Source organism: Cnephaeus nilssonii, assembly GCF_951640355.1.
Source record: "Cnephaeus nilssonii genome assembly, chromosome: X".
NCBI classification, from domain to species: domain Eukaryota; kingdom Metazoa; phylum Chordata; class Mammalia; order Chiroptera; family Vespertilionidae; genus Cnephaeus; species Cnephaeus nilssonii.
Window position 1 is genome coordinate 129,047,317 of NC_137071.1, and position 288,358 is coordinate 129,335,674.

Below are 288,358 nucleotides of genomic sequence, written 5' to 3' on the forward strand. Positions count from 1 at the left end.
GGGGAGGGCAGTTAGGGGCAACTGGGCTGGCAGGGGAGAGGAGTTGGGGGTGACCAGGCCTGCAGGGAAGGGAGGGCAGTTGGGGACGACCAAGCCTGCAGGGAAGGGAGTGCAGTTGTGGGGGACCAGGCATGCAGTGGAGGGCAGTTAGGGGCAACCAGTCTGGCAAGGGAGGGCAGTTGGGGGGTGACCAGGCCTGCAGGGAAGGGAGGGCAGTTGGGGGGAACCAGGCTTGGCAGGGGAGGGCAGTTGGGGGGGGGACCAGGCCTGCAGGAGAGGGCAGTTAGGGGCGACTGGGCCAGCAGAGGAGGGCAGTTGGGTGTTACCAGGCTGGCAGGGGAGGGCTGTTGGGAGGGACCAGGCCTGCAGGGTAGGGCAGTTGTTGGGGACCAGGCCTGTAGGGGAGGGCGGTGAGGAGCAACTATGCTGGCAGGAGAGAGCAGTTGTGGGGGAAACCAGGCCTGCAAGGGAAGGCAGTTAGGGGCAACTGGGCTGGCAGGGGAGAGGAGTTGGGGGTGAACAGGCCTGCAGGGAAGGGAGGGCATTTGTGGGGACCAGGTGTGCAGGGGAGGGCTATTGGGGTGACCAGGCTGGCAGGGGAGGGCTTTTGGGAGGGACCAGGCCTGCAGGGTAGGGCAGTTGTGGGGGACCAGGCCTGCAGGGAAGGGAGGACAGTTGGGGGGACCAGGCCTGCAGGAGAGGGCAATTAGAGGTGACCAGGCCAGCAGGGGGGGCAGTTGGAGGGAACCAGGCCTGCAAGGGAGGGCAGATGTGGGCAACTGGGCCAGAAAGGGAGAGCAGTTAGGGGCAACCAGTCTGGCAGGGGAGGGCAGTTGGGGGGACCAGGCCTGCAGGGGAGGGCAGTGGGGGCAACTATTCTGGCAGGGGAGAGTAGTTCGGGGGGACCAAGCCAGCAGGGAAGGGCAATTAGGAGTGAGCAGGGAGGGGAGGGCAGTTAGGGACAACTGGACTGGCAGGGGAGAGGAGTTGGGGGTGAACAGGCCTGCAGGGAAGGGAGGGCATTTGTGGGGACCAGGCCTGCAGGGGAGGGCAATTAGAGGTGACCAGGCCAGCAGGGGAGGGCATTTGGGGGGAACCAGGCCTGCAGGGGAGGGCAGTTGGGGGCACCTGGGCCTGCGGGGAAGGGAGGACAGTTGGGGGGACCAGGCCTGCAGGGAAGGGCAGATGTGGGCGACTGGGCCAAAAGGGAGAGGAGTTAGGGGCAACCAGTCTGGTAGGGGAGGGCAGTTGGGGGGACCAGGCCTGCAGTGGAGGGCAGTGAGGGGCAACTATGCTGGCAGGGGAGAGCAGTTGTGGGGGAGACCAGGCCTGCAGGGAAGGGAGGGCAGTTGGTGGGACCAGGCCTGCAGGGGAAGGCAGTTAGGGGCAATTGGGCTGGCAGGGGAGAGGAGTTGGAGGTGAACAGGCCTTCAGGGAAGGGAGGGCATTTGTGGGGATCAGGTGTGCAGGGGAGGGCTATTGGGGGTGACCAGGCTGGCAGGGGAGGGCAGTTGGGGGCGACCAAGCCTGCAGGGAAGGGAGGGCAGTTGGGGGGGACCTGGCATGCAGGGAAGGGCTACTGGCGTTGACCAGGCTGGCAGGGGAGGGCAGTTAGGGGTGACTGAGCCAGAAGGGGAGGGCAGTTGGGGGTGACCAGGCCTGCAGGGGAGGGCAATTAGAGGTGACCAGGCCAGGAGGGGAGGGCAGTTGGGGGGAACCAGGCCTGCAGGGGAGGGCCGTGAGGGGCAACCATGCTGGCAGGGGAGAGCAGTTGGGGGGGACCAGCCTAGGAGTTGAGGGCAATTAGGAGTGAGCAGGCCAGCAGGGGAGGGCAGTTAGGATTGACTGGGCCGGAAGGGGAGGGCAGGGGAGTTAGGGGTGATTGGGGTGACCAGGCCTGCAGGGAAGGGAGGGCAGTTGGGGGGACCAGGCCTGCAGTGTAGGGCAGTTAGGGGCAACTGGGCTGGCAGGGGAGAGGTGTTGGGGGGGACCAGGCCAGCAGGGAAGGGCAATTAGGAGTGAGCAGGTCAGCAGGGGAGGGCAGTTAGGGTTGACTGGGCTGGCAGGAGAGGGCAGGGGAGGACAGGGGAGTTAGGGGCGATTGGGGTGACCAGGCCTGCAGGGAAGGGTGGGCTGTTGGTGGGACCAGGCCTGCAGGGGAGGGCAGTTAGGGGCAACTGGGCTGGCAGGGGAGAGGAGTTGGGGGTGACCAGGCCTGCAGGGAAGGGAGGGCATTTGTGAGGACCAGGTGTGCAGGGGAGGGCTATTGGGGGTGACCAGGCTGGCAGGGGAGGGCAGTTGGGGGCAAACAATCCTGCAGGGAAGGGAGGGCAGTTGGCGGGGGTGGGGGACCAGGCATGCAGGGAAGGGCTACTGGCGTTGACCAGGCCGGCAAGGGAGGGCAGTTAGGGGCTACTGGGCCAGCAGGAGAGGGCAGTTGGGGGCAACCAGTCTGGCAAGGGAGGGCAGTTGGGGGGAACCAGGCCTGCAGGGTAGGGCAGTTAGGGGCGACCAGGCATGCAGGGGAAGACAGTTGGGGGGAACCAGGCTTGCAGGGGAGGGAAATTTGGGGCAACCAGGCCTACAGAGGCGTGAAGTTGAGGGACCAGGCTGGCAGGGGAGGGCAGTTGGGGGGGACCAAGTCTGCAGGGGAGGACAGTTAGGGGCAAGTGGGCTGGCAGGGGAGGGCAGTTGGGGGCAACCAGGCCTTCAGGGAAGGCAGGGCAGTTGTGGGGGGACCAGGTTTGGCAGGGGAGAGCCTGGCCCCCCTACTGCCATCCCCTGCAGGCCTGGTCCCCCCACAACTGCCCTCCCCAGCCATCCTGGTTGCCCCTAACTGCCTTCCCCTGAAGGCCTGGTCTCCCCCACAACTGCTCTCCCCTGCCAGCGTAGTTGCCCCTAACTGCCCTCCCCTGCAGGCCTGGTCCCCCCAACTGCCCTCCCCTGCCAGACTGGTTGCCCCTAACTGCTCTCCCTTTCTGGCCCAGTTGCCCACATCTGCCCTCCCTTGCAGGCCTGGTTCTCCCAACTGTTCTCCCTTCCCTGCAGGCCTGGGTGACCCCAACTGCCCTTCCCTGCTGGCCCAGTTGCCCCTAACTGCCCTCCCTTGCCAGCCTGGTCACCCAAACTGCTCTCCCCTCCTTCCCCAGTTGCCCCTAACTGCCCTCTCCTGCAGGCCTGGCCCCCCCCCCCCCCCGCCAAGCCTGGTTTCCCCCAACTGCCCTCCCTTCCAGCCCGGTTGCCCCCATCTGCCCTCCCCTGCCGGCCCGTTCAACCCTAACTGCCCTCCCCTGCTGGCCTGGTCCTCCCAAATGCTCTTTCCTGCCAGTGCAGTTGGCCCTAACTGCCCTCCCCTGCAGGCCTGGTCCCCCCAACTGCCCTCCCCTGCCAGCCTAGTCACCCCTAACTGCTCTCTTCTTCAGGCACAGTTGCCCACAACTGCCCTCCCCTGCCGGCCATCTTGTGGTGGCCATCTTATGACCTCATGGGGTGGCCATCTTGTGCTAGGGCATCATGGTCAATTTGCATATTACCTCTTTATTATATAGGATTAGAGGCCTGGTGCACGAATTCGTGCATAGTTGGGGTCCCTCTACCTGGCTGGCGATTGAGGCTGATTAGGGCATCTCCCCCAGTCCCAATCAGGATTGGTTGGCCCCGGGGGAGGGACTGCAGGAGATTGGCTATGGGAGCGCACTGACCCCCAGGGGGCAGCTCCTGCATTTAGTGTCTTCCCCCTGGTGGTCAGTGTGCAACATAGCGACTAGTGGACCGGATGTTTGGTGGTTCAGTCACTCAGTGGCTTAGGCTTTTATATATATAGATTGTTAACTATATTCTCTACGCTGTACTTTATGTCCCCATGATGGTTTTGTAACTACTAATCTGTACTTCTCAATCTTTTCACCTTTTTCACCCAGTCCCCCTACCTCCCTCCTCTCTGGCAACCATCAGTCTGTTCTCTGTGTCTATGACTCTGTTTTTTTTTTTAATTCTGTTTTTTGGATTCCACATATAAGTAAAATCATATGGTATTTATCTTTCTCTTACTGACTTATTTCACTTAGCATAATACTCTCTAGGTCCATCTTGATGGTGTTTTTAATGAATATTTTTTCCTTTATTTTAGTGCTTTTTGTTTCCTATTTAAGAAATAGTTCCTTGCACCAAGGTCATGATGATATTTTCCTGTTTTTTTTGTTTTTTTTTTAAATCTTGTTATTTTTTGCCTTTCATGTTTAGATATATAATCTAACTAGAATACGTGTGTGTGTGTGTGTGTGTGTGTGTGTGTGTGCGTGTGTGTGTGTGTGAAAAGAGGTAAGGGTCAGGTTGCATTTTTTTCCTATATGGATATTCAGTTGACACAGAACTATTTGTTAAAGAACAAAATTTAACTATGTAAATTTTAAAGATCTCGTTGGCTTTATTCAATGACCCAAGAGTGGGGCAGTATCCTATCTAGCAGACAGAAAGGAGCTCTGAAGAGCTATACAAGGCAATATATTTTTGTAGGCAGAGGGAGCAGGAACCAGGTAGTTGTACTAGGTAAAAAGCAGTTTGGCTATTGCAAGATTACTTTCCTTATAGGGGATGACATGGGTTTATCAGGCAGATTACTTTAATGCTGATCAGGAAATTCATGATTGGCTGGTTCAAGATTCTATTTTTGGGAGAGCCAAAACTATAATTAAATTTCAGTTTGGCAACATGGGGCTTAGCATGAGCGACTCCATTTTGGGTCTGTTGTCTTGTCTTCAATACATTTTTGAAGGCCAACTCTTTCTCTACTTCTCTGCGAAGCTTGGTTTGTCATAAATTAAATATCTAAATATGTTTGGGTCTGCTTCTAGACTCGTGAGTGTATTTGAAAAATTATTTATTTACTTTATGCCTCAGATCAATAGTCATGTGCACGCGAGACAAAGAGAGAGGGAGAAGGAGAGGACGAATTAGGGAATGACAGTATACTTACTAGATACCGTGGATGGTCATTCAACAAATCAGTATTTATATATTGAGTATCCTAGTATGTGCCCAAGTTAGGTGGCTGCATTTAAACAATTATTGCACTTGTCTTGGGACTAAATGTGATATGTGTTGCTACAAAATTAATATTACTTTAAAAACTTGTACTTGGTTAAAAGATTGAATGTTCTCTGGCATAGACTGGTCAGAAAGTCATTAAAGCCCAATCTGGCCTTTTTATCACTTCTCTCCCTCCCCTGCCTCAATTATAGAGCCTTGCTTGCTGAATTAAATTATCAAGTGAAAAATGTTGGCCTCCCGGAGATAGTATAATTACTGGCTGTTTGGGTTTCAAGTTATAACACAAGCTAACTTTTACTGCTTTTTCTCAGAAATTAAAAAAGAGTGGGTTTTCTCCCTTAATTAGCTGCTGGTTTCTGTCCACAGCTAGCTGATGTGCAACCTATACTTCTATCTCTAAAATACAAGAAGTATTGTGCTTTCTAAAATATAAGCATGCCTACCTCTGATGACATTACATTTGGTGTGAATTAATTGAAAACCTTGGGGAAAGATCACAACTAAATTCTAGACTCAGTATCTTTTCCCAGCAATTTACATGCTGGATTTCTATCCAGCTAAGAGAATCTCAGGCATATTGTCAAAAACGATAGGATATTAAAGTTAAAAGGTACATTTCTAGTCAAAGCTGACAATCCTTTCTCTGGTATTTTGGACAGATGGTTGTATTGCTGATCCTGAAAGCCTCTAATGAATAATGAGGAGAACACTTTCTGCTTTTTATGAAGCTTACTTGCCACCATCTTTGGAGTAGTTATTGTAAATAGCCCATTATTGAATTTATAGTGAAACAACTGTTTCCTTAAGAAGAAAAAAAATATTTGAATTTACAACAGTAAAAGAAAACAAATTCAGGATCTGTCTCTCTTACAAAAAGGTTCAGGCAATACCTTGAAATTTATTTTTATCTAGACTAATATAAGCCTACATATTAATATACTAGTGGCCCAATGCACGAATTCGTGCACTGCTGGGGTTCCTTGGCCTGGCCAGCAATTGGATTAGGGCTGATTGGGGCTGATTGGGGCTGGCTGCCCAGGGAGAGGGACCGCGGGAAGTTGGCCGGCCAGGGGAAGGGACCGCAGGAGGTTGGCTGTGGGAGCACACTGACCACCAGGGGACAGTTTGCACATTGAGCATCTGCCCCGTGGTGGTCAGTGTACATTATAACTACTGGCCAGCCGTCCAGTCATCGGGTTGTACAGTCGTAACAGTCGCTTAGGCTTTTATATATATAGATAGGGAAAATTGTTCTCTGGGAAATTTACCAGCAATTTAAATGATAAACAACTGAAAGAGAAAAGCACTATGAATAAAATACATAGTACACATTATTGACTTCATTATGTGATGTTAGATAAGTCAATTTAAATTTAGCTCAATGACAAATATAATAATAAAAGTCACTTTATTCACATGTTTGAGGGTTTTCCCAATCTAGAATTCTGCCTACAGATTGTTGGTTATATTCTTAGTGGTTAGTTCCATAGCCTTAAAATAACTGCATCAGGTCCAAACACCTTAACCTGACAGCCTAGGCCATTAGAGTGTGCCACTTACTTTGTGCATGTAAGCAATTTAATGAATCATGACAAACTTTGAAATTAGAATAGAATAAAAAAATCAGAATGTATTATTCTTTTTAAAAATAAATCTTTATTATTTAGATTATTACAGTTGTTCTTCCTTTTTCCCCCCATAGCTCCCCTCCACCCGGTTCCTACCCCACCCCATACCATTACCCCCCTCCCCCCACTGTCCTCGTCCATAGGTGTAAGATTTTTGTCCAATCTCTTCCTGCACTCCCCACATCCCCTTCCCCCAAAGAATTGTCAGTCCACTCCCTTTCTATGCCCCTGATTCTATTATATTCATCAGTTTATTCTGTACATCAGATTTTTTATTCACTTGATTTTTAGATTCACTTGTTGATGGATACGTATTTGTTGTCACTTTGTTGTTCATAATTTTTATCTTTACCTTTTTCTTCTTCTTCCTTTTCTTAAAGAATACCCTTCAGCATTTCATATAATACTGGTTTGGCGGTGATGAACTCCTTTAGGTTTTTCTTATCTGTGAAGCTCTTTATCTGACTTTCAATTCTGAATGATAGCTTTGCTGGGTAGACTAATCTTGGTTGTAGGTTCTTGCTATTCATCACTTTGAATATTTCGTGCCACTCCTTCTGGCCTGCATAGTTTCTGTTGAGAAATCAGCTGACAGTCGTATGGGTACTCCCTTGTAGGTAACTTAACTGTTGTTCTCTTGCTGCTTTTAACATTCTTGATGTGTCTTGGTGTGGTCCTCTTCGGATTCCTTTTGTTTGGGGTTCTCTGTGCTTCCTGGACTTGTAAGTCTATTTCTTTCACCAGGTGGGGGAAGTTTTCTGTCATTATTTCTTCAAATAGGTTTTTAATATCTTGCTCTCTTCTTCTGGCACCCCCATAATTCGGATGTTGGTACGCTTGAAATTGTCCCAGAGGCTCCTTACACTATCTTCATATTTTTGCATTCTTTTTTTCTTTTTTCTTTTCTGGTTGGGTGTTTTTTGCTTTTCATATTTCAAATCTTTGACTTGATTCTAGGGATCCTCTAGTCTGCTGTTGAATCTCTGTATATTATTCTTTATTTCAGTCAGTGTATGCTTAATTTCTGATTGGTCCTTTTTCATATACTTGAGGGTCTCACTAAATTTCTCGGAGGTTTCTAGAAGATTCTTGAGTAACCTTATAACCGTGGTTTTGAACTCTATATCCAGTCATTTGTTTTTCCTCCATTTCTTTCATTTGTGACATGTTTCTTTGTCTCCGCAATTTGGCTGCTTCCCTGTGTTAATAGAGTGGTTTTGTGTGCTAGGTATCCTATAGGGCCCAGTGGCTCAGCCTCCCCAATCACCTGAGGTGGACGCTCTTGGTGCACCCCTTTGTGGGCTGTGTGCACATTCTTGTTGTAGTTAAGCCTTGATTGCTGTTGGTATCACTTGGAGGAATTGACCTCCAGGCCAATTGGCTGTGAGGACCAGCTGTGTCTACAATGGAAGAACTGCTGTGCTGGAGATACCTTTAAGGGGCAGGACTTGCTTCAGTGGGGCTTTGGTGCTCACTGAGTCTGTCCCTTGAGTGTGTTGCTTATGGATATGAAGAGTTATAATCTGGTATGGTCTCACACTGACCACTGGGTACACTGGCTCTTGGATCTCCAAGGAGGTGCAAAGTCAGCCACTGCCTGGGGCCACCCAGCAGGAGCTACAGAGAGATCTTCAGATTCCTCCTCTTTGTTTGGGGTTTGGAAGTGCCCAGATGAGGCCCAACTGTGAAGCAAGGCAGGCTGCTACTGCTGGGCGTTGGGCCTTATTTTGGAAGCTTTGGAGCTCTCTGACCCAGCTGCAGTTTGTTAGGTTTTAGGCTGCAAAAGGACAGGCCATTCATATGCAAAAACCGCTGCGCACAGCTTGGGTGGGGTTGTAAATTGGGTGGGGCGGGGTCTCAGGGAATCACCAGGATGGAGCAAACAGCAATGGCTGCCAGTCAGCCCTGCCCCAGAGAGGTCCCTGGGTCTCTGTGTCCCACGGCCCCATGCAGGAACAATGATCGCTGTGAGCACCTCTGAGAGAAAGCTGCCCTTGTGTTCTGGCCAATGCCAGACAGTCCAGTTTCTCCCCATATGAGTCTGGGTCCCCCAGAGTCTCGCCCGGAATTGGAGTTCAGAGCAATTGGGAGCTTGTATCTCCCTCCCGATTGAAAAAAACAATAGCGCACCCAGTTACCAGCCCATTTTGCGTGCTCCCGTACCTCCACACTTCCGCACCTCCTACCAGTCTCAATGCACTTTTCTCTTTCCTTCTAGTTGTAGAACTTCCATGCAATCAGCTTTCCTGTGGTTCTGGATGATATTTGTTTTGTCTTTTAGTTGTAGTTTTGATGTGGTTGTGAGTGGCAAGTACCTATGTTGCCATCTTGGTTGTTCTCCCCAAAATATATTATTCTTGTGAAGGATAAGTACTGTTTCAAGAACTTTGGTTTCTTTCACATGTGTGCATGTGAACTGGGTTGCACCAAAATCTATTTGTTATTGTGGTTGTAGTCAGAGTTTGAAAACCATTTCTCACTAGAGCCATCTTACCAATTCTTGCCTCTGTTTTAAATTCAGATCTTCAACTTCCTTAAAAACCAAATGTGGCTGTTATTGTTTAGGAAGCCTCAACAGATCCTATTAACCAGTTCAAAGTTACAATTCAGTGACATTTAGTGCAGTCACAGTGTTTTGCAACTATCAGCTCTAACTACTTCTAAGACATTTTCACTACCCTGAATCTCAATCTTTTTACCCCAATGGAAACTTTGAAATGATTTTCAAGTCTCAGGGAACTCCTGTGTAAAAATGATTTCTATAGCCAATGGTACCTTAGTATAACCCATGAGTTGTAGATATATCTCTTTTGAGTAAAGAGTAATAGTTTTCTGTGGATTTGTTGATTTTGGTCAACTTATTCACCTACTATGTGTGATTTCCCTTTGCCACAATAGATATAAACTCTTATGCAAGTGGCAGTGTAGTAGAAGGAACTGTACGGTGTTTTTTCCTTATGGTAAAATTTCCTACTTGACATTTTCCCCTTATTGGAATAGGCCCAAGAATCCTCTAATAGTTTCTACTATAGAGGGTGCTATTAGATGTTAGATATAGTGTAGAATATGAGCAAGAGTAGGCTTTCCCCCTATTTAAAACTAAAAATGATTTGTAGCCACCTTTTCTTTTTTAAAAAAATATATTTTTATTGATTTTTAGAGAGAAGAGAAGGTGAGGAGGAGGCGGAGGGCTGGGAGAGAACCATTGATTGGGTTGCCTTCTGTACATGCAACCCAGGTATGTGCCCTCACCCAGGAATCAAACTGCCAACTTTTTGGTGCACAGGATGACTCTCAAACAACTGAGCCACCCAGGCCAGCCTAGTTGGCTTTTCTTGAGAAACAAATAAGTAGTTAAGCTTAGGTTACCTTTCTTTTCTTTTTTAATTTTAATTTTTTATTAATTCTCACTCGAGGACACCTTTCCATTGATCTTTAGAGAGAGTGAAAAGAAGTAGGAGAGAGAGAGAGAGAGAGAGAGAGAGAGAGAGAGAGAGAGAGAAAGAAACATCGATGTGAGAGAGACACATTGATTGGTCGCCCCCTGCACACGCCCCAACCATGTATAAAATTCTTAAGGCAGCATAATACATTTCTGTTAAATAACTGTTTTAATCCAAGATAGGATTTACTTTTTTAAAAAGTCAGCTCAGTTGATTTAATTTAAATAAAGATTGTGAATTCATTTTAATTAATGATGCTCACAACATGAAAAAATATAAATATTCATAGCAGTATTTTTTATAATAACCAAAAGATGGAAACAACCCAAATGCCCATCAGTAAGATGTGTTATATCCATACAATGGAATATTATTTGGCCATATTAAGGAATGAAATACTGGTATATGTACAACATAGATGAACCTCAAAAACATGCTACAAACAATATGCAAAGACTATAGATTGTATGATCTAATTTATGTGAAATGTGCAGAATAGGCAAATCTATAGAGACAAAAATATATTAATGGTTGCGTAGACCTATCTGGGGTAAGGGAAAAAATAGGAAGTGACTGCTAAAGGTATGGGGTACCTTTTTGGAATGATGGAAGTGTTCTAAAATTAGATTATGGTGATGATTACATAACTTGGTAATTATAGTAAACTCTATTGAACTGGATATTTTAGATGGGTAAACTTTATAATATACTACAGGTCAGGTGCAAGAAATTTGTGCACGGGGGCAGGGATGTCCCTCAGCCCGGCCTGCACCCTCTCCAATCTGGGACCCCTTGGGGGATGTCCAACTGCCAGTTTAGGCCCGATCCCTCTCACAATTCGGGACCGCTGGCTCCTAACTGCTCGCCTGTCTGCCTGCCTGATTGCCCCAGTTTCTGCCTGCCAGCCTGATTGCCCCCAACCGCTTCCCTGCCAGTTTGATTGATGCCTAACTGCTCCCCTGCTGGCCTGATTGCCCCCAACTGCCCTCATCACCCCCAACTGCCCTCCCCTGCAGGCCTGGTTGCCCCAACTGCCCTCCCCTGCAGGCCTGGTCGCCCCAACTGCCCTCTCCTGCTGGCCTGATCACCCCCAACTGCCCTCCCCTGCCAGCCTGATTGCCCCCAACTGCCCTCTCCTGCTGGCCATCTTGTGGTGGCCATCTTGTGGTGGCCATCTTGTGACAACGTGAGGGTGGCCATCTTGTGGTGGCCATTTTGTGATGACATCACACAAGGTTGTGATACCACCTAGGCTTTTATTCTATAGGATAAGTTATACCTCATTAAAACTGTCTATATATGTGTGTGTGTGTGTATATATATATATATATATATATATATATATATATATATCCCTCAGTGACCATTTGCAAGCCAGGCTGAGGGACCCCACCAGTGCATGAATTCGTGCACCAGGCCTCTAGTTAATAAATAGCTAAAGATAGGAGTTGGTAGGGAATTGCTGGGCAGACAAACAATAGGTATTTATGATGTTGGTTCACAAAATGGTATTGATTTAAAGTATTCTATTACTTGTTCCCATTAGTATTGAAATGTCCTTGAAAATCACATTATTTCAGACCTGGCCACTTCTTTTTTTAAAGTATATATATTTTTATTGATTTCAGAAAGGAAGGAAGAGGGAGAGAGAGAGAGAAACATTCATCATGAGAGAGAATCATTGATTGGCTGCCTCCTGCACACCCTCTACTGAGGATAGAGCCCGCAACCCAGGCATGTGCCTTTTACTGGAATTGAACCCAGGGCCCTTCAGTCTGCAGGCCAATGCTCTATCCCCTGAGCCAAAACAGGGCGACTAGGCCACTTCTTGAAGCTGCCATTATAGTTTGGAAACGAGATAATATTCAATGGGTTCAGAAATCAGGGTCACTTTGCCTGTTTAGGGAATCAAACATCTAACTTTGCTCACTTTTGTATTCTGTCCTGAACTTCATAGCTTTGCCACTTAGGATACTTTTGGCTATAAGTAACAGAATACCTGACTAACAGTGGCTTAAGCCAAATTAATGATCTCATATGACAGGAACTCTAGAGCCCTAACTGGTTTGGCTCAGTGGATAGAGCATTGGCCTACGTACTGAAGGGCCCCAGGTTTGATTCTGGTCAAGGGCACATGCTGGGGTTGTGGGCTTGATCCCCAGTGGAGGGGCTTGCAGGAGGCAGCTGATCAATGATTCTCTTTCATCATTGATGTTTCTATCTCTCTCTCCCTTCCTCTCTGAAGTCAATAAAAATATATTTGGAAAAAAAAAAGAACTCTAGAGGGTGGCAGTGTCAGGTTTAAGCAGTGGCTGATGAATGTCATAAAGGATTCAGTCTCTTTTTATCCCTCCATTCTGCCATCTTCAGAACAGGCTTTTTTCTTTGTTAGACTTGTGTCCTCATGGTTGCAAGATGGTTGTCCCAGTTCCACATTTCACAACTTCTCATAACCATGTTCACGATAAGCAGGAAGGAAAGGGAGAGAGAAAGGCTCTCATATCAGAAAACAAAATGTTTCCCAGCACCCCAGTTAGTTTCTGCCTTCCACCTTATTGTCTAAAATTGAGTCACATGGCTATCCTTTGCTATAAGGAGCGTTGGGAACTTGATTTTTCGCTATGTATTTTTGGATCTGGGAAAGAGTAAAGAGAGTAAATAATGGCTGTTGGGAGCCAGCAAACTTTGCCGCACCAGCCACAGACTCAGTATGTGAGTCTAGATGCTCTTTTCAGCCTTAGCATCCCTTTCTTAAAAACTTTTTGTTTGTGTTTTGTAATTATACAAGTGATGCATGAGTACATTATAATGGAAAACAAGTCTAATACCCCATTTAAACCAGTATGCTCACTGTTTGTCCTTTGAATACATTTTGGACTTTTCCACTCAATTATTGGTTTACTTACCCACTTCCCTGACAGTATGCTCTTCCTCTTTCCATACAGATCTTAGCCTTCCCTGGAAACTTTTAAAAAATATATATTTTATTGATTTTTTTTAACAGAGAGGAAGGGAGAGGGATAGAGAGCTAGTTACATCAATGAGAGTGAAACATCGATCAGCTGTCTCCTGCACACACCCTACTGGGATGGTGCCCGCAACCAAGGTACATGCCCTTGACCGGAATCAAACCTGGGACCCTTGAGTCCGCAGGCTGACGCTCTATCCACTGAGCCAAACCGGTTAGGGCCAAAATACATATTTCTTGTTTTAGGAAGAGTGAATATAAAAGAGGAAGAAAGTCATTTGCTTTTGTGGCTTAAATAGGTTATAAGCCTTTCAGGATGCGTGCCTTATATGAAGTGTCCTGGACAGCATGAAGATGTACCATGCACAATGCAACTCAAACTGTCTCTGGGACCTATTGTGCCATGCAGATAGACATTGCTCTTTTCCTTGTTGGTTTACAGTTTGGCTTTTTTCCAGAGGCATCATATTTTTCTCTGAGCTTTCATCAGACAGGACCCCTTAGTAGACCAGTCTCCCAACAACAGGATCACGGATACACACTAGTGCAAATGCAAAGGGATTTCTTGGGTTATTTCCTGAGTTTATCATGTTCCTACAGTTGTAGAAAGGGCAGAACCAGCTCTGTGTGTGTGTGTGTGTGTGTGTGTGTGCGCGTGTGCGTGTGTGTGTGTGTGTGTGTGTGTGTGTGTAACTCTCCAAAGCAAAGGGAAGGGAGAGGTGAGCATTTTTACTTCCTCATTAATCAGGCCTTAGAATACCTGAATTTGACCTGGTAACTCAACTGTGACAAAGTAACCAGCTTGGCCAGTTATGTATTTGGCATCCCAAAGGAGGGAATGGTCGCAATTGCTAGAGTGTGGGGGGTGATAAGGTCAATTCACATGGCTTAATGGTTGATTTAGACTGTGTTTTCTTCTTCACATGAGCTTGGTAATTGAAACGGAGATGTTTGTTTGACAATTTATAGGACTATTTCCATCTCATTTTTGTTGAGACTAGTCATTTATTGCTTATGTGTTCATGTTCATACTTAATACTTTGTGAAAGGCACCTGAGTGGGACCTCTTCCTAGTTATCAAGGAAAGTGGACTCTCTCTTTCCTTTTATTGGTGCTTAAAATTTTTATTGAGATCATTGTAAAGTCACAAGCAGTAAGAGATAATACAGAGAGATCCTGTGTATCCTTTATCCAGTTTTCCATTGGTAACATTTTACAAAACTATAGTATAATAACATAACTATGATATTAACATTAACATAATCCACCAATCTTATTCAGATTTCCCCAGTTTTACTTGTACTAGACTCAATCCCTTAAAAGCAGGACAGATATTAGTACTATAGAATGCCCTTTACAGCCACCAGCAGTGTGTATATACTTAGTCTAATTTGTACATTTCACCACATGTGTAGGTTACTGCAACCATCACAACAGTGAAGATATAGAATGTTTCCATTATCACAAAGATTCTTCCTGCTACCCTTTTATAACCATATCTTCCCATCACCCCTACCCCCATTACCCCACCACAACATCCCTCACTTCTGGCAACCACTAATCTATTTTCCATGTCTAAAATATTATTATTTTGAAATGTTATATAAATAGAAAAGTAGAATCATAAACTATGTACCTCTTGGGATTATTATTTTTTTCATTTGGCATAATTCCCTGGAGATTTATCCAGGTAGCTGTGTGTATCAATTTTTCATTCATTTTTATTGCTGAATAGTATTCTATGTATGTACACAGTTTCTTTACTGCAAGTAATGGCATACCTGACTAATAGAAGTTTAAGCAAGCAAGGATTTATTTTTTTTCTTCCCAAGCAGGAAGTCTGGAGGTGGGTGGTTGCTGGCATACATTTAAAGTCTCATCTTGGTCTGAGCCAGCATCCTGCCCATGATCCCAAGGTAGCTACTGTAGCTCTAGGCATCATGTATGCATCTTAAGGCAAGAAGAGGAGAGCTAGGGGCAGCGTCACCTGCATTTGTCCCTTGGCTTGAGAGGACAAAAGCCTTTTCCAGAACAGACTTCTGAAAAGGAGGTGAGGACACAAGTAGAGTATTTAGCATTTTCTTAGTTATAAATGGTGACTAATCAGCTACAATGAGCCAGTGATTTTAATTGACTCTTAAGGAAGTCTTTAGCATTATTTTTATTGACTGGTGCTTTGAGTTGAATTATTTAGAGAAAAAAATCAGAGTTTTTTGAGGAAGGGGCTACATATCTCTCTGGATCTTGTTGATTTCAATTGTATTTTCCACTCTACTGATTTAAGTACATTATCTATAATAATAAAAGGGTATATGCTAATTAGACCGGATGTCCTTCATGATGAAGCCAGGGCGGAGGGAAGCAGCCTGGGTCCCTGGTGCAGAGGGAAGCCGGTGCTGGCAGCCGGGGGAAGGAAGGCCTACTCTTGCACGAATTTTCATGTACTGGGCTTCTAGTTAAATATATAAAATGAATCTTATTGTTATATTTAGTTGATGGCTAAGCATCGTGAGCACAACACTTTTCCAAGTTAGGTTTGGAAAGAGAAGAAAATTAGCTTAAAAATGTTGGAAGTTTTCTTTGACATGACTTTTTATTTTTACATTTGGGGTTTCTTTTTGAGTGATTTAGCTTTATTAATAAGTAATGATAGCTTTCATGCTCTTATGGTCCTGAGTTCTAAGATTTCACTATACTTGAAGCAATTTTGTTATTATTTTCTCTGGGAGGGTCACAGTATTTGCTGAGTGACTTATTTTTCTCTATAAAAGTACACAAAGGGTAAAAAGAAAAATGAATTTCTAAAATAAGTATGATATAGAAGGAGAAATAATAAACTATTCATGGAACAGAAGCATACTAGTCCCAAACCTGATCAGGTAAGAGTATCTAAGAATGATAGTTTTAGGTAATTCTACATTATATTTTCTATTACCTGCAAAAAGTAGTTAGAAATATATTGTTAACATATATTGAAATATAAATTATTGCTAGCTCTCTTCAGTCCCCAAATTTTCAATAACTGCTAGTGGCTTTCTACAGCACTCTCTAATATCTGTCCTGCTTTTAAGGGATTGAGTCTGGGTATACCAGGTCATGATGGTGGTCATTTTATTATTATATTTGTCAAAAGCAAAAGTATTAATTAAACTCTGATGACTTAAACAAGGGAAGGTCTGTCACCTTTAAGAGGGAATAATGAATGTGAGGCCTAATGCTTAAGGCTCAGGCATTGAGTTTACATCCTGGATTCATCACTTAAACTAGTTGAGTGAACTTGGAAAAATTACTTAAACTCTCTGTGCCTGAGTCTCCCATATATAATATGGGGATAATGATAAAACATACTCAGGTAACTGCTCTGAGAATTAAAATAATTTAATGCCTCTAAAGTGCTTAGAACAGTGCCACACATGTTAGCCTCAGGAATGATATTCATATGTGTAAAGATAGATCTCTAGCTCATGGTGGCTCTAAAGAGCTGTCATGTTCTTAAGAAGCACCTCACTCTTCCTGCTTTTGTCCTTTGGTTGTTAAGCATCTGAGTTTTGGAGTGCAGCCTAGAAAGAAACAAAGAGACTCTGAATGCTGGAGCTCTGAAAGAGAGGTAATAAGTGAATAAACAACTCATGCTGATGACTACAGACTGATTCTCAGTTTGGGTTAGCTTTGTGGTTTTCTATAGTGGCCCTGACAACTTATTGATTACTCATTAATCAATCCAAGCATGTGATAAAACTGCTCTTCCAATCTTCATTTAAAAAAATATTTTTATTGATTTCAGAGAGGAAGGGAGAGCGAGAACGAGAGAGAGAGATAGAAACATCAATGATGAGAGAGAATCATGGATTGGCTGCCTCCTGCATGCCCCACACTGGGGATCAAGCCCACAACCCAGAAATGTGCCCTTGATAGGAATCAAACCTGGGACCCTTCAGTCCGCAGGTTGACGCTCTATCCACTGAGCCAAACCAGCTAGGGCACTCTTCCAGTCTTGAGCAACACAGAAGTGGTGGTTGTATCAGCTACTAATCTGATGCGAAACACCAAGGGGGTCTGGATTTGGCTGCTGTTTTTCCAGGAGCAGTGTCATAATGGGATGAGACCCCAGGGGTTGAGATAACAGGGGGCCCTGGATCTGGGGATGCTATGTTTCTGACATTATCATTTGCCAAGACATTTGCCTATTATCTTTGGAGTGAGAATGACCACCACTTCACAGTCACTAGGGCAAAGGGCAGGTTGACATGTGATCCTAAGAGATTATAATGGCCAGATCTCAAGTTTGTGTGTGTGTCAGGAAGGGAAAACATTTGAAACAGATGCCTTATGGCATTTTACATTATACTAAACAAATCCTCAAGCAATAAGTTTTCAAAGTATAGAATTTTGAATTGAAATTTAGATCAACCAAAGGACTTGTATGCATGCATATCAGCAAAACCAATGCACACAGACAAGGGGGGGGGGGTGAGGGGGAGTGAGGGTATGTGCTGGGGGGTTTGGGAGGCCGGGGAGAGGTCAATTGGGGGAAAAGAAGACTTATGTAAGACTTTAAACAATAAAGGATTTAAATTAAAAAAAGGAAATTTTAAGTTAATATTCTGATAGTGCAGAAATGGAATTTCGGTTCATATGCAGGCTCCACTAGTTACCATGAAATTGTGGATATTCTAGTCTACCTCTCTCTGCCTTGGTTTCCTCATTGGTAACATGTCAGTAATAACACCTATAAACTAGTTTTGTGATGGTGAAGTTAGATAATGTATATAAAGCCCTTAGTGAAGAGTCTAGCTCATGGTAAGTGGTCAGAAATGGTAGTCATACTGGTTTTTTTTTAAGTTTTAAAATTATTTTATATATCTAAATCTTGCCTTATAACTAAGATTGTAGGTTTCTTCTTTAGGGCAAGGGTTGTGAGTCTTATGTTTATTTTAACTAGTATATCTGGAACAAATCTAGGAATATAGTAAATGCTTTAGAAATATTTACTAGTTTGAACTGAGCTGAGTTTGTGATTACTCCCAAAATACTTGCTTTAAAAGAGGGAATAAATATTGCTATAAAATTATGTATTCCAACATTCATTTTAGCCATGCCAACTTTTGCTTTGCTATGGTGATTTGGGACCAACTTGTGGTAACCTGAGTGTGTGTGTGGTTGTGAGTGTGACAGGGGGTGGGGAGACTGGTTGAGGTGGTGTCAATGGATTCTCTAAGGGAAAGAACTAGGCTGCAGCTCATCATCCTAAGCATTGCCTCTAGCTTTCCTCCTGCAGCTTGAGCTGGGCTGTTTATGTGCTCAGAGCAGCTGTTGTGGCTGGACTCCCCCGGGCGGGGCTGCTCAGGCCCCTGCTTGTTCTTCTAGGCTGCCTTCACTACAAGAGGAAATGGATCTTTGCCTTTTAATATTGTTTAGTTTATTTATTATTTTCATTGACGTCTAATTGATATATAACATTATGTTAGTTGCGGATGTATAATGTAATGATTTGATATTTGTATATATTGCAAAATGACCACCACCATGTCTAGTTAACATCTGACATGATACATAGTTACAAAATTCTTTTTCTTGTGATGAGAACTTTTAAGATTTACTCTCTTAGCAAGTGTTTACTTACAATACAGTATTGCTCACTATGGTCACTATGCTGTACATTACATCCTATGACTTATTTATTTTATAATGGGAAGTTTGTACCGTTGAGCCGCCTTTGCTCATTTCACCCACCACCCCAAACCTTTCACCTCTTGTAACCACCAATCTTCTCTGTGTATCTGTGAGCTAATTGTTTTTCAGATTTCAAATATAAGTGAGATCATATGATATTTGTCTTTGTCTGACACATTTCACTTAGCATAATGCCCTCAAATGTCCACTTTTGTTCCATTATATGTACCACAGTTGCTTTATCTATTCACCTATTGGTGGACACTAAGGTTGTTTCCATGTCTTGGCTATTGTAAATAATGCTGCTATTTGAACATGGGGATGTATATATTTTTCAAATTAATGTTTTCATTTTCAGGTAAATAACCAAGAGTGGAATTGCTGGATCACATGGTAGTTCTATTTTTAGTTTTTTTTTAGTTTTTTTTTTAGGAACCTTCATATGGCATGCCATAGTGGCTGCACCAATTTATATTCCTACCAACAGTGCGTGAGGGTTCCCCTTTTTCCATATCCTTGCCAATGCTTGTTATTTTTTGACTAGTGGCCTGGTGCACGAAATTCATGCACATTAAAAGGGGGACCCAGAGTCAAGTCCCCACCCACCCACATGCACCTCAAAATCAGGTGAGACCCAGACCCGACCGCCCCCCCCATTGGGCTAGATCCAGACCTGGCCAGTCCCACCCTTGTCAAGCCCCGCCAGGCAGCGGGCGTAGCCTCAGGTCCCCTGGCCCGGCGCCAGGACGGGGTGTGTGGCCTGAGGTCCCCCAGATGGGGCGGGGGGTGTGCCTTGAGGTCCCCCATCAAGCCCTGCCAGGTGGGGGGACACGACCTGAGATCCCCTGTCAAGCCCTGCTGGGTGGGGGGCATGGCCTGAGGTCCCCCGTCAATCCCCACCAGGCTGGAGGGCGCAGCCTCAGGTCCCCCGGCCTGGCACTGGGAAGGGGGTGCAGCCTCAGGTCCCCGTCAAGCCCCACTGGCAGGGGAGCACAGCCTCAGGTCCCCTGTCAAATCCTGCTGGGCGGGGGGTGCGGCCTGAGTTCCCCCGACCCAGCACTGGGGGTGCACCTTGAGGTCCCCTGTCAAGCCCCGCCAGGCAGGGGGGCACAGTCTCAGGTCCCCTGGCCTGGTGCCAGGGTGGGGGGCGTGGCCTGAAGTCCCCTGTCAAGCCCCACCTGGTGGGGGGCATGGCCTGAGGTTCCCTGCCCTGGTGCTGAGGTGGGGGGAGCAGCCTGAGGTCCCCTAGCTCAGCACCAGGACGGGAAGCGCACCTTGAGGTCCCCCGTCAAGCCCCGCCATGCGGGGGGCATGGCCTCAGGTCCCCTGGCCTGGTGCCGGGGCGGGGGTCGCCGCCTGAGGTCCCCGTCAAGCCCTGCCGGGTTGGGGGTGTGGCCTGAGGTCCCCCGGCCTGGTGCCAAGGCAGGAGGCATGGCCTGAGGTCCCCCAGCCTGACGCCAGGGCAGGGGGCATGGCCTGAGGTCCCCTGTCAAGCCCTGCCAGGTGGGGGGCGTGGCCTGAGGTCCCATGTCAAGCCCTGCCGGGTGGGGGGGGCATGGCCTGAGGTCCCCTGTCAAGTCCCACAGGGGCGGGGGAGGGCATAGCCTCAGGTCCCTGCTGATTGCTCGTTAAGGCTCCTTATGGGAACTTGGCCTCAGCTGTGGGTGCAGCCATCTTTGTGACGGAGTGATGGTCAATTAGCACATTCCCTCTTTGTTAGATAGGATAATAGCCATTCCACTGGTGTGAGGTGATATCTCATTGTGGTTTTAATTTGCATTTCCCTGATAATTAGTGATGTTGAACATCTTTTCATATATTTGTTGGCCATTTGTATGTCTTTTTTGGAAAAATGTCTTCTCAGATCTATTTTTAACTTGGATTTATTTTTGCTGTTAAGTTATATGAGTTCTTTATGTATTTTAGATTAGCCCCTTATCAGATATATGATTTGCAAATATTTTTTCTCATTCAGTAGGCTGCCTTGAAACAAGAAAACACAAACAAAGAGACAAAGTCTTTTTGAATTTCCACTCAGACTTCCCTGCCAGTGCATCATGCTTTGCAAGAGGCAATTGCCCTGGCTGTATACAGTCCTGGCAAAGTGTTCAAGTTCAAGCAGCAAATTCAGGATAATGATTACCTCTGAAGATGGAGGCAAGGGCATGAGCTCTGATAGAGGGCTTCAGTTGTATCTAAAATGTTATATTTTTATGCAGGGCTATGGAGTATGTCAGTGTTCACTTTGATATGACATATGCTATTTATTGTATCAGATATTGTATTGTCATAGATATTATATTATTTTGAATTTTCTATTTATCATTTTTATGTCTATATTATCGATAATAATACTGTATTTTTTGAATATTTTCAGGCTTTATATATGAGGAATTATCAGGTTTTATGTTCCCCTTTACTACCTATTTTTTGCTTGAAATTTTTTGAGATTTGTTCATATTGATATATGTAATTTACACCTCTATTAATATTCCATTTTATAAAGAGAACACCATTGAGGTATCTTTTATGCTACTGATGGACATTTAGATTGTTTCCTATTTTTCACTCGTAAAACACTGCTATAACAAATCCAATATATAGCTCCTTGTGCACAATGCAAAAAATATTTAGAGGTGGACTTGGTAGCCTATAAGGCTTATACACCTTTCAGTTTGCTAGGTATTGTCATAACTCAGAGGGATTCTTCTGCTTCACTTTCCTACTAGCAGCGTATGTGAGCTGATGTTGGTCCACATCTTTGTTAGTCCTTGTAGCATACTCCGGGCTTTTACTTCTCTGCCCAGATCCCCAGAAAAGATGGGAGAGGAATGAGGAAGAGGGAGGGCAAGGCTCTACAATTAGGTGGAGAACGTCAGCTCTGAGGAATATCCTGTTATATTTATTTTAATGAGCAAAAGTCTTTATTCTCTGTTTTGGTGAAAATAATGTTAGACTTCTATGAGCTAACTTACATTTTTACTCTGAAGTAAAATGTGTAAGTTATCCCTTCCACCCCGCCCCGTTTTCACTCTGCAAATAAGTAGAATATGCCAATTAGCAGACTAATGTTCTAAATGTTCACTTGTGGTAATAGCTATTTCTAAGTGTTTTAAATAGCATGGAGCATTGGGTTTATTCTTATTGCTTTTCTAAGTTTTGAATTGGTAAAAATGAATTGAATTTAAAATGTGACACAACTTTATGGAGAAAGATTGATCATAATTATTTGGCACTCTAATATGCATTTTGTAATGGGAAAAAGAAATGACAGAAAATGTGTTTACCTTTTAAAACAAATAAGACAAATCTTAAAGAATAAGCTTGGTCATTTTATGCTGTCTCTTGTGTTCACAGGTGGGAGAGGATAAGTACCAAAGAATTTTGGTGTCTGAAGCTAAACATGGAAGGCGTGAAATGTTGCCTCATGGGCCAAAGAAGAAGCCTAATTACAGTTCATATCCTTCAGGGTTGGGAAGTGCAGTACCATCCTGGGTTGCTTTTGACAAACACGTAAGTCACATAACATTGGGAGAAATGCAGTCTTAAAATGTTATATGTACTAAATATTAAGTAGATTTGAGAAAATAAGAGTCCTCAATGTAAATGTTAAGGCTAGTTTTTCTCAAAAGCCACTTTTTCTCAAGAACAAAGTACCCTAAACAAAGAAACAAACCAATGATGCAGGACACCAAATGTTCACCTTTCTTGGCTAATTCTTATCAATCTTTATTTTTTTAAATTAATTTATTGTTTTCAATTACAGTTTACATCCAATATTATTTATATTATTTGGTATTGGTTTCAGGTGTACACATAGTGGTTATATATAATTTACAAAGTGTTCCCCCTGATATTTCCAGTACCCACTTGGCACCATACAGTTATTACAATATCATTGTCTGTACTTTATATCCCCATGACTGTTTTGTAACTACCAATCTGTACTTCTCAATCCCTCTACTTTTTTTTTTCACCTAGTCCTTCAACCACCCCCCACCCCCGCCCCGGCAACCATCAGTCTGTTCTCTATGTCTATGAGTCTGTTTATGTTTTATTTGTTCACTTATATTGTTTTTTAGACTCCACAAATAAGTGAAATCATATGGTATTTTACCAACCTTCCTCTCATCTCCTCTCTAAGCTTTTCTTCTATGATACTAAGAGTCTGGTCAGGCTGTCACTTTTGCTTAGTGAGTTGCCATTAACTAAATAATTTTGTTTGATTTTGAATGTCCCTTTAGATAGCAACAGAAAGATGCCTTCTTTTCTTTTCTCCATACTAATTATGATCCCCCACCCCTGAGAACCAAAGGGTGCCATGGCAAGAGTTGTAGATGTGAAAGAAAGAGGTACTGTTATTAGAGAAGAGTCTGAACTTCTTAATGTGTATATTTATATACATATCACACATATATACTTGCATATTGACAGTTGACAAATATCCATTTGAATATCTGAAAAAGGGACTAAGATCGAAAGGAAAAGACCCCAAGGTGACCAGTCATTTCTCATTGCTTTATTTATTGACAACCCTGTTCACTGCCCCATGTTCTGTTTTCCAAAACAGAGCCTGTTTAGATTATTTAGGTCCTGTAATTAAAACATAATTCAGGACTAGATAAAGAATTCAGACTTTAGTATGCTGTTTACCAGGTGGTTTTTAACATGGGTTGGTTGGCAATACTTTGATTCCATTGAAAATGTTGTCAAACTTGGTAGAAGTGACGTATCCTGTCTTCAGCATTAGGGTCCATCACTTAGAGAGCACATTATCTTTTGAAGGCCAGTTCTGACACTTACGGAGATCTAACAGACTGCATGGAAGCTTCTTTCTTGGGAAACCATCCCTACTTTGAACATGGACCAATCCTTCTCTCTCTTAAAAAATTATTTTCAGTACCTGGCTCAGTGCTGGACCCAGAGTTCAGAAACAATTTCTGGGCTAATGTACTTGGGTGGATTATTTATGATTTTCTGTTAATATCAACCTTATAGGTGTTTGCACATCATCATTCTAGAATATTTAATTTGCAAGGGCCAAAGATTCTACTTTTACTTCTTGTGTCAAAAAGAGGATTATTTACAATAATTGAAACTAATTCACTGCTGATTAAGTACTGTTGTAGGTCACAAAATATTTAACTATTCTCTTGAATTTGAAGCTGAAAATTCCTTTTATTTTATGTTTTTTTTCAATATGTAATATGTACCCTTTCAAGCTTATTTTGCAGACCTTTAGTTACTTATAAAATTATGTAGAATATTTCATGAAGTTGGAATAATTTTAGCTTCCAAGTACTTGAGAAAATGAAGAGCTTGCTCATTTCAAGCCTAACTAAATGCAACATAATTCTTTCAGTTATTTTATTGGTCAACTTCAATGAAATATTCATTGAGTTTTAAATGAGACACTAAGACTATGAAATATTTACATGCTATGATGAGATTGTGAACTACAGACTGGATCCTGGTTAATACCCTTAGCAAATTAAAAAGCACTTTCTAGACTCGTGGTTCAACAAAACAAGTCAACACCTGTTAATCATTTTTCTTAAAAAATGAGACATTTTCAACTTGCTGCCAGTTTTTCCAATAGTTTTTAACCATAGCAATATATCCAGGGTTACATTCGCAAACAGTACAAAGTGGAAATAAAGGCAGTTCCTTGGAAAGTGTATCAAAATTAATATTTGTAGTAGATGCTCTTGGCACCCATCCAGATCCACATTAATGGTAGGGCATCTGCCTGCCCTAACTGAAGCAAGTGCTTTGGCAAACAGTTTACATTTTTAACTCCCTTATGGAGTGTTGCTCTTGGCCAATGGTCATTGCATCACCCAGAGAAGCCTGGGAGGTTACACTGGCCCCTTTACCACAAGAGCGGGTAGAAAATGGTTGACTGATTTGTCAAGGGTAAAGAGTTTGCTTCTTCAAGGTGGCAACTCTTTATTCTGATACTAGAGGCCCGGTGCACAAAATTTGTGCACTTGGGGGGAGGGTCCCTCAGCCCAGCCTGCACCCTCTCACAGTCTGGGAGCCCTCAGGGGTTGTCCGACTGACTGCTCAGGCCCACTCCCCACCTAAGCCGACAGTCGGACATCCTTAGCACTGCTGCAGAAGCAGGAGGGGCTCCTGCTACCACCGCTGTGCTTGCCAGCCGTGAGCCCAGCTTCTGGCTGAGTAGTGCTCCCCCTGTGGGAGCACACTGGCCACCAGAGGGCAGCTCCTGAGTTGAGCATCTGCCCCCTGTTAGTCAGTGTGCATCATAGTGACTGGTCGCTCCACTGTTTGGTTGATTTGCATATTAGCCTTTTATTATATAGGATAGGCTCATAGTCCCTGTGCATCCAGCCAAAGCCAAACTTCACATGAGAATGCATCCTTGCTTGGCTGCCCCGCCTCACTCCCTTCCAGGTTTCTCCTATGAGTATGTCCATAACAAATCACATGCACCTAAATCCATTTCAGGCTCTGCTTCTGTGGAGCCTAGCCTCAGACAACATCCCAGTTTTTATCCATAATTCTAAAAGTGACCACCAAAATACTCTGTTCAGGCTGACCATGAAATTACAAGCAGAGAAGATACTATTTGCAGTCACCAAAAAGAGCCAGTGTTTATTATCCTACTAGTAGCCCTGTGCATGAATCTGTGCACCAGTAGCTCTCCAGTAGCTCTCTGTTGCCCTCCAGTAGCTCTCCGCCTGCTGCCCCGCCCTCCCCCTCCCCCAACCCCTCATATCTTGCTGTCCTGCCCCCTCCTGCAGCTCTCTGCTGCCCGCTTGTGGCCAGTAGCTCACTACCACCCTCCTGTAGCTTTCCGCCGGCTGCCCTGTCCTCCTGTAGTTCCATCCGCCCTCCCAAACCCCCATAGCTTGCTGCCTTGCCCCCTCCTGTAGCTCTCCACTGCCCGCTTGTAGCTTGCTGCCCCACCCTCCTGCTGATCCGTGATCTGGTTGTTACGCGGTCGGTTGTTGCGCTTCACGGTGTAATGACCATTTGCATATTACATCTTTATTATATAGGATATGGCCCCTATGGCAGACATTTCTAGCTGTTTATCTTTTATTCTCTGAGCCCCCTTCATCTCAAGGAGAGAACACCAGTTTTATTCATGCCAGAGATGTGACCACTTGCAAGTGTTCACTGCCCCAGGCTACTTGCAGCTAGGGCCCACCACGTGACTCACTTCTGGCCAGTGATATATGAGTTAAGATTTATTAGGTGTGGCTCCTGGGAAAGTTTTTTTTTTAATTAAAAGAGTCAGGCTCAGCTGATAATTTTTCCTGCCCTTTGCCCTACCTTTGTTTTTCTGTCTGGAACTAGGACATAATTCCTCAGGGCACAGCAGCCACCTTGTGAGTGCTGCCAATATAAAGGAGATCTAGGGCTCTGCTGCCATCATGGAGCCACTATTTCCAGGCCCAGGCTGTCTTTCCCTGGACTTCTTGTTATATGAGAAAAAATCAATCCCTATTTCAGAGATTCTCAGCCCAAGGAGGCCTTTAGAAGTGTGGGAAGGTGTTTGGGGTTGTTACAATGACTAGGAGCAGCACTGGACTAGGTGAGGTGAATGAGGCACTTGCCTTGGGTGTAAAATTTAAGGGGCACCCCCAAACTCAGTAATCAAGCCAGATAATATTTTAATGAAATGTAAAAATCAAAATAATGCAAAAAATTCATGATGAACAAAATGCCAACTTAAATATGGTTTTATTGATTTCAGAGAGGAAGGGAGAGGGAGAGGGAGCTAGAAACATCAATGAAGAGAGAGAATCATGGATAAGCTGCCTCCTGCACGCCCCACACTGGGGATCAAGTTTGCAACCCAGGCATGTGCCCTGACCGGGAATCAAACTGTGGTTCATTTGTTGATTGCTCAACCATTGAGCCATGCCGCCAGGAAAAATGCCAACATTTTAAATAAAGACAAGATCAGTAACTGCTATGCTTAGCTATATTAGAGCCAGAGGCAAAAGGGAAAATTAAGTAATACTGATTCCATCTTTATTTAACATTTGGCATCATGGATATATATATATTTTAAATATATTTTATTGATTTTTTACAGAGAGGAAGGGAGAGGGACAGAGAGTTAGAAACATCGATTGGCTGCCTCCTACACACCCCCTACTGGGGATGTGCCCGCAACCAAGGTACATGCCCTTGACCGGAATTGAACCTGGGACCTTTCAGTCCGCAGGCCGATGCTCTATGCACTGAGCCAAACCGGTTTTGGCGGCATCATGGATATTTTTGCATTAATTTTGATGTTTTAAATCACCTTGCTCTAGGGCCAGCCCTAAGTGGGAGGTGCTGCTGCTATTGGGTAGCTGGGGGCCAACTAGGATTTTACATCCTGCAATGTGGGAAGGGCAACTGCACACTGGAAAGAATGTTCTACCTAAAATGCCAATTGAGAAACACAGTTCTACTTGATTAAAACTCCTGGCATTGGCAGGATTATGCAAACACCCAAACATAATTTTGCCTGATAACACACCCACCTTCCAAAGACTATTTTATTGGATTCATTTAAATATAAACAAGCACCTGTTCACTCACACCAATTAGTTGCAGTCATCATCCCAGCACCTCCACAAGGAAGAAGCAAATCTGGATTTGTTCTTATTCTATAAATGAGGAATTGTTTACAAGAAGTGGGCCAGGTGCCAGGGTTCTGAGGTTGTGTGCTGAAGGCCCTGGAACTGTCATGTAATGTTAAACTTAAAAATACAATAGCCAGTTCTTTTACCAGTAAAAATGAGTTTATCAGAAATGGCAGAGCAATTTCAATTTTGGACCTGCAAGCTACAGGAAACCATAAGCAAGTGCAGAGAACAAAGGAGGAGAGTGTTGCTTTATAGAGACAGAGAAGGAAGTAGGGAGGGGAGGTAATAAGCAAAAGTGCACTGGAGGAGAGTGAGACTTCAGGGTGGAGATGGCTTCTTCTTGGCGGAATTGTGGCATTTCTCATTGGCTGGGTTGTTGCTGGGCAAGGAGAAAAATCTTCCTTTTTCCTGCAGGAGTAATAAAGTAAGCCTCTTCCTGTTGGGGAGTACAAAGTATGCTTCTTCAGGCTGGAGTCTGCAGAAGGCAGTGGGTGACTGTGTGTGAGAGCTCTCCCTTTAGGGCTTCCCAACTCTGGTGATTTTAAAGGAGGTTTTTATTTTTATTTTCACATAGCTAACTAACTGTGATTGTGGCTTAGTCTCTTTCTCTCTCTCAGCCTCATTTGTCTTGACTGTAATGTGAAGTTTGGCTAGCTGATTACGAATGACATTTTACCACTAGCAGCCTATGCCTATGACTAAAAGCAAATTAATTTCATCCTAGATCTGAGCCCAGGCCCTGGATCTCCTGGCCTGGGGCTCTTTCTAATTACACCAGGCACCTATTGCTTCATTATTAATTTAAATTTGGCATTTCATAGTTTATATGCTGTTGTTGCTATTGTATATGATCTATCATTAGATGCTGTTGTAAAAAGTCAGACTAGTTAGAAATTTTCAAATGACAATGTTTTTATGTGACTTTTATCTAGATGTTAAGTAGCATTTACATCGACTCTACAATTATGCTCTCATTTCTTTTCATTTTTCAATGGCTCCTATTTAGCCTAATTTGTTTGCTATTTTGCAAATGACTCTATTATAGTAAGTGGCAGGATAAAGGTTGATCCTATGGGATATGAATGCATTTAAGAATGTTATTTTATTTTTTCCATCTATTATGAATATAATTATATAATCAAACCTACTGACCACAGAAATATAATTTTAATAACTTTGTATTCATTGGCATTGAGCTTATGGTGAGCTGATTATTTATGTAGTACTGTGTGAATCTCTATGCTTTGAACAATATAAAGATAAAAGTTTAAAGTATAATTTGATCTCTTAGGTCACCTGGATTTTTTTTAATTGAGCGAGTTGGTTTATTATTCATTGCAGTGAGGGAAAACACACACTCTTAGTAACCACGGGATGTCTAAGTGAGCAGGTGTTAGAAGAGGTTTACCTATAAGTTTGGAGCTTGTGTTAGGTAATTTTGGGGAGGGCATAAGGAAGGGGGGCCTTGCTCTGGATTGGTTGCTATTAAGAAACGGGGGGTACTTCTCTGATTGTGTATCAATAAAACTCACTTATAGACTAGAGGCCCGGTGCATGAATTCATGCCTGGGTGGGGTCCAGCCGGCCCGCCCCAATGGGGGCCCATCGGGCTGGGCCGGCAGGGTGGGGAGGGGTTGCGGGAAGTTGGCTGGCCAGCCCCACCCTCGATTGGAGTGTTGGGTGCTGATCTGGGGCAGGGCCGGCTGGGAGGAGGGGCTGAGGGTGGTTGGCCAGCTGGGGGGATGGGCTGTGGGCAGTTGGCCAGTGGGCCCTGCCCCCGATCAGGGTTGGGGGAGTGATTGGGGGTAGGGCCAGCTGGGGAGAGGGGCTGTGGGTGGTTGGCCAGCTGGCCACGCCCCCAATCAGGGTGTTGAGGGCCAATCAGGGGCGGGGCCGGCTGGGGGGGCCAATTGGGGCCTGGATCAGGCTGGTTGGCTACCACAGTGCTCATCATAGCCATTGGTCATTCTGGTTGTTCTGCCGTTCTGGTCACTATCTATATATAGATAGATAGACTAGAGCAGCAGTTGCCAACCTTTCAGACCTCACAGACCACCAGTGGTCTGCAGACCACCGGTTGGTGACTGCTGTTCCAAAGGTTTCCTTAAACCAGCAGTCGCCAACATTTCAGACCTCACGGACCACCAGTGGTCCGTGGACCACCGGTTGGTGACTGCTGGACTAATGTAAAGCTACAGCTGTAATTGGGAGAGAAGCAGCTGTCACTCCTCTGAGCTAGGAGAGGGGGATGTTTGACATTTTATGACTGAGACAGTGTTCATGTTCAGTCTGTGTTCAGATGTGGTTACGGAGTGGTCTTGTTTTTGTCTTGATCCATTGTGGTCATAGACTGGCCTTGTCTGATGTTGGTGTTCTTTGAAAGTATTCATATTCAACAGGAGAATACCAAAGCTTTTCTGTAGCTGCCAGCCCAGCTTGTAGCAACACCAAGGCCAGCTGATAGTGCCAAATGGGCTCCTGAATGTCAGGGGCTACTTTTCTCTTTCTCATCCCAAACCAGCCAAAATTTTAAATTTTTCTACAGGGGGATCAAGGAGCAATCAAGTACATTAGAATTACATATGATTAGCAAGGAAAAATACATGAATATGGTTTCCTGAAGTTTTGCCTAAAGCCAATTAGGAATGTTATAAAATACTAGAGGCCTGGTGCATGAAAATTCATACACTTGGGGGGTCCCTCAGCCCGGCCTGCACCCTCTCACAATCCGGGACCCCTTGGGTAGGGTCCCTAGGCCTGGCCTGAGATCAGGGCCTACCAGGGCTTTCCTTCCCCTGGCTGCAGGCACCTGGCCCCACCCCTGCCGCTGCCATTGCTTGCCATCTTTGCAGTGCTGTCCCCCCCGCCCCCCCGTCACCAGTGGCCTCCCTCTGCAGGCAACAGGCATGGGGTGCGATGGCTTGGCTGGCCTGGGCCTCCCTCTGCAGGGCAATCGCTGGCCGGCTGCACACCTGCCACAGAGTTGCCACCAGTGGCCTGGGCCTCCCTCTTTCTTTGCTGGGAGGTGGGGCCAGCCCTGTGAGGGGCCATCTGCCTACCTGATCACCCCTAACCACTCTGCCTGCCTGCCTGATTGCCCCTAACTGCTTGCTTGGGGAGCAGAGTCAGGGGCTGTCTGCCTACCTGATCACCCCTAACCACTTGCCTGTCTACTTGATCACACCTAATGGCTGGTCTGCATACCTGATCACCCCTAACCACTCTGCCTGCCTGATCGCCCCTAAGCACTTGCTTGGGGGCAGAGCCAGCCCGGCAAGGGGCCATGGTGGTACTGGTCTCTGGTCATTCCAGTCATTATGCTTAATGTGGTTGGCCTTTTATTATATAGGATAATCAGATTGTTAAAGAAGATAGAGTTATTCCATCTTTTTTAAAACCTAAAGTTCAGTTATTAGACAAAATTTTAAGACCCTGCCCTCAGACCAAACATTAACTCAAAGTTAAAATTGTCTTTTTGAGCTTAAACTTGAGTAGATACCACTGCATACTCATTAGGATGTATATAATTTTATTAATTAATTTTTTTTAAGAAAAGATATTTTTATTTATTTTTTACAGAGAGAAAGGGAGAGGGATAGAGAGTTAGAAACATTGATGAGAGAGAAACATTGATCAGCTGACTCCTGCAATATGTGCCCTACTGGATATGTGCCCGCAATCAAGGTACATGCCCTTGACCAGAATTGAACCTGGGACCTTTGAGTCTGCAGGCCAGTGCTCTATCCACTGAGCCAAACCAGTTAGGGCAGGTTGTATATAATTTTAAAAGACTGACAAATACTAAGTGTTGGCAAGAATGTGGAAAAACTGGAACTTTCATACATTCCTGATAGGAATGTAAAATGATACTGCTATTTTGGCAGTTTTTAAAATAGTTAAACATGTAATGTTTACAACATGACTCAGTAGTTCCACTCCTACATATCTTTCTAAGAGAAATTAAAATATATGTTCACATAAAACTTCATGGCATCATTATTCATAATAGTCCCAAACAGGGAACAACCCAAGTGTCCATCAACTGATGAATGGATAAACAAAACGTATTATAGCCACGTAATGGCAATTATTCAGCAATGAAAAGAAACTATGATATATATTACAACATGGGCAAACCTCAAAAGCATACCAAGTGAAAGAAAGCAGATAAAGAAGACTTCGTATTGTATGGTTCCATCTATCTGAAATCCTAGAAAAGGCAAATACATCAGAGAAAGCAGATCCATGGTTGCCAAGGCTGGCAGCGGGAGAGGGAACTTTTAGGGGGTGATGGAAATGGCCTAAATTGGATTGTGACTATATAAATTTATGAAAAGTTGAACTGTATACTTACAAGAGGTGAATCTTATGCTATGTAAATTGTAGTTTAATATATTAGTTTACTAGGACTGCCGCCATAGACGGGGTGCCTTAAACCACAGAAATTTATTTGCTTACAGTTCTGGAGGTTGGGAGTCTAAGATCAAAGTGCTGGCAGGTTGCTTTCTCTTAAGGCCTCTCTCCTTGGCTTGCAGATGGCTGCCCTCTTGCTACCTCTTCACATGGTGGTCCTTTGTGCACACTGAGTAGTTTTTGAACATAAAAATATTTGTTATTTGCAACCTTTTAGTTCACAAATTAGGAATAATTGCTATTTGACTTGTTGACTTACAGTTTAAATTGATTTATATTCTGTTTTGAATTTTTAATCTATAGAGTAATGTTTGTTTATGTACTTTCCCCTTCTAAATTCAGATCAGATGCAAGTTTATTGGAAACATTAAAAAATTATTTGCCTTCCCCAATTTTGTATTTGCAGGATTCTGCCCTATAGTAAGCTTACTCCTTTGATGGTGGGTGAGAGTTCCTATGTACTCTTTTCCCAGCTTTCCCCAATGATAGCATAGTATATAACCATAGTGCATTATCAAAGCCAGGAAATCTATATTGGTATACTACTAAACTTGCAGACCTTATTTGAATCTCACCAGTGTTTAGATGTACTCATTTTCTCCTTAGTTTATAGTTCTATGAATTTTTTTATCGTCACCTAAGGATATATTTATTGATTTTAGAAAGAGAGGAAGGGAGAGAGACACTGATGTGAGAGAGATACATGTATCGGTTGCCTCTCATATGCTCCCTGACTGGGAACTGAACCTGTAACTTAGGTATGTACCCTGACCTGGAATGAAACCCACAATCTTTTAATGTATAGGATGATGCTACAACCAACTGAGCCATCTGGCCAGGGCTATAGTTCTATGAAATTTTATTATATGTATGGACTTGTGTGACAACCACCAGAGTCAGGTTACAGAATAATTGTATTCCTTTAGGATTTTATTGTTTGAGTCTTTATTTTAATCAACTTTATTTTGGTAAACCTTATTTTAATTTTTCAAATCAACTTTATTGAGGTGTAATTTATATATGATGAATGTGCCCATTTTAAGCATATGGTTTCATGAGTTCTGACAAATGTGTCCATCACCAACCCAGACACCATATAGAATATACCTCTACCATCCAGAAAGTTCCCTCATGCCCCCTTTCATTCAGCCCTCTGCCATTGCTGTGACTTTGATCATCATAGATTAGTTTGCCTATTTTGAACTTCATATAAATGAAATCTTACAGTCTATCTTCTCTTGCATCTATCTCACTGTTTCAGATTTAAGATTTGAGGCACAGCTTTTATAACATGTATGTATATATGCAAAGTGCAGCCAATTCAGGTAATAATACACCATAGCAGATTTCTGGGTATTTGTATAATTATTTTTCATCCTCTAGATTCATACACCTTTATTTTTAAACATGCTGGTTTTATTTTTTTCAAATAAATTACTCTCCTAAACCCCTTCAGAGGTTTTTAAACTTTTAAAGATGTTAGAATTGTCCATATTTTTCTACTTATTTTAATTATGACCTTCCATTTGAATACCTGTTTTGACTATGAAATTCATTGTGCTGTTTAGTATGTAATAGTTCTTTTACTAAAGAGGATTCTCTAGGGACACATGTCATCATCACAAACCATTTATCAGAGGTATAAATAATTGAAGCAGCAGGGTTGTATATTCTAGGACTGTGGTCAGCAAACTGTGGCTCGCGAGCCACATGCGGCTTGCGAGCCGCGGTTTGCTGCTCTGTTGACTAATGAGTTTGCCGACCACTGTTCTAGGACATCAGAAATGGGAGGTTGCAGGGAGGGCATGAATGCGACAGTATTCAAAGGGAGGCAGACATGATTATCTCCATTCTTTTTTCAAAGTTTTCCACCCCTCCTCCTTGATCTCTTACCCTCCTTATTCCATTCCCCCATTCCCTTTCCATTATATCCATTATATATATTTTAAATCCTCATCTGAGGATATTTTTTTCCACATTGATTTTTAGAGAGAGTGGAGGGGAGAGAGGGAGAGACAGAGAGAAACACTGATGTGAGAGAGACACTTAAATTGGTTGCCTCTTGCATGCCCCAGACCAGGGCCAGCAGCCTGCAACTGAGGTCCATGCCTTGACTGGAATTGAACCTGAGACTCTTCAGTCCACAGGCCGATGCTCTATCTATTGAGCCAAATCTGCTAGGGCTTCCCCTTACATTCTTTTGTTCTTTTCTCTATTTATTTTTCTCTTTTACTGGACTTTGTCACGTCATCTTCATTATCTTTGCTTTTTCTACTTTTTCTTCCTCTGGTTAAGGCCTGGCAATTGCTGACTTCAACTCTTAGGAGAGTATAACCATCATCATTATCATTATTGTTATTACTAGTGGCACGGTGCACGAAATTAGTGCACGTTAAAAGGGAATTAATTAGAGGAAATACTTTAATATTGCTGTTTGCCTTTTCTCTATAATAGAAGTGTCAGAGATGAAAGAAAATTAGTAAAATGTATATGAAAATTTCCCTCCTGTCAGAGTCTGAGGCGAACCACGGGACCCAGAGTCAAGTCCCTGCCCACCCACAACTTGAAATCACGAGAGACCCAGACCTGGCCAGCCCCACCCCCGTCAAGCCCCACAGGGAGGGGGACACAGCCTCAGGTCCCCCGACCCGGCACTGGGTGGGAGGCATGGCCTCAGGTCCCCCAGGATGCCCTCAGGTCCCTGGCCCCGGCCCTAGGGTGGGTGGCACGGCCTCAGGTCCCTCGGCCCTGGTGCCAGGGTGGGTGGTGTGGCTTCAGGTCCCTTGACCCTGGGGCAAGGAGCACAGCCTCAGGTCCCCTGGTCCGGCACTGGGCGGGGGGCATGGCCTCAGGTCCTCTGGCCCCAGTGCTGGGGTGGGGAGCATGGCCTCAGGTCACCCATCCTCAAGTCCCCTGGCCCTGGCCCCAGGGCAGGGGGTGCAGTCTCAGGTCCCCCGGCCCTGGTGCCAGGGTGGATGGCGCGGCTTCAAGTCCCCTGGCGCTGGGGCAGGGATGCGGCCTCAGGTCCCCCGACCCAGCCTCAGGTCCCCTGGCCCCGGCCCCAGGGCAGGGGCCACGGTCTCATGTCCCCTGGCCCTGGTGTCTCTCAGCCCAACCTGTACCCTCTCCAATCTGGGACCCCTTGGGGGATGTCTGACTGCCTGTTTAGGCCCTATCCAAACAGGCAGTCGGACATCCCTTTCACAATTTAGGACTGCTGGTTCCCAACTACTCGCCTGCCTGCCTTCCTGATTGCCCCTAACTGCTCTGCCTGCCAGCCTGATAACCCCCTAACCACTCCCCTGCCAGCCTGATCGATGCCTAACTGCCCTCCCCTAACACCCCGGTCACCCCCAAATGCCCTCCCTTGCATATTCCCTCTTTATTAGATAGGGTTTTTTCCTTTAGCATATTGGACAATCCTAACTGGTTTGGCTCAGTGGATGGAGCATTGGCCTGCAGAATCAAGGGTCCCAGGTTCGATTCTGGTCAAGGGCATGTACCTTGGTTGGGGGCACATACCCAGAGGGGAGTGTGCAAGAGGCAGCTGATCAATGTTTCTCTCTCATAGATGTTTCTCTCTCTCTATCCCTTTCCCTTCCTCTCTGTAAAAAATCAATAAAATATATATTATAAAAAAAGAAACATTTAAGATTCCTTCATATCTGCCTGGCTGGTGTGACTCAATGGTTGAGACCCCAGGCTGCCACCGCTGGAAGGGGTTCAGGCCCTGGCCAGGCTGAGACCCCAGCCCAGAATGCCATCTCAGCCCAGCCAGGCTGAGACCTCTGCCCAGGCTGCCATCTCAGCCTGGCTGGGGATAGCCCAGTGGGGGTAGCCCGGTGAGGGTGCGCAGCTCCAGCCCAGGCTGCCTTCGCTGGCCTGAAGATCGTGCATTGGGGTTGCACTGCCCTGATAGCCTGAGACCCCTCGCCCCCGAGCCCACGGCCACTTGGCCCCGGATCGTGCACTTTGCCCCAGGGCTCGGGGACGGGGCGCTGTCGGCCGGCCTGAGGCCCCCGAGCCCTCAGCCGCTTTGCCCCGGATCGTGCACCGGGCCTTGGGGCGGGGCGCTGTCGGCCGGCCTGAGACCCCGGCCCCCCAGCCTGCGGCCGCTTTGCCCCAGATCGCGCACTTTGCGCTGGGGCTCTGGGCGGGGCGCTGTCGGCCGGCCTGAGGCCCTGAGCCCGTGGCCGCTTTGCCCTGGATCGCGCACCGGGCCACGGGGGCGGGGTGCTATCAGCTGGCCTGAGACCCCCAGCCCCCGAGCCCGCGGCCAGTTTGCCCGGGATCGTTCACTGGGCCTCGGGGCGGGGCGCTGTCGGCTGGCCTGAGGCCCCCGAGCCCACGGCCGCTTTGCCCTGGATCGCGCACTTTGCGCCGGGGCTCAAGGCAGGGCGCTGTCGGCCGGCCTGACAGCCCCGAACCCACGGCTGCTTTGCCCCGGATCGCGCACTTTGTGCCGGGGCTCGGGGCAGGGCACTGTCGGCCGGCCTGAGCCCCCCGGCCCCCCAGCCCGTGGCTGCTTTGCCCCGGATCGTGCACCGGGCCTCGGGGGCGGGGCGCTGTCGGCCGGCCTGAGACCCCGGCCCCCCAGCCCGCGGCTGCTTTGCCCCGGATCGCGTGCTGGGGCTCAGAGCTAAGAGGACTGGGCGCCGCCATCTTGTGGCCATGGGCGCCACCATTTTTGTCGTGGAGTGATGGCTAATTTGCATATTACTCTATTATTAGATAGATTATAGGTGTTTTATCTGTTGTATCTTTAATGTTTGAATATTCAGTTTATGAAACTCTATGATTAGCAATGTGATTTCTGTTGGGTAGAATAACTCCCCTTTTCTAGTCCTAATTAATTTTCCAGGAAGTCTGATTTTAAGCAGTGGGTCTGAATCTCTTCTCTCAGTAATATCAAGTGTTTAATTGCATTGCTCAATAGATTCCACAAGGATGTAAAAAGACTATATGTGGTTTTGACAATATTTTTAAGCTCCCAGGCTTTGCATCCTACACTGATTTATGTTATTCAATAGTTTTATACGTTCATTTTCTCTCCAAAGCTCTGTTATATCTGTATATATAATTTTCTTAATCCTTTAAATGGTACTGTACTGTCCTGTAGTTAGCAAGTGCTGATTTTCTAATTTTGGCTGAAAGGTTAATCGGTGGATAAAGAGTTTAAGTGGTTTGTACCAGTTATATGGTTAATTAGTGATAAAACTAAAAGAAGACTATTCCAGCATTTTAGCTACATCTTTTCCCCTTTTATGCATTATAAAATCAGATCTTAAGAAGCAGATAAGTAAAAATAAATTCATTGAATGCTTATACTGTCCATATAGGTGCATTTCATCTTGAACCCTAGGTCTAGTCATGAAAATTTGAGCATGAATTATAGATTAAGGGTGATAATAGTTTGTAAAGCAAAAAAATTATTTGGAAGTCATCTTTCTATAATTTGTATTTTTTCTCATTCATTTATTCAACTTACCTTACTGACCATCCCTTATGTTCAATAAGCTAAATGAGATTCAGATTTGTAAAAACTGAATTTTCTTAAAATAAGATATGCCTATTTAAAGACAGTATCCATAGGAACATAAATTTATCAAAAAAGAGAAGTGAGAGAAAAAATGAGACTTTAGAATGAGATGATAACTTAAGCATTGATATTTAAATGAACCTCTCCACCTTCACAATCCCAATTAAAATGACTGCAAAAATTTAAAATATGAAGAAACCATATTAGTTAGTGTTGGAGGCCAGGAGTTCCATTTTCATGCTGCAAACTTTGAAGAATTTCCACCAGATAGAGTGCAGATGGAATAGTACTGAAGAAATATACCAAAACCAATTTTCAATTTCATTTCCTACGAAGGTGACAAGAATTGGGTTGGGGGTTAGGATAACCTGTAGGGGCTTCCACTTGGATTACTTTCACAGCTATTGATGGATTAGAAGTGTCACTAGGATAAGTCATACTGAGGGAAAAGCAGGCCCTGCGTTAAGGCCTTTCTCTGATGTGACAAGCATGCATAGGAAGGACTGGCTACATGCGTCGTTCCTGGAGTGGCGGTCAGGTCAATTTCTATGGAAAATTTTGAAGTTTTTCCTGTAGGAGACTATCCATGGCCCCAGCGTCCTCCCTACTTCTCTTGACATGCTGTATGTGAATTTCTATCAAGCAGAATAGATGGCGAAGGAAGGGAAAAGAAATTACCTACCCTATTTTGGGGGAAATACCAGCTTGAATAGACTGCTCTTTGTTCACTAACCCAAAATAGTATTTAAGAGGCAGAGGAAGAAAAATATTTCAAAAGTATGTTTTCTACAGGAAAATTACTATTTTTGATAAGTTTGCTTTGTGCTTCCTATTGAGTGTAAGGAAGTAACAAAACAAAGTAAGCAGTTAAAGCACACTCTGAAGTGAAGGCTGGCAGGAGAAAATAGAGCAAGAGGATACATTCAGAATATTGCTGAGGTCGCTTATGCTGGAAGCAAGTGGAAGAAGATGGAGCTCACCAGCTTTTTCCTGCACCTACTCAGCTATCTCAGGACCAGCTTGAGGCTGAAGAAAAGGAAAGATCCCAGAGTTCATTACAGACCCCACTGGTCTCCTCCTGAAGAGAATCTCCCCTATACAGGCACTGGAAAAGTTGGAGACCTCGGTTATTAAAGGATTTTGGAGATGGAGGTGCTTTTCTAGAGATCATGTGGCCCAATATCCACAGGATACATGATGAAAGAAAAAAAAGTCGAATGAACTGGCTATTCAGATGGTTACTGAAGGAAAAATAAAGTACGACCCAAATAAGCCCATGGATATGGGCAATAGGGTAATGAAGACCTGAGGGGCTGGAAGGAGGGGTGTAGAGGGAGGAAAGGGAAGATATCTATAATACTATTAACAATAAAAATGTATTTAAAAAGAAAAAAAATGATACAATTGCTTGAGAAGGACAGCCTAAAGACAAGATCATTTACAACGAGTACACTGACCTGGTTCTCAAGGAAGTCATGAATGCAGATGATCCAGACCTGTAAAGATCTGATGAAGAAGCTGCTAAAGAGATAACAGAAAAGACAAGGGTGGGCTTAGAAAAATCTGTATCACAGAAGGTTGCTGTGTCCACGCCTGTTTGAGCAGCTGATAAACTGGCTCCTGCTCAGTTTATCCGATACACACCATTTCGACAAGGAGTGCCTTTCAACTCTGAAAGCAAAACAGAGGGTTATTCGGATGGTGGAAATGCAGAGAGATCCAATGGCGCCTCCAACGTTCAAGAGTAATAAGAAAATTCCCCGGGGACCACCTTCTCCTCCAGCACCTGTCATGCATTCTCCTACCTGAAAGATGGCTGTGAAGGAATAAGAGTGGAAGATTCCTCTTTATATTTCAGATTGGAAAAATGCAAAGGGCTATACAAGTCCATTAGGCAAACATCTGACTGCTGATGGAAGAGGACTGAAGACAGTTCATATAAACGAAAAATTTGCCCAACTAGCAGAAGCCATCTACATTGCTGATTGTAAGGCTTGTGAAACTGGGGAAATGCATGCTCAAGTAGACAGACAGCTCACAAAGAGAAATGGCCCAGAAAGCCAGGGAGAGAAGAGCTGGGGTAAAAACCCATGTGGAAAAAGAGGATAGGGAGGCATGTGAGAGGGATGAAATCTGGCACGATAGGCAAAAAGAGAGACAGCATGACTGGAATCTTTCCGGGGCAGCTCCTGATAAGAGGTCGATACTGCAGAGAAATAAAAATCGAGATATTAGTGAGGTTATCTCATTGCTCTTGGTGTGTCAAGTCCTCAAACTTCCAATGAAGTTCAGTATGACCAGGCTGTTCAACTAATCCAAGGGTATGGACAGTGGTTTTACAAATGGAGAAAATGTAATTTACAATGTTTATGATTAAGTCTGGAGAGGTGGTAAATATATGCCTCAGAATATTTGCAGGCCCAGTAAAAATCTGGATAAGGACATATGTGGTGATTACCTAGACGCCAGAATAAAAACCAACACATTTGTTCCCAATAAGTTTTCTGGTTTGAGTCTTAGGCAAAGAGGTCAAAAAGGAACAGTTCAGTTTGAGGAAGATCCTTTTCAGTTGAACAAATTTTAGGAAGAAGCCAAACAACACTGTGGCTCTAAAAGATTCTTAGCAGCTGCCTCAAGAAACATGAGCATGAAGGCAAGAGAGGGGGAGTAGATACACCTCTCTTCAAAGTGAATGGACTATTATCCATAATGCGAATGATGCAAGTCATATGGGGGAACATTTTCTCAATGGGCCAGTTAAAAACCAAATCTGGGTTTCAGACCTCAGCACTACCTTTTATTATGGGATACAGGGGGTATAGAAAATTCTATTTTGAACTATTAAGTTTTTTAAGTGGGTTGTGTTTATGCTTCTCTCACCTTTTGGAATTTATAGAACACACTAGAGGCCTAGTGCATGAAATTCATGCATGGGGGGGGGTGTCCCTCAGCCCAGCCTGCACCCTCTCCAATCTGGGACATCCCTCTCACAATCCAGGACTGGTGGCTCCCAACCACTCGCCTGCCTGCCAGCCTGATCACCCCCTGACCACTCCCCTGCCAGCCTGATCGATGCCTAACTGCTCCCCTGCCAGCCAGATTGCCCCTAACTGCCCTCCACTGTCGGCCTGGTCACCCCTAACTGCCCTCTCCTGCAGGCCTGGTTGTTCCCAACTGCCCTCCCCTGCTGGCCTGGTCCCCCCAACTGCCCTCCTCTGCAGGCCTTAGTCCCCCCCCAACTGTCCTCCCCTGCTGGCCTGATCACCCCCAACTGCCCTCCTCTGCTGGCCCAGTCACCCCTAACTTCCCTCCCCTGAAGGCCTGATCACCCCCAACTGCCCTCCCTTGCAGGCCTGGTCCCTCCCACACACTGACAGCACCAGCCTCGCTTGTACCCACTGACGTTGCGGAGCCATTGGGGCCAGCGCCATCAGCAGGTGCAAGCGGCTCTGGTGCCAGCTACAGGTGCAAGTGGGGCTGGCACCGGCAGTGGGTGCGAGCAGCAGTTCTGGCACAGGCAGTGGGTGCAAGCAGGGCCATCACCGGCAGCGGGTGTGAGAGGAGGCTGCTAGCCTCGATCGCCCCTCAGGAGCAGGGGGAGATGGAGAAGCCCTGAGGAGTAATCAGGGCCGGCAGCTGCCGCTCGCACGCACTGACAGTGCCAAGCGATCGGGCAGGCTCCAGCCCTGGCCCTGTTCAGGGCATGTGTAGGAGGCAACCAATCCATGTGTCTCTCACTTCGATATTTCTCTCTCTGTGTCTCTCCCCATCCCTTCCACTCTCTCTAAAAACCAATGGAAAAATATCCTCGGGTGAGGGTTAACAAAAATAAAAGAAAAGCAAGTCAGGACATATAGACCAATGGAACAGAACAGAGAACCCAGAAATCGACCCAAGACATCCGATCAATTAATATTTGACAAAGGAGACAAGAGCATGCAATGGAGTCAAGACAGTCTCTTCAATAAATGGTGTTGGGAAAATTGGACACACACATGCAAAGAAATGAAACTAGATCACCAACTTACACCATACACAAAAATAAACTCAAAATGGATAAAGGACTTAAACGTAAGACAGGAAACTATAAAAATCTTAGAAGAAGCCATAGGCAGCAAAATAGCAGACATTTGTTGTAGCAGTATCTTTAATGATACAGCACCTAGGGCAATGGAAACTAAGGAGAAAGTAAACAAATGGGATTACATCAAAATAAAAAGCTTCTGCACAGCAAAAGAAACCATCAACAAAACAACAAGAAAGCCCACTCCATGGGAGAACATATTTGCCAATGTTATCTCCGATAAGGGTTTAATCTCCAACATTTACAGGGAACTCATACAACTTAACAAAAAGAAGATGAAAAATCCAACCAAAAAATGGGAAAAGGACCTAAATAGACACTTTTTGAAAGAGGACATTCAGAAAGCCAAGAGACATATGAAAACATGCTCAAAGTCACTAATCATCCAAGAGATGCAAATCAAAACTACAATGAGGTACCACCTCACACCTGTCAGAATGGCTATCATCAACAAATCAACAAACAACAAGTGCTGGAGAGGATGTGGAGAAAAAGGAACCCTCATGCACGGCTGGTGGGAATGCAGACTGGTGCAGCCACTGTGGAAAACAGTATGGAGTTTCCTCAAAAAGTTAAAAATGGAACTGCCATTTGACCCAGTAATACCACTTCTAGGAATATATCCCAAGAAAACAGAGACATCAATCAGAAAGGATATATGCGCCCCTATGTTCATAGCAGCACAATTTACCATAGCTAAGATTTGGAAACAGCCTAAATGCCCATCCATTGTGTAGATGTACCATAGTTTTCATACCATTAGAAAACTATGGTACATCTACACAATGGAATACTACGCTGCTATAAAAAAGAAGGAACTCTTACCATTTGCAGCAGCATGGATGGAACTGGAGAGCATTATGCTAAGTGAAATAAGCCAGTCAGTGAAAGAAAAATGCCACATGATATCATTCATTTATGGATAATAACAAACATTATAACCTGATGAACTAAAATAGATACAGAGGCAGAGAAGCATTGAACAGACTGTCAAACTACAGCGGGAAGGCTGGGGAGGGTTGGGGGGCAAGGTAAGAGATCCACCGAAGGACTTGTATGCGTGCATATAAGCATAACCAATGAATGCAAGACACTGGGAGGGGGTGTGAGGGCATGTGCTGGGTGGGGGGGGGGGGAGGGTAGGAGAGGCCAGGGGAAGGTCAATGGGGAAAAAAGGAAACATATGTGCTACTATTTGTAATACTTTAAACAATAAAATAAAATTAAAAAATAATAAATGCCAGAAGACAATGAAGCACAAATGAAGCACTATCTATTACTTTTAGGGGAAAATGTTTGTGAAAGAGAAATTCTAGACTCAGCAACAGAAATATATTTTCAGATACATAATTTCTCACAAACATGCCATCTACATATTTTTCCTGAGAAAGTTGTTTAAAGATGCACTCCAGCCAATTATAAAGCAAATTAAACAGTTCAGCCATGGGAAGTCATGAAATAAAAGGATTAGTGGTAAACAACGGAAGCAAACTTATAAGTAACTATCAAATAAATTTTATTTAAAGTTCAAAACAGAATGTAAACACTATAAATGTTAAAGAATAGTACTAATACAATGAATCCCAAATGCAAGATAGGGATATAAAAAGGAGAAGTATTTAGGTAAGTTTTAACATATATTGACTTAGAATTAATACTCGAACTGACAAGTCTTTAAAAATTAAAAGTAACAATCAAGAGAAAAAAGTTTATATCATCTTTGTCTAGTACCTGTAAATGTTCTTTCTTTAACTCTACTTAATAAACAGATATACTTTGTACTTTTAACTCTATTTTTACAAATGACTGTAAGTAAAGCTACACCAGAATATGAACATTGTTTGTAGATTGGTGGTGGGACTTTGTAGGATGTTAATCTTCAGTGAGTTTGGGCGTGAAGCATATGCATTTTTAAAAAGTATATATAATTTGGTGTAGCTATATAATCACAATCACAATGGGAAAGATGTTAACAAAACAGTGGGTTCTGGGTTGCAGAAATACCCTGCACTTCTTTTGTGCATATTTTCATATCTTTATAATGCATATACGTTATTTTGACAGCGGGAAAGTAAACTTCACTGAAATAAAAATTCCTATGGATACAGCAGAGTTACAATTACAGGCAAATTTATGGCATTAAATGCTTTATTCGTTCCCTCTCTCAATGAAAAATAAACTAAGCATTTGATTTAAGCCATTAGAAAAAGCACAAAAAAAAAAACACCCAGACATCTAAGAATTGCAGGGGAAAAAAAAATCTCAAACTTAAAGGCAAAATTTTATAAACCAGGAAGCAGAATAGATTCGAACAAGAAGTCTAAGAGTTGATTATTTAAAACAAACAGAATTAGACTTCTAACTTGTTTGTTCAGGAAAGTAAACAAAAATACACAAAGTGATCCATTTAAATCACAAATTTAGAGACACTAAAATGTACAACTTATGCTAATTATGAAGTGAATATTATAGTAAATATTAACTAGCAAAACTGACTCAAAAACAATGCTGGAATTAGTCAATAATATTAGAGAAACTGCCAAAGAGCTGCTACTGTTGTTAAAGTGATTGTGTCTAAGTAGTAGGAGTATGGACTATTTTTTCTTCCACTTAGTGTTCTTTAATAGTCTCAGAAATCTATAATAAACAAGTACTAATTTTAAAGTCATATATGAATAAACACCAACTGAAACAAAACAAAACAAAACAAAACAACCAGAATCCTCTATCTCCCATCTCCCAAGACAAAGTGGGCAGTTTGTTCCTTTTTAGCTTTAAAGGTAGAAACAGCTGCCTTTCTAACATTTAAGTGAAGCAAAATATTGACCTGCAGTGAAAGGACTGCCAAGGTTCAGAGAGCCTGTTAATGGGCCTGAGATGCCTTGTGACTCCAGGCTGACTGATAGCCCAGGGACCACTAACAGCAAATTGAATTTCTAGATCACCGGCTGCCTTCATGCTCTCTGATACCCCCAGAATGGAGTAGACACACCAAGTACTATACAAAGTACTTTCTTCATATCAAAAGATCTTAGTTTTGGAAATGAAAATTACCTCATGTATATATACTCCTTATCTTGTTGAATGTGTCCTTATACATCCAGCCATTTATTCACACCCATTTTTTTAAATGCCCACTTGGTAATGTCACTTTGTTAGGACCAGATAAATGACATTTAGTCCTCCATGGATCTTATGTAGTGAGAATATAGTTGGCCTTTAATCAGAAAGATGATGGTTTATTTCTGTATTCTCTTTCTAATATCGGCCCCCTCGTCCAAATACTGTCATTAACTCTCAGATGTTAATGAAGTCTGTTATTCAGTCACATGTTAATTCAAGAAATCTTTGCTCACTGCCTGCTTTGTTCCAGGCACTATTCTTACATCAGGTATATATGTACAGTGTGAACAAGACTGACAAGCTTGTAAACTTAAAACCTAGTGGGGAAAATAACCAATGAACATATAAATAAACTAACAACACAATCTCAGTGTTAAGTGCTATAATTCAGTCTAAACCATAAGCCAAGGATTTTTTCCTCTCAGGTGAGAGGAACATTATAGATTGGTAGTCAGGGAGGGCTTCTCGGTGGAGGAGGCTTTTGTGCTGAGAACAAAATGATATATATTTGGGTCTCATTAAGAATCAGAGCAATTTGAATGAACAGTTGCTATTATATACTGGTTACCAGCAGAGATTTGGAATTAATACAACTTTTGGGAGTTTGGTTCAGATTCAAAACCAGTTTGGCCCCCATCGTTCCAAGCTCCTCCACAGCCCCCCCACCCCCGCACCTTGGCACAATATGACTATTAACCAACCAATTTTCATCTAAATCAATTTCCTTTTAGATGAAATGCTATTGCTGGTTTATCTTTAGAAACAAGAAATTGAAAGTTGAACAGTCACTGAATTTATGAATGTAACAACAAACCATATGGATTATAGAATTCCTATAAAAATAAATTTACAGAATAAACAGAACAAATCACCTAGCTCACTTTCAAACTTCAACATTCCTCACTTTCTTACAAGGTGATTTTATTCACCAACTGCTCAAAAACCCTGGCTGCAGAGAACAGAAATTTGGATTAGCAAAGTCATACCCAATGGAATTCTTCTTCCTTAATGATTATGCTGGCACAATCTGGCTGGGAGGAAAAAGACCGTAATAAAATCAAGGGGAGACCCCCTTACCCCTCCTCCCATCCCATTGTACTGCATCCTACCAGCCAGAAGAAGTCTTCTGAAGAGGTTTTGAGGAAACCATTATGTCCTGTTTTTTTCTGAGCCAATGGGCTTGCTGAACACATCCTTGAGCTGGGATACAGGCAGAGTTCAAATCAAGTCTATGTTGTCAATTGGTTGGTCTCCTTTTTTTAGAAGACTCCTGACGGTGCTCTCTTTGCTTAAAGATTGTAGAGGCGAACAGCGTTCTCACGCAAGGTGGCTAAGGTACGGTAGAGTGGCTGTTCTTTGATTTTGGCCATCTCTTGAATTGTATGCAGGGCCATGCCTGGATTAGAGTACTGGCAAAAGCCTTTGGGAACCCCACGAGGAAGGAAGTAGGGTGCATCAGTTTCCACAATAATTCTGTCCAGTGGGATCTTTTTCAGAGCATCCCGGGCCTGCCAGGCAGAAGGGTAAGTCAGGACTGCTGTGAAGCCCACAGACATATTGGGAAAGTACTCCAAAAGGGGCTCAATGACTGGGTAACTGCTAGTGAAGCAATGCCTATGAATCTTGTAGTCAGGAGGCACACACTTTTTCATGATGGTCAGCAGATCGTGGTCAGCATCTCGGCAGTGGATCACCAAGGGCTTCTTTAGGGACACAGCCAGCTGCAGCTGTCTCTCGAATACCTTGTGCTGCTGCGGGATAGGTGTAGTGCACTTATAAGAGTAATCCAAGCCCATTTCTCCAAAAGCTACAGCCTTGGGGTGCCGTAAGCCTTGCAAAATATTTCTTTCTTGATAGTCATTGTAGTAACGTGCAAAATGGGGGTGACAGCCAAAGGCTCCCCAAACCAGATCCTCACTCAACAGCATCTCCCATAGGCCATCCTTCATTGTGCGAGGATCACAGAAGTTAGAGATGCAGCCCTGAAATGCCTTAGGGAAGGAATGGCTATATATTTGTCGGAACTTGGCAAAGGTCCCTTTGAAAGACAACTTGGAATACAGCATATCCAAGTGACAATGGGTATCAATGAAACCCTCCTTTAGGCTCTGCTCCCAGTGGCTCCTTGGCAGGGAACTAGATGCATACCTTCCCCCAGAACGTGCTAGTGTCTGCTCTTGGAAAGTTCTTTTCTCCCTCACCATGGATTCTGAACTTCTGGAGAAATGAAATGAATAAGAATTCTGGGGATAACTTTGCCCTGCTGCCTTCAGGTCTCTGGACCAGTTTTGGGAGCACACTGCAGGGCTGGAGGAATAATTTCTTAAGAAGCCCCAGCTGCTGTTCCCAGCCTGGGATGTATTATTGCTCTTGCTGCCCATGGAGGGATAGTGAGAAGGCTTTGGACTGCTGGTCCAGTAGCTGGCATAGTTAAGTAAAGGGCCACTGTACAAAGAAGGCTGGTACATGGCACGGTTAGTGGTGAAGGAGGAAGACTTTGAAATTCTTGAGAGACTCAGTGAGCCTCGCCCCTCCTGAGAGAATCTGACTATAGAAATGTCATTCACATTAGAGCAGGCCCTTTCTGAAGAGGGGTGCTTAATCATTACACCCCTTTCAGTATGCTTTTGGATTTCTGAATGAGAGTCACATTTGCCCAGAAATTTTAAGGCTGTAGAGCTTTTTTCAAAAATGACTACTCTTGAGTCACCACGTGGCTTCTCACTGGATTGCTCCTGAGGATATATAAATACTTTTCTGTCATGCAAGTTGCTGACATTTATCACCATCTTTTCCTTGACCTCTGGCCCTGACATGTGCTTTTTCTGAGGAACAGAGGTGACAGCACTAGCTGGTCTTGCACCAGGATTGGGATGCTCTCTAGTGCTCGGTTTGGTTCTAGTGGCAGCCTCTCCCTTTTCTTTTGGCATTGGTTTTACCAAGGTGCTCTGGATAGCTAACCCGTAGGTCAGCGAAGAGCCTTGGTGTTGCCGTCTACCGCACCTTCTCCAAGACTTGTTTGGCTGCTCACTGTTACCATTTTGACTCTCAGCTTTGGCAGCAAATTCAGAGTTCATAGACTTATAGGAACTGTATTTGGAATTAGCTTTAAAGCTGTAGGCATCGTCTCGAGAAGCCATTTCTCCTAGAAAGGCGCCGGCAAGGCAGAGCGCGTAGCGCGTAGCACGTAAGGGGTGGGTGGGGGGCACTGAGGGGATTCCAGACAAAACGAACCCAAAGCGCTCCGAATTAGTCAGTCTTTGGAGGCCGCTCCACCCACATCTGGGCCTGAGGAATAGGAGGAATTTCCCTGGCAGGCTGAGCCCCTGGAAAAACCTCGGCTTGAAGGCCACAAGGTCCTCCTCTAGGCTTTCAGACACTCAGGGCTGCTAGCCTCTCCTGAATGTGAGGCAGAACTAAGAGGTGGCCAGCTGGAGGGGGCCACGTCACTGGGCTCCCAGAGTCATTTGCGTTTTCTCGGGGACCCTACCTCTGAGGCGTTCCTGTGGTGCTCGCCTTCGCACCCGTCCGTTGGCTGCGGACGGGTCCGCTTCTTTCACCTGCCCATCACAGTTCTCAGTGTTCCGGAATGTCAAAGGCCTCACTGAATTTGTGATTTAACGCGAGGGAGAAGTCTCAAGGCGGATTCACCGAAGGCTCAGTATGGCGCCCAAGCCCACGATGTGCTTCTGAGGTGACGAAGAACCTTCTTCTTCCGGTATATCAAAGCACTTCCAGGGCATTAAGGCACTTCCGGTTGGGGGTGGGGGTGGGGATGGGGGTGGGGGTGGGGATGAGCTGGGGTGGGGAGGGGGTCTAAAGCTCCATGTGGTTTGAAATAGAAGACTTTTCTGAAATGTTGAAGCCCTTGAAAAGACTGCAAGGTGCCTTACAGACCACACACAGGGCACTCTTGAACTAGGCTTAGAGGTTCAAGCCACCAATGTTGTGAAGGAGGTGAAGGAGGACATTACCAAATCTAGTTCCCGAAGGGAGGGGTGTGGGAGTAGAGCACAGCTCGCCCCACCCACCAGTCCTTTCCACCGGAAGCACTCACTTCAACCAAGGGGGACGGTGGCCGGCATAGGGAAGAATGGGGGGGGGGGGGGAGTCAGGGCGGAAGTGGGGGGAGTCAGGGCAGGAGTGGGGTTGTGGGGAGGGTATGACACGGAGCGGTTTGCAAGGAACCCTTCCGACTTCCCTCAGGTCAGTCTACCCCTGGAGCTGCCGCCATTGTTTGCCTTTCGTTCCCTTTCCCCCCATGTTCTTTTCAAAAAACATAGTTAATCAATAAAGAAATGAAACAAAAAACAAAAACATAGTTACAGCTTTTAAAACATACTTTAAATATACGTGCTTTCAAAACCACAGTTTTTGTAGTATGCTGCCATTTTCAATCCTGTGTTTTTAAATCAACATTTCTATATAACCTAAATATTTTTCGTATTGCTGCATAGTTTTTTTTTAAACATCATTCTAGTGCTTTCCTCATAATCCAAGAGTACATAGATGTGCCATAATTCACCAGACACTTCATTTTGGTTAACCCTTTAAGTTCCCTCACTCTAGTTTTTTCTCCCTAACAAAAGTAAATGCTGCAAAGAACACCTTTGCACATGTTTCTCCATATTTTGCTTTTCTTCGTTGGGCTATATGCCCAGAAATAAAGTTCCTGAGAAGTATAGGAATTTTAAAATGTCTCTTCATAGCACCACATGGTCCCAGAAGAATTGTAATAATTTAACATCCCATCCAATAATCCTACCAGGTATGTTTAATAGAAGAAACAAACAAAACCAGTGACTTGCTGTTATTTTAATTTGCAGTTACCTGATAATTTCTTAAGAGTGAATATTTTCCTTTTATTTATTGACACACTCCTATATTTGCCCTTATTTTATTAATTTGTAAACATTTTTTAAATCTGTGAGGAAAATGCTGCTTTTTGTGTGTGTGAGGGTGGCTTATAACTCTTATGGATTTGAATTCTGTTTGCTTGTATTTTAGTTAGAATCTTTGCTCTATAAATCATACGTAGTAAAATTGCTCTGGAGCAGTAGTTCTCAACATTGTAATCACCTGGGGAACTTTAAAAATCACTGATTCCTGGGCCCACTCTGAGAGATTCTGATTTCATTCTCTGTGTGTGTGTGTGTATGTGTGTGTGTGTGTGTGTGTGTGTGTGTGTGTGTGTGTGTGTTCCAAGCACCAGTTTAAAAAGCTCTATAGGTGATTCTAATGTGCAGCCTGGGTGAGAATTATTGCTCCACAGTTTCCTTTTTTTTTTTTTTTAACGGTAAGACTATCAGGCACTGCAATTCACCTTCATGCTATTTTATTATTTTTGGTATCCTGGGGGAGTTATATAATGTTGTAGAAATTTTATTTTTCTTGAAAGTTTGAAAGAATCCATTAGTGAATCATATTGGTTGGAGCCTTTGTTGGGGCAATTATTTGGGTAATTTTTTTCACTTTTTATTTGGTTATTAGTTTATTCATGTGTTTTGATAGTTCACAATTCTTACAGAAATATCATCTCTTTAATTGTGGCTTTAAATTTATCTTTCATAAAAGCTTCTATAATTTATCATAATAAGATAATTTATAATTTATTGCATCTCTATATGTCATGTACTATTTCATTATTTATATTATTTCTTGATCATCTTTGTTAGAATCTGATCTATTTCATTTATTTAAAAAACTTGGTTTTATTTGTTGCAGTTGTTTTTCTTCTTTCAAATTCATCTATTTTATCCTTTTTGCTTTCTGCTTGTTTTCCTTATGTCAAATTTTTGCACTTTCAAAAATTTTTGTTCAGCTCATTGCTCACTGGTTCAAAACTCTGAGTGAATTTCAGAATTACTTGGGGAACTTTAAAAATATACTAATGCCACTCTCACCCACCCCAAGATTCTGATATAATTTATTTAGGCTTGGCTCTTTTTTTTTTTTTTAAGTTCCTAATGCGAAGTCAAGGTCGAGAATTGCTGTTAGCACATTTAACTAAGTTAACTTTCTTTAAAAATATATATTTATATTGATTTCAGAGAGGAAGGGAGATGGAGAGAGGGACAGAAACATCAATCATGAGAAAGAATCACGGGGGATTGAGCCCGCAACCCCTGCATGTGCCCGATTGGGAATCGAGCAGTGAACTCCTGGTTCATAGGTCGATGCTCAACCACTGAGCCACACTGGCTGGGCTAAGTTAATTATCTTTAAGTTATCTTATGTAATAATCTAAATCAAATAATTTACCCAAGATTTATAGGTTTACCTGTGTCTTATAGGTTGGTACATTTAAAACATTTTAGCCCAGATGGCGTGACTTAGTGGTTGTGGGCTCAATCCCCAGTGTGGGATGTGCAGGAGGTAGCGGATCAATGATTCTCTCTCATCATTGATGTGTCTATCTCTCTCTCCCTTTCCCTTTCTCTCTGAAATCAATAAAAATATATTTAAATTTTTATTAGAATTAATACTTGTATTTTTCAATTTATTCCCAGCACCATGATTATGTAAACCAAAATTAATTTTATAGTGTAATAAATAAAAGAAAGCATTTATTTGAACAAAAGAGCTGTAGCCTGGGAGACACCGATTCAGGTAGCAACCTCATTTGTGTTCCACTGAGACAAAAGGGAGGCCACCTTTTACAGAGAAAGGTTCTGCCCAAGTTGCCAATTCGGTCTGTTTTATGCAAGTTGCGGCAGGTCTCAGTTCATTGGTGAAAAGACAAAACCAGGAACATCCTTGCAGTGGTTGACTCAGAGGGTGTAAGCATGCAGGGGGATAGTACAGGAGGTTGAAATCTCAGTCTGTCTTTTCCTGAAATGCAGAGGGCATCAGAGGCCTCTGTCAGCAATGGCTGCCACCTGTATACATGGGAGAGACCCCAGGAAAACTGTGTAACTCCCAGTCATGGTGCAAACCAACACCTTAAATATCATCTCTAGCTAAAAACACAAGGTGTGGTGGGAAGGGGAAGGCCAGTTAGAGGAGGTTATCTGGAAAGGCACAGTAAGCAAGGGTAAGGTTGTTGTGTAGATTGAAGTCATTTTTCTCTAATTGGTACAGAGAGAACACCCTTGCGCATGGAGATTTTCCTTATACATGTAAATGTTTCTTACAAAAGGGTAACTTTTACTCAGTTTTCAGAGCTTCCCCTGTGTCTGCAGTTTCTTAAAAATAACCACCCTAAAATAATCCTTATGCCAAATAGGCATATTTTGAGGTGACAGATTGTGCTCCCCTTCATTTTCATGGTGGAGTTCTGCAGCCCTGTATTCTCAGGGGACCAGAACATGAACTATCAGTATATCCCTCTCCTAGAAATATTGAAGCCCAGTTTAAAATGATGTATTTTTTCTCGTTATTTCCATTTGGCATCCTTTACTCACTTTTAATTCATCATTAGATTGATGAGTATTTAATGATTACATACATGACAGTGTTGTCAATTGATCTATGCCAGTCTGGTCATTCATCAGTATATATCAGTTTGGTCATTCATAAATATATATCATAAATATATATCAGTATATCATTCATAAATATATATTCACTAGGGGCCCAGTGCATGAATTCGTGCACCTTGAAAGGAACGGTAGGCTGCGAGGCTGCAGTGGGCACAGGGATGGGTCTTGGCCCATCCTCCGTGCCCCCACTCGGCACCTCCTGCCACGGCCCCAGTCCCCCTGCTGGCAGCCCTGCTCCCCCGCTACTCCCACACACTGACGGCACCAGTTCCACTCGCACCCACTGATGTGGAGCGATTGGGGCCAGTGCCGTCAGCAGGTGCAAGCAGCGGCTCTGGTGCCAGCTACAGGTGCAAGTGGGGCTGGTGCCGGCAGTGGGTTTGAGCAGCAGTTTTGTCACTGGCAGTGGGTGCGAGCAGGGCCGTTGCCAGCAGCGAGTGCGAGAGGCAGCTGCTGGCCCTGATCGCCCCTCAGGAGCAGGGGGAGTTGGAGAAGCCCTGAGGAGTGATCAGGGCTAGCAGCTGCCGCTCACACCTACTGACAGTGCCAAGCGATCGGGCCGGTGTTGGGCGCCGGCAGCGGGTATGAGCGGGGCCAGCACCAGTAGCAGGTGCAAGTGCCAGGCAGGACTGAGGTGCGTGGGAGCAAAGAATTTTCAGTAACCACCAGAGGCTCACCCTGATGACAGTAACCAGCACCCTGCCTTTGTCTGACGCCCCTGCTCACCTGCTCCACCATCCCACCACGGCTGATGCTGGCTATGTTCCACGTGTGCCCCCTGGTGGTCAGTGCACGTCATAGTGACCAGTTGTTCCACCGTTCGGTCTATTTGCATATTAGCCTTTTATTATATAGGACAACTACATTTCAGGTCATTAATAAATACATATTCAATACATAGAAGTAGGTGAGAGCTATGAATATTTTCTCTACACTTTCTGACCCAATTACCAAAGGATAAATTTCAGATTGAATACTACTGAATACTACTGTAGGGATGGAAAACTTCCCTTCTTCCTTTCTAGGTTCTTTGGCTAGTCTAGTAATTAAACTGATTTAAGACAGACTAACAGGAGGAAAACAAATTTTGAATATATGGCAGCCCCATAAAAATATGAGACTTCCTGGTATAAAGGAAATTGAGGCTTACATCCATCTTGAGCTAAAGAGAAGAGGGTAGGGCTCTGGGGCTTAAAAGGAGAGTGGAACAATTCACAGGAAGTTGGGCAGAGCAAATGTTTGGTAAACAAATGTTTGCCATGCCATGCAGATAAATCTTTCTGATTTAAAAAGTTTTCTCTGATAATAGCTCTCTTCCTGGTATAGGGCCCCTGTCTAAATTCTTTTAGGTAGTTAAGTGGGAAGTAAAAGTTCTTCCTGAGTCTGTTGGGCCCCTATTGTCTTCAGCTTGAAATAACCCACTTGCCAAAGTGGCACATTTGGCGGGGGGGGGGGGGGGCGGGGGGGAAGGGCACATTTTCTGTTCTCCCTTGCTACCTTTACTGAAAGCTCAATAAAACCCCAGCTCTGTTGTCCTTTTAGATGTTCCAGCAACATCTTCTCACCCCCTACTTTTTCTTACTGAGATATAATTCATACAACATAAAATTCACCATTTTAACATGCCCAACACAGTTTGGTGTCCAATATAATTTTTAATTTTTATTTATTTAAAATATTTATATTTGAAAGTACTATATATGCTCCTTTTTTTTATCCCATTGACTCCATATAGCATACCCCCACCCACATGCCCCCAAATTGAGGTAAAATTTATATAACATAAATAAAACATTAGTCATTTTAAAGTGTACAATTCAGTGACATCTAGTATATCCACAGTGTTGTACAACCATCACCTCTTTCTAGTTCCAAGACATTTTATTTTATTTATTTTTTAAAATATATTTTTATTGATTTCAGAGAGGAGGGAGAGGGAAAGATAGAAACATCAATGATGAGAGAGAATCATTGATTGGCTGCCTCCTGCATGTCTCCTCCTGGGGATCGAGCTGGCAACCGGGGCATGTGCATTGACATGGAATCCAACCTGGGACCCTTCAGTCTGTAGGCCAAAGCTCTAACCACTGAGCAAAACTGGGTAGGGCATAGTTCCAAGACATTTTAATCACTCCAGAAAGAAACCCTGTATCCATCCAATAGCATCTTACCAGAAATATTCTCTCAACATAAATACGACAATATTATAGTCATGAGTTTAGCTAATGTCTAAATGGAATCAGGCCAGATGAATTCCCCAAGAAAGCAGCTGAACATGGGACCATCTTGGAATGAAGCCAAAGGTGCCATTTGAAGGATATAAATCTATGGGCTTAGTAGATATTTAGAACCTGAACTGGTAAAGACAGTGCCTAGTCAATATTTGTAGCTGATTTTTTCATTTTGAATATAATTATTTCACTAACTAAAACTCACTTCTATAATCCTTTGTGGTAATTAACAAAGCTTCCTGTGTTGATCAGAGATAAACTACTGGCACATTTTATCAGCTCCTTCTAAAGTGTGGGCTTCTGATAGAATTTTGCTCAACACTCCCAAAGCATATACACTAAGTGGCCAGATTATTATGATCTTTGAACGCATAATAATCTGGCCACTCAGTGTATATATATATATATATAGTAGAGGCCCAGTGCATGAATTTGTGCATGGGTGGGGTCCGGCCAGCCTGGCCAGGGGGAGGCGACATGGGCAGTTGGCTGGCCTGCCTCATGGTCGAACTCCTGGTCGAGGGGGCAATTTGCATATTAGCCTTTTATTATATAGGATATACACTGAGTGGCCAGATTATTATGCGTTCAGAGATCATAATAATCTGACCACTCAGTGTATTCCTAACTAGGATAACTGACCACCCAAACAGACTCACTCATATCTATTATATTGTCCATTTTGAATTACCCTGATGTTACACCATATGCACGATTAAATTTTGCAACTTTAATGATAAAAATTGGTAAAAAATGGGAACAAAGGGAATATTAAAATGGAGCTTTCAAGTAGCTTGTGCCCCAGGTAAAGCTTAAAATGGTAGCCTAAATCTACTGTTCTCTTAGTTGTCCTCAATTACCATGTTTTTCTCAGTATGTGAGCATCTCACCATTTGATAATTATTCCAATTATTAAAGATCCTCTCTCTCCCCCCTCCCCCATACAACATGGCACCTAAGCCTAAGGAAGCTGTTTCAACTGCTCTGCAACAAGAGGCCTTTGCTTCATTGAACATGGGGGAAAATTGGGCTGTGTTGTATTACTGAACGAGGCACAGTTTCAGTGGTTAAGGGTATTCAAGGGTATTTTTGACTATCTCTGATTTTTACTAACTACTGTATAATCTGCCTCTCCTACCTGAGTGTTCCACCCACCCACCCACCCAAACACATAACACAGTGTGAGATGAGACTGGGTCTGGCATTGAGCTGGGTTCTTTGAGGTTCCTGAAAAAGTATAAGGTGGGGTCTCTGGTACACTAGAAGAATTTCAGGTATGCCTGTTTGAATTGCTCTCAAGGCAAGCAATCAGCAGGACCAGAAGTCAGGATAATTTTATCCTAGAACCAAGGTAGTTTTGTGTTATTTTTAATGGAAAAATGACAAAACTTATATTTATCTTGTGAGAAAGAATATTATTTTGTTTAAAGCACATACATATAGAATCCCACTGAAATTACAAAAACAGACAGTTCAATTTATGGTAGAGATGAATGATGGATTTATTGCTTTAATATCATTTAAAACCAGATGGTGATGAAAATATAAAATAATCTTTATATACTGAAATCTGGGTCGTATATTCATTATCATAGCTGATGTGTAGAATATCTTCTTGCAAAATAGCCTCAACTTTTTTCTTTACAGTAACAAAAAGGATATGGAAAGTAAGTAGCTTTATTGATTTTAAGTTTGCTGAATTTTTTATTTCTTAGTTTCTAATTATGATTCCAACAGGTATTATCTTTTGATGCCTATGAAGAAGCTGAAATGCATGATAAAAGGATAGAAGAGTATAGAATAAGACGCTATAAAATCTATTTCTACCTTGAAGATGACACAATTCAAGTAAATGAACCAGAGATGAAAAATAGCGGACTGCCTCAAGGTATCTATTTAAAGCAGAGTTATAGTTCTTTATTTTTAAACTTCTGCCTTTATATACTATCTTTCTGTAGCTTTTTAAAAAGACCCCATGCTGCCCTAGCTGGTTTGGCTCAGTGGATAGAGTGTTGAAGGGTCCCAAGTTCAATTCCCATCCGGGGCAAGTACCTTGGTTTCAGGCTTGCTCTCCAGTCCTGGTCAGGGTGAGTGCAGGAAGCAACCAATTGATGTGTCTCTCTTACATCAATGTTTCTTTCTTTCTGTCTTCTTCCTCTCCCTTCCACTCTCTCTAAAAATCAATGGAAAAATGTCCTTGGGTGAGGATTAACAAAAAAAAAAAAAAAAAAAAAAAAAAAAAGACCCCATGCTACTTCTTAAGTGTTTAACTTGTTGGCAATGGTGAAAATACACATGCTATTAGCTTGTATTTACTAATGGTGACTTATCAGATTTCTTGCCCCCTACCTCAAAATTGGCCACTTCTCTCACTCTTCTGTGACATACTTGTATCCTTTCAGGTGATATTCTAGTATGAGCAAACTCTCCCATGTCTGACTTTTTTCTTTAGATATTTTGGTCTTTTTGCTATGATCATATTACTTCCTTCACAACACTCTCAAGGGAAGAGAGAGGATTGTTTTGTACTGCCACTTCCAGATCAGTATTCACTCTTTTTTGAATTTAGTGCCATTTGCTTCAACCACCCTTTCATCCTCATACCCGTTAACTACAGACTTTGATGATATTTCAACAGAGGGTTATTGTTCTTTCACCCCATGCACACCAGTCATCTTTATCCATACTCCACTTCTACCAGACAAGAGTTAACTCTGTGATGTGGCCACCTGAGAAGCTAATCCTGGGTGGCATTATTAGAAGCATGGCATAGATTAAGGGAAGTGACTGATTTCTTCTGTTTATGCTATTAGTAAGTCATACGGAACAATGCTGAGTGCGTTATGCCTTTAGTGTATAACAACCATGATGGAGAAAGAACTGGAAATTGTCATATATGAGGCAAATTATTGAAATGGAAAATCTTTAAAGGGAATACTTAGGTGTGCCTGATAAATGTCTTCAGAAATCTAAAGGGATATCATATGGAGGAGGGGTAACCTAATTTTCTGTATCCTCAAGGACAGGTTCTAATAGATCAGAATCCAGTTCAGTAAGAGGAATAATTTTCTGAAAGAGAGCTGCCAGAACTTGTAGTGGATGGCTCTGGGTGAGCATAGTCAGGGTTAGGTGGAGAAGGGAGTCACATATTTGTTTTGGTCATTGGTATAGATGGATGGTCCTGGGAGCAGGTCAGGGGTTATTTTTCACTGACAGTTAGTAGAGTTATAGGAAGGGAGTCACATGTTTGGTGTTTGGTGTTGATGACCTTCCAAGGCCCCTTTGATCTCTTACAAACCATGATTCTTGGGTATATTATTATCTCTTTGTCTTTCTGAGTATTGCCATCTCTAATAGCTTAGGCTCTGAAATTGCCTTCTCTGACTATCATCTCTACTTCATTTACTTTTCCTGTTGTTTACTCCCACCATCTTTGTTCTTTATTCTCATAGCAAAACATATTTGAATCTGTTCATGTTTCTCTGTCCCCTTTGCTACTATTGTAACCCTGGATAACCTTATTTCTTGATTAGAATAATGGAATAGCTGCCTAATAGATCTCTCTGATTCCATTTCTGCTCCTCCTACAAAGCAGCCAGAGTACAGTGTGGGATATTACCTTGGTGCAATGGTGGCTTCCAAGAAGCATGCATATGGGCTTTCCAGAGACCACAGAACAGAAGCCTCATGGGCCAAATTAAAATGCATCAATCACATGATGCATTAAAATGATTTCAAATACATAGCAAGAACCAAGGGGGAGGAGATGAGGTAGGTTCACACACTTAGGACAGGGCAAAAGTGAATGGAATGACCACCTTGCCTGAACCTTGGGATAAGCAATGGTCCTATGTGTCTCTTTCTGCTGCATCAGCCCTTCCTGCTAATTAGTGTGGTTGGGAGACCAGAGTGGAAGTTCAAGAAGGACCAAAGACAGAAGGGACCTTGGGGTAATGGCACATAGTGTATCAGAGAGATGCAGGGACAGTGGGCCTGGCCACAGCTGCAGCTCACCAATACACCTGCTGAATAGTAGAGACTTTTTTTTGTTTCTTGGGCAAAGGACATATGGGGCCAGAATGTGTATCACCAATGGATGAGTGGCCGAATTAAGGCCTCATGAATATTGAGTACTCATGAATATTTACTATATCTTGTAGATTAGTGTATGATGAATATTTAGAACCCAGGTGCCTCATGTATACTTAATATATACTGAAAATTAGTTATCTCTTGGTCCTTCCATAACTTTCTTTCTCTGTTTAATATATACATGCTTTACTTACTATTTATCATTATTAACACATTTTATGATTTTCTGCCTATGTCGAATAAACTTTTTGTTTGCTACTTATTTGGCTTAGTGCCTTCATATTGATATACTATACTGGATTCTAGGGGTAGAAATAGAGGAATTTGGGGACCTTGAGAATAAGCTGGTGATGAGTCAGTATGCAAAGGACTTCCTTCAATGCTCAAGGGATTGAGGTTTTTTTAAAAATATATTTTATTGATTTTTCACAGAGAGGAAGGGAGAGGGATAGAGAGCTAGAAACATCGATGAGAGAGAGACATCGACCAGCTGCCTCCTGCACACCCCCCACTGGCGGATGTACCCGCAACCAATGTACATGCCCTTGACCAGAATCGAACCTGGGACCCTCCAGTCCGCAGACCGACGCTCTATCCACTGAGCCAAACCGGTTTCGGTGGGATTGAGGTTTTACTTAATTTTTAAAAAACATATTTTTATTGATTTCAGAGAAGAAAGGAGAGGGAAGGAGAGATAGAAACATCAATGAGAGAGAATCACTGATCAACTGCCTCTTGCGCCTACCCCCATACAGGGCATGTGCCCTGACTGGGAATTGAACCGTGACTTTCTGGTTCATAGGTCAATGCTCAACCACTGAGCCATGCCAGCTGGGTGATTGAACGTTTTCTTAGAGCATGGCTTCATTGTGTCTGGATGATGAATTGTGAGTCAGTCAGCATTGCCAACGTATTCTCTGCCAGACACTGTGCTTGTTTTTGGGGAAATGGAAAAGGAATAAAACCTGTTATACTCCTATCTTGTGGAGCTTATAGGCAAGCAGGTTTAGAGAGAGAGAAGGGAACAGGTGACTAGTCCAAGAGTTTTGCAATGGCTTAGGTTAGAAATGCTGAGTGTCCAGACCAGGACTTTGATGGTAGAAATAGAAAATAGGAGAAAGATTTTAGAGACATTTGGTTGGCAGAGTTGATAGGCTGTGAGAAGTGCTTAAATACACAGTATGAGGAAGGGGAATATCTAATGATAAAGTGCCTACTTTATCATTATCTTACTTAATCCCCTAACAACCATCTAAAATAGGTCATTGTCGGTTTTTACAGAAAAGGAAACAGGCTTAGAGAGATAATTTGCTCCATCTGAGTCTTAAATGATTGCCTCAGAGCTCACTGTGTGGTTGATGCATTAATAAAGCCCAGGAGCATGGAGCAAAGAGCAGCATTGGGTTTGGAACTGAAGTATGTTTGTTTGGGTCATGAGGACTTTGAAAGTGTGTTGGGACATCTGTATGGTGATGCCCACCAGGCAGGTGGAACCTTGACATGTGTTTTCAGGGAAAAAGTCAAGACTAGAGATGTGGACTGTGAATTAGGGGTGTCCAGATCATGAATACAATTAGGCTTATTCCACCATGTTGGAATAGAACTGCTGTTGAGGTGGTGGAAAGAGGAAGAAGATTTGATTTGGTGTCTGTGCTTGATTTTACTAGTGGAGGGAGAAGGAAGAATTGGTTTGAGGAGGCAATATGAGCTGTCCTCATTATTCATTGCGTTTTAACTGATATGTTCTCTACTCCTTTGGTCTTTTCATTTGAATAACTTATGATTTAATGGTAAATCTTTTAGGAAATATGGAAATGCCTTGATACACACACACACACACACACACACACACACACATATATATACACACACACATACACACATATATATATACACACATATCTATATTAATAAAAGGGTAATATGCTAATTAGACTGGGAGACCTTCTGGGAGACCTTCCTGACAAAGCCATGGTGGCAGGGCCGAGGTAGAGGTGGTTAGGGGCGATCAGGACAGGAGGGGGGGCAGTTGGGGGATAGCAGGCCAGCTGGGGGGCACTTGGGGGCAAGCAGGCTGGCGGGGGGGGTAGTTGGGGCAATCAGGCTGGTAGGGGGGGGCAGTTGGGGGCAAGCAGGCTTTTGGGGGGGCAGTTAGGGGCAATCAGGCCCTCAGGGGGGCAGTTAGGGGTGATCAGACCAGAAGGGGGGCAGTTGGGGGTGATCAGGCCAGCAGGCAGAGTGGTTAGGTGTGATCTGGCAGGAAGGCAGGTGAGCAGTTAGGAGCCAGCAGTTCCAGATTGTGAGAAGGATGTCTGACTGCTGGCTTAGGCCCAATCCCCCAGATTGGAGAAGATGCAGGTTGGGCTGAGAGACACCCCCGTGCACCGGGCCACTAGTATGTATGTATGTGTGTGTGTGTGTGTGTGTGTGTGTGTGTGTGTGTGTATTCCTCACCCAAACATATTTTTCCATTGATTTTCATAGAGAGTGGAAGAGAAAGGGAAAGACAGAGAGAAATATCAATGTGAGAGAAACATATTGATTGGTTGCCTCCTCCACATGTCCTGACCAGGGCCCAGGCTTGAGAGGAGCCTGCAACTGAGGTAGGTGTCCTTGACCAGAATCGAACCTGGGACACTTTGGTCTGCAGACAGACACTCCATCCACCGAGCCAAACCAGCTAAGGCAGCCTTGATATTTTAAAAAAGGTTTTCACAAATTTTTAACGTTAAAAGTGTGACATTTTATTTTGTAAATGGATAAGAGGTCTCTGACTCTTTAGAGTCATTTGTTAACATGTATAAGGCAGTTTTTAAATATTTATAATAATGTATTAGAAAATGCTTGAAGAATTATTTCAGAAAAGAAAGAAAATTTATAACTTTTAATTTCCATGAGCATGCATTTTATGTAAGTGTGTATATTAGGTAAGTGACATATTGTTTTAGTAAAGAAATGTTTTCTTGTAAGTTTACACTTAAATGCTTTACTCTGATATTCTCTAAATAAGCCTTCCTTATTTTTTGATTACCTTCCCTACATGACACCAAATTTATACAAGTGATGGACAGGAAGTCTAGGACATCCAGAACCTGCATTAGTGACTTGCATTGATTTTTATTATTATTTTTAAGTGAAAACTCATATTCCTGGAGCTCACTGGCACCTGTCCAGTGAGTCTTGGTTTTATTAAACTATCCAAGAAAACAAATGAATTGCAAGATCCTCTCTGAGGACCTTGGAAAGACTTTTATTTAGAGTTTTCAATTTTTCACCCTCTTGATTTCAAATCTCACATAGGCAGACTCCAAAGGCAAATTGAAGATAGTCATAATGATTTATTTGAAAATAATTTTTATGTAAGTAGTAGGGAATGTTATTCATAAACACTCAGAAAAAAAACCCCTGAGTAAAAGACATTTCTAAAGTATTCTGTGAAAATTTCAGAATTTCTGATTGGCCCATTCTGATCAGGTCATTTCCCTGAGTGAAGACACAGCTCAAGGGGTTTGTATAAAATACACAGTAATCATGATATGTAATGAGACTGAATTTGTCAGCAGAGTGAAGATACCTGATGGGCTCTAGCAAGTCCTGTGGAAAGCAAACACGAATAACCAAGCTTTGTTTAGTGAGAAACCAGTCTCTCTTGAAATTTAATATGATGATTTTTGTGAAGGAAAGTCTGTTTGAACAGAGGATACTCTGCAAAATAATTTAAATACCTTCTTTAGGCTTTTCTAAATTAAAAAACTGGCGAAAAGAAAACACACTTAATGATTCAGTGGCTCAGATCTGGGATGGGGTAGGTAGTATTTCTTTCAGTTGTGTCTTGAGTGGTCTGGGACTGCTTTTCATGTGCCTGTGGGCTCTGGGAAGGGGCTAGGGGTCACATTTAGGTGCTGCACACTGATGGTGTTCCTGTCACTTTCAAAGGGTTTCAGTATTTTCCAAATGAACTAGGAGGTCAGATACACTTGTTTGTTTGCTTGTTTTTTTGTGGAGCAGAACGTTTAGAAATTCGTGCACCTGGATTTAACCTCCCTTTTAGTTGCCTCTCCAACATGTAAAGTTTTTAGGGAAAGGGGAGTTTAGAATAAGCCAAGAACAAAGAAGCATCCCTTATCAAGGTGCCATAATGGGCATTCAGATATATGCAGCTTCTAATCAGAACTTACTTTTAATGTTCATGAGAGATTATATGTGTATTATAAGTCAAAGAGATATATGTGTATTATAAGTCAAATCACTGTTGCACTTCAAGGCTTGCTTTCATTTCTTGCCAGGATATTATTCTCTTTTTGGTTAGATGTGTTATATTTGTAGAATTTGTTGCAATGTAGTTGAAATAATTTACACTGAGCCAAGAATGTCAGACGTTAACCCCAATAGTTTTACCTCCAATTGTCTAACAGAAAAATAGTTTGTCAAATACTACCAAGTCCAAACTAATCTATGCTAAAGAAATGATAATGATTAGAAATGTGTTATGATATTCTGATAAGGATATACCAGTTTTCAGTTGAGAGAGATAATTAGAATCTTCTGACCTACCACCAGAGTTTCTGATTCTGTAGGCCTGGGTCTAGAACTTGGTTCTTAGTGTATCCCTGGTTAAGAACACTGATCTAGGATGTCCAGTACTATCTATAATAATAAAAGTGTAATATGCTAATTAGACCAGACATCCTTTTGGATGTCCTTCAGACGATCTTCTGGATGAAGCCGCAGTGGCGGGGGCTAAGCCCCTTGCACAAATTTCATGCATCAGGCCTCTAGTGTTGAATAAGTGTGGTAAAAAGTGGACATCCCTATCTTATTCCTGTTCTTAAGGGAAATGCTTTTAGTTTTTGTCCACTGAGTATGATGTTATCATGATATGTAACATTATATATGGCCTTTATTATGCTTAGCTATGATCCCTGTATTCCCACTTCAATAAGCAATTTTATCATAAATGGGTACTGGATTTTATCAAGTGCATTTTCTGCATCTATTGTTATGATCATGTAGTTTTTACCCTTCTTTTTGTTAATGTAATGTATCACGTTTATTAATATGCGGATCTTGTACCAATCTTGCCTCTCTGGAATGAATCCCACTTCATCATGGTGTATGATCTTTTCAGTGTATTGCAGGATCCAGTTTGCTAATCTTTTGTTGAGGATTTTAGCATCTATATTTATCAGGGATTTTGGCCTATAATTTTTTTCTTTCTATTGTCTTTATCTGGGATTGGAATTAGGAAAATGCTAGCATCATAAAATGATCTTGGGAGTGTTCCCTCCTCTTAAATATGTTGGAATAGTTTGAGAAGGATAGTTATTAGCTTCTTTGAATGTTTGGTAAAATTTGCTTGTGAAGCTGTTGGGTCCAGGACTTTTGTTTGCTGGGAGTTTTTATTTTTATTTTTTATTACTGCTTCGATTTCTTTAGGTCTATTCAGATTTTCTGATTCTTCCTGATTCAGTTTTGGAAGATTGTATGTTTCTAGAAATTTACCCATTTTACTCAGGTTGTCCATTTTGTTAGCATATAGTTTTTCATAGTATTTTATTACAATCTGTTGTATCTATGTGGTATCAGTTGCTACTTCTCTTTCATTTTTAATTTTATTTATTGAGGTCCTGTCTCCTTTTTTCTTGATGAGTCTGGTTAAAGGTTTGTCAATTTTGTTTATCGTTTCAAAGAACCAGCTCTTGTTTTCATTGGATGTATCCTAGGTCTACAATGTTACTAAAATGAACACAACATACTTAATTCTGGGAGGTAAATTCCTAAAAATTAAATTTAGTGGTATGAGCAAAGATCTAAAGCAAATCCCAACTGAGTGAAATGAAAACACATTAAACTTAAAGGGAATCTATTATCATTTTGATCTAAACCACAGGGAGATGTTAGAAAGTTAAAGCTTGCAGAGTATAATCAGATAGCAGAGCCTTTAAAAATTGGAAGAGGGATGTAAAATATCAAGATAAGGAAGAGCTTAAAAGCAGGTATCTGAGCCTGGACATCTGCCCAACTTGGGACAGTGTAGAAGGTAAACATCTAAAGACTTAAAGGGCAAATATAGTGCTTCTGTTGTTTTTCCATTTTGTAGCATTATTTTTATTTTATAGCCTGATGATCTTGAGTGTTTTTCAGTGTGTGCCAAAGACATGGCATCCTGCCCATTTCTTTGATATTCCAGAACAAATTCCTGCTGATGGGGTTTCTGTCATTTATCATGGAAGCCTATAAACACACACACATTATCAATAAATAGAAATTTCAATTCCCAAAGGACACAGTTGAGAGAACCCTCAAATATATTATTGAAGGCTCTCATGTGCAACTATACATTTCATATGGCCCACATTAGTTTTCTGATTAACATGGAATTGTGACTTTGGATTTCTTGTTATTAAAGTTTTTTTTTATTCAGCCTTAGACCTGCCTTCTCTTTCCAACCCTTGGATGGTCAGATCTGTTTCTGTTACCACGAAAAACTTCTGAAAACCATCTGGTGAAAGAAGTATGGGAGCTAAGATAAGAAAGAGTGTGGGGGCCTGGGATATGCAGGCTCTTCGGGAAGAGCAGCTTTATCATCTCTCTCTCCCTTTCATGGTCGCTGCCAGTTCTCCCTATTTCTATCCTGTTTTGCCTATAAAACTCCAACCTTCCTTCACTTAATTAATTTGTGGCTTCAGTACAGTGAGATATAGTTCAGTGCAAGCTGTGGAAAGTAATGGTATTTACTTTGAGCTTGAAAACCCAGGTTGAAGATCTTTTTCTGCCATTTGTTGGGGCGTGACCTTAGCTTAGGCACGTCACTTAGCTAGTCCAGCTTTGGTTTTCTTATCCATAAGCTGAATATTTATATTTCATGCATTATCTGCCTCATTGGGATTAGTGAAGATTAAATGAGAAAATGTACATGAAAGCATACTTTAGGGCTATGATAATTATGATGATGATTAGTATTTGAAAGCTCAGTAGGTGGGCTAGTTCTTCCCACCTAGGAAAATATAGGATTTCTATTTAAAATCTTACTGAACAGCAATTGCTTATTTGGATTTTTATAATGAAGTACAAATGCAAGATAGATGTAATTTCTGAAGAAGCTCCTGGCTACTGAATAAATCTTATGTATTTTTAAAAACTGTCACAATGTAAGTATTTTTAAAGAGGTATATAATGGTTCTTGAAAATACCTGAAATGCCCATGCTTTCATAGATGTGTAAGTATGCAATTTGTTTTAAATGTCTAATCTTGAATGATTAAGTAATTTGCATACTATTTTCAGTGGCATGAATTAAAGGCTAATTGAAATGTAATTTTTTTGCAGTGAAATCATTTCATCTTTCATGTAGTACATTTAAAAATATTGAAGGCCAGTTCTAATTTTATAGTTTTATTATTTTAATTTAATGTACCAAGTTATTAAAAATTGCTACAAAGAAAAGAAGATGAAAATGATTTCAGTAAATTTACTTTCAACAGAGTGAAAAGATGATTAGTAGAATAATGGAACAGAGCTTAACACAGTACCTGGCACATAAAGATAATCATTAAATGCTCCCCAATAAATTGTAATGAATACTTAATGAATATTTCTAGACTTGGGTAAAAGTGCCATTCTCAGTGCTATATAAAATGAAGAAGATTGCATGACATTTTTATACTGAAACACTTCTATACAGAGGTCACACAAGCCAATTTTTCTTGAGCCATTAGAGCCTCAGTTTGCTATGCTTGTCTTTTCTCTTTACTCTTTTTGTAAAAGTATGTTTTTATTGATTTCTTAGAGAGAGAGAGGAAGGGAGACGGATAAAGAGATAGAAACATCAATGATAGAGAAACATAATCAATCAGCTGCCTCCTGCATGCTCCCCGCCCCCAACTGGGGATGAAGCCTAAAATCCTGGCCTGTGCCCCTGCCATGACTGGGAATTGAACTGGTGACCTCTTGGTTCCTGAGTCAATGCTCAACCGCTGAGCCATACCAGTCAGGCCTTTTTACTCTTAAAGTAGATTGTCAGGCCTAAGTTAGTCAGCTATGTTGAGAGATAATTCTCCATGAGTACCTTGCAATTCTGTAGATCTTGCAAGCAGAGGCACCAACTACTCTCTGTTCAAGGATGTTTATATAGCAAACAGCTTTGGAAGACAAAGATAGTATCTCCCTCTGGAGTAAGTTACCGATTTGCTCATAGCCTTGGAAAATAGAGGTGGTGTTTCATTCCATAACAAAGCACAGACATGCTTACTGTCTAGTCCAGTGGTCGGCAAACCACAGCTTGCGAGCCACATGCGGCTCTTTGGCCCCTTGAGTGTGGCTCTTCCACAAAACACCACGGCCTGGGCGAGTCTATGTTGAAGAAGTGGCGTTAGAAGAAGTTTAAGTTTAAAAAATTTGGCTCTCAAAAGAAATTTCAATCGTTGTACTGTTGATATTTGGCTCTGTTGACTAATGAGTTTGCCGACCACTGGTCTAGTCTAATAAAAGCAATGTCTTCGCCCTGACCGGTTTGGCTCAGTGGATAGAGCATCGGCATGCAGACTGAAAGGTCCCAGGTTCGATTCCGGTCAAGGGCATGTACCTTGGTTGCGGGCACATCCCCAGCGGGAGGTGTGCAGGAGGCAGCTGATCGATGTTTCTCTCTCATCGATGTTTCTAACTCTCTATCCCTCTCCCTTCCTCTCTGTAAAAAATCAATAAAATATATTTTAAAAAAAGCAATGTCTTCCTCTGAGACAAAAGGCAGGAATGATTGTTTCCCATTATAAAATATTGGAATCCCTACGCTCAGGGTTCCTCTCCTGTAACCCACTGTGTGTTCAGGAGTTACCAGGACCTGGTATCACTTGTGGGAATTGAAGCTCAGGAAACTGGTGCAAAAAGTGCTGATGTTTTTACTACTAGTATTGCTGTTAATAAACTGCCCTTTGTTTATAACCAAAGCATCTCTTGAATGTTTGGCAGGCTAACTCACTAGCTTGCAAGTAGGATAAAGTTGCAAACTGTAAACAGTTCTTGACAACAGGTTTCAGCAGTGTTTGGGTAAGTTGCCTGGTATGATGTGGTGTTGTTGGTACCCTAATCTAGGAAGGGAATCCAGTGGCAAACCACCATTTTGAGTGTACTTAGGCGTTTGGGGTCCATATTTTCAAGAGGAGAAGTGAATGGGCATTATACGGTTGGAAGTAAAATATGGGATGAGATCAGAACCTTTGTCCCAGAGCACTGTCTAAAACTATGAAGCCTCTGGTAATGCTCATTTTGTGGGTATGGTTGGGTGGAGGTAGATAGAGGCAATAGAGGAAGAAGAAGAGAGAAGAGGGTGGTAGAAGAAAGAAGATTCTACAAAGCTTCAAAGCAGCATAAAGTCATTTATGTTTATAGGATCTGTAAATCATAGTGTTGTCACCTACCACAATGCAGCTTATTACCTTATATTTTTGAGCCAAGAGTATGCATTTTGTGTAAGCAATCTGCTTTGGGGTCTTATTGCTTTGATTTTTGAAATTACAGAATTGTTCAACACACATTTTTCTATTAGGTGGAAGATGTATATGGTCTGAAAAGAAACCAGAGTATATCATCACATACTTTTGAATGCCTATTGTGTTCAAGGCATTGTGCGAAGTGTTTAAGATACTATAGTGAATAAGTGAACAGAACAATTGCAATATCAGCAGCTAACTTCCACAGAATGCTTATTATAAACTAATGCTAAGTGTTTTACATGCATTTTACTCAATCCTGGCAACAACCCATAAGAGGTATCAGATAATTTGCATAGCAATCTTAGAGTTAAGAAATCTGTCATTAATCACACTGCTGGTGTCACATCAACTTCAGTGGCTTCAGCATTGAATGGCAGGGTACACACAGATGCAGACCCTCGGTTGGTGAGGATGTGAACCCTACACCCAGCACGGGAGGCCATGCAGCACCCTCCAACTCAGTTGAAGTGGATTTCTTCCGGTAACTGCCATTTACGGTGGTTGGTACTCACACCGTCCAAGTTGTTGTCCCTTCCTCCACAATGTCATATCAGAGACCGCCCACACCCTCCCTTTCTCACAGCTTAGAACACAAGACCTGAAGAGACACACAGAAACTGGGAAGAAAAAGGCATCGTCGCAAGCTGTTGCCATGGCGAACTCTTAGTGCCTTTTTTAGTGTGCTCACATTGGGTGAAAGTGACCATGCTTGTTCTGGGAAAAGTCATGATGGCAGTGTCTGCTGTATTAGTTCACTTTTTGTGCCCTCTTACTCCCTCCTCTCCTTGTCTTTATGGGTTATTAAAGTACTTCCCTAGTACCACTTAGGCAATTCTAATAATATGTAAGACTGGTCAAATAACTCTGGACCTCAGAAGTCTCAGCTTCTTCTGGCTTCCTCAGAGTTTGAATATACTAATACTGCCTCCAAGAAATAGCCCTTTGCCCAGATCACTGTTGTAGGAAAGTATTCGGGGCTGTTACTGATATGTGCTGTGACCTCTTCCTTGTTAGCTGCATGATGAAACAATTGTATTTTATTTCACATCACAGGGACTTCCATCCGGCGTCACCGGATTCCTCTCCCACCTCCTGATTTTGAAAAGTTTTATACCGTACATGATTTCAATATCAACATAGACGTTGTCTTTTATGGCCGGACTTTCAAGATTTATGACTGTAATCCATTCACAAAAAACTTTTTGAAGAAAGTAGGAGTCAAATTAAACCCTCCGGGAAAGTGTCCAGATGATCCTTATACAAAGTTGCGGAGAGAGGTAAGAAGTTGATACATCGTGAGTTCTTTTCTTCAGAATGAGAATCCCTTCAGTCAATAGAGGGTAGTGGTTACTTCTGATGCAGATGTGAAAGAACTTTGCGTGCAAGAGTTGCTGTAGTTGTCCACTTGTCCTTTGGGCTGGAGGGAACGCTGGCTGTCAGCCTCAGTGCTAGAAAGTCTCACTCACTGCCCCTGGCCACACTTCTCTTCATGGAGACCTCCTTCCAGTCAGTAGGAGTCTTCAGTGAGCCACCCACATGGGACAATTTCTAAGAGCCCACAATTGGTTTTTGTTGTCTCTGACGGTGAATCCACACTTACCTGGCTTGTCTTTTCCCATTTTAGTTCCCTAACTCTGGGAAAAATGTTTGCTTCTTTTCTACTGATTTACTGAACCAACCCTTGGGTACATCTTTTACTATTTTCCTTCTTCCTTGGAACTCCCAGTTCCCCTTCTGCTGGCATCAGATACAGAGATGTTCTGGAGGAGTAAGAAGGGCCATGATTCTGATGTACCCCCATTATGAAAGAAAAGTATGACCCCAATTAGTGTAGAGAGGAAAGAATAAGTGTTAATTGTATCATGGTTTTCTTTCTAAAGTTTTTTTTAATGACCCCCTGGTCCAAATGTTGTGCTTTATAAAATAATCTGAACACCCAAAAGGGTGTCATGTAGAAGGTCACATACCTAGCCAATGTTCTTTCTAGGATTTGAACTCAAATTTTTTGCTTCTTACTTGATTTTCATTATTGCCATTTGTTCTCATATAGATATATATTAAATTGATTTCAGAGAGGAAGGGAGAGGGAGAGAGAGAGATAGAAACATCAGTGATGAGAGAGAAGGATTGATTAGCTGCCTGCTGCACAACCCCTCTGGGGATCGAGCCCACAACCCGGCATGTGCCCTTGACTGGAATCAAACCTTGGACCCTTCAGTCTGAAGGCTGATGCTCTATACACTGAGCCAAACCAGCTAGGGATTCCTTTTTTCTTTTTATTGAAGTATGGTTATACACAGTAAAATTCACAGAAATTAAGTATATAGTTGGATGAGTCTTAAAAAATACATACACCCATGTAATCTATACCCAAATCAAAATATAGAACATTTTTACCCCCCCCAAAGTACCCTCATGCCTTTTTCTAATCAGTCGTTCTCCTCCCCAAGGTAACCACTATTCTCATTTCTGCCTCTATAGATTAATCTCATTTTTATTGTTTTTAAATTTGTAATTCATTTCCTTGCAGAAAGATAATATCCAAGTTAGAATAAAATTCTCTTTTGATTCTGCTTTAATCTCTTGTTAAAATCTGCATGTAGAATCATTCATCTGTTCTTGCCTTCTAGCCCCAGCAGAATTACTCTTTAATGTTATAGGCATACAACCCTCCTGAAAAATATATATTGTTGATCCTGGAGTATCCAAGGTGAAATTTTTGTGGCATTATACTTGTGTACACTGAGTGGACAGATTATTATGATCTCTGAACATATAATCTCACCACTCTGTGTGTGTATATGTGTGTGTGTGTGTGTTTGTGTGTGAGGCCTGGTGCATGAATTTGTGCATGGGTGGGGTCCGGCCAGCCTGGCAGGGGGAGGGGACATGGGTGGTTGGCCGGCCTGCCTGCTGGTTGAACTCCTGGTCGAGGGGACAATTTGCATATTAGCCTTTTATTATATAGGATATATATTGAGTGGCCAGATTATTATGCATTCATAGATCATAATCTGGCCACTCAGTGTATATTGGCATGCAAGCAGATTAGTGGTTTTGGTTCATTTTTATTTTTTCTAAATGTCCTAGATGAAAGAGTCTAGATGAATACGTCTTTAGAACCAACAGTAAGAACCTAAAAGAAATGGATCCATATGAATTCTCACCCTTTACATATAGCTGCATTCATTCACTAACAGTTAACAGTTGGTATTATATGATAGTGGTTATGAATGATGATGCATTATATGAAATGTATAGAACACTGTGCAATTTCATAGGTTTATAAAGAAAAAAAGTATTTTGTGCCAGGAATCGAGAATAAATACCAAGAACATCCTAGAAATGTTTTAAGTAATTTCCTTTCAGATTGGGAGAATCATTTTAGCATTTATTCCCTCAGGGAGAAAGTTCTTTAATAGATATAGAAATCTGTGGAAAATTAGGAGTTTAATAAGAGGCTTTTATATTGATTTTAATGCTTTTACTTCTTCAGTGTTTGCTGCATTGAAACGTAGTTAAATTTAAACAATTTAACTTGCCCTAGCTGGTTTTGCTCAGTGGATAAGGCATTGGCCTGCGGACCGAAGAGTCCTGGATTTGATTCCAGTCAAGGGCACTTACCTAGGTTGCAGGCTCCTCCCGGGCTCAGGCCCTGGTCAGGGCATGTACAAGAGCTAACCAATCAATGTGTTTCTCTCACATCAATATTTTTCTCTGTCTTTACCTCTTTCTTCCACTTTCTCTAAAAATCAGTGGAAAAGTATCCTCGGGTGAGGATTAAAAACAAAACAAAATCATTTAACTTAAACTGAAAAGAGCCCAAATAGTATGTAATCAATAATACATGTCTTAGAGGCCTAATAATGCTGAAGAAATATTTTTCCAATCAATGAAAGTAAAGGTCCCACAATTTCATTTAAATATCTGGGATAATACTGGAGGGCCACTGAAAGGCCATTATGTCTCCCTCCTTTCTTGGGATAAGTCTGCATGTAGACTGCCCTGGACAGGTACAAGTTTTTGAGAACTGACACATCAGATTACATAAGTTGATGTGAAACTACATCTCCCTTGCCAATGAGCACTTCCAGTCCCATTTGGTTACATTAGATAGAGTGGAGCAGTTTTGCTCCAAGACTGGGCGGGGAACGTACCAATGGAGAAGAGTTGCACCAAGAAGACTGCAGAGCTAGTGGTTCCTGGCTTGGGGGACAGAGCCCAGGCAGTGGTTCTGTGCTGATTGGGAAGTTTTCCATTTGTTCTGCTTCTGTTTCCATGGTACTTTCAGATCCTCAATATCTAAAGCTTTTGAGCAAAATGAAATCATGAATATATTTCTTCCCTTTTACCTTCACAAAAACCTTTGGATGAGTAAGAAGGATATTCAGATATGAATTTTCATTGAAAAAATAATTTTTAATTGAGATATAATTAACAGAGATGTATAGATCTTAAGCATGCAGATCAACAAGTTTTGAAAAATGTGTACAATTTAGTAACTAAAATGAAAATCAAGATGTAAAATATTTCTATCACCCCCGAAAGTTCCCTAGTTCCCATTTCCAGTCAATCCACTACCAAGGGGCAATTGCTGTTCTAATTTCTGTCACTATGCATTAGTTTTGTCATTTCTTAAACAACAATTTGAAGTCTGAGAAAAATTAATTTTTAAAAATATGATAGGAATAAATTTTAGTGCATTAAAATAATGTTTAATATGAAAGCTTCCTAATACTTGATTATATTTTTAAGGTTGAAACTGGTTATATGTACTGGTTATAACATATATATATATATATACACACACTGAGTGGCCACATTATTATGATCTCTGAATGCATAATAATCTGGCCACTCCGTGTGTGTGTGTGTGTGTGTGTGTGTGTGTGTGTGTGTGTATAATTGGTTATACATCAATGTTAGTTGAAATAAAAAAATAAATTATAGACTAGTCTATGGAAAAAATATCTGTATGTTCTTTGATTGCTTGCATCTCAGAGGTGCTTATACCCAAACCACAACTATTATGAAACTTTTCTTCATTTTCAGATACTAGACTATGTGCGACCTTTACGTCCCTATGATTCCTTCAACACCTTGAAAGAGTTCCTTGAGTATGATGGGAAAGTTTTGCGCTTCTTCTGCATGTGGGATGACACAGCCTCAGTTTTTGGGGACTATAGACAACTCATCTTGCATTATTTCTTGTCTGATGATACTATTGAAATCAAAGAATTCCTGCCCCATAACTCAGGCCGGGATCCTATGTCATTTTTCCTCCAGAGGGGAAAGCTGCCCAAGGTGAGTGGTGGACACAGAACCACTTTCTGAGTTTGCTTGTGGGCTGAAAGACTCTGCTCACTCACTGGAATGTCATGTGTTATGACTATGTGATGACAGTTACCATACATTATTGCAAGAGTTTAGAAAACTTTCATTTTTGGTGCCCTATATTAATATCCATCTTGGAAAGTAATGCAGAGGATATGAGAAATTGTAGTTGGAATATTCTGGGTATAAGGCAAATAAAGGGAAAATGTCAAATGGATGAGAAATTACCTATTCAATATCGAGTTCACAGTCCTATGAAAGTAAATGACTCTCTAGTCAAAAAATTGCTTATGGCCTTAAATGGGACATTGGTCTTTGGCCTCTGTATCCTACTGAGGAGATCCCATGGTATTGGTCTGTGTTGTGAATGTGTGTACACACACACACACACACACACACACACACACACACACTGGAGTGATTCTTCTGAGAGTAACCACCAATCGCCAACTAGCCAATGGCTAGCAGCAGTGACAGCTTTGCATTTTATTTGCTATTAAAAAGTTATCACACTGATTTCTACACATATTTATGGCTATTTGAGAGCTAACATAACTTGGGCACAGCCAGAAATGGCACAAATATAGAATACCTGGGTTAGAATTATGGTTCTACACTTAATAGCTGTGTGACCTTGGGCAAGTCACTTAAACTCTTTGAGTGTATTACCTTATCTCTAAAATATAGTTAACAAGTCCTCCATCCTGAGATAACTGTAAAGATAGAATGAGGTAACATAGTAAAACACACTACCTAAGGACCTATAGACACCTATGAGGACACCAAAACATACAGGCTTTTTTCACAGCTCTATATTACATTTTATTTCTTATTTGGATAAAATATTTTTAACAATTCTTAACGCTACTAAAGAGTTTACTGTGACACTCCTTTCTGAAGCAAACAACCACTGGTTATGTGATCTAAACAAGAGGCTCTTCCAGATTCTTTGAGCCCATAGCCAGAAGCCGTGCAGTATTGCCGGGAGGGGTGGTGGTGGTGGTGGCGGCGGCAGGATTTGTCTCAGAGGGAGCTCTGGAGTATGGACAGCAGGTGGCCAGGAGATACCTGGGAAGCCTGTTTTTAGAATGGCTTTGAAAAATAGGCTGACTATAAAATAATAATGACACACCTGACATTTGCAGTGTGTCTGGACATCAATTGCTTCATTCATTCACTTAACGCATATTTATTGTCAACTGTATGTCAGCTCTGGGGTTACAGTGAGAAAGAAAATGGATCAAGTCCTGCTTCACGGAGCATATGTTCTCGTGGGGGAAAGATATAGTAGTGGGAGGTGTTCCCCTGGCACTCTCAACATCTTTTGAGAAAGCAAGAAACAAGTACTATTGTGGTTACAGGAAACTGAAGATAAAAACCTTGCCCCAAGTCCTGTAGCTAGTAAGTGGTGAAGAGAGAGTTTGTGTCCAAATGTACTGTTTTCCTATGTTATGTGGCTTACTTATGCCCCATGTGTAATATATTCACACATTTGCACTTACATATTATGTCACATGTATCAGAGATGATTCACATTTCTCATCTGTATATGATAAACTGGTCACTGTGACTCTGTAAGTTAATTAAGGTATTTCCTGAAGCTTATGCAACTGCTTGGACCACCTCCAGTGTGTGTAGAACTGAGGAGTGTTCTGGATCCCTCCAGGCCATGGTTTCTGTTAGAAACTGACCACACTCTGTTGTTCTTGCTATCTCACCGCACTGTCTCTCTCAGCCAGCAAATGCCTCTTGGGTTCAGGATCTGGCAAGAGGCTAAGCAGAGTAAAGAAAATAAGGCAAGGCATGGTTTGTAGCTCAGTAAAGGGAAAAGATGAAGCAACTAGAGAACCACAACAAGTGGTTTAATCCTGCGGTAGGTGCTGTGGAGCATTGAATTAGGGACAGGCCAGTAGGATGGGAGAGGTCATGGGGAAAGATGAGGCTTCCCAGGGCTTTGATGGATGGACGGAGTATAGTCCAGCCTGCAGTGGGTGAAGAAGCACAGGGGCAGGTAGATAAAGTAAATGTCTTGTCTTCGTGCGGATGGCAGAGAAGAACCATGTAATGCATATTTCCCACTTGAGCCCCTTTTTGTCTTTAGAGGCCTTCTACCACATCTCGCTTTGGTTTTTGTCTTCCAGTATGGCCCACCTGGAGTCCATCAACCAGGAGACGTAACAGATAGAATAGTTCTCAATGTGTATAATGGCTATAACGTAAGCCGAGTGCATGGCTACATGTTGGATAAATTCAAGGTGAGGAACCTTATGTTTTATTACTGTTTCAATGGGACGTCCCTGGAACCTGAAATGTGGGGTGAGTTACATATTCTTCTCTGGTGAGATTGATTGTGAGTGAAATTAATAAGTGAATACATTGCATTGCTATTTTTCAATAATAACCATGCTTAAGTGCATATATAAATATATGCTTTGCATTGCTGTTGAGTAGCACTACATTGCTAAAATAAATTTTTTTAAAGTTAGTATCGACTAGTTGTCTTTTGGTTTGATTTTAAAAATTTGGCTATAAATGATATAATTGAGTTTTTAAAAATTTCTTTTTTCCTTTGGGAAGGGTTAGATGTTTGGAGGGTCTGTGGTGCCAGTGTTGTGTTCCTTTGTTTTCATTAGGATTCAAAATTAGTACAAGATTTTTACAAAGATACTGACCTGACCATAGGAGCCAGCATCAATGTGTGGGGAAGAAAAGTACTCCTTTGTGACTGTGATGAATTTACGAAGACTTATTATAGGACTAAATATGGAATTCGTAAGTTACATCTGTCAATTAGAAAATAATATTGAAAACTTAGAATCTTTGTTCTCTAGTTAAGATTTTACTATATAAACTCATATAAAAAGTAGTTTATGCCTTTAAAGCGAATATAATATGAGCATTATGCATTTGAACAGAAAATTATGCAAATGTAGATTATGATGCATTTTCTAGTCATGCTGACTTTTTATATTCCTCATAACATATGTTAAAATCTCCCACTTAGCAGACACTATTATTACACAACATTTCTTGAGTAACAACAGTGTACTTAATGTAACTAATGACTAGAAATTATATGCGTGATGCGGGCTAGGTGGGCAATGAATAAATACTCTCTTATAATCTTTACATTTGCTTTTCCTGACTTTTTGGTAAGGTTAAATTAATGTACTTAATGTTCTTAGTTACTTTTGACAATTTAATTTTGTTTATAATTAATCTGGTTCTAAATTCATAAGAATGACCAAATTCTATACAGTATATTTTGGTATTCTTAATGCCCAATCCAGGACAAAGTCCCATCAATAATTGTAGTTACATTTCCTTCCTTGTCTGTAATTGTGGTCAGTGGAATACCTGGTGTCTCCACTCTATAATGCCACAGGCAGGAAGTCGCTGACAAGCACCAACAACACAGCTAGGGGCCTCCCTGAGAGGAAGCCAGGGAGAGATTTCTAATGCATTGTGAAACCTTGGTGCTTAGTACTTTCTCTTAACCAATGATACCACAACATACTTGTGGCGGGGGGGGGGGGGGGGAGGAAAGAAAAAATGGCAAACAGACTAAGAGAAGGAGTTGGCCACAGTCTCAAGAAAGGTACTTGAGTAAGCTTTCTATTTATGTAGAAGCAGAGGCCTTGATAGAAATCCAAGAGATATCTGTACCCCCATGCAAAACCCAATCTGATTATTAAAAAGATAAGATTTTTTTTCACGCATTTAAGATTTCTAAGGAGAAGGTGATTTCATAGAATTCTTCCACAAAATAGTCTAGTGTGACCTCTCTACCCCCAACTAGGCAGCTTGGTCATCCCACTGGCCCGGGCTTGCCTGTAGGCTATAACATATGACTCCCTCATTATTTCATGTGGATGAACACGGACTGGCAGATGGAGACCTGTCGGACTTTCCTGTAACATGAAGGTTGGAAAAGGCTCCAGAGGCTCCAGCAGGTGTTTCTTTCACCGAAGGGACAGGGATTTGAATGTAAACTGTTTGTGCTTAGAATTCTTTCCTTGGGTAATTGTTGTGGGTTGTTTTTTTTGTTTATTTTTTGTTTTTGTCTATAAGAAGACTTCCTTATTATTAATTCTTAGTGGCTGGGATAACCAAACTAGTAACAAGACTATTCATTCCCATTGCCCATCAACACTTAATAGGTTGTGCTGACATTAAGGATGAGCAAAAATCTTAAAGCAACTTTGATGTGGAGTCACTTCTAGCCATCTCTGAACTCTTGGTGCTAGAAACAGCAGGACATCCAAGATGAGAGTTTAATGATCATTTGAGCAAATTAGCCATCCCAAGATACGGTAACAGGGATGAAATACTAGTCTCACCATATGGCCTCAATGGAGTTAACAGTTTTACCTCTTTTCCCTCCCTTATGAAGTGAAGAGGATTGAGGGTTCGATGATTTCTAAGGATTTTCTAGCTAGAACTAGAAAACTATGGGATTTGATAATCATTTGACTTCAAAATGAACATCCCATCAAAGTCATTTGACCTAGGCATTGGGTACAAGTAGGCTTCTTCCTTTGCAGGGGCCCTAGTCCAAAGCCCTGGGCCTAATTTTGTCTTAATAATTTGTCATTCTTTGTCTTGAAGAGCTTCTCCAAATTATTTAAGCTTTAGGCCTTCTTAAACCTGGGTCCGTATCTGGGTCACTAGAACATACAAAATCAACTTTGAGGTAATTGAAGGCTTTTCCTAGCATTGTTTCCAACTGAGATGGCAATTAGTAAATCACTGTGAATGAACATTAAGATTCCTTTTAAAAATATATCACATCTCCGGAAATTTCTTGGAATCTAGTTATTTGTTAATAGACATTGAATATACATGTTTTTACAAGTTGCTTGGAACTAGAGGAATCGGACTATTTGAAAAACAGATGTGTATCAAAGATCCATCAGAGTGTCAGTTTAAGAAGATATTTGGGAAGATGCTTTATACAAAAATGTATACTTTTTCATTTATTCACCAAATGTTTTTTAATACCTGAAAAATGCAGGATGATGGAAAACCAAAGACAGGAAACTTATTCAGGTGCAAGTACAAAGCGTTGTAAGCGATTACCCAGAGAAATTATATCTTGAGTCAGAATATCCAAAAAGATGTATGTGGTGTTAGAACAGTCAGGCATGAAGAGTGGAACAGTTCTCAACTTTTATACACTAGATGGCACTGTGGGTGCAGAGGAACACTAAATTGGTTCTTTTGTTACTTAAATCTGTTGCAAAAATTATGTAGTTGAGAAAACAACACTGTGTTATGAAATCTGTAATTATACAGGAAAGTATAGAATGAATTCTGAATTACTTTGCTATTCAATATGTGTTCTCCTTTGGTTAGATTTCTCAGATTAATATGGGGGAATATGCTTGAGAGGAGTTCACACAAAGGCTGTGAGGAAGTCTAAGGAAATGTGAACTTTTCAAATTAGAATTAGAAGTAGCCTCAAACCCTTAACCTTTTAATCAGTATAAAAAATGTCCTTTAATTTAAAGAGTTAGTTTGCCCTGGATGACAAATTAATGCACATTTTCAATTACAGAGGTGTGCACTAAATCTGGATTCTTCCATCTATTAGAACTTTGACACTGGAAAAGGAAATCATTGCTTATATGAATTTCTTTCAATTACAAATGACACTTTTTTATACAATTGTAGTCCTTTTGTGGGCAGTACCAAGAGCAACCTGGAGCAGTTGTTGGTAACAAAAAGTTTTTTGTTTAACTAGATAGTGAAGGGCTGTGGCCTGGACTTGAGTTGAGGAAACGGGAGAGGGCTTACAAAGTGCGTACAGCAGGAGGGGACAGTGGATGGGAAAGGTAAAGGCAGAATAGTGAGGAGTCAATCCTGTTTGGAAAGGAATTTGATTAGTGAGTGTTGACTAAAGATATGAGAGAGCTAAACTACAGCTTAAAATATGGAATGGGTGGAATAAATTTCTAAGTTTGAATTTTCATATCACTGGAAAAATCAGGATGAACAAAAATATTCAGAAATGGGATGTGATAACAAAAGATAAATGTTTACTTATTTGACATAGTTTCTTTTTTTTTTCCTTTTGAACCAATGACGATTATTGAGTGAGTTCTGTGGTTTTTGTAAACATGATTGAAACCTACCCTCACAGGATTTTGCTGTGTTTTGTTTGAAAGAGTTTAAAATAGTCTACAAAGATTTCCATGTTCATCTTGAAAACATAACAAGCTTTTCAAAACAGCCATAATCAGAGCAAAAATAATATTGATGTTTTATTTGCCTTTGCTTTGTTCTAGAGAACTTTCCCTCAATTCCATGCAAGCCTCCATCTCCTCCAAGAAGAAAAAAGATATATCCACCTTATACCGGTTTTGGTTCTGAAGAGGATTCTCTCCGCTCTTGCATAGGCCTTGTGCCCGTAGTTCGTCCTGATCTGGAGGCCTTCAAGAAATGCATAGAAAAAGATAGGTGCTTGACGGAACCATGATTTTGGTTTGATCTTTTCCCAAATGTGTTCAAAATATATACACTATAGTCTCCAAGATGATACAGATGTTTCTCAGCTCATCTAATTTAAAGTCCAGGGACAAGTTATAGCTTTTTAATGAAGTCAGTTAACATGCAAGTATTAACAGGTTCTTGAGTGGTTATTATATTTTTCCCAGTTTTACTGAGATATAATTTGACATATAACGTTGTATAATATAATGATTTTCTATGTGTATGTACTGAAAAATGATTACCATAATGAAATTAGTTAACATTCAACACTTTACACAGTTATAATTTTTCCCTTGTGATGAAAACTTTTGCGATTTACTCTCACAACTTTTATTTTTATATATATATATATTTAAATATACTTTATTGATTTTTCACAGAGAGGAAGGGAGAGGGATAGAGAGCTAGAAACATCGATGAGAGAGAGACATCGACCAGCTGCCTCCTGCACACCCCCCACCGGAGGATGTGCCCGCAACCAATGTACATGCCCTTGACCGGAATCGAACCTGGGACCTTCCAGTCCGCAGACCGACGCTCTATCCACTGAGCCAAACCGGTTTCGGCTACTCTCACAACTTTTAAATATACAGATACTATGGTTAACTATGGTCACCATGTTGTATATTAATTACATCCCCAGAAATTATTTATCATGTAACTGGAAGTTTGTACCTTTTGTTCATCTTCATCTAATTCATTCATTCCCCACTCCCTGCCTCTGGCAACCACAGATCTGATATCTATTTCTGTAAGTTTGGTTTTATTAGATTCCACATATAAGTGAGATAATAAGTATGTCTGACTTATTTCACTTTGCATAATGCCCTCAAGTTCCATCCTTGTTGTATCAAATGGCAGGATTTCCTTCCTTTCGAATGGCTGAATAACATTCCATTGTATATATGTGACATATATTGAATTTTCTTTATCTATCTATTTGTCAATGGACACTTAGGTTGTTCCCATGTCTTGACTATTATAAACAATGTTGTAGTGAACATGGGTTGCAGATAATTCTTTGGGACAATGATTTCATTTCCTTCAAATATATATGCAGAAGTTGAATTGCTTGATCATATGATAGTCCTATATTTAACTTTTTGAGGATCCTGTATAGTGTTTTCCATAGTGGCTGTACCAGTTTACATTCCTACCAACAGTGCCCAAGGATTCCCTGCTTTCCAAATCCTTGCCATTGAGTGATTATGAGTGGTTATTTTAATAAGTATCACCTGAAAGCACCTAAAATCATATAGTGAGAGGGATATATACACTAGAGGCCCGGTACATGAAAATCATGCACTGGATGGGGGATCCCTCAGCCCGGCCTGCCCCCTCTCACAGTCCAGGAGCCCTCAGGGGCGGGAGGTGACCAGGTGATCAGGGGAAGGCAACGCACCCATTACACCTCTGCTGCTGCCACTGCAGCCAGCACAAGCCTTGGCCAGCCCTGGTTACCTGAGCCTCGGGAGGTCCTGGGCAGCTGGGCAGCTGCCATCTGAGGCTTGCCTGTCCTTGAACTGGCCCTGGGTGGCTGGGGGGCTGAGGGGACTGGGCGCCACCATCTTGTGGCTGTGGGCGCCACCATCTTTGAGGGCGGGACAGTCAATTAGCATATTCCCTCCATATTGGCTGTGGGTGCTGCCATCTTTGCAACAGTGTGAGAGTCAATTAGCATATTCCCTCTTTATTAGATATATATCTACATCGATAGACACATATATGTATATAGATAGATATATATCTTTCTGTATATATTTCCTCATGATGGTCCCTAGGAAATGGTGTATAGTAGGGGTCAGCAAACTTTTTCTTAAAGGGTCAGATAGTAAATATTTTTGGCTTTGCTGGCCATATGTCCTCTGTCACAACCACTTAACTCTGCAGTTGTAGGTGAAAGCAGCCACAGAGTCCATAAACAAATGTGTGACGATGTTCCCATAAGACTTTGTTTATGGACACTGACACTTCAATCTCATATAATTTTTGCCTATTAAAATATTATTCTTTTGATTTTTTCAACCATTTAAAAATGTAAAATCCATTCTTAGCTCACAGGCTATATAAAAACCGGTGGCAGTTTGTACTTGGCTCATAAGCTGTAGTTTGCCGACCCCTGGAATATAGGCTTCCATGATTTATGTGTTTTTGAGAATGTTATTTGGAAATTAATATGGTTGTTCTTTTTCAATTAGAGTTGACATATAATATTATATTAGTTTCAGGTATACAGCATAGTGATTACACATTTATATAATTTACAAAGTGATTACCCGATAAGTCTAGTACCCATCTGACACCATACATAATTATTACAATATTCTTGACTTATATTCCCTATCCTGTACTTTATACCCCCTGACTGTTTTTACAACTGGCAATTTGTACTTCTTAATCTCTTCCTCTTTTCATCCCCCCTCCTCCCTCCCATCTGGCAACCATCAAAATGCTTCTGTATCTGTGAGTCTTTTTCTGTTACAATTAATGTGGCTTTAATTTGAGAGGTTTAGCTGAGTTCAGTAACCATAGATTGTTCACATGGCTGAATATACTTTCAAAAGATGGATTTTTAAAAGTTTTCCTAATATATATGAGGAAAAATCTGCCGCTGAGTCATACATATAGAAGGTAGGTACTTCCCTTAGCTACCTTTTGATTTCTCAGGGAGAGCAGGCCCTGGAGAAAGAAGTTGGGAGGAAAGTGGTAGGAAAATGTTGCAGATTATTTAAAAAGGATGTGGGCTAAATATTGAAGTCCTGTTTAAGAGAAATAAAGGGTCAGGAGAACCTGTGGAGGAAAAATGATGAAGGGAACATGTAGTTAGACCAGGAGAAGGAAAAGAAAGAGACAGCACCTTGAATTTGATAATATTTATGGAATCAGATGCTGTTGTAGAACATTTTGAAGTAGAGAGAACAGTATTTTTGCTATAACTGTAAAAATGGTGAAAATATATTAAGAGCTATGAAGAATGTCTAAAAGGCTGCCTGTGATGTCCTTTGTCTTTCAAGAAATGATATTTTATTTTTGAGGACTTTAGAGTTTTGTTTTCAGTATTAGAATCTATGCTGCTCAAAATATGGCACCCATACTTGTTAGAAATGTTAATTCTTGTGCCACACCCAAAACCCACTGAGGCAGAAACCCTGGGGGTGGGACTGGTATTGTATTTAGCCAGCCCTCCAGGGGTTCTGATGGGTACCAGGGTTTGAGAAATACTGATTTTGAGAGGGACACTATCATCCTACCTTATAGATAGCAGTGTTTACAGTGGGGTTGCAGGGCAGGGTTTTTGATGGATACTTTTCACTAACTGCTGTTTTTAAGGGCAGCTACCCGAAGGAGGCAGGAAGAAAGAATGTCCCTATTATAAAAGGAGAGGGACATTTTCTTATAAGTAAACAAGATGAAACATGATCCAGGGTGTTTCTTTGGAATCCAGGGGAAAACAGTTCTGTGTGGGTAGTTGCCTTAGTCTCTCCTTCTGTCTACACCATGGCAACTTGCCCGCAGAGCATTGACTCTAGACAGTATTCCATGTTCTTGTCATGTTGTTGTGGCTAGAGGATGGTGGTACAAGCACAAATGTCTCTAATTTTGTTTCTTTCTGTCCACTACCCATCTGTGCCAGGAATACACTGCCCTCAAGCTCCTCCTACACAGTGACCTTGTTTCCATAGTAACTGGCACATTCAGCTGGAGACTTATACATGAGTTTGAATAATCCAAGGTTTAAAACTGTGAGAACCTAAGGAAGATGATCTCAAAAGCATACAAAGACCAGTTTCTTAATGCAAATAAATAAACTGAATTGAGACATACAATTGTACATAACACATATTGATTATATGTATTGCTAGTAAAAATTTAGTGGGTACTAATTGTTGTATGAGGTTAATGGTGATTTGGTTTGAGTCATTGGAGGAAATAGTTTTGAATGAAAGGATATGACATTTTTGATGGGATGAAGACCTTCATTGCCTGGGTAAAAATTCACTGTGGTGTCCTCTGATTGTCTAGTCTGATTTGGAATAACCACAATAATGTGTTTCTTGCTACACCAGGCTGAATTAGTTACTTTGTTCTCAGTTTATTCACAATGCTTTGCTGATCACACCAATAATAATAATAATAATAATAATAATAATATCACTACTAATAAAGAGCAATTTGTAGTTATGATGTGCTAACTACTTTATAATACTTGATCTTATTTAATCCTCAAAACAGCCTCATAAGGTACCCATTCTTTACATGAGGAAACGGAGGCTCAGAGAGGCTATATAATTTGCCCAAGCTCACACAGCTAATTTTTAGTTGAAGTAGGTTTTGAATCCAGAAGAAGTGTGACTTCTGGAGTTCACCTGATTTGTGTTTTTTTTGTTTTTGTTTTTGCCACAGAACCTGTACTTATTGCAGTGTGTGGCAATTGCTTGATAATGTAATTGTGATCTCCCCTTAGAACAAGAGTTCCTTGAAAACAGAGACTGGCTTTACTGCTTCCCTCAGAGTTCAAACAGTGGGGACTACATACTAGAAACTCAATCAATATTTGTCCAGTAAGAGAAGGAATGATGCCTAAGTGATTAAATAGAATAAACATTCAACCTTCCAATTCTTAATGATGGATAGAAGAGAGAGATGGACTTCCCATCAGGATGGTTATTATCCCAAACTTGTGCTATTCATAACCATATAGCATAAGAGAGGGTTACCAAATCTGTTTGTTACTTATAAATCCAATTATGTACTAGATGAGGTCTATCTGAAGCCTGGGGCTAGCCTTCCAAACTGCTACTTTCCATCTCACATGAGGCCTCAAACTGGAAATCTTGGTGCCATGCTTTTGCACTCCTGCTTCCTAGGACAGTCCAAGAAAGGGCCAGAGAAACGCACTTTCTGCGGTGTGAATTAGAATTTTTTTTTCTTTCTTTTTTGTAAATCATGTGACCATGAGGAAAGAATGAGTTTCAACATAGGAAAACTTGAAACCTTCCTGCTTAGAGTTGTGACAGGGAAGTGACGAAGTACATGGTTTATTTTACTCTATGCTTCCTTGGGGTAATGATTTTGATTATCAAAGACCTCCCCAAGGGCTTAGGATTTGTTACATATTCCACATTTCACTAGCTGATATCCATAGACATGCTTCTGCTGACAGATCATATGTTAATTTCTTCAATGACAAGGCAATTAGCTTCGGGAACTTTGATTTTAGACTTTGATTCCATCGTCAGTGTACTAGATTATTCTATTCATGCATAGAATTTTAAGTGCAAATTCCAATCTATATGGATCGTATAGCAACTTTATACAAATGATGTAAAATTGTTATACTAGACGACAGTTACAATGTAAAATTGTTATAGTAGACAATGGTTCATGAGATGCAGCCAGAAAACAGATTTGTAATGGCTACTTATAATATGGGTGATAAGTGAAATGATATTTAATATAGCATTGGAAAGGGAAAAGGTAATTTTTCCCTGAAAGGGATTTGGGGAGATGCTGAGGAAATGGGGGAATGACTCAGGGAGGAGAGGGTGTGGGGCTAGAAGAAAGAAAAGAAAGGGGCATGAGAAAGTGGGAAGTGAAGTGAGGATGTGGCTCCAGGACGCCATGGAACACACCTGCTGCCATGCTCATGCTCAAGCAATGAGGGCTAGGTGCTGTTCTTCTTGCTGACATGATGGTTGTAATTTCTGACTAGCTTTGTGAGTGGGGAACAACTGTTTAATGCAGCTTGTTTGAGTAATGTGTTTGTGGCATTTGTTTTGGGTACATTTTCCCAATGTGTTACCCTGGACCTCTACAGAGTAAGTCATATTTTAATAAATGGAGACATTCCTCTGCATATAAATTTAGAACCTTAGTAAGAAGATGGTTGAACTTTTTCAACTTCAGAGAATTTATCCTACTATCTTAAAACCATAGGGTGAAGGGGTCAAAAGGTACAAACTCCCAGTTACAAAATAAATAAGTCATGGGGATGTAATGTATAGCATGCTGACTATCCTATATAATAAAAGCCGAATATGCAAATTGTTCCTTTGACCTGGAGTTTGACCAGGAGTTCAGCCACTCACTATGACATGTGCTGACCACCAGGGGGCGGCATGGAACATGGTGGGTGTTGGCGACAAGGTGCTGGCAGCAGGTGGCAGTGGAGGCACTGCTGGCCCCAATGGGCCCCGACGAGAGTGGGACCGTGGTGGGATGGTGGAGCAAGTGATTGGGCAGTGCCAGGCCAAGGCGGGTGCAAGCAGGGGCCCGATTGCCCCACCAATTGCCCTGTAGACTGTGACCAGCGGTGGAGGCAGGGGGCAGGGCCGCCACCTGGCTTCCAGGCGGTGAGGGAGCCAGGCGGGGGAGGGGGAGGCCCCCAGGGATCACTCCGCAGATGGTGAACAGCAGCCAGCAGGCCCTGAAAGCCCGATCTGGGGCGGGCCCCAGGCTGGGATGGGGAGCTGGGGGTAGGTGGCAGTGACCAACCTCCCGTGGTGCCTGGGTGGGGGGCTGTGACCTGTCGCCGGCTACCTGGGGGCAGGGGTGACGGGGATGGAGGTGGGGTGAGAATGTAGGGTGTCTGTGAGCTTGCTCTCACTCACCCTGCTATCCTCCTCCGGGATGCCAGGGCTTGCATGCTGGGAAAGTCCTCACACTCAGTGCCGGGCACGCGCAAGGAGCCTGCCCGGCACCCATGTGGACTCTTCCGGGTGAGCTGGGCCACCCGCTTCCATGCGGCACCACTGGGCGGCCCAGAGGCCCACGCTGTGCCCCAGCCTGCCATGTCCAGCCGTGCTCATCGCATCTCCGTGTGGGGACTCAGGCGCAGTGACTCAGGCGGAGGGGGGCATGTGGAGGTCTGGGGGCCCAGGTGCTGCCCAGGGCCCAGAGGTCAGCTGGGACCTGCCCTTCCACGCCAGATACTCGCGCTTTGATCTCTGGCCAGGCCTAGGGGCCACACCCATCACGAATTTCGTGCACTGGGCCTCTAGTAGTTAATAATACTGTATTATATCTTAGAAAGTTGCTAAGGGAGTAGATCTTAAAAGTTCTCATAACAAGACAAAAATAACTATGCATGGTCATAGATGTTAACTAGATTTACTGTGGTGATCATTGTGCAGTATATACTAATATCAAATTATTATGTTGTACACCTGAAATGAATATAATGTTATATGTCATTTATAACTCAATGAAAAAAATTATAGTACACCTTTTGCAGGTTTTATTTTATTATTTGCTGTTAATCATCACCTGAGGATACTTTTCCATTGATTTTTAGAGAGAATGGAAGGGAGGGGGAGAGACAGAGAGAAACATCACTATGAGAGAAATGCATTGATTGGTTGCCTCCCACACATGCCCTAATCAGGGCCAGAGATAAAGTCTGCAACCGAGGTACGTGCCCTTAACCAGAATTGAACCCGGGACCCTTCAGTCCATGGGTCGACACTCTATCCACTGAGCCAAACCAGCTAGGGCAGCAGGTTTTATTTTATATACATAATGTATGCAAGATTACTTGTGTAATGCCATAACCCTCATTTCTCTTCCATTTAGCTATGGCAACGAGAGCAATACGCTCCGGTTCTTTGCAAAAATGATTAAGCACCAATGTGAAGATGTGGATAGGCTGTTTGTTATTTCATATTTTCTTGGCAATAACACACTTTCAGTGTTTGAACCCATAGAGAGGAATTCAGGTAAGAGACACCTCTCATAGCAATTTCCTTAGAACAACTAACTGTCTCTTCACTTTGAAAATTAGGGAATATGATCTGATTTTATATACTAGATGATCTAAGATGCTAGTTTTCACTTTTTTGAACCAATAACGTTTATTTTACAAAGATCTCTAGATGGTAAACGGGACATATAAAATGGTAAAAGAGGAACAGTTTTGGTTGGCTTGGGACTGGGGGACTTGGGATGCCTCCTTTTGGACACTACCCACACTTCTGTGGCTTCGGAGACACCTCTGTGGAATCCAAGGGCTTTAAAATCATGGACTGGCTGCCACCAATTTCACTGACAGCCAGCAAGAAAAAAAGGAAATCTGTATTCTTGATAGCACCGCTTACAAATTTTTTTTTGCTTAATTATAAGACAAATACAGTATAATCTTCATAGTCCATCTTCTTTTGGTTTTTCTGTTTGGTGAGGCTGTTGGCAAGGTTCTAGCACTCAGGCCCATGGAATGCCTCTACACATTGTGCTTATACTGTGGCCATTAATGAGGAGAGCCATTAATTTTGACTGACCAAACTATGGAGCTGCATGGCTCTGTTCTTTTTCCTAACAGGTTTAAAATTTTTATCTGCTGAAGACACATGTTTGTGAATAATCAGTGATGCACTAGTTAATAGGCACTCTGAAAAAATGTTAGAGGATCTAATTTGTATCATTTTCCCAATTCCCTGGTATAAATACCCCAACCATGGCCAATTCCAATTTCAAGAAATCACCAGTTTAACAACGGGCTTGCAAAATCTCTGGTAGTTGAAAAGTCAGCCCTTATGAGCTGGTTTGAGCCACTCAGCACACCAATGAATAACGAATAATTTGTATAATTAAGTCAGGCTTTACAATGATTTGAATAATGGATAAAATCTTAAAATATGAAATCAAATATGGGTGAATATAAATCATGCTCTTAAAGGTCAAAAAACAAACTTTATACTTCTAGATTGGGGAAGATATGGTCAAGCAAATTGCAGCATATGTAAAACAGAAAGGGTGCTGATTGTCAACTGTAAGCTTACTAGTAATAATAGCAGCCATGATTGAATACCCACTATTATCCTCACAAGAACTTTATGAGGTTAAGTTTTGTCCTCTAAGAGGCAAACCCCAAGGTGGGATTAAATATGCAAGAGATTTATTAGGGGAAATGCTGATGAGGTGCATTTTCATGCCCTCAGAAATGTTATTCCCATTTTATGAATGAGAATTCAGAGAGGTTCAGAGATCATCAAGCAATTGAAAAAGCCAGGATGGATTCCAGCTCTGTTTGGCTCTAAAGCCTAGTCTTTCCACCACCTATGGTTTCTGAATATGGTAGGAGGAATGTGGTAAAGCTGACCCCAAAAGCTCGTCTGGTCTCAGATTTTATTCATAGGTCTAAAGATTTCAGTTCACTATCAGAAGATACTGGAGTTTCATATTCAACTAACTCTGTTCACTGCTATTCAAGAAGTCAAAAATCAAATAATGCCATAAGGGAGCAGATGAGATAGGGAGAATTCTGGAAAGCAAGAAGTATGAGACATTGATAAAAGAAGCAAAGATATTTTGCCCAAGAAAAAAAGTTAATCTGTATGTCAGAATAGGTATAAGACATCATCTGGGTCAAATGAATGGAAATAAGCTCAAGAAAGGAATTTTTCTACCTGGTATTATTCAAACATGCACTAAAAATGTTATCTTGCTGATGTCTCAATTCTCAGTATGCTGCTGGCATATAGTAGGAACTGGCTACTGGTAAGTGTTTATTTAAATGTTTGGATTGGGAAGGAGTAAAGAGAGGAAAGAAAGGGCCGGAATAACATGCCACTTGCTTCTTTATACACTTACCTAGGGAGCCTCATTTCTTCACCTACTTGCCCATTCTTCCTTTCAGTCTGAGAATAATAGGCACTATGAGTTCACAGCTAAGTTGTATGGTCTGTGTTTGAGCACGAAGAAACTCTAAAGGCAAGTTGTGTGGTTCTTTTAAGAATAAAGCCTACTCTAACTTTTCTCTTTCTCTGTAGGGTATACTGGTGGATTGTTCTTGAAAAGAATACGAGTTAAGAGGCCTGGACAAGAAATTTTTAAAAGTGAACTATCAGAATATATCCAGCCTGAGGAGCTGTATATTGGAGCCAGACTGAACGTGAATGGCTACCTGTTTATTTTGCTCAATGCTGATGAGTACACCTTAAAATTCATGGAGGAGAATTCAGATAGGGTGAATTTACTTTGTATAATTCTTGACTTGTCTGTCAGCACTCTGCAATCTGTGTTTTTCTTTCTCTAGGCCTTTTCTTCTCCATCTTGCCACCCGTTTTATATTGTGCATTCACACATGTGGGCATGAATAATGGATCAGCGTGACTTGGCCACAGGTCCTGTCACAGAGGCCAGGTCCCGGTCTACTCTGTTTACATGCTGGGTCCTTTGCTGCCCAGCATCACAGATGCCAGGCACAGGCAGGAGGCAGGCCCAGGGTTGAATCAAGTTTCCTGAGTTTTCTGCTGACGCCAACAATGTTTTCACAAAGAAATCCGGCAACTATAGGAAAGGAAGAAAATCTGGTGCCACACACTGTGTTGTCCCAGTTAATTGGCACAGGCCTAGAGGGAAGGCTAAGACCTGAACAAACAGAATCCCCTAGGGAATCCAATAGTTGCTGGGGTTGCAACTTCCCATAACAGGAGCCACCTGAGGCCTAAATTAGAGTTCAAGGACAAATTGGCAACAGTGAGCTCAAAGAGTTTTTTCATTTGGGATAAGATGGCAGATGGATACTGTTATTAAAAGTACTATTAGGCAGTGCTCTGCAGTAAAAATAACATGTTGACAAAATCTTGATTTTAAGTGTGGACTAGTTTGGTATGCAAAACAAACACTTATATTTAAGAATCATTTCCTAATATGGAAAAATCTATCTAGAAACAATTTATATGAAAGTCTGCCAATTTTGTTTCACTTGTATATAAAATGCTCAGGGGCCGAGACCGGTTTGGCTCAGTGGATAGAGCGTCGGCCTTCGGACTGAAAGGTCCCAGGTTCGATTCCGGTCAAGGGCATGTACCTTGGTTGCGGGCACATCCCCAGTGGGGGTTGTGCAGGAGGCAGCTGATCGATGTCTCTCTCTCATCGATGTTTCTAACTCTCTATCCCTCTCTCTTCCTCTCTGTAAAAAAAAATCAATAAAAAATAAAATAAAATAAAATAAAATAAAATGCTCAGGGGCAAGTTGCTAAGATCAGTTTCTCGGTGTATCATCCATATCAGTTTGGGTCCTCTGAGAAGCAGATGCCAAGACAGAATTAGACGTGTAAGAGATGTATTGGAAGAAATTTGTATAAAGGATAAAGGTAGAGGAAACGAGTAGGCAGGGAGAGCCTTCAGAGGTCTGAACCCCGAGAAAGGAGAAGGAAGGAAGGAGGATGGGTCAGGAAGAGCCTCAAACATAGCAAAGCTCTGAGAACTCTTTGACCAGGTCAATGGGGAGCCAAGAATAAAGACTGCCCATCAGAAAAGTCCCATGTCAGGCAGGATGGCCCAGCTCTGGGGCCCCCACCCTGCTCAGTCATTGGTGGGAACAGCCTGGGAAGAGTGTGGCCTTGGTAGGAGCACTGTACCAATCTTGAAGGTATAGCAGCTGAGGGCTATGACCTAACAATGCTCTTCTCTATACAGTCTCTCTGATGGTAAGCCCAGGTAGCATGCTCTAGGGCTCTCACACTGTCTTTCCATTTGCAGTGTTAAGAATTCGGGTTATTGTTAAACTGCGAACCAGTATCTTTTTAAAAGCACCGAATTCATGTGAGAGGCTCCGTAATAGGGCAGTTAGATTTTTGGAGGCCAGTAGGCTTGTCTTGAAAACCTGACAAATTGGCAACAGTGAGCTCAAAGAGTTTTTTCATTTGGGATAAGATGGCAGATGGATACTGTTATTAAAAGTACTATTAGGCAGTGCTCTGCAGTAAAAATAACATGTTGACAAAATCTTGATTTTACACTACACTTAATAGTTGAAGGGCTTTAGACATGTAACTTTCATGAACTTCACTTTCCTCATCTTTGAAATGGGAGCAGCAAAATGCCTCTCTTCTCTCTCTCCTCTCTCTCTCTCTCTCTCTCTCTCTCTTTCTCTCTCTCTCCTTAATAATCCTCACCTGAGAATATTTTCTCATTGATTTTTAGAGAGAGTGGAAGGAAGGGGAGAGGGATAGAGAGAGAAACATTAGGGTGAAAGAGACACATAGATTGGTTGCCTCTTGCATGGGCCCCGACCAGGGTCAGGGATCAAGCCTGCAACTGAAGTATGTGTCCTTGACTGGAATAGAACCAGGGACCCTTCAGTCTATGGGCCGATGCTCTATCCATTGAGCCAAATCAGCTAGGGCCAGTGTCTCTCTTATAGACTTCCTATGAAGATTAGATGCGGTAATGTGTGTGAAGTGCTTAACACTATCTAGCCCATAGCAAGCTCAGTCAATGTATAATTTATGGTATCTATTGTAAATTAGAGTTTGATATTCAAACACTGGGCAAGCCTACACCTTCCTATAAAATACACTTGACCCTTGAACCACACAGGGGTTAGGGGCGCTGATCCTCCCCCACATAGTTAAAAATATGCATGTAACTTTTGATTTCCCCAAAACTTAACAACTAATAGCCTAATATTGACTGGAAGCTTTACCAATCGATAACACAGTCCATAAACATTTTGTATGTTATATGTATTATATAGTATGTTCTTATAATAAGTAATCTAGAGAAAAGAAAATGCTATTAAGGAAATCATAAGGAAGAGAAAATACATTTGCAGCATTTATCTTTAAAAATCCAGGTAGAAGTGGACCCATGCTATTCAAACCCGTGTTGTTCAAGGGTCAACTATATATATATATATATATATGTATCCATATATGTTTTTAAAATTTGCTTTTAATTACAGTTGATAAAAATGCATATATAAGAAATAAGAAATAATATATATATATATATATATATATATATATATATATATATATATATATAAAGACATAAAGGGCTTTTCTCCTTTCAAAAAGATAAAATCAGGGTTGGACATCTGGTATGAGCATCCCAAGTGAAAACTTCATTTTAAAACTGCCCTTAACAAGGATATTCTAAGCAGAGAAAGATTAATATACTCTTTAATATCAGTCTGAGGAGTCTTTTCAAAAGAGCACATGGATCCTCTCATGGAAATAGATGAAAGGAAATGTAAAGCAAGGAGGGAATGAGGGGCTGCAACAGGTGCCAAACCCTCAGGTGGGAGAGAGAGGACTTTATACTAAATTATCATCCACATTACTTCCATATTTAGTCTTCAAATTTTTTAGCTCTTAGCTGTAATTATTTACAACCTTATGCTTTACTGCATTGGCTAAGGAATATTCTTACAGAGTCAAAACTGAATCACAGAGTAGGAGGCAGAAACGGGGGGATGCCTGGAGAACGAGTGAAAGGGGATTTCAGTGTGTGTGGACCTCTAACACTTAGCCTTGTTCTGCTAAGTGCATTGTGTGCTGGCCAGCAGTGTCAGGGGCCCACTCTGAAGATCTGGAGAAAACGGGGGTCCTCTTATCCAATTTTGAATCCCTATTCTCTCTATTAGGGTCTCCCAACATACTAGGATAATGTCTAAGGGCTAAAGGGAGGAGGCTAAGATAGAAGTAGCTGTTGTTTTCTGATTCCTGTGGCCTGCCATACCTTCAGCTCACTCTTAGTCCTAAAGCCTTAACTGAAGAGGTAAAAGTATAGTCATGTCTTCTCTGTGTTGACCTCTATGGAAAGACATGCCCAGCTAACTTCAGGTTCACAGTGTGAAGTCTTTTTTCTTGCCATCAGAAAGATTGGGCTGCCTATGTCTCAGGCATATTTAAATATCTATCCTTTCTTTTCTCCCTTCCAGTTTCCTCATAGCAACCTTGAATGTGCCCTACAAATGCTGAAAGATGAAAAATCAAAAGCCAGAGAGATCAAGCAGGTATTTAGGGCTATTGATTGTAATCTCACAAGGATGGTGGATTATAATACGTTCAGGTAAGCCATACTCTGCTAGCAATAATCTGTTTTTCCTTCAAGATTGTTCAAAGAACAGAAAGAAAAATTTCTTCCCTGGTGTTCCCTAATTAACACTGCATGCTTTTTTATTAGAAATTGACAATTCTTTGCATTTATATTACTTTGTGGTCAAGTTTTTCTCATTTCTAGTAAATTCTAATGCATTTACATATAAAGAAGTTTATAGGTGAGAACAGAGAGACAAAATATAGAAAGTCATTTGGTAACATTGTCTTGTGAATCATGATGCTGAAGGATCAGAGGAATGCCAGGAAGGGTGCATTTCAGGGAGAAAGGCAAAATAAATGGAGCTAAATGAACCCCTTCAAAAATGGAGCTAAATGCACCCCTTCAACAAAGGAAGGACATAGCCCTAAGAATGACATCCAATTGGAAAAGAGAGTGGAAACTTTACTGATTATCAGAGAAAAAATTACACTGTATATATCACTGTGTGTATGAATGTTCACACACATCTGTGTATTTTGAAAGAAATAAAGAATCTAGAAATTGAGGGACGATATATGACAGTAATTATAGAAATATTTTAAGACATCATGAACAGTAAAGATTTCTCTAAGGTAGAGCTGAATGCTGAAGGGACTGTTCAGTGGCTGACCTAGGCAAATTTCCAAACAGTGGAAACACAGGGAAATTCAAATTCAGGGCCTAGTATAATTGTGAGACTTCCCTTAGCCTGAGAACAAAGTGAATGGAGCGTTCAGGAGAATGTAAATTAAATCATGGGTGGAGGACAAAGGGGACTTTCTCTTTAGGCTGAGAATTCTGGCTCCTGAAAACAATTGTGGCTGAAAGTTGTATAGGAAACTGGGCTTGATGCAGTCAAGATGTGAACTGAGAAATGAGGATGTGAGCCCAGGAAAGGGTGGCCGGGAGGTCTTTCCAACTTTGTGCCTGAAGTCACCTCTTGCATCAAAAGCTGAGCCCACCATGAGGCCCCAAGTGTCCCAAAAGCTCATTTGTTCTTTTAACAAAGCTCTTTTGTTTTTCTAAAATGTTCTTTTGAGAGAAGCAGTCAGAGGACATATTTTTATTGTTTAGAATTCCCAACCTTCTGGGATCAATAAGAATTTATAGTTCTTTGTTACTGCTCATAGTAGTACACATGTTCATGGCCTTTTGCAAAATAAATGGAGACAAAATAAAGAACAAAGATAATTGCTCAGGCCATGGACTAATGGCAAGCAGTGGAGGATAAAAGTTTCCATCAGAAATGAGGGAGTGGTTTTCTTTTATTATTTTGTATCCTTTTACGAAAACATCCATTCTCCCAACCCTCTAGCGAAGTCTATTGGAAATACTTTAGTGAGTTTATAGGACTTTGGGGGAAGCACTTAGGCCAGGCAGGAGGTGCAAGGAGGAAAAGTTGCTCCACAGATGGAGTCCTGACCCTAATTGAGGGTGGAATAAAGGATCATCACACTGTGGTTGGAGGATAGCCTCAAGGTATGCATGCTCAGAAAGAACCAGCTCATGATCTCTAGGCCCTCTCCTGGCCAGAAATTCCTTAAGATAAAAATTAGATCAGGTTGTGCCTGGCTTGAAAAACCCTTCAGTAGCTTGCCATTGTCCCTATAATAAGATCCAAACATTTCACTGCAGCTGGCAGGGTTTTGAGTGATTTGACTCTCTTGTTTACATTTCTGGTGTCATCACTTCTTTTTCTCCAGCACTGTCCTCTGGCCTTCCTGGCTGTCACTCAGTTTCTCAAACACATCAAGGTCTTTCCTGGTTCTAAGCCTATGCACACATTATTTCCCTTGGCTTGCAATGTCCACCCCACCATCTTTCTCATGACAAACTATCTAGGACTCAGCTTAAATGTCACTTCTTCAGATGGACTTACTTTCTGACTATTCTACCTAAAGTAAGTCACTCACTTATTCTTAGACCTTGGTTTATAATTTTCTTATGGCAACTTGCAGTTACTTTACTTGGATATCTGTACTTGGTGTATGTGTGCTTGTGTTCATCTTATCTATATCTATATAAAAGGCTAATATTCAAAGTGTCCCCTCGGGAGTTCAAGCAGGAGAACGGGAGTTCGATCACTCGCTATGATGTGCGTTGCAACCTCTCGCTGGCTACCTGGGTGTGGGGGGTAATGGGGACAGAGGTGCGGTGAGAATGCAGAGTGTCTGCTGAGCTCGTTCTCACTCCTCCTGCTTCCCTCCCCTGGGATGCCAGGGCTCACGCACCAGGGAAGCCCCTGTGCTCAGGTGCTGGGTGCCCTCAAGGAGCCTGCCCTGCACCTGCGCGGTGTCTTTTGGGTGAGCCAGGTCCCAGCCACTGGGACTGCAGGGGCCGGTCGGGCTTCCCGTGGCTTTGCACAGGAGCCGGTCTGCAATGCTGGCTGGGAGAGAGCACACTGCCTGCCCGGCTTCTGTGCGGTGCTGCTGGGCAGCCCAGAGGCCCATGCTGTGCCCCAGCCTGCGGTGTCCGGCAGCGCTCACCGCATCTCCGCGTGGGGACTCAGGTGCTGTGACTCAGGTGGAGGGAGGCACACGGGGGCCTGGGTGCTGCCCAGGGCCCAGAGATCAGCTGGAACCTGCCCTTCCATGCCAGATGCTCGCGTTTCAATCTCCGGCCAGGCCTAGGGACTGCACCCATGCACAAATTTTGTGCACCGGGCCTCTAGTCTGATTATAATATGAACTTTCTGAGGCACAGGGACCTTGATGGCCCTGTTCACTGCCCTATTCCCAGCACTTAGCACTGGGTTCAGTACATATCATAGTTCCTGAATGAAATAACAAAGTTCTAGAATTATTCTTAGGGGTTTTAGTTTGGAGGTGGTGGAATTATTTCAAGACATCTCCATATGACATGCTTGGTGTTGGGCACTGTGCCTTATTGGTTGGCCTACAACTGTGGGTCCCTAGTTCATGTTCTTCAGGCTTCTCTTTTGCTCCTCATACTCTTCCCTGAGCGAAGGCAAAGGATCTAGTTAGGGAGTTGCTATCACACCACACCCTATAATTCTGTGCTTGGCACTTTTATTAGCTAATAGTTTTTTTATTTATATGTTTATAATAATAAAAGTGTAATATGCTAATTAGACCAAACGTCCTTCCAGACGACCTTCCAGACAAAGCCGGGCCTGTGAGGGAAGCCCGGGTCCCGAGTGCCAGACAGAAGCCAGTGCCAGCAGCTGGGGAAAGGAAGGCCTACTCTTGCATGAATTTCGTGCATTGGGCCTCTAATGTATAATTATTCTGCCTCTTCTCACCATAATGTAATATCTTCTCACCATAATATTATATGTTTTCTGCTTTAGCCTTATCACTTTTCATAGTGCCTGGCTGATAGTAGGGTGTTAATAAATATTTGTTAAATGGCTATATTTTATCCAGCCCTAATTGCTCTGATTGTAAGCTGAAGGCCTAGTCCTCTATATTAATTCCTCAGGCTTGGACCTTTCTCCTAACCTAGAGACCTGGAAATACAAATACCTCCAGGACATCTCTCACTTGGATGTCTCTTAGGTATCCAAACATAACTTTTCCTGAATTAACCTCATTTTTTTCTCCCATAAAGTTGCATCTGGGGACTCTATCTTGGTAGAGGCCACCATACTTCTCCCCAGGACCTGGGCAGGGTTTGCTTTGTCTCTCCCCTCTCTCCTATGTTGATTGATGTCTTCCAACCTCTGTAAATTGCACTTCTTAAACTACTCTCCATCCCAGCTTCACTGTTTCAGTTCAGCTTTTCATCACTGTTCACTTAGACTTTCTTGAGAGCTTTGTAACTGATTTTCTTTTCTTAACTCTCATATTCCAAAGTTTTGCTAGAGTGACCTTCCTAAAATCTGCTCATGTTGTTCCTCTGCTCTAAACCCTCCATCAGTGCTTTGTTGTCTTTAGGGCAAACCTAACCCTTTCAGTGTTTCATGTGAGTTTGCTGATAACCAGACCTTTGCCTTTACCTCTCTCCTTATTTCCATCTCACTAGAAGAATGCTTTTGTAGACGTCACCATTTATTGAATACTTACATTGGGCCAAACATCATGCTAAGTGCTTTTCATCTACTATCCATTGGTAGCCCCTGCTGAGTTATTTGTTTACTTCTCTGCCTCCACAATTGGCTCCTGCCAAACACAATAGATGTTTGTTGAATAATTTAATGAATGGTCCTATTTCTCAAGGAGAATTCAGTCTACAGTTTGAAGCAAACAAGTAAATAATTAATTACTTTACACTGGGGAAGGGCAATCTGTCTCTGACTGTAGGGGAGTCAGGGAGAGCTTGGCCTCAGCTTCACAAGCCAAGTGACGTGGGCAACTCACTACCTACCTGCACCTCATTCTTTTGTCTAAGACCCCTTGTAGGCATTGACATTCTGAAACTCTTAATGTGTAAGTTCATAAATACATTTGTAAAATGTTCCCTTTACAAATCCTTGCATGAAAATAGTAGCGTAGGCAGACAGAGGCAGCATTGTGGTACAGGCCTCTGGGCTCCATCTCTGTGGCTGTGACTCTTCCCTGATGACATACCTGGCACCCTCAATATATACCTGAGGACTCAGAATGGGATCTGCTGCTCTGGGAAGAGGTTCAAGCCCTGGGCATTTTTCTTCTTCTCAGAGATTTTCACCTCGTCTTAGGGAAAACCTTGAGAGTAGGAGCTAATAAAGTTCCTCTGCCTAAGGTGCCAGGGTTGATAATGGATTATTGGATTAATGAATGGGCTTTCCTGAGATATTTGCCTCAAAATTGACTTGAGGGAATGCAGGGACTAGGGAAAAAAAGGCAGTTTGGGGAGGGAATGTTTTTCTTCTACTTTGTGGAGGTCACTAGTTCTGCCTCTAGGCGGTACCTATTTATCTGGGACCATTTTTTATGGTCTTTGAGATTGATGTGTATTAGAGCCGCTGGTTGTTATTCAAAAATGCAGAGTCTTTCTCAGAACCTTGGATACCTAATGGGAAGATTTCAGCAGGGAGCCAGGCAGGGACTAGGCTTGTCAGGGCTGGACAATTGGGAACATGGGCAGGGCAAGGCTTCCCATTGTGGGCCCTGGATTTTGAACCACAGACAGTAGCAGCAGCAGGTAGGGCCCCATGCCAGGGATGATGTGGCCAGTCCCTCCCTCGGGCCACCTCCCTGAGCCTTGATCTATTTATCAGAGATGACAGCCACCCCATGTAGCTTGTATGTACTTTGGTTTGCTGGTGCTCACCTCTTCTCCCCACCTGGGTAGAGCTCTCAGAGGGCAGGGTCCATGCCCAGTTCACCCTTGTCTTGTGTTTTTCCCAGATACCTTCAGTATCGTGTCTCAGGCCTCAGTGAGTACACTGAGTGGCCAGATTATTATGATCTCTGAATGCATAATAATCTGGCCACTCAGTGTATATCCTATATAATAAAAGGCTAATATGCAAATTGTCCCCTCGACCAGGAGTTCGACCAGCAGGCAGGCCGGCCAACCACCCATGTCCCCTCCCCCTGGCCAGGCTGGCCGGACCCCACCTATGCATGAATTCATGCACCGGGCCTCTAATACACACACACACACACACACACACACACACACACACACACACACATACTGAGTGGCCAGATTATTATGCGTTTAGAGATCATCATAATCTGGCCACTCAGTATAGTAAGTTATCACACAGTTCTTCCTCAGACCCCCATTATCAATGGCAGGGTCAGGAGTTTTCCTTTGAATATTTATGTAATAAAGTCCTAAGATTTAGAGCCTCGAGAAAATTTTCTCTTGTAAAACTAAAATTTATGCTGAGCGAGGTAGCATAACATAAATTCATCTGATTTTGGACTTGCAGACCTGAATCCAAATCTCATCTCTGTCATTTGTCAGCTTGTTGGCTTTGAGTAACTTGCTCAACAGTGTTTTCACCTGTAAAATGAGGATAATAATACCTATGACATATAGCTGTTGTGATGAATAAATTTGGTACTGTATGCAAAGTTCTTATTTTAGCACACTATAATGCATAGTGGACACTAGAAATTAAACCCCTTTATCAATAGTTGCAATTTGGTGTCACTGAAAATAGTAGTAGGAACGTATGTTCTGTTTTTGGTATTTCAATTAGTTACGTATTTACCCATGATGAGGTTATTGAAAACATTCTTTAATAAGTGAGGTTGGAAGAAACTCCTTAAAAACTTGGAGGCCATGAAGGTGGAAAATAAACATCATTGTTGGTAGACCAATGTTGGGAAACATTACTATAATCCACCCTATTACCGTCCTTTGCTTCAAGGAAGAATATTGTAAATTTGCTGCTTAGAACATTGTAATGATCTCATCCTGATTTATCTAGGACAATTATCTCTTCTTTTATGTGGTTTTGCTCTATCTTTATTTGAACAACTCTGTGTACATTATTATTGGTGTTTTTATTGTAAGCTATCTAAAATCTTTTAAGGAAGCCACTAGTCTATTAATCTATATGAATAAAAGCAGAGACCAAGACAAAAAAAATTCCAAAAGCACTCAAACATCTACTCTCATCAAGAAGCAAATAGACATTTTGACAGAGTTCATAGGATATCTTTGAGATGGGAGCTTCAGCATACATTAAAAAAAAACAACAACCCAGCATTTTGAACCTTCCTAAAAGCATTACATATAAATAGTATGATATCATAAAAAGAATGCTGGCCTGGGAATAAAAAAGACCGAGATCTTAGATTTGATTCTATCTCTGCCTGATGGTGTTTGTATTGGTGAGAGCTTAGTTTTAAAAAGCAGGATCCTCTCTGGCTAGTTAAGCAGAAAATAAATTTATTAAAAGGATCCTGGATAGTTCATAGTATCTTTGGAAGGGCTGGAGAAATAAGCTTGAGGCTAAATTCTAGGAACAGTGCCCAGACTGGGCTGCAGAACTTGTCTGATGAGAAAATGGCCTCTGTTAGCATTGCACCACCCACGACTCATTGCTACATTTGCACTGTTGCCAAGGGCTCAATTTTACTGCAGCCATTACTACCACTGCTTTTGGCAACCTTGAGTCCTTTGCCATTCCAGAAAGCTGGACCATTCTGACACCAAACGTGGCCCACACCTAGCTGGTTTTGTCTGTTAATCCATTCCAGGTTAAAGTCTCATGTAAACGTCTCTCATTGGTGGAGCCTGAGTCACCTGCATGTTTTCAACTGCAAGGAAGGCTGGGAAATTGAGCTCTGACTTCCAGGTTGGGGTAATGGGGAACATAATGTGAGAATTTCCCTGAATATACCGTAGAAGGATGATTTAAAAGGTACCCTTTTTGTTTGCCACTCTAGCAAATCTAAGCCAAGATGAGACAAACAGGGAAAATAAAATATTGATATTGGGGACTAAAGTCCTTGTTTATAACCAAATAAAATAAAATATTTGCCTAGTTTAGCACTTTGCAGATACTGGTCTGATCCACCAAGCAGTTAAAATACAAAGCCCTCTCCTACAATCTGTTCCTTTGGCAATCTCTGATACACCTTTCTGAGTATAAATTGCCTAAATGAAAGTTTTGGATTAGATTCAAGTTCCTGAATTGAAAGCTGACAATTGTATTTTGTTTGGCTTTTGTTTAATGTTTTTAAAATTAGGAGTTTAAATGTAAAAATCTATATATCTGGCACCTCTTGAAAAGTAGAATCTGAGCCTACATTTTCCTGTGGCAGCAACTGGTTGGGGGTGAGTGGCAGCTGCCCAACTCAGACAGAGCCTGTTCTCTGCATTTTTTCCCCCAGTCTCTACAATTCCTCATTGTCTTATACCTTTTCCCAGTTTTTTACCTGCATACCCTAGTAGGTACTTGACTAGGTAACCCTTGGATTAGATCATTATAAGGTTCCTTTCAGCCGTAAAATCCCATTATTTTCTTACCTGTAGGTATAGTGGAAATAGGCATTTAGGAATCACTGATTAAAGAGCCCAAAATAGAACTGAAGACTGCTTTTTAAATTAGAACCAGAATATGATTGTGCATCTAAAAATCCAAAAGACTTCATTTAAAAAATGATTAGAACTATTAAAAGTATTCAGGAAGGTAGCTAAATGCAAGAAAACAACCTAAAAAACAATAGTGACTAGTTAGGAAATGTTATGTAATGGGGGATACTATTCATTGTAGCAATAAAAAATAAAGTAATACCTGGGAATAAATTGGACAAGAAATGTGTAAGACTAAAATGAATACAATTTCAAATTTTATTATATATATCTCTGAATGGGAAGACACTATTGCAAAAATTTTAATCTGCCCAAATTACTGTAGATTTGAAGCAGTTACAATCAGAATTACAGTGTGAATTTTTGTTATTGCTGTTAGATTTGATTTGGTTTTGTGGGTTTAGGGGAAGAGAAATTGGCTCATTGAGTTTTTGTTTTTTGCTGGTTATTATATTTTTAAATCTTTATTGTTGAAAGTATTACATATTCCCCTTTTGGTTCCTCAAGAAAAATAAGGGATTGAGAAATGTTGAAAAAGAAGAATATTGAAGTTTAGGTACTAGAATTTATATAGTTTATAGATATTTGAAAGTATCAAAATGCACTATTAGCGAAATAAATCAAAATATCAGTGGACTAGAGTATGAAGTCCATAAAAGACCCATTTTATTGACTTTATTGTAAGATATATATAGAACTTTTCATTAGTGGAGAAAGAATGGATTTTTAATAAAGGTTTTAGTTACAATTAATTAGAAAACACTGAATATACATTTATGTTATGGTAGGGCACAGTTTCAAGAAACCATAAAAAATGAGTTGACTGTATTGACTACAGGAAAATTTTGAATTTCTCTATAGAAAAAGATACCATAAAAAACTTAAAGATAAGGGATAGACAGAGAAAATATTTATAGACACTATAAGAACCTAGGATTGAACATTCAAGATTTATGAAAAACTCCTATAAAATCAACCTACAAAAATGTGTTAAGAACAGGAATAGACAATTCTCAGAAGAAATACAAATAACTTTTAAACCTATAATAATGGTACAAGCTGAATAACAATGAAATATAATCTTCTTGGAATATTACATTGGCAACATTTAAAAAGAATAACATAAATGCCTGCAGGTGAGCACGTGGGATAACAGGTATGCTCACTTTCTATTGATAGGAATTTAACTTGGTTCAACATTTTGGAGGACAAATGGCAGCATCATGTCTAATATTTAACCCATCTACCTGTTAATTTCACTTTTAGAAACATTTTATTCAGAAAAAGATTGAAAAAATGCATTGTAATAGATGTTTGAGTTTGTGCACACACAATAGTTATTGCAACAAACATTGTAATAGCAAAGATTTTGAAAAAATCAAATACCAAATAAGAGGGGAATAGACACATTCTGTTGCATTACTTTAAGACAGTGCTATTTAGCCCTGAGAAAGAACGAGATAAACCAAATATGCGTACCCGAAGGAAATGTTCAATGTATTAGTCAAGATTGACTAGGTAATACTGCAATCACAACTAAACCCCAAATCTCAGGGAATTCAATCAACAAATGATTATTTCTTGCTTACTCTCTATATCCATTGTTCTTGTCAGGGATTATTTTTCATAGTATCTACTCAGGGACTGAAGCTGATGGCACAGCCACTACCTTGAAGGTACTGATCACTCTGCCAGAGAAAGAAGAGAACTTTGGGGAGTTGAGCCCAACAAATTATTAGCTGAGAAGAAATACATATCATTTGCTCTCTTAATTCATTGACAAGTACTAGTCACATAGCCCCATCCATATGCTCAGAAGAAAGAGGGAAACCAGATGTTGGTGAATAGCACTAATGGCTACCATATATATGTCATGCTGTTTTGTAGATAAAGCAAAATTCAGGAGTCTGTATAATATGATCCGATTTATGCCTAAAATCTAAAGGTTATATGTGCATGTATATTTATATAAATATTTCAAGGATTGTGTATCCTTTGAAGATATCCTAGCAGGCTACATGCCAAGCTGTTAATGGAGTATGCCTCATTCTTTGATTTTTTTTAACAATGAAGCAATTGTTAAAAAATAAAAAGATAAAAACAAATAAAACCCAAACAAATAAAACCAAAAAGCCTGGGCAAAGAGCACTGAACATTTTTTTTAAATTTCTTGCTTCAGTTTCCAGAAAGAGCTAATGGCAAATGCTGGCAGAATGTTCTGAGCAAAAGTCAAGAGTCTTAGAATCATAGAGCAGTTGTTTCACTTGAAGTTCCCCTCTAATTATTGGTTAGAATCAAATAACTTCAGTCTGTTTATTAAAATTATTATCCTGTGGCCCAGAATATTTTATCTTAACATTATAAAATTCGAGGTCTTTAAAAATAAATTTGGGGATGAAATAGTTCTTATAATTTTTATCAAATTAGCAACAAAGTCTTATCCATTCATTTCCCCCCAGCATTTCATGAAAAATTTAAAACATTCAGAAAATTTGATAGGATTGAGCAATGAACACTCAAGACCATCACTTAGATTATATCATTAATATTTTACCATTTAGGCATACCCCCAAGATATTATGGGTTTGGTTCTAGGTCACTGCAATAAAGCCAATGTTGCAATAAAGCCAGTCACACAAACTTTTTGGTTTCCCAGTGCATATAAAAGTTATGTTGGTACTATAATGTAGTGTGATAATATTATGTCTAAAAAAGCAGTGTACCGTATATACCTTAACTAAAAATACTTTATAGCTAAAAAGATGCTAACCATCATCTAAGCTTTCAGAGAGTCATAATATTTTTTGCAGTTGGAGGTTCTTACCTTGATGTTGATGGCTGCTTATTGATCAGGCTCGTGATTGCTGAAGGTTGGGGTGGCTGTGGCAGTTTATTGAAATAAGACAACAGTGATGTTTGCTGCATCATTAGCCTCTTTCTTTCATGAACAATTTCTCTCAAACCCTGCCACTGCTTTATCAACTAAGTTTATGAAGTATTATAAATGTTCTGCTGTTTCACCTTGCACTTTCATTATGGAAATGGCTTCTTTCCTTAAACCTCACGAACCAACCTCTGCTAACATCACACTTTTCTTGTGCAGCTTCTTCGCCTCTCTCAGCCTTCATAGAATTGAAGAGTTAGAGCCTTGCTCTGGATTAGGCTTTAGCTTAGGAGAATGTTATGGCTGGTTTGATTTTCTATCCAAACCAGTAAAGCTTTATTCATATCAGCAATAAGGCTGTTAAGCTTTCAGCAATAAGGCTGTTAAGCTTTCTTATTCATATGCTCACTGGAGCAGCACTTTTAATTTCCTTCAAGAACTTTTCCTTTGCATTCACAACTTGGCTGTTCAGTGCAGGAGGCCTAGCGTTCCACCTGTCTTGGCTTTAGACATGCCTTGCTCACTAAGCTTAATTGTTTTCTAGCTTTTGATTTAAAGTGAGAGATGTTCGACTTTTCCTTTTACTTGAACACTTAGAGGTCATTGTAGTTCTTAATTGGCCTAATTTCAATATTGTTGTGTCTCAGGAAATAGGGAGGTCCTAGGAGAGAGAGGGGGCGGGGAGAGAGAGAGAGAGAGAGAGAGAGAGAGAGAGAGAGAGAGAGAGAAGAAGAAGAAGAAGAAGAAGAAGAAGAAGAAGAAGAGGAGGAGGAGGAGGAGGAGGAGGAGGAGGAGGAGGAGGAGGAGGAGGAGGAGGAGGAGGAGGAGGGGAGGGGAGGGGAGGGAATGGCTGGCCAGAGGAGCAATAGGAAAACACACATTATTTAATAAGTTCACCATCTTATATACGTGCGGTTTGTGGTTCCACAAAAACGATTACAATAGTGACATCAGAGTTCACTGATCACAGATCATCATAACAAATATAATAATGAGAAAATTTGAAATATTGTGAGAATTACCAAAATGTGACACAGAGACACAGAATGTGCAGATGCTGTTGGAAAAATGGCTCCAATAGACTTGCTTGATGCAGTTTTTCAAAACTTTCAATTTTGAAAAAAACCGCAATATTTGCAAAGCGCAATACAGTGAAGCACGGTAAAATGAGGTATGTCTGTATTTGGCATACCTCCATTCATACATCTCTCCATTGATACATCCCTTCAATTAGCAGATGATACATCCCATCCATTAATTCATCTTAACTTTGGTCCATTTCAAAGAGAAGCATAGTCATCAGTTACTTTCCTCTAAATACTTCAGCATGCTTACCATTTATTTACTTTTTTTTTCTTTTGGTGTAAAATTACCGTCCGATAAAATGCACAAACCTTAAATGTACATTTGCTGAGTTTTGGTAAGTACATATACCTGTGCAAACCCAAATCCCTATTAAGACATAGAACATTACTATCACCCCAAAAAGTTTATCACACCCCATCCCAATCAATCTCAGCCCACATTCCCCATTCAAAAAGCAATCACTATTCTAATTTTTTCACTGTGGATATATCTTTCCTGTTCTAAAATTTCATATAATTGGGATTAGACAACACATATCCTTTTGTGGATTCTCTTATTCAGTATGATTTAAAGATTCATCCATATTGTTGAGTTGTATCAGTACTTCATTCTTTGTATTAGTGAGTAGTATTCCATTATATGACTATACCACCATTTGTTTATTCTTTACCCTGATGATAGATACCTGGGTTAGTTCCAGTTTGGGACTAATATAAATAAACTTGCTTTGAACATTCTTGTACAAATCTTTTTGTGAACATACATTTTTATTTCTCTTGCTTATATACCCATGAATGGAATTGCTAGAACATAGGCATATGTTTAGCTTTGTAAGTAACTTCCAGACCTGTTACCAAAGTGGCTGTACCAATTTACATTCTCCCTAACAGTGTATAAGAGTTCTAGTAGCTTCCTAACCTTATCAACATTTTGTATTGTTAGGTTTTTAAAATTTAATTTTTGGTAGATATGTAGTAGAGTCTGTTTCATTGTAGCTTAATTTGCATTTTCCTCATAACCTATGATGTTGAGCACTTTTTAAAATGGTTATTGACCATTTGTATATCTTTTTTGTTCAGTGTCTTTTCAAATCTTTTGCCAATTTTTATTGGTTGTTTGTTGTATTATTGAGTTATAGGAGTTCTTTATATTTTCTGGATACTAGTCATTGGTCAGATACACATTTTGCGAACATTCTTCTCCAAGTCTATGGCTTTCCTATTCACTTTCTCAGTGTTGTCCTTTGATGAGTACTGTATACATTTTAAATTTTGATGAAGTTTAAGTTGTCAGTCTTTTGTTTTATGGTTATTGCTTTCTGTAATCTATTTAACATGTTTTTAGTATTTAAGGTGTTTAAGATGTTTTTGGCTATCTCAAAGTTCTTGATATTCTATGTTTTTCTCTAATAGTTTTATGACTTTAGCTTTCACTTTTAAGTCTATAATTCCTCTCAAATTAAATTTTGTACATGCTTTGAAATAAGCATGAAAATTTATTTTACTTAAATGCTTAAAATGCTTATTTGAAATTCTTATGGGCCAGAATATTTTATATTAAAGTTAAAAAAAAATAGTTCCAAAGATTTAAAATATAATTTTGAAATGGAAGAATTTAAAATTTTTTCACATTCTTATTAAATTAGTAGCAGTGTCTTACCATTCATTTTTTTGTTATTTTGTGGCATAGTTTTGCTTATTAAAATTGCAAATCTTCCTTTGCAAAAGAAGTTGAAATGCTGATTTTTAAATAATTTTCTTACATCTTATAATTTTAACAGTTTCCTTATGTAATAAATTCTCACTTCTTGGAGAACTGAAGTATCCTCACTAAATTGATATCCCAGTTAACTGAGGAATGCTGCATACCAATGATCTTATTAATTGAAGGAAACTATATGCCACACAAATATGGCAGATTGTATTTTTTAAAATGTCTGCAACAGTATCTCCCATCTAACATGTTCATCTAAAATGTGAACTTGACACTCTTTCCAATGAAGGGTGGGGTCTATGTTATTTCCCCTTAAATCTTGAGTGCCTTGTGATTCTCATGTAACCAATAGAATGTGACAGAAGTGACACTGTGTGACTTCGGAGGACAGATGATGCAGCTCCTGCATTGTCTGCTGTGACACATGCTTTTGGAGCCCTGAGGCTGCCAGGCTATGAAGGAGCGCAGGCTGTATGGAGAGACCATGTGCAGTTGGTAATTCAGTTGACTGCAGTGTTTTATTTCTAACATTTTTTTCATCTCTTTTCTTACCTCATCCATCAGTTCTTGCATGCTGTCTACTTTTTGCACTAGAGCCCTTTGCATATTAACTATTTTAAGTCCACAGTCTGATAATTACAACACCCTTGCCAGATCTGAGTCTGATTCTGAGGTTCTGATGCTTGCTCTGTTTCTTTAAACTGTGTTTTTTTCTTTCAGTATGCCTTGTAATTTTTTGTTGAAAGCCAGACATGATATACTGTGTAAAACAAACTCTGGTAACTAGACCTTTAGTGATGTGGTGGTGAGGTGTGAGGGAAGGGGATTTTCTATTGCTTTGATTAGGTCTTCATCATTTAGTGTGCCTGTATCCCTTGTTTGTGAACTTCAAAAGGAACGTTCAATTTCCTCCCCTGGCCCCTAGGTGGGACAGGGTGGCTGGAGGGAGCTAGATTTGGGTATTTCCCTTCCTCACATGGAAGGCCCAGGGGAGCTATAGTTGAGTAACTCCCTTGCCCCAGGTCAGTTAGCCTCTAATAAAGGCTAGCCCAATAGGTTAGACTCTGGTAATATAGTTTCTCTCTTTTTTGTGTTGTTGTTGTTTAGTTTTTATTTCATTATCATAAACTTTACTCTGCAACACAACTAGATGAGGATGGGGGATAAGAAAAACATGGAACCCAATGAACTGCAGCAAGAACACGAAGATCTTAAGATATTCTGAGCAGATGGGGGTTAAAGGGTGCTCAGAAGAAATGGTCTGGTGGTTAAGATAAAACAAGACAAATGTATTAGAGTTGTCCAAAGTCAGCCATGGTGATCTTGCTTCTCTTGCCATTCCTGGACCCAAAATGCTCCATGGCTTCCACAGTATTCATGCCTTCCGTCACCTTGCCAAAGACCACGGGCTCATCATCCAACCATTCAGTTTTGGCAAGAGATGAAAAACTGGGAACCACTAGTGTTGGGTCCAATATTTTCTATGGACAAGATGCCAAGACCTGTATGCTTCAGGATGAAATTATCATCATCACATTTATCCCCATAGATGGACTTGCCACCCATGCCATTATGGCATGTGAAGTCACCACCTTGGCACATAAATCCCAGAATAATTCTGTGGAAGCAGGAACCTTTATAGCCAAATCCTTTCTCCCCAGTGATCAGAGCACATTTTTCTGCTGTCTTTGGAACTTTGTCTGCAAACAGCTCAAAGGAGATGTGGCCCAAGGGCTCTCCTGGATGGTAATACCGAAGAAAAAGGTGGGGTTGACCATGGCTGAGCACAGGCAGCATAGGCAAGGCCTAAAATAGCTTGTCTTGAGGGCCGCCCTTGTTAAGAACAGAATGTTCTGGCATATTTTATTTAAAAAATATACATTTTTATTGATTTTAGAGAAGAAGGGAGAGGGAGAGAAAGATGGAAACATCAATGATGAGAGAGAATCATTGATCGGCTGCCTCCTGCACGCCCCACACTGGGGATCAAGCCTGCAACCCTCGCATGTTCCTTGACTGAGAATCGAACTGTGACCTCCTGGTTCATAGGTCTACCCTCAACCACTGAGCCACCCAGACTGGGTGTTTTGCCATACTTCAAAATGGTTACTTTGTGCCTCTCCATGCCAGAAGCCAGAGGGGACTTTTCTTCAGTATTCTCTGTGAGAACCTGATTGAGTTTCTGGAGATAAAACTCACAAGTATGGGGTCCCCATGATGACTACCTTCCCTTGGAGTTTTTATCTCTTAGATTTGTCTACATTGAGCCTCCAGAATTTTGTCAGTTACAGCTCAGATTTTTCTACTCCAGTTCCCATGGAGATTTCTGCTTGTAGGTTTCTGCTCTTATAAGTCATGATTCTCTGTATCTGCCTTTTTAATTTGGGGGCAGTGGTTAGTCCTCACTTCTTCGATGGATCTAAGAAGAGTTGTTGATTTTTCATTCAGATTTTTACTTCCCAAATTGTTTTTTAAAGCAATTGTATCATTTTTCATTTTTACCAAGAGTCTTTGAGAATTTCAGCTCCTCCACATGCTTACTTACTACTCTTGGTATAGTCTGTCAGTTTAATTTTAGACATTCTAATAGATGTGTAGTAGTTTCTCATTGTGGTTTTTCATGAGCTTATTTGCCATCTATAAATCTTCTTTGATGAACCTTCTGTTCAAGTCCTTTGCCCATTTTTTGAGTTATTTTGTTGTTTCTGAGTGTGAGAATTCTTTATATATTCTGGATACAAATTCTCATCAGATAGATGATTGCCAAATATTTAATGTTTGTAAGTGGCTTGTGATTTTATTTCCTTAAAAGGGTTTTTGAAGAGTAAAAGTTTTAAATTCAGATTAAGTCAAATTTATTAGTTTTTGCTTTTGTGGATCATGCTTTTGGTCTTGTATCTAAGGAATATTTAACTAATTCAAGGTCACAAAGGTTTTCTACTAGAGGCATTATAGTTTTAGGTTTTACATTCAGGTCTATGATCCACCTTGAGTTAATTTTTTGCTCGTGGTATAAGGTATGAGTTAAAGTTCTGTTTGTTTACATGTAGATATGTAACTTTTTCTGCACCTTTTGTTGGAAAAAAACACTATGCTTTTTCCACTGAATTGCCTTTGAACTGTTGTTGAAAATCAGTTGTCCATATATGAATGGGCCCATTCTGGACTCTATTCTGTTCCATTGATCTATTTGTCTATCTTATCACTGATACCACATTTTCTTGATTGCTGTATCTTTACAATAAGTCTTAAAATCAGGTAATGTTAGTCCTCCAGCTTTATTCTTTTTAAAAGTTAAATTTGCTATACTGGTATTTCCTTTTGAACTTTGAAATCAGCCTGTCAATTTCTACAGCAAACCTGATTGGGATTTTGATGACAATTACATTGAATCTATAGATAAATTTGTCAACAGTATTGACTCTTCTGACATCTCTTCATTTATTTGGGAATTAATTTGTCTCAGAAATATTTTATAGCTTTCAGGAAGCAGATCTTGCCCATCTCTTATCAGATGTATTCCTGAATGTTTCATATTTTTTATACCTTTGTAAATTGTATTGTTTTTTAATCTTTATTGTTGAGAGTATTATAGCTATCCCCCTTTATTTCTCCCATTGCCCCCCTCCACCTGGTTCCCGCCCCACCCCAGGCCTTCACCATCCTATTGTCTGTGTCCATGGGCAATGCATATCTATACTAATAAAAGGGTAATATGCTAATTTGACTGGGAGACCTTCCGGGAGACCTTTTGGACAGGACATACTTTTGGACAAAGCCATGGTGTCGGGGCTGAGGCAGAGGCAGTTAAGGGTGATCAGGCCAGGAGGGGAAAGCAGTTGGGGGCGAGCAGGCCAGCAGGGGGGCGGGCAGTTGGGGGCAATCAGGCTGGCAAGAGGGGCAGTTGGGGGCAAGAAGGTCAGCAGGAGGGGCAGTTAGGGGTGAGCAGGCAAGCAGGCCGAGTGGTTAGGGGTGATCAGGCAGGCAGGCAGGTGAGCAGTTAGGAGCCAGTGGTCTGAGATTGCAAGAGGGATGTCTGACTGCTGGTTTAGGCCTGATCCCTGTGGGTCCCAGATTAGAGAGGATGTAGGCTGGGCTGAGGGACACCCCCCATGCACGAATTTTGTGCACTGGCCTACTAGTATGCATATAAGTCCTTTGGTTAATCTCATCCCCTCCCTCACTCCTTCCCTCGGAGATTTGTCAGTCTGTTTCATGCTTTATGCCTCTGGTTCTATTTTATTCATCAGTTTATTTTGTTCATTAGATCCACATATAAGTGAGATCATGTGATATTTGTCTTTCTCTGACTGGCTTATTTTGCTTAGTATAATAAACATCTGGAAACAGCCCTAGTGCCCATCAGTAGATGAGTGGATAAAAAAGCTGTGGTACATTCACACAATGGAATACTATGCAGCTGTGAAAAAGAAGGATCTATCACCCTTTGAGACAACATGGAGGGACCTGGAGATTATTATGACAAATCATATTGTTTTTAATTTCAGTTTCCAATTGTATATTTCAAGTATGATATTTATATATTGATCTGATATCCTGTTACATTGTTAAACTCACCTATTTGTCCTAGTAACTTTCTTTTTATTCCATCTGGTTTTCTACATTGACATTCATATTGTCTGTGAATAAAAGCAGTTTTACTTTTTTTTTTATTTCCAAACTGGATTTCTTTGATTTTTTTCTTGTTTTATTTTAGAAGTGCCAGTACATTGTTAAATAAAGGAGGTGAGAGATAAAATTGTTCTCTTGTTTCTTAAATTAGGGGGAAGGCATTCAATCTTTCAACACGAAAGTGTACTATTAGTTAAGAATTTTTATCATATTGAGGAAGTTCCTTTCTGTTCCTACATTGTTAGGTGTTAAATTTTGTCCAGTCTTTTTGCTGTATCTATTGAAATGACTGTATTGGTTTTCTGTTCAGGTTTGTTAAAATGATAATTTATATTGCTTTTTGAATGATAATCCTTGCATTTCTGGGATAAACTCCACTTGTTCATCATGTTATTTTTTCCTTTTATATATTGTTGTATTTGATATACTAAAATTTTGTTTAAAATTTTTGCATCTATTTTCATGAAGCCTCATAGAATAAGTTGCCTGCCTGCAATGGTGGCCAGATCACTGTACCTATTGGGATTTTATTTTCTTATATGTAAAAAGAAGAGACTTGATTGATCTATTTTATATTATAAGGGACCATGGTCTTTTCAATTATTCATATTTATTTTTCCATGATTTACATTTATCTTTTTAATCTAATGTTATTTTGTATATATTTTATTAGATATAAAAGTATAATACTATAAGCATATTATTATTAAGTAATATATGAGGGTGACAGCTCAAAATATTTTTTAATGGAGGGGTGATAAAAAAAATTTTGGAAACAGTCCTGGCAGATGTGGCTCAGTTGATTGTCCTGTGTACCAAAAGGTCGCTGGTTTGATTCCTGGTCAGGGCACAACCTGATTTGATGCCCAGGTTGCAGGCTGGATCCTAAATCGGGGTGTGTGTGGGAGGTTTTCTTTCTCATATCAATGTTTCTGTCTCCCCCTCTTTCTCTCTCTCAAATCAATAATTAAAAAAAAAAACATTCAAAAATTTTGGAAAACACTGCTGCATATAATTCTTCTATCCAGCAGGTCTAGGCTTTCTCATAGGTCTCAATCTTTCCCACCTGGAACATGTTACCATTAGTCTTTGAAGTTGTGTTGGACACTCACATAAAACCTCATTTCATCCTTAAAATAAGCCTTTAAGGCAAACTCATTAGTGAGCACAAGGTCACAGAGCTAATTAAAGGCAGGGCTAGGATTCAGACCTAAGTCTGTTTGATTCCAAATCTGATATTTTCTCTTTTAAACTTAAATGAAATTGTAATAATGAAAAATTTTAAAGACCAAAATATATAGAATTAGGAAATGTTAACATTTTTCTGCATTTTCTTTTAATCTTTCTTTTAAGAAGATAAGAAGTGGATATATAGCTAAAGCCCTCTTCCCAAAATTTCTTTCCCTTACCATTGTCAAGATGTGTATATAATCCCTATACTTAATTTTTTCCATATACATATCCATAAATAATTTATATTGTTTTATGTCCTTAAAAATGTTCACAATAGTACAGCACTGTATATATCCTTTCGTAAATTTCTGTTTTCAATCAATATATGATATTGAGAAATTTCCATCTGAATACATGTAGATCTAGTTCATTTATTCTCATTGTTTTACAGTACTCCATTTTACAAATGAATACAGTTTATCAATTTTTTACTTATATTAGTTTCCAGTGGCCACTGTAGCAAATTGCCACAAACTAGGAGGCTTAAAAGAACAGAAGTTTCTCTCACTTTCTCTCCCCCTCTCTTCTCCTTCTTCCCCTTCTCACTCTCTCCTTCTGTCCTTCCCTCCCTCACCACAATCTCTCTTATAAAGATACTAGAGGCCCAGTGCACGATTGAAATCACACAAGGAGGCGCCCCACCTCCCGCTGTGCGAGAAGGCATTCCACCGGGGGGGCCGGGACCTGCACCTGACTTGCACAGCACCAGCCGCCGTGGGAGTCAGGCCAGACCAGCACTGCGGGGGGCTGGGACCCGCGCCTGACTCGCAGCATCCTCTGGCCCTCCAGCCTGTGTCCATTCTGGGGCTGCCTGAGGGGACATGCTGGCTCGGGCAGGCCCCCCGGCCTCTGTCTCCATCTCCGCTCTGGGCCTCACCTGTGCACGCAACCTCCTCCTGTCTGGTCATGACCTGTTACGGAGTCCCATTAGGGCCCACCTGGATAATCCAGGATAATCATCTAGGGAATCCCTCAAACTTGAGATTAATAAACTAACTACATCTGCAAAGACTTTTTTTTTTTAAAATAGAATAACATTTATAGGTTTCAGAGATTAGAATCTGTTATCTTTGGGGGTAATTTTTTAGTCTCCTACACTTATGAACAGCTACTTTGCTATTACAGATGGCTTCAAGGGAACACACATATCTCTATGAAATATGTGCAGCTTCTCTAGAATAGAAGCATAGAAGTAGAACTGCTGGGCTATAGTTTGTGAATATCTAAGGATTGTTAAATTATTCTTCAAAGTGGAAGCACCAATTTATAGTTTCATATTTTGCATATTACTCATTTTTCTGTTGGGATTCAAGTTTTATTGCTTTGTTCTTGATACATTTTGGGTATGAGTTCTTTGTTGGTTATATGCATTGCAGATACATTCTCTTTGTGGGCTTCTCTTTGCACTTTCTGCATGGTATCTTTTGCCATATGGCAGTTTAGATTTTTAATTGTAAATGGACTTATTCACTTTTTTAATTTATGGTTTGTGAACTTTGCATTCTCTTTAAGAAATTATGCCCTAGGGGATTAATCACAAGGAACAACAACAGCCTGTAATTATTGGAATCGAGAGTCTAGGTCAGTGGTCGGCAAACTCATGAGTCAACATAGCGGCATACCGTGGCTTGTGAGCCGCATGTGGCTTGTGAGCCGCAGTTTGCCGACCACTGCCCTAGCTGGTTTAGCTCAGTGGATGGAGCGTTGGCCTGCGGACTAAAGGGTCCCAGGTTAGATTCCGGCCAAGGGCACATGCCCTGGTTGCAGGCTTGATCCCCCCATTACCAGTAGGGGGCGTTCAGGAGGAGCCAATCAATGATTCTCTCTCATCATTGATGTTTCTGTCTCCCTTCCTCTCTGAAATAAATAAAAAATATATTAAAAAAAGAAATTATGAATGCTATTTGAATTGCCAGTTCTTCCAGCACCATGTGTTAAGTCTATCCTTTCCCCAATGGTTTGTATGGGCACATCTGATACATTTCATGGTCCCCTATCTATATGAATTGATTTATAAACTTTTTTTTTGTTAAATTTGTCTACTTGTCTCTCGCTAAGTGATACTACCTGTTTGAATTTGTAACCATATATAGCAGGGTTCTAATTTTTCTTGTTCTGACAATTCCTACATCTTTAATTTTCTATATCAATTCCATGACTACTTTTTCTAGTTCTTGAAAAAGCAAGATTGGATTTTGACTGGAATTATGTTGAATTTATAGATAAATTGTGGGCAGAATGCTGTCACAATGAAATAGTGATTTCCTATCCATGAATATAGTATATATTATTTTATAATGCTGTATAGTTTTGTTGCTATTGCAAATATTGTCTTTTTACTTTAAAATTATATTTTCTAATTGGTTGTTTCTGGGGTATATAATTTTTATATTACTTTTTAATATGTTAATCTTATCTTTTTTCTTTTGAGTTCTCAAATTCTGTCAATTCTTTTGGATTTTATTTTGGACCACATCATGTAAACAGTAAATAATGACGGACTTACTTCTTCCCTTTTAATCCTTATAATTTAGATTTTCACATCCTTGTTCATAAAGTAAATAAGCTTATACTTTTTCTCACACTGTCTTTGTCTAATTTAGATATCATTGTTTTCTAATAGTCTCTAAGTTTCAGAATATTCATCATTAGTTTCTTAGAACAATTTGTTCGTTTTATTAGTTCTCTAAGTTTTGTAGAAGTTGCTGCTCCTTTTTTATTTGGGTAGATTTTTAACTAATTATTCACTTTCTCTTGGGGTAGTACATGTTATTCCAGATTTCAATTTTGTCTAGAGTTGGTTTTGAAATTATATATTTTCTAGAAATGTTTCCATTTCATCTAATTTAAAAAATCATCACCATTTTTAGACCTATTGCTGCTGATTTGTGCCTTTTCTCTTTTTAAAAATCAATTTTACTGGAGTTGTTTATTTGGTTAGTTTTAAAAAGAACCAGATTTGAATTTGCTAAGCCTCTGTTTTTACTTTGTTTTCTATTTCACTAATTGCACTCTTGCTTTCATTAAACCCTTATTTCTGTTTTATTTTCCTGTGTTTATTTTCTAATTTCTTGAGTTGGACATTTGTTTCATTGAATATAAGTATTTTCTAAGAAATGCACTTAATGCTTTAATTTGCTTTCTGAGTACTGCTTTGGCTTTAGTGTGCATTGTCGTTCATATGTAAATATTTCCTAATGCTATTATCCTCTGTTTTGGGGCAATTAATTATTTATTTGTTTTACAATTTCCAAATGTGTGTGAGGTTAGCTTTCTTTTAATTCTTTATTTCTCTTTGTATTACATTTAGTGAGAGAGTAAGGTTGCATGATACTGATTCTTGGATACTTATTGAGGCTTGCTTTATAACTCTTGGAATGAACCCTTATTTTCTGAAGTGTATTTATTTTTCTCATACTTTTGAAGATTAACTGGGTAGGAAAATAATTCTAGATTTATAGTTATTTTACCTTGACCTGTTGAAGCTATTATCCTATCTAATAAAAGAGCAATATGCAAATTAACCATCACTCTGCTACGCCCACAAACCATACCCACCAGCCACGCCCACCAGCCAATCAAGAGCAATATGCAAATTAACCCAACCAAGATGGTGGTTAACTTGCATATCCAGGCACAGAGCGAAGACTGAAGACAGTGGAGAAGGAAGCCAAGCACTGCAGAAGGGAGCAAAGCTGCAGAGAAGTAAGAAAGTGGGGCGGCAGAGAAAAGAGGGAAGCAGGCAGGGTGGGAGAGAAGGGAGGGAGCGAGGCAGCAGAGAAGGGAGGGAGCAAGGCAGAGGAGACAGGTGGGAGCGAGGCAGAGGAGACAGGTGGGAGCGAGGCAGCGGAGACGGGTGGGAGCGAGGCAGAGGAGACAGGTGGGAGCCAGGCAGCGGAGACGGGTGGGAGTGAGGCAGAGGAGATGGGTGGGAGCGAGGCAGCGGAGACGGTGGGAGCTTTGCTCCGGCTGCAGGATACCCTATTCTTGCAGGAATATTCCTGCAATGGGCCACTAGTATGTACTAATAATAGCCTAGGTGGTTGTCACGCCCTCATGCATCACACCCTAATGTCGCCACAAGATGGCCATCACAAAATGGCCGTCACAAGATGGCTGCATGCACAGTGGAGGTGGGGCCTGGCGGAGGAGGTGGGTTGTGGCAGGGGAGGGCAGTTGTGGGTGATCAGGCTGGCAGGGGAGCAGTTAGGTGTCAGTCAGGCAGGGGAGCATTAGGGGGTGATTAGGCTGGCAGGCAGGCAAGTGGTTAGGAGACAGCAGTCCCGGATTGTGAGAGGAATGTCCAACTGCTGGTTTAGGCCTATCCCAGCGGGGTCCCGGCAGGATTGGGCCTAAACCATCAGTCTGATATTCCCCGAGGGGTCCCATATTGGAGAGGGTGCAGGCCAGGCTGAGGGACACCCCCTCCCATGTACGAAGTTCATGCACCGGGCCTCCAGTCATGTTTATTATATCTTGGGCTCTCCATTGTGGTTGTTGATAAGTCTCTTGTTAATAAAATTGTTCCTCTGGTTGTCTTTCTCTTTGGGGGTTCTGAAATTTCATTGCAATATATCTTGAGACTATGTGTAACCCATTCAGTTTAAGAATTCTTCTAAGCCATTATCTCTTCAAATATCTCTCTTGTCCATTCTCTTGCGTTTCCATCTCAGACTCTCAATCTGTTCTATCTCTCTTGTCTTTTTTCCAAACTTCTCCATCTTCTCCATGGCTTTCATTCATTATTTTTATTTATTTTTTGTTCTGTGCCGCATGTTTGTAATTTTCCTTAAATCCATCATCCAGTTTATTGATTCAGTGACTGTATCTTCCACTTCCTTATGTGCTATTTAGATTTTTAAAAAACATTTCTGTTCTTTTCTATGGCATCTTGTTTTATGCTTTCTCTATATTTTATCTCTTTATTAATTGTAAACACAATACTTTCATATTCCACTACTGTTTTTTGTTATATTGTCCAAAATTCATGGAGTACAATCCTTCTGTTATATCTGCTGACTCTCACTCATAGAGGATTATTTCCTCTTATGTTTTCTAAGCTCATCTTAAGATGAACTTTCTTCCCCACAGCAGTGTTCTTTTGCTTCTTGGATTGTCCCTTCAGACTAGTTTTTTGTTTTCTTGTGTTCAAATCTTTTTATTTTGAATTAATTATAGACTTACAGAAAAGTTTCCAAAATAGTACAGAGAATTTTAATACACCCCTCACCTGGCTTCTAATATTAACATCCTAAAATAGTGAAATTATCAAAACCAAGAAATTAACATTGGGACAATACTATAAACTAAATGCCATATTTGAATCTCACCAATTTTCCCAGTAATGTCCTTTTTCTGTTCCAAGATCCTATCTAGGATCCCACATGGCACATTTAGTTGTTTTTTCTTCTTAGTCTTCTGTAACAGTTCCTCAGTCTTTCCTTGTCTTTTATGACCTTGATATTTTTTGAAGAGTATTAATCAGTTATTTTGTAGAATGTCTTTCGATTTGGATTTGTATGATATTTTCTCCTGGTTGGACTTAGATTATGCATGTTTGGCAAGAATACTACAGAAATGATGTGTCTTTCTTAGTGCATCATATTGAAGTATTCATGATGTTAATATGTCTTACTATTGGTAATACTGACTCTGATCACTTGATTAAGATGGTGTCTGCCAGATTTCTCCATTATAAAGTTACCATCTTTCCTTTTGTAGAGAGTAAATACCTTGAAAGAGATACTTTGATACTATGCAAATCCTGCTTTTCTTCAAACTTTTGCACACTAATTTTGGTATCCAGCAATAGAACTTTCAGAGTAGTTTTGATTTTGCCTCCCCAAGCGGCTTATACACTGGGCCTAATTTCATTTTAATTTTGATGTTAATTTATTGCTTTGGAACTTGCCACAATAAGTGGGTCAAATAATTTGTATTCCAAATTCTTTTTAGACAGAATATTGGCTTTGAGTTCTCAGATAACTTATTATTATGATTATTATTTGTAATCAGAGACTCAGCAAAGATTAATTATCATATCTCTTGGCCAATGGGTAGAGTGTATTAATCCTTTCATTTCAGTTGCACAGATTTCATGTGTAGAAGTTCTAAATTGCTGCCCAACATGGTCAGAGGCCTTGTCTCTTGTGCCTGAGTGAGCATTAAAGTCCAAGCTTTTATCTGTTAATAGTGTTTGATTCCCACATCCCACCCTATTAGCTTATACTACCTTTCTCTCTGGCTGTCAGATACCTCTTTGCCTTGGTACCTGGGATATTTTCTCTCTCTTGTTTTGCAAGCTCAGCCAGGAGTTTGCGTTTTAATTGCTACCTTGTCTACCATTTTGACACACACATCTCTCTCCCATGCCATATGGACTCTCTAAAATTACACTGGAGAAGATACTGACTAGACATTATTATTAGGGAATGTCAAAGTATTATTAATACCTGTGCTGAAGTGGATTTGGCTTTGCTCATATAGACTTAGTTAAAATCAGCTACACTATTTAAAAATCTTAATAACTCTCAGGCTTTTCTCTTTCTATTTTTGAAGCATGTCCATTCTTATAGCTTTGCGTTTTATGGGATGCTAGAAAAAAATTCTTGGCATTTTAGAATAAATAAATCATATAATGTCGTGCCAAAACAGATAGACTATTTCTTATGTTTCTAAAGAGTGGAAAAAAGACCAACTCTTTTTCTGAGGTTTTATATATACATATATATTTATACTGTGTTTCTTTTATTTCTTTTTCCATGATTATATTCTTTTGGGAGTGGGTAAATCATTAACAGTGAAACTTCTATTTCATCCAAAATATAATGTTCTAATGGTCTCTTTTCTAAATGAAGTTTCTATGAATAAAAGCAAGGCAGCTATGTAGCCATCTAGTTGGGAACAGATGACCCGGTTAGTGCCACCCATGCTTTCTTCTTTCATTAGAGTCCAAATTTTATTTGAGAAAATGAGAAGTAACTAAATGTTAATTTTCAGTTCCTCAGAGGGAGAATTATGATGTAAAAATTATGATGTAAAATGAAAAAATACAACAGAGCAGGAAGGGAATGACACTTAGGCCACCATAGGGCAGGCCCTACCTGGCTATTTTTTCATTCAAGTAAATTTTGCTATCTAAAGTACTGGGTGTGGGAGGTGTGCCTCATAGTGTGCTTAATCATGTGTGTTCATTCATTCATTCATTCATTCATTCATTCATTCAATATACATATATTAAGTACTTACTCTGTGCCAGATCCCATAATGGGTGATTGAAGTAAATTTGGAGATGAATGAGCTGCCTTGGAGAATATCAGTCTTATCTCTGAACCTCCATCACCCATTGTGAGATGTGGCACTGCTATTTCTGAGCTGCTCAATCTGGGTCATTCTCTTCCCCTACCATTTTGGAAGGGGACTCTTCTTTACTGTCCAGATTTCTCTTACCCCTGAATATATAGTCCAAATTATATTTCTTAAGAAGTTCCTGACTTCCTAGCTCACAGTGTTCTGTGTCTCTTTGATCTCATTGCATTTATGGCTGGTGCCACTCAGCACATCTTTTTATTCCCTTAGGCATGTTAGTTGAAGATTAAATGAACACATGAACAAAGACAGTGCCTTTTGTTTGGATTCAATTTTCACTGACTTAGTAGTTAGGATTTTACTGAAAAGGAACTCCTAGACTGATTTTGGCATTTCCTGAAGGACAATTTATTCTACCACATACTAATAACTATAATATTAGCTAACACTTCTATGCTGCTTACCATGTGACAGGTCCTGTACCAAATGCTTTTTATATATGAACTAAAGGCCTGGTGCATGAAATTCATGCATGGGTAGGGTCCCTAGGCCTGGCCAGTGATCATGGCTGATCTGTGGGGTGACTGGTGGGGTGATCTGGGCATCCCCCGCTAGCACCTGCCTTGGCCGGCCTGGGGCCTATCGGCTGGGGGGCAGCTCCTGCATTGAGCATCTGCCCCCTGGTGGTCAGTGCGCATCATAATGAACTAGTCGTTCCGCCATTTGGTCAATTTGCATATTAGGCTTTTATTATATAGGATATACTCATAACAATCCTGAAAAGTGGGTGCTATTTTCATTCCCATTTTGCAAATGAGAAAGCTAAGGCACAGAGAGGTTAAGGAACCTATCCAAGATCACATATTAAGTTGCAGAGCTGGGATTTGCAGCAGGCTAACCCAGGCATGTGATTTTCATGGAGGTGGCAGAAGTGTAGTCAGAGAATGAAAAACATGGAAGACCTCTTGAGGCCTAGACTTAGAACTAACACACCTTGACTTCAACATCATTGTATTGTCCAAGGCAAGTCCTGTTGTTGATCCCATTGTCAAGGAGCAGGAAAACAATTGGGCCCCTTTACAAGGTGGAACAAAGTCACATGGGAAAGGTTGTGGATACAGGGAGGGGTAAAGAATTGAGGGTAGTGATACATCATCCTACAGAGGGGTGGAAATAACTGTGAGAAAAGCTCACCATTCCCTGGAGCATGGATCCCCTTACCCCTCTCCCCCATTCTGGTTGTATCTGCTGTCACTATGCTGGTTATTTCGGCCTGCAGGAGGCTTGGGCATGAAGTGGCTGGGCTAGTCACTGTTGCTGCAAATCAGCTCAGGGCAGATGACCCTGGGAGTGACCATTGTGTGGCCTGGGATGGACTTTGCTCCAGCATCTGCCAGAGTGGCTCTTTCCTGCTCAGAGTGGGAGCATGTCCCCTGAAGTGTCAGGGAAATGAGGTTTGTGACTGACATGATCTTCCCCATTTTGTTTTATTTTAATTGATTCTTGCTCATTTTTCATATTTTTTATAAGTAGAAATGTCAAACTCTTAATAGATGAGCATATTTACTTTATTTTTTAAAATGTATTTTTATTGACTTCAGAGAGGAAGGGAGAAGGAGAGAAAGATAGAAACATCAATGATGAGAAAAAAATCATTGATCAGCTGCCTCCTGCACACCCCCTACTGGGGAGCTAGTCTGCAACCCGGGCATATGCCCCACCTGGAATTGAACCAAGACCTCTTGGTTCATAGGTCAGTGCTCAACTGCTGAGCTGCACCAGCTGGGCTATTTTTTGATTTAGAGCCACTTATGTTTTATAGCTGAGGATATCAACATATGGACTTCATGTATTACTTTTAAAACTGCTATATTTAGGCTTGATGTTCTGTGGCTACACACTAGGATTCATTATATAATTTAAATACAGGATGTTTCAAACAAGGAGCCAGGAACAAGTTCTCAGACTAAAAATGATTTCTCACTGACATTGTAAAGTTTAAAAATTCTAGCCACTGTCAAAATATAGTTGGGTCAATTGCCTAGGTTGTGTCTATGACTTCTGATTCAGATAAGTGATTTAATTTTCATCCCAGTGCTGCCCTCTGCCAAGCTCAGAATACTTCATAGATGACCAAAATAAATCCAAAAGTAGACTGCGAGAACAAAATGTAAGAAATTTTTCTACATCATATTCTGATAAGGAAGTGAATCATTGCATTCATTGATGGGCTTGTTTCTTCCTTTTCTGATTTATTTCTTGGCGTAAGAGACCAGTTGCCTCAATGACTGTCTGTCAAATTGAGCAAAGGCAAAGAACCGACCCTGGAGCCTATATGTGATTATGTGATCCTAGGGAAGGGCCACTGTATGGGATGTGCAGACTGTGAACTGCATAAGTCTGGGGACACCATGTATAAAGAGCCTTTTTTGGAGTCCCTATGAGTGGTTGGGATATTGGGACAAAGCTTCCAACTTTTCCTCCACCACTTGTATTCTTCTTTCTCTACCAAACTCCACACCAAATTGGCGTCTTGGTCTCCAAATCAAAAACTTGTCTACCTCTCTCCTTCCCTCTCTATTTTCATATTGACTTGGGCACATTTAATGAGGATGGACATGTTGGATCCCTTTTCCCCTAAACTGCCCCCCTCCATACACTGCCCATCTGTGATAGAGCCTGTGAAGTTTGGTACAGCACAGCCATATGACAGTGCCCAGACTGCTCTAGAGACCTCTTTGAAAAGTTGCACAAAGAAAAACTAAATGGTGCAGTACAGGAGAATCCATGCAGATTCCAAGAGTGATTTTATTGTATGAAAAATTGGTTTTATTTATTTGTTTTTAGCAACTAGCTATGTAATGGTCACAACTAGATGTATGATGGTCTCAGCAAGGGCAGGCCATTTGGAGAAGCAAACAGACCAAAATAGGGAGAGAATTGTATTAAAATGTATAAAACATATTTTCTGAATTACAAATTAAACAGGAGGCACTCATAGGACACTGGACGCTGCAGACAACTTGGTGGTAAACCAGAAAACTATCTTTAGAAACATCCCCAAACAGAGAAAAACAAGAAATGAATTAAAACGAGAAAGAAGAGAGCAGAAATAGAAGCAGAGAGGGAACTAGACAAATGAAACGAAAGTAATAATAAAAAATGATTGTTTTAGAAAAATCCTTTTCAAAGTTACAAAACATGTATCTGGAAATTGAGAGAATTCACTGTTTTCCAAGAAAAATATATAAAAAGAGATCACTAGATATACCCTGGTAAACATTTAGAGGTCATAGTTAAGGGAACAATTTTATAAGCATCAAAGCAAAACATACACAAAACAAAGCTTAAAAACAACATCACCACCAGCAAAACCAATGATGTAAAAAACAGAAAGATAAGGCCTCAGGTAATGTAAGGAGATAATGGATTAAATATTCAGTGCTTTTGAGGGTAAACAAATTGGGGACAAGTTGTTTTGGTACATGAGAACAGTAGAAAATGTTTTTAAATCTGCAAGAAAACAAGATGTAATATAGTTTATTTAATAAATTACTCAAAGTAATACATTATTTTATGAAATTACTCTAGAGAATGAAGAGAAAATAAAAATTAACTCAAGGGACTCATTTTCTATTTAAAAGTATTGGAACAGCATTTAACATTAAAACAGTTTACGCATACATTTATACATCTAAATTCAAAGATAAAACACTATTTCAAGAGGTGAATGCTATTGCTAGAAAAATTGAAAAGGAAGATGACATGGTTTATACCACAGATAAAATAGCCAAGACTCAGAGAGAGTGGGGAATGTAAGGGCTAAATTCCTCATATTCCATCTTGAAAGTAAAATTATATTTCATCCTTATCTTTGAAAATTGGGCAGATATAAGTTTAACATACTTTAGGGCAATTTCAACTAAACCAAGATAGAATTCCAAATAGAATTGCAGAATTCAATCATTCTTTCACAATGTGTATGTGTAGCAAATCATCATGTTATACACTTTAATATATACACTTTGTCATTATAGCTCAACAAAGCTGGGGGAAAATTCTGAGGAGTGGGACTAGAGATTGGGGTGGTGAGGAGATTCATTATATAACTTACACTTTTTGAATTCATACCATTATGCATTTGTTTTATATTTTAAAACATCAGTAGAAAAAAATAAAGACAAGTGTAGTGCATAGTGTTCTTTTTTAGAAAAAATTTGCAGAACCTAAAAGCAAACCTAGTATAGTCTGTATTGCAAAAGACAAGTAACAATAGAAGGCAGTAGCAATATAAAAACACAAAACGAGATGACAGGGAAAAAAAGTCCTCAGAGCTGTTTTGACCTCAAATGTGAACTCTCTGATGACCCCTAGAATCATTATGACACATTCCACCTGCTCAAGGCCAGCATATGATCCCCTCTCTTTTACTTTCCCATTTAATTCTTGAGCTCCCATGGGCCATATTACCAGGAATTCCTCTTGAGGAATGATCAATATGTTTCTCTTGAGACACCTTCCTTTCCCCTCCTGCCTTAGTTGCCCAGAAACCCCAGGGACACTTACTTTGTCCATAGAGTGTCAGAACATGATCAAACACCACAGTGTAGCTCTTTGCTGTCACAAGGCTGCTGTGAGAGACTGGTTCTGCCAAGTTGATGGATGCCACTGGGGTGACTTAATTGGGCAATAGATTGAGGGCTGGGTTTTGCTGCTGTTTTCAGTTGGGAGAGACATAAATATGTCTATAAGCTGAAGGGAAAGGATCAATAGAGACCAAGAAATAAAAGGTACTGATGACAGACTAGGCAATTGATGGATCAGTGAGCAGTTAAGGATAAAGAAGCAGTTAAGGATGGGTCAAGGCTCAGTTATACCTTTTCCAGTTCTCCACAATGGATGTTTTAAACTTTTTCCCTCTTAAGCTCCTAACCTCATAGCATAAAACTTCATGTCCAGATTATTAAAGAATATAGAGATCGCAATATACATACCTTACCCAATGCCCTGCATCCACAACTTTGCACTCTTCCTTTCTCATCTCAGTAGTAAAGGTAATCCCCCCTGCTGTTCAAAGCTAGCTTCCATGATGGCCCTGTCTTTGAGGCACGCAACAAGAGACCTGAGACCATACTTGGCTAAACACATCCAATCCTAGTTGATGCTTCTCAGCTCCATGCTTTTCCCTACCAGCCCTCAGCCCCGCCTGCACCCTCTCCAATCTGGGACCCCTCGGGGGATTTCTGACTGCTGATTTAGGCCTAATCCCGCAGTCGGACATCCCTCTTGCAATCTGGGACTGCTGGCTTCCAACCACTTGCCTGCCTGCCTGATCGCCCCTAACCACTCCCCTGCCAGCCTGATTGACACCTAAATGCTCCCCTGGCAGCCCAATTGCCCCCAACTCCCCCCCCCCCCGCCCGCTGGCCTGCTCACCCCTAACTGCCCCCGACTGCCTGCCTGCTCGCCCCAGCTGCCCTCCCTTTCTGGCCTGATCGCCCCTAACTGCTTCTGCCTCAGCCCCGTCACCATGGCTTTGTCCGGAAGGGCATCCGGAAGGTCTCCCCGAAGGTCTCCTGGTCTAATTAGCATTTTACCCTTTTATTAGTATAGATTTCTTCCTTGCTTGACATGCTCTGAGGTCTTCATCTGTGGAAGAAAAACTGGATGCTGGAACATGGTCCACTTGGGTGCCTTTCATGATTGGGATAACCTACTAGTTCTCTTATCTCTTGTTTACATTCCCTATGTTCTAGTCATTCTAAGAACCCTGACCATCTGGGTTCAAATCTTGGCTCTACCACTTGTTAGCTGTGTGCCCTTGGGCTTTAGCTCCTCATTTTTAAATAGGGATAACCAAAGTTCCTACTTAAAATATTATTGTGAGGATTAAGTGAGTTCATGCACATGAACCAGTTAGAACAATGCATGGCACTAAGCACTTGATAAATGTTAGTTCCTGTTATGAATACTTTGGATAGCTCCTCTGGTGTACCATCCTCTTGCTCTCCTTGTATCTTTGAGGATATGGTTTTTTCGTCCTTTTCTCCCAAACTCTTTCCCCTACCTGCCCTACTTCTCTGAGTGGTAAATTGTTTTTTATCTTTGAGGTCTGTTCCACTACCACCTCTGCGGTGAGGCCTTCCTGGATTTCCTGCTATGTGTATATATACATGCCAGACTGGATGAGGGGTACTATCACTGAGCTTTTGGACATAGCCTTATTGCGGCCCTTTTTCTACTTTGTTGACTTCACTTGCCTTCTGGTCTGCGATTAACTTTAGGGTACAGATATTGAGGGTTTGGGGTTGAATCTAGTCTATTTCTCTCTTATCAATGTGAGAGAGAAACATTGATTGGCTGTCTCCTGTAGATGTCCTGTCTGGGGATCAAACTCGTAACCTAGGAATGTGCCCTGACCAGGAATTGAACACACAACCTTTTGGTATACTGGACAACACTCCAACCAACTGAGCTACTCGGTCAGGGCTACCACAGCTTTTTTACCTACTCATCTACTGGTGGGTAGTTGGGCTGCTTCCAAATCTTGGCTATTGTAAATAATGCTGCAGTGAACATAGGGATGCTTATATTCTTTTGGATTAGTGATTCAGGTTTCTTCGGATATATTCCCAGAAGTGGAATCTCTGGGTCATAAGACAGTTCCATTTTTAATTTTTTGAGGAAACTCCATACTGCTTTCCACAGTGGTTGTACCAGTCTGCATTCCGACCAGCAGTGTACTAGGGATCTTTTTTCTCCACATCCTCCCCAACACTTGTTGTTTGTTGACTTATTGATGGTAGCCATTCTGCCAGGTGTGAGGTGACATCTCATTGTGGTTTTAATTTGCATCTCTCTGATAGTGAGGTTGAGCATCTTTTCATATGTCTATTGGCCATCTGTATGTCCTTTTTTGGAGAGCTAAGCACATAATTTTAAATACAGACAAATGGTTATGCATAAAGATATTCATTGTGACATTATTTAAATAAAAATTGGAAAAAAGCCGATGAAATATCCAATAAGTTTAGCATTTTGGTTTCAGAAGGATATGTGCTAAAATGAAATCTATTAGTTATATGAAAAAAACAGACTATAAAATGTTTACAACTATTAAGAAAAAAAAGCAATTAATACCCATTCATAGAAAAGAGACTACAAAGAAGCATACCAGAATATTTACTTGGTTGTATTTGCTTAGTGGGAATGTATGTGGTTTTCCTTTTGTTTCTTTTAAACATTAATTCTGTATAATTAGAAATGTATTCTTTTTATGATGGAATAAAGCAGATAAATTTTATATTTTAAAGTGTGTGTTTAGAAAGAATTAAGACTCTAATTATATATATTTTTGGATATGTTTTTATATGAGTAAGTTTTGAGTTTAGTAAGTTGATTGCACCCAGAGGGCACAGGCCTGGTCTTGTGTTCAGCCTATTTAATGTCAATATATTATCTGTGGGCTTATATGGAGTCGCCCTCCCTGTAAGCCACACCCTACCCTCCCTTGTAGTATGACCACTAAAACATTTGGCAACCAGTGAGAAAGAGTTAAAAACAGAAATCCAAACAAGTGAACTTTTCTTGGAGACAAGTAATCTTTGAACACAGGATGGGTATTAATGAAAAAGAAGGTGGTAGAAAATGAATAACTTTGCTTGTAAATGTAATGAATATTCATTCCTTTCTGCCCACATTGCAAGTTAAGCACCATCATTTGTTGTTACCAAAAATCTTGACATGATTAAAAAAAAAACACTGCTGTTGTCTTAGCTTGATTAAATGCATATTGTACCAAATTGTAGAAAAATTAGAGATGAACATTTTAAAGAGTTTCTCTACAAAGAATATTGTTAATAACATACAGCAATTTCTCTTAACTGCATGAGAAAAATCTCATTTTGTTTGGCTACACTTAAATAGCCCCAAAGTCGAGTACACCAAGACATACCGGATTTCAAACTAAATAAATCAAAATTACCATGTACATTCCACTACATGTCAAAACAGGAAAAGCCATAGTATTTGATGTGAAATGAAGATTAGAGCAGTAACAGAGAAATCTAGAAGCTGCTTACATTTATTTGGAATAAGAAAACAGGGTCAATGATTTTCAATGCAGATGTACTTCTCTTCGAGAAAATATATCAAAAAGTCAATTTACAAAGCAGATGGATTTGGCAGTAATTATTTATACTGCCAAAAGATTCTTTCGTTTCCAAATGACTTATTTCAGGGTTCAGTGTACTTCCTTGTCATTATGAACTTGACAGAAATTAGAGGAATTTAAAACTAAGGTCTTAGGTGCCATTGCCTACTAAAAATGACCAAAATGAAGACACAGTATTTTTCTATGTAATAGAGAGTAAAAGTGGGCATCTCATTTGATTTCTAAGACTTAAGCATTTGTGCAGCTTCTAAAATATTATCCATTATATACAGAAAGACACACCTGGAGTTTATTACATTCTCAGTTCAGACTTAATCCTGAATATGACTATTTAAAATAAGTGCATCATTTTTCTTTCATATTCTGCTGATAAATTCTATTATTTCAGTCATCAAGAATATTTTATATTTTTTCAAAGTAAACTTGCTTAAGAGAAATAGCTTTCAGTTTAATACAACTTGAATCTCCACTGTAGAATGATGAGAATACTAAAACCTTCTATTATTTATTGAGTGCTTATAATCCAGGTATTACACTAAATGCTTTTCATATCTTGCTAATTTAGCCCTCATTTTTTTTTATGTTTTCAGCAAACTAGTTACTGTAGAGGGCTTACTGTGTGCCAGGGGCTATTTTAGATGTTGGGGATTCAGCAGTGAACAAAATAGATGAATCACCCTACCCTTTGTGGAATTTACGTTCTACTCAGCGGAGGCCAATGCGGGAGATAAGTTAGATATACAAAATAAGAAAGTAAATGTTATACTATGTTGGAGAATGATGAATGCCACTGAAGAAAAGAAAGCAGAGAAGGGGGTTGGGGAAAGACAGACTTGTAGCGGGGAGGAGTCACTTCAGCAAAAGCCTCAAGGAGAAGATGATACTTGAGTAAGGTGACCAGATTTTAACATTGGTAAAGCGGGACACCATTGATCGGGGGTGGGGGGGTGGGGGAGTGCTGCGGTTCTTGATTAAAAATTTGGTGTATATGGAGCAACAAAAATTTTCATAGAACGCAAAAATAGTATTGTAATATATTTTTTTAAAATTTCAACATAAGTACAATTTACAAATATAATAAATAAAAAATTATGTATAGTATTATTTTATTCTTTGGCATATTTCTCATTTGAGTGAATTTTTTTTTAGTAGATTGCTGTCGTTTAAAAGGTCATGAATTTGCCGTAACGTAAGTTGTAAGTGTCACTTTCAAGGCCAGCGCTAGACTTTTTGCCGCCACTATAAAATATAAATAATACGAGTACTGTCTGCTAAATTCAAGAAAATTTATGTATTTATGAAATAAATAAATAAATTACTTACCTAAATTATCTGAATAGCTGATTTGTAATGACATCACTTGTTTAACTAGCTTACTAGCACGCAGTACGATGTGTATCGTCTGAGAGACAGTTACAAAATGTTTTCGTAGTTGCCAATCCCAAAAAATGCCATTGTTCATTAAGTCCAAACAATGGTGGTCGAATTCTAACAACTGATCAACAATGCGAACTTTGATAAGCAGTTCTCGATAATCAGTTCTCAACAATTATTTGTTATTATTAAAGTTTAACATTATAAAATTAACAAAAATAATATAAAACTCATATCCTGGCTAAATAGCCACATGGCCGCCGAAAACCGTACATTCCCTTCCCGTTCTCCCGCCGTTCCCTAGCTTGTTGTGCATTCTTTCCAAAAATCGGGACTTTTTTAAAACGCTGCGGGACGTGGGACAAATTGTTAAAAATTGGGACTGTCCCACCAAAAGCGGGACGTCTGGTCACCTTATACTTGAACAACTGAGAAGATGCATTCCAGGTAAAGGGAGCAGCAAGTGCAAAGACCCTGAAGTTGGAGCATGCTCTTTCTCAAGACAGTTACATAGTCTGCTTGAATTTTAAACCATGGCTGTGTAATTCAAAAGCTCACGCTTTCCCCACTAAATCACACCACCTCCCAATTGCAAACAGGTTTGTGACATAGGCTGGAGTAGATGATTTTCTTATAGTCTGCAGTGATCTCTTTTCCCCTTTTTCTCTGGATTTTCTTGGCTTCTCTGGTGAGGCTACCATGTCACACGACTCTAAAGGACACCTTTTATACCATCAGTCTATAAATGCACTCTCTACAGGTGGGCAGTAGCCAGCCTAAGTGGCCATATGGGCTTTTCTCCAGTGAGGTTGAAGAGCTTTATAGATGGTTTTGAACTATGATCGGTAGCAAAATTTGTTTGGTTAGACCAGTGGTCGGCAAACTCATTAGTCAACAGAGCAAAATATCAACAGTACAACGATTGACATTTCTTTTGAGAGCCAAATTTTTTAAACTTAAACTTCTTCTAACGCCACTTCTTCAAAATAGACTCGTCCAGGCCGTGGTATTTTGTGGAAGAGCCATACTCAAGGGGCCAAAGAGCTGCATGTGGCTCGCGAGCCGCAGTTTGCCGACCACGGGGTTAGACATTTGTATTGGCCCCACTTTGATGTAGCTTTCTATTTTTCCTTCCTCGACACACATATTCCACCAGTTACCTCTACCACTGTCTGCCATCTGGCAACTCATTGGTCCAACAGTATTCCAGACTCGGATGCAAGTGATGGGAAGGCAGGATTTTCTGCTCTGTATGGGCAGCTTAAGCTGACAAATGTAAGAGAAAGCCCGAGGGAGTATAGGATGTGAGTAGGTGTGCCAGGCTCTTGATTAAAGGACATGAAATTCATTTTACTTTATGAATATGATATTGAAGGAAATGATAAAGGGTACTACCAAATTGTATAAAAACTATGACTTGATTTAATTAAGACTCAACCAGATTTTCTTATAAGCCTTAGAGCCCAAGGCTTCCACTCTTGAAATATTGTTTATATCAAAATTATTTTTTTTAGTTTGTTTGAAAGACATTGCTTAGACTTTAACAATTCAATATGTAAGAAAATATCCTGAGATTCAGAACTTTAAAATGCAGTTTCAATCTACCATTACTTGACTGGGTTACTTTAATAGAATTATGTCTCGTAAAACTGGCGCATTTCAAGTTTCAAAATTTTGCACAGTTACCTCAATGTCCTAGAGCAGTTTGGCATTGTTTTTTGGAGTCTTATGACTTTAATAACAAAAACAGAGAAAATCATAGTAGTGTCCCTTATAATATTAACTAAAAAATGTTGTGATGATCTGTAGTGCAATGTTGGGTAAAGGTGAAGATGACTTGCCATTTGAATCTTTAAGGTTAACAATAGTAATCACAGAACTCCAGTCAATACAATTACAGCTGCTTTTTAGAAATTGATTTCAGAGAGGAAGGGAGGGGCAAAGAGAGATAGAAACATCAATGATGAGAAAGAATCATTGATCAGCCACCTCCTGCATGCCCCAGAATAGGTATCGAGCCCAACAACCCAGTCATGTGCACTTGACCAGAATTGAACCCAGGACCCTTCAGTCCCCTGGCTGACGCTCCATCCACTGAGCCAAACCAGCTAGGGCTACAGATACTTTTTAAAATGCATTTTTATTTCCCTTAAAATGATTGGGCAGGAAGTACCAAGATCTTATTTCAGACCTTATTTCAGGTTCACGCTGAAGGTTTAGATGAGGAATGGCTATATGTGATGGAAGTTGGTTTTATTTTTGTAGTTGCTGCTAAGTAAAAATGGAGTATGCAGAAAACAAGTTGGCGGGTCTTTAATAGGTTACACATAGAATTACTATGTGATCCAGCAATTCGACTCCTGCGTATATATTGAAAACAGATATTTAAACAAAAATTTGTACATGAGTGTTCAGAGCTGCACTATTCATAATAGCCAAAATGTGGAAATAACCCATATGTTCATCGTTACATGAATGAATAAGCGAAATGTGGTACGTTCATACAATGGAATATTATTCAGCCATAAAAGGAATGAAGTACTGACACATGCTACAACATGGATGAACATCAAAACACTATTCTAAGTGAGAAAAGTCAAACAGAACCGACCATACTGTATGATTCCATTTAGTGGTTGCCAGGTGGGCAGAGAGGCTAGCGGTGAGGAGGCAAATGGAGTGACTTCTTCTTTGGGGTGATGAAATGTTCTGGAAGTAGATAGAGGTGGTGATTGTGCCACATTGTGAGTGTACTAAATGTCACTAATGGTAAATTTTATATTATGTGTATTTTACCACCACAACACAAATGGAGTGTGCACCTTTGGATAGGATTCCTATTTTGTGGTGAAGCCCATTAAAGATTGATAGGGTGGGGTGAGTCCTAAAGAAGGGGTAGTGGCAAGCTCAGGGGACGTGGTGGCGGCCTCTTGAGTCCTGCAAAACAAGACGTGTACTTTCTGATTGGGATCGCTGGTGCAGGGACCTGCCACGTGACTAAGAGCACTTTTAAGTCTGGGAGAGCTTGTTTGAAATTCTCACATAAAACCATGGAAAGTCATGGAATACTGAGCCATTTAAAACCCAAGCATACAGAAACCCAGCAGATATAAATTTTAACTGCAGTAAGGCCAGGATAATTTCAGTTTATCCAATGAAAAGAAAAATAAACTTTTACAGCCTGGTGGTGCTAGAATAAGTTTAGTTAAAGGTATGTGGAAAGTTTGTCGTTATTGCCGCATACATCTTTTCCCTGGTCCTTGGGTGTGTGCCACTTCTTCACACCATTTCCTACCCTCAAAAGGAAAAAGCTTTCAAGTGTTTTTTCTCTGATTATGAAAGTAATATTTGATTATTATAAAAATTCAGAAAAAGCGTACTATATCTATTGATATCCATATCTATCTATATCTATCTATCTGTCTATCTATCATCTATCATCATCATCTATCCATCCACCTACCTACCAACAATCAGCAATAATGCTGTAGATTTCATGGCATGTATCCTTCCAGTCTTTTCTTCTATGAATTTATACACTGAGTGGCCAGATTATTATGATCTTTGAATGCATAATAATCTGGCCACTCAGTGTTTATCCTATATAATAAAAGGCTAATATGCAAATTTTCCCCTCAATCAGGAGTTCGACCAGCAGGCCGCCAACCACCCATGTCCCCTCCCCCTGGCCAGGCTGGCCGGACCCCACCCATGCACGAATTCATGCACTGGGCCTCTAATATATATATATATATATATATATATATATATATATATATATATACACACACACACACACACACACACACACACACACACACAGTATATATATAGTATATATATACTGTATATATACATTGAGTGGCCAGATTATTATGCATTCAGAGATCATAATTGGCCACTCAGTGTATGTACCACTATCTTCAGTTTCATTGGGATCATACTACATTTAACAACATAGCATGGACATCTTTCATACCAGTAAATACCAATAAACAACACACTGTTCATGGTTGCATAGTGTTTATTTTATGTACATGTCATGACTGATTATTCCATGACCAATGTTCTGAATGAGCCAGGGGATTTCCTGGGAGTGGTTCCTTTGTGGTCACTTACCAGTCAGTCAGAGATGGTTGGTGACTCAGGGTTTCTGAAAGTTTCTTTTATTTATGCTGGTCAGTTATAGCCCTCAAAGCAGAGGTAATGCATGGTAAAGGGAATACATGTTTGGAAACATTATCTCAAAACCCACTGCCTTAAGAAGCTTTCCCTGACTAAGTCCTATTCCATCTGGTCATTTTGTCTTCTGTGTCCCAACAGAAGGGGACATAGTATGCAAGAGCATGGGCTTTGGAGCCAGGTGGCAAGGGTTCACATTCTGGCTTTTGCGACATTGGGCATAAAAATTAACATTTCTGTGCCTCAGTGTTCTCATCTGTAAAATGAAGATAATAGTAGATGAGATGACCGTGGCAGCACAGCACCTGAATGAATGAATGAATGAATGGCAAGATTTCTTACTATTACTCAGTTCTTCAATTGGCCCTCCCAGTTTGTGGTTGTGAGAGCTCATCTGTATGCTTGGGAAGCCCTATTTGATTATAGACTCTGAAAATTTCAGATGCCAAAGTAACTTTACAGTATTTCACACACAGTGAGCCCCCAGCCAATATTGCTGATTGATGGACCTAAATTAACTTGCTGCAGTTGTGAAGTCTTCTTGATTGAATTTGGCCTTATATTTTATTTGACAAAATGAAACCCCCAGAAACCCTGAGAAGTGGATGTAGGCGAAATGCAGTTCCTTGAGATAGGTGAACATCATAACTGGGCTTTCCTACACTCTAAGGAAATTCTTGACCAGGAGAACCCAGGATTCTTAAATGACAGTGATAATGAGAAGAAATACATAAAAGAACTGAAAGCCATTTTTCTGAAAGACCAGTCTACAGCAGAAGAGCATATAAAATCTTGTATTCCTTCATTTATTCGGTATTCTAGGGAACTGAATTATTTCCAGCAAGTAAATTTTCTAGATGATGAAAGTTTATTCATTGAACCGCCATAACAGTTTGCATTTTAATGATTTTGATGTAATGCTTTCTAATGCATTCTGCATGGTTTATAGGTTTCATATAGAGAAAAAACAATTCAGCCTATTTGTCAGGCTTTGAATCTGCATCATTATTATGTTGTCATTTTTTAAGCTTTGCCCAATAATCTCAATGCCATTTGCCTTCTAAAGACTCAGACAACTGTACCCTTACACAGCTATTTTCATTCTTTTTTAAAAAATTATATTTTTATTGATTTTTAGAGAGGAGGGTAGAGGGAGAGACAGAAACATTAATCATTAGAGAGAATCATCCATTGGTTGCCTCCTGCACACCCCCCACTGGTATTGAGCCACAACCCAGGCATGTGCCCTGACCAGGAATTGAACCATGACCTCCTGGTTCATAGGTTGACACTCAACCACTGAGCCACGCTGGCTGGGTTCTTTTCACTTTTTTCTTTCTTTTTTTTCCTCACTGGCAGGGTGTGTCAGTTTTTACTTTTTACTACAGAAATGTGCTTAAGCTTTCCCCATCTCCAAAACTTCTTTTTCATTTACTGATTTATATATTTTATACCCTGGGAAACCAAAATTCCAAGTCTGTCACTATTTTGTGTAAAGTAAGATTAACAGGCATTTCATGAAATCATGCGTTTAGTGATAGGTTTTTTGACCATTCAAGGACTTTAAAATTTTACTTCCTGGTTGTAGGCTATTATCAGGTAGAAGTTTGACTCTGGGAAAAATACCATTTTATTAGATCTTAGTGCTAATGGTTTTCTAGTCTAGCACTGGTACCTTCTTGCCATTCATAAGTAGAGAAATTAAATTAAAAAAAAACAATCACCTGTCCTCTATGCAGTTGGTAAAAGTTTGTAAAATGAGATTTGGGTATTTTTAATAGAAAGTGAAGTAAAATATTCTTACTTATAACTTCATGAGTGTTTTTCCATTTTCTTTATAGAAACGTACTGATGGATATAACTGTTGACGGACTCTCAGAGCAACAATTTATAACCATTGTACGTCACTATGGAGTGCCTGAGAAACCATGTCCAAATGGGACTACCCTACTTGCAATGGCTCATGAACAGTTCAGGAAAATTTTTTATGAGGATTTTGATAAACTCATTTCTTACTGTGAATACGTAGATCGAAAAAAGTAAGCTTTTATTGATTCTAATAAGTAATTTAAGTTTCTGTGAACCTGACTACTGAAGAAATTTATATTTTATCAAAATGGGAAAAAAGAAAATTGATGTCTCATAATATTCTACTGTTCAGCAAAGCCACCTTAAATCATTTTTGGAGAGTATCTGGGTGAAAATATTTTATAGTGATGGTGAGCTTTGTTTGTTGATGTACTTGAAAAGAATAGGATGATCCTTTGCATTTTGTTTTAATTCGTTTCTAGAAGCTTTCAACTGAAATATAGCAAATTAAGATGTTAGAAGGTTTAATCCTGAGATTTCTTCTTACATTATTTTAGTAATAACTGGGATTTATAAATGAGACTTTTGTAATATACAGAATAAGGAGCTTGCAAGTAAACTTTTTAAAGAATTTCTTCGAAATTATTTTTTCTTGAAAATAATGAAGTTCAGCATAATCTATTTCTAGTACATTTATCATGTTTGTATTAAGCTTACTAAGTCATTGTTATTAACAACTGGAGCCCCACCTAAATATGTTTTGGTATTCATCTTACCCACAGACCTGATAGAGAGAGTGTGTGGGTATTTATCTGGAGTTAGAAAATCTAAGTTTTAACTCTAGCTTCTAATTTTGTTTACTTCACATCACTGCAGTCACTCTTCCTGATGACCCCTTTCTCAATCCCCAACCCTGAAGTGTGTGCCCAAGTAGCCAGCTGCACACCCTATATCTTTGAAGATCCTAAAGTTCATCTTAATAATGAACATGATTTTTTCCTAATCCATAATATATCCTTGTTGATTTTTTATAAAAATTGTATTTTTCCTTTAATCTTTAAGTTTCCTTGAACCTCTCAGAGGATGTGTGGCCTGAGCTTTGCATTACTCTGGCCCTGCCTTCTACCTTGGTGCTACTCCTTCCCCAGGGTGAAAAGTGTGGCCTTCCTTCACTAAAGGAACATCTCTTCAGAATAGTGGAGCTGCTTGGTTAGACATCTTTGAGATTTTTTTTTTTTAGGTCTAACAAACTTTGATTCTAGACATAAATTTTGTCATAATTTTATAACCTCATTGTAAAGAAAGAAGCCCACTTTATTTCCTGTTGGTCCTAATTTTGCCTGTTGCCTGGAAGAACATTGGCTGAGTGAGAACATTGGACAAGGATTTCTGTGCCCCCAGCAGGCTGGGGAAAATTACTGTTAGGCTGCTCTGGAGAAAACATGTGACAAAATTGAGGTGAATGTTAAGGCCCCTGCTGGGGCTTCCAGGTTGTAAGGTTTGGGTCCAAGGAGAAGAGTAGGAAAATACCCTCCACTTGTGTTGGAGGCTCTAGATGCCTGTCAAATTAAGAGATGTTTTCAAATATCAGAACCATTTTTGAATGGTGGTCAAGAATGCAGATCGATTACTTAGAGCAACACTCATGGCTACAGCTTTAATAGACTACTATCACCAACCAAGAATCTGAATCTTGATGGAAAGACCTTTGTAAGGACAGAATCTGATGAGTTTTGAAATGGAAAAATTTGATGAAATACAATATGACTGTTTTTCCTTACTGTGAATTCCAATATCAATTTTCATACTTATTTCCATGTGTACATTTTTAGAATACAATGTATTTTTTCCTATAGCATGCAATTGTTACTTGAAAGACCCAAAGTATATATAAGCTCATTTATTTTGTTTTACATATAGTAATAATATTTTGTTTTCAATATAGTAAAAATAAATTGCCCAGCAACGACATCAGAAAGCTGTGCAAGGCCGCCAGGTTGCCTTTGACTGATGAACTTCTGCAGTCCTTAGTGTCCAAGTAAGTGAGATATGCATCCTTCATGGGAATTATCCTTCATGTTTTTCTTTAAGGGACTATTCCTGGTTTTCCATTTACCTTTCATTACCTTTGATTTACCCTTGACTATTTTGATTATATTATTGATGACACACCTCCATTTTAACTACTACAAAAGAAAAAGTTAATTGTGATTTAAATGTTAGAGAGCCTATTATGAATTACTAGAGGCCCGGTGCACAGGATTCATGTACTGGTGGGGGACGTGGCCTGCAGGGATAGGCCCACAGCAGGAGCAGCTGCTCATCCCGGTCAGCTGAGTGGCTGTGGACCCGCCCTCTGAGCGACTGTTCCCACTGTGGGAGTGCACTGACCATGAGGGGGCAGCTCCTGTATTGAGTGTCTGCCCCCTGGTGGTCAGTGCACGTCATAGCGACTGGTCGACTGGTTGTTCTGGTTGTTACGCTGTTCAGTCACTGGGCTTTTATTATATAGGATTATTTTATCTTCTTACCATTAAGACACACTTGCATATACATAGGATGTGGAGGAAAATGAAAATGTACAACTTAATTGGTTATGAGGGTATTAGATGTAAAATTCAGGGCATATTTTTCAGAGCAGCAGTTCTTTTTTTTTTAATTTCTTTATTGATTAAGGTGTCACATATTTGTCCTCATCCCCCCATTCCCATCCCACACCCCTCCCCATGGATGCCCCAACCCCCTGTTGAACTTAACCATTGGTTAGGCTCATATGCATGCACACAAGACCTTTGGTTGATCTCTCCCCCCTCCCCCCACCCTCCCCTATCCTCCCTCTGAGGCCCGATAGTCCGATCGATGCCTCCTTGTTTCTGGTTCTGTTCTTGTTCATCAGTCTATGTTGTTCATCATTTCCCCTAGATGAGCGAAATCATGTGTCACTAGAGATATACTTATAAGAATTGAATGTGAGACGAGCAATAATAGTTATGCTGACAGGCAAATGAATCAGTCTGTAGTGAGTTTCTTTCTGGACCAACAGTTCTTTTGAGACCCAATATCAATGTCCACCAGTTCCTTATGAGTACATGTCGGCACTGACCCCTCAGCTCTGGATGGTGGACAGATGGTGGTAATGCAGGTCCGACTCCCTCTGGTTTGGTCTCGGCTGGACCCAGGGGCATGGCTTCACCCGGATCCAGGGGCCCACGGCCTCACCCGGACCCGGGACCCAGCCTCACCCGGATCCAGGGGCACACGGCCTCGCCCAGACCCAGGATTCAGCTTCACCCGGACCCAGGGACGCATGGCCTCACCCGGACCCAGGGGCGCGTGGCCTCTCCCGGGCCCGGGACCCAGCCTCACCTGGATCCAGGGGCCCACGGCCTCACCCGGACCCGGGACCCAGGCTCACTCGGATCCAGGGGCCCACAGCCTCACCCGGACCCGGGACCCAGCAGAGCAGCAGTTCTTGATGGCTAAAGACATGCCATAAGAGGACATAGTGTTATTAGCACAGGGCTCTATCTTGCTAGAGCACCAGATGTAAAGCATAGAGATTCTAATGTCGCAAAAGGAAAGCATGGTGAACTGCTTTATAAAACAAATCATTTATCCTGTTGAACCTAACTTTTGACTTCCTGGCACCACCTTAAAACCACATAGACTCTGGTCATCTTTTATGCTTCCTATGGCTTTACTCCAGCCCCTCCTCTGATATACTTACCTTGATAACAATGACATTTTGGTTGCATACTAGATATTTCTATCATTGCTTTGAATATATTATCTCATTTCCTTTGTGAAAACAATTTGGTGAAATCAGAACTATTATCGTCCTATAGTACATGAAGATGTACTAAGGTTTAGAGAGATGATTTTGCCCAGAGTTGCATAGTCTAGAATAAGATCTGTGACTTAACTACTGGACCTTTCTAACCATTTTGAATTATTGTCTAAATAGCCATTAGGTTAGAATATATTGACAGTTCTGTCTCCTTCCTGCTGCTTCTCACTCTCTCATCTCCAGTCCCACTATTTTCACTCTTGTTTGGACCCACATTTCTTCTTGACTTTTTCAGGGTTTCCACATTGTTCTTTTTTCCACTAATCTCTTAATTTTAAAATCTATCTTTACATACAGCAGCTAAGTACCTTAGAGCAAAAATATCATAATGCAATTCATCTACTCACAAACCTTCTGTACCATCTCAAAGAAAGACCAAACTCCTTAGCTTTGAACTCTTTTTCTCCATCATGGAGCTTAGGGTTGCCATTTGGAACATTGTTCTCAAGCAGGGTCCTGAGTTGGGAGTCATCATCTGAGACAAAAGGAGAATGGCAAGAACAGATAAAACTTAATCCCATATGGGAGAACTAGGATCCAAGGTGTCAGGAGGGGGATCAAGAAGAGGGCCAGCCCTGACTGGTGTTGGGGCATCATCTCATACACAGAAAGGTGGCAGGTTTGATTACCTGTCAAGGCACATGCCCACAATGCAGTTTGATCCCTGGTCAGGATGCATATGGGAGGCAGCAGATCGATGTTTCTTTCTCATATCAATGTCCCCTTTCCCCCTCTCTTTACTCACTCCAAAATCAATTAAAAAACTTATTTTCGGGTGAGGATTAAAAAAAAAATAAAAGGGCCATTCTACTTGGATGTGGGTGTGCTGTGCATTTGATTGATATGGGGTTTTGTACATCTGCTCTATTTGCTTATACTTGCTAGCAGCAGGGTGAAGGACAACTAGGTCATCCTGGTGTAAAAGACCTGAGATGAAGTAAGCAGACCTAGGAGTCAGGGTTATTCACAGTTAACAGATTCCCAAAGCTCCCCTTCCCATTCCCACTGTTCAAGCCAAATGGGCCAGTTAGCATTTCACATGGATACCTTCTGCCTTCCCACTTTTGTTTGCCTTTTTTCTTACTATATTTTTTCAGTATAGAATAACTTTCCTTTTTTTTTCAATGGCTGAAAGCTTGCTTTTCCTTTAAAACTCTTTTCAAGTAGCACCACATCCATGAAGCCATCCCAGATTGCTTGGCTGACAGTGATTATCTCCTTTTAAGGATTCTCACAACACTATTTATGTTTCTATTTTTGGCCCTCACCTTGTAATGAAAATTTGTGACTGATGTTTGATCTATTCAAATGCAGACCTACTTCTAACCTGTTTGATTTACCACATATAAGCAAACAGTGTATTGTTGCATGAACCTCATATTCCTTACCTCTAGAATGAGATAACAATACCCATTTCCCAGTGTTTCTGAGTATGAATTGAGATAACATACATAAAATACTGCCCCTGGGTCTAAGTATTGATTGGGAACTAGGAGAGTAGTTTAAGTTGGAATCCATAGACCACACACTCTGACTTAGAAATGAACTGGAGGAAACCTATGTACTTTTACACAGACGAAGTTTTGTTTTTAACAATTGGATCTGAATGCCTTTCACATTTTAAGCTGTTTTGTAGTCAGGCAACTATGGATGTTTATTAGATTATCTCTTGATGGCCTCAAGGATGAGTTATCCTGGGAAGTCCAGAATGTGGGAGCCTGGCCTCTGGAGGACCTACATGTGTCTTATCCAATACTGGGGCCACCAAGTCATCATCCTCTCATTTTCTCAGCAAACTGTTTTGTCTTTGCTTTAAAATTTGACATTAAAGGCAGAGACTATTCCACAACTCACTTTGAGGTCCTCCTAGTCTTAGAACACATCTGCCTCTGAGCCCAGCTTAGCTTCAAGGAGGTCATCCCTCTGAGTCACTAAGCTAACCATGTTCAGTCTAACTTTGCCTCTAATTGTGCAGTGACCCTTCTTGACACTCAGGAGAAACTTCAGACTAATCAGATTAGAAAATGTCTCATTCTCATTCCCCTCTCCCTCCAATATGCCCTGCCATGATTTGGGTCACATGCTTGGTGTTTTGCATCATCTCCACAGATTCCTTTCAAAGACTGCCCTAATTCCTAATGGGCCCATCAGCCTTCAGCCTACATTTATATTCTGCATTCTTATTGTTCCCCATAGACTCCACAGGGCTTTCCAGAGCCTTGACCAGACTCTCTTTTTGCATAGCCCTCCTGTGGCACGCTACCAGAGCCCCTCTGACGTCTACAGTCTCCCGTGGGAGGCAGCCGTGGAGTTTGTTGATTTGTTTCAATGCACATTCTGTCCAGGGGCAGTTTTACCTGCCTTGAGATAGAACTGGGCATCTGTTGAACAGCTGTATAGCCCTGAATTCATACCAGGAGACCAAAAACAATATGGCTAATGGTTTGGATGTTTCTTTCACTCAGTGATCGTTACCCATGTGTTTCTCCTGTCCCTGTGTTTTGGTACTAAGGTTTTCCTCTATTCTATTTCCATTTTTCTTGTTATTTAGTGGGTATTTTCCTTATTAGCAAAACTCAAGCTGGAATCAGGACTTTAAAATATTTCCACATCCGGATATCCCAGCCCCCATCAGTTTGTGCTGTGGTAGGTGATATGAGGTCACCTTACTTACCAAATGAAGTCATTTTACTAATGCACAGAGCATCAGACTTAAATATCTATGTAGTGGTACCTATTACCCATTAATAACAGGAGTAGCACTCTGTATTGACATAGTGCCAAGGGCCCTAGAATATTTTGTAAATCCCTGAGCATATTAAGCAGAGCATTTTAGTTGATGGCAGGTATGATTCCTCATTTCATAAATGGAAATATTGAGGTATAAGGAAACTCTCTCAATGAAAGAGCATATACTTCAGGTCAAGATGAATCTCTAATGGAGTCTAATGGAATAACAACTACATAAGATACCCAAATATTTGTTCCTATCTGAGCTCCTAGGGATAGGGACTATGTCTCATTCATCTTAGCAGCCTCAGGGACTTGTCCTATGCTAGTATGTTGGGAAGGGGGCAAAAACAGCTTCATTTCTACCAGACCTGAATATGAAGTACAACTGTACTGCCTCCTTCCCATGTGAACCTTGTAAATTGAGTCAACCCCTCTGAGCCTTCATTTGTATATTAATATTTCCTCAGTGCTAACAAGAAAGTCTGGTTCTCAAACCATAACAAGTATAGAGTATTCTGAGGTCATTCAATTCTGTGGTCCTTGTGGGACTAGGGAGTAAAGAGGTAGCCTCCTTCCCTAATTGTGGACTTCTGAATCGAGACTTGGAATAGTTGGAAATTCAAGTGCAGCTCTTTCCCCAGCAACTCTGCCCCAAGCTAGTCTTTTGCAACTGGCTTTGTGCTCCATGGAATGCCTTAGAATTGGTCTCCCAAGAGAGCTGCTGCCTCATCCAGAAATATCAGTTAAAATGGAAAAAGTTAACAGGGCTTTAAAATTATCTCATTATACTCTACCCAACCTCACCCTCTGCCCCCCTTCCAGAGGCATGGTTTAGGCTCAAGTTATTTCACCACCAATACCTGGCATTAAAGCTGAGGGGCAAGGGTTGAGCCATGTAGCAGCTATTGTTGCAGGGTTCAGTACACTGGGAAGTTTTCACAGAGAAGGCTCTCTCCCTCCCTCCCTCCCTCATCCCTCCCTCCCTTTAATGCTTTCTATCTTTTCAAATATAAGGTGATTTGTACTTTAAGAAATTTTTAAATACTCAAAACCACGTGGATCAACAGAACATTGATCGTGTGTACAGTCTGTACTTGGCAGCTGTGACCTGCCTCACTGAGGTGATCTTTGCCGGGATCACAATTGAAACTTATGCCGAGGCCGGTTTGGCTCAGTGGATAGAGCGTCGGCCTGCGGACTCAAGGGTCCCAGGTTCGATTCCAGTCAAGGGCATGTACCTTGGTTGCGGGCACATCCCCAGTAGGGGGTGTGCAGGAGGCAGCTGATCGATGTTTCTCTCTCATCGATGTTTCTAACTCTCTATCCCTATCTCTTCCTCTCTGTAAAAAATCAATAAAATATATTTTTTTAAAAAGAAAGAAACTTAGAGGCCTGGCTATTTGAGAAAACCTGAGTTACTCATTGACAACTTGGGCAATGCCAGTTTTCCAACTCTACATGTTTGTTGGCACAGTTGCCTAGAGCTTCAATTTTTTTTCAAGTTTCAGGTTTTTAAGAATTTCACCAGGTGCTTCAGTGAGCACCTCTGGGTTTTCTGGATAATGAACTGAAACCAAACACAATTAAGTGAGTATAAAGTGTGTCTTCATTGCCCTCCTTCTTTTCCTAGTCATGCAGCTAGCCCGATCCTGTAAGTTATATGATAATCTGTGTAGCAGAGTGGAACCCATATTAGTCTTCAGCAAAATTCAGCCACTGCTGCACCTTTTCCCTCCACAGATGGTGGAAATAAAGCAGATCAGCATTATTCCCCATGACAAGTGGATGGATGGGTTCTACAGTTTTCAAGCCATTCATCATTTTTGGGAAGGGGAGCAAGAACAGCCATCAAATGACACTTTAGAGTCATTTCTAAGAACTCCCATCTAGTGAGGCATTGGGAATCATGCTTGCGGTCATTATTTTATAGAGAAGATCCAGATAAATTGCCTCCTCTCCCTTTTCTTCCACAAACATGTCCCTTAGTTTGTTCAGGGAAGGAAGTGGTGGCTTGCTCAAGTATCAAAGGGAAAGAAGAATTTATGGAGATTTTAGGAAAACACTTTAGTGCTGTGAACTGGGAATTTAAAGTATGGAGGCTGACTTTTAACAAGCATAATAACACTTAAAAACAAGAATTAGTGTTGCCCTTTAGGGCAGTTACCCTGGAACTCTGTGCACTGATTTCAACAATGTTGTCATACAAAGTTCTTCTTTGAAATTGCTTTTTCCAAAGAATTTCCTCTAGAGTGGCAAGTCATTATCCTTTGACCATGGATGAGTCTTAGCAAGAGCCAAATATTTGAAAAAGAGCAAAGTAGGGGACTCAGGTAGAGTAATCAGGATCTTAACATTTGTGGTCAGAAGTATAGCATGTGCTGGTATACGAGTCATAATTTGAAAGGATGGGTAGGATTTGGCAAATGATGGCCTGTAGTCACAAGGCAGGGAGGATTCCATGATGGGTGACTAGAGAGATAATACTCAGGGTTGAATGTAGGTACTGACCTACTTGTTCTCACTCTCCTAATAGTCAAGCCTTTCTCCATCTCTGAACTGCTTCACCTTGTCTCCTTCTCCTCCAGCCTGGACTATTTTTATAACTGGAGCTTCCCTTTGTATCCTAGTCTTCTCTCTCACACAGTGTTATCTAACAATAACATATATTAGACAGAATCTATCCTATATAATAAAAGGCTAATATGCAAATAGACCAAACGGCAGAACAACCAGTTGCTATGACATGCACTGACCACCAGGGGGGCAGACACTCAACCCAGGAACTGCTCCCTGGTGGTCAGTGCACTCCCACAGGGGGAGCGCTGCTCAGCCAGAAGCCGGGTTCACGTCTGGCAAGTGCAGTGGGGGTGGCAGGGAGCGGGCCTAAGCCATCAGTCGGATATCCCCTGAGGCCTCCCAGACTGCGAGAGGGCACAGGTTGGGCTGAGGGACCGCCCCCTCCCCCGAGTGCATGAATTTTGGGCACTGGGCCTCTAGTATATATATAAAAGCCTAAGCAACTGTTTGACCGGCCACTATGACATGCACTGACCACCAGGGGGCAGATGCTCAATGCAGGAGCTGCCCCCTGGTGGTCAGTGCGCTCCCACAATGGGAACACTGCTCAGCTGACCAATGGGTGCCAGACTGCAGGGCTCACCACAGCTGGCCGCCACAGCCTGTAGACCACAGTGGAGCAGCAGAGAGCCTACAGCAGCAGGCATAGTGGGGCCTGGATGAGCAGGAGCAGCGGGCAGGAGCTGCAGGCAGAAGTGGCAGTCAGCATTGGACAGCCAGTTTCAGCCCGATCCCTGCAGGCCACACCGAGGGAACCCACCAGTGCACAAATCTGTGCACAGGGCCTCTAGTATATTATAATAACAAATAAGGGCATGAAAAAATCTCACTATCTCAGGGGTCCACAGGAGGAAGCTATGTGCAGAATTTGGAAACAGGAAAGAAGACCCAGAATTATTACTTCTCATGCTCCCAACTTGTGGTGCTCCTTCCTTTCCAGGTCTGACCTATATGAGTTTCTATCTTGAAAAGCATGTTTCAAGGTCTCTCATCTACTTTTTACACTTTTAAAATTTTTATTTATATCAAACTGATACATATTCTTAGTAAAAAAATAATAAAATTATTCTAAAAACTTATTCCAACAATAGCAGTTTTCAGCTGCATCCCTCCCCACCCCATTCACAAGAAGCAACCACTTTCAGTCCTTGTAGCTGTTTCTGCAGACATTTAAATAGCATGCCCATACTGCTATTTCTGTATTTTTCATTTTTAGATACTACTACTAACTTCCTGTTATGATCCTTGAGAATTTGACATAATATTTGTTCCCATTATTGTTTTTTCTGGATGCTCTTAGGATCTTCTCCTTATTCCTGGTGTTCTGGATGGGGCTTTATGGTGTATGTATGTGTGTGTGTCTTTGTCTGGCTGTATATAGATTCACTGTGTCTTGAGACTCTGTACTTTGGTTCTGAGAAATTATCCATTAATTTTTTTTAGATTATTACTAGTAGCTTTATTTTTTTTAAGTAGACGTTTCTTTTTTATTGTTGACAGTATTACTTATTTCTAAAGTTTGTTACACTATCATTCCCATGAAAAAAATAAGCATTGTATATCTTTTATTTTTTATTTTTTATTTTTTGTCTAAGGCCTCTGGCCATTCAATGGGGGAAAGGGGAGGGGGAGGAGTCAGGGGACACAAGGAGCAGGGGAGCCCCGAGACCAGTCCCATGCTCTGCCCTCCATGCTGGTCACAGTCATTGAAGCAGCAGCTGCATGCCCAGTGCCAGGCCGGTGGTGGCCCCCGCCTTCAGGATGCCCGCGGGGATGGGGGCCCTGTTACACAGTTCGCCATCACAGCAGGTGGAGATGAGGCTGTAGGTGACGCCCTGGTAGGTGACAGCCTCCTCATTGCCACATGAGGTGGTTTCTATGCAGCCTTTGTTGATGACGGGGCTGAGGCCGGGGGCTGTCCCTTCGCCCATGAAGCACTCCTCGTCTTCGCCACAGGTCATGGGGATGCCAGTGCAGTCCGAGGAGTCGGTCAGATCACAGAAGATGCACTCCTTGGCGCCTGTCATGACTTGGGGCAGAGCCATCACCAGAAGCAATAGCCAGCCAAGGACCATGGTGGCCTAGTGACACTGGGCCTCCTGGAACTGCTGAATGACACTCCGCACACCCACAAGACTCCCCCCCACCCCCTGGTTCTGGCCTCCCAGGCTCAGCACCTGGAATGTCCTTGGTTCCCAATGCTCCGTGTCCCTCTCAGGAGTGTCTTCCTGACCACGGCTCCTGAGTCTCAGGGTCTCAGAAGCTTCCCAGGGACAGAAACCAGCCAGTGGCTGCTGCCCTATGAGAGTATTTGTGGAGCGGAATGGGGTGACCTCACAGACCCCTCAGGGTTCCGCTGGCCACTCTGGGGGTGAGGTAATGGTGGGGGAGGGGTGTCACAATCTGAAGGGCAGTTGACCAGCTGACTTGCCAGGGAGCAAGGACATTGACACCCCACCGAGGTAAGAACACTCCACCCAGCATATACCATCCTGGCCACTCAGTCTTAGGCTATGCTGGGTGCTGTGCCTGCCCATTGCCCATGTGAGCCCATTTTTCAGATGGGCAAACCAAGTCTCAGGAGGAGAAAGTGATGTGTCCAAGGCCCTAGGGCCAGAATTAGAGCCCAGTTTTATTTAATTTCAAAGAGGGCATTTATTGAGCACCTGCTTTGTGCAAGACCAGTGCTAGATGCTTTAAATAGCAACTGCTTTGATGACAGGACTCACCACAGCTCACAGGCTTGGGCATGTGTTGGGCACCAGGCAGGGAACTCGACCCATGTTCTCTTCTTTGAATCTTTGCATATGGATCAGACACAGCCAGAGCCTGTCACACAGCAAGTGCTTATCAAATGGAGGTTAATATAGGAAGCAGCTGAGTCTCAAAACAGTCTCCATGGATGTCAGAAAATGAACTCTCTTTCCAGAAGGGGAAACTGAGGCATCACTCAGTGGGAACAGGCAGAGTCCAGGTTTAGACTCAAGTCTAAGTCCAGATGATAATTTAAGTATCTTAATGTGCTGTCTTCATGGAGTATGTACCTTGGTGATTCCCATTCTACAGAGGAAGATGTTGAGGCCAGAGGGTAGTAGCATTTTCTTTATTTAACTAGGGGCCTGGTGCACAAATTTGTGCACAGGTGGGGTCCCTTGGCCTGGCCAGTGATCATGGCCAATTGTGGCCATCTTGCCCAGTCCCGATCGGGGCCAATTAGGGAGAGGGACTGTGGGAGGTTGGCTGGCTGGCCAGGAGGAATTGCCACGGAAGGTTTGCCTGCTGTGGGAGGTCGGCTGTGGGAGTGCACTGACCATCCAGCCGGCCATGGGGGGGGAAGGGTCCCATGCCAGCAGCGGGAGCAAGTGGGGCTGGCGCTGTCAGCAGGTACAAGTGGCAGCTGCTGCCCTAATCACCCTCAGGAGCAGGGGGAGGTAGAAAAGCCCTCATGGGTGATTGGGGCCAGCAGTCACCACTTGCACCCACTGATAGCGCTGAATGATTGGGACTGGAACCGGGCGCCAGCAGTGGGTGCGAGGGTTGGCCCCTGCGCCAGCAGTGGATACAAGAGGCATCTGCTGGCCCCAATCACCCCTCCAGAGCAGGGGGAGGTGGAGAAGCCCTGTGGACAGGGCAATCAGGATCAGCAACCACCTGCTGATGGCACCGAGCTGATGGTACCCACTGGTGGCACCTGCTGATGGTGCCAGCAGCGGATGTGAGTGGCAGCTCTGTCACTGGCAGTTGTCGCCAGCAGTGGGTGTGAGTGCCAGGCAGGACTGCGGTGTGCTGGAGCAAAGCATTTTCAGTAACCAACATAGGCTCTCCCCTATGACAGCAACTGGCGCCCCGCCTTGGTCTGGCGCCCCTGCTGACCTGCTCCACCATCCCACCGCAGCCGACACCCACCATGTTCCGCACTCTGTCATCTGTTGCCAACGCCCACCATGTTCCACGCACACCCCCTGGTGGTCAGCGCATGTCATAGTGACCGGTTGTTCCGCCATTAGGTCTATTTGCATATTAAGGTTTTATATATAGACTTGAAGCCCGGTGCACGAAATTTGTACACGGCGGGGGGGTTGTCCCTCAGCCCAGCCTGTACCCTCTCCAATCTGGGACTCCTGGAGGGATGTCCGACTGCCCGTTTAGGCCCGATCCTGCTGGGATCGGGCCTAAACGGGCAGTCGGACATCCCTCTCACAATCCAGGACTGCTGACTCCCAACTGCTTGCCTGCATGCCTTCCTGATTGCCCCTAATCGCATCTGCCTGCTAGCCTGATCACCCCCTAACCACTCTGCTGCCAGCCTGCTTCCCTGCCAGCCTGTTTGCCCCCAACTTCCCTCCTCTGCCAGCCTGGTCACCCCTAACTGCCCTCTCCTGCAGGGTTGATCACCTCCAACTGCCCTCCTCTGCCGGCCTGGTCACCCCTAACTGCCCTCTCCTGCAGGGTTGATCACCTCCAACTGCCCTCCCTTGCAAGCCTGGTCCCTCTCAACTGCCCTCCCTTGCAGGCCGGGTGCCTCACAACTGCCCTCCCCTGCTGGCCATCTTGTGGTGGCCATCTTGTGTCCACATGGGGGCAGGATCTTTGACCACATGCGGGCAGCTATATTGTGTGTTGCAGTGATGATCAATCTGCATAGTACTCTTTTATTAGATAGGATAGAGGCCTGGTGCACGGGTGGGGGCCAGCTGGTTTGCCCTGAAGGGTGTCCCGGATCAGGGTGGGGTTCCCTTGGGGTGTGGGGCGGCCTGAGCGAGGGGCCTGTGGTGGTTTGCAGGCTGGCCACGCCCCCTGGCAACCCAAGCAGAGGCCCTGGTATCTGGGGTTTATTTTCCTTCTACAATTGAAACTTGGTAGCCTGGAGCGGAGCCAAGCCTGCTGCTCCCTCTGGGGCAGCAGCCATTTCTGTGGCAGTTAATTCACCTTCTACAATTGAAACTTTGTAGCCTTAAGCGGGTGAGCCCGGCCAGGGTGTACGGAAAGCTTTGCTTCCCCTGTTGCCGCCGGCAACCCTGGCCTGCTCTCTCAAGCTCCATTCTGCTGCCATTTGTTTGAATTTGTTTACCTTCTATAATTGAAACTTTGTAGCTTGAGTGGAGGCTTAGGCCTGCAAGGGCTATGGAAAGCTTGGCTTGCTCTGTTACCTGGGAAACCTTGCTCTCTGTGGCTGTAGCCATCTTGGTTTGGGTTAATTTGCATACTTGCCCTGATTGGTTGGTGGGCCGTGGCTTGGGTGGTGGGCGTGGCTTATGTAGTAGAGTGATGGTTAATTTGCATATTACCATTTTATTAGAGAGGATTATTGTTGATAGTATTACAGATGTCCCCCAATTTCCCTCCCTTTACCTCCCTCCTCTCTGCCCCTGCCCAACCCCAGGCCTTCAGCACACTATTGTCTGTGTCCATGGGCTATGCACATATGTATATAAGTTCTTTGGTTAATTTCTCTCCACCCAGCCTCCAGCCCTGCCTTCCCTCTGAGATTCCTTCATCAGTTTATTTTGTCCGTTAGATTCCACATGTGAGTGAGATCATGTGATACTTGTCTTTCTCTGACTGGCTTATTTCATTTAGCATAGTCATCTCCAGGTCCCTCCATGCTGTTCCAAAGGGTAAGAGATCCTTCTTCTTCTTCTTCTTTTTTTTTACTGCTGCACAGTGTTCCATTGTATAAATGTACCACAGCTTATAAAAAGTCCATTAATTTTTAATAATTTTCTCTCCTCCATTTTCATTTTTTTTCTTGTGAGAACTCTAATTATTAAGATTTTGGGCCTCTTGAATTTAGATATTTTTCTCTCCCTAATTTCCTCTTTGTCACTATGATGTACTCCCCAACTTTATATTCCACCCCTTCTACTGCATTTGTTGACTGCTATCATATTTTTATTCCAAGAGAGCATTTTTAGTCTGAATTCCTTTTTTAGTTTTTAGCTTTCTGTTCTTTTTTCATGGATGCAATATATCTTTTTATCTCACGTCTTTCCCTCTGCTACCTGAATTGTCTTTGTTTCTCTGATTCTCTTTTTTCTGTTGTTCTTTTGTCTTCTGTCCTTAATGCTGGAAGCTTTTGGGGGTGGACCTTGTTGATTGATAGGTTTCACTGCATGAGTCATCTCCTAGCCCTCATTTTTATTGGGTAATTGCCAGAAACTGGAATCTGGGAGTCCTTTCTGGGACCGTCAAGTATTGAAAGAAGAATCCTATCTTTTCCTGCTGAATAGGAGGGAGAGAGATGGGGAAAAGGAGGACAAATAGATTGATGAGTCTATTTTTGACCTATAGTTTTATGGTGCAGGATAAAATTTTAAAATGAATATTGGCTTAATTATTTCTGATTATAAAATTAAAACCATTCAGATTATACAGGAAATGCTAAAGGAAAAACAAAATTTATAAACTTTCTTATCAGAGATAGCTATTCTTAATACTTCAGTGTATTGTTATTAGACCTTTTTCTATGTCGTTTTATATAAATACTAGAGGCCCAGTGCATGAAATTGTGCGGGTAGGGTCCCTAGGCCTAGCCTCCTGTGATCAGGGCCATCTTCTGTCCATTCTCCAGTCCCCAGGCTGAATGCTGCCTCCACCACCAGGCTGTCAGGCCGTTGGGATTACCAGCTCATCCCCGGCTGCTCGGGGGCTCAGTCCTGTGGGAAAGTATGTGCTGGCGACTTCACCTCCGTGCGCGTGCACCAGGCCGGCTGCTGATGGAACATGCTGCCCGGCCAGGGCCACTCACGTGAGCGCCACTGCTGCCACTGCCACTGCTGCTGGGGCTTGAGGCACTGACGGAACCTGCGGGGTACGCCCGTGACCTACCAGCCCCAGCGTGGAGGTGAAGTCCCGGGTGCCTGCTTTCCCGCAGGCCTGAGCCCCTGAGCAGCGGGGGATGAGCTGGTGATCCTGACAGCCAGCCACCCACCCCGATTCCCCGGTTCACCATTGCTGATCCATCAGAGCCTGCAAGCAGGGGGGAGGGACCAAGAGGTCAGCAGTTCAGCCCACTCTCAGTCGCCAGTCCCCAGTCCTGCCCCGCCCCTGCTCAGGGCCCCGGGGGGGGGGGGGGAGAGACTGAGAGGTGGTCAATGCCACCTCATGGCAACAGGTCAAGTGTTCATTCACTTTAAGTTTATCCTATATTATAAAAGGCCAGAGGCCTTTTATAATATAGGATAAACTTAAAGTGAGATCATAAGTCTACATGCTATTTTATAACCTCATTTCCACCCAACAATATATCATGAACCTATTTTCTTGATAGAATATATAGATTGAAATAATCCCTTTTAATGGCTACATAATAAATGATAAAGACACCTTTTATTTTTCCTAAAACATATACTAGACAAAATAAATCTAGGCTTGCCTTAAAGATTTAAAAAGCATGCTATTTAAGAAATATAAGGGCATTTTATTTTACTGACATATAGTATCAACCATTTTAAACTAAGGAGACCTTCAAATATTCTTAACAAAATATAGCAATGGTCTTAGTTACTGAATAAACTAATTTGTTCCTGTGCCAACTGCAACAAATATTTATTGAACACCTACTAAGTACCAGTACTAATCTAGGTACTGGAGATACTTCAGTGAATTAGATGTGTGAGATCTCTGCTTGTAAAGAGTTTATATTCTGAAGGGTTAGAAACAGATAACAAACCAATAATAAATAAGAAAAATATCAGATATTGAAGCATCCCTGATATTATGTTTTCATGGTAGCATTTAAACTGACATTTTGGTCCTGAATTCTGCAGTTTGAATCAAATTATATACTATAATTGTATTTTCAGGTTTGAAGACAGTGAAGGACAAATCGATTATAAGTCATTTTTCTCTGCGCTGAACTGGAGAATAAATCCGGTGCCCGAATTAATACCAATATCACCCTTGAAAGAGGTAAAATTAATACCTATTTTAAAAACCAGTTGTGGTATCTCCCTTTCTTCCCCCCCCCCCTTTCATTCTTAATAATATCCTTTATCTTAAAGTCATTTTTCTATGTAAAATATTAACATCAATGCTTTTGGAAAGAGTGCTTATGTATTTCTGGGTATTTGTGTTAAAGGAAAATTCACTTTCCATGCTGAGTGAACATCTGTTCTATAAGAGGATGACTTTTCGTATGCAGCTGAATTTTTTTAACCTTAGTCACATCCAATTACATGGAAGATAGGATAATAGGTTATAGTTATAAATAGATATAAACACTGTTATCAAGGGATTCTGGTAACATCATCATGAGCCACAAGAGCAAATCTCAAATGGTGAATATGTCAAGAATCCCCAGTGTATCTGGGGCTGTACACACAGGTTTGCCTTGGGTCAAACAATACAGTATGTGGATGCACATTTCACAGTGGAGCCAGATTTAAAATGAAAATTTAGTAGAAAAATGCTTGGTTAGGGAAAACAAAGCTCATGTGATCAGATGGTGCTCTCAACTTTGTGGAATTGTCTAAATTCTCTAGGATCTCTTTGGACCAATTGTGTTTAAGGAGTGGGTGGGTGGGTGGTGGTTTATTTATATTTTATCATGCTCCAGAAATTGATTTTCTTGGGAAAATCCCTTGATAAAGCAAATGTCATGTGTTTGATGCTCCCAGAAAAGAGGCATTTATTCCTCCTGATCTCTGCTGACCAGCTCATTCTGGCCTAGATTGGTCTGGTGCCCCTGGGGAGATCCCTTAGGCATGTAGCTATTCTGGAGTGTCAGGCAGCTTTAGAACTTCCAGATGATTGGGAGACAGTGGTGGCCTTTGGAATTAAACAGAACTAGGGTTGAATTCTGGCTCGTAACTTTCTTAACTAATTCATTTATAAATGTTATTCTCAGACAAATCATGATTAAGTATAGACTCTCAGGAGGTTCTATCTTCTGTGCTGGGGTCCAGAGGAAAAGGTCAGGGGCCCACTATTGAAAGGGGAGCCAATCAATACACTCATGATTTGGAGTATGGCATGATATAGCCTGCATGGGATGTAATGGGATGAGGAGGAAGCTGCTTATAAGTCAGACTGAGATTGGGGAGGGACAGGAAGTCTTCTCAGTGGAGGTGATGCTTGAAGTTTCATTGATGAACTAGAGACCCGGTGCACGAAATTCGTGCACTTGGGGAGCGGGGTCCCTCAGCCTGGCCTGCACCCTCTCGCAGTCCGGGAGCCTTGGGGGAAGTCCAACTGATGGTTTAGTAGGCCTAAGCCATCAGTTGGACATCATAAGCATTGCCACGAAGGCGGGAGAGGCTCCCACCACTGCTGCTGTGCTCGCCAGCCATGAGCCTGGCTTCTGGCTGAGTGGCGCTTCCCCTGTGGGAGCACTACCACCAGGGGGCAGCTCCTGCGTTGAGGGTCTGCCCCCTAGTGGTCAGTGCGCATCATTAGTGACTGGTCATTCCACCATTTGCTCATTTGCATATTAGTCTTTTATTATGTAGGATACTAAAAGTTAGCAAGGTAGGCAAGTGGCACGGTATGGAAAAGGCATTCCCAAAAGAGACTCTGGGACATAGGACAGCATGGTGCTTATGCAGAAGCAGGAGGAAACAGTGTGCCTGGAATGAAAGCACAGAGGGAAGAGTGGAGAAGGATAAGGCTGGAGATAACTGCAAGTATAAGTTTTGAATATTGTCCTGCAATATATGGAGACCATGGACAAATTCTAAGGAAGAAAGTTACATGATTAGGTGTACCCTTTAAAGGGAGCTTGCTCTGGCTGGATGGTGGATATATTAGAGAGGGAGCATGGAGATCCTTTAGGAGGCTCATGACTACCATCATCACCATAATAACAGCAAACAGAACATTTACTATGTGCTAAACGCTATTCTGAGACCTCCAAATCTATTAGCTCATTTAATACTCATAGCAATCCTATGAGGTAGATACTTTTTTCATTCCCATTTTAGAGATGAAGTTAGAGAAATAGCAAGGGTTTGGTAGAGTCAGATCTGTTTTATTGCAGATAATAAAAAAGAAAAAATCTTATAATTGAAGATACTGGATTTAATTAACTAAAATCCAAGATATCACAAAAAAATGATACTGTCATTTAATAACCTTTTAATTCTTATCTATGTAAATATTTAATTTTTACATAAAAATTATAGTTTATATTCTACCTTTTCATTTAACATTATGGCATTATGTGTTGAATATCATCCATTTACCCCATTAAGACTTTTCTCCAGCCCCCTCTACCTTTGCTCTGAATCCCAGGCAGCTGACCTTTGCCAGCTATATCAGTGGGGCTTGAGCCCTCTGGCCTTCAATTGGGTTGGCCAATGGAATGCAACGACAGGAGAGTGGAGGGGGGGTGGATAGAGAAATCATCTCCCTACCTGCCAGTAACAATACATCGACTGCCTCCTCGGACCAAGGTCCACAGCACCTATCCGGAGGCTCTCTCCTTACAGATGTCCACTCCAGGTTCTGATAAGCACCCTCACATGCCCCTTCAGCCCCGGGTGATGGTAATGGCACCCCACTGCTACAATCCCTGAGGGACGGGAGGATCCCCTGTTGGTTTCCCTAAACACTTCCAACAACTTTGCAGATATTTATTTTATTAAACTCCTCAACTTACACAGTTTGCATATGTGCTCTATTTCCCATGGGATCCTGAGTGAGACACGTACTTATTTTTGCTAGTTAGCCACTGTCTTTGTTGTTCTTTTCTTTACTTTCTACTTTTTCTTTTCACCCAATCCACCACCCAACTGTTTACCTGTGTGTTGGGGATTTCATCATCTGTTGTACAAAAATATAATCATACTGCATGCATTTATCGTCAGTGTGTTTTTCTCACTGAATAGTAAATCATGGGAAATTTTTCTAGTTTAATATGTATAGACCTCAGCCATTCTTTAATAAGTGTAGTGTGGATATAGAATAATTTATTCATCTATTTCTAATCTTACACTGTGGCAGGGAACTGACAGGGGAGTGGTTATGCTAGAAGAGGCTATGGAGGAGTTGGACCAGATGTGTAGGTTGGTGGAGCCCAGTTGGGCAGAGAAAACCTGTCACTTAGAGCTTTGAGGATCACCAACATTTGGGGAGCCTGCCATAGAGAAAAAGTCACATGTGGGACTTTAGGACAAGATCCACCAGGCTGTGAAGCACCCAGCCCTGAATGTGATGTGACAATATTCAAGTTTTGTTAAGAACAAGGAATAGCAGGCTTAGCTACTCTGTGGAGGCCAGGGGATGGGCACCTGTATGCTTCCTTCAGTGTATGAGTTGGTTAGGCTGGCTGTGCCTGAAGCTCCAGAGATGCCATGAATAAGTTCTCTAGAACTTATCGGCACCTACCACCACTTAGAACCTGGATGTCTTTACTCCTGGACTGAATGTTATCCTCAAGAGGATCTCATTCCTGAATTCTGGATCTTACTGAGAAATGAAATGGGACTTCTCAACTAATGAAAGCTAAGCAGGACTAGGTATTAAGATTGTATCAGTGTTAATGGATGAAATTTGTGGTAGGGTGGGGATTTGAAACACCTTCTCAGTGTAGTCTGTTTAACTGAAGTTAATGAGTTGAACAGGGAGGAGCCAAAAAAGAGGAACAGGACCACAGGTGTCAGCCAACCAGAGGCTGAGTAGAACATGGGATTGGAAGGGCAGGGCATCCGGGAATTTCAGCAGGGGGTCTCTCCAAAACAGGTAGTACAGTGGTAGGGAATCCTGAAGTTGGCATTATTCAGCAATCAGAGGCTAGTCAGCAGGCTTGAACTGAGCCTTCAGTCCTGCTCAGGGGATAGAATAGGCTAAGTCACTACACCAGTGAGGTTTCATCAGGAAATACACACGTAATACACTCAAAGGAATCAGGGATATGGATTTAATGAAGGGACTCTTGACAGAGGAGTGGGTAGGGTTAAGGAGAACCAGTGAGGGCAGTGGAACACTCAGGGACTAACAAGGGTGGGAAGGCTTTACCATTCCTAGGTCTGAAGAAGCAGAGGTGGGTGGGTAGTATTATTGGAGCCCAGTAGAGAAGCTAGAGCATGTCAGAAGGTAGAGGAGTGTAGCCATTGCCAAACCATGGCCAGGCAGCAAGGGAGTAGGGGAAGGGGAAGTGGAAGCAACACCCTGATCTCTTGCTACTTCCCATTGGCTGGACCCACCCAAAATCCAGAGAACAAGGAAGCTCAGGAAATGATGCAATCCACAGAGGTTGGCCTCTCAGTGCAGAGAGCTCAGTGAAAAAAAGGAAGGGCACAAAATGGATCTTGAAGGGGCAAATGGAGAATGATCTAGCATAGTCTGTTACCAGAATAAAGACTTGGGCTCAGGTGAACAAGCCACACAGCGAACATATAAAGCCAGATTCAGACTAATAGCTCCTGGATTGGTCTGCTGGATGCCAGGACTGGTCCCCTGGACTCAGATGGGGCTCCCCTACCTGTGATGGTTAGGTGATCTCAGCTAATAGGGCTGGGGCCCAACAATAAATTAGTAAAATTTATAAGTAGGACTATGATTGTAGCTAGCCCAGCTTTGATTAGTCCTACTGCCCTTTGGTGAGAGGTTTTCCTACATGGATGTGTGTAAGCTGACATCCACTATGACTGTTGACTGTGGCCTATAGCCTGGATTCTCAGGAGCTCTCTTGGCCAGGCCTCTGCCTATCCCCCACATTGGGGCTGTAATTTAACTCTCACTCCATTATGTGACTATCTATGGTCTCAGCATGTGGCCCTGACTCTGTCACAGCCTGGAGAGCCCATTTCCATTCTATTGTGCTTTCTCACAGATGGTAGCTGTAAAACTGGCAAAATAGGTCCCACTGTTTAGAATCAGTCTGGTTAATCTCAGAAGTCACATTAAAAAAATAACACTAAAATCAGTCCTCATATAAACTTTATAAGTTGCACTGGGTGACTGGCGTCTTATCTTTGGACATTTCTGAGAAAAATTGGATGTGGCTTCATTTCATAAGCTCTGGAACTGCAGAAGCATTAGCAAATGGCTCTAAAGTTCTCGTGTCACAACAGTATGATATATACCCGTGGCAGTGGGAGTAGGGGGAAGTTGGGTGCACCTTGGGATATATCTTTGGGCACCTTACTTGTTGAGGATCTTTTTTTGATAATTTAGAGGGTAGAATAACCTGTGACATTTTATTGTCCCAACAACCTTGTGAGAATGTATTATTCCCAATTTATAGATAAGAATCAGAGACTCAAAAGCATTCTTAAAGGTAAAGATTATGGAGGTAGTGCCAACACTTTAATAAACAGTTATTTCTAATATTTCAGGTTGAATTTAACAATTAAATAGATTATTAATCATTCTCACTGGTAAACACATACTGATTACCTAACACAAAACAACAACATAGTGGGAAATGTTGCTGGAATCCGCTTTGATTTAAAGTGTTGGATGATGTCTACTTGAACTGTATGTCTGACTGTCACTAAAGCTCAAAAAATCTGTGTCCTTGTAAACTTTACTTGTCCTGTAATGCATTTTTTTAAAAAATACGTTTTTATTGATTTTAGGGAGAGAGAGGAAGTGAGAGGGAGAGAGAAACATCAATTGGCTGCCATCTGCATGCCCTGCTACTGAGCTCAAAACCCCGGGCATGTGCCCTGAGCAGGAATTGACCCAGTGACCTCTCGGTGCAGGGGATGATACTCAACCAACTGAACCTTACCGGCCAGGGATGTAATGCAGTTTTAAGGAGAAGTTTCTTGCTTATAAGTCACACCTGTGTTTTAGTTACACTCACACAGATGACAACTTTATTGAAGCTTTGTCTGGGGCAGAGGGAAGCAATTGTGAAATATTGTTATTACAGTAAAGACAGAAATGCATAGTAATATAAGCATATCTCATGGCTTGACATACGAGCTTTTCCTTATGTCATCAGAATACTCTTAATTATCTTGAGAAGTATTTGTGAACTATCTTTCCAAAATTAATTTTAATTTATTTTACTGAAACTTAACTTTTTATGATTTTATCAATTTAATTTGATTACTTCCAAAATCATGTCAACCTATTACAAGGAAGAAAATCCAATAAAACCACAATTTCAATTCCATGCACACTATTGGACTTTTCTACAAATTCATAGATACTTCCTGTAGAAAGGTCCTTTTTCAAGTGAGGGGAGGGGAGTAGTAGGGTGAAATCACTAACATGACTCTATCAGCCTTACGTTTGGGAGGAATAAAAATAACCTTGTTTCACTGAAGCGTGGAATTTAATTGGCTCATGATCTTTTCCCCTCATGCATCTGGTGGCCAGTACTACAGTAGACAATTTTAAACTAGAAGGAGACATAATCCAATTAAATTTCCTTTTAAAAATGTCAAAGCAAATAAATCCAGGGCCCATGAGCTCTCTCATAGCTTTGCTATTCTCACTGGGCAGCTCCTATTTACTGGGTTTCTATTCAGTGCCATCTTTGCTTCCCATTTCAAGGGTGCATGATTTTATAATTGGCAGCTACATTGTTTTCACCATTGATGAACAAGTAATCTATTGCCAACTTGTTTGACATCTTAAGTAGCTCTGGTGACAGCCAGCTTGGAAGATGTCATGGGGTCCTCTTGCAAACAATGATTCCCAGCCATTTTAGAGTCATGATTTTGCATTGTGGTTGAATTTTACTTAGTATTTCATAATTCTTCCTTTTTTCATAAAATGCTCTATGGCACATGTCCTTTTTCTTCAGATTAAATTGATTTTTTTTTTGAAATTTGGTCACTATCTCTTGAGTTATCTGAAAGTCACTGTGGAAACTCTGAATTTATTCACAATTTGTCAGGAAGTTGCTTTGTTCCAAGATGTCTTGTGACTTTCATAGATATTTTACTAGTTTTGATAAATGGAAGATTGCACAATGCCTTCGTTTGACTTCCTTTAGAAGCTAACTTGAAACAAGGCTTGGAACATAACTAGTTTTTTTTTTGGGGGGGGAGGTGAAAAGAGCACTAGTAAGGGATTAGAGAAGTGAGAAATGGAAGAAAATGAGCTTATAGGGCATATTGTTAAATCAGTAACCAATGTGAACAACTGGAGCTTAATGCCTCCGAGAAACACAGGGATGCAATAGCCAACAAGTTATCCCACCCAGAGTGCAAGGGGTGCAATATCCAACAGGTGCCTCAGAGTTATCCGCCCCCCCGCCCCCGCAAGTGCAAGGGAGCTGGTGGTTGGAAGTCAGGCTGGTGTGAGCCAAGTGGAGAGGGTGAGGGAACGTGGAAGGGCACTGGAAGAGCCTGCTGCACAAAGACATTTAAGATTCCAACATGCACCATCAAGGGAGCTCCTTTACAGAAACACAAGCAGGCTCACCCTCATCTTGAAGGGGGAGGGGGTGGACTGTTGTGGATGAACTCTCCTGTTGTAAAATTACCATGCAGTTATTTCCACTTAAAATTTACATGCACTGCTAGGGATACAATATAATATAATATGGAGGGTGTTTTGTTTTTGTTTGTTTGTTTGTTTTTGCATTTTGTGGTGTAGGATGAATAAAAGGTCGATGAAGACAAAGGCTATTTTAACTCACTGCCCCAACTGTCCTAAATATTCTGTAATGTGTAGAACATTTGTGGATTTATTAGAACAATTAGGCATGGTAATATGGGGATTTTCCTGTCACCAAAGATCTATTTATTTTATAAAGAGATTGGCCATGTTATTTCTTTAGATGGATCCAAGTATGGGCAAAAAGTATGAAGAGATATCTTTTCTCTCTACTTTATTGATACCCCCTCTTCCAAGTTGCTTAAGGCTTAGCTCCTGCTTCCTACCCTCCTTTGGATTACAATTTTATTTGTGTTATTTAAACTAGTAACTGGGAAATCTTCCTAAAATTTTGGGTTGGCTATAATTCTGGTACCAATTCCAATGTATAGGTTTTTCCCCTACACCAAGCAATTCTCAACACCAGCTGTGTGTCCTACAATTCAACTCAATTTGACAATATCTACCCAGTGATAGCCTCAGATCCCACAGGTTAGTGGTTCAGCCCTACAAGACTGCCTCTCCACTTCAGACACCATTTACATGTCCAGGTTGTCACCTGAGAATCTGACCAATTGGCTGTAGGTTAGAGGTTCCCTTCTTGGGTTTGATTAATTTGCTAGAGTGGCTCATAGAACTTAGAGAAACATTTTTCTTACTGATAACTGGTTTGGAAGAGCCAGATGGAAGATATGCATAGGGCAAGGTGTGGGGCAAGAGTGAGGAGCTTCCATGCCCTCTCCAGGAGGGGCCTCTATCCCCAAATCTCATGTTTAGCAACCCAGAAGCTTGGAGGTTACTGCAATAATAGGACTTCAACACATATTTTTTTGAGAGGACACAGTTCAACCCATAACACTACCCCTTTTATGACCAATTCAAACCAGTCACCTTCCAGGTATTATATGTTCTACTGTAGCAAAATCTTTCAGATGTGGCTCTTATGCATCCCAGCTTCCACTGCCCATGTTATGACACAATCATTTCTCCCCAGGATTATTGCAGTAACCTCCAAAGTGATTGTCCTTTATTTCATTCTTTATACATCCTAGTTATGTAATTAATTTCTAATCAGATTTCTTTGGCTGAGATTCACCAATGGCTTTCCTTAATCATAGCATAGAATATAAACTAGCACTAGTTTGGCCCCATCTTTTCCTTCCAACTGCCTTTCTTGCCTCTTTGCGCTATGTGTCCCAAACCATTGCGCAACTTACCCTTTCTCAAAAAATCGATTTTTCATTCTCCAGGCTTTTGCTTATGCTGTTCCCTATGCCTGATACAGCCTTCATGACTTTAATTCTCTGCTAAACTGCTCCTTATTCTATAAGGTCCAAGTGAAATATCACTTACACAGGTTGCTTCCACAATTTAATCACATGTAATTATTGAGGCCTTACTTTAAGTGTTTCTGTGATACCTTGTGGTTTTGGTTACCAATTTAGCTGTAGGTAATATATAGCACCTCTTATCCTCTCTAATAAAATGGTAATATGCAAATTAACCATCACTCCGCTACATAAGCCACGCCCACAAGCCAAGCCACGCCCACCAGCCAATCAGGGCGAGTATGCAAATTAACCCCAATCCAAGATGGCTACAGCCACAGACAGCAAGGTTTCCCAGGTAACAGAGCAAGCCAAGCTTTCCATAGCCGTTGTAGGCCTAAGCCTCCACTCAAGCTACAAAGTTTCAATTATAGAAGGTAAACAAATTCAAACAAATGGTGGCAGAATGGAGCTTGAGAGAGCAGGCCAGGGTTGAATGAATTCTTAATAAAGCATAAGAGGAGCTACCACTGCAATAATGCTGTATAAAAGACACCTTCCCTCAAATTTTAGTGGTTCTTAACAGCAGGTATTTTTTTTTCTCCATAGGCCTGTAGGTCAGCTGGGTTTGGCTCCAGCTCTGCTTGCTCCACTTGTGTCATTCTGACCAGCAGCAGCTTCATGGGCCATGTTCTTCTCATGGCTATGACAGAGGCACAGGAGGCCAAACCAGATCATGCCAGCACATGAGGGCCTCTGTTTGGTACATCTGCTAACATTAAACAGGCCAAAGCCAGTCAAATGGCCAACCCCATATCAAAGGGACAAAAAAATCAACTCCATGGAAGGTGTTGCAAAGTCACACCTTAGAGATAATAGGTGTATAATTCTAATACAGGCAGGGATGAAGAATTAAGCACAAGAATCCAATGTACCACAAAGTCCTTGTGATCCAAAAGTGGACTGCAGAAATGTCTGCTTTGAAAAGAAAATATTTGCCAAGAGCTTATATAACAAGAAATAATTTAATGTTGCATTTACAAATCTAGACTTTGAAATGTGCTTTTAATTATATCCTTATTATTTTTTTTGTTTGTTTTTTAGAGATGTGAAGATGAGTGGCTTGGGATGCCATCACCTATTCCTTATAAATGCATTAACTATTTTCAATTTTTAAAGGACGTGTATGGCTTAGAGGTGGAGTAACCATGCCAATTTTGCTCAGCTCCCTTTGATTCCCTGCTCTGATTTTGCCAACTTTATTTCAGTGGGTATAGTTTCATTAAAAACAAAAAAGAAACAAGGTTCATATTGAATTAAAATCTGTAGACTGTAATTAATTTCTTTTTGTCTTTAGTTATTTCAGAACATCATATTATATACTGATATGCCAGCACTATTAAAAATGTCATTTAAAGAAACACTGAACATTTTTATTACATATATGATTTATTAATGCTAAAGAATCTTATGGTAATTTTGCAACCAACATAATTTGATTTATTGCAACATAAAAAGAAAATGACTTTTGACAGCTATACATAGCAATATAAAATCAAATTATATCAAAGCAATAAATTATGATCGTATTAAACATTTTTGAAATATTTTTTACATGTTTGTTACCTGTATAATCAAACTTTGTAGCAGCCCATCTTATCAAAATAATCCTTAAACCTCTAGAGCAGTGGTTCTCAACCTTTCTAATGCTACGACCCTTTAATACAGTTCCTCATGTTGTGGTGACCCCCAACCATAAAATTATTTTCGTTGCTACTTCATAACTGTAATTTTGCTACTGTGATGAATCATAATGTAAATATCTGTGTTTTCCGATGGTTTTAGGTGACCCTGCTAGCGGTTCTCAACCTGTGGGTCGCGACCCACAGGTTGAGAGCCCCTGCTATAGAGCCTAAGACCATCGGAAAACACGGATATTTACATTATGATTCATTACAGTTATGAAGTAGCAACGAAAATAATTTTATGGTTGGGGGTCACCACAACATGAGGAACTGTATTAAAGGGTCGCGGCATTAGAAAGGTTGAGAACCACTGCTCTAGAGTGAAGATAATTATTTTCTGACATTATCAAATCTGTGAGAAGAAAAGTACTACCTCATCACTGCAACACACACTCTTGGGCACGTAAAATGTGGGAGAGAAATGAAAACATATGCAGTGTTTAAAATTTAATGCCCCCTTTATATCTAAAGTTAGCTTGTTAATTTAGGAATATTTGCATGTGTACATAATTTTAGTAGGATCAAAATGTATTATGCCTAAAATATGTAAGAATGTGAGTGCTGAAGTTTGAGAGATCTTTTTGGTTCATTCTCCACACACACATACCACCCACCCCAGAGGTTTAAATATTCTAAGACTATAGCATTTCCCTCTTGCATTTCTCCAGTTCTATTTTTATTTTCCTTCTAGGCCTATACGTTTATGAGTCTCAGCAGAACTTTTGTCATGTAGTATATATTTCATTAACACTCATAATCATGGACATCTGGGAATTCATTTGAGAGGTTTGTCTCAATCTGCCTAAGTCTTCAGTGTTGGGTGCCATGTACCATAATCTAGTCACCTGGTGTTCTCAAAGACAATAGAAGCCTATGGAGAGGGGAATGCAGCCTTTACCTTTCTGGGAATGCTTTGGGGAGAGGACGAGGTACTGATGATATCTCAGGGGCCCTTCTACCTCATGCTTTCGCTTCACATTTGCCTAGAAATGATCTGGCTTCCTGCCACTCACACATACTAATTTTCTCAACAACAATGGCCCTTTCAGTTTTTAAAATTAAAGTTGATCAATAAATGATTTTTATATAAACTGAGGATAATTCTACATGTGCCATTGTTAGAATAGACCCCATAGGACTTCCCAATAAACTAGAACACTCAATTTAATACTAGAACCATTTACCCACAAAAATCTAATTTTGACTACTTGAATTTTGTCCCAGGTTTGTTTGTTTTTGTTTTTGTTTTTAAGACAACTGACATTGCCAAGCCATTTTGTCACTTTAAGATTTTTTATTCCCCAGAGAACAAACTTTTAGAAGGATGACACTTTCCTGGAACTTTTCAAGCTGACATATTTGTCACTTACCTATTCAACTCTTCAGTCAGTTGTCTTTCCCTCAAGATTTTAAATATATAGATAATTTAGCCCTTGCACAGGCTTGTACTATAATTCATTTGAGAAGTAGTAGGAGAAAAGGAAGCAAACCAATGATATGCTCCTGAATTTGTAGGATGACAACTGCTTCTTCTTTTGCATAGATGTGTGTCACTGCCCTGGTTATTCGAAGTTCAAGCCTCCAACTAGCAATTAAATGGCCATTATAGGAATCATGCCGATAAACATGATACACTGCAGCCATACAGACACTTTAAATAATTATTCTTTTTATAACTAAGCCATATACTGAAGGAGATTTATAATTTGGAGATAATATCCCCATTAGTAAAGTTTATGGCCCAATAAACAGCTCCCACTAGTTAATAAATGCCAAAGCCATAAAAACAAAGACCATTAATGTAATAGAATTTCTGTACCGCCCTCTTTTGCTAGGGGTCTCGAGGCACTGAAGGGAAATGCTATCTTAGGGAAAACATTTATTCTTGTTATGTAAATATCCATGAATTGTCTTATAATCCATCTGGAAATCTCCCAGCACACCCCTTTGGTCCCAGGTGGTCCCAAAATGCTGGTGAATTCTGCTTAGGTTTCAAGCAGTAGATAACTGGTTTTCAGCACAAATAAACCCTGTGACTCAAATATTTGGGGGAGTTGGAGAAGAATTCTAGAATTTCTGTCTTTTCTCTTCTTTCTAAAAAAGAGAAATTCCAACTATTGCCATTATCCAAAGTAATACTTTTTAAAAGTTTTACAACCTTAGCATATACTTACATTTTTAGCTACCAACATTTTCTCATTTTGATGAAAAAGTGCTGCCTGTAGATGTCTGGGTGAATTGAAGGTTAATATAGGCAACTCTTTTGTACTAAGAATGAATTGTTTCTTAGTATTCCTGGAACTGTGGGAATGATTGGTAAAGTCATTTGAAAGCCCAAATCAAATTGTCTTTTTCATAAGAAACTGGTTAAAAGCTACTGAAGTTCACATTAAATGGTTTGCTGAGTCATTTTTGTAAAGTATGCATGTTCTCGGCAGATGACTAATTTCAGTGTTTAATTGCCTTCACTCACCCCTTTTTAATCTAACCATTTGAACTCTTTGGACCTGTTTGAAGAGTATTGTGGATCAGTTTATGGATCAACTTTAGTGCTTACTAAAATAGTTAAAATTTTAAACAACAGAAAGGAGATGAAGAGCACTGTAACTTTCAAGTTACAATAGTTTAAGCATTTTGCCTACTTTATTACATTTGATTCAATTAATGTTGAATATACCATCCTTGGTCTTTGTATGCTATGCTCTTTGAAGGTGTTTTTTTTTTTTTAGGGTTGTAGATGTAACTGAACAGAAAGAGAGTTTGTCCCTCCTGATGCACAGCAGAGCCAAACACTGAACACTGAAAATTTCAGTGGAGAAATTGGAGTCGCTTTATTGCTAGGCCTTACAAAGAGGATGGGAAAGCTTAAACTACCCAATGACTTACAATTATAGGGTTTGTTAGGGGAACAGGTATGCAGAAGTGCTGGCTAGGTGAGTTTTAATTAGAGGACCTTGGAACTTGGTCATTTATAGTAAGGGGCTTCAGCACCAAAACTTCTTGGACAACAGACACTTCGCTCTGAAAGGGTTCCGGTGTTCAAGTTCCAGTCATGTGAGAATAGAGGACAAGGGTGGCACATGCATAGTGCTGTCTCTGTAAATAACTCAAGGCTTGTATTGATCACCAACCTGCTTTAAAGGAGCAGAACCGGTTTTAAGCTGGTCAGTGTGATTTGTGTGCTGTTTCACAGAGTTTCCAGTCTTTATGGGCAACTCAGTAATGTGTTTAAGATACTTAAATTGTCATTCCTTTTTTCAAATAGGGAATTCTTGATGAAAAACTAAAATCTCTCCAAATTAACAACAACAAAAACTCTTGTCTTTCCAACTTGGATTTATTTATCTTAATTTGAATGATGACTTCTTCATAGTCTTTCCACTTGTTCTTCATTTCCCTGTCCCCTTCTTCCTTACGTTATAATTTTGCTATAAGTTTGGCCATTGGAGTCTTCAGTAATAACTTAATGAAACAGTAGAGTTTTCCACAAAATATTTATGATGTTTAATAATGCAGAATCCATTGAATAATGAATCATCATGTTCTCGATTATATGTATACTAGAGGCCCCTCAGCCTGCCCTGCGGGATCAGGGCGAAACCAGCTCTCCAACATTTCCTGAGGGGTCCCGGATTGCGAGAGGGTGCAGGCCAGGCCAAGGGACCCCACCGGTGCACGAACCTTGTGCACTGGGCCTCCAACATCCCCCGATGGGTCCTGGGTGCAGGTGAAACAGATTCGGGGCCTACAGTGCCCCAGCAGCAACCTAACCCATGGCCGATTCCTCAAGGAATAGGGCTCCTTCCTCTACTGGTCGAGCATCTGCCCCCTGGTGTCATTGCGATCCAGAGTGTCTTGCTTCTTGGCCTTTTGGCTAAGATCAAGTATAAAAATGAGTGTTTTCCCTTAATAAAGACCCATAAGACCTTCATTTCACTTTGAGAAAAATTTGGCTTTTACCTCCATCCAAAGTTTCAGTCTTGCCCCATCTTCAGTGGTCCACTGTTCAGCAAGACAAATGCTGACACTGAGACTTACTAGGAATCAGCCTTTCTAGTCCTGTGGGACCACATTATTCAAACAAAAGATTGGTCATCATTACATCCTTCAGATTGATTTATGACCAAAAGGGGAAACTGTGGATAAAAGGGAGCCAATACTAAATCTGACAAGCTCTGGGGAGGCCTACATGGTGGGCCTTACAAACTCAGGGACCTAAAGTAACCACATATGATGGTCTGAGCATAAAAATTACTAATTAAAAGTGTGTCATGGTGGGTAGTCATGTCCTAGGTCTGTAGCTTCCTTGACAAAGGTCAATCTCTACCTTAGTTGAGCCTGTCTATTGTGTTTTTTTTTTTTTTGCATCTAACATATCTTTGAAATGACAGAGTAAACTTCTTTTTCATCTATCCCCACCAGAGCACAAAACCACAGAACCCAGTATTGTTGTCTTGTTCCCCACATACCATCTCTGTAAATGTTATTAACTATCCTATGCCCACAAATGTAAAAAAACTATGCACATATCATAGAAAGGTACACTGGAAATGTATATGATCCTGTTAAGCAATGTCACCCCAATAATTTAATTTAAAAAAAGCATGTCTCTCCATTTTACTTTTTATCCAATCTCAGAAATTTCCTTTTTTTGCTTTCTCCTGACCCCTTAATCTACCACCGATGGGTTTCATGTAACCCTAATTGTCTCCTCCTTTGATTCTAATAAAATAAGCTGCAAAACTGCCATTCTTTGGAGCATTTTCTCAATCCATTGAGATTTTGTGTCTTGGTAATTGTCACCATTTTGGCTCAAATAAATTCTTGTATGACGTTTCAAAAAAGAATATAGATTTCTGCACTTTGGATGTGTTTTTCCTGGTAGCCTCCCATAACTTCAGAATTGGTCTTGTAGGGGCATACAATTTTTTCTTCTAATAAGTTCTTCTGGGTGGTCTAATAATCAAATTGACATAAGACAGATTAATAAGAGAAAAAACATTTGTTCATATGTATACCTCCTGTATACATGGGAGAGACCTATGAAAACTGAGTAACGCCCCAAAATGGCGTATGCCATCACCTTAAATACCATCTTCAGCTAAAGACTAAAGAAGATATTGGGGCCCTGACGGGTTTGGCTCAGTGGATAGAGCGGTGGCCTACAGACTGAAGGGTCCCAGGTTTGATTCCTGTCAAGGGCATGTACCTTGGTTGCGGGCACATCCCCAGTAGGGGGTGTGCAGGAGGCAGCTGATCAATGTTTCTAACTCTCTATCCCTCTCCCTTCCTCTCTGTAAAAAAATCAATAAAATATATTTTAAAAAAAGAAGATATTGGGATGGAGAATCAGTTATGGGAGGCTACCAGGAAAAACACAGTGAACAAAGGTAATGTTATGCAGCTTTAAGTTTGCCTTCTCCATTTTATATTCAATTTAATATTTAAGATTGAGGTTTAGGATTAAGATTTAAGATTGCTTTCTCCATTGATAAGAGTTTCTAGAGATTTAGTCACCCTCCTCTTCCTGGGACAAAAAGGGAGACACACAATTGTAGATTTCCCTTATAAGTGCAATTATCTCTTAAAAAATGGTAACTCCTACTCAGAGCTTTTTCTGTGCCTGCAGGTTTTTTTTTTTTAATAATCAGCCTCAAATAATACTTATGCAAAAGAGACATAATTTGGGGTCACAAATTCTGCTTCCCTACGGTCTGTAAATGACCTTTCAAACAGCTTCCAAATAATGTTGAGCATATAATTAAGTGATGAGTCTGCCCTAATATTTGTTTGAGCAAAGTTTGAATTCCCACAAACTTTGAAGGTAGATTAAGACCTTTTTGAAAATGAGATTTTTGCAGTTGAATGAGCATTTTCAGACACAGTCTTTTCAATTCTCAAGAGACTATAATGTGTAGAAATGGAAAACCCACCGAGGCAAGATCAATGAAGCTATTTAGCAAATAAACCTGGAGCAATAATGGAGCAAACATCATTATTACAAAGGGTAGTGCTGACTGTGCAATTAATTTAAGAGAAATTTTAATTCACTCCCACTTACCTTTTTCTACCAGGTTATATATTGGCTTAAATAATGTTTAATATTTTCATTCAATGGCAATTATATTCCCCAAAACTAAGAGTTACGAAACTAGAATATTCATTTTTGCATTGGTTTCTGGTCTCCAGTAAAATTCCTTTCAAAGGGACTTTTCTGCCCATTATGTGTCTGGTGCATGGCACAGGAACCCAAGGTTCAGCACTGCTGCTGAAAAGCAACTGGAAATGGCTGAAAAATATGCTGGATAAAAAACTCCATGGTGGCTCTGTAAGTAGAAAATTAATCACTGGCTGGAATCAGTAGGAGCCTTTACTTCTAAATATTCATTAGTTTAAGCAGGGAGGCCTGATGTTATGCAAGTTTCAGAGGGAAAAGGGTATGCCTCTCCACATTGTCTATTTTGAACAGAATACACACATTTAACTCAAAGTGGTGAATAGTTCAAATATACCAAACCAACATGGCTTTTCATCAACCTCCTAGCTTCCTGAGCACTGCTTTGCATCTGTGTAAAGCCAATAACAGGGGCAATGCTTGTTATGACCCCACTGTAATATTAAAATCCAGAGTGGCTAATGGCTTGGTGGAAAACACAAAGTGCATTTTCTTTTAGCAATAGTTCCACCAAACCTGGATGGTGTGGCTCAGTTGGTTGGAGCATTTTCCCATGCACCAGAGGGTCGTGGATTTGATTCCCATCAGGGCATATACCTAGGTTGCGGGTTCGATCCCTGATTGGGGTGCACCAATTGATCTCTTTCTCCTCTCTCCCTCTCTCCTCTCTCTCTCTTCTCTCTCTTCTCTTCTCTCTCTCTCTCTCTCTCTCTCTCTCTCTCTCTCTCTCTCTCTCCTCTCCCATCCCACCTTTTTCCCTCTCTCTAAAATCAATAAAAATAAAATAAAAAGTGAAAAAAAGAAATAGTTCCACCAAAGTAATTTTTTATGTTTCAGTTTTCTTACTTAAACTATATTAAGAACATCTGACCAAAATAGGAACTTGATAAAATTACTTTTGTCTTCTTTTTTCTCCCTTGCTACCACTGCTATTCATTAATGCTGAGGCCACTCATTGAATACAGAACAGGTGCTGGAAAGTCATTTCAAATTGCTGCAGATATCCCCAGTTTAACTATGACTGGAGTGTGGAGAATGACAAAGTTAAGTGGTAAGAGATGACAATTTATAGAGGGGAATCAGGATGAGAATAAGGATCACCTTGTGTGTGTAACTCGTGTTAAGGAGTTTAAACTTCATTCTAAGGGCCTGAGAATTTCCTGAGAGAATTTTATCTAAAGAATGAAAAGTTCATGTCTGTATTTAACAATCTCTGGCTGCTTTATGTGTGTGAACTACAAGAGTGAGTTTGGCGATGAGGAGGATGGGAGGCTGTTGCCAGAGAACTGATGGGTGATTTGAATTAATGAAATGCCAGTGAGGTTGTGAGGTTGGTAGGAAGCAGATAGATTCATGTCACATTCAGAATGTTGGAGATAAGGAAGAAGAAGAAATAAAAGTTGGGATTGGGTCCTTTTGACAACTGGGTAGATGGTGCTGTCTTTTATTGTGCTGAGATACACAGGAGAAAAATTAGGTTTGAGGAGGATCAAGAGTTCTGCCTTGGGCTTGCTAGATTAGAGAGCCTATGGAACAGAAAAGTTGAATTGTTGATAAGGCAACTGGTTTATCAGGTCTGAATCATAGCAAAATGGCCAGGATTGGAGATACATATTTGAGATACATCAGAGCATGGGTGGTAATTTTGAACTTAGATAAGATTGTCCAGCCTGCAACTGAGGTATGTACCCTTGGCTGGAATCAAACACGGGGCCCTTTGGTTTGCAGGCTGATGCTCAATTTACTGAGCCAAACCGGATAGGGCTTTGTTTCTGTTTGTCTTGTCCTATGTTTTGAGAACTTGCTTTGTGACCAGTGAGAATATCCTGTCAGTCTCCACCATCTAGAAGGTGCACTTACTGGGTGTACTTTGGTGGCCAGTAGAAAGACTGGATCCTTTGGTTAATGTATGTTTAACTTAAAAATTATTTTATTGTTGAGACTATTAGAAATGTCCCCCATTACTCTCCTCCTTTTGCCTTCCTCCACCCATCTCACCCTGCCAGACCTTCACCTATTTTTTGTCTTTGTCCATGGGCTATGCATATCTATATATATAAAAGCCTAAGCAATCATCACAACCGAACGGACGACTGAACAGGCTGCATGGGGTGACTAGGCTGGTAGGGGGGTTAGTGAGGGGCGACCAAACAACCAAGCAGCAGGCTGCGTGGGACGACCAGGCCCACAGTGGGGCAGTTGGGGGCGACCGGGCCGCCGGCAGAGGGGGGCAGTAAGGGTAACCAGGCTGGCGGGGGGGGAGTTGTGGGTGACAAGGCTGGCAGGGGGGCAGTAAGGGGCAACCAGGCCAGCAGGGGGGGAGCAGTTGGCAGTGACCAGGCCAGCAGGGGGGAAGTTAGGGGCAATCAGATCAGACAGGCAGGCAGGTGAGCAGTTAGGAGCCAGTGATCCTGTATTGTGAGAGGGATGTCCTGCAGATCGGGCCTAAACCAGCAGTTGGACATCCCCCAAGGGGTCCCGGATTGGAGAGGGTGCAGGCTGGGCTAAGGGGACTCCCCTGTGTACCAGACCTCTAGCATGCTTATAAATTCTTTGTTAATCTCTTCCCACCCTCCTTCCTGCCTTGCCTCTGAGATCTGTCAGTCTGTCTCATGCTTCAATATCTGTGGTCCTATCTTGTTTGTCAATTTATTTTGTTTCTTAGATTCCACATATTAGTGAGATCATGTGATACTTTGTCTTTCTATTATTGGCTTATTTTGCTTAGCATTATATTCTCCAGGTCCATCCATGCTGTCTCAAAGGGTAAGAGATCATTCTTTTTTTGCAGTATTCCATGGTGTTAATATACCACATCTTTTTTTTTTATCCACTCATCTATTGATAGGCACTTGGCCTGTTTCCAGATCTTAGCTATTGTAAATTGTGCCCCTATGAACATAGGGGTGCGTACATTCTTTCTGACTGGTGTTTCAGGTTTCTTAGGATATATTCTTAGAAGTGGAATTACTGGGTCAAATGGATGTTCCATTTTTTATTTTTGAGGAAACTCCATACTGTTTTCTGCAATGACTGCACCAGTCTGCATTCCCACCAGCAGTGCACGAGCTTTCCCTTTTCTCCACATTTTCACCAGCACTTGTTGTTTGTTGACTTGTTGATGCTAGCCATTCTGGCAGGTGTGACCTTCCCTCAGGGCTTCTTTCCCACAGGACCTTCGACTGGATGACCTCAGAGACTTAGGTGGTGTCCCTTTAAGATCACCCCAGAGCCATGAACAAAGGCAGCTCCTTGGACAACAATCTCATGGAGGATTCTCAGAATTCAGAGGAGAAATTCAAGGACACTTAGAAATTTCAGGCAATGAAGAATAGTGATCCACGAGAGATAAGAAACAAATATGATAAACTCAATTATTGCCCCAGATTAATACCTTGAGAGAATTTCTAGCTTGTGGCACAGGAAGAGGGAAACCATGAAGAATATGGTGGATTCTCTGACTAGAGGAGATGGGGCTGAGAATCCAGGAATACCAAGGGATCTAGAGTTCACAGCACAGATTACTTGATAGGAGCAAACTACATAGAGATGGAACTTCAAAGATCCTCAGAAGACCCCTTGAATATTCAGCTGGGTTCTGAGCAATGCATGCATTTGAGGAAACTATGCAAGATTAGGGAGAGAATCACCTGAAAGGATTAGAGAGAAGAGTACCTAATGTTCACACAAAATTGGTAATTGTGCCTATTCTCAACAACCTGATTTCATAATTAATAAAGTATTGTACTCAGAAGGTTCTTGACTCAATAATGAGGATTAATTAACTCTAGATTAAACATGGTTCTTGTCTTACCTAACAGATTTTTAAAACAAGACTTAAAGGGTCAGACTATTTCTAAGTAATTTAGCTACATTCCCCATGCAAAATTAAGAATATTTATAAAAACACATAAATATCCAGCACCCAAAAAGGTAAAATTCAACAGCTGCCCTAACCAGTTAGCTCTTTTGGATAGTGTTGGCCTGCGGACTGAAAGGTCCCGGGTTTGATTCTGGTCAAGGGCATGTACCTTGGTTGCGGGCACATCCCCAGTAGGAGGTGTGCAAGAAGCAGCTGATTGATATTTCTCTCTCATCGATGTTTCTAAATCTCTATCCCTCTCTCTTCTCTCTGTAAAAAAACAAACAATAAAATGTATTAAAAACAAACAAACAAACAAAAAAACAAAATTCTTAAAAAAAGAAAAAAAAGAAAAAAGAAAGAGCCCTGACCGGTTTGGCTCAGTGGATAGAGCATCAGCCTGCGGACTGAAGGGTCCCAGGTTCGATTCAGGTCAAGGGTATGTACCTGGGTTGCGGGCACATCCCAAGTAGGAGGTGTGCAGGAGGCAGCTGATCGATGTTTCTCTCTCATCGGTGTTTCTCTCTATCTCTCTCCCTTCCTCTCTGTAAAAAAATCAATAAAATATATTTTTTTAAAAGAAAGAATTACCAGCCATTGCCCTGGCTTGGTAGCTCAGTTGGAAAGGTGGTAGGTTTGATTCCATTCAGGGCACATACAAGAATCAATCAATAAATGCATAAATAAGTGGAAAAATAAATTGATGTGCCTCTCTCTCTCACACACTCTCTCTCCTCTCTCTCCCTCTCTCTCTCCCTTCCTTCCTCTCTCTGTCTAAAATCAAATTTAAAATTTCCAGCCTTGAAAAAAGGAAACTTCAATTTGCAATGAGGAAATCAATACTGACCCAGACCAAGACAAATGTTATAATTTGGCAGATAATGACAACCAAACTATAATAGCTATTATAACTGTTTTCCATATGATCAAAAAGTTAAGGAGATACACAGAAGATTTTAAAAAGAAGACCAAAATCAAACTTCTATTGATAAGAACTATAATGTGGGAGGTAAGATGGAAAATATAATAAATGAGGTTAATGGAAGATTAGACTTAGCAGAAGAAAGGATTAGTGAATTTGAAGTCATAGCAATAGAAATTATCCAAAATGAAACACAGAGTAAAAATAATGGGATAAAAATAATGGGAATGGGACATCAGTGAGCTGTGAAACAAGATAAATCACTCTAATATGTAATTATAGTAGCAGATGGAGAAGGTAAACAGGGAAATGATAGCCTTAAAATTTCCAAATTTTATGATAATTAGTAACACATGGATGCAAGAATCTCAAAAACATGAGCACAAGAAATATGAAGAAAACTACACCAAGGGACATCATAAACAGCTCAAAACTAGATATAGAATAAAAATCTTAAAAGTAGCCATTTAAAAATGATAAGTTATGCAGAGAACCAAAAATAAGGATTTTAGCAGATTTTTAATCAGAAGAATGCAAGTAAGAAGATAGTGGACCAACATCTTTAAAGTACTGAAGTAGTAAAACAAACAATGTAGAATTCTATAACCAGTGAAGGCAGAATTTTCTATAAAAAATGAAGGTAGAATAGATAGTCAAACAAACACAAATGTTCATAGCAACATTATTTACAATAGCTAAAAAAGGAAAACAAACCAAATGTTCATCCAAAGATGAATGGATAAACAAATTGTGGCATAAACATACAGTGCAACATTATTCACCCATAAAAAGGAATAGAATGCTGATACATGCTACAGCATAGATCAGTGATGGCGAACCTATGACACACATGTCAGCACTGACATGCATAGCCATTTTTGATGATACGCGGCCGCTGAGGCAGCCGCATGCCGAGGATGAAACATTTGCTGCTCCTGAGGATGAAACATTTGCAAAATAATGTTTTTTTCCTCAAAGTGACACACTACCCGAGTTATGCTCAGTTTTTTGGCGAAGTTTGACACACCAAGCTCAAAAGGTTGCCCATCACTGGCATAGATGAACCTCAAAAACACGCTGAGTGAAAGAAGGCGGACACCAAAGATCACATATATTATTTCATTTATATGAAATATTCAGAATAGGTAAATCTACAGAAACTGAAATACTGGATTCGAGGAAGGGAGGAATGGTAAGTGGATGTTTAATGGATGCAGGAATTTCTTTTGAGGTGATGAAAATGTTTAGGATGTAGGTAAAAGTGATTGTTATACAACATGGTGAATGTGCTAAATGTGACTAAATTTTATACTTTAAAATGGCTAGTGTTGCATTATGTGAATTTCACCTCAATAAAAATATGTCATTTGACCATGGACTGGAAAACTCAATATACTAAAGGTATGAATTTTCCCAAATTGATATACAAGTTTAATTCAGTTTCTGTCAGAATTTTAGCAAGAATTTTTTGATATATAGACAAGATCATTCTAAAATTTATATGGAAAGAGAAAAGAACTAGAGAAGCTATAGCAAAATTTTGAAAAACATGAACAAAATAAGAAGAGTCAATATATCTGATTTAAAAATTATATAGCTACAATGATCAAGATTTGTCATTGGTGAAAGGATATACACATAGATCAATGGAGGAGAATAAAGAACACAGAAATAGGTCCGCACAAATGTGACCAACTGAACTTTAACAAAAGTGCTAAAGCAAATAAATGGAAGAAGGATTGCCTTTCAACAAATGGTACTGAAGTAATTAAACATTCAAAGGCAAAAAAAGAACTTTGACTTAAACCTCACACTTAATACAAATACCACCTCAAAATGGATTATAGATGTAAACGTAAAACCATAAAACTTTTCAAAGCAAAACAGGAGAAAATATTCAGGATAAAAGGTAAGTGAAGAGTTCTTAGACTTGACATCAAAAGTGTGATCCATTAAAAAAAAAGGTAAATTGGACTTTATCAAATCTGAACATTTTCTCTTCAAAATACCCTGTTAAGATGATAAGAAGACAATCTACAGACCAAGAGAAAACCTTTGCAAACCATATATCCAACAAAGGACTAGTATCTACAATATACAAAAAAAAATATCAAAACTCAACAATAATAAACAAGCAATCTATTCAAAATGGACAAAAGACAAGAACAGAGATTTCACCAAAGAGAATATACACATGAAAAATCAGGACACAAAAATACATCATTTAGTCATTGGGGAAATACAAAGAAAATTATAATGAAATATCATTACACTTCTATCAGAGTGTTTAAAAAAAGTAGTGACAACAGCAAATACCAGCTGGATGTGGAGAAGCTGGATCACTCATACATTGCTGGTGGAGTTATAAAAAGGTTCAGCCACTCTGTAAAACAGCTTAGAGGTTTCTTAAAAAGTAAACATGTAACTACCATAAGACTCAGCAATTTCACTCCTGGGCATTTATTCCAGAAAAATGAAAACATATGTTCATACAAAACCCTATATGTGGATATTTATGGCAGTTTTATTCATAATAGTCCCAAACTGGAAACAACTCAGCTGTCCTTCAATGGGTTGATGGTTAAACTGCAATACCTCAATACAAATCCCACCCAACAATAAAAAAATGAACTGTTGATGCAATGCAACATCTTGGGTAAGTTTACAGGAGAATTATGCTGTGTGAAAAATCTAATCCCCCAAAGGTTACATATTATTCCATTTATATAACGTTCTTGAAATTAAAAAAAAAAGTGAGTGAAGAACAGATCAATGGTTCCTAGGGGTTAAAGTGGTAATGTGAATGAGGGTGGAAGAAAGACAAATAGATGTGGCTGCAAAAGGGCAAAATGAGGAATCTTTGTGATGATGAAAATGTTCTGTATCTTGAGTTTATCAATGTCAATATCCTGGTTGTGATACAGTACTATAGTTTTTCAAGATGTTCACATTGGTGGAACTTGGTAAAGGATACATGGGATTTCTCTGTATGGTTTTTTACAACTACATTTGAATCTACTATTACATATATATATATATATATATATATATATATATATATATATATATATATATATATAAAACCCTAATATGCAAATAGATGGAACAGTGGAACAACCGAACAATGGAATAACTGGTTGCTATGACATGCACTGAAGACCAGGGGGCATGCGCAGAACATGGCGGGCAGCGGAGCAGGCAGCAGAACGTGGAATGTGGCAGGCATCGGCCACAGCAGGATTGTGGAGCAGATGAGTGGGAGCACCAGACCAAGGCAGGGCACCAGTCACTGTCATTGGGGCGAGCCTCTGGTGGTTACCCGCAGTCCTTTAAGGCACTTGCACCGGCTGCCAGTGCCCATACCTGCTGTCAGTTACTGGCCCTGCTTGCACCTGCTGCCAGCACCCAGCACTGGCCCAATCACTCGGTGTTGTCAGTAGGTGTGAGCGGCAGCTGCTGGCCTTGATCACCCCTCAGGGCTTTTCCACCTCCCCCTGCTCCTGAGGGGCAATTGGGGCCAGCAGCCGCCACTCACACCCACTGCTGGCACCAGTCCCAATTGTTCCTCACTGTCAGCAGTGTGAGTGGGGCTGGCACCGTCAGCATGTGGGAGCAGTGGTGGCAGGAGCAGACCTTCCAGCAGACAGGGGACTGGAGGCCATGGCGGGAAGGGCCAGGAGGGGGCACAGAGGATGGACCGAGACCCGTCCCTGTGCCCACTGTAGCCTCACGGCCCACAGTTCAAAGTGCACAAATTCATGCACTGGGCCCCTAGTCTTACCTTATAATAGACAAATATGCAAATTGACCGCACCTTTGCTACGCCCAAGCCACGCCCACCAACCAAGCCACGCCCACCAACCACGCCCACCAGGAAACCATTGCAGGGATGTTGGGGTGTGGCGGAGCCCAAGGCTGGGAAAGCCTCGGGCGGAGGCTTTCCCGGCCTTGGGCACCAGCGGGGAGCCTGCACGGATCGCAGGAAACCACTGGGGGTCGGCTCCTGCGATCAGTAGCAGGGACGCTGGGTGCCGCCGAGCCCAACGCCTGGAAAGCCGCCCGAGGCTTTCCCGGCCTTGGGCACCAGCGGGGAGCCTGCACTGATCGAAGGAAACCACTGGGGGTCGGCTCCTGCGATCCTTAGCAGGGATGTTGGGTGCGGCCGAGCCCAAGGCCACCGCCCGGGGCCAAGCCCCGACCCTGAAAGAAGGCAGAAGGCGGTGGCCACAGCCAAGGCCTGGGTCCCCGGTGCCAGCAGAAAACTGGTGCAGGCAGCCAGGTGAATGAAGGTCTATTGCACGAATCTTCGTGCAAACGGGCTACTAGTATAAAAATAAAAGGTTTGCCCAGCTGGTGTTGCTCAGTGGTTGAGCACTGACTCATGCACCAAGAGGTCACTGGTTCGATTCTTGGTCAGGGCATATGCCCGGGTTGCAGGCACAGTCCCCACCACACTGCTGTTTGTGCCAACGGGTTTTAGTTGTATATCCCACATATGCATGACATCATATGGTTCTTAGCTTTTCCCTCCCTCCCTTCTACTCTCTAAAAATCAATGGGAAAAATGTCCTCGGGTGAGGATTAACAAAAAAAATAAAATAAAATAAAATAAATAATAAGAAGAAGCATTATGAAGCATTTTTAATGGCATTGAAGAATTACTTAAGATGTAAATACTAAGGGAAAAACCATAGCTCAAAATTTTATATAAAAAAGTGAAGGGAGTAAGAAGTACAATTGGTAGTTACAAAATAGTCACAAGGGTATAGGGTACAGCATAAGGAATATAGTTAACAATACTGTAATAATTATGTATGGTAACAGATGGGTACTAGAATTATTGTAAATTATGTGTCTAACCACTATACTGTACACCTGAAACTAATACAAAATAATACTGAATGCTAAATGTAATTGAAAATTTAAAAATATTTTTTGTATTTAAAAATTTTCTTTATTTTATTATTTTTTTTCCATCACCATTTATCCCCCATATACTCTTTTCCACCTCCACCCATTTTTAACTCTTAAAAAAATATATGCTTAGAAACGGACTTGAAGGAAGTACTGTAAAATGTTCACAATAGTTATCTTTGGGTAATAGAATTGATCTGATTTTCACTGTTCCTTTGCTCTTTTATAAATTCATATTTTCTTCAGAATATGTGTCTTATCTATCTTCAGAACATTGATAGCATTATTAATAAAAATGAGATGAGATTTGGAAACAACCTAAGTGCCCATCAGCAGATGAGTGGATTAAAAAACTGTGGTACATCTACACAATGGAATACTATGCTGCTGTAAAAAAGAAGGAATTCTTACTATTTGCAACAGCATGGATGGAGCTGGAGAGCATTAGGCTAAGCGAAATAAGCCAGTCAGAGAAAGATAAATATCACATGATCTACTCATTTATGGAATATAATGAACAACATAAACTGATGAACAAAAACAGATCCAGACACAGAGAAGCATCGATCAGACCGTCAAACCTCAGGGAAGGTAGGGGAGGGTGGGGGTAAGGGGCCAGATCAACCAAAGGACTTGTATGCATGCATATAAGCCTAACCAGTGGACACAGACACCAGGGAGGTGAGGGCGTGAGTGGGGGGGGGGGGAGGCGCAATGGGAGGATAAGGACACATATGTAATACCTTAATCAATAAAGAAAAAAAATAGTTAAATACTAAAAAAATAAAAAAAATGAGATGTGGTCTCTGCTCGCAGTTGGGAAAGGAAATACCTGTACTTAAATTTTGCTTGATCAGCTCTGGGACCACCTTGTTCAGCTTGTGCCATTCATGATTCCCTCCTGTGATACTTCTGCTCAATGATCCCTCATCTGCAGGAACACTTCCAGGGCTAAGGAAAAGAGGAGGACACAGATACTTTGAGACAATCCATTTACTTGTATAGGTGATTCTGATAGTTTGGAAGTTCTTCTCTATTGAGACAAAATTGGAATTTTGTTAATGTAGTATAGCTTCCCCTCACTGCTCTCTGGCCAGCTAAGGGTGAATGTACTGCTCCTCACCTCCAAATATCCAAAGCCAGCCACATAAATCCCCCCTCAACAATTCTTGCATAACAGTTGCCATACCCTTATGATCAGGGCACCCTAACCACACTACTCAAAGTGTGGTCTGTGGACCAGCAGCATGGGTATCACCTGGGAGCTTGTAGGAATTGAGAATCCTGAATGAAATCTGCATAAAACCCTCAGGTGGTTTGTGTGCACATTAGAATTTAAGAAGCACGGACCTTGAGGAGGACACGTTATCATTTGTCAGCATTTTATTTAAATAGGTGCTCTATGGACTTAAGAATATCCAGTATTCTTGTGATATACAAAGCAATTTTTACTGCTTCTGATATATCCATTCATCATGGAAATGAATATTTATGGAGTGGTTACTTTATGTCAGGCACTGTTAAGTGGAAAACAAATGTGAAAAATGAAATCACTGCAAAGGTCTAAAAGTTTCAGGCCCCAGTGAAAGAGTTGTCTTAAGACATAGTGATAAATTGGCAAGAGGATTATATAGATAAGGACAGTTAAGAAGAGGAAGAGATCAACTAAGAACAGAATGGTTACAGAGGAGTGAGCTTGTATTTGGGCTTGTAATGATTAAATGCCCCTGGTAGGGGCCAAGCTGTGGCTGGCCCATTTCTGGATTTGATGATGGTAGATTTGTGTTCTAAGACAGGGGTTCTGATACTTTAAGGAATATCAGTATGCTCTGGAGGGCTTATTAAGACACAAAGTGCTGAGCTTCTGAAATTCTTGCTCATCCAGTAGATCTGGAGCAACACCTGATAATGTACATTTGTACCAAGTTCTCTGATGCTGCTGATTTTGAGAATCACACCTCGAGAACCACTAATTTAGAAGAAATAGCATATGTCTTGGAGCCAGTTTTAGTTCAACCACTTATTAATTTAGGTTGTCAAGTACTTTCTTTTTAGGTTTCTCTTTGAGAAGTGAGGAATTGCAATACCTATCTTACAAGTGTTTGCAATAAGTAAAGGACATAAAGGTCTATGAAAGCATCTTATTATACTGCCTGGTACATTCCAGTTAAACTAAGTTTAACTCAGTTTCTATTTTCTTTCCCAAAGTAATCCTACTTGAAAATGTTAGCTGCAGCATCATCTTCAGGGGTGAAGGAATCATTGTTTTGGTGTGAAGGTCACTTGGCAGTGGAAATAGGCCCTTTTTTGAGAATTTTGTGTGCCTTCCATACCATTGGCACAAACTGGTTGTGTCTTTTGTGTGGCTGTGTTGTCCATTTTTTACTCTGATGAGAATTCATATTGACTGGCAGTGAGTCAAAACAAAGATACCCGAAGGCTTAAAGAGACCAGTGCCATTCCAGGTACACCGCCTAAAGGAATAATTTGAGAAATGGAAACGAAAACTCACATCCTACCAGGAAAAGATAAAAATCTATTTTAATTTATTAGAACTGAAAAGTCTAAGGTAACTCCCCTAGACTTTTTATTTCTGGGAAATCCAAGCAAGCCTATCCATTTGGAAGACTGGCAATACAGACCTTTCTCCTAGCTCTAATAGGGCCCCTCTAATTTCATCACCACAAACAAAATTATTTGGCAACTGAAGCTATCCATTCCCATCACAGATTATTTGGGAACTACTAGAATCTTTAAAACATCAAGGTGTTTTTATTCAGGTGTATTTACTCACTTCAATTTTAATGTTCACACTCACAAGATCCATTAAGAAAAATAGGACCTTCCTATGCAATACCCAGAATGAAATGGGAAATTGATGTATTCTCCTTGTACTATCATTAGTTATTGACTCTTTATGGGATTTTTTTATTAGATTATAAGCAACAGCTAAGTAATCACATAGAAAACTTTTGAAGATTAAGATAGCATAGGTACATTTTGGTTGATGTGGAGGAAAGAAAGGATTGTTCTGGATCAGGAGCAATTGCCCAGTTGAGTTTAGGACACTTAGGGGTAATCCTCAGAACAGTGGGCTTCTGATGGGAGGACATCATGCAAAAAAAATGAAATAGGAAAGGGGACAAAGCTTTTCCACTCTGCAGTCTCATTTGAGATTATTATGTCTTTACTGGCTCCATTGGTTGCCTTCTGGATCAAATTTAAATTGCCTGTTTCAAGAGCAGTCAGCATCCCTTCACTTCAGTGGTGCATTGTATAAATAGCCATCATGGGCAATTAGTGTCTCTGATTGTCTTCTTTCTAAATAATGTGGTTGAGTGATGTTTAATATATTTCAGTTTTTCTCTCCCCAAATCATGTCAAGTAAATTATGTTTTCTTATGCCTTGCAAAGTTCATGTATATATCACTTCAACTGTGATTTAAAAGGATAAGGGGATTAAAAAAGGATATAAACCAGCTACTCACTAACATTTTATGAACATAAGACTTTGGGTCAGAAGATTTTAAGAAAAAATTTCTATTATTTTTAGAGAAGACATTTTATTTTTTATATAGTGAATATTAAGTTACTATATAACATTAAGTGGGAATTTTTGTTGTTTATTATTCTTGTCCTTTTTGCCTACCCACACATACCAATGTTGCACATATTTGTTGCTCTGAATCACTTTAAGCTATCCATAAATTGCATTCTCATAACCCAAGTAGTAGAACAAGAAGTCTCCAAATCAAGAGAGAGAATACTCTCAACTTGTTGGGTTACCAAGAAAATAATTTCTGAGGCTCAGTGCCTAGGGCAAAGACTGACTGAGAAGGAGGGGGTTTCTAATAGCACTTGGGAGGGGCAGCACTTCACTTGAGTGTCAGGGTACAGTTGCAGTGACCATACCCTTCTTTTCCATCCTTCCCTCTTTAAGATTCTCATTTGGTCAATAGGATGATCTTATTACACTACTTTCTCTTACGTTCTATTATATTTCATAATCACTACTGCCTAAAGAAAGCAAAGGGGCTCAGATTTCCCCTTAAAAAAATGACTTCAAAAAAAATTGTGCCTGCAGACACTCCCTCAGCTGCTTTGTCAGCACCCCAAGCTACCCTGCAGCATCTTTCCCTAGCAGTGTCCGGGTGCTGCTGTTTCACCTCACTACCTGCTCTCAGGCTCCTTAACTTCATTTGGTCACACAAACTTCTGCGTGTTGAGCCAAGGATCACCCAGTCTTCTGCCCACCCAAGCCTCAATGAATCACCTCAGCCCAATCAAAAGCTTTGTCTTCCAGAGAGCCAGAGCAGAAGAGCAGATGTGTGAAAGAGCTGGCATTAAGAAGATAGTTGGGCTTGTGGAGTAGATGCTGATGGTTCCCCATCCAAGAACCCTCAGCACTCACCACTCCCTTTACTCTGACCAGATGGCTTCCTACGTCAAGTACCTAGGGCTCTGCCTGAGGGCTTTCTCTGGCCTTGGTAATGAGCTAGACTTGTACAGGGGCCCACTGAAGTGATGGGTAATTAATAGGTCTGGAAATAGCCTTCAACCAGTGACTGACAAAATTGGTGACTAATACCTCAGGTCCCTCAGCCGTCAAGCATGATAACTCTGAGATGTGCTCTTTGCAGTCATTCAGAGAACCCTCGTGAGATTGAGCACCAGTTGCCCAAATAGTAATCTTCTCATTAACTCAGTTCATACTGGTTTTATTTCTGTTCCTGTCTTACTGCCTCCTTTACTATTGCTTCCTGGAATTACCCTTCAAATCTTTGTCTCAGAGATTGCTTCTGTGGGAGCCCAATCTGAGAGTTAGAATATGGGATGTGTGAGGTAGTGGCAGTACATACCATCTGGGGCCACATTCTGAAGGCCCTAAATGTCATGTTGAGGTGAGACTGTATTCTATGGTGACTGGGTGGTGAGCACTTGATCAGACTCCTATGCTAGAAGATCATTCCAGAAACAGAGAATAATGGATTAGAGCAGTGGTTCTCAAAGCATTGTCCCTGAACTACGAACATAAGCATCACCTAGAAACTTTTTAATAATACAATTTCTTGCTTTATTAAAATATAACATTGTAATCTCCACTATATCAGAAAATCTGGAGGTGTGGCCCAGAACATGTTTTAATAAACCCTCCAGGTAAGTGTGATGCCCCTAAAGTTTGAGAACCACTAGTTTAGAGATTGAAGGTGAAATTGGCAGCATGGAAACCAGTTATCAGGCTATAGTGATAGCCCAGTTGTGAGACTGTGAAGGCCTGAGCTATCAGTTTTTATTTTTTTCTCCTCCTTCTTTTGGCCCTGGACTGTGTTCTGCATGCATAACACATAAATATTGTGGCTTGATGTCTTTCATCCCATTATCAAGCAAATGGAGTGGTATGAGAGGGACATGGATGGAGAGAGGTGCAATCAGGTGACTCAGTTCACATGAGGTTCAGCTACCACTGACCACATGACATTTTGAGCATTATCCATTTCTCAATTTGAGTGACAGAGTCTTTGCCTAAAGAGATTGGAGCCTTGGTCAAATCTGATGTCTTTTTCAGAAAACATCAGCAATTACTCCCTCTTCAGAAATCAAGATCCCATGGCTTATGTGTATGGAGCTTGAGAAGTGTTGTAAATGTGAGAATGAAATTTCCATAAATCAGGCAATAAAAGTTTTTTCACAGAAATTACTTCCTCAGTATAGACAAGGGGGAGGAATAGAGTCTGGGAAGATGCATAGGAGGTCTTCTGCTAAGTGGCCTAAAATTCCAAATTAGTTAGTGTTAGTTTGAGACCTAATCCATATTATTATTTGCTTAAAACGTTTTTATTTTTTATTTTCCAACTCAGCTTGACCAGTGTCTTTATAACTCAAGAGTTTCAGAACCCCGTAATTATGCCCTGTAACCTTGTCCAATGACATCCCAGACCCTCACTGCCTGCTTATGGGGCTGTGGGAACTCAAAGTCCCCCAACAGTACCCAGGGCTAGGGTGGGTGAGGAAGATGTGGTTGGCAATGACCCATCCCACTGGAGTACCAGATCCCAGAACAACAAAGCCTTGACTGAGACCTTCACTGAAAACTGGATGACATTCTTGGGGCCAAAAGGAGCAATTGTGAAGGTAGTTTTGTGGGTTGGCTTCTGGGCCAGAGTTGAAAGTAAGCTGAAGCAAGTCTGAAAGAAACCTGGCAGAGGGAGGAAAAGACCCTCCCTGTGCCAGGAACTGCATAAACCCATGACCGATCAAACAGAACCAGTGTGGTGAGGAAATATTTCTGACTGGCAAAGATGGTTCCACCATCTAGTAATTTACTGTAAGTGGTGACAACCAGCGTCCTACTTGGTGGACTGTGGTCTGTTGAAGGAGAGCTTGGCTGGAATGATTGCTGTGTTATTGTTCTTTGACCTGGAAAAATAACACGTATGCCATTTTAAGACAAACTAAAGAGGGGAAATCTTTTGTGATTGCAAAACTTTCAAAGGGCATCTTAAGCCTTTTTTAACTAGATGGATCGAGTTATTGCTTAAGCCATGCTGTATAAAATTAATACAAATAAGGATGTACATGGACAAGAATTTACTAGGCATATGGATCTTTTCATAAACAAAGAGAGATGATTAGCTTGAAGAGCAGGCTACAGTTGGCTACACCAAGGGACTTTTCAAGTCAACCAGCGTTGCTTTGTAGATTAAATATGAAGCTGTTGTCAAATGAGTAAGTATAAAACTTGTATCAGATAGAAAAACTAATGGGGCCAGTGTTGGCCGAGGGTTGAATGGAACAAATCTATAGGGCCCACTTAGCCTCTTTAAACCTCCCATAGCAGAGAGGTTTCTGGCTGTGTCCATTTCTCTCCACTAAGTCCTTGCTTTTGCAGCAATGTTTCTGGTTGTCAAAACAACCAGCTGTGGAATGATCAATCAGGATACTGAGTGACCTACTCAGTTCAGTCTTTAAAAACTAGCATATATTTTAACTATTTCAGTTAGTTTCATGATTGCCTTGAACAAATCTGGCAGCAATTGGCCGGATTACTTAGTTATCAAGCTGAGGGTGGTCAAAAACCAGGGAAAGAGCCTTCGAGATTGGGTAATCCAACTTCTTCTATTCCAGAAAGTAACACCTAAGTCACCTGGCTAGTATGGGAATTAGACTCCCAAGCCAGTGTTTCCCACCTCTCTCTGCCATCTTGTCAAGCCACAACACCTACTCTTATTCACAGAAATAAAACAAAGCTATTTTTTAAATTATGCTTTTATTCAAACTGAAATTAATCCCCCAAAGACATCCTAATTAAGGTAGCATAAGAAAAATAGCAGCAATTACTATAAAAATGATGCAAGATAAATACTGTCATTCTTTGCAGCTTAATTTATTATAACTTTAAAAGGGTTGTGAGAGCTCGCCTTGCTTCTGTGAAACATAGTGCATTCTTGCAATTCCCCTCAGTTATAAATTAATATAGGCCATTAGAGATGAGGCTAATGGTGGATGAAGACTATCTCATGGGGAATATGCAGCACCTGAGAAAATGAACAGCTGTGGTGTATGGACCCCCAACCAGCCCTACAAATGATACAACTTGTCACAAACTAGTCCCCATAGAGGAATATTAAATTCTAATAAATAAACCCAGTTGCTCAAATTTTTTTTTTTTTGCCTTTCTCTGTAAGCACATTCTCATGTCGATCTACCCAAAAGAGTCTGGTATAGGTATCAAGGAGCTGTGTAGGCTCATCTTAAGCCAACCTATGTGAATGCTCTATGCTGACACTTGGCTCTTCCTTCTTGGGAAATCTAAATTCACAGCTGAGATTATGTACTAATGAGAAGAAAAGTTAACATATTTGCAGGCTTGTTAGCCATTATCAGCATATCCAAAAGTTTCCTTTTCATATATGTAAAAAGTATCAGAATCTTTTTAATTCCCAATGAAACAAAGTAAAATCTGAGGAGCTTTAGGAAAAATAGGGATTAGATAAAACAATATATCTGAAGTTTCCACCCTCATAGAGTCATACAAGGTTGCTAAGAGAGGCTTGAGGGAGTTTAGCAATTCATTGGGGAGGCTTGAGATAAATGACAAACTTTATGCCCCTATAGATTTCTAGTTAGAAATGTAGTCACTTTGAAATTGAAAAACCAAGGCCAAGTCTTAGACTTACAATGGCGTTACGGACTCAGAAAAGCAAAGTGGTGTGTCTGAGGACCAAAAATGTGTGCTGTTTTCCTATGGACTGAGTCAATCTCTAGACAGCCCATACCTGGGTGACCTACTGACTTCAAAGCCCCCATCTCCCACCTGTCATACCCACTCCCCAGGGTGGCTTCACTTTCTTCACCCAGGAAAAGAAATGTAGCATCTCTTTGTGTGAATAATAATAAAACCCTGCAATAAATTAATGCAGAAGGATGAACATGCATCTGGTATTATGGATTTTGATTTATTTCAGTGGTCAGGGGCTCCCAAACAACTATGGTCGCCTGTGCACATCTGTGCACGTGTACACACACACACACACACACACACACACACACACACACACACACCTAAAGGGAAGCACTCAGAGGTGAATGGGTCCTTGGAGAACAGTGCTGTGAGGTTTAGAAAGCTGTAGGTATCACATCCCACCAGGTAATCATCTGTGCTGCCCAGAGTCCCTGAGCATGAAGGAATCTGCCATTTGGTATACCTTGCATTGAATGGAAGGTTAGTTTGATTTTTTTCACTTTATTTCAGTAAGGGAACAATTGACCAGGTAATTAGCTCATGATAAATCATAGTAATGACCAATGTACCCTAGCTCGGTCCAATTCAGAGGTGAGGCAGTTGTAGGACAGAAACAAAGCATACCATTGGGTTACTATAAATTAATTTTTCTCTAGAAAGGTCAATATCTCCCTGAAGGAATATCCCTCTTATTAAAACAACTGTGAACAGCTTTCAGATAATGGGATCAGGATATAAGTAAACTAGCTAGTCACCATTTGTAACCCCAAGAAACAAGGATGGCGTATTTCAGGGTTAATTAAACATGGAGTGTGGTTTTCTCTAAGTGAGAGGAAGAATGGGTAAGAAGGAATCAAATTCATTGAAGTTTTGTATTAGTCATGCAGGAAGTTGGTTATTATAGGAGTAATGGTTTAAATAAGAAACAATCTTGACTGGTAATTGGTTTCCTTATATTAACTGAGAGATATAATACATGGAATTTTAGGGGAGGAAAAATAATTTTCTCTCCACTTTTCTAGGTTCTTGGCTAAGACCCCACCCACACACTTTAATAAAAGACAGATTAACAGAAGAAAAAAACAGAAGTTTAATAACAGGTATATATCTTGCATACATTGGAAAGACCCAGGAAAACTGAGTAAATCTCTGAAATGTTCTAAGCCACCACATTAAATACTATCTCCAACTAAAGATAAAAAAAGATATTTTGTATTCTATATATGAGTTAAATCATATGGTGTTTTGTACTTTTCCATCTGACTTATTTCACTTAGCATGATACTCTCACCATCCACTGATGTCACAAATGGCAGTATTTCTGTTTTTCTTGTGGCTGAGCAGTATTCCATTGTATATATGTACCACATCTTCTGTATCTAATCATCCCTCAATGGGCACTTAAGTTGTTTCCATGTCTTGGCTATTTGTAAATAATATTGCAAAAGCAACAAACAAAATAAACAGTAACAAATTTATAAATACAGACAGCACAATGATGGTCACCAGAAAAGAAAGAAGGTGGGGGAAGGGTGAAGTGGGTAAAGCGCGTCAAATACATGGTAATGAAAGAAAACTAGACTTTGGGTGGGAACATGCAATAGAGTACACAGATGTCTAATAATCTTGTATACCTAATAATAGAGAAACATGTAAATTGACCGTACCTTCGCTATGCCCACAGCCAATCAGAGTGAGTATGCAAATTAACCCAACAAAGATGGAGGTTAATTTGCATACATACCTGGGTCCCGGGAACCTCCTCAGCACCCAGGTCACTCTCAGCCGGCCATCGGAGGAAGGGGCCAAGCCTGTGATTGGAGGGGCGGGACAAGGGGGGGGCGCTTCCCAAGCCTAAAGCCTGGGGCTTGGGAAGGGGCCAAGCCTGCGACCAAATGCAGACCATCCGGAAGTCAGCGCTGGGTTGCCCAGCTGCAGCCTGGTGACCCAGCACTGACTGCCCAGGTGGCTGAGACCCAGAAAGTGAGTCAGGGTCTGATCTGCAGCCTCAGTGGAAGCTGTTGATCAGTGTACTTACCTCTCTCTTTCTCTCCCTCTTTCTTTCTGATCTTCGCCAGCAGCCAGGCTTTTCTTTCTCTCCCCGCCTCGGAGGGGGCTGCTGTTAAGCCCTGCCTCTTTGATCAGGCCCAGAGATAGGCCTGGAGATGCTGACTGGCATAGGAACCAACCAATCAGAACCAAAGGTGGGTGCAGTGGGGAACAAATGGCTGCCTAGGAGGTGGAGCTTCTGACACTGACTGGCATAGGAACTGACCAATGAGAAACAAAGGTGGGTGCTGTGGGGAACAAATGGCTGCCTAGGAGGCGGAGCTTCTGACGCTGACTGGCATAGGAACCGATCAATCAGAGCCAAAGGTGGGTGCTATGGGGAACCAATGGCTGTCTAGCAGGTGGAGCTTTTGACACTGACTGGCATTGAAACTGACCAATGAGAACCAAATCTGGGTGCTGTGGGGAGCTAATGGCTGTCTAGGAGGCAGAGCTTTTGACAATGACTGGCATAGGAACCAAACAATGAGAACCAAATCTGGGTGCTGTGGGGAGCCAATGTATGCCTAGGAGGTGAAGCTTTTGATGCTGACATAGGAATGGACCAATCAAAACCAACTTGGCCAGCAGAGGAGGCCAGTTGGGGGGCGACATCAGGCCTGCAGGAGAGGGCAGTTAGGGGGTGATCAGGTTGGCAGGCAGAAGCAGATAGGGGCAATCAGGCAGGCAGGCAGGTGAGCAGTTAGGAGCCAGTGGTCCCGAATTGTGAGAGGGATGTCTGACTGCTGGTTTAGGCCTGATCCCTGGGATTAGGCCTAAAATGGCAGTCGGACATCCCATAAGGGGTCCCCAATTGGAAAGGGTGCAGGCTGAGTTGAGGGAATCCCCCCTCCGTGCACGAATTTCGTGCACCAGGCCTCTAGTAATTATATAATTTTATTAACCACTGTTACCCTAACAAATTTAATAAAAAATATGTTGGAGGGAGGGCAGAGCCAGGTATGGGAGGTTACAGGCAAAGCATGGTAAACAAGAATAAGGTTGTTATGTAGCTTTAAGGCTGTGCCTTCTCCATTCATAAGAGGTTCCAGAGATTTGGTCATCTTCCTCTTCCTGAGAGGGAGACACAAATGGAAATTTCCCTCATAAATGTAACTGTCCATTACAAAAGAGTAATTTCTACTTGTTTTCAGAGCTTCTTCCATGTCTACTGTTTTCTTTTTTAAATAACCAGCTCAAAATAATTTTTATGACAAAGAGGCATATTTTGGAGTGGCAAATTTTTCTACCCTTCAGAATTCATGGTCTACCTCCAAAACAATGACTACTGCAATCTTGTAGTTTTCTTCTCTGTATTCTCAGTGTCTTTTCCAGTATGAAGCCCATAGGAGACTTTGATAAATGTGTGTTGAATAAATGGCCCCCTAAATTAATAGAGAACTCAAGAGATAACCCCCCTGGACCTTGCTTCCTAATTTTAGAGGAAAGGAGATCATGGTGTGTATCCTAAGGTAGGGAAGGTGGTTTATTGACGTAGTCAAAGCCATCCAAGTGGTGGGGGTAAAACTGAGACTAGAGCTAGTTTATCTGACAGTCTCTCCTGTGTTCTTTCCACTAACTCATAATGTAACCACAGAACCAGGTCAAAATGGTCCTATTCTGTTTCTATCAAGATACCAAGTTGCTTTTCAGAGACAACAGACCAAAACCACAAGTCATACAGTGGAAGCATGTGCAGAAGAGAGAATTTTGACCTCCAGCTGCATCTGGAACAAAAGTCTTGTCCTCCTCATGGAAACAAAGTATCAGGACATGACCAGATCTTGAACACTTGAACTCTTTCAAAAGTGGAAGATCCGTTGTCCAAGAAAATCTGGTGCTGAATCCTCTTACCATAAATGGCCAAACTTCAAGTTCCTCCAATTAAAACTTGCCCATCAGTACTTATGCCTACCTATTACACCTAACCCCTTAAAAAAGCACCCCAAACCCTGGATTGGGGAGGCAGATTTTGGCTTTCTTCCCATCTCCTCATCTGGCAATAAACTCTTTGTTGCATACATAATGCTTTAGTGATTGGTCTTATTGTGCCTGTAGCATATAAACTTGGGTTTGATTACAATAATGCCTTAACTACCAAGTTCTGTCATCCCTTTCAAACCTGTTTGCTTTGCTGAAATTAGTTAATTCTCTATTACTTCCCTACTTTATGTCTTCTGTTTCCTTACTATCTCAAATTTTATAGCTCATAATTGTCATAATCAAAACAAGATTCAAGCCCCAGTTATAGATCTGCACTGATGTGGTGACAGTGTCTGTGGTGACAATGGTGACAATGTCAATGGTAGTGCAGGCATGTGAACCTTGTCTCTTTGACTAGTGGAACCAAGAAAAATGATCTCTCTGTGTTAAGAGTGTAGAAGGAATCATCATTAATTATTTTTTTCTTGTTGCTTCACCCTGAGGGTGACTCTAGTGATGCAGAACTGTATGCCAAGATGGTTGTACTTTGTGTGTTTGTGTGTGTGCACATGTATATATATGCCTGCATGTGTTTGTGTGTAGGGGAATAAAATCTGAGAAAAATCAATTTATCTGGATGAAGAAATTGGGAAAAGGGAGACATCAGGAGCCAGAGAATTTGAAGAAAATCCCAGAGAGAAGAGAGTTAGAAAAGACAATCCCTCTAATTCTGTGAATGAACTGACAGAAGTCCTGGGCCCACCCCTAAGCTGTGCACAGATGCAAAAGAAGCAGGGTAAAATCTTTGGGAACTAAGCTATGATATAAACCACTCCCAAGTCCCAAACACATTCCTGAGTGTTACATATACTGGGACAATATAAACAATGGCACTGAATCCTGAAATGATATTTGAACCACTGCCCACAAAAAGTAGGACAAAACTTGTGATCTTAACCTGTGTTGATTTCCTGTTAAAACAACAAAATCTATTGACATTCCATTCTCAAGATTTTAATAGAACCCAGTCTCATAACATAATAGTCAATATATTCAGCATGCAATCTAAATTGATTCAACATACAATGAACCAGGAATATCTGAGCAATTCTTAAGAAAAAGGAAAATAAACAGATGCCAAAACCTCAATAATCCAGATGTTAACATTAGTAAAGACTTTAAAACAGCTATCATAACCAAGTTCCATGAAGTAAGGGTGAATATTCTGTAAATGAATGAAAAGTTCAAAACTTTCAAGAAAAAAATAGAAACTATAAAAATATCAAATTTAAGAACTGAAAAATATGATACCTTAAATATTTTTTAAAAATCTCTGATGAGTTCAACAGTAGAGATGATAAAGAAAAAAGTGAGTGTGCATGGCTATAGCAGCTCAGTTGGTTGAGCATTGTCCTGTGCAATGGTTACTGGTTTGATTCCTGGTCAGGGCACATACCTGGGTCATGAGCACTTATGGAGGGCAGCCAATCAATGTTTATCACCTCTCTCTCTCTCTCTCTCCCTCCCTCCCTCCCTCCTTCCCTCCTTTCTCTAAGCATGTCTTTGGGTGAGGATTAAAAAGGAAAGAAAGAAAACAAGTGAACTTGAAAATAGACAATTAGAAACGATCCAGTCTGAAAACTAAGAGATAAAAGAATTAAAATAAAATAGAAAGTGGGGAATGAAAAAAGAACAGAGCTTCAACAAATGGTGCTGGGACTCAATATGCAAAAAAGAAAAAAATATGTACCTTCACTATACCTCAATCCTTAAATAAAAATTTACTCAAATATTTTCATAGACCTAAATGTAAAACATAAATCCCTAAGATGTTTTTTAAAAGATAAAGGAGAATATATTTGTGACCTTGAGTTAGTTCCTGACATCTTGGATAAAAAAAACCAAAAACCATGATCTATAAAAGAAAAAAAAAATAATAAACTACGCTTCATGAAAATTTAAAACTTTTGCTCTGCCAAAAACACTTTTAAGAGAATAAAAAGATAAGCTACAGATTTGGAAAATATATTTTCAAATCACATATCTGACAAAGGACTCATAGCAGACTATATAAAGAATTTTCCATACTCAACAATATGAAAACAAATAATCCAATTAAAAATGGGCAAAGTTTTAATGGATACCTCACCAAAGAAGATATTTGGATGGAAAATAACCACATGAAAAAACATTCAACACCATTAGTCATTAGGGAAAAGCAAATGAAAACCACAATGAGATGCTATTACACACCTATTAGAATGGTTAAAAATAAATTAAAAATAATTTAAAATATGATATTGCTGGTGGAAACAAAATGGTACAGCCAGTTTGAAAAACAGTTTGGCAGTTTTTATAAACTTAAACATACTATATGACCCCGCAATCTTAATCCTTATTATATACTCAAAAAACTAGAAACTTTTCTTCACATGCATAAAAATGAATGTTTATACCAGTTTTATCATAATCTATATATATAAAATGCTAATATGCAAAGTGTCCCCTTGGGAATTCAACTGGGAAACTGGGAGTTCGATTGCTCGCTATGACATGTGCTGACCACCAGGGGGCAGTGCAGAATGAAAGAAGGCCTTGGCCTGCAGCCAGAGAAGGGAGGTCCTGGCTGGTAGCCGGGAGCTGGGGAAGGGAGGCCCCAGCCAACAGCTGGAAGGCTCTGATTGGCTCTGATCACTGGCCAGGCCTAAGGACCCTACCCATGCATGAATTTCGTGCACCAGGCCTCTAGTTGCTAATAATGGGAGACAACCCAGATGTCCTTCAATGGGTCAATGGCTGAACAAACTATGGTACTCCCATATAGTGGAATACTATTCAGAAATAAAAGATAAATTATTGATAAACACAACATGGAATGAATCTCAAATGCATTACACAGACGCAAAGAAACCAGAGTCACAGTGCTACATACTGTATGACTTTATATGACATTCTGGAAAAGGAAAAACTCTAAGGTGAGAGAACATATCAGTGGTTACCAAGGGCTGGGGATGAATAATGGGTTTGATTATAAAGGATGTGGCATGGGGAATTTATTGATTGATTTTTTTAGAGACAGAAAGAGAAAGTGAGAGAGACAGAGAGAGAGAGAGAGAGAGAGAGAGAGAGAGAGAGGAGAGAGAGAGAGAGAGAGAGAGAGAGAGAGAGAGAGAGAGAGAGATCAATCTGTTGCTCAATCCATTTATGCATTCATTGGATGATTTTTGCCCAGGGATCAAACTGACAACCTTGACATATCAGAATGATGTGCTAACCAATTAAGCTACTTGGCCAGGAGGGATTTTTTAGAAAAGATAATTGAACAGTTCTGTATTTTGATTGTGGTGGTGATTACATGAGAAGACTGATCTCATACCAAGCATCTTCTTGGGTCACAGTGGCATGAAATTAGAAATCAACTACAATAAAAAACTCAAAGACACTTAAATACATGGAGGTAAATAGCATGTTATTAAACAATGAGTGAGTTACCAATGAAATTAAACAGGAAATAAAAAACTTCCTAGAAACAAAAATGAACCCTAAAGACTCCACCAGGAAACTACTAGACTTAATTAATAAAATTCGCAAGGTAGTGGATACAACATCAACATTCAGAAATCAATGGCATTTTTATACACCAATAATGAACTCAGAAAGAGAAACTAAAATAGCAATCCCATTTACCATTGCAACAGAAAAATTAAGATACCTAGGAATAAATTTAACCAAGGAGATAAAAGATACAAACAAATGGAAGTGTATACCATGTTCACAGCTTGGTAAGAATTAACACCATTAAAATGTCTATACTACCCAAAGCAATCTACAGATTCAACACAGTCCCTATTAAAATACCAATTGCATACTTCACAGAGTTAGAACAAATACTCCAATAATTTATATGGAACCATAAAAAATCCAAATAGCTGCAGCAATCTTGAGAAAGAAGAACAAAGTAGGAGGGATCACAAACCGGATATCAAACTATACTACAAAACCATTATAACCAAAATAGCCTGGTACTGGCACAAGAACAGGCATATAGACCAATGGAACAGAACAGACACCTGAGATTGACCCACACCATTACAGTCAATTAATAATTAACAAAGGAGGCAAGAGCACACAATGGAATCAAGACAGTCTCTTCAACAAATGCTGTTGGGAAAACTGGACAGGCACATGCAAAAAGATGAAACTAGACAACCAGCTTACACCATACACAAGAATAAACTCAAAATGGATAAAAGACTTAAATGTAAGCCATGAAACCATAAAAATCCTAGAAAAAAACGTAGGCAGTAAAATCTCAGACATCTCACATAGCATAATTTTCACCAATACATCTCCTAGGGCAAGATAAACAAAGGGAAAGAAATAAACAAGTGGAATTACATCAAAATATAAAAGCTTCTGTATAGCAAAAGAATGGCTATCATCAACAGATCAACAAACGACAAGTGCTGGCGAGGATGCGGAGAAAAAGGTACCCTCGTGCACTGCTGGTGGAAATGCAGACTTGTGCAGCCACTATGGAAAACAGTATGGAGTTTCCTCAAAAAAATTAAAATGGAACTGCCAGTGTTCCCACTTCTGGAAATATGTCTTTAAAATCTCAAAACACTAATCAGAAAGAATATATGCATCCCCATGTTCATAACAGCATTATTTACAATAGCTAAGATCTGGAAACAGCCCAAGTGCCCATCAGTAGATGAGTGGATAAAAAAGCTGTAGTACATTTACACCATGGAATACTATGCAGCTGTAAAAAAGAAGGATCTCTTACCCTTTGAGAGAGCATGAAGGGACCTGGAGACTATTATGCTAAGTGAAATAAACCAATCAGAGAAAAACAAATATTACATGATCTCATTTATTTGTGGAATCTAAAAAACAAAATGAATTGCCCAACAAGATAAAACCTGAGGCATGGAGGCATAGAACTAACTGATATATCTCGTTGTGTGTGTGTGTCTCTGTGTGTAGGGGGATGAAAAGAGATTAACCAAAGAATTTATGTACTTACTAGTGTCCCAGTGCACATAATTCATGCACTCGGGGGAGGGTGTGTGTCCCTCAGCCTGGATTGCAAGACGGCGCAGGCCAGGCTGAGGGACCCCACAAGTGCATGATCGGGGCCGGGGAGGGATGCAGGAGGTTGGCCAGCCAGGGAGGGACCGTGGCAGGGCTCCAGGGCATGTCCAGGCTGTCTCGCTCAGTCCTGATCAGCCGGACCCCAGCAGCAAGCTAACCTACCAGTTGGAGTGTCTGCCTCCTAGTGGTCAGTGCACATTATAGCAACTGGTCAACTGGTCGACTGTCTGGTGGTCAGTGCATGTCATAGCGAGTGGCTGAGCAGCCTTAGCATATCATTAGCATATTATGCTTTGATTGGTTGAACGATAACTGGACAACCAATCATTAGCATATTAGACTTTAGCATATTAGACTTTGATTATATAGGACTAGAGGCCCGGTGCACGAAATTTGTGCATAGGTAGAGTCTCTGGGTCTGGCCGGCAATCAGGGCTAATCTGTGGGGCAATCAAGGGGCCCGCACTGGCACCCGCCTTAGCCAGCCTGGCACCGCCCACTTGCCAGCCCTGCCCCCCTGCTGCCACCGCCAGTTGCCTCCGTTGGCAGGGCAACCGGTGGGGTGATCTGGGGGCGCCCACTGGCACCCACCTTGGAGGCGACCACAGGGCGATTGGGGTGCAGCGCCACCCGCTCACCAGCCAGCCCTGCACCTCAATCACCCCACCGCCGCCACCGCCACTGCCAGTTGTCTCTCTCTGTGGGAGGCAACCAGTGGGGTGATTGGGGGGGCCCCACTGGCACCCACCTTGGCTGGCCTGGGGCCTGCAGGCAGGGGGCAGCTCCTTCTTTGAGCGTCTGCTCCCTGGTGGTCAGTGTGCATCATAGTGACCAGTCATTCCATCAGTCGTTCCTCCATTTGATCAATTTGCATATTAAGGTTTTATTATATAGGACTAGAGGCCCAGTGCACGAAATTCATGCACGGGGGTGGGGGTGTCCCTTAGCCCAGCCTGAACCCTCTCCAATCTGGGACCCCTCGAGGGATATTTGACTGCCCATTTACAGGGATTGGGCCATGGGGATGTGGCCAGCCTGGGTGAGGGGCTGAGGGCTGTTTGCAGGCTGGCCATACCCCCTTCAGGGTGGGGGTCCCCACTGGGGTGCCTGGCCAGCCTGGGTGAGGGGCTGAGGGCTGTTTTCAGGCTGGCCACACCCCCTTCAGGGTGGGGGTCTCCACTGGGTTGCCTGGCCAGCCTGGGTGAGGGGCTGATGACTGTTTGCAGGCTGGTCACACCCCCCAGTGACCCAAGCTCCCAGCCCCACCTTTGTTTCTTTCCTTTTTTTTTTTTTTTTTTTTTGTGCCTCCTTGAGCAGAGGCCAGGGCTGGCTGGAAGCAGGTATCTGGGATTTATTTATCTTCTATAATTGAAACTTTGTAGCCTTGAGTTTGAGTGGAGGCCAGGGTCAGCCAGGGCAGGTGGGAAGCTTGGCTTCCTCCATCACCAGGGGCAACACAAACCTCCTGCTAGCTCCAGCTCCATGGCCACCATCATCTTTGTTGGGTTAATTTGCATACTTGCTCTTGATTGACTGGTGGGTGTAGCAGAGTGATGGTCAATTTGCACAGTTCTCTTTTGTTAGTGTAGATATGCATGGCCCATGGACACAGACAATAGGGTGATGAAAGTCTGGGTGGGGGTAAGGGGCTGGGCAGAGGTGAGTAAATGGGGAAAAATGGGGGACATCTATAATACTGTCAACAATAAAAATATATATATTTAAAAATGATGGAACAGTTCTGTATTTTGATTGTGATGATGGTTTCATAAATATACATTTTTCAAAACTTATAAAACTATACAACAGAAGGAAGATTTTTCCTGTAAATTTAAAAATAAATTTAAAAATTCATCCAAATGTACAGCTTCATATCAGATATCTCCCATTCAATCATATATCTGACTATCTGATACCTACACTTAGATGTTTAATAAGCAGCTTAAGCCTAACCTGTCCTAAACCAAACTCCTGATCTTTTTCCCCAAACCTGTCCCATTTATAGCTTTCCCCATCTCAGCTAATGGCAGCTCTATTCTTCTAGTTCCTCAGACCAAAATGCTCTTTATTTTATAACTCACATCCAGTCTACCATAAATCCATCCTCAGAGCCATTCTTGACTTCACTCTTTATCTTATAACCCACATGCAATATACTATTAATACAGTTATCTCTATCCCTCAAGAACTTACTCAGAAACTCATTATTTTCACCCCTATCAACCTGGTCTCAGCCATCATTGTTTTACAATGACATCTGCACTAGACTCAGTTGTGTTGAGCCCCACCCCCAACTGCCTCTTTCAGAAAAGACTTGCTGCCCAACTATTGGAAGTGTTGTCAGCAGAGAGCTTTCAGCTGTTAACTAATTCAGATAGCTGCATCACTCCCCCTATTCAAGACACAGAGGCCTCCCTGCTTTTTCCAAAGCAGACAGGCACAAGACCTGTCTCAGAGCCTTTGTACCTGCTTTCCTCAATGCTTAACCACTCCTCCCTTAGATGTTCTTATTAGTCTCATTGTCTCTCTAAGGACACCTGCCATTGGGAATTAGAGCCCCACAGGATAATCCAGGATGATCTCATATCAAGATCTTTAACTTAATCACATCTGCAAAGACCCCTTTTCCAAATGAAGTCACCTTTACAGGTTCAGGGATTAGGATATGAGCATAACCTTTTGGGGGACACCATTCAACCAACTGCACTCTTTGCTCACTCCTTCACTTCTTTTAATTTTTTCCTCAGAAGATGTAATCTCAGTGCACAATCTACCCTCATCACCCTACTTAAAATGGAAACTTCCATACCCTCATTCCCTTCCCTGCTTAATTTATATCCATAACATTTATCACCATTTGATATGTTATATATTTTACTTATTTATTTATTCATTCATTCATTCATTCATTCATTTTTAAACTTTTTTCGGTTAATCCTCACCTGAGGATATTTTTTTTCCATTGAATTTTCAGAGAGAGTAGAAAGGAGGGAGGGAGGGGGAGAGAGACAGAGGAGAGAGAGAGAGAAACATCAATGTGAGAGAGACCCATCGATTGGTTGCCTCCCGCATGTGCCCTGACCGGGGCTGGAGGTCAAACTGGCAACCAAGGTACATGCACTTGTCCAAGAATCAAACCTGTGACCCTTTGGTGTGTGGGCCAATGCTCTAATCACTGAGCAATGCTGGCCAGGGACCTTATGTATTCTTTATTATTGCATTAAGTCTGACTACCCCATTAGAATTGGCAGGGCTTTTGTTTTGTTTTGTTTTTTTCTATTGTGTTCACCACCGTATCCCCATCCTCTAGAACAATGTCTCGTGCAATTGCGGTGTTAAATGAGTAATTATCACCATCGTATGAATTTCTAAGCAGACATAAAGAGATCGAGTAATTTGCCCAAGTGTGGCATTCAAAGCAAGGTTTCTCACACCAAAACCCATGTTGCTAACATGATGACAAACCATCTGGTAACCAGGACAGTTCCCTTAGGTAGCAATGATCTCTAGGGACATCTATTGTCTTAGAGTTGAGGAAACATTTAATTGACTTCTTACCCTTAGACTATCTGGAATACATGAAACACTTCCCTTATCTAAAAATCTTTCCATGCCCTCAATTTCTTTTAATAACACTCTCTGTTAGAGAATTTTTTCCTTCTAACTCGCCTAAATCTTTCATGCTACAGTGGAGGTTTGTTTCTTCTTCTGTCTTGAGTGGCAAGAGAGAGCAGCTGCTATCCAGTCCCCTTACATTTGGAGATTATTATCAAGTCACCCTGTGGGCATTACTGGTCCAGACAAAACACTCCAGACAAGTTCCGTTAGCTTTTCCAGAAATCTCATTTTATTGTTTTCCTCTCTCTGCCTTCTCCCCTTCCTTGCAATGGTTTTCTGATAAAATGCAAGATGAGATTTTTGGCTTGTAGCATGCATTGCCCTTAGGTGATGTTCTATAAATAATGAATGGAACAGAACAACATTTTTTAAAATGCATGTTTTGGCACAAATTCAATTAGTGGTGTTGGCACTTTGCTAACCTAGCAAATAAATGCATTTTCCCTGGCAACCAAATCTGGGTTCCAGCTCTTAATGCCTATTTTTTGGGAGTCCTATTTGCAAACCGTATTTTCATAAACATCAAAGAATGCTCAGAGGGAGAAGGAAGAGGCAGGTAATAGTCCCATCCAACTCACAGGCAGGAACATTGAGGTGGGAAGGGACTGTGCTTCTCCAGGATGGACAGACAGCCTGGGGCTTCCCATACTGGATCACATTGATTCATAGAGCTCCAGAGGCCAAAGGCATTTGCTCATTCCATCATGCAAGCCACTATGGAAAGGAAGGCCAGATAAAATCGCAGCCGATGTTTGGACGGACATTATTCTGTGCTCTGTCAGCCAGATTCTCAGCCTGTGAAGTTTTGTGGCAATGTGTGTGGAGCCTCATCTCAGGCTAGTTGATGGGAATTTCTATAATAAGGAAAACTGAAGCCAAATTCTCAACCAATATAATTCTGTGAATTCCCATAGAATTACGTAAGTTGAGAATCTGGCCTATGTATGCATGCATGTATATATTCTTTTATGAGGTCAATCATAAAGATGATCATAAAAGTAGAGATGACTATAAAAGTGTCTCCATTACATTGCTATTTTTTTTGGAGGGGTCATAATCTTAGACCAAGATTCTATAGTAGAATAAATGGGAGATTACATGTGTGTATGTATATATTCTATAGTAGAATAAATGGGAGATTACATGTGTGTGTGTGTATATATTCTATAGTAGAATAAATGGGAGATTACATGTGTGTATGTATATATGTGTGTAATATATACATATATGTGTAATGTGTGTGTGTGTGTTTAGTATAATATATACACATATACAGATATACTGGATTCCATGTAAGGGTACAGAAACTCCATGTTATTAGAATCCACTGGGTGCAGTTGTAACTTATTTTGTTTCTCTTTCCAGAATGTTTTGTTTTCCTCCATTTTTGTTTGATTGAAGTGACCCCATTTTTGGGACAGTTCTAATCAAACCTGGACAGATGAGCTCTTTAAATTGTTCAGAAAGCACTTGAGAATTCTATTCAGGAAGTTTCAAACACTAGAGCAATTTAGAGTTGGCTGTCTGTGCCTCCCCCAGTGCAGGTGGCTTTTATCTTTATTATGGATTGTTCAATGAAACATTCTGGTCATTTGAGTTTATTTTCAATGTAACATTTAAACCTGTAAAGAATAAATCCCATATGTGTAAGAGGGAATAACAGCAGAAAAGGAGACATGGAAACTTTTACCTTCTCCCTCTGGCCATTGGTTCAGGGCCAGCCTGGGTCTGCATTGGCAGAACATATCAGCCTTTCAATGAATGCCATTTCTTATGCTGTGTAAAAAGGTTGGTGGTCTTGGTCTGGTGGGCCTATGTGGGTAACTGCCTATATCACTAACCTGAGTCCAATAAGTCAGTACTGACTCCATGGCATAAAAGCTAAAGAGTGGTTGGACTCAGTGGAGAGTTATCTCCCATGTCCCTGGGTCCAGGCTGATGTGCCTGTTCTTATCTTACTGGATAGACTGTGTTGTTGTTTTTTCCAGGGGTAGGGGTGGTGTCTCTTCTGTATGGTTTCAAGCTTTTTTCACATTTCAAAGGCATTAATTCAGCCAACTACTGAACAGATTCTACATTATTCAGGCCTCGTGTTGGGCTCTAATCTGGAAAAGGGAGTCCAAGCCTTAAAGAGCTCACAGCTTGTCAGGGAGGGGAGGCCAAAGGCCATGCCCAGCTCATGGTATCCTGGAGCCGAGCAGCAATGCGGTGTAGGGAGCTATGGCTTAGCAGACAGGAAAGGTCCCAGCAGAGAGGTAATAGCCAGGAATTAAGATCTTGAAAGATGAATAGGACTTTGTCAGGAAGAAGGGATAAGGGAGAATGTCCCAGTTTGAGAAAACCCCATGGGCAAAAGTACAGGATAGTCAAATATGTGTATAGTTTTAGGAATCCCATCAGTGGCTCCCCTTAGCAACTATGCTACAGGCAAACACCAGAGCATGCCTACAAAGCTCTTCACTTGGCTGACTTTTCTTCCTGGAAGATTCTTCTTTTGTGTTTCCCTTCCTCTTACCTTTACCCCAAACATTCTTAACTCCATGAGGTCAAGCCATCTCACATCCCTGCTTGTTTGCATTTGCTACCTTAATCACCTTTCTCTGGCTGTCTCTCCTTCATCCTCCTAAGTTTTTCCAGGATTTAAAAAATGTTAATGGCTACAACAATATATTGCATATACCCATATGTTCTTCCTACTCCACCATTAAGTTTTGGCGTCTATTTCTACTCCCTCTTGAACCCGAGAAGGCCACAGTGACTGTCTTGATAAAAAGAACGCAGAAGTGTTGATATATGGTTTTCTGAATCTGAGTGATAGAAAGGAACACAGCTTCTGCCTGGCTCTCTCAAAAAATGGGCCTTGGGATCCTCAAACTACTATGTAAGAAGTCCAGTTACAATTCTAAAGGAGCCACATGGAGAGACCACATAGAAACAGAGAAATGATGGAGGAGCAATAGGCATCCCAGCCTGTAACTGTTTGAGCTAGGGTTTCCTCAGCCTGGAACATCCTCCCTTATCCCCTCTTCCTCCTCAACACCAACCTCCAGATGTGTGTGTGTGTGTGTGTGTGTGTGTGTGTGTGTGTGTGTGTGTGTGTAAGCCTTCAAGGGGTCCCAGCTAGTGGGGAGAGCAGATATGTGTTGTCTCCTCTGAGCCCTACCTATGTTACAGATGTTTGAGCACATTAATGTTTAGGGTGACTAATCTGTCGTGGTCTGACTGGGTCTTTTCTGGTTTTAGCACTGAAAGTCCTCATCCCAGGAATCCACTCAGTCCTGGGTAAACCGGGATGGTTAATGTTATGGGCTGAACTGTGTCCCCCAAAGTTCACATGTTGAAATTCTAACCCCCAGTACCTCAGAATGTGACTATATTTGGAGTTAGGGACTCTAAAGAGGTGATTATTGTAAAATGAGGTTATAAGGGAAGGCCCTACTTTAATCTGACTGGTGTCCTATAAGAAGAGAAGATTAGGGCACGGACAATGTTCAGACTGAGGGTTGACCATGTGAGGATATGACAAGAAGGTAGCATTCTGCAAACCAAGGAGAGATGCTCAGAAGAAACCAATGCTTCCAACACCTTGATCTCAGACTTCTTTCTAGTCTCCAGAATTGTGACAAGGTAAATTTTTGCTGTTTAAGCCACCCTGTCTTTGGTTTTTGTTATGGCAGCCCTAGCAAACTAATGCAGTTGGTCACTGTTATAGACTGTTTGTTCCCCTCCCCAATTCATAAGTTGAAGCCCTTATCCCTAATGGATGGTGTTTGGAGGTGGGATGTTTGGGAGGTAATTAGGTCTAGATGAGGTCATGAGAGTGGGACACTTATGATGGGATTAGTCCCCTTATAAGAAAAAGAAGAGGGAGAAATCTCTCTAGGAACACACAAAGGAAAAGCCACAAGAGGACACTGTGCAAACCAGGAAAAGGGTCCTCACCAAGAACCAAATCTGCAGGCACTTTGATCTTGGATTCAGGCCCTCAGAACTTTCTGTTGTTTAAGCCCCCCTTCTCCCCCAGCCTATGGTATTTGTTAACACAGCCAGAACAGATTAAGATAGTCACCCTGGTTGTTCTTATATTGAAGCCTTGAATCTGGGGATGGTTTCTTACTTAGCAGCCAATAGCCAGAACAACTTGATGATGGACTTTTTGAAGGCAGGAGTCATATATTTTATTAATATATTACCAGTACTTCACTTCATACATATTCTCCCCCCCCCCCAAATATCAGAATGACTGGCTCGACACTTAAATACATTGGAGTGGGGGGGCAGTAATTGTTCCAAACAGGCAGTGCCTTAGGTGAATTATATAACTGAATTTTAGGATGTCTGAGTACATAAAGCTATGTGACAAAATGATTGCTTTTAGCAGGTTAACCCCATCTTTTTCCTTCTGGCAAGCACAGGCAATATGATTGCTTCTACCTCTGCAATTACTCAGTGGCCCAAATGTAGTTTCCAATCAGACCTATTGCTTATTTTATATCCCACCCAGCAGGGGCTATCGGAACATATAAAAATCATCCTGGCTTACATCTGCTTCCCCAATCATCACTGACTGGGATTTAGGACCATTATCTGCCTATAATGACATCTCTCTTCTCTCAACTGTGTTCAGATTTATTGAATTTGAAAGTCTTGGATCATACTTGCTGAGGACGAACCTCCCGGGTTTACAATTCTTCACCCAGGTCTCAATTCAGAGTCACCAACAGCTGCTCAGCATACACTATTTAGGCTGCAGGTGTATTCCGCTAGTAAAATAAACACTCAATTCATGTGTGTGGGATCCAGAATATTATGCAGATGTTGGGATAAATACAATGGTGTCTGTGGGTAAAACATTAGCTGCTCCGATGGGCAGAGGCCTTTGACAGAGATGACATACAGCTCAGAGTGTAAAGTGCTGGGGTAGTGAATGCCAAAAGGCCACACCAGCAGATCCCACCCTTGAGCCGCAGCCTGATTCCATCATTGCTGCAAGATTGTTGATTTAGGCATAAAAAAAAATCTAGATTAAAGGAAAAAAAATATCCCATAGTTCTCTGCCCAATTTGCAGCTGGACTCTCTGGTCTCAAGAGGTGATAGTAGCCCTAGCCGGTTTGGCTCAGTGGATAGAGCATCAGCCTGCGGACCGAAGGGTCCCAGGTTCGATTCCAGTCAAGAGCACATGCCTGGATTGCAGTCTCAGTCCAACGTGCAGGAGGTAGCCAATCAACGATTCCCTGTCATCATTGGTGTTTCTATCTCTCTCTCTTCTCCCTTCCTCTCTGAAATCAATAAAAATATATTGAAAAAAGAGGTGATAGTGAAATTGTCTTGTCCCAGTAGACAGGCCATGAGACACTGAGTTCCCTCACTTCTGTGCTTTCTGTTTCTAACCTATGCAATACTACCTGAATAGACGGGACAGTGGCAGGGGAACAAGGACAAGGACAAGGACAAGAGGGGCTTTCTGGGACTTGCCCACCTTCTGACTCATTGGTGTCTTGTCAATGCCCCCAATCTCCCAACATGGGAGTGAGGGACAGCAGCTGAGAAAGAGAAGGCCTAAAATTTTTAAGTTTTAAATACTTTATTGAAGCATAATAGACAAATGGAACATAAATTATAAATGTACAGCTCTATACATTTTCTCAAACTGAACACACTCCAATAACCAATACTCAGACCATGAATCAAAGCATGACCTGCAGCATAACAGGAGCTGCTCCCTACTGACCAGCTCAAAGCAGCATTGGACATCTAATCTGTGTGGGGTCCCTGTCACGGTTCAGATTTGTGGGTAAATCTGAGATCAACCTCACTACACATTGGAATTCCTTAGTAAGTATTTAAAAATCCTGAACTGCAGGCCGCAGCTAGACCAATCAAATCAGATACTGGGGGCAAGTCCCAGGCATTAGTGCCTTCTAAAACTCCTCTAGTGGTTCCAGTGTATAGCCAGGAGGTAATTTTGTTTCTCAGGGTAAATTTTGACACCATCCCCCACCCCCGCCCAGAGGACATTTGATAATGTCCAGAGACATTTTTTTGGTCACAACTGAGGATGCATGTGACTGGTATTTAGATAGTAGAGGCCAGAAATGCTGCTAAACATCCTACAATACTTAGGACAGTCCCCACAACAAAAAATTATCCAGTCCCAGATGGCAATTCTGCTCTAGGCAAATTCTCTTGAAGAGTGGGACCCTGTACAATCTCTTTAAAAGCCCTAGGCTTTGTCTCAGCAGACTCCCTTGATCAGGATAACTGGATGATAAATTATCAACTTAACCAAGGAAATTTCTTCTCTCTCCTGCTTTCTGGAGACTGAAGATATCTCTTTACCTCTTCACCTCCCCAAAGAAGTAATCTGCATGAAAAGAATCAAGAGAAATGAGATGGGAAAGTTCACTTCCCTGCCTATGTCAATAGCCAACCAGTGTCAGAATAGAAATTGAGTGACATGCCATTGTTCTCTTCCCTGAGTTGGGACAGGTCCCACAGCATGGAGAATCAAGCATAATACCCTTGAGTCAAAGTCACCTATCATATTAAATTTGAAAAGTTAAAATTTTTTTCTCATTGTGTCATAGGATTCATTTGCAACCTGCTGTTGTACGTTTGTGTAATTATGTCCTAGGTGGAGAGAGAGTGAAGAAAGTCTTCCCATAATGAAATGCCTTGAAGTGATCTGGATCCTCCCAGACATCTTGACACCTCTAACCCCAAATTTTATAGCACATACTTTCTGAATCAGTCACCTAATTGAGATGCTGACTCAAAATAATATTTAAATGTGTCACATATTTATATTTTGCACCCCAAGGAGAATGCTCCTTAAGAGGAGGGATTCTGTCTTTTATTTTTTGGATAACACCTTCCCCTCTATATATCCATTGTACCCATGTAGAGAAGAGTGCTGTGCGTGTTTTAGATTGGGAAATCATTGTGGAAGGAAAAAGAAAAAAATGGAGGAATGGTGGAAGAAAGGAAAAAAAGGAGGGAGGGAGCAAAGGAGGAAGGGAGGAAGAGAGGGAGGGGGATTTGATGCAGTCCCTGATATATCTGAATCATGTAACTCGTGACGTAATGACATTTTACAAGGTGTCTGAACAATCAGGAAACACAGGATAGATTTATTATTAAGCAGTATGTTAGCTACATTTTCAAATGTTTATAGACTTTCTGGACACTCTGGAGTATATTTATATATGTATTTATAAATAAACGATTTTCTCTGTGTTTCCAGATATTTTAGGCACTCTGTAGTATAGTTATTGTCATGTATTTAATATGTAAAATTTGTTTTCAGATTAACTATTGAACCCATTGCTTTAAATTTAGCATCATTTCACCTTAGATGATGTCCAGAGTTTGAAGAAAAATGTAGCAAGCATATTATTTAAAATAGAAGCAAACATTCTTTAAATATATGTTTATCCTGTAGGTTTTGAAAATTTTTTTTATAGTTGTATTAAACAATTTGTGTTAAAAAATCCAATCCATTTGTTTGAGTAATCAGTGCTGCCTTCAAGGTTTGGGTGGTGCTTTTTTCAGACCATCTGCTGAAACAGAGCTTCCATGGACGCCTGCACTGGAACTACCTGAGGAGGCTTATTAAAAGAGCAGGTTTCTGGGCCCTATTCCAGATCGGCTAAAGCTGAGATTTAGACTCTTCATTTTAAGCAAGCTTACCCTGGTGATTCTTGTGCACCCAAGAGTCATTGTGGTAAAAGCAACAGATTTTATAAGTCCCCAATGCCAGTGCATGGCTTGTGCAGATGCTTGGTGAGTAGCAAACTCAGTAAGTACCCTTGTAACTAAGGCCAACAAATAAAACAGCCAAGTGAAGAGAATTGCCATGGGCACTGGCAACTGCTGGCTCAGAGTCAGGAACATCCTTTTGGGGTTTTTTTTTATGAGAAGGGGGAATTTGCAGTTTGGTTCCTGGAGGCATTGCCTTTAATAATAATGTATATGTATGTAAAAGGCTAATATGCTAAGTGTCCCTCCGACCGTCCAACCAGTTGTTATGACATGCACTGACCACAAGGGGGCAGACGCTCAATGCAGGAGCTGCCATGACACGCATTGGCCATTTACAAAGAAACGGCACCATGGACCTGGCACTGACAAAGCAACACTCGGCTCCCCCCAAGTGGGACAAAGGCCCCACCACCACCCTGGAGCGACACCCCACCAAAATGCAGCCGACGCTGCCGAGACCCCATGGCGCAAAATGCGGCCTACAGCCCAGCCCAGCCTAGCCTGGAAATGGTCGCTGTGGGCACCGGGTAATGACGTCACATAGCAACACCTGGCTTCCTCTCCCTAGCGATGACTAGCCTCCTTGGAGTTCCTTCAGCCCAGGAACCCAACTTGTTTTATAGCCAGGTGCAAACATTTTACACTTTAACTAAATGTCTGTGAAGCATTTTCCTGTGCCTCATCTCATTTGGTCCTCATAGAAGTCCTGGAGTAGGTAGATAGGAGACTCGGTGGAATCCTATTTTCTTTTCATTAGCCAGAAAATGGAGATTTAGAAAGTTTAGAAACTGGACCCAACTGAAAAGAAGTAAGAAATGGTGGACCTTGAAAATAACTTCAAGTTTTCTCTGCACAGAATATATTCAAACACTGCTGCAGTGAAATATTTTACCCTTTGTTCTCCCGGCGTGATCTACAATAATAATCTGCCTTGTGTTGATACTTACTGCTGTGTTGCTGGCAATTACCTGAAAGAGAAGTTGGGGTGCTTCACTGGGCTGGAAAAAGTTTAGCTAAATCAGAAAGCAGGTCTAATTAAGCAAGTTTATCTATATATATATAAAACTCTCCCTGGCACCAATTGCATGTGTGTGTTTCCATCTGTCATTGTTGATCGTGAATTTGGTTGACACTTCTATTACAGAGAAAGGGCAAATAGTGATATTAAAATATTTCTTCTAATTAATTTCCTTTCAATGTGCACAAATCCGTGCACAGGGCCTCTAGTAACAACAACAACAACAACAACAGTAAAGTAGCCAGCAGCCATGAGTGCTTACTAAATGTTAAATGGTGTACAATTATTATCTCCATTTTATAGATGAGGAGAATGAGGCATGAAAAGGCAATTAGCTCACCCAAAATCACACAGCCAGAAAGAAGCAGAGCTGGGACTTCACTTTCAGGCAGCCAACCTCAAAACCGACAGGTGTGACCACTGAGGAGTGAACCAGACAATATTTGTTCTTCTGAGCTTAAGGAAGAACAGAATTTGGAATTATAAAGACAATAATGGAGAGGCTTTACTCACAGTGATCCATTTATAAATGTGTGAAATAATTGAGCTCCTACTATATACCAAGTACTGCCAAGTTATATGCCAAGCACTATTTTAGGCCTTGGGAAGGTACAAAGCCATGTGCGTGTGACCTCAAGGAGCACACAGTCCTTGAGTTGGAAGGCATGAAGCACATTACCATGTACATAGAAGTGAACTTGCATCTCTTGTGTATGCTGCTCTGAGCATGTGTGAGGCAGGGATTCTGGCCTGCACAGGGAATACCAGGAGTTTGGACAAGTTATGGTGGGGATGTCTCTGCTCCCCGATGTCTGGGGTTTCAGTTGGGATGGCTAGAATGCTGAGTCTGCAGTCATCTGGAGATTTCTTCACTCATCCAGCTGGAGCCTGGGTGGGGATGCTTTAGCAGCTGGGCTCAGCAAGGTCTGTTAACTGAGGCCCCTTCACATGGTCTCTGCATGTGGCTCAGGCTTGCAGAGAAGGGCAGCTGAATTCCAAAAGGGAACATCCTGACAGTGACCATTTCAGGAGAACTAAACAGAAGCTTCACAGCCTTTTTTTTTTTTTTTTACCCAGAGTCAAATAGTACCCAGTTCTACTTCTACCTAATCAATTGGTCCAAACAGTCATCAGCCTGTCCAAACTTAAGGGGAGAAGATATAGATGTCACTACTCAATTAGTTGCATGCCATGAATATTCATAATTTGAAAGGGGAGTTTCATAACCAAGGGGAATGACTCTTTAACTTTGTGCATTTCTTTTCTAGCATTGGTAGAAAGAGGGTTTTTGTGTGTGTGTCTCCTGTCATACCCATCGACCACTTCAATTGTACAATGGGCTTGATGGGTGGGGGCGGGGAAAACATCTCAGGACTTGCATAACTTCCTCAATCCCCAGTAGGGGACATTCAGGAGGCATCTGATCAATGATTCTCCTCATTGATGATTCTCTCTCTCCCTCTCCCTTCCTCTCTGAATGCAATACAAGTATCTATATACATAAAAGCCCAGCGACCATAATGGGGGAATGACCAGAACAACCAGAATGACTGGTCACTATGACACACACTGTGGCTGCCAACCGGCCCGATTTGGGCCCCAAAAGCCCCCCCAACCTCCTGTGGACCCTCCCCCCAGCTGGCCCTGCTCCCAATCGGCCCCCAAGACCCCATTGGGGCAGGCCGGCCGGACCCCACCCATGCACGATTTTGTGCACCAGGCCCCTAGTATTATATATGTAAAAAAAAGAAACCCCCATCTTCAAACTCTTTAGGAACACTGATTGAGTTCAGGAGCCTTGCTTACATTGTTGATAATGACCCTGATATCACTCTGCACAATAATCTCTACCTCATCCCATAGAGTCCACAGGAACCCACGATCCAACTCTCAATGTGAACCTCAGTCTTGAACTTACCTGGAAAACCTTTCCTGAACCTGTGGGAGGCACCTGTCCTGACCCCCTGCTTTAAGTCCAGACCTCATCCTATACAGGCACCTATGGCCTCACCTGGAACAGGACCCCCTGCCCAGACACTGTACAGGGCTGGCTGACCTAACCCTGTCCTGGCTCCATGGCCTGACCTTCAGGAAGCCTTGCCTATAACAGTGCTGGAGCCTATAACCGGATTCTGTAGAAAACCTTTCCCTGACTTCCAACAGAAATCCTTAAATTGACTGGTTTCAGGAATCTCTGACCTGATCTTTTATAGGAAACCCGAAACTTGCCCTCTGGAAACACTCTCCTGACCCTGTATAGGAGCCCTGATGTGACTCTCTCTCTCTGACAGCCTTGTTCTGGAAGTCTTGCCCTCACCTTGTACAGGAGCCACTGTCCTGACTGTGGCTCGTGGCTACCACATGAAATAGCATAGCTCTGGGGAGTCTACAGAATCCTGAAGCAGACACTGCTATAGGCTCATCAACCCTGTCCCCCTTTCTTCCTGACTCACTCACTTTCCCAGCCTCTCTTACAATGACAGGTGGACATGTGACAGTTCTGATCAATGGAGTGAGCAGAGTGACATACACAACTTCCAGGCCTTGCCCATAGGAACCTCTCATGGACCCTGGCTGGTGTGATCAGTGGTTAGAGCATGGGCCTGTGCACCAAAGGGTCTCGGGTTCGATTCTCAGTCAAGGACATGCACCTGGGTTTAGGTTCGATCCTCAGCCCTAGTCATGGCACATGCAGGCAGCTGCTGAACTGGCTTTCCTGGCAGGGTTCCATGCTAGTGGGGTTGCCATGGAGACCCTTGGCTAGGGTCGAACCCCACAAAGAGGCCATCTTGGAAAGGGCCGGAAGCCTTCACGAGGCTATGTGGGCCACATTCCCTACATATGTGCAGTTCTGGGAATGTATATCCCCCAGACTGCCACATCGGGAATGAATGTTGTAAGTAGGTGGGGGTGGACCTAGTTGTTGAGTGGCCCATGGGGCTCCACACAGTTATGCTCAAAGCCCATTGGGAAATGGCTGCAGGTGACTGCAGCTGCCAGGGTGACCAGTGGGGCTCAGATCCAGGAGTCCCTCAGGGCCAGCAGCTGTCTGGCAACCTATGGGAAGGGGGGAAGGTTGGCCACCATGCTGGGGCTGTTGGGCACCACTGCACCCTGAAATCAGGATGGCGTCAGACCTTCTGTCCCCTTCTTTCTTCCTTCCCATACCCACCCTCTCAACAGGCTTCCAGGTGAACCCATGTCTCGGCTGTATGGAGGGGACCCCAGGGGGCTCACCATACACCAGCTGGGCCTATGGCAACACTGGGGTCTACCCTCCCTCCACTGTGTGCCCCACCCGGGAGGACGCCCCGCCTCAGGTCTCAGAAGATTCCTATGCGAGAGGCACCTTCCTAGAGACCTTAACGGCACAGCAACCGAGTCCAGACCTGCTGACACTGGGACCTACAGTGCCTTCCTCCATCCCTGTCCCCAGCAGTGCCTACGGGGGGGGGGGCGGGCTCTGACTTTCCCAGGAACTTCTTTCCTCCCACCAGAAGCCCCCTCAATCTCTCTACAGGAATCCTGCCTTGTCCTTGGGTGGGACACCTCTGTCCTCACACTGCACTGCAGCCCTGCCGTCCAGGTAGCATTTTAGAAACACTTCACTCACAATAAAATCTAGTTCTGAAACCACCTACCAGACTCTGACTGCAGAAACCACATACCTGACTGATTTGCAAAAAACCATTTGCAGAAACCACCTATCTGACTGCAGAAATTCTCTCTCATCATTGATGTTTCTATCCATCTCTCCCTCTCCCTCTCTGAAATCAATAAAAATATATTTAAAAATACCAAAACAAACAAACCAAAAACCAAGTAAACTCATGGAACAAAGGGACCTAGAGAAACTTCAGCAGACAGAAGAGAACTTCAATAATAATTATGACAATGAAAAAGGTCAATAATAACTAGGCTGCTAATATATGAAGAGACACTGGATTCATGAAACAAGAACATGACATAATAAAATAGAATGAACAAGATAAGTAGAAGTTCTTGGAAACTAAAATATGGCACTTAAAAGTTTTAGCAGAGGGCTGCAAAATAAAGTTGAAAATAATTTTCCCAGAAAAAAACAACAAAAAGAATAAGAAATGAAACACAGGGGAGGAAAACAAGAAAATCAAATGCAAGGCACATTTCACTAGCCTCTCCACTTCCCCCCAAGGCAAGTCTGGTATTCAGCAAACATCAAATTAAGAGGTAGCTTTGACGTGTACCTATATGTGCCATACATCATGCTTGGACCATGTATATCTGAATGATGGAGGACTCTAATACAATGATCAAATCACATAGAGAGACATCTCTGAAAGTGAGGGATCCTGTTTCTTTGGAAGAGCACATTGAAAAGTCAATGGGATCTCAATACTCAGGTCCTAGGTGGGCTCCCAAAAGTGAGGTCAGGGAGAACGAAGGGCTCCCCTGATCTGAATAAGATGTGAGGGAGCTGGGTTTTGTTTTATTGCCCCCTCCCACCTGCCCAAGAAGAAGAGGAAAAGAGAGACAGAGAGACAGATTAGAAGGCCAAAAGAGGGCTAACTCACATATTGACAACTCATATATTTCTTTAGTTATAAAGAAACTAGAGGCCCAGTGCATGATTAAATCATGCACGTGTAGGCTGTCTGTCCGCTGGTCGGGACCTGGTGTGGCCGGCAGCTCCAAAGTCCCTGGGCCCCTAGGGTGAGGCGGGGCGGGGGCGTGGTCCTCCGGTGGCCAGAGCCCAGGCCGGGGTCTTGCCTTCGCCTCCCACCCAGGAAGGCTGGGGCCGCCGCCGCCTCCTCTGCCTTCTGGCTCCCTCATGAGCCCTCCCTTGGCCGGCCTGGGCTGCGCGGAAACCCACATCCTCTGCGGACACCTCTGTGCTCTCCTGCGGCGCAACTGCAGCCAGACTCCTCCCCCGGGAGCTGCGCCGCCCGCCTGCCTGCGCCGCATTGTCAGCTGGGGCCTCCAAACGCCCAGCTCACTGCCCCAGAAGCCCCTTCTGTGCTGCAGCACAGCCATGGCGCAGAAGCTGAGCTCGCGCTGCCGCTGGCGATGTGAGCTCAGCATCCTGCCGGCCCAATCACCACCTCGGGCACCCCGAGTCCCGCCCCCTGCGCCTCCTGCTGGCCCAATCGTGGGTGTAGCGGAGTGATGGTAATTTACATATTACCTTTTTATTATGTAGGATTATAATTAACAAAAATGGCTACTGAAGTTTGTAAGTGCTAAGTGGCAAATATTCAATTTTAAGTGTGTGAATTACTGCAAGGTAAATCTCTTGCTCCTCAGACCATTAGTAATAAAATCTGCTGCACACATATGACCTTTTAGGATGTGTGTGAGTATACCAGAAAGAACAGGGATGACCTATGTTGCACACACACAGTAGGGAACCCATGACAGGACTAATTCAGGAGAAGGAAGACCGTATGGCCAGCCATGGCCAGGACAAACATTAACCACCCCCACCCCTTTATCCCCAATTCCTCTTCAAGTCCCCAGAGAAACTGGGAGTGATTTGAGGTCTTCTGCAAACACTGGATGCAGTGTGAACAAATGTCATTTGAAACTCAAGGGCAGGGTTACCTTAACTGACATTATTGTTACATAAACACCATTCCACTGGATTTCATGACAAATCTGCAAGTTAGTCATTACTGTCATAGAAGAGGGAACTTAGTTTAAAATGGAGGTTCAATAACTTACCCCAGGTGCCCCGGTTTTAAGTTGCTGAATTGGTATTCAGAGCCAGGCCTCACTGGTTCCAAAGCTTACGCGTCTCTCATTACACCAGGTCCCAGAGCAAGAAATGATGTGTCAAGTTCAAGTCCTTCAACCCTTTGCTGAAGGCACTTTGGAACTGCTGGCTTTTGATATGGCTGAAAAAAACCTTAGCGTGGAGTAACTTTTGGTCTAAGGGCAGGTATTTATTTCTATAATATTTTCTGAGGCTTTTTCTTTCCTCCTCCCCCTCCTCCTGCTCCTCATCCTCCTTCAATTCCAGAACCTATTCTTTTTCCCTCTATAAGCAAGCAAGCATGAGATATAGACAGGCTCATTTATTTTAACTATAAAGAAAGGGCCCTGGGAAGTTAATCAGACTGCCAGGAATCTGGAATTTGCTGATGAATGGACATTTGGCCAAGCATAGTAAATTCTCAGCTAATTGAAAGCAGATAACAAGAGTAATGCATCCACCTTGAAAAACATCACATTCCTAATAAATAATTGGAAATGGCAATCTTTCGACATATGAACTGTGGGGATAAAGTCTTAAATAAATTCTGGACTAATTCCTGTCACATATATTATATTGTATTTAGCAGTTGTGCTATATGAGAAGATTAAAAGCTATAAATCTCCTTGCAACACCATCTATGGCAGTGTTTTAAACTCAGAATAAATAGGACGGGGGTTCTTAGAATGCCTCATAGAAAATGGACTTCCATGGCTTTAATGGTGTGCGTGTGTGTGTGTGTGTGTGTGTGTGTGTGTGTGTGTGTGTGTGTTGGAGGGTGTTCTTATTTACTTCATCTGATTTCAGAATTTGAGCAAACAGATATTTGAAGAAATCCAGGAGTCATGCCAGTTAGCAGATTGCTTCCACACAGTGCATCTTCTAGGAGGTTTTTGCTAAATCCAGTGCGCTCCATGGATAAATAAAGCATGGATATCACCTGGGAGTTTGATAGAAATAGAGAATTCCAGGTCTCATCCCAGACCTACTGAATCAGAAGCTCTGTTTTAACAGTATTCCCAAGCAGTTCGTGTGCACATTAATCTGAGAAGTGTTCTAGTGTTCAACCTAGGACAATTTTATATAACTTGAATGGTAGCAGAGTCAACTCGATTCAATCAGGCTCAATTTCAACCCAGACTCTGGGACAAGCCTGATGCTCAAGCTATGTATTCAGAAAGACCTTTATTTTCCTCCTGCCTTGTCCTTGGAGCTGGACTCTGCCGCCTGTCCAGGCCCTACTGTGACACTGATTTCTAGAAGATAGGTCCTTGACTTGCCCCTCTCCCCCTCCACTTCTCCCCAGACTGATCTCTCTCTGGGGTTCCTAGAAATTTCCTCTGGACTAGGAATCTCTTTCTAACCAGGCCCCTCCTTAGCCAATTGGGGCCAGCAGCCCTGCCCAAGGCTGTCTTAGACCCATGCACCTCTGGGTCCTTGCCTGCTGCCAGTTTCCTCAGACAATACACACCTGGCTGCTCAGTAAGACCAGGGTGCTGCGGTGGTGGGGAATCCCACAAGTAGGCTACTGAAGGAAGGAGCAGAAAATCTCTGACATCTGCCCCTGCTCTGACATCCTCTTGAATTTCTGGATGACACATACTTACTAAGATTTCTGAAGTCAGTTACCTTGAATAAATGTGTTTTATCTATCATTTCTTGAACACCTACTGTGTACTCAAGTACTCTACCAGAAGACACTTTTCTTACATTATCTCATTCATTTCTCACAACAGCCCAATGAAATACGCATTTTTAAATGTTTTATAGAGACATATTATAAAGTAAAATGCACAGGTCTTAAATGTACAGTTAGATAAATTTTGACACATGTATTCACCTGTGTATGCCACACAACAGGCAAGATACAGATCATTTTTTTTATCACCACAGAAAGTAACCTTCTGCTCTTTTTTGGTCAATTCTCACCATCCCAGAAGTTACTACTATTCTGACTTCTATCTCCAAAGATTCATTTTGGCTGTGCTAAAAATTCATATGAATGGAAATATGGTGTTATATTCTTTCATGTCTGGCTTTTTTCACTTCACATGAGGTCTGTGAGAGGCATCCACATTGTTGTGTTTCAGCAGCTCCAGGTGAGATATTTCAATACCTATGTTACCTGTGAGTAAATGGAAGATTGGAGAGATTAGCTAACTTGCCCTGCTTATATGAGAAGGGCCAGAGCTGGTATTAGAATTCAGCTGAATCTGGCTTAGAGCCATCTCAAACTCCCCTTCAGGTTGCCTCACACTGGATATTTTAGATTGTATTTTTCTAAATGAATTCTGTTTTATTTTTCTCTGCATTTGGAGAGTCTCTTTAATTCTTACTGATGTTGGTCATATCATGGCTTTTGCTAATGAGTTTCTTTTCATCTGGATAGGCTTGCAGTGTCTAGCATTAAATGGGGTCTTTAAAAAGGATTTCATCCAGGCTTCCTTGGAAGGAAGTGTCCTGAGGTGACCACCTGGGTAGAGCTTCGGTCAGAGCAAAGGTGGAGATCCTCAGAGGTGAAAACTGCTTCCCTGGGGTGAGATTAGAGGATGTGACGGTTAGTTTTATATGTCAATTTGACTGGCCCTGGAATGCTCAGCTATTTGACTAAACATTATCTCTGAGTATGTCTGTGAGGGTTTTTTCAAAAGAGATTAACATTTGAATCAGTAGACTGAGGAAAACAGATGGTCCTCCCCAATGTGGGTGGGCATCATCCCATCTGTTGAAGGGCCTGAAAAGAACAAAAAGGTGGAGGAAGGGAGAATTTGCCTCTTCTGCCTGACTGAGCTGAGATATCAGTCTTCTTCTTGCCCTTAAATTGGAATTTATACTATTGGCCGTTTGGGTTCTCAGGCCTTCATACCTAAATGCTCAAACTTATGCCATCAGTTCTCCTGGGTCTCCACATGTCAACTATAGATCTTGGGACTTTCAGCCTCCTTGATCTTGTGAGCCAATTCCACATAATCTTTTTGTATCTATATCTACACCTGCCTATATCTACACCTATCTCTATCTCCATCTCCATCTCCATCTCTATCTCTATCTCTATCTCTATCTCTATCTCTATCTCTATCTCTATCTCTATCTCTCTGTCATCTCTATCTCTATCTCTATCTCTATCTCCCTATCTCTATCATCTCTATCTCTATCTCTCTATCTCTCTATCTCTATCTCTATCTCTATCTCTATCATCTCTATCTCTATCTCTATCTCTATATCGCTATCATCTCTATCTCTATTATCTATCTAACTATATCTATTTATACCTATATCTCCTGTTTCCTATTGGTTTTGTTTCTCTGGAGAACCCTGATAATACAGGTGACAATTGAATTAGATATACTATTTCTGGCCCAATTGTTTGCCAACATTTCCTGAGGTGACAGGGCCTTTATCTGACAGAAAAGTATCAAAATCCTCATGCTGTTTCCCTCACAGAGTTTGCAGGAAAATTAAATAGGAAAAGAATACAAAATTGATTTATAAACTGTAAAGTACTTTATAAAACTAAGCCATTGTTGCAGTTTCTTCAGTCTTGGGTTCTGGGTTGCTTCAAAGTGAAACTTAAGCCAAAAGGATAAATTAGAGCTAAACCTCCATTTGAAAGGAAGAATTTCACTACAGTGCTGGTGCTCTGTAGTGGTAATGTTTTTTCATTCTTGGGCCTTCCTTTAATGAATAGAAATATCTGCATTTTATTGCTTTTAATTACTACAGAACTCCCTCCAACCCCAAGATGTCCTAGCCAATTAGTTTGAACTTTTAGGATGGAGAGGTTAGAATGGAGAATATATTAAAATAATTATTAAAGAATTAGTTATACAAAAGAGTTTATTTCTCATATCATTCCAGGGAAATGAAAGAATAAAAATATCAATTTGGGTTGAGTAGAAGAAAAACTCTCCTGATGGAGTTAATGATTTAGTTAGGGTAGATTAATATTAGGAGCATGCTTGAAAATTTTTTCCAATTTGCAATAGTTTTAATATTTCCAATAAGCTTACTAGTATATCTGTAATTTTTAAAGATACCATTATTAAAGTATTCCTATTTTTCTTTTTGGCTATTGTAAAATTTTTAGTTTCTTTCACTGTCCTTCATAAGTTTTTATAGTTAAACTGTTCAATCATCTCTATAACTTTTCAGTCAGATTTTCTATTTTATTTTAACTTTAAAAATTATATTAAATTTATTGGAGTGACATTGGTTAATAAGATAATATAAGTATCAATTGTACAGTTCTATAATACGTCATCTGTATATTTACATTTTGTGTTCATCACCCAAAGTCAAGTCTCCTGCAGTCACCGTATATTTAGCCCCCTTTACCTACCTACCTCCACCTTCTTCCTGTTTGGTAGCAGACTTTGTGAATTTTTAAATAGTAGAACCAGAAGGGCATACTCTAGAGTGAAAGGATTCTTTTAGAACCTGTATGCAATATTTCTGCTTATATGGTTTCCCTGGGACCTTGATTAAATGACAGCTACTTAGCTAACATGTTTAGGAGTTAAGTCTGCAGGTATGTTTGTAATATATGGGCACGGCTGTATTGGATTTTATTGTATTGAATCTTAGTGGTTGTCTTTGCCAAACTCCTTCCTCTTGCTTTCTAACTGTTTCATGATTTTCACTAGGGGCTTTTGATACTATAGTCCAGGCTTACAGGGAAGCTTCTTCCTTGGAATTTCCCATTCCCAGAATGCCATTATATGTAAACATGTTGAGCAGACTTACTGTTCTGTCTCCCAGGCTACTGATGGAAAGACTAAAATTTAATGGATCTGAGGCTGACCTTCAGGGCCAATGTCTAAGTATGAAGTTTCATACTACCTTCCCATTGCTGGTAGAGTATAGCTATTAAGAGCACTGTGTTTATTTGTTGAGCTTCGGGCAAGCTATGTGGTGGCTCTTAATGGACAATTTAAATGAAGATGCTCTATAAATGTCATGTCCTTATGTTGTTTCCAAACTGTCACAAGGCAGAGTATTATAAAGGCTTGGATAGACAGACCTTGGGTTTAAAAGCAGTCTCTGCCACTTACTAGCTAAGAGACTATGGGAAAACCACTTAGCTATTTTTTTTAGTCTCAGCTTCCTTATTAATAAAATGGAGATAATAGCAATTTCACAAAGTTGTCACAATTAATTGTATTTGTAAAGTGCTTGGCATATCCAAGAGACTGCTATTTGGTGACTACGCCATTCGTAATGAGTCTCTGGTATGAACTTCTAGCTTGAACCCTTCCCTAAAGCTGTGTGGTTTGGGCCACATGGATTTTTCCAGTTTGCTAGTGAATCTATTGTTGCAAACAAAATCAAAATCTATTTAAAGTCAAGAGCAATTACACATACTGTATATCAGTGATTTAAGATATAAAGCTATGAAGATGATTTTCCTGTTCCAATTTTCTTCTTAGAACTTAATAGTTTATCTTGCCCCAATTTTATTTCTATATTTTTCAAACACCAGAAATGACATGTGTAGCTCTGTCATTTCTGAAGCCATCCCTCTTCAGGTTTTTATGTGGGATTTGCATGGGCACTTTTATTATTCCCACACACCATTTTAAAATCTTTTTATCTTTATTTTTAAACTTTTTTGTTGTTGAGAGTATTATAGATGTTTCTCATTTTCTCCCTTTTTGCTCTCCTCCTCCCACCCCCTACCTCACTCTAGGCCTTCCCCATGCTATTGTCTGTGTCCATGGGTTATGCATATATGCATATATGTTCTTTGGTAAATCTGTTCCTTCCCCTCCCACCCCAAACCCCACTGAGATCTGTTATTCTGTTTCATGCACCCATACCTCTGAACTTATTTTGTCCGTCTGTTTATTTTGTTCATTAGATTCCACATATAAATGAGATCATCCCACATACCTTTTTCAGTCCACATTTCCTTCCAGGTGATGGGCCAGTCACTTTATGTATCCTGGAGTAAGACCACAGGTTGGGCCATTCCCATATAACTAGACCATTATATAATGAACTTGTCCATACAAAACATTATAACATATTGCTATCATCCTCTCCGTTTCAGGCATGACCTGTCCTCATTTCTAGTCTAATAGTCTTTTATTCATGGGCAGTTTGATCTACTCTAGGTTATTAGTAAAGATGTTAAATAAGGGCTTATATGATGACAAATCCCCCTCCCCATAGTTGGCTCAGTTAGAAAGCCCTGGAATGGTGTAAAAGGACACTTTCTGTTATCACAATGAACTAGCCCCTTTTAGTGAATTATAGAAATTATGGGTCCAGGGAATGTGAAACATGTCACATGTTTGGTATTTAATGATGAGTTTGTTCCAGAGCTTAAAGAAATGTTTGTATGCAGAATGCTAAATTTGATTTGATCTGGACTTTGAGATTGTTTCAATGGATTCAAGCAGATTGAAAAACCATGAACAAAGGGTGTTGGAATAATACAAAGTATCCTGCTTAAGTTCACCCTTCTTTGGTTTACTAATTTATCAGAGAATATTTATCAGAGTTGTCGGGGCTACTTTCAGATGAGTCCTTATTTAACATGTTTATTAATGACCTACAGTGTCAGTTTGCAACCCTTAGGCATTGATCTAGGCATTGATCATCGATGACTAGTAGCATTACAAAGAAAAAACCAGATATTTTCTCTTCCTGATGGAAGAACACCCCACCACTTATGAAATAGTTTTGTCAAAAAGAGAAAACCTGAATCTGATCAACTCTTTAGATCCTACTACCAATTTACAGGAAATACAGAGGCAGAAAACAAATGATACCAGGAAGATACAATCAGCAAAATTCAGACTTTGGGGAGTCTACAGGATAAACAATCCAGCTTCTTCACCGATTGAAAGAAAAGAGATAGAGGGGGCACGTACAGAATTAAAGAGATTTAACAGACAGATTGTTCAATTATGATGTGTTGACTTTATTTAGATACTAGTTCAAGCAAACAAATGGTTAAAAAGTATTTATGAGATAAATAGAAATTTGAGCATTGACTGGGTGTTTAGTGATCTTAAGAAATTATTCATTTGTAAGGTCTGATAATAGTGTTGTGTTTATGTTTTCCTAAAGAGTCACATAGCCAGGAAGCAAAGGATCCAGGATATTCACCTAATTCAGTTCGATGTCAGAACATCTTGGAGCCACTCTCAAAACAGTGGAAGGAAAAGTATGTTCAACAGGAAATAATAATTAGTGTGATCATATGGTCCTTGATGTTGACATGTATGTGCTTTAAAGGGTCAGGGAGGATTCTTCCTTCATTTTAACAAACTAGGGATCTCCAAACTTCTGTTTTAACACAGTCTTTGTAGCAAATGCTTTCGGTGTACCACACTATATGACTTGGAGTGGACAGTTTCCACACGCATTGACAGTCTCACCCAAGTGTCAGCCACTTCTTTCTGTTTTCAGGAACTTAGCCCACACAGGGGAGTCTGGAATGTGTGTGTTTGGGCAGAGTTAACATGAGATGTTGGGGGAGGGACCCTTCACCAATGGGAGATGTCAGTTACAGATAAATTCTCCAGGTTTACTTCTTTTGTAGGAACAACTCCAATTAAAAGGCACATTTGGTAGCTCTCTAGACTCTAGAGGGTTCCTAGTAAGACTGAATCTCAGTTGTCCACAGAGGGAATCAGCTCAACAATATATTAGCTTTTCCATCTTCCCTGTCTCTTGCTCCCTGTTTCTTCATTCTTGCTTCTACAATCACCTACTAGATGATATCCCTACACCAAGGTTTTTGTCTCAGCTCTGCTTCTGTTGGCGTTTGAACTCCTTATAATAAAGAAATTCTGAGTACACTCTTAATGTATGCATATTTATTTATTTATAAATGATATTAATGATTACTTCATTATGTATACTAAAAATATACTAAGAAATTTTGAAATGATGAAACATAATCATAAGCAATATTTTAAAAATAAATTTTTGAAAATTTATATTTTTAATGTATTTGTCATAGTGTACACAATGTGGTAGCATAACCATATTCAACACATAAAATTTATAAACGCAAGTATGCATTTATTAAGGATGCATACTCTAAATGTTTTACTGATGATCTGCACATAAAAAAATTTGGAAGAGCAGTGCTCTAGACTGTCTGTGGTCATTCTATTTTTATAAGGAGACTTTATTTTTTAGAAGAGTTTTAGGTTCACAGAAAAATTAAGCAGAAAATTCAGAGTTTTTATATGACCCCAAACAACATTCTTCACCAGAGTGAAGAATTCATTACAATCAATGAACCAACATCAACACATCATCCCACAAAGTTCATAGTTACACTAGGGTTTACTTTTGGTGATGTACATTCTATGGGATTGGACAACAAAAAATACATGTATCCACCATTATAGTCTCATATAGATTAGTTTCACTGTCCTCCACTCCCCACCAAATCCTTTGTGTTCCACGAATTCATTTTTCCCACTCCCCAACCCCTGACAACCACTGATTTTTTGTGTGTCTCTACAGTTTTGTCTTTTCCAAAATGCCATATAATTGGAATCATACAGTAGATAGCCTATTTAGATTGGCTTCTTTCATTTAGTAATATGCATTTAAGATTCCTTCATATCTTTTCTTGGACTGATAGCTATTTCTTTTTAGCACTGAATAATATTCCATTGTCTAGATGTACCACAGTTTTTCCATTCACCTACTGAGGAACATCTTGCTTGCTTACAAGTTTGGGCAATTATGAATAAGGCTGCTATAAATACCTGTATGCAAGTTTTTGTGTGAACATAAGTTTTCAACACTTTTGGGTAAATACCAAAGAGCACAATTGCTGAATTATATGGTATGAGTATGTTTAGATTTGTAAAAAACTGCCAAACTGTCTTCCAAAGTGGCTGCACCACTTTGTATTCCACCCAGAATGGAGATTAAGTTCCTCTTCTAATATTCAATCTTAATTACATTAATTGATTTTTTAATATTGATTCAGACTTGCATACCTGGAATAAATCTCACTTGGTAAAAAAGAGATATATTTATTACTACTACTACTACTACTACTACTACTACTACTACTAGAGGTCTGGTGCACAAAATTCATGGGCTCCTGCACGTCCCCCTCTGCCTGAGTCATGGCGCCCGAGTCCCCACGCAGAGATGTACTGAGTGTGGCCAGATGCTGTGGGCCAGGGCGCAATGTGGGCCTCTGGGCAGACCATTGGCGCCACACAGAAGCCGGGTAGGCAGCATACTGTCTCCTGGCCAACCTTGCAAACCGGCTCCTGCACGAACCCACAGGGTGCCTGACTGGCCCATGGCTGCGGCCTGGCTCACCTGGAAGAGGCCATGCAGGTGCAGGGAGGGCTCCTTGTGGGTGCCTGGCACCTGAGCACGGAGGCAGAGGGGGGGGGGGCTCTCCCAGCAGGTGAGCCCTGGCGTCCCTGGGGAAGGTAGCAGGGGGAGTGAGAGTGAGCTCAGCAGATACCCCGCATTCTCACTGTACCTCTGTCCCTGTCACCCCTGCCCCCAGGTAGCCAGCGAGAGGTCGCAGGGCATTGCCAACGCCCACTGTGTTCCACCCTGCCCCCATGTTCCTCGCTGCTCCCTGGTGGTCAGTTCACATCATAGCAAGTGGTAGAACTCCTGGTCTCCCGGTTGAAGGACCACTCAAGAGGACAATTTGCATATTAAGCTTTTATTATATAAGATTATTATTATTATTATTATTATTATTATTATTATTAGCTAAAGGAAAAAACTCTTCTACTTTATAAGTGAAAGCAATGTCATTGGATGTTCTTTGTAGTTTTTAGAAATCTCAGTTTAACATTTTATAAAAATGTGATTTTAAAATCTGATTTTAAGTTTTGTTTATTTTTTATTTTTAAAAAATATATGTTATTGATTTTTTACAGAGAGGAAGGGAGAGGGATAGAGAGTCAGAAACATCACTGAGAGAGAAACATCCATCAGCTGCCTCCTGCATGCCCCCCACTGGGGATGTGCCCGCAACCAAGGTACATGCCCTTGACCGGAATCGAACCCAGGACCTTTCAGTCGCAGGCTGACGCTCTATCCACTGAGGCAAACCGGTTAAGGCAAGTTTTGTTTATTTTCATAAAACTTGGTTTTAATGGCTTGACATGGCTGGGAAAGACACTGGAACTGAAGGGTTTCTTAGGGCACCAGAACAGTCCTTCTATCCACTGGGCATATATATCTTTGCTGAATACTAACATGTAGCCCCTTTTACCAGAGCCTCTACCTTGCGGGTGTGGGGTCTGAAGCTTCAGCTACAAGGCTTGTTGCATTCCCCTAACCACAGATACTGCACCTGGGGATGGGGAGTCCTTGTCAGAGCCAGATCATTTATCATAAACAGAATTTGAGCATTCTTGGGTTCCTGGTCAAATATCAACATTTCATATCAATTTCTAATAAAACACACAGTTATAACCTTGATCCAGCTTCTAAGTCAATATTGTTGTTTTTCTTTTTAATTAAAAAATGTTTTTGGCAATGTCAGCTTTATGCCCATATGAAAGTTGAGTCCACATAGCAGTTTCTAGATTCCTCACAGGGCATTTTAGGGTTTGGGGTGGGGGAAGCAGATGTAATCAACAGCATAACTTATCTATCTGTTACAGAAACTTCTTCAAGCTAGAGCCTGGCCCCCTGCCCGAGTCAGTCATGACATTTGGGGTGTCTTCAGTATCACCTCAGAATTATTCTGGCCTATAGGTTGATGAAATCACAATGTTAGAATTATTGGACAAGCATAGTGCAATATTATTTTTAGTAACGCGTAATTATTAGTTGTTTATATACAAAGATGATTAAAGAACAAAGGAAAAAAGCCTTATATGAATCTCAGCTTTTATATGATCTCAGTAGTTTTTAAAAATAAAGCATTTACATGGTTAGAAAATTCAAACAGTATAGAAATGAAAAAAAAAATGAAGGTGAACATTTCTCTCCTTGCATCTTCAGTCTTTCCCTAAAGGGAACTACTGTTACTATATTTTTGTTTCTCCTTCTCCAATCCCCCAAATTATTTAGGCACATATCAAGAAATTAATGTCTATCTATCTATCCAAATAATTGCTTTTATTTACACAAAAAGAATCATTTCATATACACTCTTCTGCACTTTGATTCTTGGAGATATTTCTACATTATCCCAGACAGACTTGACCATCATTTCTTGGTATTTGTAAAGTGACAACAGAGTATAATATGACAGGGAGAGAGGGAGGGGAAAAGGGAGGGAAGGAGAAAAAATGGAGGAGAAGGAGGGAGAGAGAGATGAGAGAGAGAGAGAGAGAGAGAGAGAGAGAGAGAGAGAGAGAGAGAGAATAGGAACATCGAATATACATGTACATCCTGGAGGGTTCTACTCCAGAAAAGCTTTTATTCAAGTAAGGATCTCTATCTCATGGGAACAGGATTTATTCTAAGATAGGTCTGTGTGCCAGGCCTGGTATCCCCACCTTGGCACACACACAAACAGCTAAGGAGAGAAGGATCTGGGTAGAGTAGAAGGTATAACTTCGTAGATATCCTCAGGACTGTAGAAATATTGCAATTCTTATTTTTACCTAAATAAATCAATTTAGTTTCTATTATGATCCTATCAGGCTGGATTGATAGGAAATTCAAATCTTTAGAAGCTACCCCCACTCCTAAGGTGATGCATAGGTCCTGTGGTTTACAAGTGAGAAGACACACACACACACACACACACACACACACACACACACACACACACACACCTTTAAGTCTTTAGGTTAACTGTTACACTGGTTACTATTGAGAGGCCCTTTGTCCCAGCTCGTATGCTACCTCCACTCCAAAGGCTTTCCTGGACATAGCATTCTGCTCTAGAATGGGAGTCCCTGTGGCCAGTGGAAGCCTTTCTAGGGGCATTTCACAGTCTTTCTCCACAAAAGGTAGCACCTTCTGATTGTCTATCATTCAAGGTCATTGCCTTAAGGCACCCCTTTTCTTTTTCTGTGGCCCCAATGGCACTCTAAATAATCAACTTTAGCTTTCCCTCTGCCAACTTTCTCTGAGGTGAGGAAGCCCAGGGTCTTGTAATCAGCTTGAAACAGAAAGAGGGGAAAATACATAGAGAGGGGGAGAATATAAATTAATACCTCAAGAATTATCTTGTCACATTAAGATGAAACTAGAACAGATATCTTGGGAGATTCATTTTTATTCAGGTATGTTCTCAGAAGAGAAAGTGAAGCCTCACATATATTGACCCAGGTTTGACTCTGGGAATCCACATAGAGAGGCATACATTCTGTCACTCATATAGTATGATCAGGAGAAGAAAGTTCTAGTTTCATTTTTACCAAACATCTTCCTCTCTTATACCATGAGGCAGTCTGGAACCTCTTGTACAGTCCAAGCCAGAATAGAAATTCAGTTTTCCCTAAGAAGGACTTATACCACTCTGTGGAATAGAGTGGATTCTTGCACAGGCTATTCTGGAACAATCTAGAATCCAACACTTTCAGACTATCCCTGAGCTCGCTATACTAAAAGCCTGTTAGGGGCAGGCCTGAGACTTGGTCAGCATTGTATTCTCCCATGCTTTGCACAGCACTTGGTGCATAGCAGGTGTGTAAACAATCATAGCCGAATGAAAGAATAAATGAAGAAAATAATGAATGTGCATGCAAGAGTGAAGCAGAGAGCAAAAGTTTGTTAAAAACCACAACGATCAAAGTCATCTCCATGGGGATGCTATTATTATCACCAATAGCCCTCCCTCACCAGGAGCAAAACAAATTCAGTTCAGGGCGGTGTTCATATTGGGCAGCACTAAAGCCATTCAGACCAAGGGAGGAAGAAACCAGCCTCTTCAGAGTTAGAAGAGTATTACCCAGCCTAGTGGAGTCTCAGCTTTAAATCTCCACCTCTTTCACATCTTGACAATCTTGGCTGATTTATTCCCCTTTGGTTTTATGATCTGAGGCTTCTCACATTGATAATGCATTATTCATTTTAGCTATATAGACAGCAGGGTTGAACTAGTGACCTATTGGAGCTCAGAAGTGACAGACGGCCATGTCGACTTGGCTGCACTCAGAGGGGTCACCTGCTATCCCACTCTCTTGGGTAAATTTATAACTTTGAAAATTCTAATTTCCACCTTACACCTTCCCCCATTTCCCTTGTCCCTACCACCTCCAACCCTGGGGGTGGGTAAATTAAATTGTCTACTAATTGAGCATGCTGCTCCTGCTGCTCAGTAATGAGTCAGGAGGATTTGGCCGTGTCTGCTCGTCTAGCTTACCCTCTCTTAAACATTCAGAGTGACAAACTTTTTCTTTGGCCTGGGTCATAAAGAGGGAAAAAAAACCTCTTAATTTTTTTTCCAGCTCAAGACTTCAGTGAAATGTTTTCCATCTTCCTCAGTAAGACATAGTACTTTATGTCATGAATAAATTAATGAGGAAAATATGGATGCCCCCCCAAGTCAGATTTTCAGGGACATGCTGGGCATCTTGCCCCTCTGAGGACCAGTTACTTTCTATATGTCTTTTGGGCTCACTGAGAAGTCTCTGATTTGAGTCTGATACCAAGGTTGTGGGATTTTGTCTCTCTCAGCAGTCTGCTATTGCATTTACCTTGAACTTGGACACCCCTCCCTACTGAACCACCCTTAGAACTCCCTGAGGAGCTGTTAAGTGGGTGAATGGCCCATACCAAGCATTGCCAAGTGCCAACAATCAAGTACTTCAATATGGGCCTTTTCATATTTTATTTCATCTCTAGGTAAAAAATGTGCTTACCTAAAGAAGAGCATCCAGACTCTTTGCTAGGCATTCAGCTGGTTCCCTACCATCTGGCCTCAACCTGCCTTGGCAATCTTACTTTCCATAACCCCTTCCCAGCTCTAAGCAAACAGTACTACTACCATTGCCTGAACTCTCTTCCTGCCTAAAATGCTCGTCCTTTCAACCAATCTAAACAGTTCCTTAGAGACAGTTGTTGGGGACAACAGGATAACAATTTTGTGCTATTTCACACTTATATTCTTGAAATATTTGCTCAACATTTTTAGTGTGTGATGGAGGAAAAAGCTACTTTGTATGGATAAAAATAATAAAAAGAAACAGATTCACTTTCTAATTCTCTTCTAAGAACCAAACAGAGTCAATGTTCTGAAAAATATAAACAAAACCTTTCTGTCTTTTAAGCAGTTTCTGTTCTCTCTTCGGTTTTCTTTTATAATTTCCCAAGTCACATAACATTTTTAGAAGCATATTATGAGATTTTAAATGCAGCTTATTAAGTCTATCACCCTTTTCTGGCAGATAATCCCCACTGAGCACTATTCAGGTTCAGAAATTATTTGATTGCAAGTAGTCTTAGGTGGGTAGTAAGAACCTATGGAGGTTGTACTTGCATGTTTGTGTCACAAAATACTCAATGGAAATATATCTGCAAAGATCTATTTATCGAATAAAATATACATATTTAAATATCTTTAATACTTAAAGTCTACTATATCATATTAAGACACTGTCTTCTTTGGTGGGAGCTAAATTTATTTTACATTTCACCAATTTAGTAAGGGTTTATTTGCATGAACAAACCTGAATTAAGGGGCATCCTATTTATAATTCACTCTAGGCTTCATTTGGACTCCTCACGGGGTCTTTGTGAGAATCTTTGGTGGAACTTTGGCTTTGCTAGAGGCACATTGTTCCATATCTGGATACTTCCTCTGTAAAGAATTTTTCACCACTTTCACCTTCATTCTGTCCCTCACGTTTACATTCCTATACAAGATTCGAGTATGTTGTACAACTAGAACTTTGCTACTCAAAGTATGGGCCATAGACTAGTTACATTAGTATTACCTAAGAGCTTGATAGAAATGCAGAATCTCAGGCCCCACCCCAGAACTCCTGAATTAGGGATGATTTATATGCACATTAAAGTTTATGAAGTTCTGAACTAGAACACACTGTACAGTCTGGTATTCTTTCTGGTAGCTTACCATATGTGACTTGTGGATTATAAAGAGCAGTCATCATGTTTTCTAATTCTTTTAATTCCCTCACAGAACTTAGCTAAACAAAGAAAAGGTGTTAAAAACAATTTTATTGCAAAATGTGTCCATTTTTTTAGTTGAATCCAGCCCTGGAATAAGAGAGGAAATGTTCCTTTCTTAGTTCTCATTCTAGTTCAACCTTAAGAAGTAAGTTTCACTGTTTTTTCAGAAGTAAAAGAGCTACTTTTCCTTCAAGGTCTATGTGATTTCTATGATTCTGTAATTGAGTTCCAAGGGCTGTTTTTCATTTGACCTCAATCGCAATTCACAAAGACAATGTTGACAACACTAGTTTCCCATTTGGGCAAAAATACTCCCACTGGAAATTCTGAAAGTGTCCTATTGAGTAAATGCTTCTTAATTTACTGTAAAAAGTATATTTAGAAAGGCAAATAATCTGTGACAGAACATAGAAATGTTTACTATTATGAAATCCAATGAAGAATAAAACGTAAACTGAGCACTTCAATATTTTTTTTTAATAATCAAGCCAACAACTCTTGACTTCCTTGGTTGATGTGTAATCATGCAGGGGCCTAATCTGCTATTCACCTTCAAAAATGTAGGCTCTCAGTGCAAGACTTTAGTTCTAGTTGCATGATGCCCTCATGGCCTTGTGGGATACTGAGATTAAGGATCAAGACAAAAAGATACGAAGGTTAAATCTCTTTTTGAATTGTGTGTGGGGAGTTAAGGGTTGATAGTGTGTGGAGAGTTAAGGGTTGTTACTTGGAACTCATTCTGAACAGGGAAAGAGCTGAAAGGTTGGTCATTACTCAAATGCTCTCTGGGCATGTTTCCTAAAACTTGCTTCAAAGTTCTCCATAGATTAGAGTTTAATGGTGGATAGATAAAGGTGAGTCCTGAAAATAAAGAATTGTGTGTATTTAAACCACCTCAGCTGGTTGCAAACTTGTATTATTTGAGAGGACAGACAATACTTCCCTTCTTTAGGAGTGAAACAAAACAGTGACCTTCCCCTAAAAGTGGTCCTGAACATGGATAAAAAGGTGAAGTGGAGCTTTGGAGGAAGGATGAGGGCATCCAATGAAAAGGTCTATGAGCCATTTACAGAAGAGGGTCCTATTTCAGGCATGGGTTCCTAATGATACTGACTCATCACTAACTTCCAAAGCCCCAGTCAACCCAGAGACTGATAAGAGATAATAAAATAAGCACAATGAACATCTATTCATTCTTGAGAACAAACATCCATTTATTCATGAAAACAAACATGTATTCATCAATGAAAACAAACATTCATTCATGAGAGATGTACTATGTGCCAGGCATTGCGGTAGGTGTTGGGGATAGAGAAAGTAATAAGACATCATTTTTCCCTTTGAATATTCCCTTGTCTAGTGGGGATCCAAGGAAAAAGATATATAGATGTTGACATGGTAAATGCTGATGTGGAGGCATTTCCAAGATTATGAATTAGGATTTAATATCTAGATGTGAGATTTAATATATAGGGGCATCATGAAGAAAGGCTTTCTAGTTGTTGGACTCAGTCTTCTCCCTTTCCTATAGCTACACTTTGGCCATGTGACTTTGTGGTCCTTCCCACAGAATGTATTTCCCCACATTTTGACTTTAGACTTGGCCATGTGACATGCTTCACCAATGGGATGTTTGCAAATATGACTCGAGCAGGGGCTTGAAATGTGTCTGTATGGTTGAGCTTATACTCTTATGCTTCAGAAACCAACATAAGAAGAACATTCTTTGACTAACCAGTGCTTCCAGGAAGAAGATGAGACATACCTGGAGCTCCCTTGAGCCAGCTATACCTACAGCTTGAAGTAGAACTTAGCTCTTCAGCTGACTGTCAGCTTAGCAGATGGGGTAAAGAAAGGAGGAAGAGTTAGCCATGTGCAATTATTAATACCAATCCTGTGCAAAGCACTGTCTCAGGGACTTAAAGATGAAATTAAGAAGACACTAGATCATACTATGTCTGATCAATAAAAGTGCTAACTATAGCTACCATTGCTGAGTGCTTCCTGTGGGCCAGGACCTGTGTTGAAAATTTAATATGTTCTCATTTATCTCTCACAACAACTGTTTAGTAAGTACTATTATTGTCTTCATTTTACAGAAGAGCTCAGAAAAATTTATAACTTGCCTGGGGTCACAAAGAACATAGTGGTAGAATGGGGATTTAAGCCTGACTAGGACTTGAAAGCCTCAACTCAACTACTTGGCTACCAAAACATGAGGCAGAAGACCCAAGTTGGAACTTTGCTCAGGCCTGAATGTGTCTGTTGGTCCCTGTCAGTCTTATCCTCCACCCATTTATGGGCTGGGCCTCACTAAGTCCTGGAATCAATGGAGACCTGGCTTGATGGAGAGTCTTCTCACCAATAGTTTGAAGGACTCAATATAGCCTCTTGTTCTATTAGTAGACATGCTGGGGAAATCATTATGTGCCAGGCATAATGTTAAGCACTGGCCATGCATTAGCTAAACTAATACCATCCTACCCTTTGAGATGGAGACAATTATTATACCCATTAGTGCTCTAGCTTTGCTAGCTGGGGAATCCCAATCATCTTGTTCATTGCACAAATTGTTAACGATCCCCAATGTATGCCTGGCTTTGCCCCAAGCACAAGGGAGTGTGTAAATGAAACAGATGGGACCTCTACCCTCATGAAGCTCACAGTCTAGAGCAGGTTTTGCTAATCCCCTTACCCAAGAGCTTGGTCTTATCTTTCAGGCTTGTTGATGTCTGTTCAAATAGATCCATTAACAGTGCTTCTTAGAAGCCTCATCACCTCCCTGTACCATGTTTGGCCAGACTTGAATTTTTTATGCCAATTTAGATTTAGAGATTTGCTATGATATATATATATATATATATATATATATATATATATATATATATATATATATCTCCCCCTTAGAGAGAAGGGCACATTTGCTGGCCTTAAAGGGTGTTCCCTCCTACTCCAGTTCTTCTTGGCTTCAGTCTTTCTTATAACTAAGAGTTCCCAGCAAGCCCTTGGGTTGAGTCCTCTGCAGAGAGGGCAGAAGCACAGATCACTTTACCATACTTCCTTTGAAAGCAGTGATTCTGGTTGGGTCACTTTGGTAATTGGTCACTTTGTACCTGTGGGAGGAGGAGATGTTTATCTCACTTTGGGTTAACCCATACTAGTCATACAAATGGAAGCAAAGTTGATTTATGCTCCCAAACCCCCAACAAAGGAAATCACTAACATCCACAAAAATGCTGTTCAGAGCCCCAGATAATGTACATGAAAGTATTCTCAGAAGAATCATAATTTATTTGATGTGCTCTCTAGACAAAATTCCCTTAAAGTAGCTGAATTGTGAGGCCTTTGTTATTGCGTACCTTTTGGAATTGATAGCCTGCATGTTTTTTAAAAATATCTTTTTATTGATTTCAGAGAGGAAGGGAGAGAGAGAGAGAGAAACATCAATAATGAAAGAGAATCATTGATTGGCTGCTTCCTGCACGCCCCTATTGGGGCTTCAACCCACAACCCGGGCATGTGCCCTGACCTGGAATTGAGCCGTGACCTCCTGGTTCATAGGTTGACACTCAACCACTGAGCCATGCTGTCTGGGCAATGGGTAGCCTGTTTTTGATTCACAAGATTTCCTAGGACATTTACTCAAGTGTGGGTTCTCTCAGAGTTTTTACAAAGCAGGGCTCTTGATCACATTAACAGAAAAATGTGGCCCAAGCCACAGACTGCTGAATCTAGCTATTTTCATGAGCAATAATTTAATATTCAAATAAGCAACAATTAAAGAGCAATTCTTCTTCCTGTTCTTCACTCTTCCCTCCTTGGCCCATGTCACTGCTAGAGGCAGGCCATGACTCCTGTGATTGTGAAGCAGAGAGGCTGACTTGATTGCCAACACAGTTAAGCCAGGCAGCAGAGAAGAAAGTACAATACGGCTCACTGGGTCATAATACCTTATAAATCAAATAGATTTTTCCCATAATCAAACAGTCTTGCCACATTCTGGTTTCCAGTTAGATTTATGAGTGTGTTTTGTACAGGAGATACATACCACGATGAACTAATTGGCACCGAAAACAAAGAAACACAGAGTACTAAGGACCCAAAATATAGGGAGCCTGTTGACCCCAGTCAGGCTCTCTTCCTTGACAAGTTAGTTATTTTTATTCCCATTTGGGGACAGCTCAGGTCACTAATAGCTTCTCAGTGTCCCAATGAAATCAAGGGAGGGAGAAAGCACCCCAGTTGTTGAAGCTATCTTTCATGTGATTTTTTTCTTGGAAAGTGATTTTGGCTGGCTCAATATAAGTTATCCTGGCTCTCACTGGATAGCCTGGGCCAATAAAGTGAACAGAGTTGTTGAGGAGAGAAAATAACCTTTAAGCATGAGCTGGGAAGCCCTGGCATGGATATCCTGTGGGCTAGTCTGTGTCTTTCTTACTCCAGTGAGAGTCCAACTCCTACTTTACACAAGTGTTGTAGGGAACACCTGGGATAACACCCTCAGTTTCCTGCCAAGCTGAGTCAGTACTAATTCTTGTCCTATTAGAGTTCCAAGGATTTTGTGAAGCCAAAGAGATGTAAAAATGCTTTGGGAGGGAAAAAAGTTTAACAGTAGTTTGTAGAAAATGGATGCTTTTCTCTCTAAGCTTGGTGAGCATAAATCAAATGCAATCACCACAAAGTTGGAGAGCTTCTTTAAAACAAGTAGGAAAAATGAAGAGGCTTAGATACATTTAGTGAAATATCAGCATTTGCTCAGGCTTTTATAATCCTGAATGTCTAATCCTGTATGTTTCACTGAATGCATTTTGCTTTATTCTCTTTTATTTGATTAAATAAAAGATAATAAATATGGAAAACCTGCTTTATTCCAAGCTGGGAAGCAATTAATACATTGCAGGTTTGTGACAAATTCTGGACTTATGACAAGGCCAACATCATTCATGTAGCTGTACATTTTGCTAAAGGCTTTTGTAGAGTGAGGCATCTAATTTAACCATTTTACTATCCAGATTTACTACGCAGTGGTCAGTCTGGTAACTGCCAGTGCAAAATTTTCACAGAGAATAAGATTTGAAGCCCCTTTGATAGGCTTTTAGGGTGTGCTTTGCAACACATGAAAAAAAAATGGCCTAAAAATTAAAGGTGATTCAAGGGCAGGGTGTTTCAACCCTGGGACAAAGTATGCACTCCTCCTTCTCTTCTTTCCATATCTTGCAATCATAACATTTTTATTAACTTAAAATGAGGTTGAAACGAACCTCAGACAGCCTTGAAGTATGTTAAAACCACAAAAAGTCCTAAAGGGATGTGCCAAGGGAGAAGGGACAATACCACCCATCTGGCCTTGGGGATGACTCATGGGGAAATGACACAATTGCCTATGTCGCCAACTATTTTTGGCATCAGATGGCAGAGCCATCTTCTGCTCCCCTCTCACACCCCCTGAATCATCCTAGCATGAGGGGCACCAGGCCAATCTCCTCAATGCCCTAAACTGGCTCTGTTACGGCTTCTCTCGTGGTTAGAAAAAGTTTTCCTAAAATCTCTTAAAAGATAGAAAGTTCTCCCATTGGAGAATTTTATGGGTGATTTATGTACCAGAAAGACTCATGTGGCCCCAATACTCTTCTCAAAATATTCTCTTGTTTGCATGTAAAGGGAATATATTACAGGAAAAAATCTGGATGAGCCCATCTGTTTTCCTCAATCTGTAACTTCTGCATGGCTGCTGAAAGGACAAGGTCTAACTGGTTTGAAATTTTTACAGAGCCCACATGACCCCAATTGGGTTGAACATTTTCCAGAGACATACAATAGAAAGAACGATATGTTCATTTGGAAGATTAACAGCTCTGTTTATGCAGCGTTTCCGTGAGAAAGGAGTGTGTTTTCTATTCTGCATCACCGTAAATTATACAAAATAACTATCATGTCACAGAAAATAAGCAAATGTTAATGTAGTTGGGTGCATATTATTTCTTGTTGTTACATATCTGGAAAATGCCAAATACTCAAATATGGGGATGTACAGAAAGGGTCTCACCCACAATTTGAGACCTAGAAGAGACCAGAATAATTAGTATGGGTATTTTTTAGGGGCGGGTATTTCTTTCAACAAAGACAATTTTCTATAATCCTGTCTCATGGCATAGTCATTTATCCTAGGAATTGTGTCATATCTCATACTAAATTTGTTTCACAATAGCAATGCTAGACATAAGCTCCCTGAGTGCCTTGCTCACTGCTATTAACCAGTAGTGCCTGGACTCAGTAAAATAGCTGTATATGCTGAGTAAAAGAACAGTGATAGAATCACATCAAGTGATCATTATTTTAATTTATATAGGATTTGTTTTCAAAATAACTTGTTTTTTGTTAATCCTCACCCAAGGATACTTTTCCATTGATTTTTAGGGAGAATGGAAGAGAGAGAGAGAAAAACAGAGGGAAACATGGATGTGAACATCTATTGGTTGCCTCCTGCATGGGCCGGGCAGGAGCCTGCAACCCAGGTACATGCCCTTGACCCTTTGGTCTGCAGGCTGATGCTCTATTGCCAAGTAAGAACACCAGATCTTCCAATTCTGAAGACCTTTATCTTAACCATTAGGTCTTGCTGTTTCAGACAAATGAATTAATACAGTGATGAATTATCTACTTTTTTCCCCTGGGAAGTAAAGAATTGTTTTCAATACTGGTTTAAAAAAAGGAATTTTACAGAATCCTGTAGGAAGTTGTATATACCCTCTCAAAAACAGGATGACATCATTCACTAGAACCAGCATCTGTGCTCATTGGGCCCCAGAGATGTTTGGCTGCCTTACTGATACATATCACCCATGTTTACTCTTACTAGACTGAAAGAAATATTTCTATCATTCAAGATGTGCCCATAACTTGTCATTAGTTGGTAATATTCTCTGAACCCTCAAACATGCATTTTAACTGAAGAAGCAGCATTTAAGCAATTTCAAGAGAGTACTTTTCTCTTACTCCTTCTACTAGAAAATAACCTTCTTTCAACTGTTTTCCACTGTCCAGGATCAGTCTTTGCCATCCTTGGTAGAGTAAGCCCAGTGTCAAATGCTGCTTGTTCTTTTCAGCTGGATCTGGCTAACCTGTCAGTCCCTCAGAGGGCAGTTTCTGGAAAACATGGCCATCTCTGGATTTACCAGTGCTTCTTAGAATTAGTGCAAGTTAGTGATTCAGACAGGAGAACACACACTCTTGGCTTTTCTTCTTGGCTCAGCAACTGCAGCCCTGAGTCATCTTGTGCAAGTTACTTAAATGTTCTGCTTCTCATTTTCTCCACTATCATAAAATGATAACCATCAGAGTTACTTGGTAGAGAAGTCTTTTGTGCCTGAGAAGAAAGAAACCATTGTAAGTGAAAAACCATACAAAGGCTACGGACTTCAGTGAATAGTCTTGGTCAAAATATCCCCAAGAAAAGAGAACATGGATTGACCTCTACCAGTGGTCGGCAAACTCATTAGTCAACAGAGCGGTAAATGGCGGCTCACAAGCCGCAGTTTGCCGACCACTGACCTATGCCATTATTTTCTCAATCCAAGAAACAAGATTGTCATTGAAGCTAATCAAAATAATCTCTCTTGCTTAAGTATCCTGCTTTTTATAGAGGATGAGGGGAGAGGGAAAGATTTGCAAATGATCAAGATGGTCATTTCCATCATCATGAGTGGAAACTCCTAAAAGGTACCCAGATGATGCATGGGTCTCAATGGAAAGTGGTGTTGTGCAGCCACTATGGAAAACAGTATGGTTCCTTAAATAATTAAAAATAGTATTACTATATGATCTAGCAATCCCACATCTTGGTATATATCCAAAATAATTGGAAGCAGAGTCTTGAAGAGGTATTTGTACACCCATGTTTATAGCAACACTAGAGGCCTGGTGCATGAATTTGTGCACAGGTGGGGCCTCTTGGCCTGGCCAGTGATCGGGGTGGATTGGGTCCAGCCTGCTGGAGGGAGGGACTGCAGGAGGTTGGGCGGCCGAGGGAAGTTGGCTGTGGGAGCACACTGACCACCAGGGGACAGCTCCTGCATTGAGCATCTGCCCCCGGTGGTCAGTGCATGTCATAGCTACTGGTCGACTGGTCGTTTGGTTGTTTGGTCACTTAGGCTTTTATATATATAGATTATTCATAGACTTACTCAAAATAGTCAAAAGGTGGAAACAATGCACGCACCCATTGACAGATGAATAGATAAACAAAATGTGGTATAGCCCTGGTTGTGGGTTCAATTCCTGGTCATGGCACATGCCTAAGTTGCAGGTTTGATCCCCAATTGGGGCACATGCAGGAGGCAATTGATGGATGTTTCTCTCTCACATTGGTGTTTCTCTCTCTCCCTTCCTTTCTTTCTATAATCAATAAAAACATAGCCTCAGGTGAGGACTAAAAATGTGGTAATCCATGCAGTGGAATATTATTCAGCCATAAAAAGGAATGAAATACTGACATATCCTACCTTATGAATAAACCTTGAGGACATTATGCCAAGTAAAATAAACCAGCTACAAAAGGACAAATACTATATGATTTTACTTATATGAAGTACCTGCTCATACAGACAAAAAGCAGAGGGAAGGCAGGGAGGGTGGGAGAAGGGGTAATAGATCAATCAAAGGACTTGTATGCATGCAGATAAGCATAACCAATAGACACAAACACTAGGGGGGCAAGGGCATGTGCTGTGGGGTGACTGTGGAAAAAGGAGACATATGTAATACTTTCAACAATAAAGAATTTAAATTAAAAAAAATCTTTTCAAAAGTAGAGTGGTGTTTTTCAATGGCTGAGGGGAGAGAGGAATGGAGAGTTGTTTAATGGTTCCAGAGTTTCAGTTTGGGAAGACAATAAGAGTTCTGAATATGGATGATGGTGATTGTTGTATAACCACAAGAATGTATTTAATTCTACTGAACTGTACACTTAAAATAATTAATACAGTAAATTTTATGTTATGTGTATTTCATTACAATTTTAAAATGTTTTAGTTTCAAAAATTAAAAATAAATAGAGAGTGGTGGTACTGAAGAGCTTTTGGGTTTCCTCAGGCTGAAGTGAACATTAAGTATGTGTCCAGTACAACCCAAGGCATTGTTTTTTTCTCTGGCCTTAGAGCAATGTACTGAGACTTAAAGGCAGTTTCTACTGAGTCTTGAAAATTTGTACATGGACCATAGAAGATATTTTGATACGACAAGCAATCCAGCCTCATCCCTGAAATTCCCAAACATTCTTAGGTGCCATCCTAAGGTAGCACAGAGTAATCAAGTCCTAATGAGAAGAAAAAAAGGCAAGCACTCATTCTAAGGGATCGACAGTTGATTCTGTTCACTTGCTTGCCAACTGTGTGATGATTTCAGGCCCTGCTGGAAGCCTCAACAACGCTAAAAAGGGAAAAAATTTTCCCACAACTGTATGAGGAGAAGGCACTCAAACAGCTACTCAGACAGTTGCTAGAGTGAGCTCCTGAGTCTCCATTTGAGAGGCTGAGGTAAAAGTTACAATATTATGGAATTTCTTGAAGATTCTCAGAAAAAAAAACACAGGAAGTAGTATTCCATCACTCTCTTTCTGGACAATTTCCTTTGTTGCCCACAAAGAGAATTAACCATGGGGATGGCTGGAGGACCCACAGCACCCCCCTGACAAAAAAACATAAATTCTACTAACTTCCATTAAATATGAAGAAAACCAAACTAAAGGGTTCCCAAATAGGCTGACGTCTATAAATCTCCCTGGAAGGGGAACGAGGAGGAAGGTGGGCAGTTCTAATTTCTTCTATTACCATGGTTCAGGGCCCTGAGGGTATATGATTCTCTATTAGTGTGACTCAAACGTCAAACTAAACCTTTCCCATGGCTCCACTAAACAGTGTCAAGGCAGACTAGGACTTCTGTAAAAGTTTTATACCATTCTAAGGAAAAACAAAAGGAAATAAACACAGATAGTGGTACAAGGTTCACAAAATAGTGGTGGGTTTTTTTTTTTTTGAGCCTGGTTTGGACAGTTTGTATCCAGGGCTTTTAGCCCATATTCCTTTTCATGTGCTATGTTGAGATTTGTGTACAGAAACCCAAATAGTCAAGCTCTTGCTTGACCTTTTTATATTTTAGTTTCTGTTTCCATGTGGCTGCTGCCATCACGAAGCCAGCCACTGGAGGCCTTGGCTAGCCTAGAAGGCATTTTTGTGTGAATTTGACAAAGGTGCCCTCTCTGGGAAGATGCAGTTCTATAGGGTCTTGTTTTGGACAGCAGATGATGGTCTGAATTTCAGCCTCTATTTACTCCCTCAAACAACTACTCTTGGGCAGTGAATGACCTGGCTGAATGTATTTAGTGGCTTTGCCCATCACCTGGGGATTTTCAAGATTACATACCAATTTCCCTCTACCTATATAGGACATTTCATATCTGGCTTCTTGTCTAAATAACGGCTTCTTCTTCAGGTAACTGCCATTAGAAATGACACCCCAGGATTCTACTCCCTATAAAGATTTTCTTGCCAGGATACCAATATGTCGTAATTTAAAATCGTGTCTATGTCATTTATACAGTAATATTTGGGGTCATAATAGGGTTATTTCTACACTATGAGAAGTTTCTATAAACAAGTTTAAAAGGTCACTGGATAAGAAACAGTTTGAACTCAGTTTGGACTTCTAAAGGGCAGGTCCCCTCCCAACAACCTAGTTCTTTAGTTAAGCAGCATTCATGGTGAGACTGTGTGGAGTCCCCATGCTGATTGCCATCCAATTCCACAAAAGCGCAGAAATATGTTTTTTTGAGCAAAGCAGATAAGCTTTGTGTCTAGGATCAACATGCTGATATTCACCAAAACACACATCCTGCTGGGTCCTGCTGTACTTACTCCTCACGCATTTTGAAGAAATTATCTTACAAAAGCAAAGGATTGTTTCCTTGTAGAAAAGCGCATGCCCCTTCAAAGGTCAGTGCCCTGAGTGTGTATTTTGTGTTGTGTATGTGTTTCTTGGGGTAATCTCTCCTTGTCCAGGCTTCCCTGGGGCTAAAAAGACATCCAAGTGACAAAAGAAGCCATCACTTAAAAGGCTTTATTGACAGCATAGACAAGGAGTTCTAATTTACAAACAAGTTTTCTCCCATAGAAGCAATGTTATTGGAGTACCCAGGTTCTCAGGTTAGTCTGCATCCACCCCCCCAAAAAAAACACACACACAATAGTAATAATAATAAACATTTTAGTTGGAATAATATTAGAATATTTTTTTGCAGAAAAAAAATTTAGTTGGAATATCATTAGCATAAATAATGTACATTTAGTTGGGAACAAAGCTTGTACAAAATTTTTTAGGAAAAATTTTAAGAACACATTTTGTTTTTATTGATTTAGATTGTTGGGTTTTAGGATAAAAGCATGCTTGAAAACATTTGAAAAGGAAAAGTGTAATTGTGTGGGTCTTCCAGATTTGTTTAAAGACCTCTAGAGGCTTATTATGGAGTTCAAAATGGGAGTGGGAGAAAAAGTAGAAGGATGGGAGACTAAACAGAGAGCATGTGAACTAACAGAAAGAGACAAGGGTAAAAGGAACAATGAGGAGGAGCAAGATCACCAAGGTGGAGTGAAGTAAGATGTACATTATCTGCATGGTAAGAAAAGAGGCAGTAGCCACGCACTGTTGGCCCAGGTGCTTGTCAGTGCAGTTACAGGGGAAGAATGACAAAGGGAAAACAAGGAACAAATCACTCGCTGTTCATATGTACATGGCCTTCTGGCAGTTAGGTGTATATGGCTTGCAAAGGACTTTTCTTTTTTCTGGTTAACAATTGAAAGAAAACATGAAGAACAACAATGTATCAGTACTGGCTAACATTTATTAGGCTCTAATTAGGAGTCATATATTCAGCTAAGTGCTGAACACATTGTTTACTCCTTTCTTGCAACAATTATATGAGCTTCATGCTACAATTTTCCCCATTTTGCAAAAGAGAAAGGTAAAGCATTGAAAATACAAAACTGGTCTCAAAGTTACAGAGCTTGTAAGTGAAGTAATTGAGTTCAAACCAAGGAGCCTGAGTCCAAAGCCAAATTATACAGCCTTCATGGAAATTCTAGATAGCTAAATAAATGATTGTAATCAAAATGATAAAATCAATTAACACGTTTTAAATCCTAAGAATCCTCTGTGACCCCTTCAATTCTTTAGCTGTGTTTCTCAGAAGTAGTAGTAGCTTGAGGATGGTAAATCCAGGTCCATCTCTCACTTTTTCTCCCTCCCTCTTTGCTTCACTCAATAAAGTATTTGTTAAGTCCCCTCTTCTGTGCCAGGTACTGTGCTAAACTCCAGAGAAATAATGGTGAAGGAGATCATGTCCTGCTCTCAAGGAATTCCCAGAGCAGTAACCAGCTTCTGACACCGAAAGTTATCTGGGTAGGAACCATGAGTTGTAAGAGGGGAACCTCGCCTAGCTTTGGAGTCGGATGCCAAGGAAAACTTCTACACTGACCTGAAGGACGACTAGATGTAAAGAAGGATAGGGAAAAGCATTTGACGTTCAGGAACCAGTGTGAGCTAAAACCCAGAAGACTGATCTGTCATTGTTCTTCTGAAACAGAAACTGGTCCGTTTCATATCACTCAGTGGAGTTCCCCATTCAAGTGAAGCATCTGGGGTTGCAGGAGGAAAGGGTTATGCTCTGGTGTCCTGGAGCATGCTTCACATTTCTTTCTAAGTCTATTGAATGAGGTTAGGTTGGTAGCTTGAAATTGACTACGATAGGAATATTATACCATGGAAATGGATAGCTGCTACAGATCAGGGTTGTTTTTTTTTTATTTCCTGGAGATCTGGTTGTTAAACACTTATACCAGTACAACACTAGCTCCAGAGACCATCCTAATGCAAATATATGTCTGTGATAGCGCGCTTTAATTCTGCTTCTCACCTAGAATCAAACATATTTTTTCCCGGTCTTCTGCATCACCCACAGGCAGCTGCTCTTGAGCTGAAAGTAGAATTGAGATGAGCAATAAGATGCCATTGCAATGGTTTCATCACCCTGGTCTCCTTTGACTGTGAATCTTGTCACATTCACACATGCTAACATCCTGTGAGTTTTCTCACCTTCGCAGATTTTAAACATATGTTAAAAAATAAACTGACACTGTTTTCCTCAGACATTAATGCTCATTAACATGCACCTATACTCCCACAGCTTCATTTTCACACCTGTAATTTGATTTATGTGAATAACTAAGTCTTTGCTTGTATTTGCATGAAGTGATCTGGAAGAAACCAATATTTCACTTTCATAAGCAGATTCCTCCTTCACAAATCCTAGCAAATTGCTCAGAATATTATCATAGTGTAATAATACATTCAAAATATACCTTGCACGCTGACCCAGTTTCCATGGCAAAGGTCATAGTCTGTGATCTTACAGAAAATAAGGAATAGACTAGAGTTCAACTAGGTTGAGTATATGATACTTTGTCATTCCCAATCATTTGACCTCCCTTTTTTTCTCTCTCTCTTTATTGATTTGGCACAGATTTATGTCCAGAGCAGGCTGAGCAAATTCCCTTGTGCCTTCTGGATGGTGTCACTCTGTGTGTCCCTGGAAGGAAAGGCAGCAAAGATAGATCAACTTATATTGACATGATAGTGGAGCAGGTTAGAAGACAGGATCTGAGAGGTAGAGGGAAAAATTCAGTGCAACTCACCTCATGCCAGTTTATTCATGTTTCACATTCAATGCAAATTAGCACCTTTACCTTTATCCATATGCTTTTTTTTCACCAGGAAGATAAGATTTCTGGAATTCATACCAAATGTTCTGGGTCAGTGGTCAGCAAACCCATTAGTCAACAGAGCCAAATATCAACCGTACAACGATTGAAATTTCTTTTGAGAGCCAAATTTTTTAAACTTACATAGGTAGGTACATTGTTATTAACTTAATTTAGGGTACTCCTAAGCTGGCCTTTGCTAAAAACTCAAGGGGCCAAAGTGCTGCATGTGGCTCACGAGTCACAGTTTGCCAACTACTGTTCTGGGTAATTACATGAATATCTAAACCATTTTATTTCTCCATATTTAGATGTTAATGCCTTGATGCACAGGCACTAAAATTATTTCTCAAAACTAACAGAAATGAAGCAAAGCTGTCCCTTTCTAAGAGCCCATCAAGGAATAAGAAGGTGAAACAGAGAGAGGGGTTGGATTACCCAGATAACTTACTGGGATGAGACTCCCTCCTCCCAAATCTACCATTTTTTATGCCTAAATAAATTGTTTGTCTGTAGTCAACAAGCCACTATTAAAACCAATACAGAGTTGGTGTTAAGATCAATAAACAAAATAGATTTTTTTTTAAAAAAAGGAAATATTTAAAAGTTACATAAACCAACTTTCTAAAAATGTCTATTACTTGATTTCCTCAAACCTCCCCCTCCAATCTTTGGCATTTTTAGAAAGTAGCATAATTGAAAAGCATGAACTTGGGCTCAAATCCAAGCACGGGTGTGGTCCCTAGGCCTGTCCCGCCATCAAAGTGTGAGCATCTGGTGTGGAAGGGCAGATCCCAGCCTGAGTCAAGGTGCCCGAGTCCCCACGTGGAGATCCGGTGAGCGCAGCTGGATGCCTGGGCCAGGGCACAGCGTGGGCCTCTGGGGCGCCCAGTGGCACTGCACCGAGGCTGGGTGGACAGCGCGCTCTCTCCTGGCAGGCCTTGCAGATTGGCTCCTATGTGGACCCATGGGGAGCCCAACTGGTCCCTGTGGTCCTGGCAGCGGTGGTCCGGCTCACCCGAAAGTTGCTGCACAGGTGCAGGACAGGCTCCTCTCAGGCACCGGGCACCTGAGTGGTGGGGGTGCTTCCCTGGCACTCGAGCCCTGGCATCCTGGAGGAGGGTAGCAGGGGGAGTGAGAGTGAACTTGGCGGACACCCCACATTCTCACTGCACCTGCATCCCCATCCCTATCACCCCCACCCCCAGGTAGCTGTCAAAAGGTCGCAGCCCCCCTGCCTGGGCACTGCAGGAGGTTGGTCACCACCACCCACCCCCAGTTCCCTGTTCCAGCCCAGGGCCCGACCTCAATCAGGCAATCAGGGCCTGCTGGCCACTGGTTGCCATCTGCAGGGCAATTTATCTTGGCAGGGCCCCCCCTTGCCCAGCTCCCTCAGCACCTGGGAGCCAGGCAGCGGCCCTGCTCCCTGTCACCACCACTGGTCACCATCTGCAGGGTGATTGGCAGGTCAATCAGACCCCAGCTCACACCTGCCTTGGCCTGGCGCCACCTGCTCACCTGCTCCACCATCCACTGTGGTCCTGCTCTCCTCAGCACCTCCACTGCTGCCCACTGCCAGCCTCATGTTGCAGACACCCGCCATGTTCCACACCGCCCTCTGGTGGTCAGCACACGTCATAGTGAGCGGTTGAACTCCTGGTGGAACTCCCAGTCAAGAGGACAATTTGCATATTAGGCTTTTATTTTATTTTTATTTTTATTTTATTTTATTTTTGCTAAGAAAGACTTTATTAATAAGATAGAGAGCCTGGAGACAACGCACTGGTACCAGGGGTTACAAACTGGAAGAAACACTTTATTATAACTTTAAAACACATAAATAGCTTGGGTCAAATCTGTGCTTTCTGGCAGCTGGGCATGTCGCCTGCTTTCCTTCACATTGCACTGTTCATTGGGTGGCTCTGGCCCCGGGGCCCAGTGGTTAGAGGTTGGAGAAAGAGGGCCAGGCAGCCCAGTTTCATCTCCTTATGTAGTGGCCTGTGGCTGTCAGATGCTGGGGTTGCAGCTGGTGTGGAAGGACCTCTCCTCAGGGGTCAGGCCAGCAAAGAAAGGGTGCAGCAGGGCCTCTGCCAGTGTGATGCGCTGGTCTGGGTCAAACTCTAACATCCTCTTTATCAGGTCAAACAGCATCACGTGCTCCAGGGAGTTTTGGAGCATGTAACTCTTCAGAGGTTTGCAGTTCTCCTTCACATACTGGCCATCAGAGCTGTTCTCATCCCAAATCAGGCTGCCTTTGTAGAAATATTTCTGCTTCCTTGTTTGGTGGATCATGTGTGATGGGATGGGCCCTAGGATCTTCTCCATCATCACCAAATGCTCTCGGTTTTCATGGGTCTGGAAGAGTGTGAAGCCCCGGTAGTACTCGAAGAGAATGCAGCCAATGCTCCAGACATCACAGGGCTGTGCCCAGCCCAACTCAAGGATCACCTCAGGTGGGCGGTAATGACGAGTGGCCACAATGGTGCTGTGATGCTCATGGTCAAAGGTAGCACTGCCGAAGTCAGCAACTCGGATGCTGGTGTTCTTCACTGACTTCTCCTCACAGTTCTTGTGCTCATTGTAGAACGTTTCAAACTCAGAATTCACAAACAGGATGTTCTCTGGCTTCAAGTCTGTGTGGGTCAGTTGGTTCTCATGTACAAATCTAAGGGCGTGGCAGAGCTGGTAAGCCATGTGCCGGACATGTGGTAGGGGGTAAGGCTGGAAATTATTCTCCTTCATGAACTCAAAGGTGTCCTTGCCCAGGAGCTCAAAAGCGATGCATATGTGACCGTGGAAGTTAAACCAGTCAGACATCACGACGCACAAGAACTTGTTCTCTTTGTCCTTTTCTTTGATTTTTTTGAGAACATTGACTTCTAGTCGGGCAGCCTCCCGGTACTTGCCCACGTTGCGAATGATCTTCAGGGCAACTGGAGACTTCTCTCTGGCATGGTCCAAGCACTTCACCACCTTGCCAAAGGTGCCTTCGCCCAGGTTCCCCACAATCTCATATCGCTCTTGGAGCCAATCGCCGATCCGGCACACCAGGTGGCCCTCCTTGTCATCTTCCACATTCCGGCTGCTGCGCTTACTGCTCTGTTGGCTTCTCGAGAAGGCACTGCTACAAGACTTGGTGCGGCGTTTGTAGAAATGGTGGGCATGTTTGCGAGTTCCGTACGGCTCTCTATCCCTGGACCGTCGAGGATGTTGGGAACGTGAAGATCCATAGTAGCCCTCTCCAAAAGATGGGCTCTGCTCTTCACATCGGTATGTGTCGCTATCATGGCGCTCCTGGTACGGCCTCTGGTGGGGTAAGCGGTCATGGCTTCTGGACCGAGATCTCCGGGGTGGAGGCTCCCTTTGAGATGGGTATCGCAGTCTCCCTTCGTGCTCCTGACCGTAAGACCTCCTCTTCCATTGGTAGCTCAGGTATGGATCTGGCTCAGGGGAGCCGTATCGCTTAAAGTGATCCATCGTCTCCTGGGCTCCGGCGGCGGTGGCGGCGGCGGCGGCGACTAGGCCTCACTTCCCGCTCCCAGCGCCTCTTCCGGTTCCGGGTTCCAGCCGCAGCTTCCGCTGTGGTGGCCCCGCCCCTCGTGTGACGCAGCTGTAGCCAGCCCCAGGTCGCTGGCCTGGCTGCTCTAGCTCCCACTTCGAAGGCTCTTTTAGGCTTTATAGGATATTTAAAGTGTCATTCCCAGTTTCTAGTTTAGAAGTTCTAATTTATAGTAGGGAAATTTTAAAAAATTCATGATTCAAGACTTTCATAGAAGTGATTGTGGCATGAGGGGGAACAATGGTAGTAAGATCATCATACCAAATATTCAAGCCCATATTACTTTGCTATGATGGACATGACATTTTTTTCTCATCTCCTTATGCAAAATATTTTTATATTTTCTCAACAGCTTCCATCCCTTTCCTCCCTTCCTTCCTTCCTTCCTTCCTTCCTTCCTTCCTTCCTTCCTTCCTTCCTTCCTTCCTTCCTTCCTTCTTCTTCCTTTTCTGTCTCAACATTTAACAGTATCCTTTCAAATTCTATATCCTGCAACTCCATGTGTTACACATGAAAGTCATAGCAAAAACCAGTTCCCAGAAATTGAACTTGCCTTTTTTTCCAGTAACCACCCATCACTGGGCTTGATGAGATCCAAGTTTTATAATATACTAGAGGCCTAGTGCACAAAATTGGTGCACTGGGGGGGTGTCCCTCAGCCCAACCTGCACCCTCTCCAATCTGGGACCCCTCGGGACTGCTGGCTCCCAACTGCTAGCCTGCCTGCCTGATTGCCCCTAACTGCTTCTGCCTGCCAGCCTGATCATCCCCTAACCACTCCCCTGCCAGCCTGATTGACGCCTAACTGCTCCCCTGCCAGCCCGATTGTCCCCAACTGCCCTCCCCTGACAGCCCGGTCACCCCCAAATGCCCTCCCCTTCATATTCCTTCTTTATTAGATAGGGTTTTTCCTTTAACATATTGGACAACCCTAACTGGTTTGGCTCAGTGGATGGAGCGTCAGACTGCAAACTCAAGGGTCCCAGGTTCGATTCTGGTCAGGGACATGTACCTTGGTTGGGGGCACACACCCAGTGGGGACTGTGCAGGAGGCAGCTGATTCATTTTTCTCTCTCATAAATGTTTCTAGCTCTCTATCCCTTCCCCTTCCTCTCTGTAAAAATCAATAACATATATATTTTTAAAAAGAAACATTTACGATTCTTCCATATCTGCCTGGCTGGTGTGACTCAGTGTTTGAGACCCCAGGCTGCCACCACTGGGAGGGGATCAGCTCCATGGGGGTGCACACCCCTCCCAGGCTGAGACCCCAGGCTGCGGGTTTGTGTGTGTGGGATCACTCTGTGGGGAGTGAATTTGTGTTTTTTTTAATTAAGGGTCAGGAGGGCCTCTGGGCAGCATTCCACCAGGCTGCTTACTCTGCCAGCTCTCAGCGGCAGCCCTCCCTGAGACTGGGGACTCTGGCGGGTCTGAGAGGACTGGGCGCCACCATCTTGTGGCTATGGGCACCACCATTTTGTCGTGGAGTAATTGTTAATTTGCATATTACTCTTTTATTAGATAGGATACTCTCTTATTCTAGATTGGCTTGTGACTTGCAGAAGAGATTTTAGATGATTCTTTATGTATTTACTAGGGGCCTGGTGCACAAAATTTGCACACTGGGGGGGGGGGATTCTCCTCAGCCCAGCCTGCCCCCTCTCACATACTGGGAGCCCTCAGGGATTGTCCTACTGATGGCTTAGGCCCGCTCCCCATAAGGAGCGGGCCTAAGCTGCAGTCTGGCCTCCCTTTGTGAGAGACAACCAGACTGATCAGGGAAAGGCACAAGCCCCATCACCCTGCTGCTGGAGCCACTGCAAGTCACCGCAGCCACCAAGGTGTTTTCATCAACACGGACTCCAGTCCCTTCACCACGAAAAAAGGACAACTTTCTTTAGGCATTTTCAAGATGTGTCTTTCATAGAATTTGACATTTCTTCCTTTCTTTTTTTTTTTTATCCTTACCTGAGTATATGTTTCCATTGACTTTTAGAGAATGTGAAAGAGAAAGGGAAAGACAAAGAGAAACATCAAAGTGAGAGGAATACTTAGATTGCTTGCCTCCTTCATGAGCCCTAACCTGGGCCCCAGCCAGGGAGGAGCCTCCAACTTAGGTACATGCCCTTGATCAGAATCTAACCCAGATCCTGAAGTTGGCAAACCTAGGCATTATCCACTGAGCCAAACAGTGTAGGGCAGGTTATGACATTTCTTAGCCCTCCAGCAGCAGACCTTCGTTTTTTCCCCCAGGAGTGTGGTGGAAAAGCCCTAGATCACCTTTTTGGATTCTTCTACCCAAGTTACTAAGAATATTACCAGTGGCATACAGGGAGCTTAGCCAATGAACGGTCAGAAAAGGTATTTCCTCTGTAGTTCACACCTATCTCCTGTGATCTCCGGCTTCGCCCCTGTCAAGGCCTAAAGCCTCCAGCCCTTGGCAGGGGACCCCCAGCTGGCTCGATCGCCAGGCTCCGCCCCTGGCCAAGGCCTAAAGCCTCTGTTTGAGGCTAGGGCCCTGGGCAGGGACCCCCAGCTGGTTCCGATCTCCCTGCTCTACCCTCAGCCAAGGCTGCAAGCCTCTGGCAGAGGCTTGACCTCTGGGAAGGGACCCCCAGCTGGCTCCGATCGTCCGCAGAGACCCCCAGCTGGCTCTATCACCCGGCTCCATCCAACGCCAAGGCCGCAAGCCTCTGGCCGAGGCTTGGGCTCTGGGCAGGGACCCCTAGCTGGCTCTGATCGCCCTCAGGGGACCCCAGCTGGCTCCGATCGCCAGGCTCTGATCGCCAGGTTCTGCCCCAACAGCCAAGGCTGCTAGACTCTGGCCAAGGCTTGGGCTCTGGGCAGGACCCCCAACTGGCTCTGATCACCCTGCTCCGCCCCCAGCCAATGCCACAAGCCTCTGTTTGAGGCTTGGGCCCTGGGCAGGGACCCCCAGCTGGCTCTATCACCTGCTCCATCCAAGGCCAAGGCCTCAAGCTTATGTTTGAGGCTCGAGCTCTGGGCAGGGACCCTCAGTTGTCTCCCATGGTGGGGCTTCACCCCCAGCCAAGGCTGCAAGCCTCTGGCTGAGGCTTAGGCCCTGGTCAGGGACCCCCAGCTGGCTCCAATCACCACAGGGGACCCCAGCTGGTTCCAATGGCCCAGCTCCGCCCCCAGCCAATGCCACAAGCCTCTGGCTGAGGCTCGGGCCCTGGGCAGGAACCCCCAGCTGGCTCTGATCACCTGTGGGGGACCCCTGCTGGCTCGATCTCCCATCTGATCTTCGGCTCCAATATCCCAGTTCCAACAACCACTGCTCTCCAGAGGCTGCAGCCATCTTGGTGAGGTGTATTTGCATATTCGCTTTCTGATTGGCTGGTGGGCGTGGCTGGTGGGCATGGCTTGTGAGTGTAGTGGAGTGATGATTTGCATATTACTGTTTTATTAGATAGGATAGAATCTTATTTCAAATGAAAGAGATTTTTAAATATCATCATAAACATCTTCATAATTGGAATAATAGTCAGTACAAAGCAGTTTTCCAAAATCCAATCCACAAACCTTAGTAATCAAGTCCCACTGCATCAACTTTCTCCAAATTAAATTAGAAATGACTTAAGAGCAAGATTGGCAAGGGCTCCAGTATCCTCCATTTGTGTCAACCTGCCCTTACACCCTACCCGTCACTTAGAGTCTGTGCTCATGGGCACTTAAAAGCTACTCCTGGTTCAGTGACTTTGCTGCTGCATTGCTGTCATCCTTCCTGGACTCCTCAAAGGCCTCTAAAGGCCTTAGTTCTTTCCATCTTCCAGCTGCTGCTGGCTCCTTTACAATATAATCTTGCTGACCTCAGGCCATGGTGGCCTATCAGAAGAGCACAATGCCCCATCCAGGTGGGGTTCAGGCATTTATCCTCATCAGAACTACAAATACCACTCTTCTTCCAAGTCCTGAGGACTCCATCTCAGGGACAGGCATATCCTCTTTTCCCCTTGAAACACAAAGTGGTCATTTTGCGCCTTCTATTTCACTATGCAACTTTGCTTTTGGCTATAATGATACCAATTCAGTATGGGGGTTCTTGGATTTTGTTTGTTAGTTAATGTCTTAATTAGTCAGGATCCCACAAGAAACAGATGGCACACTACAGGGGTGATTGAAGAACAAAGGGCTATTTATTGAATTGTGGATAAAGTGAGGGGAACCAACAAGGTTGGTGATGTGCCCCAGGGACTAATGAAAGTAGGAAACCAGGGACTAATGAAAGGATGCTTCCTGAAACCCAAAAGAGCTGTAGCTGTGAGAAAGGGGCTACTTGACCAATGGCTATGGAGTTGATAAAGGAAACTGACTTGCCAGGGAGGTAGAGTGGGGGTAGAATACATTTTCTGATTTCTTTTCTTCAACTCCTGACTTCCTGTCAGTGCCTCACATAGGCCCAACCCAAACAGAAGCCAGAGGCCCAGTGAGCCCAGTTGATGCAGCTTCATAGAGGTCAGCTTTAGGGCACAGAGAAGGATGGAGAGGAGAGGAACATGGATCTCTAAGAGAACACTGAGGAAATCACCAGGAATATTTTAATGCAAGAGAAATATGAAATGGATGAAAAGATCGAGTATTAAGGGAAATAAAAGATGGGTGCTGTTCAGCAGTAAAAGGGAGGAAGGGATGAATTGGGTCATGAGGAACAAGGGACCATTTCTTCCTAGCTGTTTCCCAGAGCAGAATCTTAGACGCTGCAGCTAAATACTAGTAAGTCCTGTTTTCATTATTCCATGCAAAGAAGAAACCCTTCCTCTAAAGCAGGCGTCCTCAAACTACGGCCCGCGGGCCACATGTGGGTGTTTTTGCCGTTTTGTATTTTTACTTCAAAATAAGATATGTGCAGTGTGCATAGGAATTTGTTCATAGTTTTTTTTTTTTTAAACTATAGTCCGGCCCTACAACAGTCTGAGGGACAGTGAACTGGCCCCCTGTTTAAAAAGTTTGAGGACCCCTGCTCTAAAGGATCTCACCTTCCAGTCCACAATTAGAAATGCAGATTTCAATTATTGAGACACCGTCTGACCACCTACAACCAGGCAAACAATCCTCAGATGTAAAGACTAATGTCTTACACTTTTCTATTTTAATGCTGGGGGATGGAAGGAGAAATGATTTAGTTATTACTTGCAACATAAAAAATCACTCCAAAACTTGGTGTAAAACAGCAATGATTTATTATTTCTCATAGTTTTCTGGTCTGACAAGGCTCAGCTGGGGCCATCCTGTGCCCTAGGTCCTATAGCCGAAGTCACTCATGTGATCGCATTTAACTGGGAGCTTGGTAGAGGTAGGAACGTCCAAGCTGGCCTCTCATCCTTGAGAGTTTTTCTGAGTGTGGACTCTCAAACTCTCTCAGTCATCAACCTGGCCTTTAGAGCATGGCAATGATCTTCCAAGGACTGTTCTAAGAAGACAAGTTCCAAGTGCAAGCATCATGCTTGCTAATATCCCATTGGCCAAGGTGAGTCACATGGCACATGGCCAAATTCAAAAGCCTTATGGAAAAGGACTATAGGAGGCCACAAATACAGGGAGATAAGGACAGTCCATCAAAGGCCACTCATGTACATCCATCATAAAAAATAGAGAATCTGGTCCCTGAAGAGTGGGAGGTGTCATCCCCAGAATGAAATGGTGCAGAAAGGAATCAAGAAACCAAAACTTATAAGATTAACCTGTTAGTTTTATGAAGGTAAATATATGTTACCTTCAGAAGTATATTTCTGTGAATATGGACAGTGCTGCTGCCATGCTTTATGAGGGTTTAACATGGAGTAGTGCAATTCTTTATCCAGGAGAGTCTTATTGGAGCTCTCAGGATAGAGGCTTGCTTTTTAGGTTTGGGGGAAGGAAAGAAGTGTTTGGGGGAGGGAAGAAGAATGGCCAGAGGGAACAGGAGGGTGGAGGCTTGGGGTCACAGGCTAAGGAGTGGAGTCAGCACAGGACTAGAACTTAGCTTCTCACCTCCAGCCCTAGACCCTGGAAAATGGGGCTTAATGGAAGTCACAGTTTTGTTAAATTGACAAAATCTGAGACATTTATTTAACAAGTAGGATGTATTCTGTGCATAAATAGTTTGTAATCCTGAAGATTTTGAATCTGGATAGGATCTTTAGAAAATAATTCTCCCTTGTTTGTAATGTAAGGGTAGTGGTTGTGAGTATTCTAAGATTTCCCTCAGCCCTGAAGGGGTTCCAGGATGTGGGTGTGACATGTCAATCTCGTGTTGATTCACTACTAATCTAAAGGGGGTCTTAGCCGCAAATGTGAATAATTCGTGTGCACTACTGTAAAAGCATCCTGTCTATTTGTGGGGGGTGTACTCTGGAGCCCATTTGGAGGAATCTGTGTCTCTTCCTAGTGTCCCCTTCTGTTCCATCATGTCTCAACATGGCATTATGCTTTCTATTTGCCTTGGAGTATCAGAGTAAAATGTGTAAATACATAAACCATAGCTATGAAGAATGCAATTGAAAATCTTCAGATGAGTACCAGATTTTAAACATCCAAATAAAGGTTAAATCAAAATATTATTTTCAAACACTGCATTCTGGGCCAATTTATGAGCTACATATAAAATAGTTCTTTTTATTTCATATTTACAAAAGTCAAGACTAAAAACAGCATTACCAACCTTGATCACTAACCTTATGCATCCAAATAACTGTTATTCAAATATACATGCAAAAAAATAAAAAAGATTGGCCATAGCTTTGCACTGTAGTGAAGTTGGGGGACTGGAAAGAACTGGCCACAGGCATTAAAGGCAACACTGAAAAAAAGTTTTAAAAATTGATTTGAAAATAATAGTTTGAGTAAGGGTATCATTATTGGAATACTTAGAGTCTTATAAGTTGTCTAATTCAATAGGGATAACATATGTTTATGTTTTAAGTTCTAGCATGTTTGTCTAAATATTTTTTCTTTACCTTAATTAATATTTTATTAAATGGCTAAAATATTTGTGTCAGGCAGTCTTTAAAAGCCCCACAATGTTTTCTGCCTGCTAGTATTCACATCCTTGAGTGGAGGCTAGATCTAGTGACTTCCTTCTAATAAATAGAATGCGTAAAAGTGAAGGGATATCACTTCTGAAGCTAGGTTACAAAAAGACTGGCTTTCTTCTTGCTTGTGGTCCCTCATGCACTCTTTCTCTTGGAGCTCTTCCTCTGGAGGAAGTAGGCTGCCATGTTGTAAGCTACTTTCTGGCAAAGAACTGAGTGAGGCCTCCAGCTAACAGCTAATGAGAAACTCTCAGTCCAAGAACCCGTGAGGACCTGAATCTACCAACAGCCATGTGAGTAAGCATGGAAACACATTTTTCTCAGTTGGGCCTTCAGATGAAAGCACTGCCCTGCCAATACCTTGATTACAGTATCATGAGAGTACCTAAAACAGACAATCCAACTCAATAATGCCCACATTCCTGACCCACATAAACTGTGAGGTAATAAATGTTGTTGTTTATAATAGACTAGAGGCCTGGTGCATGGGTTCATGCACCAGTGGGGTCCCTCAGCCTGGCTTGCACCCTCTTGTAATCTGGGACCCCTCAGGGGATGTCACACTGCCAGTTTGGGCCTGATCCCCACATTCCCCGAGGGATGTAGTAGTGCGTGAAGCAGCAGGCAGCCAGGGAAGAGCCCAACCCCAGGCCTGGTGCTGTGCCTCTCCTGCTCATCCCGGCCCTGCTACACCTGCTACTGCCACTGCTTGGTAGCGCTGCCATGGAGGTAGGAGAGGCTTGTGCCACCACAGCTGAGCTCACCAGCTGTGAGCGCAGCGTCTGATGCCTGTAGGTCAGCTGAGCAGCGCTCCCACCATGATAACGCACTGACCTCAGGGGGCATCTCCAGTGTTGAGCATCTGCCCCCTGATGGTCAGTGCACATCATAGCGACCGGTCGACCTGTTATTCAGTCACTTAGGCCCGATCCGGCCTAAACGGGCAGTCGGACATCCCTCTCACAATCCAGGACTGCTGGTTCCCAACTGATCACCTGCCTGCCTTCCTGATTGCCCCTAACTGCTTCTGCCTGCCAGCCTGATCACCCCCTAACCACTCCACTGCCAGCCTGATTGATGCCTAACTGCTCCCCAGCCAGCCTGTTTGCCCCCAACTTCCCTCCTCTGCCTGCCTGGTCACCCCTAACTGCCCTCCCCTGCAGGGTTGATCGCCTCCAACTGCCCTCCCTTGCAGGCCTGGTGCCTCCCAACTGCCCTCCCCTGCTGGCCATCTTGTGGTGGCCATCTTGTGTCCACATGGGGGCAGGATCTTTGACCACATGGGGGCAGCTATATTGTGTGTTGCAGTGATGGTCAATCTGCATATTACTCTTTTATTAGATAGGATAGAGGCCTGGTGCATGGGTGGGGGCTGACTGGTTTGCCCTGAAGGGTGGGGGTTCCCTTGGGGTGTGGGGCGGCCTGAGCGAGGGGCCTGTGGTGGTTTGCAGGCCGGCCACGCCCCCTGGCGACCCAAGAGGAGGCCCTGGTATCTGGAATTTATTTACCTTCTACAATTGAAACTTTGTAGCCTGGAGCAAAGCCAAGCCTGATGCACGCTCCACGGCCAGCAGCAATTTCTGTTGCAGTTAATTCACCTCCTATAATTGAAACTTTGTAGCCTTGAGTGGAGGCTTAGGCCGGCAACAGTAGGTGCGAAAAGCTTGGCTTCTTTTGTTACCGTGGAAACCCAAGCCTCCCTCCTGCTCACTCCATGGCCAGCAGCGATTTCTGTTGGAGGTAATTCACCTTCTATAATTGAAACTTTGTAGCCTTGAATGGAGGCTTAGGCCAGCAACAGGATGGCTTCTTTTGTTACCACGGAAACCCAAGCCTCCCCCCATCTCTCGGTGGCTGTAGCCATCTTGGTTGGGTTTATTTGCATATTTGCTCCTGATTGGCTGGTGGGTGTGGCTTGGCTGGTGGGCTTGGCTTAGGCGTAGAGAAGGTGCGGTCAATTTGCAATTACTTTATTATTAGGTAGGATGTGTGTGTGTGTGTATATATATATATATATATATATAATGTAAATTATAATAAATGTAAATGCTGTTGTTCTTTTCAGACACTAAATTCAGGGGCAATTTGTTACACAGTAGTAAATAGTAAATATAGGATCACTAGTATTGTATGATCAAGGAAAGACACATTTCTTTCTGCCATTCTCTGCCTATAAAGAACATTATCCCAATAAATCTACATGAAATTTAAAATAATGGGATTTTTACCTAGTTAAATATTCTAAAATATGAATGAATAAATCTCTTAAAGGGACTAAGCAATCAGAGGGAACAATTCTCCCAGGATGATTACCCACAACAATGCCTATTGTTAGTATCATAGAATGTGAAAATTCTTCTTAGGGGCACAGACCAAGTTTGATTCCATATTTTCTTTTTTACCTCTTGGAAGGGTAAGTTATTTTTCACTAATTTCATCTTATAGAATTAAAAAAAATCAATTTTCATCAACAGAATACCCTGGAATGACTTCCAGAGAGGATACTAATTAAAGCAATCATATAAACAGCATATTTTTGGAACAAGTTTCATTTTTAAAAAATGTTATTTATTCATTTCAGAGAGGAAGGGAGAGAGAGAAAGAGATAAAAACACCAATGATGAGAGAGAACCATTGATTAGCTGCCTCCCCAATGTCCCACACTGGGGATGCAGCCCACAACCTGGGCATGTGCCCCAACTTGGAATCAAACCATAACCTCCTGGTTCATAGGTTGATGTTCAACCACTGATCCATGATAGTCAGGCACAAGTTTCATGTTTGAACTCATCTCCACATCCTTTGTTGACAGTTTTTTTTTTCAGGAGTAGCTCTAAGCCTGTATCACTATTGAGAGATGACCTTGCTAGCCCACAGTCAATAGCCTGTTAGTGGGATCCTTTCTCCCATCTCTGGGCAGCAAGTTAACCCCAGTGAAGCTTTCTGGTCTGACAGCAACAAAGCAGCTGGATGAAATCATGGCTGTGATTCAGCCTGGAAATAGCCCATGATGGTTTCTCACAGGTTTTTTGAATGACTGTCCATGGAAGGGAGGTCTCACCATCTGAAAGGAATTGCATTTCTTGGGTTGAGGCTTGGAAGACAGATACAAGTTGAGCTTTCCCACCCTTTCTTTCAATATGGCTCATTAAGTAATCGGAATTGTCAATGACAGAGTGATTTCCCTGCAGGTCTTAGAGTTTGTCAAAAACATCCAATTTATAAATCTAAACCAAGACAGTTTACATTTTGTGTATATGTCTTGGCAGATTACAAGCCAAAAAAATTGCAGACATGAGGCTCCCTTGTACAGTCTGCAGCTAGAGTTCTGATTGTGCCAACATTCCCATTACAACCCATAATTCTAAGGGTCAAAATGGGAACAAGGAAGAGAATACCCCACAAGGGTCTGACCATTTCTGAGAAGAGTAGCTTGGTGATTTTCCTGATTCAGACTTGGATGTGCATCTTCACACAAGTAAGAATAAAGATCAGATTTCAAGAGGACTCAATCAATTTTGACTGAGAGATGAAACGCCTCATTTCTGTTGACGTAAGTCTGGTGATTTGCATTTCTGGCAGTCAATAATACTGCCAGGCCTTCTAGGACAGCTACTGTGGGAAACTTCCATAGTTTTCTATTTAATTTCTTACATGGGAACTTTTGAGAAGAGCTAAGAAATCTACTTTACTAGGGAACCTAAAGATCATTGTGGAATCATTTGGAACTGCATCAAGGTAAGTAAAATGTCTCTGGGACCTGTCTGGAATTTATATGAACACTAGAGGCCTGGTGCACAAAATTCGTGCACAGGGGTGGGGTATGTGTCCCTCAGCCCAGCATGCACCCTCTTCAATCTGTGACAACCCTCTCACAATCCAGGACTGCTGGCTCCCAATCACTCACCTGCCTGCCTGCCTGATTGCCCCTAACTGCTTCTGCCTGCCAGCCTGATCACCCCCTAACCACTCCCCTGCCAGCCTGATCAACACCTAACTGCTCCCCTGCTGGCCCAGTCACCCCTATCTGCCCTCCCTTGCAAGCTTGGTCCTCACCAACTGCCCTCCCCTGCAGGCCTGGTTCTCCCCCGCAACTGCCCTCCCCTGCAGGCCTGGTCCCTCGCAACTGCCCTCTCCTGCAGGCCTGGTCTCCCCCCCCCCCAACTGCCTTCCCCTGCTGGCCTGATTGCCCACAACTGCTCTCCCCTGCTGGCCATCTTGTGGCAGCCATCTTGTGTCCACATGGGTGCAGCCATCTTTGACCACATGAGGGTGGCCATCTTGTGTGTTGGAGTGATGGTCAATTTGCATATTACCCTTTTATTAGGATGAACCCTCAATAAATTCCCAACTAATTTAGACCACAAATGTTGACTTAGCTTCATCTTGGATTGGCTGGCCAATATCAGGGTACCTTGTCCCAGACAACTACCAGCCTCTTTATTGGGAGCAAGAACTCTGCTTGGATGGTAAAGTTCACTGATAATGTGTGTGTTTATTGCTGTATATATATGAGGGCAAGATGAGAGCACACCAATCAGAGCTGGAGGATTTAGAGATCATAAGTTTTGCCTAGTGACCAAGTGGCTAGTGGGATGGTAGTAGATTAGATTTGTGTTCCTAATTCTTAATTCTCTCCTTGTAATGAAATTACACATGAAGATCCTTTGCCATGTAAGTTTGCAGTGCCTCTCAGGAGAGAAAAATTATCCCTGACCCATTGGTTTTGGCCTTGGCTATGTGACTTACTTTGGCAAAAGGAATATTAAGTAGAAGTGAAAGGGTGCCAGTTTTAGCTGAGATCTTAAGGAGTATTGTGTATTTCCACTTACTGTGTGTGTGTGTGTGTGTGTGTGTGTGTGTGTGTGTGTGTGTGTGTTTTGACATAAACTGTGAGAAGAACATGCCCCAGATAGTTGCTGGCCCCAGAATCAAGAGAAATGTGGAACAATCCTGAACAGAAGTTGAAACTTGGAGCTGAGCCCAGCTGAACTACAGATAATCTTGATGTCTCTGAGCTAGAAATAAATGTTTATTGTTATGAGTCATCAAGTTTTGGAGTCATTTGTTACACAGAATTATTTCAGCAGAACCCTGGTTAATACACCTGATTAATCCTCCATCTTCCAATGTTCAAATAATAGGATTGTAACTATCTGAAGAGGCCATTGGTTATTATCTGCCTCTATCCCATAATGAGACCACCAAAGCCATGTCAGTGAGATGACAAGCCCCTGGCAGTCAGGTGACCATCTCCTGAGATACAGGTGTAAGGTGGCGGAGTCAAAGCTCAAATTCCTATATCCTCATGTCATGATAAAATAAATTCTTAATTTTACTTAGAAAACACTTTTCCAATTAAACAATCACATGTCATAGCTGTATAAACATTGGATACACAGTGTAATCAAACACTGTGTGTGGCCTATGTGTAAATTAAGCCAGGAGACACCATGATGATTATGTACTAGTGTCAGAAACTCCTCCTAGGACATTTTCTCATCAGCCCAGACACCTGAATTCATATATGGTGTCTAGTTCCTGAATTCCAATGCAGTATAGGGGAGACAGGAAGGAAACTATTCTATTAGAGACTGAGTGCTGATAATCTGGCCTATCCCATAGTCACCACTTTATACAGTTACAAAAGTAGCTGTTAACTCTTCATTTTGGTTTCAATGCAGACCTGGATAGTAAGAAAGACTGTTGTCATTTCCCTAAAGACCTTCTACGGTAGACAGAGTTGGATGAAATAAACATGATGATCTTTTACAATTCTTTATTTTAATGTCATTAAAAGATATAGTACTATCAGTTAATTTGATGTTTCTTCATTTTCAAAAATGAGCAAAATATAAGTATTTATTTTTAATTTTTTTCTGGCAAATGGTTACTTAATAAGGTTAATTATCATTATTAAATATGTTGTTTCTTTGATTACCTAAGATCTAGTTAAATTTTTATTGAAAGTCTGACTTCTAAATTCAATTTGATTTTAGCTATATCTGTTATAGGGAGTGATGGTGTTGTTGATGTCCATTCAAAGAGCATATGATGAAAAACTTGGAAGCCCATTATTTTTAAGTAGGTCTGTTTAAATATTTTTGAATACTCTTTGGGTAAGAACACCTAACTTTAACTTTTTCCTTGGATTTAGTAAAAAATATAATGGCAAACTTGATAGTTTTCAAAAAAATATTTCTCTGTGGAAGGTATAAATATATTCAATTAAACTTTTATTTGAGTTTTCTAACTGTATTTAACTTTTGTGAACATATCTATTTCTAAATTTTAAATACAGTATGCCTTGTTTTTTAGAGTTAACCCAATTAAGACAATTCCTTCCAGAAGAATTTATTAAAACAGTTGAAAAAACAGGACCTCAGCTGACCTCTAGAATAAAGGCAATTGGATTGGACTTTCCCAGTTCTTTTTTCTTTTATACTCCTCTCTAGAGATTTATTTTTAAAAGCTAGATTAAATTATATTCTTTTATCCAAAATTCCATTGTCACATAGTTCTCTGAGATATAGGTAGGAAAGGTATCGAGGAGAGGAAGTAAGTCATATCAAACTTTGCTTTTTTAAAATTTATTTTATAGGCATTTTTTAAAACCTCCAATTTTGAAGGTTGGTTCAAGACCTGGCAGAATGACATGACCCCAAAATTAGAGGCACTCCATCTAGAAGCTCTTTGTGAAGAGGTTAGAGAATAGTGTGTTTGTGTGATAGTAATAGCGATTGAAAATAAAGTTATCCTTAGAGGCTGGAAGGATATCCATACCCACTACTTTATAAATAGCAATAGCTAACTTTTCTAAATGTGTCAATTATCCATATAGGTGCTTTATATGGATAATGTCTTTTTTGTAATAATCTAGTGAGAAAAAAAATAGAACAGGTTCAGGCTATCATAAGAGTTTTCCTCTACAGTATTTAAATGTCACCTTATAGAAGTTGAGAGAGAAAATAAATTGTTCATAAATTCAATAACTATCCAATTGCCATTCTTTTTGGCCTTATATATACCAATAACATATCTAATCAAATGCTAGTTGGCATAGTCTATACTGGATTGTGATTTGGACTAGGGTATGTCTGTATATACCATGTTTTTTTTTCTATAAATGCATTCATACATACATATCTGTGATAAACTTTAATTTTGGAAACTGTAAGAGATCAACAACAACAATAATAAAATAGAACCATTATAACAATACTAGTGGCCCAGTGCACGAAATTTTGCACGTTGGGGGAGGGGTAAGGGTGTCCCTCAGCCCGGCCTGCACCCTCTCCAGTCTGGGACCCCTCAGGGGATAGCTGGCAGTCGGACATCCCTCTCACAATCCAGAACTGCTGGCTCCTAACCGTTCGACTGCCTGCCTGATTGCCCCTAACTTCTTCTGCCTGCCAGCCAGATTGTCCCTAACTGCTCCCCTGATGGCTTGATTGCCCCTAACCACCTCTGCCTCGGCCAGCATCCGGGACCCAGGATTCCCTCCTCCAGCCGACCACAGGCACCAAGGATCTGGGCTTCCCTCCCTCTGGTCAGCCATAGGCACCCAGGCCGGCTGCAGCTGCAGGGGATGGTGGGCAGGTGGCTTCGCCTAGGCTTCAGCCACAAGTGCTGGCACCCAGGACCACGGGGTGGGTGGCTTCTTCGTCTCCTGGGCCACAGCCAGCCGCAGGTACTGGTGCCCGGGACTGCGGAGTGGGCGGCTTCTCGGTCTACCAGGCTGTAGCCAGCCGCAGGTGCTGGCACCTGGACCACAGGCGGGTGGCTTCTCTGTCTTCCCTGGGATGCAGTGTGGGCGACTTCTCTGGCTGGCTGTGGCCTGGGATCATGGGGCAAGGGGCTTCTTTATCTCCCAGGCCACACCCAGCCTCAGGCGCTGGGGCCTGGTTTCTCAGTCTCCCCCAGGATGTGAGGCTTCTGCTGCTGTCTGTGGCCTGGGATCACGGGCAGGCAGCTTCTTCTTCTCCCCAGCTGGAGCCAGCCTCAGGCGCTGGCACCGGACTTAGCAGTGGTGGGCGGGGCCGCTGCCATGTTTTCAAGTTAATTTGCATACTCACTCTGATTGGCTGGTAGCATAGTGGAGTGATGGTAATTTGCACGTTTCCCTTTTATTAGTGTAGATAGTGTAATAAAAGTTATGTGAAAGTGGCATTATTAAGTAAAGTAATGGTTACTTGAACGTAAGTACTGTGATACCAAGACAGTTGATCTCATGACTGAGATGGCTACTAAGTAACTAATGGTCAGGGAGTATCTTCAGTGTGGATGTGCTGGACAAAGGGATGATTCATGTTCTGGGTAGGATGGAGTTCAGGACAGCACAAGATTTCATCATGCTTCTCAGAATAGTGGACAGTTTAAAACTTATGAATTGTTTATTTCTGAAACTTCCTATTTAATATTTTCAGACCACATTTGACCTTGTGTAACTGAAACTTTAGAAAGTGAAACTGTGGATAAGGGGACTACTATAGTCCAGATTGCCAAGGTCCTGGCAGAGAGCATGGAAGAAAAGCATGGGGAGTAGAGCTGAAGGGACACAGGGAAGATATCTGACTAGTGGATTTAGTAATGCATTCTGACTGTCTGCACATCTTTGAAGACATTTGAGTGTATAAAATGTTTCTAAACCATTCAAGTATAATTTATACTTGGTAGTAAGACTTGTCATTTTTCAATTATTGAAGCTAGAATAATTGTGTGGGTAATTCTCCCAATATTTTACAGTTGGGGGTGGGTGAAAATTATGTACCTTAAGGTGTGGAACATGACTGTCCCTGCCAGGAATATACATGGCATACATGGTGCTCTAACTGTCAGGATTTCAGGGAACTGTGTCAGTCTCTTAGATGGACTAAGATTTTCACTGAAACTGCTAGAGATGCATGTTTTGTGTTGCTGAGCCTTGCTAACTTTAAAATTGGACTTGGGGTAGGGTTACACTGGATGAGTCATGCTAACTTTGCCTGAGACTTTCTTTAATTTTCAATTTTGCTTTTGTACTTAGAAGTCAATATTTCCTCTAGGTGACAGCAAAAAACAATACATTTAGATGTGTCATTTATTGATTTCAAATGAAGGTTTAATAAATGTGGACAGAAAAGTCTTGTTAAGTATCTTTAAAATATCAAGGAAATAAGAGCTCACATGCTTTTCTGGGACAAAGTTGAGTCAGGCAGATACCTAACTCTGTTTGCTTCACCTCCTGAACTACAGTAATACAGCAATATCCATGAATGACCCCTAGGAAATACAATAGATATTGCACAAATACTGCCAAGTTCATTGTCGACTGTGATAAAAATGTTACCACAAGGGGACTGTCCCTTGTCTCCCTATTGCAGAGGTTCAGTATTGCTAGATGTTGACATCAACAGAAAGAATCAAATATCATATTTGAAATTGGAGTTGGGGTAGAATTAAACTGGATGAAGGTAAAAATGTGCAAATGTCACATTCTGCACATACAAATTGTCTTAAGGCACTCTTGATAGGTATCATGTCCTTAGAAGGTGTCAGGTGTCATCTAGTAAGTAATTTGCATTTGGGGGGGCATTTAGACCCAGAATTTTGATGGCAAGTAAGAAATGTATTCATTGTCATTTGTTCTTTAAGCATGTCTCAAGTACCTTTGTCTCCACCATTGTCCTACTAGCAATAGGAGATACCAAAGAAGCAGACTTCATGCTTGCCCTAAGGAGATAAGGGAGAGGTTGGTGGTCAGCAAATCCTATCTAATAAAAGAGTAATATGCAAATTAACCATCACTCTGACACAAAGATGGCGGCACCCATAGCCACCACAAGATGGTGGCACCCAGTCCTCTTAGCCCTGCTGGAGTCCTCCAGTCCTGGGGGGCGGCTGCTGAGAGCAGAGCCTGCTTGGCCATCGCTGCGGCAACCCAGGAGTGGCCAAGCTGGCCCTGCAGACAGCAGAGAAACATGGAGAGCGGGCCTAAGTCTTCAGTAGGACATCCCCCGAGGGCTCCTGGATTGGAGAGAGTGCAGGTTGGGCTGAGAGACCCTTCATCCCGCCCCCCATGCACAAATTTTGTGCACTGGGCCTCTAGTACTAGTATATTTATGAAACAGACTGAGGATAGGGATACAAGTAGAAAATGTAGTTGTACCTACTTCAGAAATGTAAAGTCAGTGTGAGTGAACTAAGCCAAGAAAAGGTATTGAGACCAGTGGATATTGATGAACACAATGTACAATGGTGTGTAGTGGTAAGAAAATGTGTGTGTGCACACACATGCCCCCACACACATGCTTTGTATGCATTTCATAAAGTATTGTAACTAATAAAGGGTCCCAAGACCTTCCCCTTTCCATGGTTCTTCACTATTTCCTTGTAGTTCTTTCAAAAAGGCAGTTCTAACCCAATTTTCCTTATACAAAAGGAAATTGGGTATAACAGGACAATTAAGGGCTTGTGTGTGTGTGTTTTTTAAAGTTCCAGGTGGCCATATTCTTTCCTTCATGAAAACCAAATGAAGATTTCTCAACATTTATCCCTATGCCAACCACAAGTCCCAAATCTGAGTTTCCTCTGAATCCAATTTTTAAAAAGGATCACATCCAAATGTTATTCAGAGAGTACCATCAGGGTGCCTGAGGGTGGCCGGTTCACAGACCTTCAGCTTCTTGTGTCCTTTAATCCTCATGAGTAGGCCTTTAAGCAAGTATGAAAATAGTTTTTAAATTTGAAAAATAGATGCAAATAATAATAATAATGTGTAATTTGGAAGCTGAAAATGAATGGCTAATGTATATATGTATTTTTAACAGATATAACATTTTAAATACAATTAACACAAAAAATATTGCTGTCTTTTATATATGACTTTGATGAATTTCAGCTCTTCACTTAAGTGAATCAGTTCAAGGGTCTGAAACTTTGAGACATGAAGTTATCTTCAGCAAATAAACAATTCAGGACAATATAACTGGACTCATGTGTAGAGTCCTTTACTACACAGGGGGATGCTTCTGTGTTTAATGTTTACTCTCTTCTGACAGTAAAATTCTCAAGATCAAAGAGTATCTTTACTGACAATGATAAGGGAAAAGTCCTCAGTTTCCCAGAGGATTGTTACACACAGAACTAAGGGAAAAACAAAACAGTTGGTAGGTAGATAATATGTGTTACTACAGTCCACTCTCAGTTGTGAATGAGGACTAAAAGGAAAGAAATGCAGACTAATTTACTCTGCTTAACAACACCTTGTGTATTACAAATATTTTCCTTAGAAGTCTGATGGTTCTTATTGATTTAGGCTTTCTTAAATTATTGAAACAGAGTTTCTAAACTTAAGACAACAAATGAATGCCTGTGCTGATCCAGAACTGGCATGTAGACAAGGTTAGCGGTAGATATGCATTTATAAACATACTAGAGGCATGGTGCACGAAATCTGTGCATGGGGGAGGGGGTCCCTCAACCCGGCCTGCACCCTCTCCAATCTGGGAATCTTTGGGGGATGTCCGACTGCCGGTTTAGGCCTGATCCAACCAGCAGTTGGACATCCCTCTCACAATCCGGGACTGCTGGCTCCTAAACACTCGCCTGCCTGCCAACCTGATCACCCCCTAACTGCTCCCCTGCCAGCCTGATCACCCCCAATTGCCCTGCCCTGCAGGCCTGGTCGCCCCCAACTGACCTCCCATGCTGGCCTGGTCACCCCCAACTGCCCTCCCTTGCAGGCCTGGTCGCCCCCAAGAGACCTCCCCTGCTGGCCATCTTCTGGTGACCATCTTGTGGTGGCCATCTTGTGACAACGTGAGGGTGGCCATCTTGTGGCGGCCATCCTGTGATGACGTCACAGAGGCTATCTTGTGACAACATTGCGTGATGCCACCTAGGCTTTTATTATATAGGATAATCAGATAGGAAGGTGATAACATGTTTCCTTCACTCAGAGGCTCACATTCCCAGGAGAAGCTAGTACACCACATCTTATATGTACCCAGGAATTTACCAATCACAGGCTAGAGCCAGAGACCATCATCATTCCAACACCTGCCGTGGCTGATTTCTTGTTCATAAAACTCCTGGGTAGTAGGTGGATGAATGTTGTACAAGTGAGAGTTCAAACATGAATGTTCCTCTGAATTTCAGCTTTAAAAAGGTTTGCCCTGCCGAAACCGGTTTGACTCAGTGGATAGAGCGTCGGCCTGCGGACTCAAGGGTCCTGGGTTCAATTCTGGTCAAGGGCATGTACCTTGGTTGCGGGCACATCCCCAGTAGGGGGTGTGCAGGAGGCAGCTGATCGATGTTTCTCTCTCATCGATGTTTCTAACTCTCTATCCCTCTCTCTTCCTCTCTGTAAAATCAATAAAATATATTAAAAAAAAAAGTTTGCCCTGCCTTCTGTTTAACCTAGAAAAATTAGTCCCCCATAATTATTTGATAGGATTCAGCAAAACAGCCAGAAGTTTTGGTAGGGAGGGAGAAGAGGAATGCATTTGTACTAAAAAGCATTCAATGATAATGTATGAATAGTTTATAATCTATTTCAGCATTTCCATGCCTACTGTCTTGGTTTGAAATGAATATAGTCCAGAATTTCACAACTGATTATGTGGGCCATTTGAGGCCTTTCTCTTACTGACTTGAAGCTGTTAACAGAGGATCTTTTGGGCACCTGCTTCTAGGGTTCATCAACAGTTGTGCTTCAGGTTCTATTCATGGGCAGGTCTATAATAATAGCCCTCAGACTTCAATATCATAAAACTCTGTTATTATTATGGACCTTCAGAAAAGTAAAGGAAGCTTGAGCCACAGTTTATCAGAAGATGGCCTTCTGATTGACATGTCTCCTGCCACATCTCCTGAAGTTGGATCATGGTTGTACAGAACCAACCTCCACCCACTCATTCCTTTGGGAATTTTGGAATTATTTGTAACTAAGTAATATGCTTTTCTTGGATGATGAATCAACTAATTGCTTATTTTCTTTGGTACTTTGCAAATCTGACTAATGTTGACTCAGGTAGATATTACAGTTTTTATGTTGTGGTGATAATTACTTGCAAATACATTTTTGGTTAGAGGTAGGTATGCATTTATAAACACAATCAGCTTTAACAAGGTTATACTTTTTAATTATGTAGCCCTGGGCAATGATTTCTTCCTCTCCTTTTAAAAATTGTTATTAATTTTTCTTAGTTTACTGTTAATGAAAATGGTTTCCTGAATTTTACCTCTCTAGCTCATTATACAGGTCATCAGTGTAGAAAACAGAGACAAGGGTAATTTATATTTCTTTTTGAAATATAATTCTGTTATGGTTTGAATCTTTCCTTTGCAATAATTAATGTATAAACTATGTTGAATGGCACCAGATTTTGCTAGTGAGGTAATTAAGGATAATAGTCATTATCTCACCAAGGTAGTCACTTGCTGCTTGCTTTAGGTAGTCAGTAAAATTTCAAAATCCAGTAGTTCTTATTAAGAAAACTAAAATGTTTTGGACAAAATTACCTACAAGTTGTGAATAAATGTATTAGTAATTAATTGCCAGTATGTCCTAGCTACAATTAGATATGCTACAAATTACTTTTAGAAACTATGCATACTTTAATCATATCTTTTAAAAGCTTACTACTAAGTAATTGACATTTCTTTGGGTAATAGCAAATTATTTTTCCCCACCCACGATTTTGGCTTGTATCTCAAAATATTTTAAAACTGAGCTTTACTACCAGTCACAGTTTCCACAGGAAACTACCTCTGTGGTAAAATAACTTACAACACACATTTTCATGCAGCACTACCCATCAATATTGATTTTCATTTAACTTTTTCTTTCCTTAACAGAGAATTTGAAATAGCATTTCCTTGAGAAAATTACTTGGGAATGTGTGTGAACAATCAAACCGGTGGTATTTTTAAGTTTTAGGAAACCTCAATTCACATGTATTGGACAGAAACCTTAAGGTATTTAAGATTAATATTGTGCCAGATTTTTTCAGTGTAAAACAAAAGGAAAAAATGTAACTGGAATAAGAAATACAGTTTGTGTGTATTGGGGGGAGGGGGTTATAGAGAAATAATTTTAGTGGGAAGAAATGAGTCCCCAAGACTGCTAGCTCTCTTCCTGGCTGGGACAGATTGTATATTCCCCAATGATAGAAATAGTATCTCTCATCTCACATGCTCTTCTACAATGTGGCTTTGACACTCCTCCTATCACAAGGTGGGAACTGTGTTGGCAGTCCTGAGCCTCCATGGAAGCAGACTGACTACCCTGAGGTCCCCATGCTTTAAGGAATCTCAGATCAGGCCACATGGAGGCACTATGTGAAGGGGCCCTGGCACTTCATGGAGAGAGAGGGATGCCAGCCAAGTCCTGGTTGCTTCAGCCCCACTTTGTTCCAGTTCAAGTCACTGTCTGAATACAACAGCTCCAGAAATTTCACACTAGAACTGCCCAGTGAGCCCTTCCTGAATTCTGATTTGCAGAAACTAGGAAAGATAATAAAGTGATTGTTTTGAGCCCAAGTTTTTTTGGTGTGTGTGGCGAAGGGGGGGGGGGTTGTTTTGCAGCAATAGTGATTGAAACACAGGCACACTGGCTCAAGATGAGGCATCTGAATGGAGTGGTAATGAAGAGGTGTAGGAGAGGGGATGAAGGAGGCTCATAGCTCTGTCTTCTCAATTGTTCACCTTGTTTCCTCAGGGCTCTTCTGCCTCCACATCTGGTTACTAGAGACTTTACTCCTTTATTACTCCACTAGAAGCCCGGTGCACGAAATTCGTGCATGGAAGGGGGTTGTCCCTCAGCCCAGCCTGTACCCTCTCCAATCTGGGACCCCTGGAGGGATGTCTGACGGATCGGGCCTAAACGGGCAGTCAGACATCCCTCTCACAATCCAGGACTGCTGGCTCCCAACTGCTTGCCTGCCTGCCTTCCTGATTGCCCCTAACCGCTTCTGCCTGCCAGCCTGATCACCCCCTAACCACTCCGCTGCCAGCCTGGTTGATGCTTAACTGCTCCCCTGCCAGCCTGTTTGCCCCCAACTTCTCTCCTCTGCCAGCCTGGTCACCCCTAACTGCTCTCTCCTACAGGGTCGATCACCTCCAACTGCCCTCCCTTGCAGGCCTGATCCCTCTCAACTGCCCTCCCTTGCAGGCCCGGTGCCTCCCAACTGCCCTCTCCATCTTGTAGTGGCCATCTTGTGTCCACATGGGGGCAGGATCTTTGACCACATGGGGGCAGACATATTGTGTGTTGGAGTGATGGTCAATCTGCATATTACACTTTTATTAGATAGGATAGAGGCCTGGTGCATGGGTGGGGGCCAGCTGGTTTGCCTTGAAGGGTGTCCCAGATCAGGTGGGGGTTCCCTTGGGGTGTGGGGCAGCCTGGGCAAGGGGCCTGTGGTGGTTTGCAGGCCGGCCACACCCCCTGGCAACCCAAGCAGAGGTGCTGGTATCTGGAATTTATTTTCCTTCTACAATTGAAACTTTGTAGCCTGGAGCAGAGCCAAGCCTGCTGCTCCCTCCGGCCGGCAGCCATTTCTGTTGCAGTTCATTCACCTTCTATAATTGAAACTTTGTAGCCTTAAGTGGAGACCTGGGCCCGGCCAGGGTGTGCGGAAAGCTTTGTTTCCCCTGTTGCCGCCGGCAACCCTGGCCTGCTCTCTTAAGCTCTGTTCTGCCACCATTTCTGTTTGAATTTGTTTACCTTCTATAATTGAAACTTTGTAGCTTGAGTGGAGGCTTAGGCCTGCAATGGCTCGCAGAAAGCTTGGTTTCCTCTGTTACCTGGGAAACCTTGCTCTCTGTGGCTGTAGCCATCTTGGTTGGGTTAATTTGCATACTTGCTCTGATTGGCTTTGTGGGCGTGGCTTGTGGGCGTGGCTTGTGTATGTGTCAATGGTATGGTCAATTTGCATATTACCTTTTTATTAGGTAGGATTCTAGCTTCTTTCAATGAGAAAGGCCCTGCCCTAAACTGGCTGGGAGCCTCTTCTATACATATAAGGCCCAAATAGCAAGATCTCCGTAATCCTCCATGAGACATCAAGTGACAAGTAGCTAAGAGAACCAGTTGGAGAAGCATGCTTTATCAAGCATCTGGGGCAACTCCACAGGAATTGAGAAAGGAGCAGTCCGTGCCCTCAAAGAGCTCAAGTCCTTTCAAGAGAAGTAGACTTGTAAATCAGTAGTTGCCTTGAGGGGAAGTGCTAAATGGAGGTATGTACAAAGTACTGTGGGAACACAGAAGAGCTGGGCACAAGAAAGCTGACTATATTCTGCTCTGACCCAGGCAGGTTGCCACAATTCTCGCTCTATCTCTCCCTCCTCCTCAGACCACTAATTAAATTGCTTGTTCCCAAATATGGAGAGGTTCTTTAAAATCTCCAGTAAATTTCAGAAATCTAATATGGAGGCTATATATATCTAATTCGCAGACAAATTGGGAAGCAAAGTGTGATCAAAATATATTTAATACAACAAATACTCAGGCATTTCTCAGTTGAGATAAAATTATTTCTGAAATTTGTTTTTGTCTCCTCCTTCACCAGAGGCAGTCTTATTTCCCTGCACAGGAAATAATAAATGGCTGTTGAACTGAATTAAACTTAGGTGTAACTAATACATTTATAGAATTATATAATCCCTTAGCATAAAAGACAAGCATATGATTATGAAAATAAGGTCAGAGCTCTCATAACTTAGCTTATATGAGAAGAAGAAAAGGCAGCATATATGCTTTAGGATGCTATATATAGAAATTGATGATGGAGAGGAAAATGGGAGAAAATACATTTTGAAAGTTAAAATATATTCCAAAATTTCCAGCTAAGAAAACTTAGTACAAATCAGGCCTTTTCAAGCTAAACTTTGTTTGCACTGGGTAAAGTGCAACTTCCTGTTTTGAAGAACAAGTTTTAGTAGGTTCAAAAGGTCTCTTGGGGACTCACTCATTCCCTACCAACATAACATTTGGACAATTTTAAATGTAAATTAGGGAAAATATGGTTTGGATTGCATTTCAAACTCAACTTAAATAAGAGAAATAAAAACTATATTTGAAAAAATATTCAACTGTTTGAGAGCTTCAGATCCTGGTTAATTTCCATTATCTTCCATCAGCAGGAGGCCTGCCAGGCTCAGCAGCTGAGCCTTCATTCCTCTGTCAGGACAATGGGCATCAGTTTTGCTTCTTAGCCTCTCTATAAACAAATACCCAGTTATAGCTCATCTCTCTTCATTTAGACTCATTGGGAAGACAGTCTCTCTGAATTAGCGAAAGAGTTAACAGACTACTCATAAAGAAAGACAGCTTTATTTCTTTTGAGTGTAATTAGGAACACTCACACATCTAACAAACAACTGTTTTTCTTGTGCAGTGTTCTTACACTTGAGCGCACATCGAATTCCCTGGAGGGCTTGTTAAAACACAGATGACTCAGTCTCACCCCCAGAGTTTTGGATTGAGTAGGCCTGGGCTGGCGCCGGAAAATTAGCATTTCTACCAAATTTACAGGTGATGTTGTTGTTGCTGGTCTGAGGACCACATTGAGAACCACTGTCTTGGTGGGCAGACATACTCTTGGGCCTTCTTTGAGGGGCAGAAAATCTGCACACTTTGAATTCATGTATTCACTGATTGGTTCAACAAATTGAACATGTAGCTCATTCTATGCCCACATCATAGGTTAGATCCACTTGGTTTACAATGAGTGTGCCAGGGTTTCTTAAAACAATAATTTTGTTTATGCAAGATGAAAATGCTTTCACCTATTCTTTTTTAAAAATATATTTTTATTGATTTCAGAGAGGAATGGAGAGGGAGATAGAAACATCAATGATGAGAGAGAATCTCCGAGCCCACAACCTGGGCATGTGCCTTGGACTGGAACCCTTCCATCCACAGGCTGATGCTCTATCCATTGAGCCAAACCAGCTAGGGCGCTTTCACCTATTCTTGTTTTACACTATCAGATTTTCCTTAGCACATCCTTAGACCTAGCTTAAATTATCATAAATTAATGGGCTCCAAATCAATAAAACCTTACTGCATTTAATGCAGAAATTTTGTACATTTGAATTTAATTATTTGATTTGGCAACACTTTGCTAGTGCTGAATTCTACTAATTAAATAATTTTCCATCAATTATTATTTACATTCTCTTAGATATTCTGTATTAAAATGCACCGAGGGTCAGTTATTCAAGGGATAAGCTCCAAACTAAGAAAAGGCAACGTTGGACTCCCTCCTTTAATCTAAGTATACTTCTGTGAACATGGAGAGATCACACCAATTCTCATTAAATAACGACTGCACAGAATAACATGAAATTATGAGGATAAAAACATTTCTAAATTATTCTCATCTCCCTTCCTGGTATAGAAACCTTCTCAGATCTCTACATCTTTAATCAATTTAAGGTTCTGGAAAGTATGTATTGCATCCATCTTTGTACCCAGTTCCCTGTTTCATATTCAGGTTTTTATATGTGTTCAATCTTAAATACATGCCTGTAGAACAAATTGCTGCCACTCTTTGTGAAAAAACAAACAAACAAACAAACAACCCTCAGATTTAATACAGATGCCTTAAGAAGATCTCAGCAATTGGGGCTCATGGAAAATGTGGAGAAGCAGCAGAAAGTAGTCAAAGGAGCATAGGATATGGAGTAAAAAAGCCTAGGTTTGCACTGTACCTTTACAACTAACCTTTACTGACCTTCTATGACTTTTCACTTTTTTATATTTAAATGTGGAAAAAAGCTATCATAATGAGGTTGCTGTAACATTTGGAAAAAATACGCTAAAACTACATCAAATTATGAATGTTATTACAAATAGTAATTATTTATAGGATTAAGTTTTATTACATGTGTTGAACTTTGTCAATACATATGATGCTTCTATAACTTTTGATTAATGTTTATTGGATTTTACCTAGCCATCCCCAGCATTCAGATAGGTCTCCTTGGCTTGGTTTTCAATGGCTAGTATTTGGTTATGTACCAAGGTAAATCTCGTGTGGCCTAAACCCAGAAAGAAACCCTCACTTAGTGCTATGCTTTATGGCATACATCAACCCAGGTTACATCCAAATGGACTTCAGAGAAGGTAAGTTATATTTGCTGACACAATTTACACTAAGAGGAAAATCTGTGTCATCTATGGACTGGTATCTCAATCTATATGGATTATTTGCCAGGGCTGCCATAACAAAGTAGCACAGACTGGGTGACTTAACCAACAAACATTTATTTTCCCATTGGGAACATTTCTTTTCCTCCTGGAGGCTGCAAGTCTGAGATTAAGTTGTCAGCAGGGTTGGTGTCTTCTTAGCCCTCTTAACCTTGGCTTGCAGATGGCTGCCTTCTCTTTGTGTCCTCACATGTGTTCTCTATGTGTCCGTGTCCTGCTCTCTTTTCAATAAAAACACCAGTCAGATTGGATTAGGGCCTACCCTGATGATCCCATTTTAATGTAATTACATTTTTAAATACTCTATGTGCAAATATAGTCATATTCTGAGGTACTAGGGGTTAGGTTTCAACTTATAAATTTTGGGGGGATACAACTCAGCCCATACCATCATTCATAAGTCCATAACGTCTGCTTTATCATAATGGGATGGAGATAGCAATATCCTCATGTGATTCCTTTTTATGCTTTAATAAAGGTAGTGTTTTTAACATGTTCTAAAAGTGGTTTTGACCACCAGAGGGCTCCTGTATTTGGGCAATAAAACATAATTAGAATGACATGTTCAAAATTAAATATGAAGTTGATTATGAAAGTTAAATACTTGATGCCTGTGCATCCTCAGACATAAGCATCTGTTAATTAACTTGATGATGATATGATGATGATGATAATGAAAGCTGCATTTATTGAATCACAATGATGTGTCACTCACAGTACCAGGTCTTTAAATAATGACCCAACTTATTATTATCAACTCCTCTGTTACATTCAGTGTTTTTATTATTTCAATATTCCAAATGAAATGTATATGATTTAATGTCACACAGTTTGCAAGAGGAAATATGAATCACTAACATCATCATTAGCACTAGTTGCATCTTATAGCCCTTGGAAGACAATTCTTAATTACCTATGAGAGGTTTGTGGACTTGCTGAAATACTTTGCATAACATGGAAGTGTATATGCAAATGCAGGCATGAAAGATCTACAGATGTGCTGTCTTGTTAAGAAGTTCAGCTCTGCTCTATGGTCTAGGAAATGTTGATTAGATATATGACAAAGAGTCAAGGTACCTCTAATCTACCTTCCACCTTTCTTGTTTTCATTGCTGGACATAGTCCCCATAGTTTCTCCTCTACTGTGTATATGACTTCTATTATTCCTTTAGTTTTATCAGTTTTTGTGTCCTGAGTGTACCTGGTTGAGTTTTCTTTCCCTTTTAGTCAGGACTATTGGTTAAAAGTGACAGAAACACAACTCACACCAGTTTAAGATCCAGCCAGTAAATTGCACAGCCAGGATTTGAACTCAGACCTTACTGACTTCAAAGTCTTAGCACATAGCAAATTGTTAACTACTTCTAAATAAATCAAGAATAGTATAGACCTGTTATAAAGATCTTAATTGTCCTGTGTATTAACTTATACTTGGGATCTGTTTAACAGGGCCTTCTCTTTGGAAAATGTTGTGATATTTGGAAGATCTTTCTCACTGGAACCCAGAAAGCATATTATGTGGCTTTTTCCTTGTCTCTTTCAGTGGCATTAAAACTGGAATCTATTGTAGCATTAGTTTGTATTCCATCTTTTCTGATGAAAGTCTTCTAAACACAGATTACAAACCAGCTTGGGTTTTTTAAATCTTGGATTAGAGGTTGGACATGATACGCTTTATTCAGCATGACAGACGATTTTCTATGGAAAATGACTGAATGCCCCTGCCTGGTTATGCTTTTTCTTACTTCATCCTAGCTGGCCCAGTCCACTTTTTGTGGCTGGGAATTAAGTCTCTCCTTGTTAACAAGGTTCTGAGCTGGTGATCACCCAGCCTTCCCTGCCCCATCCCTGGATGGCCAAAGTAAAAAGGATCAGAAATGCTTCATACTCTTTATTTCTTTTTAAGGCTATTGATGCCACATTTTCAATGGCAGATTTCATCAGTTATATAGAAGAAACTAATGAACAGCTGAGGTCATCTATACTGTGATCTAAATAGTGGCTATGTATTTCATTAACAAGATGATCTTTACTTAAGTCAAAGGGTTTGAATAATGCTCCTCATCTCATTTTCATGGTGTTTAAATTTTGTCTTCCAAGGACTTCAGACAAAATACTCACACAGGGTGGCATATCATACAGCAAAATGAGCTGCAGGTTGTATATGCCAGAAGTCTGAGAAAAAAAATAAAATGAAAACAAGTGTGTTGGGCCAAATAATAAGAAATAAACAGAAATGAAGTAAAGTCACAAACCAAGCCAGAAAAGAAACAGAAACCCCATAAGAAAACACTCTTAAGGAAATCAACAAAATGTGTAGCCAAAGGAACATCAGGAAGGTTGTTCCCAGATGGCCATCTCTCCTGGGCAGTCTCCCCTTGGGAATGGAAACTCTAGTAGGCAGCCAGACTCTACATTTTGGGCCCAGTGCAGAGCATTGCCTATGTTAGGGCCTGGGCCTTGTTAAACTTCAGGAACTTTTAGTGAGTATACGAGAAAGGATTCTTTCCTCAAAGCCCAGCCCTTCCTGGGGAGGCCTCATTGCTGAGGCTCCAAGTTCAGGGTTGGGGAAATGGAGTATGAAGTGGAGGAGTAAGGGGCCTCTCCACTTCCTGAGGAAAGCAAGGGGCTTAAGAAATGAAAAAGGGTGTGGTGAAGATCATGAACTTTGTAGTTCTATGGTGCTAGGCTCGAGTCTTACCTCCCTTCGTTCTATGACCTGGGGTGTTCATTTCAGTTCTCTATATCTCAATTTTATCCTGTGTAAAAAGAGGTTAAAAGGTTACAGTGGAAATAAATGAGATAATTTAAGTAACCACTTAGAATGGTGCTCAAAATGGTGTCTATTGTTGTATTAAGGCGTCTATTATGTTAGTGTTGGATGGGGGAACAGCAAAGGGACAAGGGGTTAACCAGAGGATAGCAGAAGTCCTATAAAGCAATGAAGGAATACTGGCTTGCCCAGGAATCTGCCCTTGTAAACATTTTAGTTACAGTATTCTTATTCAAATTTCTTATGAGTTCTCCGTCTCTTTGAGGAGTAAGTCCTCTGGGAGCTACCCATGAACCAATTTGCCCTTCCTGGATGTCCTCAGAATTGTCTGGAACCAAATTCCCCACACAAATATATAGATCAGTTGTGTGTCTGTGTGTTTCACTGTGACAACCCAAAGATCCTGGCATCTCTGGAATTTCCTGGGTACCAGGAGTTGGGTCCAGGGAACCAGCCACCCAGTGTGGCTGGCTGCAAAACAGACACACACACCAAACAGAGAATGGAAAATAACTACCACTCCTGTGGGTTTTCCCCAAGCTTATCTGAACCTTCACAGTCTCTAATGGCTGAATCAACACGCATTACAGAGATATAGGAAAAATAAAGATAAGGTAAAGAAAACAAATATTCACTCTGCCTTAATCTTACCCAATTCCCAAAGGGTCTGTTCACATATCCATTGGCCCTAATTGTCTAGTAACAGAGGGGACATGGTGCCCTCAAACTGGGTGAGTCCACCAATGGTGGAATATCAAAGGTTTTTTTCCATTACATTTTCCCTTTCCTTCCCTTTACAGGACATAGCTGCTATCTCAGTCAAGTTTAGATTATTTTCTGTCAAATAGGAATATTACAGTGGATTTGATATAAATAGTTTGGAGGCTAGTATCTTTATTGATTTTAGAAAGCGTAATGACAAGAAAAAGAGAAAGAGGGAGAGGGAGGGAAGAAGAGGGAGAGAGAGAGGAGAGAGAGAGAGAGAGAGAGAGAGAGAGAGAGAGAGAGAGAGAGAAGAGAGAAGAGAGAGAGAGAAGAAAACATCAACCAGTTGTCTCCTACATACAGCCCAACTAGGGATCAAACCTGCCACCTTTTGGTATACGGGATGATGCTCTAACTAACTGAGCCACACCAGCCAGGGCTGGAAGCCAATTTTAAAAGCTCAGATATTATAATTTGTTGGATGATCAAAAATTATTCCATGCTGCACACAGTATGATTCATGTGGACATTTATCTTCCAATTGTATCATTCTTAGCAACTCTTCATGGTAATATTGTTAAGTAAGTGAATTCTTACTTCTATACCTTCTTTTTAGGTATTCTCCATTCCCTGTCCAATGCTTTCCTCCTCTGCATGATCCCAAAGAGACCCTCACACTTGTATACCCCAGCTTAGCTAACCTTTCTCTCCCAAACCTCTCTCTACACCCAACAAAAATTTATGGGTCCTGAGACTCAGTCCTTCAATGCCAGGAGGTATCTTGTTTGACAAGGTGACAGCTAACTAACTAATCCAATCAAAGAATACTTCCTAGTTTGTTAATGTCCATAATGAATTCATGTATAATCACTCTTGGGGAAGATACTTCCATTTTAACAGAAACTTTCTGAGGTCTTGATGTCATGAGTTAATCCAAAGAAGGGGAGGGGGAGATATTTGTATATCCATTTGAGGCACTGACTATTGCCTTTATGCTGCTGATTGTCTGCACCATCAAACATTTTGATGTATCTTGGAAAAAGCAGCTTTTACATTCCTGGATTGGGATAGTGTGCTTGGACAATATCAATGATAGTTTGGCTGGGCTACAGAAAATAATCCAGAAGCTCTTGCCTTTTCAGGCTTGAGCTATTTTATTTATATTGTCAGATACTTGTGAGGTTGCTGTCATAAGGGTGGCCTTAAGAATATTAACAGATTCACCACTAGAATCGAGGAATTCAGCCCTCCCTCTGTCACCAACTAGTTTTGTGGTCCCAGGAGAGTACCTTCACCTCTCTGAGACTTGGTTTTTTTTTATTTTTAAAATCAGGAGAGTTGCACTAGATGATGTCTAACATCTTTACAAACTTGAAGTTTCTATAATTTTAAAATACACTGGGGAAGCCTGCTAGGGCATTAACTGTCTAACTGTTAAACACTGATGTATTTTCAGTGAGATTAGGATGTTGCAGAGATACTCATTGGGGACATTGTGTTTTTTTGCCTGAAGATTGGTATTTTGCCACAGTGAGTCCTTTTGCATTGTTCCAAGTGGTTATATTACAAACCCATAAGCACTGTTTTAAAATTTTTATCTTTCCAAGAACAATTGGATGGTCAATGAATATTTCTTCTACACATCCTTAGTGCACTTATTTTAGTTTCACTTGGTCCCAATCCAAAATTCTTGGTTTGATAATTTGTCTGATGCTTATTTTAGCCAGTGATTTTGTCTGTCTAGTTAGAAAGGCCACACTTTTGAATAGCTACATGGGATATACTCATAGTTTTTCAAACTTGATACTTCCATGTTCATTCTCTTACCCCTCAAACTATCAAGGTAGTCTACTGACAATTTCAAACATCATGTTATCTCTCAAAATGGATCATGCACCTATAAGTGTGATTTAACAGAAGTTTTTCACCAGCAATTCCACTTTTGGTTACATATCCAAAAGAATTGCAAGCAGGGTCTTGAAGAGATATTGTACACCCATGTTCATAGCAGCTTTATTCACAATAGCCAAAAGGTAAAAGCCATCTAAATGTTCATTGATGGATGAATGGATAAACAAAGTGTGGTATAGCCATACAATGGAATGTTATTCAGCCTTAAAAATAAAGGAAATTCTGGCACATTCTGTAGCATAAACAAACCTTGAGGACGTTATACTAAGCAAAATAAACCAGCCACAAAAGATTAAAAAGTTCTGGATATGCCCTAGCCAGTTTGGCACAATGGATAGACCATCGGCCTGCAGATTGCAGGTTCCTAGGTTCAATTCCGGTCAAGGACACGTACCTTGGTTGCAGGTTCCCCGGCCCTGGTTGGGGTGTGTGCAGGGGACAACCAATCAATGTGTCTCTCTCACATCGCTGTTTCTCTCTGTCTCTCCCTCTCCTTTTCACTCTCTCTAAAAATCAATGGAAAAATATCCTTGGGTGAGGATTAACAACAACAAAAAAGTTCTGGATATTGGTTGTACAACAATGTGAATATAGTGAACACAACTGAACCGTACGTTTAAAATGGTTAAGATGATGTTTTATGTTTTCTGTATTTTATCACAATTTAAAAAAAACTGTAAAAAATGTTTTTGGACTGCTTCAAGTTCAACAATTCTGCAGCAGTGGCTCACTAGCTTGCTGTTTAGGCAAAGTTCTGGGAGCTGTGTCTGGTCACTTTTTTGTCTGTAGTCTGTTTACAGTGAGACACCTGGACACCATGAATAATTCTTAAATTCATGTTGAGTTCATAAGTTTGGTGTAAGTCTCAGCTGTACAGATATTTTATTTTTCCATGTTTATCTCAAGGGATTGCAATTTGGGGGATTAGTTTTATCCCGGGAGTGCTAGATATTCCCTTGCCACTTTAGGCATCATCTTAGGAGCTAACCAAGGAACTGTTCTATTGAAAGCATGAACACAGCAATCACCCAAACAGCCCCTCAAAGACTTAAAAGATGGCACATTGTTTGTCTGTCTTATTCACTTTTTGCACACACACTGGATGCTCAATAAATGTTAAAGTGTGAAAAGAAATGTCCCCTAGGGCTTGCTTCAAGGGTGTGCAATTCCATATGTAGAGGCCCATGCTCAGAAAGGTCCCACACTTTGGTTTAAAGCCCTGTTGTTACTTTCTTGACCTTCTTGATAATTTTACCTTTCAACTTGTGTTTTGTTAGTGAAATCTAATGGAACAATAGAGCATGAGTGTAAGTAGAGAAAATATTAGTGATATGAGTGTTCACTGTTCCTTGTCACTCCTTTAGTGTATAATATTTGTGATGCTCCATGAATACAGAATTTCAGTGGACCCATAATGTGAATCAGAGAGACTCAAAGTGTGTTCCATCTACATTTGAGTAAGTGGGATATCTTACAGCTCTACAGGGTGATGCTTTCCATTTGAGCCAGAATTTGCTTCAATTGCAGAATGGAGGCAGTGATGTTCTAAGAAACATAAAGGAACAAGGAACCCTATCATGTTGTTTCTTGCTTTTATTACTTTCCTGTAGTAGTCAACCACTCACACAGGAAAGGAAATGATAGAAGAAAAGAGAGATAAAGGGAAACTCATAATTCCTTTTTTTTCAGACTATAAACCAAAGATAGAGTGCTGATAGAATATATTCATATGAAGAAGCAAAGTAAAAACAGGCAAGTTAGTTTTGTGCAGTAGTTCCACTCTTTTGGTAAGAAAACACACATATCTATGTATGAGCTAGGAAATCTGAATTGGGTAATATCATTAATTCCACATTTTAGTTAAATATTCTTATATTTTCATTGATTACTGGCATCATGCAATGGAAGATGAGTGGTAAATTCATGCTAATAATTTAAAATTTTAATTTTTCTTTACTTAAAATGACATTAAATAACAAGCAAAAACCTTAATGGCAAAGCAAGAGAGGAACCACAGAAGAAAGAAAAAAAGCTTTATATTTTAGTACCTTTAAAGGCACCTTTCCCCCGCTTTGTGAACAAGGGGCTCTGCATTTTCATTTCACACTGGGCCCCACAAATTGTGTAGCTGGATCTAATGTCCCTTACAGCATTTGGCTAGCATGCATTTTAGGGAAGTGGAGAATTGTCAAAGGGCCTCTGTGTTCATGGGGCCTTGAAATTAAATTCATATCTCTGGTTCCAAGGACTAAAAAAACCACAAAACTTTGTTCTTTATTTTTGCTCCTCATCCATACTGGACGTGTGGTCAGGCCAGAGGGATTTGAATGAGCCACTCACATTCTAAAGGTTACATGACAATCACTTTTGCTTCTCTAATATTAACCAATGGCACCTGTGCTAATAGTTACATGTGAATTAAGTTAGGAACAGATGGAGTTCTAAGGCCAATTGTTGCCAGTCATGGAAAACCTGCCCTCCTTAAATAGCTTTTAGTGTAATTGTCTGCCCACACTCTGCCCACTTTTCAGGTTTAAACACAAGGCGACATTTGGTATGCATTTCCTGTAATAAAGAAACATGTGATGATTATTCCCAAGAAGTTATTTTTAAGACTATTGTTAACTGTGGTCTGTCTTTGGTTTCTCAGTTAAGGAAAAAGCAACTTGACTCAAAGCATCATTTGAGTTAAGTCGGGCAACCACAACAGAGCAAATCCCCTGAAGGAAAATGAGTAGGGACACATTTGCTCCCTACTTTACAGACACTGAGGTATGGAATTAGTTGGTGAACCCTCAGAGAGAGAAAATAATACAAAGCTGTGTACAACATTGGGAATACAACCAACACGTAAAGCCATCTCTTTTCATAACAGTCATAAATAAACATGTAGTTATTTAAATATACCATCTTGATGATAGGCACCCACAGCTTTGGTTTATTTGTCTTTTTTTATTGATTTATTGATTTCAGAGAGGAAGGGAGAGGGAGAGAGAGAAACATCAACGATGAGAAAGAATTATTGATCAGCTGCATGCCCCCCACTGGGGTTGAGCCCACAACCTGGGCATATATCCTTGACCAGAATCGAACCTGGGACCCTTCAGTCCGCAGGCCAACGCTCTATCCACTGAGCCAAACCAGCTAAGGCTATCTTGCTTTTTTGTTGTTGTTGTTCCTACTTTTAGTATTGAAAATAACTTGAAAATCAATTATGCTGAAAGGTAATAGCTTCTTTCTGTCAAGCTGAAGGGACGAAACACAATGCAGATTGAAGCCATTAATTAAAAGAATAAGATAACATGTACATTCAAATTGGGAAGGGGTTTTGTAAGAGAAATCTCTGCTCAGAGAGTCGGAACATGGTCAGACCTGATTCACGCTTAGGTCTTCTGTCTTGTGCCCAATGCTCATCTCACAAGGTCGCCACCAAAATAAGTAGAGGGAAGGTGTTGAATAGGGGGTAATACCAGGGAATGCTGAGAAGTGTCTTGTAATTTCATTCCCAGGTGAGTAGTAAGGCATTAGTAGTGAGTTGGTGCCCAAGGGGTGAAGAAAGACGGGGGCCCACTGCAATTTCCAGAAAGGCTTGGGATCTATGAAAATGATAGAGATCCATTAACTTAGTGCTGGGGTGAACATTCCTGGATAAGTGTGTTTGAAATTAAATGCAGTTTATTTGAGAAGGTATCTGACCGAGGTTAAGAGGCAGAGCCTTTGTAAATCTACTGTATATTGTACCTATAAAATCTATAAAGTCCTCAGTCAATGCTCATAATTAGTGGCAGGTTGAACCATATGAAAATGTTGATAGAGATTTCATATAGTTCAAGTTAATACTTAAATATTTCTACTTGATATTTTCATAAAAAGATACATTTTTGTTAAAAAAGAAAACATATTTGGATTGTAGTCTTCTTGCTCCCCCTGTGTTAATTGTGCTTGGGGTAAGATGAACCCCTTTGCCTTATGAAGTTTTATCCTAAGTCTCATATGGTTCTATACCACCCTTTCGGGCCATTCTGGTGTATAGTGATCAATTGTAAGATATGGTGCAAGTAATTCATTATGAATAATAAAGTGCTGACATTTGTGAATTTATAGCTTATTTAAAATAAATCAGTGCAGAATCCAGGTTATGCCTATAATAATGATACTCTAACCAATTACACAATGGGCGTTCTTGAATAAAGGGGGAAAAGCTACCCTGGGAGGGAGTAATGCCAATGGGAGAGAGTCATACAGGTGAGCCTTGGGGGGCAGGGGTCAATGGGGGGGGAGGCACATATGTAATACTTTCAACAATAAATATTTAAAATAAATGAATAAATAATAAAAATAGAAATAAATAAAATGATTTATGCTTCCCCCCCAAAAAAAATCAACATATAGAATAAAAGTAGCCCTGACTTTAATAACTCTTTCTAAAGAGTTACACAAGACAGAAACAATATACTTTTACAAGTGTAAAATATATGAATCAGCATAACTGAGGAGTACCAGTTACACAGTATGGAAGCAATGGCTAGTTGTCGCCCATATTTGTTTTCCTCTTTTTCCATTCTAATAGATATTTATGCTGGCACAGGGCTATACAGCTTCACTTGCATACAGGGGTATCCATGTGACTCAGTTCTAGCCAATAGCATGTGAATTGGAGTGCTGTGTGGACACTTTCAAAGTGAAGAGTTATATCTGTCATTGTTTTTCCTGTTCATTGACTGGAATGAGGATATGGTGGTGAGATGTCTTGAACCCTACAATGAGGGTAACGCCCTTGGACTGGATAGGCAACAATACAGAAGGAGCCTGGGTCACTGATGGTTTCTCACAGAGATTTTCCTGTGTGCTTAAATAGATACAATTTTCTCTACTATTATTATGTGTCTCATTTTCCAAGCCCTAAACACTACTGAATAATTCACCAGAGATGTTGGTTGAGGCTTTTTCAAGTCAAAATAATTGTGATTTTATCTGCTTTGCCCAGAGATAACTTTAGTTTTTGTAGGCTCTGCTTTAACAACAAAGTTTCTGTCACCATTAGTGTTCTATAGCTATTGTAACAAATTACCACAAATAGTGCTTTAAAGCAGCACACATTTATTAGCTTACAGTTACACGGTTTAGAAATCTGATGAGAAGGACTTGTATGCATGCATATAAGCCTAACCAGTGGACACAGACAACGGGGGGGCGGGGTGGGTGAGGGCATGAGTGGGGGGGTGTTGGAAAGGTAATGGGGGGATGAGGACAAATATGTAATACCTTAATAAAGAAACTAATATGCAAAAAAAAAAAGAGAAATCCGATGAGGGTCTCACTGGTGTAAAAACATGATGTTGGAAGAGATGTATTCTTTTCGGGGGATGGGGGGGGCGCTCTAGAGGAGAATCCGTTTCCTTGCCTTTCCAGCATCTAGAGGCCCCCTGGCTTTCTTTGGTTCGTGGGACCTTTCCTTCATCTTCAAAGCTAGCAATGTCAAGCTAAATGCTGCTCCTCTGCCTCCCTCTTACTCTAAAGGACCCTTGTGATTACACTGGGCTCACCTGGGTAATATAGGTTCTTCTCCCCATCTCAAGGCCAGCTGATTAGCAACCTTAATTCAATTTATAACTTTAACTATTTTCCATATGACCCAAGGTATTTATAGTTTCTGGGGAATAGGACATGGACATCTTTTGGAGACCATTTTCTGCCTACCTCAGTCATTTCTTCTTTTCTTCTGTGCATTTTCCACCCTCCAAAAATTCTGCTTTATGTGCATATATGTATGTGTGTATGTATATGCATATATCTATTTGCTACCTCTGTCCTGTGAGAAGACCTAGAAGCAATGACATCCAAGTAGCAACTGAGCACACCTTGCACTTAAATTTGGCTTCTATCTCCAGGGAAGAAATCTGGACTCCTTAGGAAAATGAGTAATTCCAGGGTTGGGGCAGAGAAAGTACAAGATGAGCCTGAAACATCTCATTATGATGGAAAGCCACAAACTCAAAGAACTACGGAGACATGTTAAGAGGACACCAAAGCCACCTTGAAGGGGCTACCACTGACTAATCTGAGACAATTTGAGCTTAGGATAAACAATAATAACAACAGATTATAGCCCACTGAATACAATAAGAATCCATGTGTCCAAGAAAAACTCCCTTTTTTTCCTTATTCTCACACTGAATATTTCTGACACCAGATGTGTGTGGTTTTCCTCACATTGATCAATTATCTGAATCAGCTGGGTGTCCTAAAATTCAATTCAGTGCTAACCCTAATCAGAGTTAGTACAGACCCCACAGGTTAAGGGCTCATTTCCACAAGACACTCCCATCCCCCACTTCAGATGCCAATTGCAAGTCGTAGTTCCCCAGGTTACCCACAACTTCTGTCCAACTTAGTTGCAAATTGGAGGGTCCCATGACCCATTCTGCAGGTTCAACAATTTACTACAGTGGCTCAGAGAATCCAGAAAAACTGCTTACTTATTCTTACCAATTTACTACAAGGAATATTTTAAAGGATACAAAAACAGCCAGGTGAAGAGATACATAGGTCTGGAAGGGTCCCAAGAGCAGGGCCTCCTTTTGGATGTGTTCACAAATCTAGAAGCTCTTCAAACTCCAAACTTTTAGGATTTTTTTATGGCGGTTTCATCACATAGGCATGATTGATCATTAGCTCAATCTTCATCCCTTCCTGGATGATAGAGGGTAGGCCTATAAGTTCCAAGCTTTTAATTCTGGCTTGGTCTTTCTGGTGACCAGCCCATATCCTAAAACTGTTCAGGTGCCCACCAAGAGCATCATTAGAATAAAGACACTCCTATCACCCAGGAAATTCCAACAGATTTGGAAGCTGTGTCAGAAACCAGGGTCAAAGACCAAATATTAGAAAAAAGATGCTTCTGGCTTCTGGCGCTTTTATCATTTAGGAATCAGGAGCAAAGATATATATATATATATATATATATATATATATATATATATATATATATTCTATTATTTAATACCATGGTAATGTATAAATAGGTACAGGAGAAGAGAAGCCTCTTCCTTAAAATACAAAGGTCACAAATAAAATGAGAATAAATGATAATAATTAAAAAATCACCATTTAACATCATCATAATGCTAATTGAATTAGGCAAGAATCATCAATAGATGACTATAACTAGTCAGAGATTTCCCATACCAGCTGACCACAGTGGCACACCCCATCTTTATTGTTGAAAGTATTACAGATGTCCACCTTTTTACCCCCCATTGACCCTCCTCTTCCCTATTCCTGCTCCCACCCCAGATCTTCACCGCACTATTGTTGATGTCCATGGGTTATGCATATGTGCATATAGTAAGTTCTTTGGTTAATCTCTTCCTGCCACCCCTTCTCTCTGAGAATCATCAGTCTGTTGCATGCTTCTGTGTCTCTGGAACTATTTTGTTTGTCAGTTTCTTTTGTTCATTAGATTCCATATATAAGAGAGATCATGTGTTATTTGTCTTTCTCTGAGTGGCTTATTTCACTTAGCATAATGCTCTCCAGGTCCCTCCATGTTGTCTCAAAGGGTAAGAGTTCATTCTTTAGCAAAAAACACCCAACCAGAAGAGCAAAAAGAAAAAGAATAAAAAATATGAGGATAGTGAAGGAGCCTCTGGGATGACTTCAATCATACCAACAATATAGATCCAGAGACATAGAACCATGAACAGACTGATGAATTTCAGAGGGAAGGTGGGGTGGGGGTGGGGAGGAAAGATTAATCAGGGAACTTATGTGCATATATGCATAGCCTATGGACACATGATAGTGTCCCAGGCAAAGGCTTAGGTGGGGTGGATGCAGGAAGGAGGGAGGGAGTCAATGGGGAAAACAATAACAACAAAACAAAGCAAATATCTGTAATACAGTCAACAATAAAGATATATTTTATAAAAAAGAGCCAGTGCACTCTGTGGACAGTTTCAGGCCATAACAGAGTGCAACTCTACATATCCACAAGCAACACACCCAAGGGGCAGACTCAGTGAGCACCAAAGCCCCACTGAAGCAAGCCCTGGTCCATAGGAGTATTTTCTGCACAGCAGCTCTTCCACTGTAGTCACAGCTGGTCCTCACAAGCCAATTGGCCTGGAGGTCAATTCCTCCCTGTGATACCAACAGCAATCAAGGCTCAACTACAAGACTGTGCACACGGCCCACACAGGGGCGCAGCTAGAATGCCCATCTCAGGTGTCTGGGGAGGCTGAGCCACCTGTCCTTACAGGACACCTACTATACAAGGCCATTCTACCAATTCCATGATACATAGCAGTTCTACCTAATACAAAGAAACAAGCACAGGGAAGCAGCCAAAATGTGGAAACAAAGAAACATGTCACAAATGAAAGAAATGGAAGCAAGCAAACTACTGGATACAGCATTTAAAACAATGATTATAAGGTAACTCAAGGATCTTAATGAGAACTTCAAAAGGACTTAGTGAGATTTTCAAGGTTATTAGTGAGAATTTCAAAGAGATGAAAAAGGACCAGTCAGAAATTAAGCATAAACTAACTGAAATAAAGAATAATTTACAGGGATTCAACAGTAGAGTAGAGGACTCTGAAAATCAAAGCAATGATTTGGAATATGAGGAAGCAAAAAACACCCAACCAGAAGAACAAAAAGAAAAAAAAAATTCAAAAAATAGTCCCACTTTTAATACTGTTGTCCTCCATTCCCCAAAGAAAGACTACATGACCTCTTTTTCCTATTCATCCACATCAAAACATTCTGCTTCATGACTTTGATGACTAACTGAAAAGATATTTCCTTACAGGTGCTCAAATAACCCTTGGGAATTGGGTCCCCTTATCTCTCCAAGGTAAGTATTATGGCTTCCATAAAAGTAGAAGACATTGCTAAGTGTACATCACATCTTCTCATCTCCCTGAAATAAGGTTTTATGTTTTAGCAGACTAATGAATGGATTGAAGGGAGAACATCTATATATATAAAAAGTCAGCCACCATAACAGCCATAATGACCATAACGACCAGTCACTATGATGCCCACTGTGGCCAGCAAACTGCCCAATCAGGGGGTGGGGCCAGCAATCCAACCTCCTGAATCCCCTAACCCCACACAGCCCCACCCCAGATCGGCCCTCCTACTCCATCAGGGGCAGGGCTGGCCAGCCAACCACCCATGGCCCCTCCCCCAGGCCCCTGGCCCCTGATCAGCACCCCCCACCCCATTAGGGGCTGGGGCCGGCCAGCCCAATGCCCACATCCCCTCCCCATGGCAGGCCCTGCCCCACCCTCAATTAGCCCCCCAACCCCAATCGGAGGCAGAGCCTGCCAGCCAATCTCCTGCAGCCTCTTCCCCCAGCCAGCTGGGCCCTGATCAGGCCCTGATTGGGCCCAGATTGGGGTGGGGCCGGTGGCCAACTTCCCGCCATCTCCTCCTCCCGACAGGCCCAGCCTCAATCCACCCTGATTGGGGCCAGGCCAGCTGGACCCCACCCATGCATGAATTTGTACACTGGGCCTCTAGTCTACAGGTAATAAATT

The 288,358-nt window shown here is 41.4% G+C and overlaps 4 protein-coding genes and 1 pseudogene across 5 annotated transcripts; 2 read left to right on the forward strand and 3 right to left on the reverse strand.

Annotated features, from left to right (window-relative positions):
• Positions 1 to 15,931: 15,931 nt before the first annotated feature.
• Positions 15,932 to 162,922, forward strand: EFHC2 (EF-hand domain containing 2; the record flags this gene model as incomplete). Its single annotated transcript, XM_079764649.1, has 15 exons — positions 15,932 to 15,967; positions 22,119 to 22,274; positions 55,982 to 56,132; positions 68,880 to 69,103; positions 72,879 to 73,130; positions 75,302 to 75,415; positions 75,794 to 75,932; positions 79,448 to 79,619; positions 87,225 to 87,367; positions 89,417 to 89,613; positions 93,319 to 93,449; positions 135,826 to 136,023; positions 137,739 to 137,831; positions 152,756 to 152,861; positions 162,821 to 162,922. The coding sequence occupies 15 exons, from the start codon at positions 15,932 to 15,934 to the stop codon at positions 162,920 to 162,922; spliced, it is 2,214 nt and encodes a 737-aa protein (XP_079620775.1).
• LOC307096062 (SNW domain-containing protein 1-like) lies at positions 38,295 to 40,239 on the forward strand (annotated as a pseudogene). The gene is made up of 3 exons: positions 38,295 to 38,619; positions 38,747 to 40,013; positions 40,222 to 40,239. The product of its transcript is annotated as an SNW domain-containing protein 1-like (transcript).
• On the reverse strand, positions 45,822 to 47,672 carry LOC307096063 (putative deoxyribonuclease TATDN2; the record flags this gene model as incomplete). Its single annotated transcript, XM_079765641.1, has 1 exon — positions 45,822 to 47,672. The coding sequence occupies one exon, from the start codon at positions 47,670 to 47,672 to the stop codon at positions 45,822 to 45,824; it is 1,851 nt and encodes a 616-aa protein (XP_079621767.1).
• On the reverse strand, positions 146,654 to 147,025 carry LOC307095206 (sperm acrosome membrane-associated protein 4-like; the record flags this gene model as incomplete). Its single annotated transcript, XM_079764410.1, has 1 exon — positions 146,654 to 147,025. One exon carries the CDS (start codon positions 147,023 to 147,025, stop codon positions 146,654 to 146,656), a length of 372 nt encoding a protein of 123 aa, XP_079620536.1.
• An 82,718-nt stretch (positions 162,923 to 245,640) lies between the features above and the next one.
• On the reverse strand, positions 245,641 to 247,125 carry LOC307095465 (dual specificity protein kinase CLK3-like; the record flags this gene model as incomplete). The annotated part of the gene is made up of 1 exon (XM_079764650.1): positions 245,641 to 247,125. The coding sequence occupies exon 1, from the start codon at positions 247,108 to 247,110 to the stop codon at positions 245,641 to 245,643; it is 1,470 nt and encodes a 489-aa protein (XP_079620776.1). The 5' UTR covers positions 247,111 to 247,125.
• Positions 247,126 to 288,358: the final 41,233 nt, after the last annotated feature.